Genomic DNA, 229,497 nt, shown 5'->3' with positions numbered 1-229,497 from the left:
TACCTCTCTCTCCATCTTCACTTTTTTTTCTGCACAACCTTTTTTTTTGCACTACGACACTTTAACTCTAGACTGTCAATTTAACTCTGGACTTGCACAGCACAGTGTCACTTTATACCACACCATACTGCACATGGACACTAAAACCAAAGCATTTATGTATATACATATATTTTTCACATATATTTTCATATTTTATATAGTTTTTATATGCTTTATACTTTATTTATCTACCTCCTTTTGGTTTTATTTGTATCTCTAATTCCATTCCTTTTTATGCTTGAATATCGGACAGACGTAAAAAGCATTTCACTGCATGTCGTACTCTGTATATATGTGTATGTGACAAATAAAATTTGATTTGATTTGATTTGATACCTCAATAGCATTCTCTCAGGTCTTGTTGTGATATTATAGAAGTCAATGATAGTAGTGAACACGCTCGACAACACCTAGTGCACAATTTTCGAAAGACAAAGTACTAGTGCCCCGGTAGACTATGCAATAAAGATAATAATGTCGACAATACAACAAATACCAAGCAAAATTTGGCATTGAAAACACAACGTGACCTAGTACAACACTGTGTACTGTCAGAGGCTGGATGTACTGTAGCACTTAATGCATGAACAAAAAACTATTTGAAAAACCAATTCAACCTGGGATTAGTCACTGAGCTAGCACATCCGCAGTAACAGTTCCTACTGTTGTTCTTTGTACAGTTATTAGTACACTATGCATTGTGGGATACGTATCGTTATAAGCCTTTCACTGAGCCTTGCCCAGTACAAGCTGAGATTGCTGTTATAGATTCAGTATTCATTTCGGAAACCTTAAACTGGGACGGTTCCAGGAACATTTTCTGTGCTGACCTCATGGGCAAATTCCTTCCTTTAATTGAGCTCTAATTGAGGCTGATTACATGGCAGTAAGGGGAAGGTCAGGAAGTAAAAACATCAGGCTCATTGTTTCAAGTCCTCTTGATGGGTTAGGTAATATCGCCATCAGTTACTCTCATCTATCACAGGTAAGGTGTCATGGCCAAGGAGTCGAAACCCGGCGGGACTGAAACTGGAGTCCACTTAAAGGTCTTCCAGAATTGAACCTCAGCATTCCCGGTGCTCCTTGACAAAAGGGTTGAGAGTTTCCTCACTTTGATATATTTCAGGACGCTTTACTTATTGGTTTTGGTGCCATTGATTTATGTACTTCCGTTTATTTCTAGAATATTTTTCACTTCAAAGGAGCTTTTCACTGTATAAATGTTCTTTTCATCATGTCTGATGTAAGGAATGAGGGGCTGAATAAAACCCTCTAGGTTAAATGTTTGCGTGTTTATGCGATGCACTAATGCCGAAAGTTTCGTACCGGTTGTCCGTTCAGACACCGCAGACGCATTACTGGCCTCCGACTTAATCGAAAGAAATGAAATTGATTAAAATGTTAGTGATTGCCAAGATTGTTCATGTACTGTAAGTGCCAACATCTTGTAAAACATTTCCTTACTGCCAGTTGGCACAAGCTGGCTATTCGTTCATAACAGGACTGGTGCTCGTTTAGAATCAAATAAAGTTCCTACACTGTTTTCTGCATTGACATAACGCTGAGGGAATTTGAAACATGGCTTGGTTCATTGTTACGTATTCGTTTCTAAAGGTTAATTGGTAAGATTGTGGTATCTCTGGTATCTTGAACACCATGCTGTGACATTAAGGTCTTAATCGCCATTCTCCGTGTCGTGCGTGTGCGCCACCGACTCTAACTGTTACTTCATGTCTTATAATTCAGACATTACTAGCCCAGGTGGAGCGCTGACCTCACCTTTGTAAACTATTAGTTTTTATACGTATTCATTCTTAGGCCTGCTGGTAAAATTCATTCTCCGCTTTTATACAGATTAACAGGGCATTTACTGGAGTATTTTTCTAAATGTTATATGATGGCTTTTTGAAAAAAAAAGCTGAGCTTCGTTCCTACAATCTACAATGCAGTATTTCCTTTAAGCTACGTACTGAAAGAGAAACAGGGAAATCGATTTAAGAATCAAGAGGATTATAATTAGTGAAATGGATTTTAGTGTGAGTTAAATCTGTAAAGGCTTCCAATGGATCAGCAAATGTGTAAAGCAAATCTGTTATTCATGTCATATTGAGGGTCCCTAGACAGCCATTACTAACCCAATATCCTGTTTGAGAGTAAGCCCCCGCTCCAGCATGTTGGTCTTGGCCATTCACCAAAGCGTGAAAGTATGAAAATTGTCCAGTCATGGCCTGCAGCGCTCGAAAACCACCAGTGTTCTGTGGCCTTGCACATGTGTTTCAAAGAGGCCTGTTAAGATAGCAGGCCACAACACTCGCAAATATTTGCCATGCTACATTTTTCGTCGGCCCGAGCAGCCATGCCAGGGTGCAGATAAACAGCCCTGACTTCCTCCAGGCATTTTATCAGGCGTTTCTTTTCTTTTCTTTTTTTTTTAAATCCAAATGTGTTGAGCCCCTGTGGGGGACGGCTAGGCCAAAAATAGCCCTGACATGTTGCAGCGCGGACGTGAACACAAAAGCCATGACGGCAGCTCTCACTCAGCAGGGGCCTGCGACGGGTCCAATATGTCCTCCGCTGAGAGAGACTTCCAGCCACACATTCTGACATCACAGCAAATAGTTCAACAAAAACAACAGCCAGAGTTCCCGTCTTTTTGTTCCTTTCTGAGCAGAAATCAAACGCTTCTATTAGAGTTTAAGTTACATCCTAATACATTTATACAGCAATTATTATATCCAATACACAAACCTAATAGCTAAGAGTTAGACATTACTTCACAAAATATTATACACTCCTTTAGAGTAACATAGGAAGAATTAAAATTGAGAGTTTGCTGTTTTAATAATAGTAATTGAAAAGATAATAACAGCATAAAGATATATGTAGATTTTAGCAGAAACTGTTAAATAAAGCATGTTCTTGATTACACGTGCTCTATGAATTTAGATGATTTGACTTCAGCTTGGGTTAATTATACAGTACATGGCAAAAGTCTGTGTCTGTGTGTATGTGTGTGTTATTTATGCCTTGATTAAAGGTGAAAGTGTAAAACAATGCCATTTAAACAGCGTACTAATGTATAAAACAATCGCTAGAGATTGTGTTCAATTCGTAAAATCATATTCATTTAATAGAATAAAAAGGTTAGTTCTTGGTTGAAGTGAATGTTATGGTCACCAATATCAGCAATCACACTTGAACACTATGCTTCTCTGGTATAACATAACATCTTCTTCATTAGTAGAGAGATCATAAAAGTAGAAAGTTGTATAAATGTGAAATGTGAATAGGATCAAATCCTTCCAAATGACTAAATGACTTCAAATACATACACATCCAAGACTTGTATACTGCAGCTATATAATTACTGTTGCTTTAGCTCCCTCCGTTGGTTGTAGCTGGTAAATGGTCCTGCTCCTATTCCTACTGTTGTTCATATGCAGTTTCTCCATTTTTCTCATTAAGTGGAGATGAGGCAAGTTAAGATTATGTTCTGAATCAGATTTATTCAGCCACTTGCTTTAAAACATCTGCGAGACTCATTCGTACCATCAGACATCGGATTCCACAATGGTACTGTCTCTAGTATCTTCTACTCCACTTTCATAGCATTTGGCAGATGCCCTTATCCAGAAAGACTATCCATCCATCCATCTATCTATCTATCTATCTATCTATCTATCTATCTATCTATCTATCTATCTATCTATCTATCTATCTCCTCTTACTTTCATTGCTACATCAACTCTATTCATTTCCCCTACAGAAGATTAATAAAAGTACATCTCATCATCATTCCTGAAGCACAAATTGCTTAAAGGATAAATACCACACTGCATCGAATAACAAAACGACTTACAACTGTACACGGACACAACAAATCTGGATTTAATTACTGTACAGCAACAGATGAATATGTATGTCGACATCTCATGATGTCAAGATGAAAACAAATATTATTATAATATTAGTGTGTCGTGTATGCCAGTGGGTGCGTTTAATGCGTATTCAAAACATATTAGCCACATAGACGATCATACGCAGTGCAGTGAAATGCTTTTTACGTATTATAAACATAGTCAAATGGAGTAAAAATAGACAGGAACAGAATAGGAAAAAAATGGTATTAAAACAAAAATCTAATGGAATTTCAAAGAAAAATAAAAGAAAATGTAATTAGCTGTACACAACAGTGGGAAAATACATGCAGCATTTGAATACAATACAATGACTGATAATATGGATATTGTTCAAATCTAGTAAACGTGGTTAAATTGGAGAAAATAAACAAAGTGTGGTCAGAAAAGACATAATGGAAGCCGACCTCCTCAGCCCTTCCATTTTGGATAACTGGATCATTCTTCAATGTCTTCAGTAAGTGATCTGGTGCAATTTTTTTTTTGCACTGAGGTGGCACGGTGTTGTCTTCTCACAGCTTCATGACTTCCGGTTCAATCTCCTGGGTTCTGCGTATTTTCCTCATGTCTGTGTGGCTTTCCAAACAGATTCCCCAGTTTCCTCACACCTCCCAAAACCATGCAGGTGGACCGTGTGTGTATGTGTGTGTGTGTGTGTGTGTGTGTGTGTGTATGAACCCAGCATTTTTCAATCAAAATCTCCAGCTACAGTACACCTCAACCTTGACCAGCCAGGAGAAAGCACTTACTGAAGATGAGTGAATGGAAATTCAATTAGTACAAAGGTTTGTCAAAATGAGACATTGTGAAGTCTACAGTGTAAATACCAGTCAGCTATAACATTAAAACCACCCACCTAATATTGCGTAGGTCTCATGTTGTGCCACCAAAACAGTTCTGACCTGTCAAGGCACTACACAAGACCTCTGAAGGTATACTGTGGCATCTGGCTTTAAGATCTGTGGGATGTGCTAGACAAATAAATCAGGACCCCCGAGGCGATATTTAACGATATTTTATCCAATATTATTTACTTCACCTGCCATTGCTCTTGGCTTATCAGTGACCATTCCTTTGGTATTAGATTAGAAATGTCCTAAAATAATCAGGTTCTATTACATTGCAAAATAAAAACCCAAAACTCTACAAGAAGCCACTATAAAAGCCTGCAAATCATCACACCACACAATGAAGATGATTCGAGGACATCCGGCCTCTTGCCTAGAGTGGAGCATTTCCGCTAATTTAAATGCTAATACACTATTGTTTCTTGTCATTTCCATTGAAGGTATGGAGCGTCGCAATACAATAGAACAGAGGACCAGATGTTTGGAGTGAGCGTAGAGTTTAGAGCTACAGCTGCTGAAAAAAAAAACAGAAGCGAGGTAGAACGAGATGTTTGTAAAGCTGTGATCGTGCCCTGAGGAGCTGTCATATAGTAGGAAATGCATATAATGTTTTATGGAGGAGAAAAATAACGAACACAATATCTTTCACCCTGCAGACTGCAATGCAGCAAGATCACCTTAATGACTGCTTTTGTTCTGTCATGTTATCTTCAAAGACTTCTCGGTTTGACTCTTATTCGTGGTGCTATCTGAGCTGGAACAAAAAAAACAACAACAAAGAAACAGAAAGCATTTTGCGTTAGGCAACTGGGAATTTGATTTGTAAGCCAATTAAATGAACATGACGCGTTTTCTTCTGCTGAATGTCTTATAAACGTTGCTCGGTGAAATGAAACGTGTTTTACATCGGCTTGAAGTTCTGCTGACAAGCAGGAAGACAGAAAGTGAGGTAAAATCAGGAAGAAAATTCATGCAAATATAAATTTTCTGTAACTTTGCAAAGTGCTGAGAAAAATGCTGTATGCACTTAGTGCCATCCACTGCCAGAACATAGCTACTACAGATGACATTTGCAGTTTGTGTATTTGTGTGTGAGGTTTTCGCCAGTTTCTTCAAACCTCTCAAAACCTTGCCATTAAGCATATATAACTATAAGGCCTTGTTTGAAGATAGATTGACCCCCCAGTTGTTCTCATATGAGTGTCTATGACTGCTATTGAATGATTTGTCTTGAATTGACACTGCATTTGAATAGTTCCCCAAAGGAACACTGCTTTTTTCTTTTGAAACATGCAGCTATTATTTACAACAACAAATGCATTTCCTTCTGGTTACTGGAGATACAGTTGGGGTTAGGTTTATGTGTAATGTATCATTAATAATTATATCTGTGGGGATGTGGTAGCCTAATGATTAAAGTGTTGGGCTGCTGATTGGAAGGCTGTGAATCTGAATCCCAGGTCCACCAAACTGGCACTGCTGGAGCCACTGAGCAAGGCACTTAACCCTCAGTTGTATAGAAAATGTTGCTCTGGATTTATTAATGAAAAAGTACTTCACAGGGACAATAAGACAAATGCTGATGTGTGAATGAATGCTTTTGAATGGGCTGGCAGGGCAACCAGATAGCACAGGTCTTCACAGGACTAATCAGGATCCTATTCCAGCATGACAATGACCAAGGTAAAGTACATTAATAAAGGTGCAGTATTTGATTTATTTTTTATTTCTTGCTTGTATAGACGCCGAAATGAGTTTCCTCCGCAGGGTGGCTGGGCACTCCCTTAGAGACAGGGTGAGGAGCTCGGTCACCCGGGAGGAGCTCAGAGTAGAGCCGCTGCTCCTCCACATCGAGAGGAGTCAGCTAAGGTGGCTCGGGCATCTGTTCCGGATGCCTCCTGGACGCCTCCCTGGGGAGGTGTTCCGGGCATGTCCAACTGGGAGGAGGCCCCATGGAAGACCTAGGACACGCTGGAGGGACTATGTCTCTCGGCTGGCCTGGGAACGCCTCGGTATTCCCCCGGAAGAGCTGGAGGAAGTGTCTGGGGAGAGGGAAGTCTGGGCGTCCCTGCTTAGACTGCTGCCCCCGCGACCCGGCCCCGGATAAGCGGTAGAAAATGGATGGATGGATGGATGGATGGATGGCTTGTATAGACAACCTGAAGGTTCCTGGAGGATTAGGGTGGATGGTGGTTAGGCTTCCACACTCTCACCACTGCAGCTTAGGTTTGATTGCTAGGCAGTGTAACTGACCCCAGCCTCTGGCGTTGCACAAGACAGTACACACCTAGTGCTAATCCCAAGCCTGAATAAACTGGTCAGTGGAGGGTTGGGTTGTCAAATGAAATCTGCAAATTGTTCACCCACTGTGGCAGCTGCAAGAATAAGCTGCATAAATAAACTGGACGATATGTAGAACACAATAAAAAATGTTCATTTGTGCTTGGATGAGACTGCTGTCAGTCATTGTATACAAATTATGTAATCCATCTAAGATCCTGATGGTGTAGCCTCGTGAACATGGGCAGGAACTTGAACGTGGAACCCTACACCTGGTACATTCTGTAAAAATGCACTTAAAAAACCCTTCACAGTGGCTCTTGGGCTCCTTACATAATCAGTGAGTAATAAAGCCAAAAGACCATGAGATGGCTGAATAATTGCAGACAATAAAAAGGCTGGATTATTATTCAGGAAAAAAAAAAGACTGTAAAACGGTAGAATAAATTGAATCTAATCAAAAGCCACAGTCAAGTCATTCTTCACATTCTTTTAAAAGGTCCGGAGCTTCAGACAATTTCATGTAGAGAGTTATAAAGTTGTTTTTTTTTTTATTGCAGCTGGATGTTTCTGGATGCTTAATCGACAACTGCAGTGCCAAATAAGAAAAGCATATTAACTTATACTTATAACAAAATTACTTCCTTATCTGTATGTCAGGGGCCCAATTTCTTAGAAGGCCTGTTTATTCCGCTTGCGCACTGATGGATTAAACACACTGAATGGACACTTCAGCTGAGGAATGATGGTTTGTATAAAATATATGAGAAAGTTTGCACCCCCTGTGGTTTCTGAATGCAAAAAAACATCTTATTAGAGATACTTTGCCATTTAACTACAAATAAAACTACATTTTTCTGTAGTGCTTATCCTACAAAGGGACCTCAGGGCATGAGGAAACCAACCCATCACAGGGCATAATCATATGCATACACACACATTCACACACATTCACACATTCCTTCAGCATACGGACAATTTAGAGATGCCAATCAGCTTACATCACATATTGTTAGAGTGGGAAGGAAGCCAAAACGAACCCAGAAGGAACCCCCAAAGCTTGGGGAGAACATGTAAACACCACTGACAAAGGAGGGAATCAGAGAAACCCCCAACCCCAGAGGTGCAAAGCAAACATGTTAAACTCTAAGACACCATGCCCCCATGTTTTGCTTTACCATCTTGACTTTGTGTCTGAAGAAGGTGGAGTATTATATCTGGCAGAAATATCTGCAACATTTTGGTATACTATATAACACAATAGAAAAGTCTCAAGAGTTGCACTGAGGAGCAATTATAAAGGCAAAGAGCAAGACTAGAGTTGATCAGAAAACATGCATATCATATTGAGAAAGTGAAAGGCAGACCTTTAAACTAATATTTACATTTTTATTTTTTACCTTTGCACTTATTACTTAATAATTAGTTATTATTTAATTTTACTATTAATGCCACATATGCTGCTTGGCTGATGTTGTTCTGTGAGAATGTATGAAGTAACATCAATTCAATTCAAATTTATTTGTATAGCGCTTTTAACAATGGACAGAGCAGATTTACAGAACATAGGAAATATAATACAAAAAAGTTTAACATTATACAAAGATTAATATTATACAAAAGTTCAAGATTAATATTAGACTTATTTAAATATGTTTGGGTTTTTCCTTAATGAGCAAGTCTGAGGTGACTGAGGTGACTGTGGCGAGAAAAAACTCCCTTCGATGGAAGAGGAAGAAACCTTGAGAGGAACCAGACTCAAAAGTGAACCTCATCCTCATTTGGGTGACACTGAAGTGTGTGATTATAAATTGTTATAAACACCGGAGAGTGATATTATGAATAATGTCCTGTCTACAGTCTGACAATTGTGTATTGATAAGGTTGTCCTCAAACACCAAATGGAGTTAGCATCTCCTCTTAGAATGTCTGAATACTTCGTGAAGCAGAGTCCAACTAGATGCCTCAGGATCCTCCCAGGGTTGGCGTCATCTCATCGAAGGGCCGAAATCTTCATGATACGGAAAAAAACTAGAGCTGGTACATGATTTATATTAGGATTAGGATTTAGTTTTTGAAAGCGGTTTTAACTTTAAGGTAGATCCACTTCATCAGATCTGCTCAGGAATCAAATTTGGGACAGAGCCCGAGTTTTTAAACTCTGATCCGAGTTAAAATGTGACAAGAAGGTCAGTGAGTGAGCCCAGAGACCAACACGGAGAGTAACTAAGTGATGTGTGCATCCACCTGTGAGAAGAATGAGCAGAAAGACTGGAGTGTCCCTGAGCAACAGGCTCATTAATGCAAACACTGGGTTACTATGGAGCCAAAGGGGGCACAATGAGTTTGCATGGACTTCACACTATAGTCACTGATCAGTGCAACAGCAAACATGGACGAGTCACCAGCTGCAGAGAAAAGATTCGAGTTTATAGAGGAATATGTGCTAAAAACACTAAGACTAAAAAAGGACCGCTGGCACAAATGCCTGGCTGTAGAGGAACACAAACAAGTCATCCAGGACTTCTTGGATAAACCAGACCACACGACGCTTGTTGTGTATCAGAATGTCACAGGACAACTTGTACCTACTAATGAATTTACAGCGACTTCGAAGACAAAAGCTGTTTATTTCTTTAAACACAGCCAAACTGCCGTGTCCTCTGACACGATAAAGGCGGACTTGATATACGGAGACATGTCCTTCTCGCCTCTGGAGCAGTTATCAGCCTTCGCAGAAGAGGTGAGGAAAGTTTTGAAGTGCGTACGTAGCGTCGCTGATACGCTATGTACGTAATGTACGTAAAAGGGAACTTGATTGGATGAATCACAAATTGCTTTGTACACTTTAAAGAGGTTAGGTGTGCTTCGTAGGGTATAAAAAGGCATGGTTTCACATGCTGTGCAGTGCACTTTGTATCCTGTCGTGTGGGATTGGGATTTAGCCGTGTCGTATTAACGTTGTTGGAGCGACTTGCCTCAGGGAGAGTTTATTAAAATGTATGTATGGCAATTTATGATCTGGTCATTTACTTTAAAGACACTTTGTTTGTTTCATGTTTGTAATGTGTTATTTAATTAGTGCATTAGTCCGGACTAGCTGATTATCCAGTACGGTTAAGACAAATACAATAAAATGTAATAAATACACTAAATTAAATACAATTTTGCTTAATATTTATTTCTATTATTTATTATTTTTGCTGAATATTTTATAATATTTCTTTCATCTCTTGCAAGTTTCATTTCAGCTGAGATATTTGCAAGGCTCTCAGGTTTTGAAGACAGGCAAGCGTGACACCCCCCCCCCCCCAATAAATAAATAAATAAATAAATAAATAAATAATGGGGGAGTTGTTGTGTTTGGTAAGGATCACTGACCGCATTTTAACCAAATACGAGATTATGACTGGTGTTGTTTATTGTAAGTGTTTGTTGCCTTTTTGGACTCCTTTATCATTTGTAATGTTGCTCCCATATAAAACAGTTCGGCTCAAGCCCAGCCATTTTTAGGGTCATGATTGAGGACAATGTCCCGTCCAGAGACAAGCTGTTTCGTGTTGAGGTTTTGTTCAAACCGACAATCAAAAATACCCTCTCTAATGAATATGTTTTTTTTTTCATTGGTTGTTGCGTTAAATCTTACCGAGATAGTGCTATTTTTTGATTGGCTGATAAGTGTCATTCCTGCCCGGTCCCCATAGAGACAGCGGTGCGGACTGATACATTTTGGGCGCTGCGGCTTATTAAGTATATGATAAATAGTCAAAAAGTTTTTCTGCGTGAGAAATACGATGTGTGGCGGGAGAGCGGGAGAAAAGACAATCGTAATAGTAATTTAATAATATCTAACATAAAATGTAGGTTTTGACCCTTGTTTATGAGGATGAGAATGAGCAGGTGAAATCAAACCGTAATCACGTGGTACGTTGTGTGACGTCAGAATTGTGTTAGTACAAATGCAAAGTATATTTTTGAGGTCTTGTGTAAGGTAAGCAATTTGCACTGGAGCGATAAAGCACTAATGATTACTTAGTGTGTACTTTAGTGTGTACCTACTTTGTGTATTGGTATTAATATTTACTGCTTGAATCAAATAAATTGAATTTCCTATTTCTGTGAATGAGTTTTCTTTAGCAAATGCATATTTTTGTCTGTTTTCACCTTTGTTTATCTATTAAGGTTGTGGTTCCAGTGTTGCTCAACAACGACAACCACTACCAGTGGCCTCAGGTCATGTCTCAGGACCTCATGCGTCATGTCCATGCTCTGAAATCCAGTGTTTTTGTGATGTCTGGACATATCAAAGGCAAAACTCTCCTTCCTCTTCCTGCAGGATCAGGGAGAATTGAACAAGCGGCGTTTGAAAGAGAAATGAGGTGCAAACTTAAGTATTTTTCTAATGCATCATTTCTAAATATTCAAGAATTGCCACAGTTTTGACATAACAGCTCAGTGTAGTATCATTGTGAAGTTTTTAATTAGTGTCCTGAGGGTTGTTCCTGCAGTGCATTGTTAATGGTTCACCTGTGGCCACTGACATTTCTTTATAAACACCTTAGTGCAACATGACAGCAAGAAGCATCAACTATGACAGATCTTGGCTCAGCGAGAAACTCCCTTGAGGGCTGGCTGTGTACAATCATCAAGAAACAATCTTTCTTTTTGTTTTGCTCAGTGACTTCAGTATGGCTTGCTCTGTTTGCACGGAAACTTTAAGAATGTCTGCTCAATTGAAGATGTGGTATCACGTAACGGCTATGGAAAGTAAATCTCCATTGTGCCTGTATTAAAAGTACAATCGTTATCTACCTTGAACGCTTTCTCGCTTGAGATACTTTCATTCTTTACCTGACTGAATACATAAAGTGGATGTCAATGTATCACGGTGCTCGTATGCTGTATTGAAAGATCTTTGGTCTTGAGACGAAACACAAACAGTCCGCTTTTCTTTTCAATGCCTCAGGGGAGATCTGGTGGATAAGAGTATCATCCACTCCATTGAATCCGTAGTGATTGAGTGGAGTCATCAGATTCATGAGGTTCTCAAGAGAGACTCGTCTGAACCCTTGCTGGAGGGTAAAAATCCAACGCCACATGTAGAGCTGAACTTTTGGAAAAATCGGTCAGTACAGTTTGTCGTTAATACTTGAATCCAGTATCTTCTAATCATCACAATCAAATTTTATATTTGGATTCTTTCAATTTGTCAATAGATTTGCTGACCTCGAGGGTATCCACAATCAATTTAAGTCAACCAAAGTGACCAAAATGGCAGAGCTCTTGGATGCAACGGAGAGTAGTTACTATCCTGCATTTATGAACATGCTACAGCTTGTAAATGGAGGTAAAATTTCAATCATCATTTTATGTAATTGCCTAAAATTACAAAAGATTTTTTGCACAATTTGTTTGTTAACAGCACAAATCATATAGATATTTATGCATCGTGTATCTATTTTAAAGCTTTGGACGAAGCAAGGGACATCAATATCTTCCTCAAGCCTTTACAGCGACTTACAGAAGATATAGAGAACACAGATTTCAGCGAGGTGAAAGGACGACTTGCTCCCCTCATGCACACCGTGTGCTTAGTGTGGGCTAACTCCAAGTACTACAATACTCCAGCCAGAGTGATTGTGCTCCTTCAAGAGGTCTGCAACCTGCTCATTCAGCAGGTGTGTAATTAAATCTCCGAGTTGGTCAGTTTCACTAAAAACATTAAGTGTATGCTGTGATTTTTGCAAGAGGGTTCATTCCTGCTGTTAAACATCGTTCCACTAGATGTTAGACTGTTATAATTTGCTGAACTGTACCTTTAATCTCTAATCTCTTGAGGTTCATAGATTTGATATATATGATACCTATTATGAGTTAGCATTTTATTAGGAACACCTAGCTTGCACTATAAGATGTTTTTAAATGGGCATTTCTGGGCTCTTTTCAAACATTTTGGGCTTTATGTTTGAAATTTTGTAACAGTGGACCCTGGTGTAAGAATTTCTTTTGGGTAATGCTTGTGTTGCTCTTCCAGGTATCTGCATATGTACTATATTTATGAATACAATATTTCATAAACACTAAGCTACCTGGTAGGCAGAAGTGCGGTCTAATTATGCTTAACATAATTACTCACTACTATCATAGAATAGCAGAAAACTAGTAATTCACACACACACACACACACACACACACACACACACACACACACACACACACACACACACTTCAACTCATGTAGCTGATAAAGTTTGTTGTTAAGAACCTCAAAAAAAATCATGGAATCATTGTTGTGTCCGAATCCTTCTCTTTCCGGTCTTGTCACATTTGGCCTTCATTTTTATGTATTTATCTTTAAGTAATAAACTGGCAGGTTAATAAATTACAAATAAGGTACTTGTTTGTTTGTTTTTTTGTGTTTTTTTTTTTTTTTTTTTTTTTTAATTTTATCAGGTTATCCAGTACCTACACCTGTCATATAGATGCAATCTTTAGGTACACAGTTACTGACTGGACCTAATACCTAATAAAATGGCCAATAAATGTAAGAAGAGGGTACTGCAAATGGCAAGGCACTCAATGTATTTTAGAGTTTCTGTGCAGATTTTGTAAGATAAATCTTCTTTTCTACTTCCTGGCACCTCGTGTGAAGGCTCGGAGCCATGTCAATCCAGAGGACATTCTGAAAAGCGATGTGGTGGAGAGTCTTTCACGTGTGGAAAGTACTCTGGATGTGCTTACACACTTCAAGGAAATCTTTAATGACAAAAGAAAGAGCTTGAATCAGTACCAGAGAAACGGGATGGAAGTAAAGCCCTGGGATTTCTCACCTGCCATGGTGTTCGCTGGACTGGATCGTTTCATAGAGAGATTAAAGTTGATTGAGGTGAGTGAAGGGTTATTTACGAAGAGCCGTGCAATACGGGACGAAATGTCATTCCTTGTAGTTTTACTGCTTTTACTGCTTTTCTCCTTCCCATTATTAATTCTTTCCCAGAATTTACTGCTGACTGTGATCGATATGATGAAACTGGAGAAGGTGGAATTCGGAGGCGTTCGTGGACGAGCTCTTAGTCAGCATGTTGTTCAGCTACACGAGGACTTCCTAGAGAGATACAAAATGTTCACAGAGAAGTCTTACGACTGCCTCGATGTTTACAATACGGTATGTGGGCCAGATATATTACACTAAAACAGACCCAGATATTTGCTGGGAGCATGACTTATTAAACGAAGGTGTTTTCCAGGAGTTTGAGGCGGAATTAGCCGAGTTTGAATGTAAAGTGAAAGACACAGATCGACGTCTCGGTGCAATTTTATGTCAGGCGTTTGATGATGCTTCAGGTCTCGAGCATGCGTTCAAGGTGAGTGATAAGTACGTGGCAGTTTCTGTAGCTCAGATTACACAATTGTTTATTCTCCATTATATTTTGGTGACTTTTATGAATTTTACGTATCTACTTAATGACACTGTAAGGAATTCAGCATGAATGTACTGTACGATTGGTGAGAATGCAAAGCAGCTTAGGTTCGTAGAAGTAGAAGAGATTTTTAGATGAACCATCACGAGTTAATCAGTATCTGCCGCATGTCATGCATGTCTCTACTTCACAGGTATTAGACATGTTTGGCAGTCTACTCGAACGTCCCCTTATCGCAGCTGATGCTCAGAAGAGGTACCCTGTGCTGGTCAAAATGTTTGACAAGGAGCTCGACCGCTGCAATGAACTCTACAAAAAACACACACAGGCTGAGGAGCAGCAGGGTGAGATGAAAGCAAAGCAGTTTATTTCCAGAGCCAGATTATACTGTATATGATGTTAAATATTGAACTGTTGGTAAAAGCTTCTATGCATCCTGTAATCATAACACATTTGTAACACATTTCTGTATATTATATAGCATTAAAAGTAAGGTCAAGTGAATTTATATTTATCTTTTAACCCTTGTGTTATGTTCATTCTTTAGACACTTTAGTACAATCTGGACATTATTGAGGTTTTAAAAGTGCTACAGAAATAAACGTATGCATAAGTCCTTTACACATATTGTGTTTATCTCAGTGAGTGTCTGCTAAGTCTTCTGAACAATGCAAGGTTGCTTGTGTAATTTTATTTCCTTATACTCAGTTAAATACAGTGTTCATAGTAGATTAACATGATGTTACGTACAGTATGTGTTATTGTTTTGGAAAAACACAGCCAGTTTGTAGGCCACAATGCAGGATGGGAAATGGAGTGTGAAAATTAGGCAGACCTGACACTCAATATGTATTGTAGGTTACTTCCCGGTCAATAGGAACATGCCGGTGGTAGCAGGTGGATTGAAATGGTCCCAGCAATTACAGGAACGCATCCAGATCCTATATAACAACTTCTGGTTCATCAGCTATCCGTGAGTGTGTTTTGAATATTTTGATATTCCTGTCAGTCATCTATGATGTATTCAATACTTCCTACTAATGACATCATTGTTGTGCCTTATTACCTGAATTATACCTCACGTTTTAATGTAACTAGATGTTTGGAATCAGCGTATGGAGAAAAAGTGATGCAGAAATATGAAGAAATGATGCTGTTGCTTAAAAGGTGAGTCAGTAACATCCTTTGGACCGACATGAAAGGTCATTACGATGCAGCTTGCCTTGTCCTGCTTATGTCTCAGGTTTTTCCCCCATTTTTTGCTTGCCTTATCATTACTTACTGGATTTCCCCATCCCCCACCTAGCCGTAATGTTTTGTCTGTTAATATATTGTTTTGTCTACGTTCGAGGTAGCGCATTCTTCACAACTCTTCTTCATTTTTTATCCTTCACGTCCCAGTTTGCTGTGGCGGCTTCATGTTAGTACGTTGGCCTTTACAGTAGAAAATGAACTCGAAGTAAACATGTGTGGTTCTGTAAAGGCCTGTAGCATATGTGCAACAATAAAAATACAGAGGAACCAGAGGCATTCGGTCCCTAGCGTGATTTATTTGCTCATTTGGAAAGCCAGTATTTACAGGTTATTTCACAGCAGTCTCATTTTCTCATGCTCTCTCCATTCTCTCAGTCGTGCTGAAAGAACAATAGTTCTGTCAAGCATTTTTAACAAATATGTCTGGGTAGCACATAGCTGTTGTAGAGCTGTAGCACCAACATGTATGCGCTTTAGTGTATACATTTGTTTTCATGCAGCGTGTGTGAGCATGTATGTGAGGGTATCATCGCATAGATTAAAACCAAATGATGAATTACCCCATGGCACAGACCTGATGGTAATCGCAAGCATTACGCAAGCAATCTAGTTAGAGCTATTATGGGCATCTCTAGTTATTACTTCTTGACACAGCAGCTTATGATTTATGTGTAGCATGGAGCTATTTGATTTCTCGGGACTCTGTGCTGCAACCGCAATAAGACAATTAAGCCACCATGCACTGTGCAGAATTCCAATGAAGCCCAGAGTGCAAGGGCTCTCACAATAAGCTTATAAAAAGATTACTTTAGCAGTTCCTCTTTAGCAGCTGCGGTTTTTCCTCTTTCTTATTCGTGATAAATGGATCTTGTTTTATGCTGCCGTTTTGTATTTTAACCACCTGAATCATTTTCGTAGCACTTAAATGTTTGTCAAGTGCTGAGCTGCTCATAGGGGAAGTGAAGTTCTTCAAGAGGATCTCAGAGGATATAATAAATGCAGCACGTGGGAATTTCACATTATTATTTTTTTGACTCGTTAAAATAAAACAGTAACGCTTTCTATAAAGAACATATGCACAATGACCTATGAATTCACAGACAGCATAAAATATTTAGAATGTTAGAATTACTTCATACATTATAAATTGTTAACAGAATGCATTTTATGTAGTGTTTGTAACACATTATTTAATACCAAAGAGCTAATAACAATGTCCCACGCTAATACCAAAGAACCAGTATGAATTGCCATGATCTTTTTTTTAGATGTATTTGAATGTATGTATTTTCATATATGAGTGCAGGTTACTGACAGCTCAGGTTGGCTGTTTTGGGGACAAGGTCAGAGATGCTAGATTGTGATGGTTTGGACATGTACAGAGGAGGGAGATGGTTATATTGGTAAAAGGATGTTGGAGATGGAGCTGCCAGGTAAGAGGTCAAGAGGAAGGACAAAGAGGAGATATATGGATGTGTTAAATGAGGACATGAAGGTAATTGGTGTGAGAGTAGAGAATTAGGTGGAAACAGACGATTCGCTGTGACGACCCCTAACAGAAAAGCCGAAAGAAGAAGAAGAAGAAGTGTAGGTTACTGACAGACACATGATTATAGTGTATATAAGTTGTATTTGTGAGCTGCAAGTTTTCTAGTAACCTCTCTGGTGTTATAAAGGAAAAAGGAGCAATGCTGGTCTATGTTGTCTCATACAATGTGTTACAAACACTGCTTATAATGCTGCTTGTCATAGCCATATTTGGCTTATGGCGGTGTTATGTGGCAGTTGTAAATGTGTTTATAGTTCATAATAGATTATAGCCAACACAGACAGTAGAAAAGGCACAATATAGTTTTTTACTAATACTGATAATAAAGGCTTAAGTATCAGCCAATCACGATGCACATCAAGTCATTTGTTTTCAATCAATCAATCAATCAATCAATCAATAAAAGAAATAAAATACTACCTGAAAGAATACATTCAGTTAACTTTTATGTGAAAATCATACATTGCAAATATAATGAATTAAATAATAATAATAAAAAATGAATCCTTAAAAGATTCAAGTCTTTATTATTAAATAGATAAACATTTGGCACAATGGCACAATGAACTGGTGTCATTGTGAATAAAATATGAACTAAAACAGAATTAATGAAATGCACCGCATAGCAGTATCCACAATCTCCTCCGTTTTCCATGAGCTTTTCTCTTCATCTATGTATTTGCTTTTAGGTATTCCTCTAAGCTTTATAACAGATGGACTGAATCGGTGGCTGAAAAATCTCAATATAATCTCAACCAGCCCTTGATATCCAGAGACCCAGCCTCTAAACTCATCACTGTCAACTTCAACCCACAGGTAATGACTTGTGATAGTCATGTCTACATGCAGGATTTCAGAGCTGTACATTGAATTCCAGAACTAATATACTGTTAAATAAATATGCTATAAATTTAGTTCACAGTTGTAGGAGCCAGCATTATTCTTTAGTTTTTACTCGAGTAAATGCCATTTAATAAACCTATACAGCGTCTCCAAATACTTAGTATAGTCAAACCTTCAGCTGTTTGCTGGGTACGAATATTTGCCTAATCACTAATCATTACTTAAAGAAAATCCATATTAGGGATAATCCAGGTGTAGTACATCACTGTGCGCTGGCTTGAAATGAACTGAAGTTGAATTGAAGTTTCAGGAACAAGACTGGTATAATCCCCCCTTTCCTTTTAGTTCATGTTCAGTCATCCATGACATAATACGCTGTTCTTACATCGACGTGTCGTACTGTTTTCCATAGTATTTTTTTTTCTCCTCTTTTTTTTCTCTCCTCTATTTTTTCTCCTCTGGTCTTTCAAAGTTGTTGCTTTGCATGCAGAATTTAATAGGCTATTTCTCTTGTAATACCAGAACGTGCCTATTATGACTTTTAACATCGGCCATAATACCAATTAAAGAAGTAAATAAATAAAGGTAGACGTGCAATGCAGTTTTATTACAGTATCTGTATCTGTTTGAGTTCAGAGCTCCAAAAATCTATTTTCGTATGTGGATTTGCACTTAAAGTGGGTGTGGCTTAAGTGGGTGTGGCTTTTTTTTTAAGGCCAATACATTTATTTGACTCTACTTCTTCCTTGATTTAGACTTTAACAAACTAGTAGTCTGATTTAAATTTCCATTATTCAGACCAGGCAGTTACTAGGCTGAATGAAACATGGTAGCATTTTAATGAATGTGCTATTTTTTTTGTTCAGTGAGTTTCATATCTGGCTTTTTCTTTACACCCACAAGCTTTAAATCTGAATGCTTGTTTACGCCCACAAACTTCATATATGTCTGCTTGCTTGCGCCCATATGAAAGTGAAAACGCTCACACTTGCTTGACTTTTCTGTCATATTGCACAAGATCCTGTTCCCTATCCCAACCTCTAGACTCCTCCAGATGCCATGTGAACCGTTCTGGCAAAAAAACAAAAAAAAACAAAAAAAAAACACATGCCTCCTAATTATATCTAATTATGTATTTGTATCTGTTTAGATCTCATTATTCGTTCAGGAACATTCTTCAGTACCGGAGTTTATGGCGTATGATCATGTGACATATACAAACCTTCTTTCTTTTTGCTTTGCATATAATATTGTGTAATGATGGTTTATAAGTTTGACCAATAATGCTACTCTTTAACAAATCCACCCATGTCCTCAAACATGGACATTTTTATTTTATCCTGTAATGAAAGTTAAGATGTTTAGGACTCAATGGTTTATTACAACATTGTTATAGAATCAGTGCAGTGGTGGCTCATATGGTTAAGGAACATTTGGATTGTTGATCCACTGCCAAGCTGCCACTGTTGGGCCCTTTAGCAAGTCCCTTAACTCTCTCTGCTCCAGGGATGCTGTACCATGGCTGGCCCTGTGCTCTGACCCCAACCTCCAAAGTTGGGATATGTGTAGAAAGACTTTCTGTCTGTAATGTATATGTGACAAATAAAGGCTTTTCTTCTTACTTGTCAATCTCTAGTTGGTGTCAGTGCTACGTGAGGTAAAGTATCTGGAGGCCATGCAAGACCAGGATATTCCAGATCTCGCTGCTGATATTTACTCCAAAAAGGAGCTGCTCTGGCAGTATATAGCTAACCTGGAACTCATGACCGGCTGGTACAACAAAGCGATGAGGACGGTGCTGGAGGTGGAATTCCCTCTGATCCAGAACCAGCTAAAAACCATTGACATTAAACTGAAGGATGCTGAAGACACCATTAACTGGACAAGCAAAGGTATAGTATATTAACCAATTTTAGTCTGATTGTCATCTGTAATTTGTCTGTAGCTTTTAAATAAGTGTGAGTGTGATTAATTCTGTGTATTAATCCTTCGCCACTTCGCGGTTCAAGTTTCGCGGTTCAAGTTTCGCGGCCTCAGTGCATCGGTGATTTTTTAAAGATTATTCATCGAAAAATAAAAATAACATCGGTTTCCCAGGATGCCAGACAAAGAGAGAAACTCTCTCAGAGGCTTTGTACATACACACAGGCTCTCAGACAAGGCACGTGATTGGCTCCCGGCGCGAGATCTGAGCTCCCGGCTGCGCATCATCGCATCCTCTCCCAGCTTCTTCCCTTGTTGTACTGTATCTCGCCACTCTCGTATACACTGTCAACTGTGTCTCGCGTATTGTGTTTTTGTTAAGCCCTTACAATTGCCTCCTAAGCGCCGTGCAAAAGATTCCACTAGTGAGCCCAAGAGGAAGAGGAAGATTATGACCATAATTGAAAAGGTCAAACTAAGGTTTTATAATTAAATAGATTTAAGTAAAATATATGTGAGTGAGTGAATGTATAATATTAAGGTTTTATAGTTAAATAGATTTAAGTAAAATATATGTGAATGAGTGAATGTATAATATTAAGGTTTTATAGTTAAATAGATTTAAGTAAAATATATGTGAGTGAGTGAATGTATAATATTAAGGTTTTATAGTTAAATAGATTTAAGTAAAATATATGTGAATGAGTGAATGTATAATATTAAGGTTTTATAATTAAATAGATTTAAGTAATATATATATAAAGTGTAAATATACATATTTTAAACATTCTGGTACCCACACACACATATACAGAAATTCCTAGGGGGGGCACTCCTACTTCGCGGATTTTCACCTATCGCGAGGGGTTCCGGTCCCCATTAACCGCGATAAACGAGGGATCACTGTATGCCCTTTGATTATAGACTGGTATCCCGTGCAGGGTGTGCCCTGCTTTGTGCCCTTGGACGCAAACTTGGATAGGCTCTAGAGCTCATAATCATAAAGATTCTAAGAATGATCTCAGAGACCTCCCAATTTAGCTTAAACATTTTCTAACTAGGAATATTATCAGGACCAATCTAAGAGCAACTCTGAGCAAAGGAAAATACAAAAACTGTGATTGGTTGTTCTTTTGAAGACTGTGATTGGTTGTTCAATAATAAAAATTGGAGCGCTTTTATATTCTATTATAAGCCTTCACGTTGTCTCTATGTTAAGATATTTGAGTTCATATTGGATATTAGATATGCGCTAACTCTATTACCATTTGCATTAACATTAACATTATCTGTATGTTAATGTAAATGAAATAATTGTTAAAGTAAACATCTCACGCAGAAATTTCATAGAGCCAAATTATATCATTTCTGTTGCTATGGCATTCCAGCTCTACTTCAGAGATGTTAGCGTATCTCTATATGTATATATAATATGTATGTATTACACATATGGCATTTCTGTGCTGTCGGAGATATTATCTCTAATATGATTGGTCACAAAAATAATCCCTAATGATCTAATCTGTATCATTTTATTAACTCATTATCATTATTAAATATTGTATACAACACATTTCTTCTTCCTCTTCACCTTTTGGCCATTTTCTCCTCTGCTAAAAAAAACTCTTGAGCCTCTTAAAGTCCTCTTCTCTTCTCCTAAGACTTTTTGACCTTATGAGCTCTTTTAATGGTTAAGATGCTTAAAGAATATGACTTTTATCTTTATTACGATCTTCTCTTTAATTCTAAGGCAAACACCCACATTACTAAGAATTGTCTTAGCATTACATCACTAGCAGAAAGTCTTTGCACTAAGAATATTCGGGAATACGGCCCAGGTTCCCTGCCACCCAGTAGGATAAGCAGTATAAGGAATAGACAGATGAATGGATGGAGATTTTCAAAGCAGCTCAGTCCTTGAAAATTCACAAGATCTATTAACTACTTTAACCTAAAATTCATAAGCAGGATATATTGCCACATAATAGCCCAAAGCGTCATTGACTCTTTCTCATTCTTATGATGCAGCAATTAGTTATTTGCATTAAAAACGACTTCATTTTGTGTACCCTCAGTGTCAATTTACACAACCTACCAAAAATCATTAAAAGCCTAAAAGAGTAATCTGTTATATTAATAACTTCAGTCATGACCATAGCTCATGTGCTACTGCTAGAAATCTGGGCGTACATCCAAGATGTGCGTGAGGCAGTTCACGATCTTGAAATGCGACTTCAGAGGACAAAAGACAACGTGGAAGAGATCCAGAGCATCATGAAAAATTGGACTCATCCCATATTTGAGAGGAAGGACGGAAAGAAAGACACCCTACTCAACCTGGAGGACAAGCATGAGCGCTTGGAAAGAACCTATGGCCAGATCCGTAACTCTGGGTCAAAGATCCATTTCTTACTGAAGGTCAGTGATGAAGTAATTTTTTTAAAGATAAGATAGGATGGTGAGGGTGTAGAATTTATAGATTTTTTTTTTTTTACTTAGGAAAACTTGACACTGTTCCAAGTGGATCCATCATCAGATGAATGGAGGTCTTATGTGGAATACATTGATGAAATGGTTATCGATGGTTTCTTCAACAGCATTGAAAGCTCCCTCCGATTCTTTTTGGATAACACTGGTATGCATTGTTTTTTTAAGAGAATTTATACAATAATATGGTAAGATTGAGGTGCTTCTAGTGCTTGGCTCATAGACTGTAGAGTGTGAAACTCTTCTGTGGACGGTAATACGCTTCATTACATTGCTTTAATGCACTCCAGCAGGCGAGACACTTGGCTTAGCTCCACTTTTTGAAGTCCATCTAAATCTTGAGGTTCCTGATATCGTCTTCCATCCATCCCTCGAGTTCGGGGCTGCCGACGGTTTCTATGAACTAGTGGAGGGTCTCATCAATGATGTCTACAGGATCTCCTCTCTGGTACCACGGTTGGCTGAGAGTAACAGTTTTCCTCATTATCAGGTACTGCCTTTTCTCTAATAATTCACTTCCACTGTCCTGTCGTACATTTTGTGGTAGGAAACTGGGATAGAGAAGGTGTGACCGTACAGTCTAGATGTGGAGCCATAAATACTTTTCAGCAGAAATATTGTTATTATAAGAAATAAAGAATCTATAAGCAGATGGAAAGACCTGGCTGCTGCTCAGCCAAGTTTTCTAGACGTACAGTAAACCATCATGACGTCTGTTACAGCTAATTACATGCTTTTATGTAAATGATTTAGAGGAAAGCAGGAAATCCTCTCGGGTCTACTTAGTGGCATGATGACATGGTTCAACAATGAATGTTTTACAGAAGTGTATGTGTATGTGCTTCAAGTCTAAATAGATGTCATAGCTTTTCATAATGCTAGTCACATGAATCGGCATTATGCTAACATGCAGGGTGAAACGAAACATAAAAACCTTAATCCTTTTTTACCAGAGGCCAAAAAAATATATATATTTTTTTCAGCATTGAATATCTTTGTCATGTCACACTCCACAGTGGTGGTTAATAACTCATATGAAAGCAGACACTTAGGGCTTTAAGGCCCATGAGCTAATCATGGAGGGATGTGGTAGCCTAGTGGTTAAGGTGTTGGACTACTGATTGAAAGGTTGTGAGTTTGAATCTCATGTCCACTAAGCTGCTGTTGCTGGACCCCTGAGCAAGGCCCTTGACCCTCAATTGTTTAGTTGTAAAAAATGAGATAAAAGTGTAATTCCCTCTGGTTAAGAACGTCTGCCAAATGCCATAAATGTCATCGCTTATGGTGACGAATTTTGTCTAGCTGGATCTTTGCAAATTCTAGTTGAATCTGCCCCAGCTATAGATCTAATCCAGGTTCTCAGTAATTCACTAGATTGTCTCTCTAAAACATGGACATTTCTACAGGCTGATATGGAGGAGATGGCAGATCTTGCAGACATGCGTCAGCTTCTGATGGACCGAGTGCAGAGGGTCATGGGAAAATGTTGTGAGCATCGTAATGCGTTCGAACGCTACGGTTACCTCTACATTGATGACCGGAAGGAGTTTATGCGTCAGTTCCTGCTCTATGGCCACGTCCTCACAAATGAGGAGATCGAGGCACACGCCGAGGACGGGGTCCCCGAAAACCCACCCACTCTGGAGCGCTTCCGTGAGCAAGTGAATTCCTATGAGGGTGTGTACGAAGAAGTGCAGAAGCTCGAGCCTGTGTGCGTGTTCGAAGGCTGGATGAAAGTGGATGCACGGGCCTTCAAAAGCGCTCTGCTCAATATTATCAAAAAGTGGAGCCTTATGTTCAAACAGCATCTTATCGACCATGTGACACACAGGTAGCTTACTGTTTCTGAAAGAAACCTTTAAATAATTAAGATATAAACTGATGTAGGAGAAAATGTGCTAAAATGCCTGAAGGGAAAAAAGTGATGTAATGATTGAATAACTTTTATTCCACTGTGGTGGCTTTTTTTCTTTCCCTTTGCAGTTTGTCAGATCTGCAAGGGTTTATTAAGGTAACAGAGACTGGCTTTAACACGGAGGTGGAAGAAGGAGACTATGGCGGTCTGGTGGAGATTATGGGTCACTTAATGGCAGTGAAAGAGAGACAGAGTACTACGGATGAAATGTTTGAGCCTCTGCAGCACACCATTGATCTGCTGAAGACATATGATCAGGAACTTCCTGAAGTGGTGTATAAACAGCTCAAGGTAATTGTGTTCATAATAGAGCCAAACGGTCAATACCACCACAATGGGCAGAAAGCTGTTACGGCTTTGGCGTTTCACTTTAGAGATATCGAGATAGTAAACTGTAAAATCTCCCATAAGCAGACACTTTGAGGAAATACTTAATACAGTAAGATGTAGCTACACACCATAAAACACTACACAACTAGGTGAAGTACACCTGTGTTAAACGTGTTAATATGTCATAGGATCTGCCAGAGAAGTGGACTAACATAAAGAAGAAAGCTGTAGTGATGAAGCAACATGTGGCTCCACTGCAGGCTAATGAGGTGGCTAACCTGCGGCGAAAGTGCGCTACATTTGATGTAGAGCAACACAGGTTCAGGGAGCAGTTCCGCACCAAAGGACCTTTCAGGTATAGCTTGTCAGGCGTAAATATTATCCTCTTATACAGCCATCAATTTCTGTAGTGCTGACCGAGTCGTACGTAGTGCGGCCGTATGACGATCTTTCTGTTGTTGATGAAATCAAACGTGACTACCCTGTTTTTATATACTATTAGGTTTGACAGCTCAAACCCCTACCCCCTGCTAAACCTAGCACACAAACAGATTCAGGAGAAAGAATCAGTCATGACTGAACTCATCGAGTCAGCCAGCCTGTTTGAAGTCAACGTTCCTGACTACAAACAACTCAAGCAATGTCGCAAAGAAGTGTCCATCCTTAAAGAGCTGTGGGACATGATAATGGTCATGAGGTTCAGTCTTGACTACTGGCGCACCACACCATGGAGGGACATCAACGTGGATGACATGGAGATGGAGTGCAAACGTGTTTCCAAAGAGCTACGGGCTCTGGATAAGGAGGCACGAGCATGGGATGCTTTCACTGGCCTGGAGGGCGTCGTGAGGAACACACTGACGTCTCTGCAAGCCGTCGCCGAGCTACAGAACCCAGCCATCCGACCCAGACACTGGGAACAGCTAATGATAGCCACGGGTGTGCAATTCACCATGGACCGCGACACCACACTGGCTGACCTGCTGAACCTAAATTTGCACTGCTTTGAGGATGAGGTGAGGGCCATCGTGGACCGGGCGGTGAAGGAAATGGGCATGGAGAAGGTCCTGAGTGAGCTGGATGCCACTTGGACGGCAATGGAATTTGGCTATGAGTCACACTCTCGCACCAATATCCCTCTTCTCAAGGCAGACGAGGAGCTGGTTGAAACACTGGAAGACAACCAGGTGCAGCTGCAGAACCTCATGACTTCCAAGTACATTGCTTTCTTTTTGGACGAGGTGTCATCCTGGCAGCGGCGGCTCTCGGCGGCCGACTCGGTGATCTCCATCTGGTTTGAAGTGCAGAGGACTTGGTCACACCTGGAGAGCATTTTTATCGGCTCAGAGGACATCCGCTCACAGTTACCTGAGGTCCGGGTTGCGATTTTTATATATATTAATATATTTGTGCATGTTATTGGTCACGATATGAAAACCGATTCATTACGAGCACGATTACTACACATATAATCACACCTCACAAATAAATACCATCAGTCCAAAAAGTCAGTATGAATGTACCACAGAAGGTTATCTGTTATCAATGAGTGCACCAGATGCCTGTAATGAGGACTTGGCCTAGCTTAATGAGGTCATTACTGACTGGAGAATCATCTTGTCCTACCCACTGGCAGTGCATTCATTGATTTGGATCAGAGATAAAAATGTTTATCTTTGGAAAGCCATGCTTTTGGCTGAATATGTCTAGATAATTATCCTGGTATTCTAATAACCAGAAACACAGATGTTTGCCGGTAATGTTGGTTATTATTTTACCGCAGCAGTTTTCATGAATATCTTGCAGGATTCCAAGCGCTTTGAAGGCATTGATACAGATTTCAAAGAGCTGGCTTATGATGCTCATAAAACGCCCAACGTTGTGGAGGCCACCAATAAACCCGGGCTTTACAACAGGCTGGAGGACATTCAGAGCAGGTTCATCGCTTGTTTTTATGTTTTGTTTTTTTGTTTTTGTTTTAGACTGACTCACAATTTCACTGCAGTGCAGCATGGGAGGGACTGTAGCGTGACCATATCATCTATAACCCTCAGGCTGTATTTCAGTTGTCTATGACAGTACAAGATACAAACACACCTTATCGGCATGGTCTTTCTTCCTGCAGGCTGGCACTCTGTGAAAAGGCTCTGGCTGAATATCTGGATACCAAGCGGCTGGCTTTCCCCAGGTTCTACTTCATCTCATCTGCTGATCTGCTGGACATTCTGTCCAATGGCACCAACCCCCAGCAGGTAGCACACACACACACACACACACAGCTTTGTATACAGGTGTTTTTTTAATTTATTTGTTTATTTATTTATGCTCATTGATTTCTGCATGCTTATTTAACCTAGACTTATTCACAGACTTTGCCTGCAGTACCCAACATCACACTCTAGATGGCAGTGTTGATCACTGCTCATTCGTTTGCTTGACTTGAAGCACAGTCTGTAATGTTGTGATAGATGATGATGTAAACATTTCTAAGCAAACAGCATGCTTTTTAGTTGAGCTTTTTGTTCTCTGCCCTCAGGTTCAAAGGCATCTGCCAAAGTTGTTTGACAACATGGCAAAGATTCAGTTTGAAAATGATGCCGATGGCAAACCTGGGAAGTCAGGGCTGGGCATGTACAGCAAGGAGGAAGAGTATGTTGCTTTCAATGAGCCTTGCGACTGCAGTGGCCAGGTATATACACCTAATAAAAACGATAAGCCTATTCTGATCCTTCTGTGCCTTCCCTGATGGTAATGACTGTTCCTTTATATAATATATTATTCTGTTGGATTCCATCAAAATAAAATGTGTTCTAAGAGAAGTATGTCTCATTGTAATACACTCACACTAATATTATAGCAAATAGTATTTTTTTTTTGTCTGTCCATGTTCTGCTCGTATACACGTGGGTTTCATCTGGGTTCTACGGTTTTATCTTATCTCCTAAAAACATGCCAGTAGAAAGATTGGTTTTGATAAATGCATGCAAGTGTGAATGTGTGTGTGAATGTGTGTGTGATGGACTGCCATCCAATCCAAGGGGTGTCCTATCACATGCCAAGTGTTCCCAGGGAGTATGGTCCAGATCGAGAACACCACATTACACGCCTTGAAGCATTTAATCCATAATGATTCTGACTTGTAGTAATAATGCTTAGGTGAAGTCCAGTAAATTCTGCTTTGCAGGTTGAATTATGGCTGAATAGAGTTCTGGATACGATGCGTGCTACTGTACGACACGAAATGGCAGAGGCTGTTGTAGCGTATGAGGACAAACCGAGAGAACAGTGGCTGTTGGACTATCCTGCTCAGGTATACACTAGCATCCTTAAACAGATCCTTAAACGTTCTCAAAGAAGAACAGGGGCATGTTTGTGAATAACAAGGAAATATATAGTGGAATTAACATATTTGGAAAAAACCTGAATAAAAAAAAAATTTGAAATATCTTTTTGCGTTTTTCTAAATTACACATAATAAAAAATTACATTTGGGGAATTCAAACAAAAATAACATATAGGTAGCAGGGTTTCTATCTATTCTCTTGATCGCTTTGATACTGTATGTCTATAGATAGATAGATAGATAGATAGATAGATAGATTGATAGATTGATTGATTGATTGATTGATTGATTGATTGATTGATTGATTGATAAGGATTAGGGTTGTTTCACTATGTGACGTAGCTTTACACCAGATTAACTAAATTGTTACATTTTCTCATAGCCCAACATGCTTTTTGATAGCCCAGGCAAAATGTTTTAATGTCGTTTTTTGGAAAGAATTCTACAGGCAGGGGGGCACGGTGGCTTAGTGGTTAGCACGTTCGCCTCACACCTCCAGGGTTGGGGGTTTGATTCCCGCCTTCACCTTGTGTGTGTGGAGTTTGCATGTTCTCCTCGTGCCTCGAGGGTTTCCTCCGGGTACTCCGGTTTCCTCCCCCGATCCAAAGACATGCATGGTAGGTTGATTGGCATCTCTGGAAGATTGTATGTAGTGTGTGATTGCGTGAGTGAATGAGAGTGTGTGTGCCCTGCGATGGGTTGGCACTCCGTCCAGGGTGTATCCTGCCTTGATGCCCGATGACGCCTGAGATAGGCACAGGCTCCCCGTGACCCGAGGTAGTTCGGATAAGCGGTAGAAGATGAATGAATGAATTCTACAGGCAGAAAAACACATTTCAACCAAGCTGCTGTGTAATATACTATTAAGTGTTTGATTGTGTGTTAGGTTGCGCTCACCTGCACTCAGATCTGGTGGACCACTGAAGTCGGTATGGCCTTCGCCCGGCTCGAGGAGGGCTCTGAGAATGCTATGAAGGAATATTATAAGAAACAAGTGAGCCAGCTGAACACGCTCATCACCATGCTGATTGGGAAGCTCAGCCCTGGAGACAGACAGAAGATCATGACCATCTGCACTATAGATGTCCATGCCAGAGACGTAGTGGCAAAGATCATCGCCCAGAAGGTACCACCATCAACCTTAACGTCATCCGCTTACCATATATATATATGTATATAGTGGGACGTCTGCAGAATCATTGCGTATTCTGTCACGCTCAGCACCCACGGTGAAATTACAGAGAATTTACACATTGCATTAGCAGCGTTCAGAAAGGAAGCTTGGAGTACATATTTATTAAGAAACGTGCATACAATATTATTTGGTGTGTAATTATACTATTATTCCGTACGATTATTTTAGCACATGGCCTTACTTTTTTGCTCCCTTAGGATTTCTCATTTTTTGGATTTACTTGAGTAATGACTGCTAAGTCAAACAGAAATCCTAATGAAAGCAAAGTGAAGAGAGTGGCTTAGCCTCTGGATAATTTCTCTTCACCGCTCAGGTGTTACATTCTCTCGTCTTTAATCCTCCGTAATCACCGTCCTTGCATGGTGCAGAGTATTAGCCGAGCACGGTCTGGCGCTCGCAAATTGGTTCTTACAGGCTAACGTGTATGAAAAGTTAAAAATTTGTTAGCTTTTCATGTGACTATAAAAGACTTTCTACAACTTCTGTACGAGAACGGGGTTTTTAGTCTGCGTCTGTGCTCCTTCTCTCTCAGGTAGAGAACTCGCAGGCGTTCATATGGCTGTCCCAACTGCGCCACCGTTGGGATGAGAGGGACAAGCACTGCTTTGCTAACATCTGTGATGCCCAGTTTCTCTACTCCTATGAGTACCTGGGCAACACGCCACGTCTCGTCATCACGCCGCTCACAGACAGGTGAGTCCAACAGAGGCTCTCGCCAGCTTGATGCGAATCTTTATGGAAATTTCAAGTTGAGAGTCTAAAGTTTAAAGTTATTGATAACTGTGTGAAGTGCTTCCAAATCAGAGCTGCACTTGAGTGGAGATAAAGTGCAAGGCAGCAATCGAACTGGCTCTATAACATCCACTAATTAGAATATTAACCCTTTTTTTTTTTTTTACCAGTACACTGGTGTTTCATTCCTCAGTATAAACAAAGAATTTTTTTAATTTGTCATTGCAAATCTGATATAAAGCGAGTCATTACACTGTTGGCTTTTTGGATGTTTTTCCCTCTGTTGAGATTTACACAAAACTTTACACAAAAATTTAGTGGCTGAAAAGAACACATTTATTTATAGAGCCGAAGTGGGTTTTATAATTACATTCTTGAATTACATTCAAGATAGAAACATCTGTGTGTTAAAAAACTCATCTTTTTTCTTTTTTATTAATATCTTGCCCTTCTTTGGTTAGATAAAACGGAAATACGAACAATACCTGTGTCTACTAGAAATGATTCAGTAAAATGATTCTACCTGCTAGAAATGATTCAGTAAAATGATTCTACCTGCTAGAAATGATTCAGTAAAATGATTCTACCTGCTAGAAATGATTCAGTAAAATGATTCTACCTGCTAGAAATGATTCAGTAAAATGATTCCACCTGCTAGAAATGATTCAGTAAAATGATTCCACCTGCTAGAAATGATTCAGTAAACTGATTCAGAATAGGAAATGACTGTGATTAGGAGTGTGAGGAACCTAAAGAAGTTTTGTGTTTTTTGAGGTGTTTTAAAGGGTTAAATTTCAGTAGATTTAAAAAAAAAAAAAAAAAAAGTTCACAAAAACTTATTACATTGTCACAATGGATAGCGCTGCTGGGATTTCTGTCAGTATGGAATTTTGTATGTCCTGTTAAGGTTCCTTCCGGATTCGATTCTCCAGGTTCCTCCTACACCTAAATCCATGCCAGTAGTCAGTTTGAATATGTTTATTGTGAATTTGTGTGTGCATCCTCGCCATGTCATGAACTCGTAAGTTATCCAGAGTGTATCATATTCCTACTTAACTCTCGGCGTTCCGGGAAGAAGCTCAGGATCCACAATGACGCTGACCAGATAAAGATGAAAGAATAAATAAATAATGAACTGCTGGAAAACCAATCAGTTCAACAGCATAAAGACATTAAACACATTAAATGTCTCACTCTCTCCTTGGATATGCTTCAAACTTTTAACCATTCCCCCATACAATTCCTATGTCTGTCTAATAACAGGATACATTTGCATATTGCTTCACAATAACGTCTTATATTGCATGATGCAATATCATTTTCCTGTTGCAATATTTTCTCACAGCCTCCCACAGCAAAACTCTTGCAATGACAGTTTTTTTTTCCTCTTTTTTTTTTTTTTTTTTTTTTTTTTTTTGACCAGTCTGCTCACTCAAACGAATTCCCCTCCAAAAGAATTTGTAAAAAAAAAATAAATAAAAAAATCATAATAAAATTCAATTCAATTTCATTGGTATAGCACTTTTAACAATAGACAACAATTGCCCCAACTCTGCTTTACACAAATCCTGATATAGATCTAGATCCATAATGAGCAAGTCAGAAGTGACAATGGCGAGGAAAATGTCAGTGAGCATGAGGAAGAAACGAGAGGTACCGCATTCAAAAAAAGGAACCAGACCCTTGTGGGTGACACCAGATAGCGGGATTATGAATCATTACAGTATACAGGTGTAGAAGAGTAAAGGATAAACAGACTATGTGTGTTGAAAGGGTATTCAGCATGAGCATATTGTGAATTAGAATCCCGGGATAACCGCAGAGCGGCATTTTTGATTACGGTTCTTATGTAGAAATCTACAGTCTCCAGGTATGTTTATCGTCTAAAGCAAGGGTGAGACTTGGGCATGAAAGTGTTTTCAGGAAGTGAGATTTCTAAACTTTATGCAAACTAAAGTTAAGGGTGACTTTACAGTTTAGGCAAATGCGTCATCTAGTGTGTGTACAGCAAGCAGATGTGGACAGGAAGACAGGAAGACTTGAAACTTACTTTTCAGGCTTGGTGATTTGAGTCTACCCAACACACATACATACTGTAGACACACTGACACACACACACACACACACACACACACACACACACAGAGCTCATCACAGTTGTAGCACAAGCTTCAGAGCCCAATAAAGAAAGAGAAAGAAAGTGTCCCATTAAAGACTTTCCTGTTAAAAGCAGATAGCAAGTTGCTGAAGCTCTTCAGCAAGCTGTTTATACTAAAAATGCCCCAAATGGATTCTGGATGTCTTTGAAACAACAACAAAGCGGAAAAGCGCGTCTTTGATGGAGAAATCAATGGTGCTGCGTCTTACCAAGCATATGGTGGTGGGGGTTGCGGTGCAGATGGCTCCATTATGCACTGGGCCTCTAAAGGTGTAAGAAAGGTGATTGCTTCCTATAATCATAAACTTGTCATTAGGGAAAATGTGTCTGGGAACTAATGGGCAGCATCTCCAGGCATTTACTTTGAGATGTAACTAAACTGTGTACGCTCTTGTTAATTAGAGTAGACAAAGGTATGCTTGATATTTCCAAGAATTATCTTCATTTCTGATTGTAATTTTGTCCGGATATGCTTGTGTGTGACTATCACAGATGCTACATTACACTGACCCAGTCCCTCCACCTGACCATGAGCGGAGCCCCGGCCGGTCCGGCAGGCACAGGGAAAACCGAGACCACCAAGGATCTGGGAAGAGCACTCGGCATCATGGTGTACGTCTTCAACTGCTCCGAGCAGATGGACTACAAGGTGAAAACCTCTGCCATGTGTCTGTATATCTTTTTTATATTTTTCTTCATCTTCTTTTCGAGTTGTTGATCAGAGGATCAGGGTTCAAGCCACATAAGTGCCAAGCCACCACTGTTGGGCCCTTGAGCAAGGCCCATAACCCTCTCTACTCCAGGGTGCTGTATGATGGCTGACCATGCGCTCTGACCCCAACCTGTATAGTTGGACTGTGCGAAGAAGAATTTCACTCTGTTGTAATAAAGGCTTCTTCTTCTTCTTCTTCTTCTTCTTCTTTCTGGCAGATCGTTTTGCATTTTCATCTGCATTCACCTCCAGCACAACTCTCGGTGTGTTGTTTTAATTACGAGGAAATTAGGGTCGGAGAGTTCTCTCCAGGTTTGCTGAAGCGTGTGTTTTTCTTACGAACGCTGCTTCTACCCAGCACCACATGTCCTTCTTTCTCGTCTCTCTCTCTTTCCTCAGTCCTCTTTTCTTACTTGTCTATCATCTCCTGAGCTGTGTATTAAAGCGAAGCAAAGCTGTCCTCTGCCAACATGGAGGCCAGCAGATTAGTAAAGCTCTGATGCCTAGGCTTATTTACCTCCTAAGCCGTGTCACCTATCTCCTCAATATTCCGTCCTCGTTGCTGCTTGTCGCCGTATTCACTAGTCAGGAGAAAAAGCCATATAATATGACAGTCAATAGAGACGAAGCACTAATCTCTTTATCCACCTTGTACCTGACGAGGCTGCTGCATCATTACTGACCCTGGTTGTGCACTGCAGTATGATACTGGTCAAAGAGCAAGAGCAAGAATGAAATTATATACCGAGAGCTTCATAAGAAAAACAGAAAGGGGTGGGGCTTGAGGAACGCACATACCCACAATCAATCAACACTTATTTGATATTTAATAATACTGTGTCCACTGCACATAAAAAAAAAGCCCTGCTGCTCTGCTTAGGGTTATTGCACGATGCTTTTTGAATATGAATGAAATGCAAGCTTATTAGCAAACACTAGGGCACTGACGCGCATTCGCCGTGGACGGAGTGCAAATTATGCAGGCCTCTCATGACTCAGACCATAAAAAGGGAACGCCGGATCGTAGCTACGATTCTGTCATCGCACGCATCTGTTCACTGTCAGGTGTTCTGAAGTGATTCAGCTGAGACTCGAACCACCATCTAACTCACACCGTCTCCTTTTTTCTATCTTGTCTTTCTCATCCCATAGTCCTGTGGAAACATCTACAAAGGCCTGGCGCAGACAGGTGCCTGGGGCTGCTTTGACGAGTTTAACAGGATCTCCGTGGAGGTGCTGTCTGTGGTCGCGGTGCAGGTGAGATCTCACCTCACGTTAGCATCACGTTAACCCTGGAAAAGAGTTAAACCATTTCAGCATTAATAGGAACATTCATAGGGACAGGTGTGATAATAATAATAATAATAATAATAATAATAATAATAATAATAATAATAATAATAATAATAATATTAGCTGCACAGTCGGGACTGTTAATCGTACAGTATCAGCAATAGTGGAGACTCATTTTTTAGGTGATTCTGCAGTATCTATTTTACAAGTCCGAAAATTATTTGAACGAGTTTTTTTTTCATTCACAAAGTGCAAAATGTAAGATTTAGTCTAGGTCAAAATTCTCATCATTTTTTTTCCTACTGGCCAAAAATTAATTTTTTTAAGCCATTGTTTTGTTCCAATTTCTGCTGAATATATTCAACTGATGTCAGCTGTATATTTGTTTTCTATATGTATTACCTTTGACATGAAGCAAGAGAGCTGTATGAGTGCAGTCAAGAGCATGTGAGATGTTTCAAGACACCTGGGAAATCATTTCAAAGGAATCATTCTTTATCTCCTGTTTTATTGGCAAGAAAAAAGGCTTTTTTTGAGGATGTTTGTATGACAGCTTGTACTAACGTATGTACTCCGATGTTAAAATCCACGGCGCCTAAACGAAATCTGTAAAGGTGGGCAGGTTTTATAATACAATATAATCTAAGTAAATGTCACAGGATATTGTGCAGCGTAAAAATATGTAGAGATGATTAAATTCTTATAGCACAGACGCTTATAATACTACAGGATATAAATCGGTAGCCCTGGTACTACCCGGACGGCAGTATTAGGTGGTTTTCACTCTGCACACGTTTGCTGTGGTGCGATTGTTCCAGGCAACCCAACAGCGTTGGATTTGTTGGATGGACGCAGTTCATCTTCCGTCATCACAAGCTCACATAGAGAACACAAGCAACTCAACTCAACATCTTTTGGTGCTGTTATGTGCAGCAAGGCACTATGTGATTTTTGTCACATATACATTACAGCACAGTGAAGTTCTTTCGTCACATATACCAACTTTGGAGGTTGGGGTCAGAGTGCAGGGACTGGAGCAGTGAGGGTTAAGGGCCTTGCATAAGGGCCCAACAGTGGCAGCTCGGCAGTGCAGAGGCTTGAACACAGGTCCTCTGATCAACGAACCTAGAGCTTTAACCGCTTGAGCCACCATTGCCCTGGTGTCCCTGTGCTTTTCTGTGTCCTCTGCCATTCATAGAAACTTATGATGTCATCATCATCTAAAACGAACATACAGGTTACTCTACTTCCTTACCAAGTGCAGACTGTCCACATGACAGCTCTCACATTACCAGTTTTTCATGCAAAACAAAGCTCTGTTTCAGATTAAACTGCTTGTGTTAACTGCTCGTTTTGGGCAACTGGTTCCTTTCTTGCTTTTCCCTTCACAATTTCATCTACAACATCATCAAAGTCCAGCTGTTTAACAAGCTCGTTCTCAGTAGCGGCATGTCCAGTCTCAATTATTTCAATTTAGTTTAGTTCATTTTTAATCTGAGCTCGGGTTTATATTTATCTATTTTTTTTTTAATAGCTCCAGTATGGCCGTGTGTAATTCAAATTTTTACACTAATAGCATTTACAATTACTCTTGCATGAAAAGGTGTTTTATATATATACATACAGTATTGTGCAAAAGTTTTAGGCAGGTGTGAAAAAATGCTGTAAACAAAGAATGCTTTCAAAAATGGAAGTGTTAAACATTTATTTTCATAAATGAACAAAATGCAGTGAATGAACAAAAGAGAAATCTAAATCAAATCAGTATTTGGTGTGACCGCCCTTTGCCTTCAAAACAGCAGCAGTTCTTCTAGGTACATTTGCACACAGTTTTTGAAGGAACTCGGCTGGTAGGTTGTTCCAAACATCTTGGAGAACTAACCACAGATCTTCTGTGGATGTAGGCTCTCTCACATCCTTCTGTCTCTTCATGTAATCCCAGACACACTCGATGATGTTGAGATCAGGGCTCTGTGGGGGACATGCCATCACTTCATGCTGGTTTGAAGGCAAATATTGATTTGATTTAGATTTTTCTTTTGTTTGCTCACTTTGCATTTTGTAAATTGACAGAAATAAACACTCATTATTTATATTTCTGAAAGCATTCTTTGTTTACAGCATTTTTTCATACCTGCCTAAAACCTTTGCACAGTACTGTGTGTATATATATACTGTGTGTATATATATATATATATATATATATATATATATATATATATATATATATATATATATATATATATATATATAATATATATACAGTATATATACATACATGGCTGAAAATAAAGCCGTTCTAACTATTCCTTCTAATTATTCAGTGTAAATCTGTGTTAGCGAGTGTAGCTGCAGAACTCAGAATCTGCCGAATGCTGGAAGAAAACCCATAAAGAACCAGTGGGTTAAATTTCCTTTAAACCTCTTTTAATTAGCAGCTACAAAAGCCATTTTGCGTTACATTTGCTTTTAGGACCGGGACCGTCAGGCTCGTATGTGGCACATTCTTGAGAAATTACACGACAAGGTAAATCTTAATTACCCGTGCACAAATACCTGCCTGTAGACATCATTTACCCCTGAAGGTCTATCATTTTTATAAATGTGTGAGTGACCCTGGTAGAGTGGCGCATTTTTCCAAGAAATGTGCTTCTCTAAAGCAGAACCTGTTTAACGGCACATTTCAGGGGCTGGTGACTCAGAGATAGCTGAGAATAAAAGCAGCTCTGGACTTTCTTTAAGCGTCACTGCCACTGTCTGAATCCTTAAAATGTCAGACAAATGAATGGGTTTTGGTTTTTTTTGGCACTGTGATGAATAATGAACATCACAGTTCAAGTTTTGGAACATCAGAGTAACTGCGTCATGGGCGTAAACGTTCCCCGTCTTGTTAGTGTGCCTTCAGAACGCATGAGCAGCTGTTTGAAAGAGAAGGAGGATCGTTCGGTAATCCATTTTTATTTAAGCCCAACTGCAGACATGAGAGAATACAGAGTTTTGTACATGAGAACTGTCACATCGGGAAAAAAAAAAGCAAACAGAAGGAGGCCAGCAGACGTATCAGTATTGAGACAAATTAGTCCAGCTCAGCTTTTCACTATGGGAGGCACAGCACTGGTGGTAAATGGCCTCCTTAATATGGAACACTTTATTTTCCACCTAAATGCTACAAGTCGAAAAGATGTGCCAGTTTAACTCCCCAAACTGGCTGTGATTTTTCACGGAAATTCAATTTTGAAGCAAAGCTTACTTTGATTTTTCTGCATTGTTCATTTGAGACGCTCACCTCTAAGATATAACGTCAATGTCATCGATGGAGACTTGTAGATCCCACTCGAGGACACCAGCGCTATGATTAGGCTACATGACACTGGCATTATAACGGTCTACTGCCACTGTTTATCTCCTTCTGAAATACATCATGGAGTGCTGCGAGGGCGTTTAGTCGGAATCATTTGCATTTAGCAAACACCAAACTGCTTCCAGTAATCTGCTGCACAGGTGGAATATATTACAATATGATTTTCTGATGTGGGAAGCAATTGCTGGCATCCCCATTGAATATTTATCTGATGTACAGCAGAATTTGCTCTTTCTTGGCAATCAGACAGGATGAACCGGATGAGAGATATAGAATGAAGAGGTAGTGCATATGGCTGTGTGATGTCTGCCTTGTATGTTAGGCACAACCGCACAACCTTGAGTTACACTCGAAGCATAGCAAAACGCTGTGATTTCTCTCCATGATGAAAAGCATTCCAATCTTTGTGCTGCTTTAAGCACGACTTCTTGACTTGAAGTAGCTCTGCGCATGAATGGAGTAAACGGATACATCTAGGTCACCGATATCATTGCCGTTTAGCATGAGCATTACGACCTCCACAAATACTTCTGTAGAGAATTTTATTTATTTGATTTTAAGTCATTTCATCACGGCAATAAAAGAACCGCTAGAAAGGATGAAAACGATCCTTCCATCCTTAGCATCAGGTGTCTGTTATTATCAGGTGAAATGTATCCAAGATGCCATTCGGGACAAGAAGAAACGCTTTAACTTCATGGGCGAGGAAGTGAACCTGGTGCCTACCGTGGGGATCTTTATCACGATGAATCCAGGCTACGCCGGCAGGACGGAGCTGCCAGAGAATTTGAAAGCTCTCTTTCGGTAAGTGTGAGATATAAACTCAAAAAATTCTTTGTGTTAGTGTTGATAAATTGCTGTGATATAAGAAGAATAAAATACAAGCTGTTGGCATGCTGTTAAAAAAAAGTTGTGTAAATCCAATGCAGATCTTGTAGAGCTTTTCTCTACAAGAGAGTATTATGTATTTTCACGGCTCTCCTGCAGACCCTGCGCTATGGTAGTACCGGACTTCGAGCTCATCTGTGAGATCATGCTGGTAGCAGAAGGCTTTATCGAGGCCAGGCTGTTGGCTCGGAAGTTCATCACTCTCTACCAGCTCTGCAAGGAGCTTCTGTCCAAACAGGTAAAGAACATTCTAGCATTGACACGGTTTAAATACCTTCTCCAGAACTTTTTCTTTGCATAAAGTGTTTCCCAATCCCTGATCGGCTTTTCAGACTGCGTGTAATCCTGAGTTACCGTCATTCCAAACCCTACTTTTTATCTAGTCGGTAGAGGAACAAGTTACAATTACACTTCTTATTTAGAAGTAGGATTATAATTGTTTTTTAGGCCAAACCCTTTTTGCATTGTTGGACACGGACCGGTGCAAAAAAATATGTAGAAAGCTGTGAAAGACCCTGAAGACATGTTTTGTTCTTTTATTCTCACTGATGCTAAATTATGAGACAAGCCCTTATTTAAGCGGTCTAGGATTTATTTATTCAGTCCTGGTTGTTGATAGCGAAAATATTGACAGGGTATAAGAATGTACGGTGTGAAACGTCAGATTATAAAGATTATTTTGGGAGTCAAAAGCTCTCCTGTCTACTGTATCAGTAGTGTGATTAAAGATGATTATGATAGATATGTTTGGCATGTGAAGCCAGACAAACTGCTGCTCAAAGGGAAACGTACCACACACAGAGTAAAGAACTTTCTACCCTCTTACGCATAGACGACCTCGCAGATGGCCGCGATTGGCCGGTGACACTGTGATATGATGGGTATGTGACAGGAGAGAGGGAGAGAGAGAGAAAGAGAGCGCGTATGCTCCCTATTTCACCCAGTCAGCATGGCTCATTTTGCTTCCTTGGCTCTCAGCCACAGATGGCTGCAGCAGTGTCAGGCTTTGACCTAAGAAAGACAGGACAGTTTCCAGAGGGAATCATTTAGAGGTTAAGTGTTGCTACAACTAAACTCAACAGTGGTTCAGTTTCTCATTTTCTTAGGAAAATGACCAGAATTAATTTTTTTTACTGTAATGGATGCATATGAAAATGAGAATAAGACATTTTCAAATTCAAACACCTTTATTTTTATTCAAACATTTTCTTCCCAAAATGTTTTCGGGTCTCTATTGTCAGATTGTTTCAAGTCAGTGGGTTTTATTGTTTTGAGCAGCATTGCCATCTCATGTAGATACCAATGTATTTTTAAGAAAGCACTGTTCCATCTAATTCTATTTCTCTCCATTTTCTATAAAGGCCACATTTTGACAGTCGCAGTTGCAGAACCATTTGACCCGGCAATTATAACCTACTTTGTTTGACTTCGGTATTTTAAAACGTCCAAATATTTTCCAGGCAAAAAGGTCACTACTTCTATATAGCACGATAAATTGTTTTAATGATATTGTATAGGAAATAACAAAAAAAAGTTCTTGTTACTTTGTTAAGTCCAATGGTTTTAGTGCAGTGGTTTTGTCAATGCTTTCTTGTTGCTAGACTAAAACATAGAGCTGATCTGAGAAAACGTTCTACATAAATTGATGTACATAATTGATGTTTAGAATAAAATACACAAAGAACTGTACATGTTCCTGTAAATGGTTTTACGACAACTTTAACTTGGGGAGCATGTAATTCCTTGCACCTTTGGAGTTAGGGTTTTATTCCCACCCCTGGTCTGTGTGTTCCTCCAGGTACCAGTTTCCTCCTCCAGTCCAAACACATGCATGCTAGGTTGAAATGGCTGGAGTGTGTGTGAATGGATGTTTCTGTCTGTTTGATTGTGCCCTGTGATGGACTGCCACATTGCGCAGGGTGTCTACTGGGATAGACTTCAGGCTCCACAAGATCCTGTGGAGGATAGGTGGTTCAGAAAATGGACAGGTGGATGGATGGATGGATGGATGAATGGGCAGATGAATGGATGGATGGATGGATGGATGGATGGATGGATGGATGGATGAATGAATGGATAGATTGTTGGATGAATGGATGGATAGACAGATGGATAGGTGTATGAATGGATGGATGAATGGATGGATAGATAGACGGATAGGTGGATGGATGGATGGATTGTTGGATGAATGGATGGATGGATCAATGGATGGATGGATGAATGGATGGATAGATAGATGGATAGGTGGATGGATGGATGGATGGATGGATGGATTGATTGTTGGATGAATGGATGGATAGACAGATGGATAGGTGGAAGGATAGATGGATAAATGGATGGATAGATAGATGGATAGGTGGATGGATGGATGAATGGATGGATAGATAGACGGATAGATGGATGGATGAATGGATGGATTGATGGATGGATAAAACTTTAACTTCAGTTCTTTTCCTTGTCATTAGCAACCATGCAGTCTGAGCAATGAATATTAAAAATTCATCTGTATTCCTATAATGATTGAATATTACCTATCTCTCAAACCCGGCATTGTCCATACTTCCACGATGACTGAAACTGTTTGCTCTGTTTGCCTTCTTCTTCAAGCAAATAGAAAAACAAAATTACAGATATTTAAATATTTAGTGTGCTACAAGGAAAAATAATAAATAATGTATTGATACAGTGTGGATTTGTATCACGTATCATAAGTTTTGTTTCCTCTGTCTCACTGGTGTATCACAGGACCACTACGACTGGGGACTGCGTGCCATCAAGTCTGTGCTGGTGGTAGCCGGCTCTCTGAAGAGAGGAGATCCAGAGCGACCCGAAGATCAAGTGCTAATGAGGGCTCTGAGAGACTTTAACGTGCCCAAGATAGTGACAGATGACATGCCCGTCTTTATGGGTCTCATTGGAGACCTGTTTCCCGCTCTGGATGTCCCTCGTAAAAGGGACCTGGACTTTGAGAAGTTTGTCAAACAGTCTGTACTGGACCTCAAGCTGCAGGCTGAAGACAACTTTGTGCTTAAGGTGAGTTAGATTTTTTTTTGTTTAGCTGCATTGTAGATAACACAGATTTCTATCAATAATATTGGTGTTAGAAATTGAGCTTGATCTCAGGTAACTGTCTGCGTGGACCTTCACATGTTCTCCCTGTGCATGCGTAGGGTTTTCACCAGGTTCTTTACTTTCCTCCCACATCCCAAAACCATGCTATTAGAGAATGTCTACACTGAATTTCCCCATGGTGAGTGTGTGTGTGTGTGTGTGCAGGGTGCTCTGTTATTGATTAGCATCCAGTCCATGTGTATTCCCACCTTATATCCAGGCTCTGTATCCACCGTGATCCTGACCAAATAAAAAAGCTTTACAGAACTCACAAAAACAAGCTTTAGAATGTTGCCGTATTTTTCATGAATAATTTATTAAGCTTTTTTTTTTTTTCAATTTGCTCATAAAATTAAATTAGGTGTTTAAAACAGGGTGGGTAGCAAGGTTTCAGGATTCTGTCTGTCTTGCTTTTTCTTGCAGCGTTAATGTAAACACACAGACATTAACAGGGCTCTCAAGTTTTGAAGACAGGCATGAGTGACATTTCCAACCGCCCAGCAAACACCCCAGAAAAAAACAAAAACAAAAAAAACAAAAAACTGTGTTTCACCAGGATCACTGACCACATTTTAACCAAATACAAAGTATTTGTTCAATTTCCATTTATTAATGTGTGTGTGTGTGTGTGTGAGAGAGAGAGAGAGAGAGAGAGAGAGAGATTATGACTGGTGTTGTTTATTGTAAGTGTTTGTTGCCTTTTTGGACTCCTTTATCATTTGTAATGTTGCTCCCATATAAAACAGTTCGGCTCAAGCCCAGCCATTTTTAGGGTCATGATTGAGGACAATGTCCCGTCCAGAGACAAGCTGTTTCGTGTTGAGGTTTTGTTCAAACCGACCATCGAAAATACCCTCTCTAATGAATGTTTTTTTTCATTGGTTGTTGCGTTAAATCTTACCCAGATACAATAGTGCTATTTTCTGACTGGCTATTGTGTAGCCTCTTTTTTTGATTGGCTGATAAGTGTCAGGCTCGACGAAGAACCCCAGTGGAGACGCGCTTGTTTCCTGCCCGGTTCCACAGAGACAGCGGTGCGGACTGATACGTTTTGGGCGCATTTTAAATATATGATAAATAGTCAAAAAGTTTTTCTGCGTGACAAATACAATGTGGGAGAGCGTGAGAAAAGTCCGAAATGCGTGACTGTCACTCTCAATGTGTGATACTTGACAGCCCTGCATTAAATACAGTTCTCCTCACATTCACAACTGGTGCTTGACCATTGGCCCACTGCCACAAGCTGTTACTGAATATGAATGAATGAATCAGTGAACCAATAAATCAGTGACTCGATAGCTTTAGATTAGCTCCTAAAAGTAGATCTATCCCAGAACTTCATTATTCTCGAGCTGCTTGAGACACCAGTCTTGTTTAGAGGCACATGACAAGGACAGCCGTCAATACCAATTTCTCTCTGTCTCTGTCTGTCCGTCTCTCTCTCTCTCTCTCTCTCTCTTTCACCTCACTATTATCTCAGTCTCCTCCTCCCAGATATTCTCCACGGTCTCTCTTTCTCTCATTTACCTACTCTCAATCTCTCAGCAAGGTCATATATGGATGATATACTGTGTATGCTAAATTATACCATTTAAGACTGACATGCACTTTATCCAACAGACAGACATTATATTTAACTAATCAAAATAAGCAAATGATTCTTGGTGCTGTTACTCCGGCTTGTTCGTGCAGCATAATAGGCTTCTAAATGAACCCATTACTCCTCAAAGAGCTGTCATCTCATATCAGCCAACAACTGACAGGTGTTACAGAGCATATCTCTGTAGTGAGAGGTAGGAGAAGAGCTCAAAATGTCAAGATGTCATCAGCAGAGAGCTAGGAATCACCCAATCACTCTTTTTTTCTTTTCTCCTTGCCAGCTCTGCTTTTTTTGCACCTTGCCTTCGGTTAAGAGCCGTAAACCCGCCGGTGTGTGTGTGTGCCAAATAGACATTAGCGTCAAAGGACTCTGAAACTGGATATATTGGTCAAATATAAGAAAACAGGAATTACAGTGTAATAGTGCCTCAGGTGCAGGAGCTGAGTTCTAATTTCCAGCATTAGGCCGAGTCTCCGGATATCAGCGGCGCCGGTCTCGCCAGAGCCAGGGGAAATAAGTGCAATCTTGAACAGGTCAAAGAGCCACCCAAACAGGATAACAGCACTCCATCAGTGGAGGCTGAGCTCAGAGTGAGGTGTTTAACCCCTGCCGTGGTGCAAGTGAAGATGCTCAGGTATCTGACTCGAGCTCAGCTCTGCCCTGGACTTTGATATACCTCTTGCTCTCTGATTTGCACAAGAAAGGGAGAGTGAAGACAAGGAGGGGGGCACAGAGTTAAGATTTTTTCCCCCCAACCCTTAGCTTCTGTCCCTGACGAACCAGCCCACAGACATTGCTTCAAAGATGCAATCATTCATTCCTTTGAACCACAGAAACAGCTCTTAGGAGCCCAACGGGATACAACGTCAATGCCATTGATTAAACACGCCATCTCTCAATCACATTCCCTCTGTTTCTCTACGTCTATCTCATTGCTTGCTCTTTCTCTCTGTAGTCTTCATCTCTTTCTTGCTGTCTGTCTCTTTTCCACTCATCTCACACCCTGTCTCCCACTCACTCCTCTCTGAGGACTTCTCTCGTTTAATGCTTTTTGTTCTTATCACACTCCAGAAATGTCCCAATCGTTCAGCATTCAGCCAGATGGTTCTAGCTGAGCAGCCTGATCTTCATCAGAGATGTCATGTGTGAGCGACAAGCCCTGCCAGCACAATCCTACACCAGCTGATCCCGATTGTCAGGGCTCGCCTGCTTCTATTCCACCGCGATGTTGGATTTGGGATTGAATCTGTGCACCTAAAGCTTCTTGTGCTATACTTAAAAGTGAAATATGTCCTCTGCAGGTGGTTCAGTTAGAGGAGCTCTTGGCGGTTCGACACTCCGTGTTCGTGGTCGGCAACGCTGGAACGGGCAAATCACAAGTACTCAAGTCTCTCCATAAGACCTACCAGAACATGAAGCGCAGACCTGTATGGGCTGACCTTAACCCCAAAGCTGTCACGAATGATGAGCTTTTCGGCATCATAAACCCAGCCACAAGAGAGTGGAAAGACGGTGAGGGCTGGCTCTGTGTTTCCTGCCTTTCATTCGAAAAGACTTTCTTTTTTAATGATCCTGCCTGTTCCCCCGATTGCCTGTTGTTTTGTAGCATGACACTGAGAATAGGATTTCATTTCAGGGCTGTTTTCTAATATCATGCGTGAGTTGGCCAACATCAACCACGCCGGGCCCAAGTGGATTGTGCTGGACGGCGATATCGATCCGATGTGGATTGAGTCTTTGAACACAGTAATGGACGATAACAAGGTACAGCTCCGAGCTTTCACGTTTCGGCTCACTGAACGCCGTTTCGACAGCTCGGCTTGCATCCTTTGGCAATGCCTAAACATTTAAATGTATGGAATCAGTCAGCTAGTTAGGTTCACGTGAGCAATAAATGATGTTGCTGTGTATGTTTTAAACTGAATTGTGTGTATGTGTTGATGTGGAACTCTGTAGGTCCTGACGCTGGCCAGTAACGAGCGGATTCCTCTGAACCCTACGATGAGGCTGGTGTTCGAGATTAGCCATCTCCTCACTGCTACCCCTGCTACTGTCTCCAGAGCTGGTCCGAGTGCCTTCGATCACACTTTGCCTCTCAGTTCCAACATAGACAGAATAATAAGTTTGATGGAAATTTTATAGATGTTGTACTGATGTTGCTGTAGAACTAAACGCTTAATAGAGCTTGAATAGGGTCTGGTGAGTAAAAAGAAAGAAAGCATGAAATTTGGGGTTTTCTTGCAGGTATATTGTACATCAATCAAGCAGATTTAGGATGGAATCCACCAGTGACCAGCTGGATTGACAGGAGAGAAATTCAGTCTGAGAAAGCCAATCTGACCATTTTGTTTGACAAGTACCTCCCAGCATGCCTCGATACACTCAGGACGAGGTAACATATCGTACTGTCAGATTCACTTCATCTTTTTTTTCCAGATAAAAAAAGGCAAGGATGAGGGCTAGATTTAGAATTACGTCAGCAGTGTATGTTCTAAAGATTTATGCAAAAATATTTGCAGGGAAAGATCTTTTTATTATGATATTTTATCAGAATTGGCGCTCTATTATTCATGCATCGGTTTGAGTTTAACAGGATGCTTTTAGGGAAGAAGGTTTTCAATCGCAGGTAGACCACTTTTTAGCAGGTAATAGAAAAAAAAATGGAAATGTGGTAATTGCAAAGCAATAAAACGAAAGTAATTAAAACCAAGAAGGTAAAGCTTTAAATCTAGTAGTAATGCACAGTCCTAGTGCTGCTTATCAGAAGAATTTGTGATTTCTTGGTTGAACAAAATGGATTTTAATTTATGGCATTTGGCAGCAGTCTTTATTTTGTTACATATACATTACAGCGAAATTCTTTCTTCACATAAGCCAACTTTGGGTCAGAGCACAAGGTTAGCCATGATACAGTATACATGGAACAGAGAGGGTTAAGGGGCCTTGCTTAAGGGCCCGAGAGTGGCAGATTGGCAGTGCTGGGGCTTGAACCCCGATCCTCCAGTCAACCACCACAAGCCTTAACCACTTGAGCCTCCACTGCTCTGATCATGCCATTATCCAGAGCAGCTTACATTTTATCTCACTTTTTTTACACAACTGAGAAATTGAGGGTGGTGGTACCTTGGCAGGCTTGGGATTTGGGCTTGGGAACACCTTAGCCACTAGGCTACAACATCCCCCATATTTTTTAGTCAGGGATAACTTTTATTCAGGTCTGTTTTCAATTATTACCAGTGAAGTAAATTCTGCATACGAATGAATTAATATGGCATTGTGATGCAAAATCACAGTTATGTGTGCAAATGCTTTGCTTTCTTCATACTCATCAGAGTCAATTTTCTAAAAAAAAAAAAAAAAAAAAAGGAACAAAAAATAAGCCTAGAGTTAAGTGAATAAGCTGACTCAGCTTTTTGGCATCAGGACTATCTCATAACTTGTAATAATGAATTTCAAATGAGGTCCTTGAGAGAAGTCCTGTCTCTGATTGCATCTCTTTTGAGCGCTTGTATAAACTTGTACTCATAAAAATCTTTTCATGACCCCTTCAGGGCTTTGAAGTTTAGTTATAACTCCGTCAGTGGCGGCTGAGCTACAGTATATAAACAAATATATAATCTATACTGTCATATTTATGTGTTTAATACCACCCTGAAAAGGAATTGTATCATTTACTGTAACTCGATTTAAAGTAAAGAGTACAATTAGTCGTAATGTAATCTCCTGTAATTGTAAAAGTTTACTCACTGCCATCATATTCACCATGGTCATGTTGTCACAGCTGCCAGTGTTTTTCCTCCAGATTTAAAACGATCATCCCCATCCCGGAGCAGAGTATGGTCCAGATGCTGTGCCACCTCTTAGAATGTCTGCTGACCCCGGAGCACACTCCTCCAGACTGCCATAAAGAACTCTACGAGCTCTATTTTGTCTTCGCCGCCATCTGGGCTTTCGGTGGAGCTCTTTTTCAAGATCAGGTACATGATCGCTTTCGTACTGTTCACCAATTCGGTGCAAAAAATTGTGCAAGCTATTAAAGACAGTGCCACAGATGGTATTTAATTTCGCTAATTTGTTTATTTTTCCATGCTGGCAGCTAAAGTATGACTGATATTCTAAGTGTGTGTGTGTGTGTGTGTGTGTGTGTGTGTGTTTTAATTATTAAGCATTTATCATTCAGTCGTATAAAATTAAGGGCAGCAATTTGAGATTTGTATGTGTCTCCACAGCTGGTTGATTACAGAGTGGAGTTCAGTAAGTGGTGGGTCTCTGAGTTTAAAACGATCAAGTTCCCGTCTCAAGGCACCGTGTTCGACTACTACATCGACCCGGAGACGAAGAAGTTCGAGCCGTGGTCGAAGATGGTGCCTAAGTTTAAAATGGACCCAGACATACCGCTACAAGTATTTTTTTTTAATTACTTCATTTCATTTACCTGTTTTTTTAAATGTTCCCCTTGAGGCAGTACAGTAGTGAATTTATGGCGTACGTGTCCTTGTGTTAAATGGCCTTTTTCCTCTGTGTAGGCGTGTCTTGTTCACACCACAGAGACCATTCGGGTGAGCTACTTTACAGATCGTCTTCTGGAAAGGAGACGGCCTGTCATGCTTGTAGGAAATGCCGGCACTGGAAAGTCTGTCCTCGTAGGCGACAAACTCGCCTCTTTAGACCCTGAAAAATACACCATAAAAAATGTCCCCTTTAACTACTACACCACATCAGCCATGCTGCAAGGTATGAGTATGTGAACAGAATTGTCCATTCATTTTATTAAAATTGCATTCATTTATGCACTTTTTTTTTTAACCAGAGACCTGGATTTTGGTGTCTGCTATTTTTCAGCATTGAATATCTCTTTCACGTCCACACACTACAGTGACAACTAACATAAAACACATAAAACGAACAGGGAAAAAAGGTGCTAGTTGAAGTGTTTCAGAAAGAGGAAGGTCTTCAGGAAGGTCACTCAGCTGTTCAAACATCATGGGGAAGTTTATTCCACCACCTCGGTGCCAGAACAGAAAAGAGTCTTGCTGTATACCTACCATATCTTATACCTATACATATCTTACCCTGAGAGATGGTAGGACCAGTCGTGCAGTGATAGTGCATGGCATTAGGAATTTGTACTATTTTCTATACCATTGCTTTTAACAATGGACATTATCTCAAAGCAGCTTTACGGAATTTCAAGATTAATATTAGACTTATATTTAAATGTGTTTGTATTTATCCCTAATAAGCAAGCCTATTTAATTTTAGCCTTTTTTAACTAGCCTACTAGGGGCCATATATTCAGAGAAAAGTTAGAAGAAACTCAAAACAGTTTTTTTTTCACACAAATGTTCACATCATCAACGTATATGTTGATATCAAACCCATGTCTGCTCTCTGAGATGCTCCAAGCACTTGTTCATAAGCAGCTACAATGTGAAGGCATTATCTTCAACAGCTAAAATTCTATCTAAGGTTCTCCCAAACAAACATTTCACACTGAAAGCCAACAGAGTCCTGACTCATTTTATATGACTTGCAGCCATGAAATAATAGATTTGTTTATATCGAGTAAAAAAAGTCATTTTGGACCAGTGGTCTACTGGTAAAAAAGGGTTAATCCTTAGCAACGAGGCGATTTCTCTGAGCGTCATCTGCTTCTTTTTTTTTTTTGCGCACTTTTCCTCCTCTGCCTCTTCAATCTGCTGGGTTTGATATTCATCACTGCGTGGTGTGTGCAGCCATGTGTCCCTTCAGCTTCCAGCTTCCTCAGCGCATCTCATCCACTCCAGAGCTCACAAACCATGTTTTACTCTTCAAAAATAACAGACCTTCGTAAAAAAAAAGGCTAAAGGCACATGCGTCTGAAATGAATGATCTGATTTGCTTGTGTGGTAATCCTTTTATATTAATATTTTTCTGCTGCAATCTCGTACTCACAAGATAGCAGGCTGATGGTTCATTAGCTGTGTTTTTCTGGATTGCATAGGCTATAACACATAAAAAAAGATTTTGGACTTAAAAAAAATGCAATGCTGTGTTTAGACGAAAAACAAGGCTGGAATAATTGTTACCTTTCACTACACTAGCCGTCTTGGAGAAACCTTTAGAGAAGAAAGCAGGAAGGAATTACGGCCCTCCAGGAAGCAAGAGACTCGTCTACTTTATCGACGACATGAACATGCCAGAGGTGGACGCCTACGGCACAGTGCAACCTCACACGATAATCCGCCAACACATGGACTACAATCACTGGTACTCCAAACTTTTCCACCCTTGCTTATTTAGCATTATCAAGATTAAGAGGCTTAGGTCTGGATTGCCTGCATAAGCCATGGTTCTGAATTATTAACCAATGTGCTGGAGCTAAATTATAGACGCTCAAATAAACAAATTTGTGATTCAGTGCTGCTAAGAATATCTTTGCCCCTGAGTCTTGCCCGTGTGGGTGCGGATGTCAATTAGCGGGTAATTGCTATGATGTACGCAATCAGGACGATATTCTGGCTGAGATAGTTAGAGTATGTGGTATTTGCTGAGTAAATTGTATTAGATTGAGCAAATGGTGACAAATATGGCAGGTTTTATTAGCAGGAAAGTGTATAGAGAGTGCAAGTTCGGTTTTGCAGTATGTCAGAGGTGTGTTAGATTTAAAATTGTGAGAAATAGCTGAGGTCAGTAAATATTCCAGTGGATCTGGGCAAAGGCAAGCTTTGCATGCTGAGCGAGTGTGTGTGTATGTGTGTGTGTGTGTGTGTGTGTGTGTGTTTCCTCAGGTACGATAGAAGCAAGCTGCAGCTGAAGGAGATCCACAATGTGCAGTACGTGTCCTGCATGAACCCCACAGCGGGAAGCTTCACTATAAATCCACGTCTTCAGGTTGCAAGTTCACAGACACACATACAGTACACACAAACACACACACACACACACACACACACACACACACACACACACACTTAACTGGTTCCGCATGCAGCATTGCTTCTTGTATTCAATTAGTCATGTAATTTGTCCCGATCACTAATAATGTAGGTATTACTTTTGGATCACATCTTTGTCATGTTTCTTAGAAATGATTTGTATAATTTGATATTATTCAATCAAAAAAAAAACAAAAGTGAAGAGATGTTCAGATAATATCTTTAGTGCAATAACATTATTAGGTTACATAAGTACAATAGCTTTGGTATTGTGCCTGAGGGTGAAATCTGCTCTAGTGTTGGGATCTGAGTCTGGTCCCAGGTCCTGTCTATACTGCACTGGCTCATTCCATACTGCCCCAGGATCTGTCTATACTGCCCCGACTCTGTCCATACTGTCCCAGGCTTTGTCCATCCTGCCCCCAACTCTGTCTATACTGGCTCAGGCTCTGTCCATCCTGCCTTCGACTCTGTTCAGACTGTTCCAGGTACTATCTATACTGCCTCAGGCTCTGTCCATACTGTCCCAGGCTTCATCCAGCCTTCCCCCGACTCTGTCCTGACTCTGTCAATACTGTTCTAGGTCCTGTCTATACTGCACTGGCTCATTCCATACTGCCCCAGGATCTGTCTATACTGCCCCGACTCTGTCCATATTGCCCCAGGATTCATCCATCCTTCCCCTGACTCTCTCCTGACTCTGTCAATACTGTTCCAGGTTCTGTCTATACTGCCTCAGGCTCTGTCCATACTGTCCCAGGCTTCATCCAGCCTTCCCCCGACTCTGTCCTGACTCTGTCAATACTGTTCCAGGTCCTGTCTATACTGCACTGGCTCATTCCATACTGCCCCAGGATCTGTCTATACTGCCCCGACTCTGTCCATACTGTCCCAGGGTTCATCCATGCTGCCCCCGACTCTGTCCTGACTCTGTCAATACTGTTCCATGTTCTGTCTATAATGCCCCAGGTTCTGTCTATACTGCCCCGACTTTGTCCATTCTGTCCCAGGCTTTGTCCATCCTGCCCCAGACTCTGTCCATACTGCCTCAGGCTCTGTCCATATTGTCTCATACTCTGTCCAGACTATGTCCATACTACCTCAGGCTCTGTCCATACTGTCTCATACTCTGTCCGGACTATGTCCATACTACCTCAGGCTCTGTCCATACTGTCTCATACTCTGTCCGGACTATGTCCATACTACCTTAGGCTCTGTCCATACTGTCTTACACTCTGTCCGGACTCTGTTCATACTGTCTAGTCTAATTCATTTGACATGAGTTGGTCAAATATGGTATTGTAATGAACTGTAATGAGAACTCAGTTGAATCATTCAAATCTGTAGTTGTATCCGCTGCATCCACTACTTCATCAGGGTCACAACGAGGCTACTAATTTATTTATATTTTGGTGAATAGAACTACTTAAAGTCTACTTAAAGAAAATATTGCAGGTACAGTAAATGCAAACAAAAATATGAACTGCATAGATAGATATAAGACTAGTTGAAACTAATTTCTACTTCTGGCAATGCTAGTGGTAATATTTCATTTAGGCAAATAAAAAACCTTTTGGTTGAGGCCACACTTACACCGGATTTCAATCCGAACACAGATGTTTGTATGTATACATGATACATACAGACACGGATACAGATAGTGGCTTTGGAGAAAACTGTAGATCTTGCCCAAACTTCTTACACACTCATTCTCCAAACCTTCCTACTCTCCACATTGTATACTACAATGATTGCTTTTTGCCCAGCACTGATAAATTAGTCAAGGCGTACAAGCCACGGGGAATAAATAAATCCCACTAAACTGAGAGAAAATAGTTAAAAATTTATGCCAGTGTTTTGAAGAAATCCAAAATATGCATCTGTTTAGAAAATGAACTGATTTTAGGATGCAAACTTTACAGACTGGAACTTAATTTAATATCTGCTTATGTAATCCACTTCCTCAATTTCGTATTTAATTAGTGCACACGCACACACACACACACACACACACACATGTGTATATACACATGTACGTATAATAAAGGGGGAACAGACAGTATACATACATATACATAATTATGTGCACACACAGACACACACACACACACGTATATATGTATATATTCTGTCTGTTGCTTTCTCTTTGGTGCAATGAAATGAAATTGTCTCATAATATTGACTTACCCCCAGACCCCTAACACGCATGTCTGTGCTATTACAGAACAAGTGAGCCAATTCACTGCACATTCAATTAGTCCAGTTCAGAAACTTGTTTTGTATCTGTTTATCGGAAGTTCTTGACCCGTTTTTTCACAGCGCCACTTCTCTGTGTTTGCGCTCTCGTTCCCTGGAGTGGATGCTCTCAGCACCATCTACTGCAGCATTCTGAGCCAGCACCTGAGTGGCGAGGGATTCAGTGCTGTGCTTCAAAAAAGCTGCGCCCAGCTCGTCCAGCTGGCTCTGGCATTTCATCAGCGAGTGAGTGCCACCTTCCTGCCCACCGCCATCAAATTCCACTACATCTTCAACCTGCGTGACCTCTCCAACATATTCCAGGTATATATTTATATATATGTATATATATTCAGACCAGGCTTGTCTCTACAGAGCTTGAATTATTCAGTGTCAGCCAACGCCGCCTCCCGGATGCCCTTGCCAGCCCTAAAGGTTACTCCAGAGTGTGTTTAATATGTATTTAAAGTTCATTGAGCTTGATTATGACCAGGATTAGATTGATGGCATTGCTTTTATGAGCCTTTCATCTTTGAGAAGTAATTTCTCTTTTAAATGGCTATTGATTTAAAGCCAGAATTAATCAGAGAGAAGAGTTAAAGAAAAGGGTAATAGATCACATCTCACAGGTATTACGCTTTTAATGTATTTAAATGAACCAACTCAAATAAAAGATTTGGCTGAGGGTGATCCCTTGGCAAATATCTCCGTCACTGCTTTTTGACTTAAATAAATAATTAATTTCCATAATCCAATGAAAATTGTCTCATTTCAGACAAAAAAAACCCCAAGAAATTGGCACTTTTGTTCTACAATGAAAAGACTTCTTTCTCTCAGCGGTTCCTTGGGTCAACCCTTGGTTCCGTTTTCTTTTGTAGTCAGTGTTCTTGTACTTCCAAAATGCTTGTGTACTTTCAACAAAGAATAAGCGTAGTCTACTGGAAGCTCTGTGCCATTAACGACAGCTTTACGTGTAAAGAAATAAGCGTCCCTTCCTATTAAGTGTGATGTTTTTTCCTTTGACTTTTGCTATTGGGCTGCTTTCAACAAGCCGGAACTGATGTGTAGTATTTAAAAAAAAAAACAGGGATTTATTGGGCCTCATCCTCAGCCTAGAGAAGATGAAAAACAAAAAAAAGGAGTCTGGCCTCTTAAACCCCTGCACATTCAAATACACATACGATTCAAATTTACTCTTAACACACTAATACACACACATATTAACACACTAATAACATGATTATTATCTCCACATTAGCACAAAATAAACACAGTAACACACTACTAACTTATTAACACGTGTTAAGAAATGATCACACTGTTAATATAAATTATGGTCAGCATACAGTAGTAACACACCGTTAACATATTAATACACTAGGACCATATTTACTGTCAACATATTAACTTAACACACTATTAACATATTTACTGTCAACATATTAACACACTATGAACTTATTAACACACTACTAACATATTTATTGTCAAGGCATAAGCACACTCAACACACTGCTGACCTATTTTGTCTCCCCACATTAGCTCACTTTTAACATAACACTATTATCGTATTTTATCACTATTAACTTATTAACACACTAACATTTTTCCTGTCAAAATATGAACACACTATTAACATAACACACTTCAAACATATTTACTGTCACCATTTTAACATGCTATTAACTTATTAACACAATTTTAACAGATGTATTGTCACCACATTAGCACACCTTTAACCTAACACACTATTAACCTTTTTTTTGTCAACATATTACCACATTATTAATTACCATTTGCACATCATTAACATATTAGCACACTATTAACATATTTGCTGTAACAACATTTCTTATCAGCACACCGATAGCTTACCAGTTATTATTCACATATCAGCCCTTATCAGGTCTTTCAAGTTTTGAAGACAGGCAAGAGTGACATTTCCAACCCCCCCTAAACCCCACCCACCACCACCAAAAAAAAAAACTGTTTCACCAGGATCACTGACCACATTTTAATCAAATACAAAGTATTTGTTCAATTTCCATTTATTAATGTTTGTGTGTGCCTTTATCATTTGTAATGTTGCTCCCATATAAAACAGTTCGGCTCAAGCCCAGCCATTTTTAGGGTCATGATTGAGGACAATGTCCCGTCCAGAGACAAGCTGTTTCTTGTTGAGGTTTTGTTCAAACAGACCATCGAAAATACCCTCTCAAATGAATGTTTTTTTTTTTTCATTGGTTGTTGCGTTAAATCTTACCCAGATACAATAGTGCTATTTTCTGATTGGCTATTGTGTAGCCTCTTTTTTTTGATTGGCTGATAAGTGTCAGGCTCGACTAAGAACTCCAGGGGAGACGCGCTTGATTTCTGCCCGGTTCCACAGAGACAGCGGTGCGGATACAGATACATTTTGGGCGCTGCGGCATATTAAATATGATAAATAGTACTTTTTTCTGTGTGAGAAGTACAATGTGTGGCGGGAAAGCGTGAAAAAAGACCCAAATGCGTGACTGTCACTCTCAATGCGTGACACTTGACAGCCTTGCCTTATAATATACATGTATTTACTATTAACAGTAACATGTTCATGCATGAACTTGTTCACTGTTGACATTAACAAATGAACACATTAACATATTTACTGTTATTATTAACGACACTTGTCTGATGTTGAGAATCAGAGCTGAAATTAAGAATGGTACCAAAGTAAGAAAAATACCTCTGGAACAGGATCCGGTTACTTTTAACACTAAAAAATCCTCATCCAAATAGTGCCACAAGGTTGGGTGTGTATCTGGACTTCTCAGACAGAACAAAAGTAATTAATTTATAGCCTGTGAATGTGGATGCTCAGATAATTAGGCACCATTGAGTGTAAAAATCCATCAGCGAGCATTGTGTAGGCTCTGCTGCGAGCTGACAACCTCATGTTTTTTGTAGGGTCTGCCATAACAGGGAGGCAGAGCTCTAGGCAATTTGCTGTGTGTCTGCGTGCGTGCATGTCATCTTAACCGACTTCTCCGAGCACGTTCTTGCCAAGGGAAAGCCGGGGACTGCGGAGCTCATCCAGATTGAACGGGCAATCAGTTTGATTTATTTGTTTATCAAACAAGGGCACTTTACGAAACGTTGTCATGCCCCCTTTTCAAATTTTGATAGGCTTCTTTTCTGCATTTAGGATTTATTTTCTGTATAAAATATTCTGTACAGAGCAAAAATCCAGGTGAATTTGAAACATTTTTGCACAGATGGTGCTACGTGTGCCAGCAGTTGTAGTTTTTATCACCACTCTGTCTCAGTCCAGACTTGTAAACAGTGCAACGTCCTCTATTTACATTGTGTACTCACTTCAGTTTACGCCGGACATAAAGGACAATTGTCACTAACAGCGGCATTAATTTGATTGCTGATTCCATGCAGCAGTATGCAGCTACAGTACGTGATCACAATGTACAGTACAACAAAATCTGCCTACCCGACCATGGTGGATATTCTACACTGTCAGAAATATGATTCATTGCCTTTTAATCAGTCAATTAACAGATGAAAAGATCGGTTAAAACACAATATGGTGGAAAAGTTAGTTTAAAGACTGCTAGATCATTACAATGTGCGCCATTTAGTTACATTCGACAGCTTGTTGTGAATGTAAGCATCATTTAATAACCATCAATTAGGAGGTAATGGAGCTTAGTGCAAGTAGTGAAAACAACTAAAAGCTCTCGTAATGATCGAAGAGTCAGAATCCTGAGGGTCTGAAAATTGAAGGTAAGTCAAAATATGTAGCAGTTTATGTTCCTTGTGAGTAATCAGTGTCATGTTGAAACGCTGAAACAAGGCCAGCACTATGACACAACTATACAACTATACACTAAGGACTTCTTGATGTGGAATTTGAATTTCCAAAAGGCTAAGATTATTTTCAAAGATACATTTTACTCAAATGAAATTTTATTATTGTTGTTAATTGTCATTGGTGGTGGCATTTTTGTTGTTTCTGTTGTTGTTTTTATTGTTGCTGCTGGTGTTGTTGTTGTTTTTGGTATAGTTAATAATTTTATTGATTACAACACAAGATCAAGAACAGTTAAACAAAAATATATAATGGTGGTGTTTTTATGGTGTTTTCGATGGTGGTGCTTTTGGTGGTTGTTTTGGTTGTGGTAGTGTTTTTGGTGTTGTTGCTATTATTGGTGGTTTGTTTGTGGTGGTGTTTATGGTGTTGTTGCTGTTGGTGGTGGTTTTGGTTGTGGCGGTGTTTTTGATGGTGATGCTGTTGCTGGTGTTGTTTTTGGTGTTGTTGCTGTTGGTGGTGGTTTTGGTTGTGGTAATGTTTTGGTGTTTATGTTGTTGCTGTTGGTGTTGGTTGCGGTAGTGTTTTTGGTGTTGTTGCTGTTGGTGGTGATTTTGGTTGTGGTGGTATTTTTCATTATGATGCTGTTGCTGGTGGTGTTTTTGGTGTTGCTATTGGTGGTGGTTTTGGTTCTGTGGTGTTTTTAATGGTGATGCAACAGCGGTGGTTTTGGTTGTGGTAGTGTTTATGGTGTTGTTGCTGTTAGTGGTGGTTTTGATTGTGGTAATGTTTATGGTGTTGTTGCTGTTAGTGGTGGTTTTGATTGTGGTAATGTTTATGGTGTTGTTGCTGTTAGTGGTGGTTTTGATTGTGGTAATGTTTATGGTGTTGTTGCTGTTAGTGGTGGTTTTGATTGTGGTAATGTTTATGGTGTTGTTGCTGTTAGTGGTGGTTTTGATTGTGGTAATGTTTATGGTGTTGTTGCTGTTAGTGGTGGTTTTGATTGTGGTAATGTTTATGGTGTTGTTGCTGTTAGTGGTGGTTTTGATTGTGGTAATGTTTATGGTGTTGTTGCTGTTAGTGGTGGTTTTGATTGTGGTGGTGTTTGGTGTTGTTGCTGTTAGTGGTGGTTTTGATTATGGTGGTGTTTTTGGTTGTGCTGTTGTCTTGATGGTGATGTATTTTGTGTTGTTGTTATTGTTGGCAGTGTTTATTTACTAAGATTCATTGTTATGGGGCAATGCACAGGTCATTCAAAATACATTTTGGTTTCCATTGTCTATATTTTGTGCCTTAAAGAAAAGATAAAGTCAATCTCCTCATGTAATTAAGACAATGTGCACCATGGCATTTAATAATTTGTCTGTTATAATAAATTCCAGAAGCGTATTTAATCTTTTTGGAAGTCAGTTCTTTTATGAACTTGTTTTGACATGCAGTAAATGGTTTATTCCTGTCTCTGTTCAACCTGTCAGACCCTCGTAAGCATGATGGTTTTTGTTCTCTCTGCATTTGGCCTGAATACAGAACGACTGTCCTCCAGGATGGTGCAGCTTTTCATTATGAACTCTTCATTACGCCTTTTGTACTTTTTCTCCACCGCATCTAATGAACAAATGAGAACTGAAAGACCTGTCCTCAGGGTTGTGCACAATGACTTTGCATATTTTCTCCATTTCAGGGCATTCTCTTCTGTAAAAGTCAGTGTATCAAGACACCTCAGGACCTGGTGAAGATTTACCTCCACGAGTCCAACCGAGTTTATCGGGACAAGATGGTAGAAGACAAGGACTTTGACACTTTTGATAAGCTGCAGTCTGAAATAGTGGGAAAGTTTTATGAGGTGAGAGGCTTCGGCTTTCGGTTTGACAAAGCGGCTCGTGGTCATTAGGGCATGAGTGTATGGTTTAGCGAGGCTGCTCTCATCTGGTCAGTCAGTACTGCCTCAGACAGACTAAGTTAATCAGAGTTAAAGGCCGTCAGCCTGCACTGCCATCAGTCCAGCAAATTAGAGGAAAATTCGGAGGATAAAAAAATGATGTAATGGATGTTCTTTCCACTGCCCACTGACTCCCTCAGTTTATCACAGAGTGGTTATTCTAGTAGAAAGAAAGAAAAAAACTGACAAGCCCTTCCTGCTATTCTTCTGTAAGGCAGCATTCTGTCAACTTCATGACACACACACACAGATACACGCTCACACACACAAACACACACATTCTTAACTCTCCCCAGTCAAATCTGCCTAGTCCTGCTGCGCCAGTCTATCATGTCAGCCAAGAAAGGAAGCTGCCCAGTTCCAGTGTAGGCAGGAGCTCTGTGAAATAAGTAATTATGGATTGTGTTAATAGCATGATTTAAAACAAAAGAAAGGAATATTTTAGATGAGTATTTTTCTCAGCGATTTGACAGATTTGGTCTACCCCCTCTCAAGACAGCAGCATGCTAGTGTGTGTATTCAATGTTTAATATTTGATAGTATGCTAAAGTGAGTTCATGTTCCCATCAGGACATGCAGGAGGCTCTGGCAGAGGCCAAGTTGATGAATATGTACTGCCATTTTGCCTCAGGCATTGGTGAGCCAAAATACATGCCTGTGCAGTCCTGGGAAAGCCTGAACAAAACCCTTCTGGAGGCTCTCGACAGCTACAATGAGGTCAACGCCGCACTCAATCTCGTTCTCTTCGAGGATGCCATGTGTCATATGTAAGCCGAAAATGACGATTGAACTCAATCAATATCAGTGGATCATACAGTACTATACCAGCGTATGAGGGAAAGTAATAGGAAAGAGTTAGCCTGTTTATGATGGTGTTAACAGTGCTGAGGAGAAAGAGGAAAGTGATGACAGTGATGATGATGATGATAATGCTGATAACGAACTGACAGCGACAAGTTCCGCAATAACAACTCTAATTCCCTTCCTCTTGCATTTTCACCCTTCTCATCTGCTTCAGCTGTCGCATCAACCGCATCCTGGAGTCTCCCAGGGGAAACGCCTTGCTGGTCGGGGTGGGCGGGAGCGGCAAGCAGAGCCTGACGAGACTGGCAGCCTTCATCAGCTCCCTTGAGGTCTTCCAAATTACTCTGAAGAAAGGATACAGCATTACCGATCTCAAGGTGCAACCTCTTGTAACGCAGACACGTATAACACAACTTCCTGAGCACTTTATTTAGTTTCTAAGTGACACGCTGATGAGATGAGATGAGATGAGATGAGATGTCATACTTTTTTTGTTTACTTTCTTGGAGTGCATATCAATCCTATACACTGTATGAATAAAGCTTGTCCCTGCAAAAGCCAACATTTCTAATTTTTCAATATTTACCCAAGGGCCTTTTCAGCACTCTGTTTAGCATTATGCAGAATTGCAAAATCGCAATCTGACAGGAGTGTGTGTGTGTGTGTGTGTGTGTGTGTTTAGAGCGATTTAGCCACTCTGTACATCAAAGCCGGGGTGAAGAATGTTGGCACGGTGTTTCTTATGACAGATGCCCAGGTTGCAGATGAGAAGTTCCTTGTGTTAGTCAATGATCTTTTGGCATCAGGTAAGCACTGACACGTATTAACTCGCGGCTGGCTTTGAAGTCGGCTTTATTTCTCTGCCAGCTACGAAGGGCAGGTTAAAATACAGTTCTGGTATCATTAGTGGTCTATTCATACAGTACAATATTATTTTAAAGTAACACTATGGCAACACTTTAGTCATTTCATTTCATCTATGCACTCGCTCTTCTCTGAGATAGTAAAAATGAAACAAGAAGGAATATTTACCAGACCTGACAGAATAGTACTTCACAAGCCTAGTGTCACTTAGCTGTCATCACCCTCAGCTTCTCACTTTCTGTATATTTGTTTCTCTTGCACACAGGTGAGATCCCGGACCTGTTCCCTGACGACGAGGTGGAGAACATCATTAACGCTGTGAGGAACGAGGTGCGTGGCCTGGGACTCCTGGACACCAGGGAGAACTGCTGGAAATTCTTCATCGACCGTGTCCGTCGGCAGCTCAAGGTGTGTGAGGATGAGTGATGAGTGGGAAAACCAAATTGTTAGCAGCATTGTACAGTATATAATGTTGTAGAGTTCTTTCAGATAGGCTGAAATATGTTCTTACAATATTGTATGATAAATGATAGTTGCTAATTCACTACTTTTTAACACTTTTTCCCAGAGACCAAAAAATGGAACCTGTGTCCTTGTTCAGCATTGAATATCTTTGTTATGCCACAATTCACAGTCGTGGTTAATGGCTCATATAAAATTAGACCCTCAGTTTGTTAAGAAATTGTAGGGGCAATATATTAATAAAGATAATAAAAAAATAATAATAATGTATTTGTTTAAACCACTAAAATTCTGGGTAAAGTTATTCCAACAGAGTTAACAAACTATTCTGATTGAAAATGCCCCATAAGTTGATTCCCATTCTGCTGGTGGACTGGAGCACCATGTGTGTAAATACTGTAGGAAGGTCTCTGTATGTATGTTTTGATGTATTCAGTCAGTTTGCGTTACGGTCAAGATGACAAATAATTCACTTACATTTACAGCATTTAGCAGACACTCTTATCCAGAGTGACTTACATTTTATTATTTCAGTTTATACACCTGAGCAATTGAGGGTTAAGGGCATTGCTCAGGGGCCCTGCAGTGGCAACTTTGTGGACCTGGGATTCAAACCATTGACCTTCCGATCAGTAGTCGAACACATTAACCACTGAGCTCCCACATCCCAGGATCCTGTCCAATAGTTAAGGAATAGTAATAGGAATAGGAAAAGTAACATAGTAAATTATAATAAAAAACAAATATAAAAAAACAAGGAGTGCTCTGATCATCCATAACATAATCAATGACGGGTCGGTGTGATATTGTGGTTATTTCAAAGGTGAACAACACACAGCATGTCTTATCTAGTCTTAACTAGTCTTGGGGTATCCAATATTTGCAGGTGGCACTGTGCTTCTCCCCAGTGGGTAACAAGCTGAGGGTGCGCAGCAGGAAGTTCCCAGCTGTGGTGAATTGCACTGCCATTGACTGGTTCCACGAGTGGCCTCAGGAGGCGCTGGAGTCAGTCAGCATGAGGTTCCTCCAGGAAGTTGAGCACATTGAGGTAATAGAAACGCTCACAATGTTGGTCAGGGGTCAAACACCTCACACTTCGTTACTCTGGGTTGTTTTTCACAGAAAACAGGTGATATGTTATGATCTGATATGATATGGCATAGGTGATTGCATCACGTACCTTTTTAATGCTGCATGAACCCAGATAGTATCCAAGTGCGAGCAACTCTTAGGTTGAGCTGTTAGCGTAATTTAATGCAGAGTCCTTTTTTTTTTTTTTTTGCAAGACAAGATGCCTGGAGTCATGAGAGAAATAATTAGCCTTCGCCGGGTGGTGTAAAGTCATACTCAGTGTCGTGTTTGGGAGGGAAATGAAATGATGATCAGAAATGAATGCATAGACACCTCTGGCAAGGTGCTGTTCTTTTATACTCAGATGGAAATTAGATTTTTTTTTTCTCCTCACATGTCTAGCCACAAGTGAAGGACTCTGTGAGTAAGTTTATGGCTTATGTCCACATCAGCGTCAACAAAACCTCGAAGGACTATTTGGTCAATGACAGACGATACAACTACACGACACCCAAGTCTTTCCTGGAGCAGATAAAACTGTACAGAAACCTGCTGGCTCTCAAGAGGAAGGACCTCAGCATGAAAATGGAGCGACTAGAAAATGGCCTGCAGAAGCTCAACAGCACTTCGGCTCAAGTAAGTCTTTCTTCCTTTCCATAACACTGTCCGTTATGCGTGAAACATGAAGGGTTCACTTAAAAGTATTGGTAATGTGAAGGCTGTTGTGTGGACTAGGAAGCACACAGAGAACCCGAGACCACTCGTGATTCTCGTGTGCACTTCTTCAGATAGTAGAGTAACCTGTTTGTGTACACAACATGTGTAGCATGAGTGTAGGGACACAGAAGAGTTAGGTTATGTACTTAATATGTTATGTCCATAATAGCACCTTGCCATTTTAAATGATCGATATAACCAGCTTACATACTCAGCAATACAACAACGAATACTGTAGGTTAATCCAGCAAAATAGATTTTAAGTTTTTAAGTCTAGTAATGTCAGGGCTCCAGATGGATCTTCTGCATCGGTCAGCAGTTTCCCAAATGAGAGCATGATCAGAAAACCTGAGCTGACATTGTGCATCACTGTAGTCCACAAGCTTTGGTCCACTGCTTTGTGTTTTTTAGTTATACAGCAGCAGTTCACATCGTGAAAAATTAACATCAGCAGCTTCTTCCCGACAGAAGCCGTTTTATTTTCATATTACCGCCTCCGTAGTTGTCTCTTTAAAAAGACACACTGGAATGAGCTTTAATTGGTTCTATTTGGAGGGCCATTCCGTATCTTTTATTTTTTTTTCCCCTTTCTGCCGTAAGTTCTCCCTGTAGATTTCAAGAAATAGAATAGGTCATTCGGTGTCAATTCTTTGAACCCTACACACTGTGTTAAAAAAAAAAAAGGTCAGGAAGGTCTACAGAATAAATTACTGCCCGGACATCGCCTGTGTCAAGCCAACATGTAATTCTGCATAATCTTGAGGTTAATAATGTTTAATGAATGGCTGCTAGAACTTTAAAACCATGTTATCTCCAGATATTATCCTCCCGACGTCGCCTTGCTTTTTTGGCGCTGGTTCATTTCAAGCTGCTGTGTGTTATGAGCTGCACCGGGGCTTCTCAAGGCAGCTCGTGTCAGGTTAGAAGCAGGTGGGTGTGAATCCCAGAGGTGCAGACCTGCTAAAGCTCGCATTTCATTCGCAAACTAATGGCTTTGGGGTGACATTTTTTTGGACCTGGCTACGCTTTGAATGCAGCAGCAATTGGAGATCTCATTTGCACGCATAAGTCACACTTCTCGAGAGGAAGGTGGGGAAACTGATTTGAAACACTCTATTGTGCAGAGACAGAGAAAGAGAGAGAGAGAGAGAGAGAGAGAGAGAGAGATTGACGCCCACTGGAGTGGCTTGTTTAGATTTGCGTCTGGGGAACAGATGATGAAGAAGAGGGAGTAGGAAAGATGGTCGGGTCAGGAGTGATAGCTGGCTGGCTATCAAAATAAGAAGTGGGTGTTAATGAGAGAGAAAGTTTATTGGTGTTGTAGCGCTCGGCTTTATTGAAGTGGGACCGCTGTAACATGTAATTAGCGAATATTGATGCAAACTAGCTGATACCTACTCGCATTCTGGAGACTTTATATGGATTTTTGCCAGGTTATCCTTTATTAGATCCATTTATTAAATCCATTATTAGATTGTGTAAAATTGGCTCATTGCTTTAAGCACACTTTGAGACTTCAAAATCAGATTTTTTTTTACCTTCTCACTGAAAACATCTAATATTTGGTTTCAATTCTGCTATAAAACTAGATAAGGCTGCTTTATTAACCATAAACACCTTTTTTTTCTCCCGAAACTCTTTATAATAATGTTTGCTGGTTCGTGTTCACACAGATATAGTTACGTTTAATCTTCGGTCTTCCTCTTGTCTTTGAGAGAAGCATGAAAAGCGTTTAACAGAGGTCATACCAGTCCCATAAGCTTTGATGGAATCTTCAGCCTCAATGTGGTTCAGTCTCTGCTCCAAATTCGCATGTAGTTCTCTGAGTACCTTTTCTTCTGCAGAAGTGGGGATCATTATAGCTGTTTCATGCAGCTTGGAGAGCGAACAGGGAGAAACTCGGATGAAGTGGGATTTAAGTGTGCTTTCTGACTGTGCTTTCGTGAGCAATTAGTACTCCATCATCTCTACCTCCTATTCATCTTTTTAATTACCCACACGATAGCAACTTGATTTTGTGTGTTTCGCCATTCCGCTACCAGGAAGGTGGTTTGTCCCAGACGTCTCATTTTCTTCTGACTAATCAGCTCATTTGGAAAAAAAGAAATCTCCTTTTGATTTCTCATGTACCTTGAGAAGTGTTGAGATTGCAACGGAAGTTTTTGTTTCTTTTTTTATACTTTACTCATCTAACAATTTCTGCAGTCTCGTTCGTACATCATGCTGTTTTAGATTGTTACTGATGGCAGTTGTATAGCTAATTACTTCATTGCAATTCTCTCCTCTGATTGACTTTTCCCTCTCTGACAGTGCTCACTAGAAAATGGCCATATCAAGCATTTTATAATTAGGAAAGACTTTGACTATTAAAGTAACCGCATCAATCATATCTACTGCAGCCTTCATTCTCTGTATTGCTTTTTTTTCTGTGTGTGTGCAGTATCAATTAAAAATAACAACACGCTCATTTCTCAGATAAAAATCATAAATACAGTTTTAATTCAACTCCAAAACAATAGCAAATAATCTGTTATTCATAAGCTCTAGAGATGCAATTAGATGATAATGACAAATTCATTAGTTTTTATATTTTAATGATTATGATGCTTGTGACAAATACAGCGTACAGCAGATGCTGTATTCAATACCTTCTGTACACTCTACACATTCTAACAGGTTTTTTAAAAGTGATGATGATGATGATGATGATGAAGATTTATTATTATTATTTTTATGATTATTGTTGTTATTGTTGTTGATATTGTTGTAGCTGCTGTTATTTTTGTTAGCAGTTTCAGTAGTAGTGCTGGTGCTGTTTTTGTTATTAGTAATGGTAGCATTGTTGTTGTTGTTGTTGTTAGGAGTAGTATTGTTGTTGTTATTGCTATAGTTCTTGTTAGTAGTAGAAGTATTTTTTGTTCTGCTGTTCTGTTGTTGCTGCTGTAGTAGTGTTGTTGTTGTTAGGGTTGGACAAAGTATGACGATGTTACTAGTGGTATTGTTGTTATTGTTGTGTTGTTATTGCTTTTGTTGTTGTTGCTGTAGTTGTTCTTAGTAGTATTAGTATTTTTGTTGCTGTTGTTGTTGCTGCTGTTGTAGTAGTAGTAGTAGTAGTAGTAGTAATGTTGTTGTTGCTATTATTACTAGTAGTAATGGTGCTGTTGCTATTGCTGTTGTTGTTGCTATTATTAACAGTAGTAGTATTGTTGTTGTTGTTGTTGCTATTGCTGTTGGTGTTAGTAATAGTAGTAGTAGAAGTATTGTTGTTGTATTGTTGTTGTAGTAGTAGTATTGTTGTAGTAGTAGTAGTAGTATTGTTGTAGTAGTAGTAGTAGTAGTAGTAGTAGTAGTATTGTTGATGTAGTAGTAGTGTTGTCGTAGTAGTAGTATTGTTGTTGTAGTAGTAGGATTTTTGTTGTAGTAGTACTATTGTTGTAGTAGTAGTAGTAGTAGTAGTATTGTTGTAGTAGTAGTATTGTTATTGTTGTAGTAGTAGTATTGTTGTTGTTGTAGTCATACTATTGTTATTGTTGTTGTAGTAGTAGTATTGTTGTTGTTGTTGTTGTTGTAGGATTTTTGTTGTTGGTGTAGTAGTATTGTTATTCTTGTAGTAGTAATAGGATTGTTGTTGTTGCTATTATACGTAGTAGTATTGTTGTTGTTGTTGCTATTATTATTAATAGTAGTCGTATTGTTGTTGTTGTCTTTTTAAATGATCATGAATCAAAATGAAAAGTAAAAAATGCAGATTCTACCTTTCTTGGTCTTAACTATCATGCATCCTAGATCAATAATGCAGAACATCTTAACTTAAAAATCAACTTGTTTACCACAAGTTAAAATAAGCCTAGCAAATATTTGGTGAATGCAATTGTTTTCCACAGGGACTAAAAATTTATAAAATCTGGCATGCTAGCAGTAATAAACTCTGTAACTACTGGCACTTTAGTAACTATGAAACTATAAAATGTCTTCATTAAATGTATTGTTTTATTATTCTGGATTTTAATCGGGTTCAGAAAGAATTTTAATGAGCAGGTAAGACTTGATTTTTACACTTACTATTTTTTTAAACATACAAAAAAGTGCTAGCTGAAATGTCTTTTGTGTTGAAACAAAAAATGGCCCCTCTGATGAGCGCATACATAAACAGTGGTTCAACTTGGAAAATGGATGTTTACCTTCGCTTTAGTTTTAGAGGCAGAAAATCAATGCATGTGTAACGAACATGATTAAAGTGGGAGGTTACATTGTGTACTGCAGAATTTAACACACATTGTTTTAAGTTGCTTTGCACTGTTGCACTAATGCAAGTGAAATATTTTCTATTCAACATTTCATAAATGTTATTATATATGCAAATATTATATGTAGTATATGTGCGTTGTTTCAACGTTTATTCCATCGTCACTTTTCCCCGAACTTGTAACCTGGTTGGTTGAAAACACTCAACACTTTTTTAAATATTTCAACTTTTCAAAGCACTCCACTGTGAGCAAGAAAAATAAAATAGTGAAAAAATGCTAGTGGCAGTGTTTTTGAAAAGTCATCCCATCTATCCCACTTTGTGGCTGCTTCCCATAGGATCGCATGTAAAACATGCACAGGCATTTATAAAAAAAACAAACAGAAAAGGCAAGTTTGAAAGAAACGTCAGTGTTCCCTTTACACAGAAAACAAGTTAAGCAGTGAATTGATCAAATACAAGAAAAATAAAACATTAAGAAAATGACTTGAATGGAATTGAACATAAAGTATGACACGATGAATAAGGAAGGTAGCGAAGGAAAAAAAATCTAAGAATTACAAATGTCTTTTCAGGAAAGAACTGGATGTGCTAGATGTGCAAGTTTTTTCTCCCTCAAGCATTTTCAATCACCCCCATGCCACTGCTGAAGATTATTGAAGATTCATATTAAAGATTAACAGCTGGATAAGAATCATAATAGAGCAGGCTTGGTCAATTAGTATCAGTATCACGTCTTAGTATCAGGGAGAGTCAGAATGCAGGACCACGGATCACCGGTGTGCGATAATCGTTGAAAATAATCTTCAGTGCATTTTTCTTTCTTCTTTATTTTCACCTCACTATAAGAATATATGTTATATACCTTCTCTAAAGCATTCACTTATTTATCATTTCTCACAAATTGTTTTGTTTCCTGCGGTAGGTGGATGACCTGAAGGCCAAGCTGGCTGCTCAGGAGGTGGAATTGAAGCAGAAGAACGAGGATGCAGACAAACTAATTCAGGTGGTGGGGGTAGAGACGGAGAAGGTGAGTCGGGAAAAGGCTGTGGCCGACGAAGAGGAGCAAAAGGTCGCCAGCATAGCAGAAGTTGTGGGCAGAAAGCAGAGGGACTGCGAGACAGATCTTGCCAAGGCTGAGCCTGCTCTCATAGCAGCCCAGGAAGCTCTCAACACGCTCAACAAGGTCAAACACACCACCCAGCATATCTTCTTAAAAACTCTCTGTGGTCTATGGTGCTGCTATATAGGGGCATGATTTTATTGTAGGGCTTGTGCTATTAAGATAAAATACAGGACACAGTATAGTGAAGTCAAAATTTATCAAAGTGTACCTAAGTGTTTTATTCCTCTAATACCACAACAGGTTGGAAATTTGTTTTATTAATTAAAAAATGACATCTCATACAAGTTGGTTAGTTAGTTTTATCATTTAACTTGTCATGTTGCAGGAAAAAAAACTGTCTCAAAGAATTTCAGGCAATTAAATGGCAGTTGCAGAGCTCTGAAACTGGAGACTCCTTTCGTAAATGGTACCTAAACATCTCCTTACAAAAAGATTAACCATATCAATGATCAAAAATATAGTCATCATTGTTCAATAATTTTTTATTATCCATCTATTATTTGGCATCCTCAGTCCGAGTCCGAATGTGATTTATGGCATGTGTGAAGGAACATAATTAAAAGTTGAACACACAAGAACACCACCACAAAGCCGTGGTGCATGTGCTTTTATAGAATAAGAATTAGTTTTAGAAAATTAGAAAATACACCTCCATCTTGCTCTGACCAAAGTGACTAGAACACACGTGTTGTTGTTATTTGTAAATATATGTAAATTATTTGTAACTTGTAAATACGAATTTTGTAGAGGCACTTGAATGCATGTTACTATTATTGTGTTGCTATAAAAATGACAACATGTTGGAACGAGCAAATTGATAGCAATCCTCAATCCTGAGCATCTGATCAATCAGATTCAAGAATTCAGCAGTGCTATGCTATAGAAGAAGAAGCTTTTATTTTTGTCACATATACATTACAGCACAGTGAAATTCTTTCTTTGCATATCCCAACTGTGGAAGTTGGGGTCAAAGTGCAGGGTCAGACATCATACTGCCCCCCCCTGGAGCAGAGAGGGTTAAGGGCCTTGCTCAAGGGCCTAGCACTGGCAGCTTGGGGCTGTGGCTTAAACCATGATCCTCCAATCAACAACCTAGAGCCTTAAGAATTCGTAAAATAATTTAGAATCAATAAACGATTTATCATATGTTTATTACAAATCTACAGTATAAACATTTTAATTACTGTTAATAAGTTTAAATTGCCTCAGCTTGAAGCTACATATGCTCCACAACCTGAATCTACATACTTCGGCTTGTTAGTTCTGTCTTTCCACCACTTGTGAGCTGTCCATTGCTTTTTCATTCTCTCTGCACTCAGGGTTGCTGTTTATTCTGTCAGCCCTTTCCTTTCACGCTCGCTATATGTTGCCGGCTTTGGCCACAAGGTGAGAACATATAAGCTGTACAGGAATGACAAGTGGCATCTAGCTCTGATGTAAACAAGTGGTAATGAAATGAAAGCTCATGGGGGCCCATGACATGTGGTGCTGACATGACTAAATTAATACAGGTTTACTTTAGGATGAGCAGCTCGATTACGTCATCAACAGGTGTCAGCAGGGTTCTTTTGCAGATTGCAGACCACAGAAGTATGTCCTTATGTTAATATATGGAAATGTATGTTCATGTGCTATTAAGTGCATATGGAAATAAGAGCAGCTCTGAACATGACTTTAAGATCACTGAAAACCATATGGAAGTCTTTGAGTAGGTAACTAGATGCCATGTTCCTCATGGTAACTAGCTGGCTTGTGTATATTTCACAGATTGTGCTAACATGAGCTAACCTGACAGGAATAATGAAAGGATATTAATTTATATCTATAGCCTGAAAGCTAGACTGCTAGCTAACAGAAGGCATACTGAGGCAATCTTATAAATCATGTTTAACTGCTAAAAACAGCCAGCTAGCTAAGCTAACCTGACAGCATTCTGGAAGTATTTTCTAAATTATGCTTGTCATTTTTTATTATATTTAATGCTAAGTAAATATCATAAAGAATATATCCATGTGACAAATGCTAATTTTTGTCACATGGATAACCCCAGTGACAGAATATCTTAGAGGGGTGTTAGTGCTTTTGTTAAATAATTATTAAATGGTTATAAGCATTTAACCACCAATTCTTGCTAGCTTGCTAACATAGGCTAACTCTGACAGGATTTCAAAAATATTTGTTCATGTTTGTATATTCACTGCTAATTGTAAAAAAAAAAAAAAAAAAAAAGATAAATGAAACTACTGTTTGAAAGCTCTCTCTCTTTCTCTCTGTCACACTCTCTCTCGTTCATTTGCTAATTGGCGAGACACCAATGCAATGTAATTTTTTCTCACTGTAGCGTTTTGCAGCTTCAGACAGCAATACAGTATTTATTCACTAGCTCACTGTAGTCAGTCATGTGCTACCTGCTAAATTGTTCCCGAAAAACTGTTATGTCAGTTAATCATGGGAGACTGCGTGAAGGGAACTTTTGATTAAATGTAATCTGCTTATCACATGGTGTGAGTTTGGAGATTAAATAAATCATTAGCCGTCTTACAACACTGAAAGTTACACATTGTGCAAAAGGGTGACGGATGAAGCTGATGAAAACACACCATGACATCTTCCAAGTTAGCAAATTAACCGTCTGAGAGATTGTTGAGATGTAAATTGCAAACGTTCTGCTGACATTTGTAAGCTATCAGGGTATACACACCCACTGATCTGCAGATTGTAGATAGACCCTTCTCACCAAAATAGCTGGCGAAAATTGCCAGGAAAGTTACTAACTGTCACTTCACATAGCATCACAGACGCTTCAACCCAAGGCAACAATTACGGCTACTGGACTGTATGAACACTTTGGTTTCGCTCTGATGATGTTTCTAAGCCTCTTTTTCCCTGTTGTTCCTCTTGTTCCTCTTTTTTCCCTGTTGACCTTTGTCTGTTTTTGACACAGGTGTATATATTTTACTGTGGCTATTTATTTATTTATTTATTTATTTATGTATCTATTTCGCTAGCCTGTTTCAATATTTTTGCTCTGCTCCTTTTTTCCTTTAAACTATTTCGTTCCTTTTGAACAAGGAGAGTGAGTGTTTGTTTATGCTACATAGTATGAGCTGATATTTGATAGTTTTCAATCTTGTATTTCTTCTCTAGAACAATCTGACAGAGTTGAGGTCCTTTGGCGCTCCTGTGACTGCTGTTACCAACGTGACTGCTGCCGTCATGGTCCTAATGGCTCCTAGGGGCAAAGTTCCCAAAGATCGCAGCTGGAAAGCAGCTAAAGTCATGATGGCTAAAGTTGACACCTTCCTTGATTCTTTGATAAACTTCGACAAGGAGAACATCAATGAGAACTGCCTGAAAGCCATCCAGCCTTACCTGCAGGACCCAGAGTTCAAACCGGAGCTGGTGGCGGCAAAGTCCTACGCTGCGGCAGGCCTCTGCTCCTGGGTTATTAACATTGTAAAGTTCTATGAGGTTTACTGTGAAGTGGAGCCCAAGAGACAAGCCCTGAGCAAAGCCAATGCAGAGCTAGCATCTGCTCAGGAGAAACTCTCAGTCATTAAAGCAAAAATCAATGTGAGTCACTTGTACTTGGCGTTCTTTTCTCCTCCAACACCATGACAATGTTCAGAAGCATTGTTATGTGCGCTTAATATCTCTTCTCAGAAATGGTACAGGTTGGTTTCATTGAAATCACTCCTCAAAAATGTTTTCAGTCTTGTAGTTCAAAGTGATAAAGCTGTGTTTTCACCTCCTAATTGTTTTTGTCCTCGGGTTACTATCACTGCAGTAATAATTCATTGTTGAGCTAACTCTTTGTTAACTTTTCAAGGCTACAAAGAGTATAAACAAATACCTTGTTTATAGTCTTATATGAATAGCATTTAGACACATTCATTTATGTCTCTCTCTCTCTCTCTCTCTCTCTCTCTCTCTGTCTCTCTCTCTGTCTCTTAACAACTTCTATTCCTCCTCTCCCCCTGACAGCTCCTTAATGAGAACTTGGCAAAACTGACGGCAAAATTTGAGAAAGCCACAGCAGACAAGCTGAAGTGCCAACAAGAGGCCGAGACCACAGCACGCACAATCTCTCTTGCCAACCGCCTGGTGAGAACCCTCCCATCCAAACACACACACACACACACAGATATGCACACACACACACCAGTATATGGTTTCTGGCAGTATTGCTTTGCTCTCCTCTGGAAGCCAGTACATTTCTATGAAGATCATGATGATCTGAAAAAAATCCATTCAGGTAATTTTGGCAGCTTAGGTCTTAATTACACAATAAACAAAGCAGACAGTTAGACAGATCTGTCAGTTAGAGCCCCATGAGCAAAAGCTGTCATCGTTACTCTTTCCTAATATGAGCCAATCATAAGACAAGTTAAAACGCTACTTCCAAAACAATTTGTATGAACTGTTATCCATGGTCTTAACTAGCCGATTCATATTCATGCTAGTGAATCATTCCCTCTTCTCAGGTTGGAGGTTTGGCCTCTGAGAACGTGCGCTGGGCCGAGGCAGTGGCTAACTTCAAGCATCAGGAGAGGACTCTGTGTGGAGATGTTCTTCTCATCACTGCCTTTGTTTCTTATCTGGGCTACTTCACCAGGCGCTATCGCCACGAACTGATGGATAATACCTGGAGGCCTTATATTAGCCAGCTTAAAGTGAGTTTATTTCCATGCCTGTTAAATCCTAGAATGTTTACTCTGCAAACTCTTTGCCAGAACTGCTCTTATACAGTACACCGCCAGACAACATCAGCAGCTTTCCTGTAATCTCGGTAGCTTTATTAGAGCACTCACTCTCACTGTTTGTTCACTCGAGTGAGTTTTCTAACATTGTTTACTCTTAGATCTAAAACCCAAAGCGAGTGTGGTGAATTGCTCATGTCTTCTTGTTCTCCATCAGGTGCCTATCCCGGTCACACCAGGTCTGGACCCTCTCACTATGCTGATGGACGATGCAGATGTTGCCGCCTGGCAGAACGAAGGACTTCCAGCTGATCGAATGTCCACTGAGAATGCTACCATCTTAACCAGCTGTGAGCGCTGGCCACTCATGGTAGACCCTCAACTTCAGGGGATAAAATGGATCAAGAACAAATATGGAGATAACCTTCGGGTTATTAGAATTGGGCAGAGAGGGTAAACGTCAATAGAGGCTATACTAGATTTCAGTATATTTTCAGTAATACATTCGGCTGTCTTTATATATATTATTTTCTTATATATTTGTCTGTCTGTTATTTGTTTGTAGATATTTAGACTTAATTGAGAGAGCCTTATCTGCAGGTGAGGTTGTCCTTATTGAAAATCTGGAGGAGACGGTTGATCCAGTGCTTGGGCCCCTACTGGGTCGAGAAACAATAAAAAAAGGACGGTAGGTTTGGTGAAAAACTAGGTAGAACCACTTCAAGATAAAAACATCTCTTAAACTGACATTTCTGTATTTACAGAATATCAATAACACACCAGGGGTCTCATTTATAAAACTGTGCGTAGGATCCCTATTAAAAGTTTACGTACGCCGAGTTATAAAATTCCGATTTAAAAAACCGTGCGTACGCACTCCTCTAAGCAATGTTCCCTTTATAAATCACAGATCACCCGCATATGTGCGTACGTGAAATCCCGCCCTGTACATGCCCATTTTTAACCATAAATAGCCAATGCAAATCACTGCACAGGCACGAGAGTGGACCTCGTTATAATGAGTTTTCTCTGCGCTCTGCAGGTTTACAAATGGGTTGAGGAGTCAGCGTCTCGTTGGGTAGCCACTGTCGCCTGCAGGTTATAATTATATTAAAAGCGACATTGTTATAATTATATTAAAAACAAAATTGTTACAGTTTCTACTTTTTAATATTGTTAAACTCACCAAGAAGCCAGCCATCACGTACTGCGCCTGCATTTAGTCTGTTCCCTACACTGCTATGTGTCAAGATAAAGGAATCATGTGTTGAACCAGGCCAGCGTGCCACAATGTTTGTGAGGGTCATGTTGGAGTCACATATGATTTGCACATTAATAGAATGCACATGCTTTCTATTAACATAAGCAAATTCATTTTCAGATGTGAACTTATAGCAACACGAGCGCAGTCAATTGCGCCGATTACATTTGGGAAACCAGACATTGCTGCAAATTGCATTTTAATTTCGGCCTGTTCTCGCACAGTGTACGGGAACCTGATGTATCGACTACCCATATTAAGTATACCATACAAAACGACAGATATTATGGCACTCAGGGACGGCTGTGATATACCAGACCTATAGGGTGAGATGATAGATTCCAATAGAATTATTTCATATAAAAAAAGGTCTTAGAGACAAAGTTGAGGATTACTTATAGTTTTTTTATATAAATAATTTACCTGTCTGCCAATTCGCGCTGGAAACAGCCGGTTGCCAACAACCCCAGAGTGGTGAGGACTTGTATTTGGACTGGGATGGCATGGTTCCGGCGTGTTGCCCTCTCTAATACTGGACCCAATTCAACACATAGATCTAAGAGCACAGCTCTAGGGAATCTAAATCGCTTTATTAGCCAGGAAATCATCATGGTCCCTGAAAACTCGTTCTCTCCTTATTCTGCCATTGGCGTAATCCTCCAACAGTGCCAGCAGTGTCATCATGAAGCATTACATACCCGGGTCACCGGAGGATTTATATGTTTCTAGCAATTAGACTGATCGTTAACACCTTGACAAAATCCCAGAATTAATTTGTGGCCGAAAATTTAAGACGAAAATGTTATAGTGAACACATGCTTCTTCATGATGGTTTTGTAATGAACACCGTAATAGTTAGGACCAATGATGAGTAGCGATTGTGCTTCATGACTGTATTTGCAGACTTTTTATGATATATGTACATTAAAGAAAATATTTCGTTTTTACACTGTGTTCTGCAGTTCTCTAATAAAAGGGTATTTCATGCTATTTTGTATCACATGTAGTCGCGCCATCTCCTCCTGCGCTCCCGATGTGGACAATGTGACTGTAAGGCAGCGCTGATTATTCATTCATTCATTCATTCATCTTCTAGCGCTTATCCTAACTACTCTGGTCACAGGGAGCCTGTGCCTATCCTCAGGCGTCATTGGGCATCAAGGCAGGATACACCCTGGACGGAGTAGCGCTGATTATTATTATTATTATTTTATTTTTAATACAATTTGAATTACGTTTGGATTTTACTAGATGTATATAGCCTAGAGACACAAATAACAATGTTGGATTTAATCCTCATGATAATGTGGATATAACGTATGAAATGGAGTGAAAATTAAATGTCATTAATTCTTATAATCGTTCTTCTCACATGTATTTTCTACAATCTAACTTCAGTTCACGACCTCACCATCTGTGTCGCCAATTCCCTTTGTCTCCAGAATGTGCGTACGCACATCTCAAAGTTTGCTTAAAGGTGCGCACATTTTCCCGTCAAGTTTGTTTTTTTATAGACCACAACCTTTGCGCGAAAACTGGCGTACGCACGTTTCCAGCCCCGTTTTGTGCGTACGCACGCTTTATAAATGAGACCCCAGTCCTGTATACACACAAGGGCAAAGTTGTTGCCACCCTTCATTTAAAGAAAGAAAAACCTACAATGGTAACTGAAATAACCTGAAACTGACAGAAAGTATTAATAATAAAAAAATGTATTGAAAACACAATAAGATTGCACAAAAATTATGGTACCCCTAGAAAATATTGAAAAAAATTTGACCATAGGGACATGAATTAAACTAAAGTGTGTAGTAGTTTACAATGAAATCTCAAGACTATCAAGGTATTCTGGGGTGAAATGTGCTGCCCGGTGTCAGAAAGCTTGGTCTCAGTTGCAGGTCATACTGTAGGTCCTCCAACAGGATAATAAACACACAGCTAAAAACAAAGAATGGCTGAGAACAAAACATTCGACTATCCTCAAGCGGCTTCTGTTGAACCACAATTCAAAGCAATGTTTGATTTTCATTACTCAATTTTTAGTAATTTTTTAGTTCTTATTATTTTGTCAGTTTCACAATATTTCAGTAAACATTGTGGGTTTTTCTTTCTTTACTGGAAGGGTACCAACACTTTTTGTCCACGTGTGTATATCCCCCTCCATAATATTAACAATGTGCATCTTACTGTATATTGCTTACAGTTGCTCAGAAAAGAAGTATACATACATTTAACCTTTATAAGCATAGCATAAATGCTTCATATAGCAATCCTGGTAGATGTACTGTATGAGTCACTCAAGAGTTTTATCGTGAATGTATTGTAGCAGCAACCGTCAAACAGTTTTAAGTAAAACTCTACTGCTTTACTCCAGTTACATAAAGATCGGCGACAAGGAATGTGAGTACAACCCTAGTTTCCGGCTCATCCTCCACACCAAGCTGGCTAACCCCCACTACCAGCCTGAGCTGCAGGCTCAGTGTACGTTGGTCAACTTCACAGTAACACGGGATGGCCTAGAAGACCAGCTCCTGGCTGCTGTGGTCAGCATGGAGAGACCTGACCTGGAGGAGCTCAAGGTGAGAGCTGTTGCAACTTAATTCTTTTCTGCTTATCTCGGGCATCTCACTATTATGCTAAAGGGATAATATGATGTTTTTCACCATGTCTTTCCTGAAGATCATCACCACGGATTAATTTAACAGCAGGAAGACGGCTCTTTGATATGAGCTTATCCTCTTACAGTTTTGTGTGGAGGAATTAAGCACATGGCAGCTAATTGGAGGGGAACACTTTGTAACTTAATTGGCTTTCTTGTTTGGGTTTTGTAGTTAGGGTAAATGCAGAGATAATTGGTCAGGTTACAATGGTAGCCATCAGCATTCCAAATACTCTGTGTAATCACAAGATGTTCAGTTTTCCATGACCTTCAGTTTTCCATGATCTTCAGTATTCCACAACTTTCAGTATTCTACAACTTTCAGTTTTTCACTACTTTCAGTATTCCATGACCTTCAGTATTCCACAACTTTCAGTATTCTACAACTTTCAGTATTCGATGACCTTCAGTATTCCACAACTTTTAGTATTCTGCAACTTTCAGTATTCGATGACCTTCAGTATTCCACAACTTTTAGTATTCTGCAACTTTCAGTATTCCATGACATTCAGTATTCCACAACTTTCAGTTTTTCACAACTTTCAGTATTCCATGACCTTCAATATTCCACAACTTTCAGTTTTTCACTACTTTCAGTATTCCATGACCTTCAGTATTACACAACTTTCAGTATTCTGCAACTTTCAGTATTCCATGACCTTCAATATTCCACAACTTTCAGTTTTTCATAACTTTCAGTATTCCATGACCTTCAGTATTCCACAACTTTCAGTATTCCTCAAATTTCAGGATTCAAAACTTTCAACATTCCAAAACTTTAAGTATTTCTCAAATTTCAGGATACCACAACTCAGTATTCCACAACTTTCAGTATTCCGCAACTTTCAGTATTCTGCAACTTTCAGTATTCCACAACTTTCAGTATTCTTCAAATTTCAGGATTCATAACTTTCAAGATTCCAAAACTTTAAGTATTTCTCAAATTTCAGGATACCACAACTCAGTATTCCACGACCTTAAGTATTCCACAACTTTCAGTATTCCACAACACCTTCAGTTCTGCATGTTCAAACATTTCTCATAGTCTACGTTCAAGTAAGGTTTTTGGGTGTGGCTGCGTTTGATATACACTTCTGACTGGCCTTGGCATTTGACTCCTCTAAAAACGTCACGTAAATCAAAGCAAGCGTACGAAATCAATCACCAGCCTCAGACACAAATGCATGCTGCCTTCCAGAATACACCTCCATCAGCCACACTTTCAGAGCTGATGCTCTCCAGGATTCCCCTCTCCTCTCATTATCTCAGGCAGTAAGCTACTTTTTCACAGGATTGAATTTTTCAAAAACATTTTCGCTAACATTCACTGAATCAGTGAGAGATGCTCTTTTATCTCCTTATGCTTTTTCTTGCTTACGTACTTTTTTCCCCAAATTGCGCACTTAATCCAAACCGGGAGATGTTCATTAAGGTAACTAAAAAAAAAAAATAATAATAAAATTGTGATTTGCTGAACCGCATGTCCCTTAAGTGAAATCTGCTGTGAACTTTAATGGAGTTCAGTTAATCAAAAATGAACAGAGATACTACAGAGAAACTATATTATTACCTCGATTAATTTTCAACGTGGTAAAAACCCACATAATTATTTCATGCTGCTGCTTTATAAAGTGAGCAGCGCTAACTGATTGCCAGTCGTACATTACCTTTTTTGTGCTTTTCGTGAAAAGCCTACTGCAGTTTATTACTTACAGTACATCTCACAAACTTTTTTTTTTCTAGATTTGTTCGGCTTCATTGCAAAATTCTCCAGCATTATCTTTATTTAAAGGCGTTCTGTTATGAAAATGTATATATTAATCCCGGAATAGGCCTTAAACTGCGTTCATGCTGAGGATCAATGAAAGGATTAGACGCTGTGTAAATGTTGGCTGAGCGTCTGTAGGCTTCTGGCTTTTTCTTTAACAAAGAAAGAAAAAAGTACCTTTTTTTTAATGAATTTAATCCAACTACCTCATTATTTGCCTGAAATTATGAATCCATTGTCTCTTTATAATCTTAATTAAACATGCTGACTGGTTAAATGTTTATTTTTGCCACGTCTAGGGAAATTACACATACTATACCAGACCTGCTTAAGTAGTTTCTGACTCATTATGGAAGATAAGAGCTTCTTTCACATTTAGAGCTAAAGGTTACTATATGTGTAAGGTCAAGGTCATTGACATTTGAATGTTAGTGATTTCTAATAGGGGGGCACGGTGGCTTAGTTGTTAGCACGTTCGCCTCACACCTCCAGGGTCGTGGTTCGATTCCCGCCTCCACCTTGTGTGTGTGGAGTTTGCATGTTCTCCTCGTGCCTCGGGGGTTTCCTCCGGGTATTCCGGTTTCCTCCCCCGGTCCAAAGACATGCATGGTAGGTTGATTGGCATCTCTGGAAAATTGTCCCTAGGGAGTGATTGCGTGAGTGAATGAGAGTGTGTGTGCCCTGCGATGGGTTGGCACTCCGTCCAGGGTGTATCCTGCCTTGATGCCCGATGACGCCTGAGATAGGCACAGGCTCCCTGTGACCCCGAGGTAGTTCGGATAAGCGGTAGAAGATGAGTGAGTGAATGATTTCTAATAGAAAGCTAAGAAAGCCTGTGATAGATATATAGCATTATTATCTGCACCTCGCACCCTCACAGCTACCAGCACTGCTCGACTGGTCCCACCATCTCTCAGGGTAAGATGTAGGTATACAGCAAGACTCTTTATTGTTCTGGCACCGAGGTGGTGGAATAAACTTCCCCTAGATGTACAAAGGGTAAAGACATACCTCTTTTCTGAAACACTTTTTTCCCTGTTTGTTATGTTTATATTAAACAAAATAGTTTTAGGTTGATGGTATCCTAAATCTGTAACCTAGTGATCCAGTGTTAATGTATTCATTAATAGAGACTTTAAAGCACTTTTGTATGTCGTTCTGGATAAAGGAGTCCTCCAAATAGTGTCAATGTAAATATCTGCATTATTAACCATGTTATAAAAGTCCCTGTAAACTGAGCAAGTCCTGTAGTTGTTTGTTTATTGCCTCTGTTTTTTTGGGCAAAAAGATCAATACTGTATATGGATTTTTTATTTTTAATAATAAGAAGACCTACTTGTGTTATGTGTTTGTGTATGTAAGTTTTTTTCTGTGTGTGTGTGTGTAAGGTGTTTTTGTATGCAAGGATTTTCTCTGTGTGTGTATGTGTGTGTGAGTGTGTGTAAGGTGTTTGTGTATGCAAGATTTTTTCTGTTTGTGTGTCTGTGTGTGTGAGTGAGTGTAAGGTGTTTGTGTATGCAAGTTTTTTCTGTGTTTGTGTGTCTGTATGTGTGTCTGTATGTGTGAGTGAGTGTAAGGTGTTTGTGTATGCAAGATTTTTCTCTGTGTTTGTGTGTCTGTGTGTCTGTATGTGTGAGTGAGTGTAAGGTGTTTGTGTATGCAGGTTTTTTCTTTGTGTGTGTGTGTCTGAGTGTGTGTCTGTGTGTGTGAGTGAGTGTAAGGTGTTTGTGTATCCATGTTTTTTTCTGTGTGTGTGAGTGTGTGTGTCTGTGTGTGTGTGTGAGTGAGTGTAAGGTGTTTGTGTATCCATGTTTTTTCTGTGTGTGAGTGTGTGTGTGTCTGTGTGTGAGTGAGTGTAATGTGTTTGTGTATGCAAGTTTTTTCTTTGTGTGTGTCTGAGTGTGTGTGTCTGTGTGTGTGAGTGAGTGTAAGGTGTTTGTGTATGCATGTTTTTTCTGTGTGTGTGTGTCTGTGTGTGTGAGTGAGTGTAAGGTGTTTGTGTATGCAAGTTTTTTCTGTGTGTGAGTGTGTGTGTTTCTGTGTAACATTCTTTATTGTGTGTGTAAGGTTTTCTATGTGTGGTTGTGTGTTTAACATATTGTGTAGTGTGTAAGGTTTTTTACTGTATGCGTGTATTTGTGTGTGTGTAACATTGTGTGTGGTTGTGTGTGTAAGGTATTCTGTGTGTTTGTGTGTAACATTGTGTGTGGTTGTGTGTGTAAGGTATTCTGTGTGTTTGTGTGTAACATTGTGTGTGGTTGTGTGTGTAAGGTATTCTGTGTGTGTGTTTGTGTGTAACATTGTGTGGTTGTGTGTGTAAGGTTTTCTGTGTGTGTGTTTGTGTGTAACATTGTGTGTGGTTGTGTGTAAGGTATTCTGTGTGTGTGTTTGTGTGTAACATTGTGTGGTTGTGTGTGTAAGGTTTTCTGTGTGTGTGTTTGTGTGTAACATTGTGTGTGGTTGTGTGTGTAAGGTTTTCTGTGTGTGTGTTTGTGTGTAACATTGTGTGTGGTTGTGTGTGTAAGGTTTTCTGTGTGTGTTTGTGTGTAACATTGTGTGTGGTTGTGTGTGTAAGGTTTTCTGTGTGTGTGTTTGTGTGTAACATTGTGTGGTTGTGTGTGTAAGGTATTCTGTGTGTGTGTTTGTGTGTAACATTGTGTGTGGTTGTGTGTGTAAGGTTTTCTGTGTGTTTGTGTGTAACATTGTGTGGTTGTGTGTGTAAGGTATTCTGTGTGTGTGTTTGTGTGTAACATTGTGTGGTTGTGTGTGTAAGGTTTTCTGTGTGTGTGTTTGTGTGTAACATTTTGTGTGTGGTTGTGTGTGTAAGGTTTTCTGTGTGTGTGTTTGTGTGTAACATTGTGTGGTTGTGTGTGTAAGGTTTTCTGTGTGTGTGTTTGTGTGTAACATTGTGTGTGGTTGTGTGTGTAAGGTTTTCTGTGTGTGTGTTTGTGTGTAACATTGTGTGGTTGTGTGTGTAAGGTTTTCTGTGTGTGTGTTTGTGTGTAACATTGTGTGTGGTTGTGTGTGTAAGGTTTTCTGTGTGTGTGTTTGTGTGTAACATTGTGTGGTTGTGTGTGTAAGGTTTTCTGTGTGTGTGTTTGTGTGTAACATTGTGTGTGGTTGTGTGTGTAAGGTTTTCTGTGTGTGTGTTTGTGTGTAACATTGTGTGTGGTTGTGTGTGTAAGGTTTTCTGTGTGTGTGTTTGTGTGTAACATTGTGTGGTTGTGTGTGTAAGGTTTTCTGTGTGTGTGTTTGTGTGTAACATTGTGTGGTTGTGTGTGTAAGGTATTCTGTGTGTGTGTTTGTGTGTAACATTGTGTGTGGTTGTGTGTGTAAGGTATTCTGTGTGTTTGTGTGTAACATTGTGTGTGGTTGTGTGTGTAAGGTTTTCTGTGTGTGTGTTTGTGTGTAACATTGTGTGTGGTTGTGTGTGTAAGGTTTTCTGTGTGTGTGTTTGTGTGTAACATTGTGTGTGGTTGTGTGTAAGGTTTTCTGTGTGTGTGTTTGTGTGTAACATTGTGTGTGGTTGTGTGTGTAAGGTTTTCTGTGTGTGTGTTTGTGTGTAACATTGTGTGTGGTTGTGTGTGTAAGGTTTTCTGTGTGTGTGTTTGTGTGTAACATTGTGTGGTTGTGTGTGTAAGGTTTTCTGTGTGTGTTTGTGTGTAACATTGTGTGGTTGTGTGTGTAAGGTTTTCTGTGTGTGTGTTTGTGTGTAACATTGTGTGGTTGTGTGTGTAAGGTTTTCTGTGTGTGTGTTTGTGTGTAACATTGTGTGGTTGTGTGTGTAAGGTTTTCTGTGTGTGTTTGTGTGTAACATTGTGTGTGGTTGTGTGTGTAAGGTTTTCTGTGTGTGTGTTTGTGTGTAACATTGTGTGTGGTTGTGTGTGTAAGGTTTTCTGTGTGTGTTTGTGTGTAACATTGTGTGTGGTTGTGTGTGTAAGGTTTTCTGTGTGTGTGTTTGTGTGTAACATTGTGTGGTTGTGTGTGTAAGGTTTTCTGTGTGTGTGTTTGTGTGTAACATTGTGTGGTTGTGTGTGTAAGGTTTTCTGTGTGTGTGTTTGTGTGTAACATTGTGTGTGGTTGTGTGTGTAAGGTTTTCTGTGTGTGTGTTTGTGTGTAACATTGTGTGTGGTTGTGTGTGTAAGGTTTTCTGTGTGTGTGTTTGTGTGTAACATTGTGTGTGGTTGTGTGTGTAAGGTTTTCTGTGTGTGTGTTTGTGTGTAACATTGTGTGTGGTTGTGTGTGTAAGGTTTTCTGTGTGTGTGTTTGTGTGTAACATTGTGTGGTTGTGTGTGTAAGGTTTTCTGTGTGTGTTTGTGTGTAACATTGTGTGGTTGTGTGTGTAAGGTTTTCTGTGTGTGTGTTTGTGTGTAACATTGTGTGTGGTTGTGTGTGTAAGGTTTTCTGTGTGTGCGTTTGTGTGTAACATTGTGTGTGGTTGTGTGTGTAAGGTTTTCTGTGTGTGTGTTTGTGTGTAACATTGTGTGTGGTTGTGTGTGTAAGGTTTTCTGTGTGTGTGTTTGTGTGTAACATTGTGTGTGGTTGTGTGTGTAAGGTATTCTGTGTGTTTGTGTGTAACATTGTGTGTGGTTGTGTGTGTAAGGTTTTCTGTGTGTGTGTTTGTGTGTAACATTGTGTGGTTGTGTGTGTAAGGTATTCTGTGTGTGTGTTTGTGTGTAACATTGTGTGGTTGTGTGTGTAAGGTTTTCTGTGTGTGTGTTTGTGTGTAACATTGTGTGTGGTTGTGTGTGTAAGGTATTCTGTGTGTTTGTGTGTAACATTGTGTGGTTGTGTGTGTAAGGTATTCTGTGTGTGTGTTTGTGTGTAACATTGTGTGGTTGTGTGTGTAAGGTTTTCTGTGTGTGTGTTTGTGTGTAACATTGTGTGTGGTTGTGTGTAAGGTATTCTGTGTGTGTGTTTGTGTGTAACATTGTGTGGTTGTGTGTGTAAGGTTTTCTGTGTGTGTGTTTGTGTGTAACATTGTGTGGTTGTGTGTGTAAGGTATTCTGTGTGTGTGTTTGTGTGTAACATTGTGTGTGGTTGTGTGTGTAAGGTATTCTGTGTGTGTGTTTGTGTGTAACATTGAGTGTGGTTGTGTGTGTAAGGTATTCTGTGTGTGTGTTTGTGTGTAACATTGTGTGGTTGTGTGTGTAAGGTATTCTGTATGTGTGTTTGTGTGTAACATTGTGTGGTTGTGTGTGTAAGGTTTTCTGTGTGTGTGTTTGTGTGTAACATTGTGTGTGGTTGTGTGTGTAAGGTTTTCTGTGTGTGTGTTTGTGTGTAACATTGTGTGTGGTTGTGTGTGTAAGGTATTCTGTGTGTTTGTGTGTAACATTGTGTGTGGTTGTGTGTGTAAGGTTTTCTGTGTGTGTGTTTGTGTGTAACATTGTGTGTGGTTGTGTGTGTAAGGTTTTCTGTGTGTGTGTTTGTGTGTAACATTGTGTGTGGTTGTGTGTGTAAGGTTTTCTGTGTGTGTTTGTGTGTAACATTGTGTGGTTGTGTGTGTAAGGTTTTCTGTGTGTGTGTTTGTGTGTAACATTGTGTGTGGTTGTGTGTGTAAGGTTTTCTGTGTGTGCGTTTGTGTGTAACATTGTGTGTGGTTGTGTGTGTAAGGTTTTCTGTGTGTGTGTTTGTGTGTAACATTGTGTGTGGTTGTGTGTGTAAGGTATTCTGTGTGTTTGTGTGTAACATTGTGTGTGGTTGTGTGTGTAAGGTTTTCTGTGTGTGTGTTTGTGTGTAACATTGTGTGGTTGTGTGTGTATGTATATATGTTTGCATGTGTGTACAGATATCACAGCTTTGTGTATAGATCTCTCGTGTCACAGCAGAGCCTACAATGTCTACATGGAGTTTACTGCATGTGATGCCAAAGGGAACAAACACTAATCCACTCAGTCCCCTTTTTTCTATCTGCTACTTGCAGATGCAGTATGTATTGATTACTGTCGTCTTTGAGCCGTTTGACACACACGGCCCATCTAACCTGCTCTTCTTGGCCTCACTTACTTTTCACACAGGTCAGTGGTTTAATCGCTGCCTTATTTTCTAGCTGTTTTTTTTTTTTCTTTTTTTCAGTCGAACCTCACAAAGCAGCAGAACGGCTTCAAGATCACTTTAAAAACCCTGGAAGACAACCTCCTCTCACGCCTGTCTTCAGCTTCTGGAAATTTCCTGGGAGACACAGAGCTGGTTGAGAACTTGGAGATAACCAAACGCACGGCTGCTGAGATCGAAGAGAAGGTTGTTCAGTTCACTCAGTATGACTTTAATTGTAAAGGAGGATGTTGTCAATAACATGCGGGAAAGTTCTTGCATTAAAGGCAACGTCTTCTCTGCAACACATTCCATACAGTATGTACAGAGTGAAATATTTGTGATGTACAGAAGTCAGATTTGGGGGCACGGTGGCTTAGTGGTTAGCACGTTTGCCTCACACCTCCAGGGTCTGGGTTCGATTCCCGCCTCCACCTTGTGTGTGTGGAGTTTGCATGTTCTCCCCGTTCCTCGGGGGTTTCCTCCGGGTACTCCGGTTTCCTCCCCCGGTCCAAAGACATGCGTGGTAGGTTGATTGGCATCTCTGGAAAATTGTCCCTAGTGTGTGATTGCGTGAGTGAATGAGAGTGTGTGTGTGTGCCCTGCGATGGGTTGGCACTCTGTCCAGGGTGTATCCTGCCTTGATGCCCGATGACGCCTGAGATAGGCACAGGCTCCCCGTGACCCGAGGTAGTTCGGATAAGCGGTAGAAAATGAGGTGAGAGAAGTCAGATTTGTCGGGTTGAGACAAAAGCTTCTTTTCTTGCTCACGGTTTTCCAGTGACAATAGTGTGTGTGTGTGTGTGTGAGACATTTGCGAGTAGATCCCAATATTGTGTTCTATATAATATATTGCAGAGGTGGGAGTAAGTCACACATGTGCAAGTCACAAGTAAGTCTCAAGTCATGAATGTCAAGACAAAGTCAAGTCGAGTCATTTTTTAATATTTGTCAAGCAAGTCTCAAGTCTCAAATTTGCGACTTAAGTCTGACTCGAGTCAAGTCAAGTCCCCCATCTCTGAGTCATTTAACTCAAGTCCGAGTCAAGTCTCAATTCATGAATGTCAAGTCAAAGTCAAGTCGAGTCTTTTTTTAATATTTGTCAAGCAAGTCTCAAGTCTCAAATTTGCGACTCAAGACTCGAGTCCCCCATCTCTGATATACTGTGTGTGTATTGTTTGTGAGTAGAACCTCACATTGTTTGTGTTTTATGTAATACGTGTGTGTGTGTGATTTCAGGTGAAGGAGGCAAAGGTGACAGAGACTAAAATCAACGAGGCGAGAGAGCACTACCGTCCGGCGGCCGCCCGTGCCTCTCTCCTCTACTTCATCATGAACGACCTCAATAAAATCCACCCCATGTACCAGTTTGCTCTCAAGGTATCTGTCAACATCGAACCCTGAACTCTCTGTGCACTCTCTTCTCGCACACACGTCACCGTCTCCGTGCTTCCTCTGCCTCCGCTTCCGCTGGAATGCGCCGTCTCGCTCTTTCAGCTGTTGCAACATGGTATTTAATACACTGCTCTGTCAGCATCCACAAACAATCATGAGCTCGCTGTAATGAAACGGGACGTTGGATTCTGACAAGGCGACAGCTTTCAGACGAGGAGTTTCGCGAGCATTAGTGGAAGAGAGATTAAAAACACTTAATTAAGTTGCTCGTTGTCTTTGTTCGGTGACATTCTCGTATTTTGAGACAGTCACCATGCTGTGACAAAATACAATCTTCAGCTATCACAAAATAATTGCTTTGGTCTTTTCGAGAAATTTATGCAAGCGGAAATGAGCACGAGGATGAGCGCGTACAAACTTACATAAAAGCTGCTTTCTAAAATGGTTCATTTAATGCTGAGGTAAAATGGCCCAGTGATTAATTGCTTAGTAATGCAAATATTTGTCTGGTTTATAATCTAGATTTTTGTCTCCTTGCTTTCTTGCTTGCATGTGTGTGTGTGTGTGTGTGTGTGTGTGTGTGTGTACTGTCAGGCCTTCAGCGTGGTTTTCCAGAAAGCCGTAACGAAGGCAGCCCCAGATGAGGTGCTGAAGCAGAGGGTTTTAAATCTAATAGACAGCATCACGTTCTCTGTGTTTCAATACACAACCCGTGGCCTTTTCGAATGCGACAAACTCACGTACATGGCGCAGCTGGCATTTCAGGTAAGGTATTTCCCTCATTAGATCTGTCAATGTCTTCATAAGAATCTTTTGCCCAAACCTTTTTTTCCATTATCGGTCTCACACACAGTCTCTCTTTCATCTCTCTAGATTTTAGTGATGAATAAAGAAATCAACACTAACGAGCTGGATTTTCTGCTGCGGTATCCCGTCCAGCCTGGCGTAACATCCCCTGTCGACTTCCTGTCTCATCATTCGTGGGGAGGAATCAAGGTAAAACATCAACATGTCATTTACTTCTGATTTGTTTCACACGCACTCCACAAATTATGTACATTTGCACCTTAGACGATGACTTGCATCACGTTACATCACACACTCAAGTATGTGAAGGAACCTGAGAGAGAGAGAGAGAGAGAGAGAGAGAGAAGTATTCTTCATGCATGACTCAACCCAGCTGTCCTGGACGTTTTCCTGTTCAGCCGTTTTCAGGATCTCAGCTGCACACGACACAAAGAATAGCATTAGTACTGAACGTCTCTAAGGACGATGCAGAGCAAAAGTTTACTCACTTGTCTGATCTGATAAGCAGTCAGCAGAATCGTAATGGCATGTACATCACTGATGCTTTCAAAGATGTTAATATTTAATTCCAATCCTTATATACAGTATAAAGCTACATCATGTTAGAAGTGAGAGATAAAGGATGAAGACATATAAAAAGGAGACATCATACGAGACGTCTAAAATGACTGGTGAAATGAACTGTCGAGTCCATCAGCTACAATACACAACCGATCTAATGCCCGACAGAGCCATTTAGCTCTTTAGAATATATTAAGTAACACCGTGTGTCTATTTGAGAACATTCTGCTGTCTGTTTAAGATAATAGAATGAACGAAAAGTTAGCACATGCCGTATAACGGACGAACGGATTCGTGCAGCATGAGCCAAGAAAAAAAAACTAACATTATTCTTAATACGATACATGAACATGGTCAATATGACAAATATATTTCCATTTAAATAGGGACCTAGAAATAGGGTAGACTCTTAAATGTTAAGATAAGATATTAAATATTTACTTTTTTTAAATATGTTTTAATATAAATATTTCTTTCTTAAACTATTTAAAACCTTCTTTTTATTCCCAAATTTGAATAAAGAAATAAATAAATAGCTTCAATTCATTCTACTAAATACATATGGCTTATTTAATATGTAAAAAATAGGTTAGATTTAAAAATGTAAATATTTAAAACAAAAATAGATTTACGAATAAAAAGAAGGTTATTTACTAAATAAACAATTTAAAGAAATAATAAAAGAAAGAAATTAAATATTATAGAACATTATATACATACACACACATACTGTATATAAATATAGATACACACAAACATACACACGCATATATATATATATATATATATATATATATATATATATATATATATATATATATATATATATACATACATACATACATACATACATACATACATGCATACATACATACATACATACATACATGCATACATACATACATGCATACACACACACACACAAACACACACACACTTTTCTGTCATTCACCATCCTCCACTCAGTGTGCATAAAGACCCAACTCCTGGCAAACTTCCAGCTGTTTCAGATGTGAAACTCATTGTGCTTAAAGCTATTTTATCTGCTGGTGTCTTTTTAAAGCCATTATCTGATTAGTTCAGATATGAAATATTATCTATCTGCTTTTTTGTGGTAGACTTTGATTTTTCATATGGTAAAGGATAATAAATGGATTTTACAAGTCTGTAGCCTCGTGTTTAAAGCTCAGAGGAACAGGGCGTGAATAACAGAGGACTGATTAGGAGCGAATACATTTTCGAAAATAACAAAGTTTTTTTGATTATTGAAAATATTCAGCATAGGAGCGGCAATTATTTTGGAACAATATTAAGAAGTTTCTCCTGTTGTTCGAGTGATTGAAATGCATTTCTTGTGTGTTGCTCATTTTCTTAACGTTGCTTACCAATAATTCTGAAGCCCAGTGTGAATAAGAAAGAGTTTCACAATACCAAGGCTTTCCTTCTGCAGCATCAGCACTTTGCAACTCTTCATTGTGAAGAAACTTGCTAATGTTTGCTCAGCAATTTAAACAGCATAAAAACAATTTGCTTTGCCATTATATTAAATTAACACCCAAACACCCACCCCCAAACCTCCCTGGGACTTCTTATGTTGCCAGCATTTTTTTTCTTTAGCAGTTCGACATGGCTCATTCAGCAATTATGGCACCTGCGTGCATGTAATATACAATGCACGCCAAGTATTACAAAGCTAATACGGTGTATAATGTGCTTTAATCTGTTATTAAGACCGGTGAAATTTCAATTGAATTGTAGGTGCCCTGTAATGCATGCTCTGTTCATCTATCTATCCATTCATGACCAAAAGAAAACAAAAACAAACAAACAGCTATAATAATTGAAAATATTCAGGCAGAAGGACACACTTGAGAAAGCTCATGATTCCCAGTGATGTATCTCAGCATTGCCGTTTTTTTTTTTGTTTTGATTAAAGGTTTTTATGAATAAAAGCTCACGTCTGAATCTGCATAAGATTATAATGGAAATAATTACATGTCCTTACCTTAATATCAAAGTTAAGCTTTGACTAGCTTCTGACCTGTCAGTGTTGCAGTTTACATTTACAGCATTTGGCAGACAGCTTTATCTAGAGTGTCTACATTACATTTTTATCTCGTTTTATACAATTGAGGGTTAAGGGTTTGGGATTCAAACTTACAACTTTCCGATCAGCAGCTCATCCCCTTAACCACTAAACTAGTCGATCCCCATCGCTGTTGATATGTGTATTGCTTAAAATAAAGCAAGTATAATATGTATTGATACAATTGCATACTGTTATGATGAGATAAATAAGAGAATTGTCAACAACAAGACATTTCACATGATACATCAATCATGTAGTGCAGATTCCTGGTGTGCCGGTGGCAGGATCCTGCACTCTCAATGCTGCTGCCCGGGTTTGATACCTGGACAAAAATAATATAAAAAAAGAAGAATTGCTTTGGGAAGGGCATCTGGCATAAAACCTCTGCCGAATCAAATATGCAGACCTGAACAATGCCGTTAACCCTGAATTGCTCAGTTGTTGGATAAGCACATCTGCCAGAAGCCATAAATAAAAATAACTTTTTAATTGCCTTCAACCTCTTTGTCAATCCTTTGACCCTTTAACCAGGTGGTTTATGTTTTTGTCTCAGGCACTTTGTACAATGGATGAATTCCGTAACCTGGACCGGGACATCGAGGGCTCTGCAAAACGCTGGAAGAAGTTTGTCGAGTCGGAGTGTCCGGAGAAAGAGAAATTCCCTCAGGAGTGGAAGAACAAAAGCTCGCTGCAGAGGCTGTGCATGATGCGAGCTCTACGACCAGACAGAATGACCAATGCCATCAGGTCAGTTCTCACACCGATCGAATACATCTCCAACAAGTTGATCAGTCAGTAAGGTGGCAATTATTAAACAGATTTTATTAGGAATATGTCAGCGTAGATTTCCATTTTGGAGGAATAATGGCTTAGTGGTTAGAACGTTTGTCTCACACCTTCAGGGTTGGAGGTTTGATGCTTGCTTCTGTCCTTTGTGTGTGGACTTTGCATGTTCTCCCTATAATTCGGGGGTTTCCTTCAGGGTCACCTTCAAGGCATCTGAATGGATGTGTGAGTGTGCTCCCTACAATGTGTTGGCACCCTGTCCAGGATGCCAAGGTGTCATCTGTCTTGTGTCCAGAGTCCCTTGGAATAGACTCCAGGTTCTCCTTGAGTGTATGTAGGAAAAGAGATACAGAAAACTGATAGGTGGAAGGATGGATATTCCATTTCACATCCATGACTCCGGTTATCAGAGGCTAAAGAAGTCTAATTAGCTTCATTGAGTCTGTAGAACAATCTGTGGCTATACAATCATGCCCTTTGACGAAGTTCCGTTTGCATGCATACACAGTAAAAGCAAATGTCTTGAAAATCTTTTTCTATTCAGTTTCATAACTTTTCACACATTTATTTTTATCTATACCCTTTTCATCTAAAACGTACTTCAGCTTGAAGAGGTTATAGTACATTATCAATGCATTCTGAATGAACAAACATGCATTCTCTTTCTCTGGGCAGAGATTTTGTGGAGGAAAAGCTGGGCAGCAAGTACGTGATGAGCCGATCAGTAGATTTTGCCGTCTCCTTTGAAGAATCCGGAGCAGCCACACCCATATTCTTCATTCTTTCACCCGGAGTCGATCCGCTAAAGGATGTGGAGAAACATGGTACAGTACAGTTTCTTTGTTTTGTTTTTTTGTTTGTTTGTTTTCTTAAACTTGACAGTTTTCAGGCAAAAACTTTTTAATGGCCTCATGTTCAAATCCATGGTGGCTGATTGACTGCTGTTTTGGGAGGTATTTCAGAAACAGACGGAAAAATACCAGTTTTCGTCGAAAACAACAACAAACAAATAGACGTCTTGTATCAGGAGGCCAGCGCTGTCTGTCCATGCATCATGTAATTTGAAAGGGTACATCTTATACGGCTCCGGGAGGAGTGTGGAGATCGATTAGGCATGGCTGTGTGTGCGAGTGTGACTAATCGACTCATAGCCAGAGTGCACTGCAATCAATTAGTGAATGCTTGCCTAAAGAGAGATCCTCTGACAGTTGTAATTATACTGAGTGTGCATTTATACAGTATGAACATGTGTAAAGACGGTGTAAATGAATTCGTTGCTGCAAAGGTTTAAAAGTAAAGTACATGTAAAAATGTCTTTGCAGGTCGAAAGCTGGGCTACACATTTGACAATAGAAACTTCCACAACGTGTCTCTTGGCCAGGGCCAGGAAGTGGTGGCTGAAAAAGCTTTGGATCTAGCTGCACACGAAGGACACTGGGTGATATTACAGGTAAAGACACACGGGTTGGTCTTTCAGCCTTTTTTTTTTTTTTCACAGATAAATCTTCCACTTCCTGATGCCCTTTTTTTAATAGCAGTTAACCTGCATTTAGCTGATCTGCAGTAACCTCACCATGGGAATTCAGTTCCGAGTTGTAAGTATGCTAATGTCTTGGTCAGCACTGTGTGTCTCACCCAGTCACCCAGGCCTCCTCTCTTGTGATTAATGATTCGTTTGGTGTGCCAGAATAGTGGGGGAGAGGAATGTGTCCTCCAAGCCTGCGTGATGGCCCAACCCCAGGGAGAGAGACGCACTCCACTAATGAGTCTATTAGGTTGCTTCTACTCCATCCAAATGTCAGTGTGAAAACACTCTCACTCGCTCTCTTGCCCAGCTGCGTATTACGGGTATTAGTTTGGAATACGTCCAACCCCTATTGAAAAATGACATATTTGCCAAATGCATATGATTTGACAGACAAAGGATCAGTATGCTAAGAAAATGCTGTTTTGAATACGGGTAATTTCTTGGGTTTGGATAAATACCACAGTAACGGCAACACAAACAGAATGTATCCACACAGATGGATTACATTGCCATATCTCTTCGCAACAGGACTGCATTTTTACTTTCTAAAGAACCACCGGTACAGAATCCTAATGGCAATTATTGGCAGTTGGCAATGGCAGCAGTAGGAAGAATGTGAGCGTTCTTTCTTTCTTTAAATCCCTGAGCTTCTCTACAGCATATCACCTAGTTCGGGGACTGCAGGCGAGGAGACCAGTGGTTGTTTAATTACTTTTGCATAACAATGCAGATCAATGCATTTCGAGGAACTTTTTTCCTCCCTCCTTCCCCCATAAGAAAGATTCTACCAGCCCTCTTCCTCCGTTTAACTGCCCGCTCCAACATCCACAAAAGTTCAGGGAAGCTCAGCGGGTCAATGCAAAGTTCCCCTCCATTGAAGGTTAATTATATTGCAGCACACGGAGCCCAGTCGACCAAAATGCAGAAATCCACTTGCTGTGGAGAGGCAATCAATAGCAGAGATTGGAAGAGAAAATCCACAGTCTTGGGAATCAAGTGACCTAAACTGACTGGACCTGGTTCCCTCCCCTGTCTCTTGTACTGAAATGTACTCTTAAAGGCCTACAATGAGCTGTGTACTGTATAGGCAAGCATCAGAAAGGAACAAGGTTAGATACAGTACCTGAGGGCAGGAGAAAAGCATTACTGGAGAAAAGAGAGCCGTGGCATCCAAAGCATTTAACTTTTTAATGCGTTTTTGAGGGAAAAAAGCAACACGCACAGGACGGTTTAGCTCACGCTGACATCCCGGTGCCATTTCGATGCCGTCAGAGTCTCATCAACGTAGCGAATTCTGCCGTTAGTGGAAGCTGTCATCTTACATAGACGCTCAAGTTCTGTTCTGACAGCACTTTTTTTCTGATTATTTAATTATGTTGTTAACAGGTTATGCCTAATGAATCAGACACTGTAATTGTATAATCACTTCATACAGCTCCAAAGCCGCTGATTGCAAACTCCGACACATCTCCTCTTCCATGAATGCAGACACCACAGATGTAGCGTCTCCCTGCTGGGCGAGTGCTTGATAAGCCAACGTGTTTAGCCAAGGGAAGGCAAAAAAAAGGACATACTCTGCATGCTGGCAAGCCACAAAAACGCGCAATAACAGCAAGTATGCGTTGTTAACAGCAATCAAAACACCTCTTCTCCGACAGCGCAGATAACTTTCTCTCATCTTTAAGTGCTGCGAACATTGAGGGTCGGCACTTTTCTTTCACAAGAAATTCATTTGCTGTCTGTCACTCTGTGCCCTTTAGGAACAATGGTTTAATTTGTGCTGATGACTTGGAAATTGTTTTGTGCTCTACAGCCGTGCAGATCTTTTTTCACCCCATTGTGACTAGTAATGCGGACTATCTTCTGTTTAAATTCAAACGCCCAACTGTTCTGTAGGAGCTTTTATCAAAAAACAACATGACCAAAAACAATATTTTGGTCAGTGCATATCAGAAATGAAAAGAAGTCCTTGTTGGTGGATCTGTATTCAGTTCACACCTCAGAACGTCTAAGCTAAGACCTTGCTCATTTTTATTCCAAAGCAAAAGAAAGAGTACTTCAGGTGGATTCATTAGGATCCATTTATTGAGGCTTGACATGTCTGTAAACAAACGATCTCGAAGTTTTCCAGATCAAACATAACCATGATAATGGGCTTCATATGTACAGTATACTCTAGTTATTTAGCATTAATGTCTATTCAAACTTACATTACGATACCAAGGCCGTAATCCTGGCGAAATTATCATTTATCTTTGGAATCCAGAACATCCACCTGGTGGCTAAGTGGCTGGGTACTCTGGAGAAGAAGCTGGAGCAGCACAGCGACACCAGCCACCAGGACTTCAGAGTGTTCATCAGTGCCGAGCCTTCTTCTTCCCCCGAGGGTCACATCATCCCACAGGGTATTCTCGAGAACTCCATTAAAATCACCAACGAGCCACCTCTGGGGATGCACGCCAACCTGCACAAAGCCTTGGACAACTTCAACCAGGTACGCCAAGACAAGTAACATATGGTACTTGGTATGTGAAACATATGGAGTGGCCATTTTCTATCTGTCATATTACAAGCGAGATGTTTCAGACACATTTAGACAAAAATACAATTACAGATGGTTGTTTTATGCGCATATCTGAGAGAGAATCAAATAACCGACAGCCTCAGAAATAGCTTTGTCCCTCTATCTGGACTACCGTGCTTATCATTGTGGTAATCACAGTCCACTAAATGATTTGGGATATTGTCATAGCTAATTATGATTAAAATTCTGCAGGTCGTATCATTGAAACCCAAACCATGTCATTACCCCAGAGCTTGCTCTGAGCTCATTTTATGCTTACAGACCTGATGGTTATCTATCATATAAATGCTACAGTAACATGCTGCCTATGTAGCTTTTCTCCGTTAAACGGCTTCAGCTTCAGTCATGTACGCAGCTTGAAAGCAAATCTATGCTACAGTAAAAGAAACGTGACCTAAGTGTCTCACCATCTCTAGGAAGCGGCAATAATATCCATAAGATGACAGCTGCTTTTGTATCGTATCTTTTCAACAGCCGGAGCAACCTGAAAGAATTGCTTCCTTAGCATCGAAGTATTGATTAATATCAGCGATGTACACTGCTCAAACCATCTGACGCTACACATAATGAAACTATTCTACTGAAAATATTAACAGCAGGGAGATTTGGGTGCCATTTATATTGTGCTAGAATGTTCTAGTAAAAGGTACATTATTATTGTTACTATAGACAATGTGAACACTAACGGTAAAAATACTCACATTTTTTATTAGGTTCCTTAATAAAAAAATAAAAATAAAATAATAATAAATAAATAATAATGAACAATAAATAACTAATAAAATTTCTCTCTCTCTCTCTCTCTCTCTCTCTCTCTCTCTCTCTCTCTCTCTCTCTCTCTCTCTCTCTGTCCATCAAACTATACTGTATCTACTCCACAATTTGCATCTGTCTTTCATGTGCAAGGATGAGAAAACCAGCAATAAAGATATGCCAGAAAGCAATATTCTATTCCTTAATAACTGTCCTTTTTCATATGATATGATGGTTTATTTGTTTTTTATTCAACATCTACTAATGGAAAGAAGTCAAATCACGGAGAGGGACAGGTATATCGATAGATGTTCCCTTTTCAACCGAACACGTGTGTTTGTGGCTAATAATGGCCAAATGAAGGCTCTCATCTTTAGCACTAAATAATGCTAATAAATAAATAAAGAATTCCATTTCATTGATAAATTAGTATGGATTAAGGTTATGTATGTGTGTACAGTACGTATATGCATACATACTTAATACATTTTTTTTCTAATTTATCAATTCCATTCATGAGAAGCAGTATGTTATTATACTGTTTGAATATTATTATTCTCTTTGGATATTCATATTCAATTAACATTTTTTTAAAATACCCTGTGCCCCAGGACAACGTGCTGCTCATTTTCCTTGAGCCTCTCAGTTGTGCACTAGTGGAGGAATGCAGCGCTTTCAGCAGTATTCACCCCAGTGATGCTGTGTTTGGAATCTTAATGCATCCTGCGTCTGAATCAGAGGCTCCATAACTCCGCCTTTAGTTCAGCTCTCGTGTTCAACATACTAAGTTTCCTATAGCCTTCGCTGCATGAAGTCTAAAGGCAGTTTAAGCGCCGTTGCTGGCTTGTCTGTTTAAGACACTTTCCAGTGAGACCAGATGCCATTTATTTCTTTCAGTGCCCCCACCTCATCCCTGTTGTGCTCATCTTTATTCATGAGCCAGGGGGAAAGCAGCATTGCTTAAGCACACTGATAGGTGATAACAATTAAAAATCTCTGAATTTATTGAACCTGAGCCAGTCATTTGTCTGGACTAATGAGTGAAGCTCTGCTGGGTGCTGCAGTGGAAAATGGAGAGTGGCAGGTGGTCAGTTCAGTATTAATAATCATCATCATCATCATCATCATCATCACCGACAATAATATTAGTTTGGTGTATATAAGGATGCTTGAATATCTTTCATATAATTCAACTTAAATATATGAAGCAGAAGACTTTAAAGTGAATAGTTAATAAAATACATACAGAAAGTAATAAAAAAATTATTCAATCTTTGATATGCATTAAAAATGATAAATGAAAACATAAATAGATAAATACATGGATGGATAAAGAAATAAATGAATAATCTCTTTTATATAAATAAATAAGTCAAATTGTGCTAAAACAAACAATAAAAAAAACAAGGTTGAAAAGAAAACCTTAGATAATAAAAAAAAGTTTTAAAAGATTTTTTTAAAAAAAAGGGGGTTTGGGGTATATTGTAATATACTGTATATTGTTATAATTTGCTAACCGAAGACGTCTACATGTCTTGTGAGACAGTTAAATTTCAGATGTATAGACATTCAGCTTCTTTTATAAATGTTATAAACTTATTTTTACTCATAATTCTGTGCTCTTTGACAGGACACGCTGGAGATGTGCTCACGTGAAAACGAGTTTAAAGGCATCCTGTTTGCCTTGTGCTACTTCCATGCTGTGGTGGCAGAGAGGCGAAAGTTTGGACCTCAAGGTTGGAACAGGAGCTATCCGTTCAACACCGGCGACCTCACCATCTCAGTCAACGTCCTTTATAACTATCTGGAGGCCAACAGCAAGGTGAGGAGCAGCTGTGGCTGTCAGAGCTGCAATAAAGGGATTTGAGGATGGAATAAAGAGTGAAAAAGTGAAAGAAAGAGTGAAAGTAAGAGAGGGTAAAAACAAGGCTTGTTGACATATGCCCTGCCTGCAGTAACGCGAGTCAGGCTCATGCTGAAGCTGGTGAAATTACCCTTCTCTACCCACGCTCCTTCCCACTCCAAATCGAAAAGCTTTGCCCTTTACCACACACATTTCAGAGGTTGCTTATATGTGCTAAAAGCACAATAGAAAGAAGTCTTCCTGCATTTCCATGTACCGCACTCAATATTGTAGTCTTTCCGAGAGCTTTACACAATGATACGTTTGGATTTAAAGACATGAAAAGGAAAGCAATCTTTTAGATTTTACACTTGTAATTAGTAAATGATTTGTGTGTTTGCAAACAGATAATGATATGGTGAGGTGATGTATTAAACCTAGTATCCACTATTGCACTTCCAAGCAGATTGGAGTGAGTCAGATTGGCATACAGCCTGATTGGTCCTCACCTGCTTCATCTTCCACGGTCACACAGCTGACATTATACACCTCTTACTTGGGAAAGCACTTTACCTGTCAGCTGGATACCGGACACTACATATTAGTCTAATCACATTACACTTAGCTACGGCTCACGGAGGAGCTACAGAGACATGGGTCACTGCTAGAGAAGCCCCAGAGGCAGTCATTTTAACACGCAGTAAAATGTAGCTCAGAAACTCAAAGCAATTAAAATGAAATATTTAATATACATTAGAAAATGTAAAAGAAACGAAAGAAAGAAAGAAAGAAAGAAAGAAAGAAAGAAAGAAAGAAAGAAAGGAAGAAAGAAAGATATATGTAGATAGATATGTAGGAAATTATTATATTTCAATACTTTTATCATATAGATTGACAGACAGACAGACAAATAGATAGATAGATAGATAGATAGATAGATAGATAAACACACACACACACATATATATATTACACTGTATAAGCTAAAATATTATATTTCTATTCTTCTGTAGATACATAGATAGGTAAACACACATTCATATATATATATATATATATATATATACATATATATATATATATATATATATGTGTGTGTGTGTGTGTGGTGTGTGTGTGTGTTTGTGTGTGTTTGTGTGTGCGTGCGTGTGTGTGTAAATGTGCGTGCGTGTTAATCTATCTAGCTATCTACAGAAGAATAGAAATATAATATTTTAGCTTATACAGTACATTGTAATATATATATATATATATATATATATATATATATATATATATATATATATATATATATATATATATATATATCCCTTATGGAATATGACAGAAGTATAAAAATTTAACATTTTGCTTAGATGATAGACTAAAATCTGCAACAAATGCCATTTTTTGTAACACTTAACGCGGCTTGTCAAATACACACCCTCCATTAATTCATAGCTAATAAATTTGCATCTGATTCATTAATACTGTAGTTATTTTGTAACATCAGCAGCTTATTTGTGCTTACATAGTGTTTTATATCCATACCTATGTGTATATATAAGTGTTGCCTGGTTCTCTTTAGTAACTGTGTAACATAGACTAATGTTCACTAAGGCACATTTCCAGGAACCATTTTAATTGAAATCTATTGGAATGTCCTCTTTACAAGGTTTTCAGCCTTTATTTTTTTTTAAGGTCTGTTATTTAGAATCTGCAGTTTTTTTGCTACAAAATTACATCGATATTTAAAGAAAAGCAAGTGACAGGACATGAAGCCGCTTAAGTCGATCCAGCCTGTAAGGATTATTAAAATCACCTGCATGTAGTTTATGTCTCTGAAATTTTATTAAAGAAGTTAGGAGATAGAACATGCAGACTCGTGCCTATAGTGTGTTTTTATCCTTTCAAATGGTGTCTAATGATATAAAAGCAAGAGCAACACCCTTGTTATTCAGGAGCTTCTAAAATAGCACTTGATCCAACACCTCCATCATTTTCATAATCATCTGTCAGTTCATTGGGTGAATTTAACATAACCATGAGATACTAAATAGTGGTTATGAAATACATGTGTGCAGGACAATTTTATTATTTATTTATTTTATCACATTATTAATAATACTGTTTTTTATTATTCATTTAGCATGTTCTCTTGTGTAAGAACACAACAGATTACATCATTAATAATCATGGTTTATGTCTCAAATGCCATTTCACAGGGATTTGTGGGTATGTGTGTGTGTGTGTGTTTGTGTTTGTTTGTAATTGTATGTGTGTGTATTTGTGTGTGTGTGTGTGTGTATGTGTGCATGTGTGTGTATGTGTTAGTGTGTGTTTGTGTTTGTTTGTAAGTGTATGTGTGTGTATTTGTGTGCGTGCGTTTGTGTGTGTGTGTATGTGTTTTTATGTGTGCGTCTATGTGTGGGTGTGTGTGTGTGTGTGTGTATATGTGTGCATTTATGTATGCGTGTGTGTGTATGTGTGTGCATTGTGCTTCTATCATGCTGTTAAACAGTGGTGCTGGGTTTAATAACACATTGCACTGTGAGATGGAGGTCAGTGCTGAACATAAAGCATATCATTATAAAAACAACAGACATCTAGGTTAATTATCTATTAAGTCATTTTGTGTTGATACAATGGATTGAGAGCACAATTAGAGTTACAGTCATTGCACTAATCAGTAAAGAGCTGCACAGAATACTGGAGAAGCAGGTAACACCTATAATACACATAAAGAATAGAACACTATATTAAACATGCAAGTGATGAAAAACATGCAAATGAGGAATAAAACGTGACCTCATTATTGGAAACCAATAATATTATAAAATGTTCATGTTATAGCAGCTATGAACAGTCTTTTACTTGTTATTCTGTTTTATTTCAGTGTAACGGCTATATTAATGACCCGATGTAGAATTCAGTAGCAATTAATTTTTTTATCTTCTTCTACTTTCGGCTTTTCTGTTAGGGGTCGTCACAGCGAATCGTCTGTTTCCACCTAATTCTCTACTCTCACACCAATTAACTTCATGTCCTCATTTAACACATCCATATATCTCCTCTTTGTCCTTCCTCTTGACCTCTTACCTGGCAGCTCCATCTCCAACATCCTTTTACCAATATAACCATCTCCCTCCTCTGTACATGTCCAAACCATCTCAATCTAGCATCTCTGACCTTGTCCCCAAAACAGCCAACCTGAGCTGACTCAGGTTGATGAGCATCCTCATCACTCCTGAGGAGAACCTCAACATCCTCATCTCTGCTACCTGCCGCATGTCTTTTACTCACTGCTACAGTCTCTAACCCATTAAGCACAGATGCTCTCACTACTGTTACCACTCACTACTAATTAAGTTCTTTTATACAGGTTATAATCGGTTACATCTGCTTTCAGTTAAAAAGCAGCCCACATTTTCACTTCTGTTAGTGCACTAAAACACAAGCACGTTCAGGGAAAAAATATCATTTGATAAAATGTATTGTTTTTTGTAACACATGGTAGTGGAGTTTGATATTTGAACTCTATCGTATACAGGTTATGATGTGCAATATAGCATTATTTACTGCTTAGAAGATCAGAAATGAGCTCAGAGATGCACTGCGGTCTCCAGAGTGGAAATTTAATAGCAAGCGCTTTTCGTTTTGTTTCAGGTGCCGTACGACGACCTTCGCTACCTCTTTGGAGAGATAATGTACGGTGGCCATATCACCGATGACTGGGACCGCAGGTTGTGCCGTACCTATCTGGAGGAGTTCATCAAGCCTGAGATGATGGAAGGGGAGCTGTACCTTGCCCCAGGCTTCCCATTGCCTGGAAACATGGATTATAACGGCTATCACCAGGTAAATTGACCTCCTGCCACCAGTCTGTCTTGCCGAAACAGAATGAAAGGAGGAAATCCCTGTGTGTACCTGGAGTTATTTTTACAGAAAGAAATGACTGTAGGGAAAATGGCATCCAGGCTGGTTATTGTAACATCATAATTAGATATTAGAACATGAACGGTACTTAATTCACACTTAAGCCATAGCTCTCTACATAACGTCCTAATCTTTGGCCATTATTTTAACAGTTCTACACTGCATTGCTACAAAATATTATTAATAATAGATTAAAAGAGGGGGGCACGGTGGCTTAGTGGTTAGCATGTTCGCCTCACACCTCCAGGGTTGGGGGTTTGATTCCCGCCTCCGCCTTGTGTGTGTGGAGTTTGCATGTTCTCCCCGTGCCTCGGGGGTTTCCTCCGGGTACTCCGGTTTCCTCCCCCGGTCCAAAGACATGCATGGTAGGTTGATTGGCATCTCTGGAAAATTGTCCCTAGTGTGTGATTGCGTGAGTGAATGAGTGTGTGTGTGTGTGTGTGTGTGCCCTGCGATGGGTTGGCACTCCGTCCAGGGTGTATCCTGCCTTGATGCCCGATGACGCTTTGAAGTTTGAGTTTGGATAAGCGGTAGAAGATGAGTGAGTGAGTGATGAGTGAGATTAAAAGATTTAATGACACATTTCCAATAAATGTCAGAGAATTTTTTTTTTATATTAAGTACATTTTATTTTAACATAACTAATTTTTTAATGCATTTAATTTCTTGCATTTTCTTTTTTTTTTTTAAGTTAATCATAAGTTAATAGTTTTATTTTTTATGTTTAACTGTTGAAACAGGAATTTGCTGTTATTATTTTAGGATAATAAAACAACCTTCAACTTTATTTATTAAAAAAACAATTTGTTGGCAGTTTTCGAGACTCATTAAGAAGAATGTCCTAAAACATTGGCCTCGAAATCGAAGTCTTTCTCGTCCAAGAATCTTTTCCTGCTAGACATTTTGGAAAACAACAGTATATATATTTAGATTTTGTCTCCGGTATATTTTATTAAACCAGACCGCTGCCTGATTTATTGATACATTCACAAGTTCAACGTAAATGGTAAAGAAAGCTTTCTATGCATTTCTACTTCCCAGATTTTCCTAAAATGATGAATGTTAGTAACATTTTAATGCGGTTACGTTTAGTGTAATTTTGAGCTTAACTGCATTATGCTGAAGCTGTGCTGAGATGAAGTGCTCAAGCACATGGCATTTTTCCAAAATCACACAAATACCTGAGGCTGTTATAAAACACCATTATAATGTTTGTGTATGTAAAACCCCATATCCCTAAAGCAGCTTTTTAAATCCTTAGCAGGGAAAATGACTTACCTGAGGGTAAGGGGGCATTTTGCTGCATAGGATCAGATAAAATGACTGACAGACTCGGGCGTCGTTTCACTCATTAGAGTTGCACTTATTCCTCTTTTAGTTAATAACAAAAAACTGTACACTGAGATGTCTTTTTTCTCAGCAGCAGCTCTTTTTCCTTTGTGGCTACAGTATACACATCACTCTTAATAGATTTTGCCAATCAAGATCACAGTTTCTTTTTATCCAGCTGATCATTGTTACAGACTCATTTTCCCACAGACTTCTTCTGTATGGTATCGACACTTACTGCTGTGTTTGAATTGCTATTTAATTATCGATACTTCTCTTAGACCACCCACAGTGCTCTGTTCCTGTGGAATATTAGTTATAGTCTAAGTACATCATCTTATTTACGGCAACTTAAGTGCAAATGTTGCTTTAATGTTTACAGAGGCAAAGTTCGGTAGTCGGGTTATGCAGCTGCTTTAAGAATGTGTAAAGGGATTGTGCGTAGATTATACTGTACGTTTGCAGTTGACGTTTTTTCTTAAATAGAAGTATCCAAGCAAGTTTTTTTTTTTTCCCTTTCATTAGTGTCTAAATGACCATGTTGAAAAAACAACGCTCTGGCCATTAAACTTCGTAACGAATCTGGGATAGAAAATACAGACTGAAGATTATTTTTTTGTTAAATGTATAACTAAATTACATGTGAACAAGTGATTGCTATGATTATATATCAATGAGAAGATATCAAAAACTGAAATAAATATCTTTGTATCTAAGAATCTAGGATTTTTGAATAGTACTAGCTGTAATGATCACATTAAGCACTGCAAATTTGGTTTAAGTTAACAGAATGGCTTCCACCCTCAGTGATCCTTTGGGTACACACCTTTGGGTGCTTAAATCTTACACCACCAGGTTTATGTACCACATGGCCAAGCTTGGTATTAAATCCTCAGTTGAAATGCGGAACTCAACTCTGATTGCAGCCATTGGATTTTAAGCCTTGGCATAAATATCTATAGAGTGTGTATTCCTGCTGGATAAAAGTGTTATAAAAGTGGTAAGGGATTTAGAGAAGTGTGCAACTGTCTCATTCTCTCTTTCTCTGCTTCCATCCAAACCTCAGAAATCAGAAATTTCTGTCTGAAGTCTACATTCATATAAACCCTCAGGCTACCGGCAAAGTGCTCATTTGCTTAAGCCATTGTCTGTGGGCTGACTTCATGTATAAAGTGTCTTTCTGTATTGCCTTCCTAATAGTGAAATTGCCTAGATTTGTGATAACAATCTTGCTCGATTATTATAATCCCTGATTTTTTTTTCCCTCAGTACATCGATGAAGCACTACCCGCAGAGTCACCTTATCTGTACGGCCTTCACCCCAACGCTGAGATCGGTTTCTTGACTCAGACGTCAGAGAAGCTGTTCCGTACCGTTCTCGAGATGCAACCCAGAGACGGAGGCTCTGGAGAAGGCAGCGGCACGTCACGAGATGAGAAGGTGAACATACATCAATTCAGGTTTCCAACCAAACACAAAGAAACCAAACGTATCCTCATTTCCACCTCATGGATATGCCTATTGCAATCTGGAGCCATTATTAGCCATTAGTCACAGTATCTCCTCATCACTATATGTCATGGCCTCTATTTATCCCCATTACTGTCATCAGTTAAAAAAAGAGACGTGATCCTATTCACTATATTGTCTCTGACTAGGGTCATCTACCCTTAAAAGGTTCAGCTTCATTACTCTGTCATGTTGATACCCATTTTATTCCAAAGACAGGATCCACACTTCTGTCTGAAGAGGTTAAGTAGAGCTAATTCCCAAGAAACGGGCTCGGTTCCGTTAGCTCTGACATTTACTAGATTAGATATGGGTGCTGTGGAAGTGTGTCTGGATGCATTATGACAGCTGACCTTTTTAAGTTAAGAGATTGGGATTTGTAAGCAATCACCATTTTGCATTAAACAGGTCACGCAAGTGACAGAGACAAATAGGTCTTTTTTTGACAAGATATTGATTATGTTATCCACTTCCTCTGTGGAGTTCATATTAGTCTGATGTTCAAGGGAGATTTTAGAACAGACGAACTATTCCAGCGGATACAGTAGATCAGAATTGTGCTTCACTTCCTCACTGAAATGTTTCCATGTTAAAGGTGAAAACCATCCTGGATGAGATCCTTGAGAAGCTTCCGGAAGAGTTTAACATGACGGAGCTGATGGGGAAGGTGGAGGAGAGGAGCCCGTACGTTGTAGTGGCCCTGCAAGAGTGTGAGCGTATGAACATCCTGACACAGGAGATCAAACGCTCGCTCAAGGAGCTAAATCTCGGCCTGAAGGTATCGTACGGCGCTGATGTACACACCTCGTGTACACACGCTGCCATGAACTACAATGTATGAATATTGATTTTCCTAGTATGTGTGCTATTAGGACACGCTTGTCTCTTTGGTCTCTCGGCCAATCTGATACGGTGACATTTCAAATGTGCTCTGAGTGCTCCATTACAGGTCATTCAGGATAAATGAAATTTAAGCACTGGGGTGCCACAAATCGATTGCTCTGCTCATTCAAAAGCTATTTTAAGTGCATTATATCACTGAATGTCGTTACACTCTTGATTAAAGAGAAGTGTGGGCCATTTGAATCTTGCCAAAGAGTAATCTGATTTAGTAGAGATTCCTAAGATTCTCATCAGGAATAAAACAGTGCTACAATGTTTATGATTATGCTTGTCTCTATCTCCAAGAAAAACTCACATAGCATCTAGTACACTAGCCAGATTACAGGAATGTATTTGTACTGGATCGCTATGGACATATTATGTCAGTTATTCATAAACCTATTTCTCTGTCAGGGTGAACTCACGATGACCAGCGACATGGAGAACCTCCAGAATGCCATCTACCTGGAGCAGGTTCCAGACTCTTGGAGTAAACGTGCATATGCGTCTACATGCGGCCTGACGCTCTGGTTCACTGATCTGCTGTGTCGAATTCGTGAGCTGGAGAGCTGGACTTCGGACTTCAACCTACCCTCTGCAGTTTGGCTTGCTGGCTTCTTCAACCCTCAGTCCTTCCTTACGGCTATCATGCAGTCCACGGCGCGGCGCAACGAGTGGCCGCTTGACAAGATGAGCCTGCAGTGTGATGTGACCAAGAAGAGCCGTGAAGAGTTCAGCTCTCCGCCTCGTGAGGGTGCCTACGTTCATGGCCTCTTCATGGAGGGAGCACGATGGGATACTCAGGTAAGAGGCAGTGAGGTTTGTTAGGTTAGCTCACATTGATCTAAAATGGTGACAAATTTGATGGCCATTGGTTCAAACTCAAACCAGATTTATGTTGGATTTTGGCCCTAAGCTTCAAAGATGTTAGGATGTCTTAACGTCCCTGTCCTTCCAGTTCATCTATATGCTAATTCCTATCTGTGACTATTATTCACCATTAATTACAACACATTTTTATGTCGCTACACTAAACAGTGGACAATTATATGTGACTATACATTACCTGAGTACATTCTTAGGAATACCTATTCTGTTAAATTGTGCAATTATCTGCTCAACTAAGCATATGGCAGCAGCACAACACACACAGCCAGACACAAACAAGAGCTTTAGTTAATATTCACATCAAACTTCAGAATGGGGAAAAGTTGGATCTCGGTGGCTTTTACTGTGGCATGGTTGTTTGTGCCAGATGGGTTGGTTTAAGCGACTGATCTCCTGGGATTTTTACACACAACAGAGACCAGAGTCAGATGTCACAAAAAACATCCATCGAGTGGCAGTTGTTTGAATAGAAATGTATCGTTGATAGAGGAGCTGGAAGGCCTGACTGGAAGTTCATGGTAACTCAAACATCCACACTTTCCAACCACGGTAAGCAGAAAAGCACCTCAGACTGAACATTAAAGCAAATGGGCTGTAAAAGTCCACACCGTGTTCCACTTCTGTCAGCCTAGAACAAGGAACTGAGCAGACAGTAAGCACAGAACTACTGCTCACTGGATGTTTTTGTACCATTTTGTGTAAACTGTAGAGACTGTTGTGTGTGAAAATCCCAGCAGATCAGCAGTTTCTGAAATCCAATCTGTCCTGCACAAACAACCAAGTCACTCAGATTACATTCTTTTTCCCTTATTCTTTTTGATCTGTATAAAGCTCTTGACCTGTATCTGCCTGCTTTTATGCATTGTGCCATTTCTACATAATTAGCTAATTGGAAAATTGCACGAATGAAAAATAGAACTTATAAACTGTTCCTAATAAAGTGGCTGGTGTTTGTAGACAGACTTAAAATGACCTACATTGCAGACAGTCATGTTGTAAGCCAGAGATCAGCACATGCAAGTAGGAGGCAGAGGGATGAGGTGGTAGTGTGGGTTTGTAGACTGATTTAATTGAGTTTTCTCTGAGAATTCAAAATGAAACATTTCGCTGAAAATAATTTTTTTAGGTGTGAGTCAGTGTTAAATTCAGCGAACTAAGGTCATCGGTATGCCATGGGTGCATCAATAAACTATATTTAAATATAAAAGTGGAGAATTTACTTAAAAATATCACATTCAGTGCCTTCCTGCTAAGATTAGACTACGAGTCTGAGATGTTCATTTCTGATCAAAAAAAAAGGGCAAGAGCTGGAAGAAACATCCAGCAATATGTTCACACACACACACACACACACACCCCTTGAGAGCCATGCATACATTTAACGTTCCTTAAGTTTCTCAATCCACTAATTTGAAACGGAGTATCGCTCCAACAGAGTCTGTTAATGACACCAGCTGGATATTAAATGCTATTGTAAAACTAATCAACCAGTTGATTTGGATGCAGTAGCTAAATTAGCTTCCAAAATGAATCAAATAACAACGAATGTGATATTTGCAGGTTAATAAGAAATTTGTGTGGTCACAGCTTTAGGGTCTGTGCAGTAGATGACTGGAGAACAACTTACACCGGGGCCTTTACAGGACCGTGTAAATGTATGCTGCTTTTTCAGGTCTCTAAAGGCAGGTTTTAATTACAGCATGTGAAAACCGTGCATGGATTCATTTTAATTGGTACCCCAGCTCGGCTGTTTTTTCCCTATACCTTAAATCGACTTAGACAGAGAGCCAGGTTTGCCTCTGTGCCCCGAGGGAAAACCCACTCTGCAGCTCTCCAGCTGTAAAAGCATAAATAAGCCCAGATGCCTCTGATACAGCATGACTGAAACAATTCAAAGTTTCGGCATAATTTACATGGCAGATTTGTTTTTTTCTAGATGTTTAAAACGACATATCGTTTTTTAAATCGTTCACCTGCACTATTTTAGATGTCCAATATTCTGAAAGTGCAGAACTCACCTCCGTGGAGATTGTTAGTGGAAATGTGCTTGAGGGAACTTGGACTGTTTTGGGTTTTTTTTGCACTAGACAGCCAGGTCCTCAGTGAAGAGTCTCAAGTAGGAGATGTTGAACGCTACGATGGAGACGGACAGGCAGTGGGTGAGAAAGAGAGAGATGGTAATTTAAAGAGAGAAAGTTACCTACAGTAGGAAGTGGGTGGAGCTTCATGCGTGGTCTTTCTTCGGTTATTTCATAACACCATATTCTTGATTTGATCTGTGGTTTTAATAGCTGTGAGTGGGCCATCAGGTAAAAAGGCAGCTTTCAGTGCAGAGGTGATTTTAGCACAAAGCAACCGACCACGCATGTCTCAGAAATGTGGAGAAATGTGATTTATGTGACTACCTTCGAGGAAAAAATAATGCTTTAGCCTTAAAAGTTGTGTTGATTTGAATTCAAAAAGAAAGATATTGTTATGGTTTGTGATGCGAATAGAGCTCTAATTAAACAGTGGAGATGATGAACTGTGCACCACTATTAACACAGAACAGGGCCAGCATTGACCCCATATTCCTGATCATTGCACCAAAAAAAATAAACCGTTCCCTTTTCACGACGTCCTGACAGCGCAACGCGAGCCACAAAATCATTTCAGTTTCAAACACATTAACTTTTCTTGTTCAAAGGGACCCTGGGATTAATGCTGAAAATCTTCCTGAAATAAGGAAAAAAAAAAAAAGCTCTTTACCAAGATTAATTGGTCGCACTTTTAAAGGACTTGTCAGGAATTCATTTCACTTAAATGGATTTACAAAGTCAGATGACTCAGCAATTTTCTTTGGAACTATTTCCGCCGCATGACATTGACTAATATCACACGATAAAGGTTTTCACAGCAGAAACTGTTCTGTGTGTTGTGTCTCACAGGCTGGTGTGATCGTTGACGCTCGGCTGAAAGAACTCACCCCGGCCATGCCGGTCATCTTCATCAGGGCCGTCCCCGTAGACAAGCAAGAGACGAGGAACGTCTACCAATGTCCCGTCTACAAGACCAAACAGAGAGGACCTACATATGTGTGGACTTTTAACCTGAAAACCAAAGAGAATTCGTCCAAATGGACCTTGGCAGGCGTGGCACTGCTTTTGCAGATATAAAGCATGTAGCTAATATAGCTAATCTTTGCAATAACAATAATCGCTTGAATTAATGCACTTTTACCAGAAATCTGGTGTCTTTTGTAGAAACTTAATGTGTTTAGGAGGTTGATTTAACAGGACAGGTTACAGAAGTCCTTTGCTGTAGCTCGATGCCAAATAGTTCAAACAACTAGTAACTGTGATTTCATGACTATCTTCTGCTTATTACATATAAATATCAGCCATTTTATACCATGGCAGCATCAAGTGCTCAATTCTGATCGCCTCGAAAAGCTCCAGCTACGTGATTTATGTCAATATGTTCTAATACAGTATATTATCGTTTCTATGGAAACAACTCATTCAGTTGTTGAGACTATTATGGCAAACATGCCACAAACATTTTTGAACATGTAGATTTTTTCTTAAAGATGTTTTTTCTTAGAGATGTTTATTTATCATTTTAGGAAGGAGTCTTCAGTGACAGCGCTTTCTAAACTAAAAAAAAAATACAGTCTCTGAAAAGAAAAAAGTTCTGCAAAAGCGGGAAAATCATGACAGGATTTTCCTACTAACAGTGAAGTTGCATTGTTTTGTCATACACAAAAGAGAGACAAAAGAGGCTGGTGAAGGAGTAACGTAAGCGATATGTAATGTGAGTGAATGACAACAGGATATACAACAGTAAACGTATGTACTGTAGAAAATAATAATAATAATGAAATGTAATTGTTTAAGTGTTAGTATTGATCAATTGCTGTGTTTTTATAAGAGAAAAACCTTTCAGGAAATGATGTCATAGGAAGATAATCAACTTCAGAGTGGTAAGATTGGGACTCGTTGCATCATCCCATCCTTTTCCTTTTCCTTTATACAACGTTCCCTGCTGTGTTTTTCAGAATCATCCTATAGCGCCTTCACACACCTCATATCCCTTTGTTCTGTGAACCCCCTTTTTTTATATTGAAGTCATTTGTCTGTTCTCTCTCCAGGAGTCTTTATCCTCTGAGTCTTACTGCTTGGACTCTCAATATCAGATATCCCACTGAGCTAAAACCATAACAGTCACTCTAACCTTTCTCCGTTAAAACCCTCAGACGAAGCTGCAGCTTCAGATCCGACCATGTCCTGAGACCGGGGTGGAGGGGGGACTAGAGTAAAAACTGGCTCCCCTGAAGATATTGCAATCCTTGCACAGTATTTTTCTGTGAATCGTCTCGCACAGCGATGGGCCTCGAGGGAACTTTATATCTGTTATTGAGAAAACCTAACTGCACATTCAGACGCTAAGGTATGATACAGAGCCATGCGGAAAGGGAATACAGGAAATGCAATAAATATAGCTGGAATCCAATTATAATGATCTAGCAAGAGTAGTTTTAGATAACATAAAGAATTTCTTCTTCTGTATCTTCAAAATCCCATGACGAGAAGTTTAGTTCACTACAAAAAAATATATATACCAAAGATTGCCTTTTAGACACTGAGGTTAGGTTTAACGTTAGGAGCAGAATTAATTAGCTGCATTAATAATTATGCCAAATAAAGTTCCTCAGACGAGAACCTTCTCATCTTTGGGAGACAAAGATGTGTGTGGGTGTGTTTATGTGCTTGCTGCGTACAGTAGATACAGTAAATCTGCTAATATCTGCTCAGGAAGACTTTCCTTCAACGTTATACTGTATCTCTCATAGATAAACCATTATTTAAAAAACCTAACAATCCTGTAATGTAACCCTGGTTGCTTATTAAATTGTACTACATTGATTTTTTTTCCACACTAAGCGGTTATATTTAATAAATTATTGAATCAAAAAAAGTTTTAATAAGCATCTAGCAATATTCAAAAGTGCATTGAAGCTCATGCTTCACCACCAAAACTCCTCCACAACTGATGTTGCACTGGCATGTTGGCATCTGTCCATGATTAAATGTATGGTGCATTGATTAAAGTAATTAATCAGATAATGAATGCAGATTATACAGCATTAAGAATGGTCATACCAAGGGCAGAGAGAGAGAGAGAGAGAGAGAGAGAGACTGTTATTGTTGCACATTGTTTTGTAATTCTACAGATGCAGGAATTTTCATGTCGGAAAGAAAGAATGAATTTCTTCATCTTTTCCCCTCTGAATATTCTGCTTGTTTGTGATAGAGGAATTTCTAGTCTATAAAAAAAGTCACACATGCATATATATGGTATTATTCTCTAGTTATTTTATTCACTTGCTGTTGCTAAGGGCGACCCCACATTCACTACCTAACATTTACACACCATGAGGACAGCTGAGGATGTTCTTCTTTGTTCTAACTCTAGGACGGTGGTTGCTTAGAGCACAATTCCAGTTAGATTTAATATAACCTTTAAGATAAAACTAGAATGAATTTAGAACAGACTCTTCGTACTTTTTGACTATATGATGATTTATAATCAGGATGAGTTCCCTTCTGAGTCTGGTTCCTCGCACGCTTTGTTTCTCATGTCGTCTCAGGGAGCTTTTCTTTGCTGTCGGTGCCTCTGGCTTGCTCGTTAGTGTGAAATCTTATCTATTTAAATTTATATCCAGAACTTGTACATTTATATTAATCTGCTTTGTGAAAGTGTCCATTGTACTCTATACAGTGCAAGTAAAACTGAATTGAATGTTGTAGTACACATGTTAGCAGATAAATGGGCATTAACCCAAATCTTCTATTGGACTCTGGCCATTTCTGTAGTGAATATATTCTCCTAAAAACAACTGAATATTAAACTGAATATTGAATAACTGAAATCTTCAGAATTTTATTTGCCAAGTGTGCTCACACACACACGCACACATACACACACACACACACACACAGACACACACACATAAAACACACACACACACACACACACACAGAAGAATCTGTTGTGGTTATAGGAGCTCTTCTGGACAATGTGTATACAAATATATACATAGACTAAATGGTGAAAAGATAAAAATATAAATTATATACAAGCCTCAGTAAGTACTGAGGCTTGTATATAATTTATATTTTTATCTTTTCGATGGGTATGTATGTATATATACATACCCATCGAAAAATCTAATATGTATTTACATGGATTCTAGTAAAAGATATTGCTTCGACCACACCGAGGCAGCCATCTGTGGCGCCATCTTGGATTGACTTTTTTCATCTTGGATCGATTTCTAACGGACTCTTCGGTGCATTCAGTAGTGAATATATTGTCCTATAAACAACACATGGTTTACTGGTGGCTTAAGCAGTTAAGATTCTGGGTTCTCGATTGGGGTTCAAGCCCCAGAACTGCCGAGCTGCCACTGTTGGGCCCTTGCTCAAGGCCCTTAACCCTTGGGCCCTGCGCTCTGACCCCAACCTCCAAAGTTGGGATATGTGAAGAAAGAATTTCACTGTGCTGTAATGTAGATGTGACAAAATAAAGGCTTGTAATCTATTCTATATTAACGCAGCATGTTTTGAACATCTGACATTAATGCAGCATTTTTAGGAAACATTTTATTTCAGAATGACACTTGGATGCAATGATGACATGAGGTGATTTTTTTATGCTAAACAAATATCCTAATTAACGCTATAAAATATTATAAAACATCAGTGAGATGTCTTGCCAAAAAGTAAGACATCACCAGCTTTATTTTATCACAACATCTGTGAACTAACAGTAATCATTTTGTTTTTCATCGCCTGTCATTTGCACAGTAAAAGATTAAATTATCACCTGCTACACTATAAATATTGTTTGACGTTATACATTTGTTTATCCATACATTTTGATTGGAAATGTGTTCAGCAGATTATTCTACAGCCAACCTTGACCTAAAGCTTTGCTGTTAATTAGGAGCCGTGTCATGTTTTACAACATGATGCAGTAAAAAGATGATCTAGAGAAGTATCAGGGTGCTGATATAGTCAGAGAGAGATGAAATAGAGAGAATCTGTCATTGCTGTGGCTTTGAGGTGAATACAGTAGAGCAGGAATGAAAGCCCATCTGCCATAACACTCCCTGCTCTAATTTTTTCCTGTAACCTGAAGAAATGCTTTACGCCTCCGCCAGGACCAAGCTGACATTTCAGAGCAAACAGATGAATGTTGAATTTAATATTTTATGGTCAAACTAGTACAATCATTCATGCACTTTCAGTAACCACTTCATACTGATCTAAAGGACACAGGGTGCAAGGTGGAAAAAATTCACCCTGATTTGGACACCCGTATTAGGGGCTATTTAGAGTCACCATTCCGCTCTAAATGGCCAAGTGATTTTGGGCACCTGACCATCAAACCCTGTGGTTCTTTAAGAGACTTTAGCTATGAAGTTAGACGCAGAAAATTGTATGGAATGTTGTATGTTGCATTGCATTTCAGTTTCCAGTCAGTGGAGTTTCCAGTCAAGAGGCTCAAATATGTTCCAGCATGACATGATGTCCCTGTGCACAATGTGAGCTCTATAAAGATGACTTGAGTGTCCTGCACAGGCCCTGAACCCACTAAACACATTTACGATGAAGTCAAGATTTCCTCATTCAACATAAGCAGCTGATCATTAATCTCCATAGCCACGCTCCAAAATCTAGTGGAAGGCCTTCCCAGAAGAGTGGAGTTTATTATAACAGAAAAGGAGGAAAAATCTGGAATTTTTTTTCAAAATGTGAATGTGGGTGTGACCGTCAGTTGTCCCAAATTTTAGCCATATATTGTGCTTCCAGTATTTTTTGGGAGATGGTAAGGAATTGGGGAATGCAGTAGAAACCCATTATATATAAAATTTAACATATTATTTATTTTTAATTGAACTAATATATATATATATATATATATATATATATATATATATATATATATATATATATATATATATATATATATACTTTTTTTTTTTTTTTTTTTTTTTTTGCATATACATATAAATACATTCTGTTATGGAACCCTGAGAGATCTATCAGTTCTCTTACAGCAAACATAATAATCACATTTCATCTAAAAAAGAAATGCTCTAAATTCTGCATTTTCTTTAAGATTCCGTCTAACACAAAGCTTTAAACAGAAATTCAGCTCCTCTCCACTAGCTACTCCTAAGTTTACACTCTTTCATCACTTATTATAGTGGTATTTATTTTATGCATCGAGACTGCCATTCAAGTTTTTAAAAGGCCACATACAGACTGACAATTAATTTTTCATATTGCATGGGGCATGTTTGCGCTGCAGGGAACATACACTGGTAGAGAAGTGTCAGTCTACGTAGAGAAAGGTACAAAGGCTTGTGGCTCAGAATGAGAAAGAAGGTGGCTTTAATCATTTTCTAAGGGAAATGGTAGTTGCTAGGTTACAGGTCAGTGTTGAGAAATGGCTAATGCAAAAAACCAGTGAGAGCACACTATAGGTAATTATGGCTGTGCTTCAGTATATCAGGACTCGAACTAGAGCGCTTATATAACGTATAGATTTCTTGCTTCCAATGCTAACATGTCCTGAAGTGTTATTACGTGACATCAGGGACACTATAATTGGATGTGTGCGCTTGAAGGAACACTTCAACAGTACAGCAGTGCAAAACGGGCAAGAATTTTTCACACCTAATTATATTAAGTCAAACAGCTAAAAATTGAAATGACCCATTACTGTTAAAATTACAGTTTTCAATTTCTGCACAAATTCTATTCTCTATTATGTGCTGCCTCAGAAGGCCAACAGTTACATTTATAATCCCATGTTGAATTGCTTTCTGGAATTACTGTGTGATATTTCTATCCATTTTTTCCCCCACCATTGATATGTCACGCTAACAATCGAAACAGTTCACTGCACCTTTTAGTTGAACGTTATTGATTGTATTGAATTTTATAGCAAACTAAACTATGTTAAACATGGAGGAATTTAGCTAAAGTATAAATATATACTTTCACACTAATTTCATTAATTAGCCCTTTTTACCATGGAAATCTTATGCCATTTTCAATCTGTCTAAACAAAGGAATTATTTTATCCCCTGATGTAATAGGTTCATATAAAATAAGTCAGGACACTGTTGGCTTTCGAGATTTGAGATGCATTTCCCTCTGTTGGGAAAACATACACAGAATTCTAGTGGTTGAACATAACGGCTTCAAATTTTAGAGGCTTATAAACAAGCACTTGGGGCTTCTCAGTGAATAGAAACAGTTTGATATCACAGTTAACTTTGAAGATTTTTTATGAACATATATTTCCCTAGGTAGTATATAGATAAAAACATATATTGTACTTGTAAAAAAACTACAAATTTATAAAGCCCTGATTGTCTACTTTTATATGTCTTTAATCATCACTGTGGAGTTAGACATGACCAGGATATTCAATATTGAACACAGACACAACAAAACAGGCACACTTTTTTTTTTGGCTTCTGGGAAAACGACTTAAACATTAGATATAGAGGTTTTAGAGACTAAAGTATTTTTACCGTTCGTCATTTTTCCTTTAGATTAAATCTTTAAACATTTGCATTGTTATGAACAATGATAATGAGCACTTTTTGGCATGTCCCTCAGGTTCTTTCCCACCCTGTTACAACTGGTCTCATGATACATCTCTGTTTTGTACAATGACATTATATCCTGAAAAAGACATCATTATTTTTAGTGGAACAAGAAGTCAAGAGGCTGAGTGAGTAACCCTACTTGTTAATGTCTTGTTACTGTCTACTTGTCTAGCTCATGTACTTGAATGTCCACTCTCTTATAGTACACTGTTTTCTCACAAGATTTTACAGCGATGAATTTTCAATTTGTTATTTATATCCTGCATTATTCATAACTTATTAAGTTAATTCTATAGGATTTGCGACAATTTGCATCCAGTACCCTTTATTCCACATTGTTCAGTGAATAGAAGTTTGTTTTATTAATAAATATACAGTCGTATGCAAAAGTTTAGGAACCCCTGACAATTTCTATGATTTTCATTTTCATAAATATTTGGGTGTTTGGATCAGCAATTTCATTTTGATCAAACAACTGAAGGACACAGTAATATTTCAGTAGTGAAATGAGGTTTATTGGATTAACAGAAAATGCGCAATATGCATCAAAACGAAATTAGACAGGTGCATAGATTTGGGCACCCCAACAGAAAAATCACATCAATATTTAGCAGAGCCTCCTTTAGCAGAAATAACAGCCACTAGATGCTTCCTATAGCCTGTAATGAGTGTCTGGATTCTGTCTGAATGCATTTCGGACCAGTCCTTCTTACAAAACATCTCCAGTTCAGTTAAGTTTGATGGTTGCCGAGCACGGACAGAAATCACCCCACAGGTGTTCAATGATATTCAGGTCTGGGGATTGGGATGGCCATTCCAGAACATTGTACTTGTTCCTCTGTATAAATGCCTGAGTAGATTTTGAGTGGTGTTTTGGGTCATGGTCTTGTTGAAATATCCAGCCCCGGTGTAACTTCAACTTTGTGACTAATTCCTCAAAATTATTCTCAAGAATCTCCTGATACTGAGTGGAATCAATGTGACTCTCAACTTTAACCAGATTCCCAGCACCGGCACTGGCCACACAGTACAACAGCATGATGGAACCTCCACCGATTTTTACTGTGGGTAGCAAGTGTTTTTCTTGGAATGCTGTGTTCTTTTGCCGCCATGCATAACGCCCCTTGTTATGACCAAATAACTCAATCTTTGTTTCATCACTCCACAGCACCTTATTCCAAAATGAAGCTGGCTTGTGCAAATGTGCATTTGCATACCTCAAGCGACTCCTTTTGAGGGGTGTGTGCAGAAAAGGCTTCTTTCGCATTACTCTCCCATACAGCTTTACCATGTGCAAAGTGTGCTGAATTGTTGAACGATGCAGTGACACCATCTGCAGCAAGTTGATGTTGTAGGTCTTTGGAGGTGGTCTGTGGGCTGTTTTTGACCATTCTCACCATCCTTTGCCTCTCCAATATTTTACGTGGCCTGTCACTTCTGGCCTTAACAAGAATTGTGCCTGTGGACTTCCATTTCCTCAATATGTTCCTCACAGTGGACAATGACAGCTTATATCTCTGCAATAACTTTTTGTAGCCTTCCCCTAAACCATAATGTTGAACAATCTTTGTTTTCAGGTCATTTGAGAGTTGTTTTGAGGCCTCCATGTTGCCACTCTTCAGAAGAGAATCAAATTGAACAACTTGCAATTGGCCACCTTAAATACCTTTTCTCAGGATTGGATGCACCTGACTATAAAGTTCAAGGCTTAATAAAGTCACCAAACCAATTGTGTGTTCCAATTAATACAGTGCTAAGTAGTTACAGGTATTCAAATCAACAAAATGGAAAGGGTGCCCAAATTTATGCACCTGTCTAATTTCGTTTTGATGCATATTGTGCATTTTCTGTTAATCCAATAAACCTCATTTCACTACTGAAATATTACTGTGTCCTTCAGTTATTTGATAGATCAAAATGAAATTGCTGATACAAACACCCGAATAATTATAAATGAAAATCATGAAAATTGCCAGGGGTTCCTAAACCTTTGCATACGACTGTATATTTAAATATTTACAAAAGTTCACATAATTTATGTTTACTCATTTCGGTTGTTTGTGATTGGATATGTCCATAGTCAGGACGCTTTCTGCCTAAATATTTTTCTTTGTAAGTAAATATTGTAGACTTTTCGCTTGCACAAAAATAAGTTATGGCCTCTAACAAATTAATAAAACAAGATTTAGATTTTCACGAGATACGTTTTTTCTTTGCTAAACGTTTTGCTAAATAAAAGTACATTTGAAAGTCACATTTTTATAAACATTCACAATTCTGTAATGGCATGTCTAAGTTCTGTATTCTAAATTAAAAATTCAAATGCAAAGATGATGAACAAGACTGAACAAGACACTGCTTTCAAAGGCAGAGCTGGTGAAAGCTTTTTATTATTTTATAGAGGTTCTGTCTTGGCCTGGAGCCATTTTGCACAGTGTTTCAGGAGAGCATCTTTTGTCAGCCTGCTTTACAATCTCAGTTTCATTTAAGTGTTATATTTTCATCTGCATGCTGATGGGATAGTTTCAGGGGCCTGTAATGTAATGTTTGCCATTACACCTGTATGTGTGGAGAGCAGTACTGCAAATATCTGAGACTTTGTGGGGTGTGAGAACTGCATTTGCTTTCTTGGTTGCCAATGAATTTAAAGAAGGCTTTGCGCTATTTGGTATGCAAGGGGCAGGTATTAATTCTAATGTGAAAAAAAGTGTGGTTCAGCAGATGGTATATTCTGGATATTGATGGTAGATGGGGATGGTTTGGAGAACTCAGTGACTTGCAACATAGCACTAACCCATTTTTTCACCCAAAGCTGCCCAAATGATCTTTTATTTTACATATAACTATATTGATATAAATGTATTTCAATGTCTAGGGCCATCATGGAATTTCACTTTAGTGTTAGTAAAGTCATCATTTTGTGACTCAAACCCAGACCCCACATGGGTAATGTACAACAGATCCCTACAACATCACATTGTGTCATTTCCAGTCATAACCAGGTGACCATAGTGTATGTAATCATCTGTTCTATTTACTTATATACCAGATCACCACAGCAGTTTCATAAAGAAATTATGGTTCATACCACTGTGTAATCTATTTAGGAGGAGAATCATTCACTACAGGTTGCAACAAAGCAGGATTCAGTCTATAAAATACGGTCAAGACAAATTTTGAGCTCCATGCTGCAACAAACATTTATGACAATTCTATTACTGCAGCCCATGATCTAGCCAAAGTACGTGTCACATGACATTTAATGTTAGAAAATGCATCATGTGTTCAAGTAATCACTTCACCTAAATATTTTACCTGTCTTCAACAAGCTAATGACAGCTTCCACGTAGCGTTTTAGTCCAATCCTAAACAATCTGGACATATTATATCCGTCATTTAACTCCATCAGGACCTGGTATAAAAAACAGCAAGTCATCTTTCCATCAAATACCACAAACTTTTTTGGCCAACCTGGGTTCATGTTCAGAAAGTAATGACTTTGTGACTACTATTAACACCTGGCATGCACATGGATAAGCTCATTTACTTTAGAAGGAAACTGCACAGGTGGTCGAGAATATAAGAAAGCAGAACTACAAGGAACAGCAGTTGAACGTCAAAGTGAAAGAACCAGATCACAGGCTTGTGAATTAAGCAGATATAAATGATCCGGTGTAGGATATTAAAGCACTACTAATTACCAGCCAGTTTCCTAAATCAATATTAAATGAATGTTTCTAAGGACCAATCTTGGCAATCGTCACCAAGATGACTGTAACATTTTTCCCGCTGTTTATATGGTATTTACTGTATATCAAAATGAATTGTGTTTTCATCAGTTGAGGTAGTGATACAAAGCAGTGAAGCTGAGCTAAAAATAATTACTGCACTATTTATACTACAAATGTGATTATTGCATTGAATAGCATAAAGTAAAAGAAAACTTGATACCACCTTTAATACTTTTTAGCCCTCATCTACAAGTTCTGTTACTTAAATATTAATAGTGAAAAAGTATTTGATAGCCACAATCATTTGACGTTATATTCCTTTATAGCACTGGTATACATTTGACAACAATGACACGAGGGCCTTCTTCAGTCTGTTGCGACAAAGTTAGAACACACAATTGAATAGCAAATGTATAGCTGTAGTACAATTATCCTTCAATGGCACTAAGATGGCGAGAGTAAACATTGGTCCATCATGACAAAGCCATGGAGTTTCGTGATTTGCCAAAGCTAGCATAAAAAAAAATTTAAGTGCCTTGACACAGAACCTTGCTCAGTGTGTGACCTGACTAATTCTTCTGTGGCTGAATGAGCAAATTCCCACAGCTATGTAAATGTAATGGAAAGACCTCCCAGAAGAGTGTAGGTTATTATAACAGGAAAGCATGGACTAAATCTGGAACAGGATGTTCAAAATGCACATATGCATGTAATGGTCAGGTATCCACAACTTTTTGGTCATAAAGTGTAATTAGAATTATAATTGTTTGTATGACATTTAATAATCAGCTACAATTTCCTGATTATGACAGCTCGAGTCAGTAATGAACTGATTTGCATTGATTAGCATGGCATAAAGATGGCCAATTTGGGAGTTGCGATGGTATAAACACTTTTTCTTTAAATATTAATCACACTTCACTGTCTGGTAGTTAATAAGTGACATGTCTGGTTGTATCACTTAGAATGTGAGGTGGAGGAGGATTTAATGGTGGTTAGCACCCCATTATTTTGCAACGAGCGTTAATATGAATACAAATTCACCAGATATTTACTACATCCACCAAAATACTGTCTGTTAAATGCGTAGTCAGTTGTAATATTGACAAAGTTCTGCATATGTATGAACTCAAAGACACTTTTACATTCTCAGAGGATTCTTATCAAAATACCAGTGGATTTGCATAAGCAGTGAAGCTTATGAGCGTTTATAAACGTTCATTTAGCAATCAATTCGGGTTAGCTCATGTGCTGTATGTGAATGTCTGTATGTGTATGCAAATGTCTGAATATAAATTATAATAATTCCTTCCTCCTACTTTAAGAATTCTATGTGAACTTTAATGCTACATTCAGATCACAACATTGTAGTAAAACAATTCAGATGTTTTTTTTTTCAGGATTGTGTGGAATCAAGTCGCTGCTCTTTTTTTTTTTATCAGCTAGGCCACAGTATTATCAGGTCCTAGTTTATATATAGCTGATTTGTTAAAATTCAACATATATAAGAATGCTAAGTTTGGGATTGTGTCAGTTTTCTCCAATAGGTATACACGTATAATAACAGTCGTTATTGTATACTAGATGTTGCTAACATTAGAAGATGACAGAAACCACAGTGGGAAAATTGGTGATTTACCTGAGGAGTTGATTCAAACAACATTGTAATAAAAATACTGATACCTAGTGCAATAAAACACTTGCCCAAGGAACTAAGGGGAAGTTTTTGGTGAAAGTGGTGCATTCTTATTACAAGTGTTACTTGAGAATAAAAAGATAAGTGTTACTAGAGAATAAAAATCATGAGCTGTCAAGACAGACAGAATTGTTCTGAGCAAAAAGGTTTGTAATGTGAACACAGCAAAAGACACACCCATATTTCCATTTCCATCACTTTCCATCACAAGATATATCTTCTGTCTTCTAGTATCTGGAAATAGATTCAATTCACACAACAGATTTACTCCAGGTTAGTATTATGATTAGAAAAATAAGGATGGTTTATTTGAAGCAACTACAACAAGCATATTATATTCTTCTTGTGAGTCACTCACTGGAGCACAGTCTACAGCCAGATATCGAGAGTGGTCATGTAGTTTAACCCGATTCTCATTCTACAAACACAATTGCAATGACACATACAATATTTGTATTCAGTTAAAATGTTCCAATACTGGGCTAGTGGGTCATATCTGTAATTTTTAATTTTCTAAAATAAAACTATACAAATGCCAACCAGAACAGACTTCTCCGATTACTGCGGTTACTAAAATAGCTTATTTACAATCATGTATGCAAAAGAACTTGTCATTGTCAATCAAAAAAAGAGCAACACAAATTAGTCAAACAAAAAAGCTAAACAAAACAAAACAAAACAAAAAAATAGGAAAACAAAATGATTTTTTAATCAGTTGTGCTTTGTAACCCACAAAACCACTTCGTCGATGAAATGGAACAGTTTCATAGAGGCACCAATAGAAGTGCTAACATCAGTTTAATTTAAGAACTCCTAAAGCTATGACTAGGACTTTAAGTACAAACAGTATGTGTATTTATATATTTATAAAGTTATATAATTCCATTACACATTCGCACCAAACTAGTATTTTCATTTACACCTTCTGTCGTTCTGCTAAAAGTCTCTGCACATTTGTTTTTCCTGCAAAGCCCTTAATTACTGCAGAACTGGATGGATCGTTTCTGACAAGCTGCACAATCTTCTAGTCCACCCTTTATCAGTGATCTACAAACACACAAAAAATGATGGATATGCACACAGAAGGGTCTCTTGTCTGAGTACTGAATATATGTGGGATATAGTATAGTGTATACGTGAACTGGTTATGACCATATTGTGTGTGAGTTCCTGGAGGATGGCTGAGGTCCGATTAAAATTGAGTTAAACAGTCACTTCGGTCTTACTGCCTGTACGGTAGTGGTGGTGATGCTGCTGCTGAGCTGCCTGCGGGACATAGTGCAGCTGTTCCACGGTCTGAGTGCGGCGTGAGGCAAATGCCTGTCTCTTGGAGGTGGTTTGGGTCTTGGTCAGCGTGTTGTGCACTGCAGCAGGGCCGCTGTTGTTTGAGGCACTGGGATGTGAGTGCATTTTGGTCATCTTGTAGCGGTCCAAGAGAGGCGTAGTGGGCATAAACACGTCCGTGTGCGATATGGCTCTGGACATGGACTTGTCACCGTGAAAGCTGCCTCGTTTGGATGGCATGGTCTTATCGGGAGAGAGCAGTGGGTCCTGCGAGCGTAGCCTGTCCTGGGAGTAGAGGCGCTCTTGCGAGTGCATACGTTCATGAGAATGCAGACGCTCGTGCGAGTGGACACGCTCCTGTGAGTAGCGCCGGTCCTGCGAATGCAGACGGTCCTGGGAAATGAGACGCTCTTGTGAGCGTAGGCGCTCAGCCGACAGCAGCTGCTCATCAGATAGGATGCGCTCGCCGTATGGGGAAGTGGGGTAAGGAGACACGGCATAGTCCTGAGCATGGAGTCCTGAGCCACGCTCTGGAGACAGCACTCGGTCTTGAGACATGGCTCTCTGTACACGGCGAGGACGCTGGCGTGAAGACTGCTGCTGCTGCTGCTGTTGAGCCTGCTGGCTACTCTGAGAATCCTGGTTGATTTTGATCATGTGTAGTGGGAGAGTGCTGCGTGCTGCCAGATCAGGAAGGTGCCTTTTCCGGCTGTAGTAGTCATCCATATCCTTGTCAGCTGTGGAAGAACAGAGTAAGACTCAATCAAAATTATCGTAAGTGTAAACACAAGCAAAAAAACATGCATAGCAGTCATGCAGTTTGTATCTAGGCTTGTGCTGGAAAGTGTCTAGGTTCAGAAGTCTCAGTGATTCTTGCTACTGATTTTTTCTTCCTTAATCTGACCACATTTTCTGACAACACCATGAGTCCATCTCACCAAAAACAAGCTTAAGAATTATTATTCCAGATAAGAATGAATGATGGCAGACAGAAGTACTGTAAACACCTGACTGAGAAATATGCTCTCAAATGCCCGCTAGCTCCCTGTTTCTTAGCAAACACTGTATTTACTGTTTTTTAAATGTAACGGCAGGAAGTTTATGTACCTTTCTGACTAGCTTATGTTTGCAAGCTGCCTAAGTAGTGCTCAGATCATGCCCATTTAAATTAATGATCTGAATAAAAAGCCATATTAAAAGGGAATAAACGCTAACATCTAAGTACCTGATTGATTAAGCAGGACAGCTTACTTATAAAAATAATATAAATAAATTAAACACCCTACTTACCTTGGGTCTTCATAACACCTTCATAATGCATAGAGAAATGTTAGCAGGTTTATGTAGTATTTTCTGTTTAAGGCTTATGGTTCTAACCTTAATTTGTTAAAGTTAGTTAAAGACCCAATGTAGGTGGTGTTCAATAAAAAAAAACAGGTAACAAAAACGAGACACAAAACACAAAACACACAAGGACAAAATGAGAAAATGATATTTTTAAATTTGTTTTAAATTCTGTTTCTTCCTAAATCCCAGATTTTAATGCATACACGTTCTCTGAATGCTGTATATGTTTTAAATTATAGTTATGGTCATGCTTTGATTCTTAATATAGAGAAAAAAAGCAAACCAAAACATCTCTTAATGCTTGTCTAAACTGGAGCTCAGACTCATGAGAACACTAAGTGACTACTGTATCTGTAACTGATTGATTAGGAAAGCAGTGTAATTTAATTACACCAAGATGTACAAAAATTCAGTCTCCTCCAAGATGAAAAATGTAGCTGATGACCTTGAGGTCTGTTACACATAGACAGATATCTCCTCATACACTTGAGCTGAGAAACTACATAACTTTGGGGAAGAATAAAGCTGCATTCAAGGAAATTAAAACCTCAAATCAAGGAAACGCCAGTTCTGTACTAGACCCAAGTCAGAGATTTCCTGATTCATTCGGAATGCAGTTCCCTGAGGTGCTAGAAGATTTCGGGACAATAACTAACAAACTTGCTGCACGGGCAATCGATCAAGCTTATTGCAAATTAAAAGTAGGTTTCTCTGAGTGTTAAATGGAGTACACTCGTCTGTGTTGAGCAAACGCTATCGATTATCAGTTTGTCACCTAGACGACACAACTGTACCCAATTCTCTATATACAGAAGAACATTTTCACCGCAGAAACATATTACACTACACGTACTCACAGGTCTACTAATGAGATGATGGAGATGCTACACATTTGAGAGACAGGAATGTGAATATGAGAATGTATTTCCACAACAGGCGAAAATGTGTGTGTAATTTCTGTGAATTACAATTTTACCTGATTGGCCTTTGGCAAATCTTCAGATATTTTTCCGGATTTCATCATTATTTATTATGTATAACTCATTCTCCCATGTTGTTTTTAGCCTTCAAGGCATAACAGAGCAAGCTGACATATTCCTCTCTAGCTACAAAGTTGTCAGTGATTATAAGACAATGGAGGTTTTTTGAAATTTAACAGTATAAAAATAACTTCTAAAGCAACATCACCTAATACATTTGGTCATATAGTAACTAATTTACTCCCAGAGGAGACAAGAGTTACTAATGTATTACTGAAAGCAGTATACAGAAGGTTCAGTATTTGTGACTGTATTTAATGTGTGTAGTTATTAAAGTTGGAAAACAAAAGATTTCACATAGTTCACTTGGATTCAAATCCAAAGGGGCCTGGGCTAATCCATATTAAATTACACAAGCCATTTATTTGCTCTTTACTTAGGGAACATTATGAAAGGAGATCTTATTACACAACATAAATTCTGCAATCAGTCAGATCAATAGAATGGAAGCAGCGAGGTCATTGGGAAGTCCTCTGCAGAGACTGAGGCAAACTGCAATATGTTCATCACTTGATTTGGTATTGAATGCCATGCTTTAAAGAGAGCTTCTGAAAGGGCGGATGTGTGGTGATTAATAAAGCTTGGGTGGTCTAATAAGCACAATGGTCCGACCATGGATGTATTCTTCCAGGTGGTAAATCCTGCTCCTGGAGAATTATCCTCCTGCAAAGTTTAGCTCCTGACAAGCTCGATAAGCTGGATCAGTCTCGCTAAACGCAATTGATCTCGAAGGAGCAGGTTTGTGCACTCTTGATATAGAATACAAATCCAAAAGACCATTAAGTGCTTTCAGGGCAGAGTGTAAAATGCAAGGGTTGGGGTCAATTCCAGCAATTCGGAGCAATCAATTCAAATCACACAGTGAAATTAAGTATTAATTAATTCACTAGAATCTGCAAATTTAAACTGCAAGATGAATTTGAGGTCGTCTGGTCGCTGAACTGCCTATAGGCTGAAGCGAAATGGAATTGAAAGGAAATTGATCCCAGCCTTGATAAAACAACAAGCTCAACAGAGTGTAGAATGAGAAAGCAGCTCTGACTCAGTTTTTTTAGCGAGGAGTACTTGTTGAGGTCTGCCTTCATGGCGGTTTCGTAGGATGGAGGCAGGTGCGAGAGGCTCTGGAAGGAGCGGGAGAAGGACAGATCGTACGGCTCCGTCTGCGACGTGAGGATGCTGTTCATACGCGTGCTCTCTGGAGGACGACAAGACAGCAGACCAAAAGATGCGTCAAAACAAAGTAACAACTATAAACAATTCTATCTCTTTTCTGCTCAGGGGAGTTTGACGCAGCAGAAGAAGGACTGCAGGGAAATCAGTGGATGAACTGGAGCCTATGACTTAGTGGCTAATGAGCCATGGTGAGACAGTGATTTAGTCAAGCCCTTGTAAATAGTGTCCCATCTCCAGCCTGCTAGTCAGCAGAGGACCCTTGTTTCCTTAGTGATATGATAGGATGGAAAAGCCACGAAGGAGGCAGGAGGTTGTCCTTCTGCAGCTCCTTCATCTCCCTGGGCTTTGTGCCCGTCACGCTAGCCTGGGCATGGTTTGGACGTGCAGGGATCGTGCTCTGGTTAAAAGTAGGGCAGAGACTTGTGCCACAGAGACAGCTCTGAGACAAAAATGATGCATCAGGAGGCTGGAGGGTGCTGTGAGTGAGATAGATCGTGTTTACACAACGCCATGTGCTCTATATTACACTATTCAACACATGCTGTGGGCTTTGCTTCTAGTCCTAGGTATAGCATGGCAAGACGGATTCATCTTTATTTAAGACAGAAAGCGGAAAAGGCTTTGTAAGTGCAAAATTAATTAACAAACCACAAAACAGTATTAACTTAAAACCAAAAAAGGGGGAGGTCCTTGAGTATCAAAGGCTCATTGGTGATTGGCTTCAGAACTATACATGCTATATACCTATATTTTTTGTTTATTTTGAACTATATTTTTTGTATATCTATTTTTTGTTTATTTATTTATTTATCTATTTATATATTTACATATGACAGTCACACGCTAATAAGTATGCGATATTTTATCCTTTCCGTTGTAAGTTTAGTTCTTAAACTTTAGTTCCTTTCCATGGCGATGTTTATAGTTTTTTTTTCTGATTTGATGTTCTGTTTTTGATTTGTTGGCAAGCTTTGCACTTACCAGCCATCTGTTAAAAAACCTTTTACTAAGCTGAAAACAATAATAAATATTAAGTAATCAGTGAAAACTGCTGCGGTGTAAGAGGAATAAAATACTTACGGATTCATGTTTATTTAAAAAAAAAAAAATCAATATTTATGTTTTCATGTTAACATGTCCATCACGATTATTTAAAATTGGTGGAGGAAAAGGAGAAGGGTGGTGGAGTTTTTTTGAATCAGCTGATACGATCTGGGATGCTTACAAATGCTTACAAAGACATGCCCAATATAAAAAAGTCTGTTCCTCTTTTCGGTATTAAACATAGTTATTAATACTGTAGTTTTGTTTCTTAACTAAATCATAACATCCCAAAGGATACGGCAATAATAATAAAAGTGTCTGAAAGGCTGCACTGCAGTGTTATTGAGAGGAAAGTTCCACTGCCATAAACAGAATTAACCCCTCTGAGAAAGAGCAATAACAGGATTTGTCTTATAACAACCAATCTGCTGAAAAAAAAAAATCTTTGGAGCTTGTTAGGGAGAGCTATCCATCTTCTCACCCCACCCGCTTCCTCCCCGGTCGAATTAAAGCGGCTCACCAAAAGGCGGTGATTTAATCCTTTCACTAACAAGATGAGCAGTTGCTGCTTGCTACTTTGAGCATTTCTAGCCTCCGCATTTTGAGGACACCAGTCGAGAGCTCTTTATCCGAGGCGTTCGTAGCACACATTCTGAGCTTTCCCTTCATCTTTTGATCAGTGTGTGTTCATTAAGCAAAAAACATCGGTGGTTTATGAATGTGTCAGCTTGTTTTTTTTTGTTTTTTTTTAATAGTTTTCGTCCTTGCTCGGCTTGTTCGTCTGGCCGGATTGATTCTTCAAGCACACGTCATGTGTAGTGTGAGCACTGCGGCAGGCGTAAGTGAATTGGCTCGTGCTGACATGGCCATGTTGACTGCTTTCTACTTTGTTTGGTGGAAGTAAAAGGCACTGAGTGAGAATGAGCAAAGGAGCGGATCTTATCATTGTGTCAAACTTCACATATAGCTTGCCCTTACTACCTTTACATTTACATGTATGGCATGTACTAGCACTCTAACAGCGCTCTGAACCTGATTTATATTTTGCGTGTTATAAGGCACTCAGCTGTATCTGTTTAGCAAATGACGTATGGCTTCTCGGTTATGGAGCACATCTTTGCATTGTTCTTAACAGCACTAAATTTGTGGTGTGGAAGCCTAGTGATTAAGGTGTTGGATTACTTTCAATCGGAATGTTCAAATCCCAGGTCCACCAAGCTGCCACCGCTGGGCCCCTGAGCACGGCTCTTAACCCTCAATTGCTCAGCTGTGTAAAATGAGATAAAATGTAAGGATAAGGGTATCTGCCAAATGCTGTAAATGTAAATGTAAAATTATGATAAATAAGAACCTATTTATTATCCACAGTTTCTGTGTGTTTAATTATGATGATCAAATTATTTTCCAATGATTCCAATTATTTTCTCATACACCACAGCAATTTTGTTAATCAAAGAACGATTTGAATTTTTATCACTTTATAGTCATATTTAATGCTATGTTACCTCATAGTGGCTCATCAGCCTCTCTCTTCCCCCTTACAGTTTTTTCCCCATTATCCAATTTGTCCTTGCCACTTCCCAAGCTAACACATGCCAGGCTAACACATGCTTCTTTCGAAAACTTTTAAAGCCAGCCACCACTTCTTTTCCATTTTTCTCCATATACATATGCTTACGAATGCCCATGAATGGCTTCTGTTGCTCTGATTTCTACTGTAAACAGTTCTGCCATTTCTCCCACCCAGAGAACATGGGTCGTTTTATTCTCTGGGCTCCCAGCCTTGGATAAGTGTGGCATTGTTGATTCAAATTTGCAATCTCTCAAGAATAAGGCGAACACTTTTCTGTTGCACCTCTTGAGAGTTTTGCCTGAAGTTAATAACATGAAAAACAAAGCTTGTTGCTGAGAATCTGCAAAGCGAGATTACAGCCGTCTGAACAGAAGACTTTCGCATGGCAGAAAACTTGGTGGCTGTTCCAAAGTGCTGACGCTCCATGATGACTGCTAATTAATGCTAAATAGACATTTCAAAGCATCACTGTATCAACGATTATAGATTTTATGTTATATATATATATATATATATATATATATATATATATATATATATATATATAGTTAGACTCTTAGATTATATGGAGTGTCCATGTGAATTAGCTGTTGGTTGATCATGCCAAAACTGGCAGAAAGACTGAGCTAAGCATTTAAAATTTTGAGCACCAGTCATTCTAATCAGAATGGACTGAGCCTGCTAGAGAATAATAACTCAGGGGTTTTTCACTCATCCATTTTAGTCTGAAATAGAGCATAATTCCCATGAAAAATTGGTAATGTAAAAGCTTTCTTGTGGACCGGGAAGTGTGCTGGGCCTGAGTTCCAGTTGAACTAGAACTGTGCCACATTTCCTGTGAATGTGAACACAACTTGTACTCGTACTTGGGTCTGCACATGTGCGTTTTAGCTGATGATGACAGTGTTAGTTTTTACAAAACACGTGTACCATGAGTGTCAGGAAAACGCGGCAGAGGTGATTTGGCTTACTGCGCATAATAATGAAAAATAATTAGAAAAATAAAAAAGTGAGTTGATAGAGGTGTGTTCTGGTAGTGAGTTTGTAATAAGCTAATATGCATGCAAATGCACAGGGGATCAATAGAATCAAGTGAGTCTGAAAGCAGACCAAGGCTTATAGGAGGAGCTTGGAAAAATCACACTCAGACCTCAGCAAACCTGCCAAGTATGAAAACCACCTCAAATCCATGTGAACCACATCCTCTTGCTGGTGGCAGTGTAGAAGATGCACAGTCTTCTATGCACAGATTCACTGAACCATCAGGCTTGGAGGCAGGTAATGGTTAAATATCAAACATCTCAGAAAAATATGGCAGACATATAAAAGACACACACACACACATATATACAGTATATATGTATATAGTATGGGTGTTATTATGGTACATAGATAAACTTTATTAATTCCAAGAATGTGATGAGAAGTGAGAAGTGATCCTTACCATTTTTAGGAGTTCTAGTAGGACTACTGAGAGCCACATGGTTGTAGTTGTGTTGATGCGTGCCTGCAGAAGAAGCAATGACATGCTGGTAAACAAAAAAAAAAGAAAGAAAAACAAATCATGATAAAAAAAAAACGAGCTCTTATCTAAAACATGGATGCCCAGATAAGAGAAATGGTCCATTAGGGAAAGACAAAAATCCCAATCGTAATGAGTAAAATGGTTTAGCACACATACATTACATGGAATAAAGAGAACCAACACAGCCATGGTGATGAAAATGTGAGTGTACTTTTAATTATGTAGAGCAATAAGAGAGATTCACAGTGATGTTCAACATGACAGAGGAGAGATGTCAAGGAGAGATGTCATGCAGAAACTGCAAATTGCTCCATGCACATCAACACTCGACTGTAGAACCACAAGCTATTGGTGAGAATAATACATTAGATCCATCATGCATACAGTATTTATTATTCATGTATGTGTGTCCTAACTAAGGCAAGCCCATCTGCTCACTTTTATGTTTCTACCTTTGGGGAACCTTTATTTCCTGGCCATCATCTTTTGTGTCTATGTGTTTGTCTCAGTGCTATTTGTGTATTCTGCAGAGGGTGTAGGGTGGGAAGTGTTCAGGTCATGGTCTTGCAGTGTGTATGTGTATGTGTGTGTTTTTGTATTTGGGTGTGTCTTTGTCTGTGTGTGTATTTGTTTGTGTGTGTGTGTGTGTTCTCCACAAAGCAGGGGTTGAGAAGTGTCAAGTTCATGGTCCTGCACTGTGTATGTGTTTGTGAGTCTCAGTGTGTTGTGTATACTGCAGAAAGCAGTAGGTTGGGAAGAGTTCAGGTCCTGCAGTGTGTGACTTTAATGGAGGTTAGGGAGGGGCCATGGTACAGTAGTACAGTGGTTGAGTTCACAGTGATGTGAGCTGTGACGAATGGGAGTTATCCTGTGTTGCTGACAAAGGACCAGTGAAATGACTGTGATAAATCGTTGCGCTGTGGTATGGACCCCACACACCAATATCGGGGGTGTGTAATGTTCTGCCTGTTTAAAATGAATTGCTGCAACATTCAGAAGTCAAAACAAGTCGAAGAGCTGTTTGACTTTTGTGAGAAATGTGGATATACACAGTATAAAGTAACATGCCGTGTTCATGATTAACTTGCTACAGTCTTCAGTAGTTTAGCTATTTTTAAAATAAAGTAGGTTTTCCAGTAGCACTCAACATTTTCAGACTAGATCATAGCGTTTTGCCTTACAAAACCTCTTCTTTTCCCTTCTCACATAATCAGGTGAATATACTACAGAAATGCATCCTATAAAAATGATGCTGTGATGTGTTGTGATAAATACAAGCCTATATACATCCGTGGTCATATATCTGAAATATGTGGAAGATTCATACAGTTTGATACACATTCATTTGTTATCTAAGGAAATCAGAGAGGAATTGTGGATTACTATATACATATTAATGTTAATTGGCTAGCTATTACTTCCTAGCTAGTGTTTCCGATTAATGGTAACTGGCTAGCTATTACTTCCTGGCACATAAATTAGCTGCATAAATGAAAACTTCACAGTTGCTTTTCATCAGTTTGCCAAAATAGCTTTAGTGAAATAAATAAATCAGACTTAATGTAGCTAGTTGTGTTTTTTAAACATAGCCAGCTCCTTTATGTAAAGAGTAGTTTAGCAGTGGCTTGACAAAGTAGCTTCTGCAATGCTGGTATGCTAAGCTTTAAAAATATTTCTATACCTTTTAAAGAGTATGAGAAGCCGAATTCCTGAACAAATACACTGGAAATACCTCAGCTGTGAGACTGCTTTTATAACATCTGCTAAATTAAAAGTGCTAAAGTTTAAATAAAAAAGTTAAAGACAATTTAAGAGGCCAGTGGCATCAAATTAAGTCACATATCAGACTAAGTGTGTGTAGCACAGGCAGACATAAACTAGGTTCGTGGTGAGGCCTAATTAATACCAAGCATGGTCCAGTTGAGTGATCTCGCTTTAATCTGGGGACCAATTAGCCGCTTTTCAGAGGGCTAAAGTAGAGAGCTAAAACCGAGATACAGCCCAAGGTCCGTTGCAGTGACCTGTCACTCTGTTACACTCTCAACTCAGGAAAAAAGCAATCCGGGCAACAGAGGACAGTCAGCGAAAAGGGTGGAACGTTATTAATAACTTAAACCACTCCAGAAGTGCCTGCCTATTACAGTTCTTTTCTTCTCCTCCTTGGCAAGCTAGAGAATGTGAAAATTAATTGGAGGCACAGGGGCACACTGTTGTCTTTTGTTATGGAGATGCTTCCCATTTTGCCTTTAAGGCTATTCAGGTAAGTAGGAGGGTGGTAAACTTTCAGTTTGTTTCATTCAGGCTCCTTGGAGAAAAGAGAATAAAACTTTAGGCGTCACTAAGGGGTAAAAGATACAACCGTGCTGAATTCGGGAAAGTTTTGACCTACAAGCTCAGAGATCCAGAGAGATGTTTGAATGCAGGATGGTTGAGTTTCAGAAGCCATGCTGAACTTGCAGCATTAACACTCCCTTGTTTCACCATGAGGTCTACTTTGTTGTGAATCATGTACAGCCTACGTTGTTGATGGGTTTGGCCTTTCAAAACAAAAACAGTATAGGGAGCAGCAATCACTGATCCCAGCGCCTACGGGCGAATGAATCTTCACATCGCACGCATTTCTGCTTCACACCTAATACATCCTGACAACAACACTCCTGCCAGTCCGCATAATAATATCCAGATGGTACACCAGTGATTCAGTATTCTGACATTTCTGTTGCATATTCACAGGAGAAAAACTGCATCGGCACCACAAAGAGTGACAAATATTGTATATGTAGGCTGTATTACTGCAAAAATAGTGAGGTACGGGACTCTTTTGCAAAGCAATTTATTTTCATATTATGAAAGTTACTTGTTTTATCACTTAGCATTTTTGTCCAATGATTTGTTTACAGCAAATGCTGCAAATTAATCAAATGTAAATAAATAAAAAACACACACATATATATAACACATCAACAAAGAATAGAAGCCTTTTTTATGTCACACATACATTTCAGCACAGTGAAATTCTTTAAAATTTCTTCGCATATCCCAACTTTAGAGGTTGGGGTCAGAGAACATGTCATCCATGATACTGTGCAACTGGAGCAGAGAGGGTTAAGGGCCTTGCTCAAGGGCCCAACAGTGACAACTAGGCAGTGTTAAGGCTTGAACCCCGATTGTCTGATCAACAACCTACAGCCCTAACTGCTTAGCCACCACTGCCCAAAAAATTTTGAATGAAACCCTACTAGTTAAAGCAAAAACCTTGAATGAACCTTTTGATTCTTTTCTTTTCTGATTAAGCCTAACAGAGTTGACCTGGGTCAAAGAAAAAAAAAATATCAAATTTAAGAGGAAGTAAATAAACAAGGTCACGAAAGAAAATTTTGCATGAACAGCTGTGTAGCCTCCAGTGTTGAAAGCACCCCCTCTCCACTCCCCAGATCACCCCCAGGCCAGGCCAGTGTTGTTTAGAAGCAACTGCAAGACACAAATTGCCTCCTTAATAACCACAACATGCCAGCCTCCTGAAATCAGGACAAAAAAGTTTCTTTCCTACATTGTGTCTGATTAAAGATGACATTTTTTGCTGAAAAGTTCTAAGGTTCTAAGCATGGTTTAAAAATACCATGAATAAAATAGCTGGTTGACCTTTAATGAAACATACATTTTAAAAAAGTGGCTGGTGCTCAGGATATTGAGGTTTGGTAGAATTGACAACTAGTGAGCCATGAGCAGGAGTGATAAGAACGACAAATCCTCATACATCCTTTTATAAACTTAACCTTTTTCTTTTTTTTCTCCTCTTCCACCATCCAAAAAAAAATCCTGATCCATTTAATTATCAGCGTAGTGTCATACCCAGGGTAAGGCCAGGTGAGGTACAGGCTTTGACCCCAGTGGGCATGTTGACAGGGCAAATGAGGTGGGCTTGCCCTTCTCCTGCTGCTCTGATGAACAGAGGTGCCAAGAAACCGATGGGAGTTGGCATTTGGCGACTGACAAAGAGAATTAATATTTACTTGCAAAATGTTAAATGCCATAATGGTCTGTCATGCAGATTTGGAGTTAAACTGCAAGGATTCATCAGAAATCAGAATTAAAGTAGGGTGGGTAGTGAGTGCCACAAAAAAACACAAGGTTGGAGTTCGAATGTCAAAGATGACAAAATGCTATCTGGCTGGAAATCCAAAGGAGTATAATTAGCCCTGCTGTCTGGGTAGGAAGGAGGCATTACTTTCACCATTGTCAATCAGGATGGACATCTCAGTGCTCGTGTTTATGGAAAAGGGAATGAGGGATGACTAAAAAATATATAAAACCCTACAGAATTAGTGAAAAAAGATACAGTTGCCTTCCAGCTTGTAACATGATAGGGAAGAGCTGGCAAATGGGTAGAAACTGGCAGATTTTGAAAATCACTAATTGTTGCAAATTGCCAGAGCTTTACTTTTTTTTTTTTTTTAAAGTTTTTCAAGGAGTTCATGCTTTTATCTGATTGTTCAGCTTCCCAGTGACAGAGCATGAGAAGTAGCTTGGTGATTGGCTTCAAGTGTTTTGTAATAGGGAAGCTAGGAGCTAGCTAGTGGGTGGAATTGTTTATGAAGTAGGAGAAAATGAACAATAATAAGCAACTGAAGCATTTCTTTGCCTTTTGCAATTGTATTCCCTAATACTCTGGGTATCATGGTAAACCTGAGGCAAGAGGCAGAAGTTGTGAAAAAGCTTGATGTGTAAATAATAGCCTGGTCGTTCTTGTGAAGTGCTTGGTCCCACACTGACAAATGCACACTGACAGCCTTTTCAAGTGACTATATAACCCATCTCCAGAGGTCACAGTGGCAACACTTCACTGCCTCATTTAGCAATATCACAGACATGCAGTATTATGAAGAACACTGACCCCATACTAACGCATGGCTGGACATCCGGAGTGGGAAGACAAACGACTCGTGGCACACTGTGTTTACTTGTTTTTATTTCATTTAACTCAGCATCAATGTTACATAATCCCTGTAATGGCATTATGAAAAGTCTACTATTTCTGACACAAAACAAAAAACTATACATCAACAGAAAGATATTTTTTCTGGTTGTAAAATATCATTGCACATACCAGGTTTTCCGTGGATCCCAGAGTCAAGGTCTTCTCTTGTTGAAGAGTAGCGCTGAATTGTTAACAAAGATAAGCACAGATTTATCTGATGTCTTCTTTTATTAACAAGAAGTAACATCATCAGTAAAACTGTCTTTATCCTTGCACAGGTGTTCCACACTTTTTGTTTGGAGGTGGCCAAAGCTTGTGTAGGAGACTCCAGGAGACAGAAAGAGTTCAGAGTGACAGAAACACTATGGGGGAGTGAGTCAAGCAAAAAGGAAAGCTGGGCATTTAATGAAAGAAATAAATAGAATGAAAACAGGACACATCTAATCGAGCGTTGACACATATCTACAAGGCGAGGGGTGAAAGTACACAGACGTACACAGCCACCACAAACACAGACAGAGGCTAGTGTCGGTGGTCAAAGGGTCAAAACACACACTCAACCACACAGAATTGCCTTCCTACCATGGTGACTCTGAGAGCGCATCGGCCACTGCCTTTCTCCTAGAAAACACAACCAAGCAGAGCGAGGCGGTGAGTGGGTGACCATCCAGCATACAGTACTAAGCACAAACACACACTGTAGAGAGAGCATTACATAACATCCGGCGTCTCTAAAAGAGGGCACTCCATTTGTTAGGCTTTCTGAGTGAACCTAGCTCAAATTCACAGGTAAATAAATCACTGTCAGCAAACAATAGCTTAATTATATGGACAGGTTCAAATAAAGCTTGATGTTAAATAAAAGCATTACTAGGCTGGATTCTGAGCAGGAAACTGAGGCTACAGGGGACACAGGCTCATCAGAACTGTGCAGCTTCAGATTGGAAAAAGACCAAGTGATGTTTTTCCAGTCTTCAACTGACCCTGTGTCCACTGTAGCCTCGGATTCCAGATCTTGGCATAGAAAACATGAATGAAATCTGATGTGTTTTTCTGCTGTTGTAGCCCATCCAACTCAAGGTTCGACAGGTTGTACAACATGTGGAGATGCTTTTCTGCAGTGGTTATTTCAGATACATTTCTTCTTTAGATACAGTACTCTTCTTCTCTCACCATCAAGGCATTTCCACCAGGAGAACTATCGCTCACTGACTGTCTTTGTTTTTCACATAATTTTGTGTAACACAGTTGTGTGTGAAAAATCCCAGCAGATAAAAAAAAATTTCTGAAATGCCATCAGCAAGCCATTGAGATCATATATTTCTCTATTCTGATATTTGACCTGGATTTGCATGATTGTATGCACAGCACTGCTGACACATGATTGACTGACTGCATAAATGCATGAAAGTGTTCAAAGTGAGTGAGTATATGCCTTTGCTAACCATAAATATCTCACACTCCTCTGCATCAGCCAGCCTGTAAAAAAATGTCTTGGAAAACAACGGCAAGAGAAGGAGCAGTTGTGTACAAGTAAGTCATTTTGTAATTTTCCTTGACGTAAGATTTCATTTTAGAAACGGTCATCATAGAAACAAAATATTTGTAATATTTACCCTAATACTTAATACTTTTCATCTTTCTCAGACAGATTCTTTAGTTTAGTGAATGTTATCATTAGCAGTAATCTGGCAGTGTAGCTAAATTAAGTGCCTTGGAAAATAACAGGCATAAATTTCCTGTTTTTAAAATGTTTACCTACAGTATAAGGCAACATCTAAGAAACACTTAATATTCATTTATTCATTCATTCTTTTTCTACTGCTTATCCGAACTACCTCGGGTCACGGGGAGCCAGTGCCTATCTCAGGCGTCATCGGGCATCAAGGCAGGATACACCCTGGACGGAGTGCCAACCCATCGCAGGGCACACACACACACACACACTCTCATTCACTCACGCAATCACACACTACGGACAATTTTCCAGAGATGCCAATCAACCTACCATGCATGTCTTTGGACTGGGGGAGGAAACCGGAGTACCCGGAGGAAACCCCCAAGGCACGGGGAGAACATGCAAACTCCACACACACAAGGTGGAGGCGGGAATCGAACCCCCAACCCTGGAGGTGTGAGGCGAACGTGCTAACGACTAAGCCACTGTACCCCCCAGAAATGCCTAATATACACAACATAATTCAGAATATCTGTGAAGTTCAAAAACGTCTAACTGAAAATCTGAAGTGCCTCGTCGATCTGAGCAATCTAAGCTTTCCAGTACAGGAATACTTCACTGTTTCAATACTTTAAGACAGAAAACAAATTTATTTCACAAAACTCATTTATAATGCAAGTCTAAGAGCAGTTTCTGGAGCATGCAATAAACATTTATGCAAAGTACATTTTTGTAAAGCACTTTCATGAATGTTTAAATAAAAGCTAGTCTAAATTAGCTTCTAAATCTGTCAGATTTGTTCTTTTAAGGACGTATGCGGGATTATGCATTACAAACATAGACATATAGGGAAAGAGGAGGCTCAGTTTTGGCAAGATTGCTCCTCAATACCACGAAACTTTAGATTAAATCTAAATAACCAAAATACGTTTAATTTATTGGTCCAATCTTGGATATAACTATGTAAGAACAGCTTTGGTGAGGCATTCTAAAGAGCAACTTCAATGAAAAAAAATCAGTTTTATTCTGAGTAAAAGAAAAATGATTCAAAATGACTGTCTGCAAAAATATCCCATCAAATACAGATACAGCAGACATCTAAAAAACATTTAACCTATCTATGTACCGCCCCATCCAAAAGTATTGGAACAGCAAGACCAACTCTTTTGTTTTTGCTATATACCAAAATATTTGGGTTTGAGATATAATGTGAATATGAGATCATAATTTCATCTTTCAGTTTGTGATATTTACACATACATGAGCTTAACACCAATTTTCTGTGAGCAAAAGTATAGAAATTGCAACTGGAATAACTGTGTCCAGCCTGTGACTCAGTGACATTCTAAAAATGATTGGTTACTGTTTCTCTGGCCTTTACCACAGCTTCTTTCACTTTTTTGTTAGTTTTATGTGGTTTCTCTCTTCAATGCTGCTCAGCTGGGTTAAAGTCTAAAACTTCCCACTTTTTCCACTGATGAAGTCCTTTGTTTTTTTGGCAGTGGGTTTCGGCTCATTGTCTTGCTGCATGATGAAGTTCCTCCTAAACAGATTGGATGCATTTCTCTGTAAATTGGCAGACAGAATGTTTCTGTAGACTTCTGAATTCATTGTGCTGTGACCGTCATGACTCACACCATCAATAAAGATTAGTGAGCCTGTTCCAGAAGCTGTCTTGCAAGCCCAAGTCATGACACTACCTCCCCATGCTTGACTGATGAGCTTGTATGTTTTGGATCATAAGCAGACACTTTCTTCCTCCACACTTTGGCCCTTCCGTCACTTTGGAAAAACAGCTTGGTTTCAGAACTTTTGTGGCTCATTTCTGTGTTTCTTCATGAATTTTTGCCTGGTCTTTTGATTTTTGCTGCTGACAAGTTTGTATCTTGTGCTATGACCTCTATATTTCTGCTCATGAAGTCTTCTCTGTACAATGCAATTTGATACCTTCACTACTGCTCTGTGAAGGTTGTTGGCGATGACTGTTGTTTTTGGACGTTTTCTTCACAGGTCATTTGGCTATACCCAATACCTGTGCATCCTCAGCTTCCATATAGCATACTTTTCCTACATAGACAACTATCTGGTCTTCATGTTGGTTTATTTTTAACATATTTATTAGGAGAAAACATTCACTATATTAATTGTATAAACACTCAATCTAACATGACACACCTGGGCAAAAAGAAACACTTATCAATCACAATTGTTCCACAATTTAAAAAAAAGGGGTTGTGTGTTCTAAGTAATTTAACACACATAGATGTTACTAGCTAAAATTCTGAGATATATATATCATTTTCATCTTTTGACCTCAAGCCCAAATACCATCAGCATATAGAAAAAACAAAATAATTGCCCTTGCTCTGCCAATACTGTCAAACTGGGCTGTAAAATAAGATATAATACAATATTCCCAGATGATCATTTGTCAGCCAGGACATTTAACAACCTGTAGCATATGGTAAAAATGTCATCATGCTGCCAAATGATTAATAAGATCCCATTAATCTCTCTCCAAAGGGTTTTATTGTGTTCTTAAGTAATGGGTGAATGTGGGTGTAATGGAGGACAAGATAATAGTTAACTTCAGTTTTCACAAGGAGACTCTTGAAATCTGAAGAGACACTGAAATCAGGTTTCACAAGTAGTACCCCGAACTTGCATTCATCTGGTTTCACCAGGAAAACCCTAAGTAATCCACAAGCATGGCTCAATTTTTACATGTCACTTTATTCTAGTACTGTAGCTCTGATTTTATCTAAAGAGTAGGAGGCTGTTGAGTGGGAAAGTGCCAAATGACTACATCTCTCTAAAGATGGTTCATGGTCTTCAAATGTCAGTCCATGCCTGGCTGAAATCTGTACTCTCTCCTAATTAAAGTGCCAGACAGTGGAGAGAGAGAGAGAGACAGACAGAGAGAGAGAGAGAGAGAGAGAGAGAGAGAGAGGAATGATGTGAAGTATCTGCATGAATGTTCTTTGCAGAGTCGTGAAAGACATAAGGAGAGAAGATGAAAGGTTGTGAAGATGCAACACTAACATGATATTACTACAGGCTAGGTGTCTAAAAGCTGATCACTTTGATCCCTTACTATTAATTAACCATCAGCAGTGCGTAGCCATCACTGACTGGGAAACAAGGGCATTGATTTCTGCACAGGATCCAGATAATCAGCCAGTTACCACGGCATCCTAAAACCACAGCCTAGCGGAATGACAACTCCAGCGTTACAACCAAAGGTGAGGAGAGCTTCTGCACTTCGTTCAAACACATCAGCTGATGTCAACTCCACATCAGACTTCTTTCTACATCAAAAATGGATGCTGCTCATAGCAGGGGATCCTGTCTAGATGGCTCAATGGCTGATTTGGGTGCCATGATGTCATCAGGCTCCAGGCATCCCCAGAGAGCACTCCAGACCTGATCCCCATCAATCCCAGCAAAGATTTTCATTTAGATTGCAGTCCAGAGTGAATAGTCTTATAAGGGCTCAGCTTCTGTGCTAGTCATACCATGCTGAGGTGATGCATTTTCCTGAAACCACTAAGATGGAGTTAACGCTAAAAGGTATTATTGCCTGGGATAATCTGAAGGTTTAATGCAAAGAAAACGGTGAGAAACCATTAGAATCACATGGGTCATCTATTAAAGCAGCTGTATCCCGTTCAGGTCCTGGAGCATTTATAGCTCTGAACAAACTCTCTAATCGGCATGCTCTTTTATGAAATGTTTCGGGTCTGTCAGAGAAGTCTAAGCACTAATAGCATGGCCCTCCAAGGACACAAAAGAGGAGTTTTTTTAATGTTTTTTATCTCCATATTTCCCCTTAAAATCCCGACTGCAGCCTTGACCATTTTTCAAAACTAGGTCTATCTGGCAACCCTGCTAGTTACTCTGAAGGAGTATGATTAAAGTCACACATGTATTGACTGTATTGTTACACTCCTAGTGTGTTGTTCCTTTTCTCCAAGGTCAGGTTGAGTAAAGATGCGCCGAATCCTTGTAAACTTTCATTGTGTCTGATTGTGCTTTGCTTGTATTTTGAGGCCAGCAGTAAATGCGGAACCAGCTGAAAGCAGCATTTCCTTTCTGAGCTGGACGGAACTTCAATGATAACTCTTATCTAACATCTGAAACATCTCTACATCTCAATTTAAGCTACAAAGCTCCTTCAATCCATTTCTCTGATGGTTGGTTTAAGCATTCGGAGTCTACATGACTGCTGCTTACTGTCTTGAAAATTAAAAAAAGGCCTGTCTGTTTTTTCTAAGCTTTCTTTGTCTTTGCCATCATGGATTTAAGCATCTAAAATCAACATTTGCTGAGATAAGCACATGGGTTCAGTAATAACTCACATTAATTAAACATCCTGAGCAGTAGCAGGATCGATGGAGGCCCTTTTGTTCTGAAGCACTGAGACTCACTGTCATTAGCATATTAACAAATCAAATCAAGTAGCAATGCCAGACTGAGGCAGGTAGTACCTAGAGAGAGATAGAGAGAGAGAGAGAGAGAGAGAGAGAGAGAGAGAGAGAGAGAGAGAGAGAGAGTACTAGAGTATGTACGTCTGGCATGACATCCCACTGAGAGCGATAGGCTGCTAAGTGCCAGTTCCATCATCATGTCAGCATAATAAGTAACATGTGAGACAGAGGAGGATGCGTTTAAATGTCACCCTCCTCACACTCAGGTAACTAAGTAATATGCAGTAAAGTGAGAGTTGTGTGAACAACACCTCATTCCTGGCTGCAGAGGAATCCAAAGCTCTGATAGAGTTTGGAAACTGAAATGCACCAGTGACTCACTGTGATTAGACAGAAGCACAGCTTGAGTCCTCTTCAATCTGTTTACTTGCTCTTTCACTCTAGCAACTTAAATGAATGTGTGTCTGTTTCAAAAATCAGTTTGGATCCATTAGACAGATCTATCTAGTCGATAAAAGAATCTATCACTTAGTGATAAATATGCAAATGAATAAAAGACCCAAACAGCAGCAGCAATGTTGGCATGTCGAACCTGTGAGTTTACTGTTTTAAAGCCAGACTCCACAAAGGAAAATGAGTTTGCTTTGAAATGTAAATTTTACATTTTTCACGATACTTAAAATACTCCTAAACCCACCAAAAAATAAACTTTTGCATTTGAGCATTTGGAAATTATTTCTGTTTTCTCCAAACACATTTAGCTCATTTACAATAAATTAGATAATGCAATGATTCATACTAAAAGATTTACAAATGACTAGGATATTGTTGGTCATTGATGCTTTGTTTATTAATGCTTTGGGATGTGGTAGCCTAGTTGTTAAGGTGTTGGGCTACCAATTGGTAGGTTGTGAGTTCGAGTCCTACGTCCACCAAGCTGCCACTGCTGGGCCCCTGAGCAAGGCCCTTAATCCTCAATTGGTCAGTTGTATAAAAATGAGATAAAAAAATTTTTAAGTCACTCTGGATAAGGGCATCTGCTAAATGCTGTAAATGTTTATTATCCATTTTCTTAAACATAAGACTTAAATACAGAGTTTGACTTTGGCAGCTTTTCTAATATCTTGAGCAGTCTTGATTTATAAGGTCGATTGAATTCATTCAGTTGTACTTGTAAAGTGCATTTAACAAGAGTTGTCTGGTCACAGGCCAGACTGATAGAAATCCTGCTGTAGATGTAGATCCCTAATGAGAACTTGGAGATAACAGCGCGACCTTGTGTGGAAGAAACCTTGAGAGAAACCACACTCCAAAGGGATCCCATCATTTTCTGGTTGTCACCTGATAGTGGATTATAAATCCTAACTCTTGCATGATTGTTCAAATGGATATTAATTTGTAGATGACAAACACTGTGGGAATCGTTATAATTATCTATACGTGAATTGTTGCCAAATTATAATTTGAAGATCAAAAAACTAGGTGTGATCCCCATATAAAACTAAAATCCATTCTCAATGTCATTTTATAAAATATTTAATGATCTACTGCCTTGTTTTTGTATTCTAACAATAAAGAAAGAAAAAAAGGTGTTATATGTATTATACCTGATCTTAAATCATTACACTTCACCTCATGAAATTAATCTTTTCGAATAGATTTACAAACAGATGCAAAATACAGAGACTGCAGAAATGTAAAGCACACACGTGAGAGCTCAGCCCGGGTGCAAAAGGTACAAATAGAACTTCTTAATATGCGACGGCAGATTTTGTTTCCATGGTGCACGTAAGGCTTTAGGATTAAAGTGGGGAAGTCATTTTAATTTTGAGACTCATACCTCATCGCCAGTCGACAAGCTCATTACTGAGAGCCGCTGCAGTTAGGTGGCTCGAGAAAACGATGGAGGCTATGATAAAAGACAATCTTACACATGCTTGTGGAATCATTGATTTGTGCCATTGTTCCTCTCATCTCCCAGCTCCATGAGCTACAAGGAAGATTTACGGTCCCAAAGCCTTTATGATTAAGTCTCATACAAAACAAGAGGTGAATATAAAACATGAAAAATGCTGTCAATATCATCATAAAGCATTGTAAACTGAGCACTTAGAGCTTGAGTGTTGCCAGATTTTTCACTTTTCTGTCACACCGAAAGCTGAAACAAAGAGACGAGAGACACTTAGGTATGTTATGTAAGACAATTTCCACTCAGGATTCAGATTTCTCTGCTGCTATTTCCAGTGGCCCTGTTATAACCTTTAATTAGATCCAGAAGGAAATGCAGCTCTCTGAAATGTTCTTCATCGTTATATGATGCCATAAAGGAGAAGCGACTCAAAATAGTGTCACTAAGCTGAAGTGCATTCTAACATGGTTTCTTTATGATCATACACAAAACCATCAGCTGCTCAACAAACAGGGATAAGCTTGGATAAGTAAACTAGTATATAAGTGCTCACATAGTCTAGTATACAGGTGCTCAGGTAGGCTAGTATGCACATGATCAAGTAAGCTAGTATGCAAGTGCTCATGTAGGACAGTATGCAAGTATGATGTGCTGAAACTATTGATTGTTCGGATTTTTTTAAATATTCTGTTAAATCTTGTCCCAACAATTTAAATATTCATTGAGGATGGAACTCTCAAACTGATTATTTAATAATGCAAAAAATAGTCAAAGAGGAATGATAGAAAAATGGTAGAGCAAAATAGAATAAAGTCACTAAGCAGAGGTGCCTTCTAACACGGCTTCTCTTTGCTCGTACACAAAACCGTCTCCTGCTCAACACAACAGAGATAAGCTTGAGAAACGAGCCCATTTATATGGAAGATGTTGCTTCCACAAAAAGTAGGAAAGCAATCAAATCTTGACATCCTTATTGAGAGGTGCAATTTTTCAATCTCCCCTGGCCTTTACTTAAACAAAAGGGCTGGTTAAATATTTATTTTTACTTCATGCACTGCAGCTCTGTTACAACCAACCTCCTAAATTCTGCAGAAATTGGGGAAAAAATCAAGCCTAAAATGACCAAACACTTGTCTGCATGGTGACTTGACAGAAAACTGCTGTAATAGTAAATTAAAAGAAAAATAATCACAGAGAATCTAAATCTTTCGACTCCTCTCTGTGTGAAATGTTTGACTAAGGACAGATAGATGGAAAAAAAAAATTACAAAATGTCATGAGACATTTGCATCTGCAGATGTTGCACAGAATAAAAGCCCTAATTACAAACTTATGAGAAACTGAAGGGAAAAAAGTCAAAATAATCATTTAGATGATGACAGCAAAAGAAAGCAAAGAGGCACAGAGCAAGTGGAATAACTCAGCTATGGATAAATTAAAAACTGCATGAGCTCATGAATGGAATTACTGCTTCATCAAACAAGCAAATGAATTAAATTCCCCCACAAATGCCAGCCCATTAGGAGACATGTGCAAGTCAACTAGCAGGAAAATGCTTAGAATGAGTATATAATGCACATGCTCAAGTACACAAGTGCTCGTGTAGGCTAGTATGGAAGTGCTCAAGTAAGCTAGAATACAAGTGTTCAATAGACTAGTATACATTTACCAAGTAAATGTAGGTAGGCTAGTATGCAAGTGAGGTTAGTATATAAGTGCTCAAGTAAGCTAGTACACAAGTGATCAAATAAACTTGTATACATTTGACAACGGTTTGAGTAAGCTAATATGCAAGTCATCTAATACGCGCTCAAGTAGGCTAGTATGCAAGCATGATGTGCTAAAGCTATAGATTGTTTTGATTTTTCAAATATTCTGTTGATTCTTGTCAAGACAATTTAAATATTCATTAAGGAGGAAAAACCTCAAACTGATGATTTAATAATGAAAAATACAGAAAAACCAAATTATATAAAGCAATGATTGTCAAAGCCAATTTGAACATTCACAAGTTTGTTTTTATTCTTAATTAAGATCAGTGTTGTATAAAGTACTAGAAAGCAATACTTGAGTAAAAGTACAAGTATCGTACTAGAAAAAGACTTTGGTAGAAGTGAAAGTTACCTTTCAGAATATTACTCAAGTAAAAGTCTTAAAGTATCTGATATATACTGTACTTAAGTATCAAAAGTAATTTTCTGATATTTAATGTACTTAAGTATTTGAAGTAAAAGTAAAAAGTACAATTTCAGTGATTTTCGGTAGACATAAGAGGCATTGCATCTGGTAGGAAGAATCTTTCATTCCAATGTACAGAAACATTTCTTGCAAATGGAGTGGCCAGTGGGGTGGCCAAGGAAACTTTAGAGGGTCCACAGACTTATGACACAAATTACCCTAACAAGGAGCATGGATGAATCCCATAAATGCTCATTAGAGGTAGGATATATCTCTCATAATCTATTTTATGATTTATAATATATTATGTTATAATTTTATCTTGTGTATGTCACACATAAATCAACACCTAATTACATTTTTATGTAAAGCCTAAACTGATAAAACCATCTATAACAAGCTAAACTTAAATTCTGAACTGGACATGTGACTGACTAACTGACTGACTTGGTGGTTCTTGTGAAGTCTGACTACTAGCATCAGGCAGGAAGCTGCTCTGGGGTACTGTGGTGATGTAGGGGCTGGGGGCTGGGCTGGGGTCTGTTTGCACCTGTCTGTATGTGTTTGCTTCTTTAAAAAGAAGTCTGATATCTCTGCCTTTTTTTTCATTTTTTTATTGACCCTATGTAAAAATATGACACATGGATATAATACATATATACATCAAATACAGATTTTTTTAATTAAAACTCAACTTTAACTACAAATCCCACTATAATAATTGCACTTTAAAATCAACTGTCAGCATAAATTACTACTTTAATCACCTTTATGATAGCTAGCAGGCTGTCTGCAATTGCAGTAATCTTTTGAGTAACGTTACCAGATACATAGCTTAATAACAACATTAAACACTGACAGCTGTAAAACTAGTTACCTCATATTAACTAAACAGTTAAAGACTTACACACAGACACTGCACTGTATACCTGTATAACTAGCACAAATGTCAACGTACTGTAATGTATATTATGGCTAAACTGGGGAATGAACCGATCTCTCTTGTCTGGCTAATCTGTTAATAGCATCTAACGTCAATTTATATAGCGCCGTAACTTTCGAAATATTTTTCTGGAAAACTAAATTCTGATGTTTAATCTCAAAACTTACCGAAATTTGATGTATTAGTATTAGTCTGTTACAATATTCTCCTCTACCTCTCAACTCTTTCTTGTCATTGATTGATGGATTTGAAATGTTGAGTGGCGCGGCAACCAAACGTCAAACGAAGACTTCTTTTGATAGGTGAAATGAGATGTCAATCATCACCAAACTTCCAATGCTATCAAATAAAAATTTGAGGTGGCACCTGGGGTGGCCAATCAGATGTCAGGGGTGTTCAGTGCCACCCCGGACACTCCTCTGGCTCCGCCACTGCTCCTTTGACAACATTACGCTGAAATAGAGAGTGCGGAGCGTAATGCAATCTAGGAGCAGTGATTCGCCAAACCTCCCTTATTGCAGTCGCACACATTTCTTCTGATTTTATTTTGCAGTAACGAATAACGAAGATGCTTAGTGGAAATATAGCAGAGTAAAAGTATACATTTTATCTAGGAAACGTAGTGGAGTAAAAGTGAAAGTTGGCATAAATTTAAATAGCGAAGTAAAGTACAGATACGTGAAATTTCTACTTAAGTACAGTAACGAAGTATTTGTACTCCGTTACATTACAACACTGATAGAGATACAAAGGTGGGAATAACATCCACCGTTAACATGCAAGCTTGCATTATGACATGTTTGCAATGTGTCTTGTAGACTAGTAAGCAAGTGCATATGTAAAATGCTATGCATGTATGCTACTAAGCGAGTGTATGAATAGGCTAGTATTATGTAACACACTGTATGCCAGTGCATAAGAAGGTTAGTATAAGTATGCATTGATGCTAGTTTGTATGGATTAAACAATTGGCACATATGTAAGTGTATAAGTAGCATGTGAGTAGGTTAGTATGAGAATAGGTATATATACCTTGGATACAAATGCAAAAATTAGCTAGTAAATAAGCAGGCAGGTAGGTTAGTATGCAAATGCACAAGTTTGCTAGTATGCAAGTAGTAGGGCATAAAAGGGTTCATATGCAAGTAAGATAGTATATGCAAAGACATATATAGTGTAGCGTGCAAGCTAGGAAGTGACTAGGCTAGTACAGTGGTGCTTTAAAATTTGTGAACCATTTTACAAATAATAGATTCCTGGAATATACACAATAATAACCTTAAACATTTTCATGTTTTCAGACAATCTTCAAAGTAGACAAAATGAGACCAAGATAATATTATATAGGTCATTTATTTGCCAAGGAAAACGATCCAAATCACATATCTGTTAGCGGCAAAGGTATGTTGATCTCTAGGATTAGCAGTGCATATAAAGGTAACTTTAGAGTCAGGTTTTTTACAGGTATGAGTGAGCATTCTGCTGAATTTAAGTAACATTCATCTATCAAAGTCTAATCTCAGAACCCGTTTGTAGAAGTGTATCACGGCACAAATGTATAATATATACAGATAATTCAGAAGGCTTTCGCAAACTTTCAAGCACCACTGTAGGCTAGTATGCAAGTAGGTTAGTAGGCTGGTGCGTGGGTATGATCGTATGCATATGCGCAAGTTTGCATTAAGGCAATTAGGCTTGAAGGCTAAGATAATCCGGTAATATTGTAGGCATGCATCCTTAGCATGCAGGTAGGTTAGAAGACATGTTAGTAGGCAAGAAGGTAAATATGCAAGCAGGTTAGTGTACTAGTGTCAAGTGTACTATACATAGATAGCACATAGGCAAAAGTCTAGTACACAACTGCACAAGAGGGTTTGTGTAGTGCACCTGTTTACATGAATGAAATCCGAGTCTGTACTATGTGATGTGTGCCTGTTGAGCCTTTATTAAAAGCTTTTCTGTTTTCACAAGAAAACGTGAACAAAGTCTCATCCAGCACAATCATTGTAGGATTCAAATTGATTTTCAAGAAGTAAGATTGGATTTACTGTCACAATAATATCCAGAGTATTGTTCATTTAATCAAACATATGAGTCACCCTTCCTTTTTATTATCAAATGGCATTCACTGAAACTTTTAATGTAACATGAGAAAACTGAAGAATCTTGTCAGCTGTGCGGTTTTTAAACCTCAGTATTGATTCCTTTATGATTGAAATTTGATGCTATTATCTTTTCATCCCTGGTAATAAAGAGCAGCCATGTCAATCAATACCTGCATCGCAAACATCCCAAAAGCACCAAGGCAACCAAGAGCACACACAAATGACTGACCACCATTACAACCAGGTCAGTGCTGGCATAGCAAATCGGCAATTAGTGCTGTTGGATGGATGGAAGATTCTATCTTTGCTAGCAACATCCCAACATTCAGAGTTAAGAAAAATAATTCCAGTTCTCGAATGCTAAAGCAGAAGCCTGCAACAGAAAGGTGACATCTTATACAGTAGCAAACTTGCTACCAGCTAATCATCTTAATCCTTTCAGAACTCATTTTTACTTCTGCTCATTACAGGCCTATTACACATGTTAATCAGAATACATTACAATTCACTGTGTCCTCAATGTGTCCTCACTTATGATGACAGAGAGGCTGGCAAAATAAATATTTCTGTTTTGTTAACTAGATAATAATAAGAAAATCAAAAAAACAACAACACACAATTAGAATAAAGTATAGGAGAGGTTTAGCAAGCTCTTTAGCAAGAAAGAAGAAAATTTGAGAAAAAGGAAGATTAAAAGATTGAAAAGTGATTAACTACCACTGTGGTGTGAGACAGAGAAGTTCAATGCTGAACATGGACACACCCAAACAGACATAAATTCCATTTTTTGGCCTCTGGGAAAAAGAGTTCAGAGCAGTTGTTGAACATGCAAGTCATTCAGGTGACCTAAACTTTCACTGAGACTTTGTTAATTATGCGTCTTTGCTTAAGCTCCTGATTATGTTCGTAATACGTAACCATAAATTAATACCTAACCAGAAAAAAAGTAGTGCCTGAAAAGACAAACCTGAAATTTGGGGCATAGAAGCCTTTATTATCACCACATATACATTACAGTGGAATACTTTTCTTCACATATCCCAACTGAGGAGGTTGGGATCAGAGCACAGAGGCAGCTATTATACAGTACAGCACCCCTGGAGCAGGGAGGGTTTAAGGGCCTTGCTCAATTGCCCAAAAGAGGTGGCTTTGCAGTACTGGGGCTTGAACTAGGGCTAATATGATCAACAACCCAGAGCTTTAACCACTGTACTGAGTTAAACAACAGATTTAAAATTTGACATTTAAGTAGATATCATATTTTCTAAATCCTAAAACATTTATTGCCCCTCCTATTCATAAAAAATAAATTAATTAAAGTGTACAAAGCCATTAAAGAACTTTTAGAAATATCCTACAATGTCCCCGGTCCAAAGACATGCATGGTAGGTTGATTGGCATATCTGGAAAAATTGTCCGTAGTGTGTGAGTGAATGAGAGTGTGTGTGTGTGCCCTGCGATGGGTTGGCACGCCGTCCAGGGTGTATCCTGCCTTTATGCCCAATGACGCCTGAGGCACAGGCTCCCCGTGCCCCGAGAATAGTTTGGATAAGCGGTAGAAAATGAGTGTTGTTCCTGTGAATTTCACCTATACATGATTTCCATCCTCAGTGTGATGTAAATTCTCGTATCCTGTCATCTTGCTTATATCCTACAAGTGCTTTAGATAGATGTTAGGCTAAAAATCCTGGAGTACACCTTTAACATGTGTTTCGAATATATTTCAAATTAGGAATTTATTTATCGTTATAAAGAACAGTACATAAATGTCTAAAGTTAAATATTCACAATGTTTATTGATTTCCAACTCTGTTTAAAGGGAAAGCTTCTCTGTTCTGGAGTGGAGTGAAGTTGATGCTTTGTTTGCAATGAAATTGGCAAGTTAATAAAAATGCTGAGCTGTGTTTAAGATGCTGATTTAAATGCATGCCAGTTATTCACTCGTGTAGTCGTTCAAGCATGAAGTGCATGAGCAATGAAGAACTGTTTAATATTTAATAGAAGAACAAAACCTGTCGTTATTTCTCTTTCAAAAGCTCCAGACAAACACACGTGTGGCATTATGTTAAAATATCTCATGTAGAGAAATGCATTTATGCCTGAAAGTAATGACTGATGAGCCTGAAACTGAAAATAATCTGATGATCAATCCCTATAATCCTTCCCAATAATTCTGCTGCCAGGTCTATACGAGCAACTGAGTATCTCCATGTCAGATACTTTATCTCCTGGAAAAAATATTCAGTGGACAATCCTTCAGCCTTCAGAAGATATATAGATATATATTTAATACAGTTTGCTCGAGGCTAAAAAAATATTTTATAGAGATTCAGAGACACCTTGACTCATTACAACTTAATGACTGGTAACAGTCCTTTCGAATGGAATTTAATTCCAGTTTCTTTTTTTTTTTTTAATTTTATTTCTGTTCATCTGATAGAGACAAGCATTTACATTGAATGACTGCGAGTCACTAAGAGCAAAGTGAGATTTATGGAGATCATTTTATCAAAAGAGGGCTTTGTTCATTCATACAGTGCTTCTCATTTCTTTAATTGCTCCTCCTTGTTTCATTTCCTTTCTTCCCTTCCTCGCTTTCTTACAGTAGCTCCTCCTTTCCAGGAAGCAAGGAAAAGATGATTACAAAGGAGACAAGGACAGGAGAAATGAACAAACAAACATTTCCCAAATGAGACATCCTTGTTCACTGAAGCTTCACTTGTTATTTGTAGCCATTGTTTATTTAGCCTAATTAAGATGATTCATTTTGTATTCATGGTTCTTATTCCTGAATCATGCTTTGGAATTTTTTTTTCCGTTCGTTTATTCAGTTGTAAGCTTACATAGCCATAAAAGCATTTATAGGCTTACGAGTCGAACACTAAAATCATAAAGACTGCCAGGGAGAAAGAAGCAGCGTATCCTTGATCTAGAATCTTCTATTTTTCTTTGTTCCTTAATTTTAAAAAAACTGGTTTGTCCTTAAAGATAGTGGACTTAGAGATGGCGATCGATGTCCAGGTCACGCCCTGAAAGATGTATGATTGAGCAAATAAGGCATCCGTTGGAGTTTTTGGGATGTGCCCGTCACTCTTAATCACTCTGAAGTGAGTGAAGAAGTCAAGAACAACAATATGCACACCTACAAATCCATGAATTATATCTGCGTCATAGTCATTCTTTTGGCAAACCGCGCATCATCTGTGACACATTCTTGCACTCAATTTGAAAAATGTCCCATGTAATCAATCAAAATAAAAGGGAAGCTATGATGGCTGGGGCTTTGTGGAGATGATGCATTTCTTATGTGTTTGCCTTTCAGGCTGTTTTCAAAGGGCCTGGTCATTGCTCACCCAGCTTTAGACTGTCTGTGAGCAACACTGATAAGAAACGGGAATACAGTCAAGCATGCCATATTCAAAATCAAACAGCAGAATCCAAATTAGAAATCTCTATAAATATTAAAACCTCCAAGCACACAGTAACATTTCTGCTGTAGAAGGAACACCTACAAAATTCAACTGAAGCTTAAACCCATGACTCTACACATCTACACAGACACTCACAACAAGAACCTAGCAACAACAACCAGCTATACACAGCCATTAAACAAAGAGAGCCAGCAAAAGTGTCAGCAAGGGAGGAAATATCAACATGTTATGTGCTGATATTTCTGATATTTCACATATATATTACGTTTCTAAATTTTTTCTTGTCACTCTCACTCACTCACTCATTTTCTACCGCTTATCCGAACTACCTCGGGTCACGGGGAGCCTGTGCCTATCTCAGGTGTCATCGGGCATCAAGGCAGGATACACCCTGGACGGAGTGCCAACCCATCGCAGGGCACACACACACTCATTCACTCACGCAATCACACACTACAGACAATTTTCCAGAGATGCCAATCAACCTACCATGCATGTCTTTGGACCGGGGAAGGAAACCCCCGAGGCACGAGGAGAACATGCAAACTCCACACACACAAGGCAGAGGTGGGAATCAAAACCCCAACCTTGCCCCCTTTTTTCTTGTCAAATACTGTTAATACTAATTAGAGGATATTTATTGTTCCATATAATAACAGCTTACAGGGCAGAACTTTAACTATAATCAATTTCTCTTTTAAGCAAGATTAATCAAGAAGTACAAAATAAATTATTGCGTTTTTAGAGGAAAAAGTCAACAAAGAGTTGGTTGGTTTTGGCTACAGTGGTTTAGTGGTTAGCACATTTGCTGTGCAAATCCGGCGCTGGGGGCTTAGTTCCTGCCTCCGGTTTGTGTACAAAGGGTTTGCATACTTTCCCCTTGCTTCAGGGGCTGTTAATTAAACAGTAAATCAGTAAATATGTAGGACAGAGATATTAGTTATATTTCTGTATATATTTAGTTATATATAGTTACATTTCTGCATTTTACAGCAAATCTCTGCTTTTTACCAGAAATGGAGCTGATTCAAGAAACGCTACACATCTGATGTGATAGTAACCTTTAAATCATACATTTAAATCATAATCACAGCTAATTAAATCACAGCTTTCACATACCTACAGCAACAAGAAAATTTCAAACTCTATACAGATTTTGACAAAAAAAACAAAAGTGAAAACTTGTCAGTCACTGATCGATTATTCTAGTAGAGAAAAGGAATAAAAGGAAGTCTGGACTTCACAGAAGCTTTGTGCTTTTTAAATGAGATATGAGGTTAGTGGTGCTATGAAGTCATGTGCACAAGTGTAGTCTCGTGCCAAGTGCAGATTTAAATGGTCACACGCTTCCTTCAAATCTTGTGAGGATGCTAACAAGGCTTCCATTCCTCATTTTCAACTACAAACTTAGTTACAATAGATTTACTAAATTATTCATATTATGCTTTAAGCTGAATAACGTGGTTGTTAAATCATCTTAAGCGTACTTGCATATGACTCTCTATAACATGGTGTTATGTAGACAAATTAAAAAAGCACACTGCATAGTCGACAACAGCAGAGAAAGATATATTAAAGCTGAATTTCTTTCTTCCTCACAGCATAGTTTGGTGTCACTCTTATGTAAAAGTAAAACTGGGTGAAAGTTTTAGTTTGTTGGGGAAGGATGACATTAGAATAGATTAGAAGCCTTTATTTTTCTTCACGTCTTCATTACAGCGCAGTGAAGTTTGGATGTTGGGGTCAGAACTCAGAGCCAGCCATGATACAGTGTCCCCTAGAGCAGGGAGGGTTAAGGGCCTTGTGATGTGTTGAGGTTTGAACCTCAATCCACAGCCCAGAGCCTTAATCCACCACCGCAACACATTAATAACAGCACAGCCTCAAATAAAATGAACTAATCACTAACATTTGACACTTGGGAATGGGAGACATGTTGGCTGCCTCAGAAATCACATACTATGACAGTACCTATTGCATTTGTTTCAGTACCCGCTGCTCAGCTACGTATGTACCGATCAGTACATGTGATATGTCAGTAATATGTTTACGAACCAGACGTACTTCATCCGCCATGTTGGCATCATCGTGTGACCTTCCAATTCAAAATAACAGAGAAAATTTTTTTCTTTCCAAAAACAACAACTTCAACAAGTTAACTTACTCAGGTATTTAAAAAAAATACAAACAAGTGTGATTTAACCACAAGGAACAACTTTTAAAGCCTACAGACACGCTGCCTTCTGCTATTTTGGATTTTGACAGCTCTTCCACGCCACACTTTTTGCCTTATAGGATAGCGCAGTGTGCACCGGCTACAAACTGCAGAATCTTGGTGGAAGCAGTAGCATATCCTGGTATTTCCTGCCTACTGTTTTATGAAGACTGAGAATCAAACACTACTCCTTGGCTGCTTTTTGCCTGCTGTATATTAATATAGTAGGGATATTCAAATGCACTGTTTTTATTCTTTTTCTCAGTGTTTATGTAGAAAACAAGGTCACCGTAGTACACATGTATATCTCTTAAACGCTTTCAGTCTTTGTAATACATCTTACAATAACTGTGTACAAATCAGAAGTTAATGGATTATTGAGCACGATCTAGAAAGGCAAACAAGTGACTTTACCTATAAAATAGCTTTATCTTTTTTTTTTAATTATTAGTCACTCATAAGAGGTAATTAGTATTTTATTTATAGATTCATTTTTATTTATGGTTTTGTTAGCAACATTATCCTGTTAGCACCAGTCCAAAACTAAAGAAGCAAATTAGTGCCACTGATCAAGTTTCTTTCCCCATGCAATCACCCTGATCAACAACTCACCATAATTATATTCACTGCATTATCAGAACTGTCAGTCATCACATCATCTGTATATTACACACTACTGCTGCTGTATATTGTACAAAAAGCATAGTATTGCATAGTATTGCACAATATTGTTATTTGTACTCCCACACTTTATGTACATAACTGATCGTTCATATTCTATATTCATATTTTATTCATTCTGTATTCATATTTTATACTCATTCTGTCTATATTGTATCTCATCGTCTGCATTGTTTTTCTTGTATAGTTTGTAAAGTATAGTGTTATTTATGTCTGTACTTTTGAGAGTCACAAACTGCTGGAACCAAATTCCTTGTGTGTCAACACACTTGGCCAATAAACCTGATTCTGATTCTGATGTTTTGGATGAATATCTACCTTTGGGATAAATGGGAAATTATACCGTTTTTTTTTTTTTTAACAGACTGACCAGGAAGCACTTTTTACATTTGGAGGGTCAAATGTTTAATTGAAACTGCATTTGCAAACTTTTTTGATATATGCAATATAGCTTAAAGCAGTTCTCTTCTATCACAATCATCTCCAAGGTCTCTCTAACCTCATATCTGATGCATGACTGCCTTCCTGACTTCCCAAAGTTTAATTAATTGTTTTCACGCTTGCCCAGACTGCTGAATCTCTTACAGGAATCCAGCAGCAATGCAGATAGGATTTCTCTCACACAGCTGACAAAGCAGTCGCCATGCATGGGCAAGATCTTACGCGCCGAGCTGCTCGTCAGAAGGTTAATGCCGTTCTCATTACATCCACACTTGTCGCATTCTGTCTTAAGCAGGTAACACTGAAGTGGGTGTTGACTGCTTTCAGAAGCGTGAGCGATTCGAGCATGACATGAGAAACACAATACAGACGAACATTATGCAGATTTACCTCTTTATGCTCCATGTCCTGATGATAAATAGAATGAAGTTTAGATTACGCCGCACAGCTCTGTGCCATTACACACCCCTTAACTCATGGATGCAAATTATACAGCGGCTTCGGTACACCTCCTATCATAGGATAAATGGAAATGAGTTGACGATACTGGTGCATTGGAATAACAGCCTGCTGCAAGCACGGACGATTCAGCCTTGCTCTCTGACAGCAGTGGGGGTTTGTTGCTGGTTACAAAGTTGTTTAAACAAGCTAGACGGGGTATTAATAGAGCAGGGAACGCCGACAATGCTCTCGCAGGAAATAAATCAATATGGTGCCTTTGAGATGCGGCACATTGGAGAGGCACTCAAACAGTCCTGCTCACATGGTACCAGGTTGTAACAATGCAGACATGCAGAGTGCCTGGAAAGCTCAAAATGCAAAGTCATTCCTTTACTGTGAGTATGTCAGCGAGAGATAATAAAAAATAGTCTCTTTCTGCTGACAAGAACAGACTATCTATTACGAGTGCTACAAGAGAAAATATTCACAATACAAGCTCACGGTTGTGAATCAGTGGTCTGAATACATCCATGCTGGTCAATGTGCAAAGGCTGGAACTGAGCTTAAGCAGCAGCTGTGGAACAGAGAGTGAAAGTGTCACCGTGGCAGAGACAATCTTTCGTCTCTGTGCCTCAGCTGAACTCGGCCTCTGGGGTCATTGCTTTTAAGAGAAAAGCTGAGTGTGTCCTACCATCAGCAGTACAAGTTTCTGAAACAGCCTCCATTTTGTAGATAAAAAAGTTCAGTTCAAAAGATCAGAACACAAGTAGTAGAAAAGCTTACTATATTCATCTCTTCCTGGAGGCCATATTTCACACAAAGGGCTTGCACTTAGAGATAGAAAGTCCGAACAATGCATAGAAACACATTCATCTCCGACACAAAATGCTTTCATTTTTTTTGCTTTTTGCATATAAAACAAATCTCTGATTTAAAAAAAAAATCTACAGAGATCCATGTTCCGCATTACACTTGATACAATACCAAATTGCTACCTTTGAGATGTGCGTTTATGCCTCAACACAAAGCTTTTTCACTATACATGGTGGCCAGTGGGGTTTCTCTCTCATAGTCTCTCTCTTGCTTCTCTTTCTTCCATTGCCAATACACAGAGAGCTTCCCAACACAGTGTGTCATCTCTGATATGCCTTCTGACAGCTTTTATGTTAACATCTTCCCACCTCTTACTGTCAGCATTAAAAGTCTGGGTTTCTTAAGAAAAGTGCCTCGTCACGCCACACACAGAACTAAGAGAAGACAATTGTAACTAAATCTTAGGTCTTATTGCTGGTTATCTTTTCAGCATTCATAGATATTCCAGAAATCCGCTAAACATGCTGAATTTTCTGAAACGTACTTCAGCGATTATCCATTTTTATCTAAAAGATAAAAGCTACATTTGAGTGATTTGGACATCTGCAACTTCAGCTTATCCGAAAAAATAACATTATAGCAATATAAAGTGAGATTAAATCAGCATCAACGTCGTATCTTCCTCTTCTTGTTCATTTGATCAGTCTGATGGCTGTTTTTTTATTTCTCCAAATCAATTTAATCAATTGCTCCGACATTAAAAATGTTTATTAATTTCTTTTATTTTATTAACACACAAACAAATCTTTTCCATTATCGTGCCTCAATGTAACAGGCTCTCAGTAGGAGTCAGATCAGCAAACGCGCTCTATCCACAGCCCCCTCCTCAATATCCATGCTAATTGGATCTCGCAGCATTTATTTCCACTGAAAAAGGCTGTCAATTATGTAACAAGCGTATCAAATCAATGTGACACAGGAAGAAGAACACCTGTAGCCTCCAAGGGCATTTGGCAAGTTAGTCAATGCTGCAAGAGCTGCTTGTGGCCCATTAGTCTGGAAATGCATCTAATGGGATATGTTGTATGATGTCTGTAGCGCATATCAAATTTCTAATTTGTCACAGTTAAAAAGCTTTATTTATATATTTCAAGATGTTTTTTTTCCCAAGGGCATATATGTCCTTCCTAGATTTTTTAAAGATTTGGTGCAATTCCAAAATGGCAGCCAATGTGAACTGTAATGAGGCAATTACTCACAGTCTGCCTCAGTCAGGTATAACAGAAACTAAGTGCCCCAGCTATGCTGTTTCCCCTCACCGACTTTCCTGCTTGTCACACAACCTTTATGCAATAACAGAACAAACTAAACAAGCTGTACACTATGTCATATAATCTTTACACGGATTTGAGAAGTTTATCCGAGGGACGTCGGAAATAGATTTTTTACATTTCTCCTCAGTGATAAAACTCACATATTGGTTCAGCAATAAAATTACCACAGAAGAAGCTAGATTCTCAATTTTTCTTTTTTTTTGTTTTCTATCAACCCTGGTGTTTTCGGCCATATGATCACCTTCCATTCACAACATGGCATCCTACAGGAGTAGAAAAGAGAATCTTGGAGTAAATAAAAAATTCAAGCAACAATCACAAAGTATATGAGAAGCATCCATGTGCTACAAGACTAAATACTATGTAATCTTAGTTAAAAAAGTATCTTTTTTCCAAAGTAAGCCAGCATATGCATAGAAAATCACAAACATATGCATCAAGATAGGGCCAAAATGAAAACTAGTTAAATAAATAAATAAATAATCTAGACAGAAAAAGACACAGATTACCAACAATACGATAGGAAATTACATTTGATCCAGGATAGATACATTTACAGCCAGGATAGATACATTTGGTAGACACCCTTATCAAGGGCAACTGACATTTTATCTAATTTTAATACAACTGAGCGTTACGGGCCTTGCTCAGGAGCCCAGTGGTGGCAGATTGGTGGGCCTCAGAATAGAGCTTGCAACCTACTAATCAGTAGCCTAACACCTTAACCACTAGGCAACCACATGTCAGATAAGGATGATACAGTGAGACTTATCATTCCAGCATTTACTAATTTAATTTTCAGCGATGGAGAATGTTAAACTGATTAGTGCCTTGTGTGCATGCATCGTGAAACCAGATGTAACACAGTCCTGCTGAAGCAAAGACAGCAAACATTAAAGACATGGAAGAGTAAAGCCACTATGTCAGGTTCTCTTAAATCAACACTACATGTGTTTGTCACGAGTATCAACTTTTAATTTGTACAGAATGGATTTGCACTTTTGCTATCCACATTTGCGGTATTTGCGGTTAAATCGCTGGAGGTGGATTGTTTTTTTTTACTTTGGTGTTCAAAAACATTGCACCTATACCGGCTGTAAGAAAAAACACAGAAATGAAAGAAAGGCTGAGCTTTCTACTTAGACTACAGATTCACACTGACGATTATGACTGTTGTGTTTACACTTGGTGAAACCCCCTATGATTTACAACTCATTGGGGAGAGTAATGGAGCTGTCACATCCTTCACAGTCATCAGCAGTGAATGAGAAGATGCATATGAAATGTAATAGCAAGTCTAATAGAGACAAAAAAAAACAGGTGGATTACTATCTTTATCATTTTCCCCCCAAAATGCTATTGTGGTAGATACTGGAAGTAAATGGATTTAATCCATTCCAAGTAAAAGTTACTCAAGGAAAAGTAAGCACAGATTTTCTGTTTACTATGCTTGTAATTAGTACACAATATTGGGCCACACAGAGGCTGCTGAGTAACCGAGTGTATGTATTTTATGTTTAGATCCATACAGTGAGTCCATGTTATATGGTCCTATTCAATCCTATTGGTTTCAGAATAGTAATGGTGACTCAATGCTCGTGACCAGCCGTCACTTAGCTGCTACATTCTAATTTGATACCAGCACAATGTCTCTTGTACAAAAAAACTTCAGCTGACTCTGAGAAGGTTTTGACTGAAATGACAACTCTAGTTTCCCTTCCAGGCAGAACAGAAAATTTCACACACAACAAAGCAATTGTTCCATTTGTGCACAAATACAATACTGCCTGAGAGTGAAATAAGGGAGAGGAGAAGGAGACGAAGGGATAACAGTCATCTGCCTTCTGTCTTCTTTCCTGCAGCTTCCATATGAATAATAGATCATAAATGAAAACTAGAGATTGCCTCACATGTTGTGAACATAACATAAGGTCAAGGAAATACCCTTGGGAATTGGGATGATTCACATGTGCCTGCTTTAGTTTCTCTGGTCCATGCTTATTATTCCACGGTTAATCTCTATCACTCAGTTTCAGTTCTGTAAAGGTCACCTTGTACATCAGACCACACTGGGTTCATTAAATCACGGCTTTGTTACACATAATACCATCAGGAAGACGAATTCTCTACAACACAGTTTAATAAAAATGGATCTTTTATAGTAATACCAGCCTTAGCTGCCATTAAAAAGCACAGGAACGATAGAAATGTAGTTCATAACAAAAAGCAAATTAAATTCAAAAGCAAAGAGTCCAGAGCCAAATCTGGGTAATGACTTTGTCTCTAGCTGAAAGTTTATTCAGTATTCACCCAAGAAACCTGCTAATCACACATCTCACAGGCCTGAGGCTTCTCAGACTTCACACTGATCCTAGGTGTTGTGCTACAGACCTCAGGGGGCAACATTCGGAGTGAAGTCACACACTAATTTCATAGGAAATACGCAAAATATTCAATAAACACCAAACAAATAAGACACATTGTGTCAGAATTTTAGTAATTAAACACAGCACATATAATTATGAAATGTATATAAAATAAAATCCAGTTAAGGTGGAGAAATCATGAGAAAATTATTACTTTCCCTCGTATGTGAGGTTTCAGAGCACCGCTGCTCATTATTACTATAAAGTCAATTATCTACATGCATACTGAATAATAATCCCATGAAAAAACACACTGAAGTAAATCTTACCTATTGTACTTCTATAGAAGATTATATAACCGGTTTATGTGTGAATTGGTTTTACTGTTAATAATTACATGAAATTTATGTACACCAGTTAAGTCAATCATTCATATTAATAGTTGCTCAAAGAAAAGTGGGATATTAATAAGAATATTGTGTGTTGATGAGGGGTCCAGTGGGTGTTCTTACTCTATTACTAACATATATGATGCACAGATTCATAATGACCATAAATAACAAGTGTACCTGGGGGAAATTAGCATGAAAAGCACTTTATGTTTTAACTGTTGCATAACATATCCTCATCTGCTCTAATGGACTCTGATATAACGTTAACTCCCCAGTTAGGAGAAAAAAATGACCTGATTGTTGCCGCAAATTTACCGATGCAGACACGTTAAGGTTCTGTATTTTTTTTTGTACCTAAAAACACTTCCCTTTGTTGAGAAAAATAAATTATATATATATTTTTTCAAGTGTCTAGATGTGAACTTTGGATGCTGGGTTCAAAACCATGAAAAGAAATTACTCATACATTAATAGTACACAAACTCAATTTCAATGTTAAACAGAGCATAAAATCACTGTTGCTGTTCTTCCACAGGCATGTCCAAGCTTGTGGACTGCAAACCACTTTATATCCAGAAGTATATAAGAAACCTAAGACCATAAAGAGAGCGAGAAAAATCCAGTCAAGCAAATCAAAGTAAGAATATGAACCAGGAGTGAAACAGTCTGTGAGCCCATTTCCTGTGAGACTTGTTATTGGTTTCAAACATTTTGCACTCATCATAGTGTAAGTGGGCAGTGAGGTCAGCTTTATCTTCTGTCTCAACCATAAAATGAGCAGGAAATCCTTCCACATGTGATAAAAGGAGCTGGAAAGAATGGAAGTCAATTTTCAGCCATTTGAGACTCTGGTGTTGCTTCTATGTCCACTCGCATTGGTCTATATAGAGCTTGTTATTGGGATTTTCCACCTTTCCACACTGATTCTACAATACATTACCACTAGCTTTTGGGGATTTCAAGGCTCAGCAAGCAGTTCAGTAAATGCCACCTCTAAAGTGGTCTTATGGTCAGAGGAAAAGCAGAAAAAAAAATAGAATTGATCGAGTCCAAAGTCGCAATACCGAGAAATGTATTGTAACTTGGAAGAACCTTATTTCTTTAATCTGTATATATATATACATATATACATATATATATATATATATATGTATATATGAGGTATGTGTATATTCTTAAAGCCTAAATGCATTTATAAATACTCTAAACCATCTAGCGTTAGCTTTCATGGAGGCTGTGCCCTGTAAGTGCTGGCAACAATAGCAGTCAAGCAACTTCATACAGATATTGAAAGTGACTTCACTAGCATTTCCCTCCAAGGTTTGGAGACAGGGCTCTCAGCACACGGGGGGTATTGAGTTAGACAGCTGGACCAGAGGAAGCAGAGAACGACTGAGCTGACATTTAGAGACTTTGCTGTTTATGGGCACAGCGGGCAGCATTTCCTGTTTGCTGTCAGCATAATGAATTTTCTGGTAAGGATTCTGTCGGCCCAGCCAAGTCACCTGCCCACAGATGATAATCACCAGCTCCAGCCTCATCGCCAAGCAAGACACACACACACATACACAGTATATCTGTCTGCAGGAATATGTGAATGATTAAGATGAAAAAACACTCGTAGTTTCATAAAATCACACAGAAAGTATAAGGAATAAAGGAAATATTAAACTGCTGTAAATCAGCACACACTTCACTTGTACACTTTGAAGAGTAAATTATAAAATCCCACTCAAACAAACCAACATCCTAGCCAATAGCAAACAGCCATCTATTTTCAAGTGCACACAGGTAATCCACTCATCTATTCCTCTTGAATAAAAATAAGCTTATTGAATGGTAACAGATCCCACTGGGATGCCAATATGTCACACACCATTATGGCTGTGAAATTGAACGGCACCACGTATTTCCGTTAAAATAAACTCCACTCGGGCATCAACCCAATTTCTACTTTCTATCCTCCTTTAGGAACAAGGCAGTATGTGGTAATGACTTCCCAATAATAAATAAAGCACTTAAATTCGTTAAGTATTTCAAGCTTCCACTTACGGTGAGCGTTACTCCTGTCCTTCAAGGCAATGCATGCACTAATAATCTCATGCACATATCTCTTATATATACACAAGTCATCAGTAGACATTATTGATATCTAAGCATCGAACCAAAGGCTTTATCAGGCTGTTTTTCAGAGAATATTACAGTTTTAAAAAGCAAATGCTCCAAACTTTTAATCACATTTAAGACATATAAACAACCTTTCTCAGTTCGCAGCACTTCTCACACAACTCAGATTATCTAAGACAGCTAAGGTTCCTTTTCATTACCAGAGCAGATATTTCAGAAGATTGTGTTTTCTCCAACTGTGGAGGAATCTGACAGAGATAGAGGTGCATGTGGACATTTATGGATGGCTAAAATGTGGCGCTTCGCTACTTTTCACGAAAGTGGAATTAGGAAGCACTGGAGCAAGATTTCTCTAAAAGCGTCCTGAACAGATGGCTGCTCCTCATTAAATTCTACCAGTGTGTGTACAGCTTAAGGGAATTCTGTTCAGGATGGTGAGTGATTCTCCAGGCCTAGCATCCCCTGGACTACTTCTTCAGTCCAGCACAAGACAAAGGAGATCCCATAAGAATGTGCTTCTGCAGTCATATCCCTCGCCTTGCCGCATGAGCTGATGGAAACGTTTGATTGCGTGAGCTGACGGATGGGTTTGGAGTCTATTGAAAGCGAGCCTGAATAAGCAACCGAACATTGATAAGAGTATCTTGAAAAGAACAAACCGCTTTCTTCAGGGAGCTATTCTATATTCACAAAGCAAAAGAAAAGGTCAAAGTCTGACAAACCAATCACATCCTTTTCCTCTTGCCCCTGAATGACACATCAGAGCAGTGAGTCTGAAGAGCATTACTTTTCTACATGCATTTTTTTTTAATGAATAATAATTAGTACCTCACTGTGTTTGTGGTAAAATTCAAACAGGATGCTTCTTTGCAAGCACACCAGGTCGTTCTTTTGAGATTCAAACACATCAGTAATCTTCAGAAGCCTCATTTGATGTTTTCTTCTTTTCACACTCCTAGCAGGATGTTTCGATCCAAAGGTGAGAACGCTTTGAGATTGAAAGCATTCAGAGTTTGGATAAAATCTCAAAAAGAGCACAGCACTATAGGTCAAATGGAAGGAGAAGTACATTTCTTGGAGGTCTTGCGTTGTGCTCTGTGAGCAGCCACATGTGAAGCACGAAGTTATTATGGTGTTCGTTTTTCCCCTGTTCTGAAATTCCCAGCTTTGTTCCTGGGTGCAACAAAAAAGTCTCTTGCTATAATTAGGCACCAAAACAAACTGCTAATTATTTAATACTAGGCTTCACCAAAAAACTCCCTTGTGCACGTAGTACAAGCTTTAATTTACATGCTTGACTGCCCTTTCGCTTAAGAAAAAGATAAATAGAAATAATCTCTTAGTTGCCTGTTTCCCTTGATTCTTGCATCAGAAGGATTTTCAGTGTGTAAAACCCGAAACACACGCGCGCACACACACATACACACACATACACACACACACAAAAAGTCTGTAATCAATATGTTTAGTTTGCTTTGATCTCGACTGGTTTCCACTTAAAGAATGGAAGTAGCAATGTGTCAGACAGCCCAGAGGCAGGATGACAAGATGTCGTCTAATGTCGATGAGAAGAAAAGACAGGGAGATAGGAGAACGCCAAGAAGGAAAACAAGTCCGATTTAACAAGGTGCCACTGCACCAAAAGTCCACTTAGTCCACTGCTAGTCCACAGTAGCACACAAACCCACTTAACTATTTGATACTCTGTGTAGAAACTAATTCTGCTGTATAAAACATTCTTGTGATTTTGCTCCAAAAAATGGTCACTGCAAAGCAAGCAATCTGAGACACAGCATAACAGAAGAAATAAAAGAATCCTTACCCTGATGTTCAAGGGCTTAAGCTCTGTCTAAATGATTATGCATTATGCACTGAGACAAAGCTGACCTTTACAAGATAGACCAAAAAAGAACATTTGACAATGGAGTAAAAACAATACAATTTGAAAGCTGCACAGCTAGTAGCACTACTTTAATAAAGAGAAAGGAGTGATTTTTTTTTTCTTTCTTAAAAACCTACATACGTACTGGAAACACACAGATACCTTCACTACTCATATTTCATCAAGCGTCTCTAAAAATAACTAGCACTTCTGTCATGGCGGCACACGGCTGAATAGGTCTCTGCAAAAAGGCCACTTAAATATACAAAAAGCAAAAACAAACCACCTGGGTAGAGTGGCGGGAGAATGAGTCACACCAAATAAAAAGAAATGGATTTCAGCTCATTGCTTTGTAGTAGCAAAAAATGCAGGCAGATAAATGGTACCTAATGGATTCTGGCTGTGATGCAGCTCACGCATTCCTTTCTCCTCCGGCTCACATGGATGCATGATCTATGATGCTTTATTTCTAGGGTGGCTCTTGATTTATGTAGGCAATGGACACTACTCAGAGAATCCCAGTCTCTCTATAATGCTGAAAGGTAAAGGAAGCTTTAACTGGTGGCACCTGAAAGTCCATCTCTCCAGCAACAGATATACATTATCGGCGTGTTTGCCGTTCTTTGCAATTAAAGCCATTCTAGTTTTATTAATGACGTGCTATCTGTTTGCTTACATGTCAGTTATTCCCTGTCTGATAGACAAGCTTAAAAAGAGTACACTATTATAGTGTACTATAATACTACAGACGTTCTACACACAATAAAATAAAAGCAGGTTTGTTGTCTGAAAAAAGTAAGCCTTATGTCAGAACACATGACGAAACACTAGAGTTATCCCTCAATGAGAAAGCTTCGACATGTATATACCAAAATCACAGAAAATCATCATCAGTATTAAAGTCCTAGCTTCAGGCAGAAATCCACAATATAACTGTTAAATCAAAACTGGAGATAGATAATGAAATGAAATTAGCATGTGTTATCTTACCTAAGTTTTAACCAGAAGGTAATACAATTATGCAAATCATTTGTTGGTTTAAAAAAAGAAGCAAGTTAAGTGTTTGTCATAAACATTTGCATAGTGTTGAAGAAAAAGCACTTGATCCGCAGGCATCATTCAGTTATGCTGATTATAAGAGTTAGGCTTGATCACGCTAACAGCACTTCTCTGTTAATGAACTTGAGTGCACTACACTCCAGTAAGCTTTCAAAAGCCCAAATATCCATCATAATATATTGCAGGGAGTCTAATATAGTTAGAGAATGCCCATTCTGTACAAGAAAGCACAGCATTACCTTTTCCATGGCCTCTCCCCAGAGTCACAAAGCCAGACGAGATGAAGTTGTGAAGGTCATGTCCTCCGCCACGGCCGCTCTCCTTCGAATAGTGTCCACCTGAAATGAGTGAGTTGACTGTGAGGCCCAAGCAGCATCTACGCTTTTAGGTGATTCTACTTTCAGGCTAAACAGAAGCTGAATGCCATAAACAGCAAAATTCCCTCGGCACCCAGAGTTACAACTTTCCATAATTCAGACATGAAGTCACCTTGCTTGTGCAGGTTGGGTGACTATCAGAATCCTGCATGCATCCTGAGGTGGTAGTTCTGCACTTGACATTATAATTACCAGTGCAGTACGAAGTATAATACAGTATCTGATATTCTGATGATAACCTTGGATGCCACGTCGAAGCTTAAACCCATCAGATATCAGATATAATCCGAAGGCAATTACATGACACAGTGGCTGGCGAAATAAGAATGGGAAACATCCATGAAAGTATTCAATTACATCACGGAATTGGGGACACAATAGATATTAGACTGTTATTAATTCTATGGTCTGCTCAGAATTGTAAAAATCATATTAATGCTTTTAAGAAGCTGGAAAGGATGCGTGAAATGGAGCAAGGCAGAACTGGCACATGAAAAATGGACCGGTCTGGTAATAGGTTGTTTACAGAAGCTCTATTCAGTAGCTTCACTGTTTTCAGTTTTCAGTGAAGTTTTGATCACGAGTAATGCTTGGACAAACCCAGCAAACAAATCCAGCACAACTGCCTTGTCCCGGTACGGGCGAGCTCTGACACATCATATGAATCAAATAACTGAGTGTGTGACAGGGTGGTTCAAATTGAACAAAGCCACCAAATCAACCAGACACTGGGCCTTTAGAGCATCACAGAGGTAGCTGACAGGAGCAACCAAGTGATCCAGCTAAGCCTTCATTATAAAGCTCCACTATGCAACTGGATAAATATAACTAACTGTTCTATTAATCTCCCTGGGGTCTTGTGAAATCAAGTTCAGCTTTCAGTCATGTCACGAAAACTTTTAAATGACAACACCTTCTAGCTACTGTCAGTGGAAGTGTGCGTTTGATGCAACACTTTGCCTCAGGTGTGTCCTGGAGCAGAAACGGACTGATACAGAAGGTGTTAATATCCTCATCTCTGGATGTGTGTAAGAGTTTTCAGACCCTCAGGGGAAAATCTCACTTATTACTACTGTAAGAGATCATGGCCTGAGCAATTTTAATTTTAATTGCGGGAGAACAAGTATAAAGGCCGTGATATAAGAGAGAGAGAGAGAGAGAGAGAGAGAGAGAGAGAGAGAGAGAGAGAGAGATGATACAATTCTGAAAGTACCTAGTAGCAATCCACATGTTGAATAAATTAAATCATTGTTAAACAAGTAATGGGAATTTCCTTCCTCTCTTATAGTATAAGAGAAAAGCAGACATGTACACGGAGAGACGGATCTCGTTGATATACTGACCTACGGCAATACGAAAAAATTGTTTTTAGTCATTTTAAGAGGTCATATTAATGCTCCATTCTGCTTTGTCAATTAATTTTTTAATCTAGTAATTAATGTATATTAATTGATCTAATTATCCCTGTAGCAAGGACAAATTTTCAATCACAGATCTAAAAGATGATGAAGGACATACAAATAAAGCACTGATAATAATGCAAATCATCATAGAAAGAAACAATTTAGTATGCATTCTTAGAAATCAGGAGGACTGAGACTACTATGTACTGTAGTTCTTGGGTCAGGACATATCATTATGCATACTGTACTCACTCTGTCAGTGCACAGGACTCCAATTTATATAGAACCCACCCACAATTCCCTGGAGTCTTCCAGTAAATCTACTGTCGGACAGAGTCTCTAGTGCGAGCCCCCTCTGTGAGTATCGGTCATAACTGACCTCTGGTGCCAGGCCGATAATACAAGGTCAATAGAGACAACCAAGCTCAGCATAACACACAAAACATTCAGTCATTCACACCACCGAAGAGAGATCAGAGGATACAAAACAGCTGTGACCGAGCTTCATGGAGAGTGTAGGATGGTGTACTGTGAGACTGTAAGGATTTCAGTCCCCACCCAAGACGTCTATATTATATTCCACCTTCTATATTATATGACTAAATATGGAATCAGGACCACAGCAACATTCAATTACAATGGAGAAGCCTCATAAAAGCTAGAACGTAAATTACACACACTCACGTTATGGACTTGGTTATACACTAAGCCAGACATTAATAAATGAATAAATAAATAAATAAATATTATGATTACCATGATCAATAAGGTACAATATCGATTTACCTAAAATTTGATAAACAGCTAAAATAACAGAATAGATAAATATCCCTTCCTAAATAATCACATTCTGTGAAGTAAATAGAGTTGTTGATGACAACATACAGTTCGAAGCCATATCAAAATGATAGCTGGCTCATAACTGCACAACTGTTTATGCATTTGCCTGAATTTGGCATGGGAAAATTAGCTGATGAGTGAGGGTTAGCATGCCAGATTAATCTGCAGTGTATAAGTAAAGCACAAGCACATGTTAGCTTATTTTCAGCTGCTTTGGCTTCAGCGTGAATTATCCATAGTTTGAGTGACATTATCCACTGTTATCCACTGTTTGAGTGATGTCTGGCACCTCGACAACAGTGAAACCCATAAAATCCAGCGATGAGCCCTATGATATATGCTTAACACAGCAGTCTAACACAACCTGGCTGAGCATGAGACAGACAAGCCTAGACTGAAATTGCATCAATTTGAATAAATACAATGCAGCTTTGAATATAGCTCGGAATCCTGGTTTAGCTTTTTAATACATTTCATTTTATTTATTAAATATCTTTTCAGGAAATTACAAAGTCATCACACTACAACATTTCTCTATATTATGCTTATCCCAATTTATTTCAAAGCAGAAAGTGAAATGAAAGCGAAATGCAAAAGAGCGCTGTCCAGAATCTCACCATGATTGGATTTGGATGTGTGAACAGGGGTGTAGTGGTTTTTGGAGCCTGTCCGCTGTGGAGTGTCGTCTTTGGATGAGCTGTTCATTGCCGCAAAGTTTTCACAGTCATACTGGGATATGGGAATGGGTCCTTGCTGCCTCAATATATCTGCTAGAGCTCTGCAGGAAACGATCACATAGATACAGTGTAAATATGAATGATTTACAATTCCTCTGCTCATGCTGTTTGACACAGTGCAACAATCCAGCGAATAAAACATATAACATACAAGTATAATGGAATGTGATGTGGTTAAACAAACTTACCGTATGTGGTTGCATAGCTTTCATTACATTATCATTAAAAATAGCATTTCAGCATATCAGCATCTATAGGTAATGTTTGCATTTTAGAATCGTTCCAGATTATGGATGTCGTGTTATTTATGTTTATTTTTAATACCCAGAGGCCCAATCTCTTTGCCATTTGCTCCCCCCTACGTCTCATTAGCATAATGGAAATGTCAGCACCACACTTTCCAATTACATTATTATTCTGCGTGTTTATTTGTTTGCTCTGAAGATTTGAAATATTTACACAAAAAGCCACATTTTACATGCACCACGACTATTAAATCCTCCTTCAACACTGTTATCATTTTATCTCTAAAAAGATTGAAACTGTTGTTGTACTTTCCTGCATGAACATGTGATCATTTAAATTAGTCAGTGTTTAATTGTAATACAAATCTTTATCTGGGGGTGTTTTCTTAACATATATTGAAACGGAATAAGGTGCGATGTAATGCGTACGGTATGGTGCACAGTAACATTTGAATTAAAAAAGGTGTTAATATGTTGTTAGGAGTCAGAGACTTATAAGCACAGAGTGAATAGGCAACACTAGCGAATCTTTAAACCTATAAAACTCAGCAATATTGATCCATGCTGAGCAGCAAAATGATAAGTTGAGAAATATTCAATAATAAAAATGACATATCCATTTATATACCACACTGGATTTATTGAGCTCACCGGTGGACACATTTTCATCACTTGTGCCTTGCCTCTAACCCTGCTGCTGTGTCACAGAGCCATGGATACACGACAGAGGGAAGAGGTGATGCTGAGGGAAAATAGCCAATCAGCTTTTTGCCCTCATTTGCTTATTACCAAGACATGAAATAGTCCTTGTCATGAAGAATAATGTGATAGTGAAATGAGAACTAGAGATCATCTTGTCCTTCATAAATGAGTTGTGAGGCTTTATGATGTCCCCCCAGTCAGGGGGACATCATTATAAAATCAGCTTTTATTGAACACTTCAAATGGAAAGTAAAATTGAAGTATAGTTAATGAGCTGGAAAGCTTCTCTCTTGACCGTATGCAGGGGGGTGTTTGGCTAGAAATAATGACCACAGAGCATCACAACTACGAATATTCAGCTCTGCTTGGAAATCTGGTCACGACCAACTCATAACACATCTAATATTGTGTGCAGGCAGTGATGCGAAAAAAGAGGAGGACTGCACAGGTTACTATTTCCTCACAAACATCCTATCTACGAAACCAGAAGTTTTCAGGGGGAATATTTGCTTTAGTCAGTGCTTAGTGATGATAAAACCCTATTCACTGGCTTTGGAGACATAGAAATCAGCGAGGGCTACAAATTAGGCTGTAGATATCTATATGTTTATGTGGAGTTTCATACAGAATTACATACTTCAGTAACACTTTGAATAGTTTTCAGCAAGTATCTAGATTGACAATTATTTCAGCTCTGGTTGCTATTAAAGATCACAAATATTATGAAAGCGTCTCTGTTTACTTTTATTTTGATGCTTCTATTTGCCTTGACACTTGTGGTGACTTGTGTGGGAGATTGTGTGACTACAGTGACTACAGTTTTGGAGAAAAAAATATATTTTGTCGAAAATAAATGCTGATGCTATCTCAAATGATTTAACACAAGTAATTTTTAATAAAAAAAATTAAAAAATAAAATAAAATAAAAAAAAGTGTTGCTGTACCACATATTGTGTGAAAACAGCACGTCACTCAGTGTAAATGATGTAGCTCTTATTTTGTACATACTATTCCTTAGAGCAGTATGCTGTTGTGTGCTTGGTCCCTACTCTCACCTGTGTATATTCATTTCCTGAGGCGGCCTCGTGGCCTTGTCGTAGGCGACCTTAGCCGACACTCCGAGCGCGATGACGAAGGCTATGACGCCACACGTGATGTAAACTGCAGTGTTGGTCTGGTCGGCGCTCGGGTCGTACGGCTCGCTGGTCGGTGCAGGTGACGGTGCAGCGGTTTTAACCCAGTCTGGCTTGTTGTAGTTCCTGCACGTGCGCTGTTCCAGTCGGTTTCCACGGAACTGGCAGCAGAAGCGAAGGTAACAGGAGCCGCAGCAGTAGCGATGGTCCGTGTTGTTGCACTCGAATTCGCGGTCGAATTGGCCGCTCACGTCGTAGTACCCCAGGCACGTGTCGTGATTCTGCCCCGCAGCAGGAACGGGCGCCGGCGCGGGCGCTTGGGAGATCGCGGTGCCGTTCAGCTCCTTGTGTTTGGCGGTCCGTCGCTGTGCCACTTTCGTGCGCTTTGCTGTTGACGTGCAGAGCACACTCAATGGGTCCAGATAAATCAAAAGGAGCAGGATGGCCCAAGGAGCAGGATGGCCCATGGCTTGTTCTAACCTCCTTTTTTCTTTTAACTTTTATTTCACCTTTTTTCCCTGCCGATGATTTGTTTTCTTGTGTCCTACACGGTCCTAAAGTTCCAGTGTTCTCCGTTTCTCTGCATCTCTGCTAAGAGACTCCTAAGAACATTACAGGCTACGTGGACAGCGCCATCAGTAGAACTAGAATCGCATGCTTTTGATGCACAGACAGGAAGGAGATTGGCCAGTCAGGGAGATGAACACATCGCTCGTCCTGCGTTTCCACTGTGCGCCCTGAGTGAAGGCTCTGAGCCAGCGAGCTTTACCTCCTGCTTTTCATCTTGCTCTGACAAGAAGCACACACGCACTTGACTGTTATTTGCCCGTCAATGAAACTAGACATGGTATTAAATGTTAATAAGGGGAAGGATCAAGCAGGAGAAACACTTTTGAAGGTGCGCTTTAACGCATTCCATTCCGTTCCTTTGCGCACAAGCTTGCACTAGTGCCATAGCTACATTGTGAACACTATAATATTAATGCATTCCAGAACAAGACATTTCACGACAACTAATCGTCATAAAAGATGTAACATAAAACACGTACTTTGTTCTCGGAATCAGTTCGGAATTCGTTACTATTTGTAATACAGTGAACAGACTGTTCTGGAGCGCACGTGCGTGCATGGGTTACGTTGTTAATCAATAAAACACTGGCTCGGTTCCAAACCGCATTTTAACTGTAGATGAAATTTCTAGTCCACTTGTAGAAGGTTCTTGTCCATTTTAAGCACTATGTAGTACAGCACGATGCGGTCTGGGACGTAGTCAGTGTTTCCCTTTTTTCCCCTTTTTTTATTTTTCAGTGTTTACATTTTTATGACTTTATTTTTAATGAACTTAAATACTGGTGTCCGAACGTGAATGGAGAGCGGAACTTACCTGCGCGTGGCGCGTGGCGCGGTGCTTGCTGGGTGCGCGGCCGCTGGCGGAGCGCTGAGTGAGCTGGGTGTCAGCAGCCTCGCGCCCTTCTGCCTTGCATCATTAAGAGCGCTGCTGACGTCACGGCTCCGAGCGCTGTTGCTGCCGCTGCTCTCGCGCAAACATGTCAGGCTCAGTGCAGACCGTGTCGCCCATCCTTTACAGTTTCTGCGCGCTAACTTACTTTTCATTTGCGCCATGAAAATATTCACAGACGCGTAATGACATTAGTTAATCCATTGTTTAAACAAATGCAGCGTTAGTCTATTTCTCCTCACCCCCTCTCCTTCTGCCTCTCTGTCTCTCTCCCTGTCACTCCCTCTCTCTCTCTTTCTCTCTCTCTCCCTCTCTCTCTCTCTCTCTCTCTCTCTCTCTCTCTCTCTCTCTCTCTCTCTCTCTCTCTCTCTCTCTCTCCCCTTTCCCCCCCTCGCTCTCTCGCTCTTTCTGTCACTCCCAACCTCACTCTCTGTCTCCCTGTCTCTCTCTCTCTGCCTCTCTCTCATCATTCCGTCTTTCTTTCTTTCTTTCTTTCTTTCTTTCTTTCTTTCTTTCTTTCTTTCTTTCTTTCTGTCTGACTCTCTTCCCCTCTCTTATCTTTCCATCTCTCATTCTTCATGTCTGCCACTTTTTCACCTTCCCTGTCTTTATCGCTCTCATTCCCCCATCTCTGCTATCCTGTCCACTCTCTTCTTCTTCTTCTTCTTCTTCTTCTTCTTCTTCTTCTTCTTCTCCTGTGCCCCACCTTTCTTACTTATCTTCCTGTCTGTCATTCCCCCCTCAATCTTTCTCTTTCCTCAATCTTTCCCACTCTCTCTTTGTCCTTTTTATCTTCTACACTCTCTCTCATTTATCGTTTGCTTTCTCTTCTTTTTATCTTTTCTTCTGTAATTTCTCTCCATGTCTCTTTTACTTTCTCATCTTGATTTGCTGCTATTTTCTTTCTATATATCCCTGCTCTTTGTTTCTTCTCTTTTATCTCCACCCATTTCATTGATTTTCCATGCCTGCAGACGTTTGGCAGGTAAAGATGCTCAGCTGTCAGAGGCAGTCACTCTTACTGCGCTGATGGAGAAGGCTTTGGCTGACAGGATGTCTGAGTTTGAAGCTGTGTGCTGGTGAAGTTAGCACATGCTCCAGCCATGCCTGCTCCATCTGCAGCCTCTGCTCAGAGCCTATATAGTTCATTGCAGTACAAAAAGCTCCATAGGCTACACATCGCTCTTTCTAACACACATATTGCACACTTCATAAAACATAAAGCGCTCATTTTATTGTTTAACTGCTACCTTTAATCTTGCGAGATGATGAGGCATGCTGTTGCATTAGCCTACAGAGAACCAGGCCCAGATGTTGTGAAAATGAAAAATTAATTAAAAGGGGAAGATCTACTGTACCTTGACATGAGAGATTTCCTTTTGGCAAAGGCTGATGAGTGTTAATTTTCAGCCTCACTTCTATGTGCCAAACACAGATTTATTTAATGACAGTCTTCCTTTCCAAAAAGTCTCAGGATGTTGTCAGATAAACAGTACAAGTATCTACAGTATTGAAAGTCACCTCGAAAGTACATTTATATTTTAAACAATCATGCACAATCAAGTACAAAAGACATACCCTTGTGTGAAATATGTCAGGAACAAGAGTTTGTTTCCTGAAAGGTACTGTACACTGTGGTGCTGTTTCCCCACCAGAGTGTGTTATGAAAGTGTTGCTGCTAAATAACACTTCGACTGGTTTAGTCTGCTTATTAAGCCTATGTTTTAATTTAATAGTAATCTCTAACATAGGAGTGTTTTAATGCTAAGCTGAGTTAAGTATTCTCTTTACATGAAGCAATACAGCAGCTGGCAATTAATGTTAAGGTTCAAGAGTATAAAGTGTATGCATAAAAAAAGATGAAATGCAAAAATCAGGTGCTATTACATAATGAGCCAAGAGTAAATAATTTGAAATATTGATGCGTGTAGGCTTTGAGCATCTCTGAATGAACAGCCTACACAATCCTCTGATTATAAAGCCTGGAGCAGTTGCTAAGCTACCATTTTTTATGCCATCCATACTTACTGTAATGAAAAATTTAAATACTCTTTGTGTGAAGTTTTCTTTCGGACTTTAAAATGATATATCGGGCTCGGAGAAAGCGCATACATTCGAGGACTAGTGCGGTCACAATTCGAAATATGGTATGCGTACAGAAAAAAATAAGCAGATTGTACAAGGTGCTTATATTTTATGAAATGCTTTAAGTTCCACCACCCACATTTTCTCATCACATTCGTCTCATTTTCATTCACTAGCAGGAACACAGTAAGGAGCCCCATTTTGTATTCGAAGCGGCCGTGCTTTTGTGAGAGAAAAGGGAGGGGTGCAGTTTTGCAGTGTCCTTAAAGCAAGTCAAGAGTTCTGACTCGCTCTGGAGAACAGAGGCGGTGTCCAGAGGAAGATTAAAGTCTGCAGTATTCTGGTAAAGAGTCTGCATCCCACTTACAATTTGAGCCTTTATATCAATATACCGCTGTTCTAGACTGAATGCCTTTACCAGGTCTAAATTTACTTTAAAATGAAGACTTCTGCAAAACAGGCAACACCTTAAGAGTAATTCAAATGTTGCTAGTTCTTTCTAGCAACCATGATATTGTTTACAGACGTCAAGAAATACTGATTCTCTCTCTGTACTTTTATTTCCTTGGATCACAGCATGCGTGCTTACCTGCTTAGAGTCGTCAGAGAATATCGGACAACAACATAAAGCAAACAGCATGAGAAAGTGTCTCAAATAAACGTTCACAAGAACACACTGCAGTCTTCAAAACTCATCCAAGTGTGTGGCCACATCATAAAGGTTAATCCTCACCATCTAATCAGACCCCTAATGCCTTTGCTCCTTTCTTTAATCCCGAATATGAATTCCATTAGCAGTTCGTTTGTATTTGCAGTAATTACAGTGTTAAGGAGCTGATTGTGTGTTTATTGATGAACTCAACCAAACCTTAAGTAACAGTGATGGCATTATCACTCCATTATTCTGTAGAGGTGTTGTACTACATTATTATTATTATTAATATTATGATTGTCTCAGCCTTGGGTTAGAAAGTAATTCTGATCAGGAGAATACATGCCTTAGTAATCCAGTTTAAACTGGCTTGTTCTTATACTCAGTATATGCAATTACACAATAAACACTAGCAGTGTACTACAGTCAATGTCATGTTGGATGTAATCACACTCACTATGTATAAAAATACTATGCCTATTTGAATCTACTGTAGTGGTTGTATTCACACCATAAACAGGTTCACAGTGATCTTTATGAAACTGAAGCTTTTGCCATTTACAGCACAATCAAAAGCAACAAAGCTGTGAGATTTTCTGCATGTCTCTCAACCTTTACTTTTTTATTTTTTTTGATCAGCTCTTGGCAGCAACACTGCTTTTAAACACACTGTCCCCTTGTGTATCAGCATGTGTGTGGGGTCTCTGTGAAGAAAGAGCTGGGTCATGAATTCTGAATATAACTCATCTGCTGGAAGGAATAAAGGCACAATGCACAAGCTTTTAAGTGAACATGCAGGTTTACTGTGTTGCATACAAGGAAACAAACACCATCTATATGTGTTTACTGTGTAAATCCACACACGAATAAACTCATGAGTAGGCTGACCGAGGGAGTACTGGTTAATCACAGATCCCTTTGGTTGTCCATTAGTGAACCATTTTGATCTCACTTAATCTAGATAATAATAGAGTTTTTCCTATGGCTACTTTACTACTCTACACAGTTGTGTAGGTCTGTTTTGCCACCAGAACAGCTCTGAATGTTCGCGGCATGGATTACACAAGGCCTCTGATGGTGTGCGGTGGGGCCTCCATGAATCAGACATGTTTGTCCAGCACATCCTCAGATTATTGATCAGATCGAGGTCTTGGGAATTTGTCAACACCTTGAACTCCTTTTCATGTTAAACAGTCGTTTAAGACATCACAATCTGGAGCTTGTCAAAGTCGCTCAGATCCTTAATCTTGCCCATTATTCCTGTTTGCATCACATCAATTTTAGGAACTGACTGTTCCCTTTATGATTAAAATAAAATCACACTCCTTGATAGATGCCATTTTAACAAGGTAACGTTATTTACTTCACCTGTCAGTAGATTTAATCTTATAACTGATTGGTGTATATCTTTGGTGTATAAAGAAAAAACATTACTTTTTAAATCACACTCTGATTGTTGTCTTTATTTTTCATTTAGAAATGTGCTCATTATTTTGCCTGTAAGGGTTCGACTGGAATTATTATTAAGTTCAAACTGGAAAGTTTGTGTTTTTACAACAAATGCCTTGAATTAATGATGCAGTCATATATTTTAAAGCCTTTGATAACTCTGACTAGGTTTCAGCAGCTTGTACTCTATTACAGAGCTAATATTCCCTTGTCCTTGACATTTTCATATTTTGTGTAGTGGAAAGTTTGTATAATACGTGTAGCTTTGTAGTCTAATCCTTCTGAATGAATGAACACATCAGTCTAGAGTGGCGGGAATTTATAATAAATATTGCTATTTAAAGTACAAATTTGAAAAGCTATTGTTAAAGAAATTGTTTTAAACTCATCATTTCTGAACCTAGCAGGCGTTTCCTAGTTTGTTTAGTGCTAATATATTAGTGGAAAAAGATAGAGTGTATGAATATCTGCTGGTGTTAATCAGAATTCATATTCCGCCAGTGTATGAGAGAGCCAGCATCCATTACATACTTTCTTCCATCTCAGCAGGGAAAAAGTGCAGGAATTAACCATGATTTTGACATGCACAGCCTGTTGTGTTTCCTTTGGCACTTCACAGGTTTGTGAGCACAAGATGTATTGTGAGATGAAAGCTCATCTGTGCGTACCGAATGCACAAATGGAATGATCCACGCCACATGCTGCTGTGCATACACAGCCAATCATGATACATAATCTATACACATTTATAACAGGCTAAGACTGAAACACGCATGCTAATGGAACAACGTGGACACATCAGTGTAAAATCTCCTTAAGATCTGTCGCAGGTGTTGTCAAGGCAACTTAGCCGCAGCTGTGTGCATTTAGCTTGGTGAACTTGTGGAATAAATTAGCATTCCCATTAAGTGGTGAACTCAGAATTTCCTAAACACTCTCAAAGACTCAAAATAGTTTCATTGTATCTTTCACTGTAATGTTTACTAAGTATATTAAGGAAGGAAGGAAGGAAGGAAGGAAGGAAGGAAGGAAGGATGGAATATAGCCTGATGGGAAACGATGTTATATGGGTTATAGGAGAAATGAGTGACCATTAAGCCACAATTTCCTTAACAATTTGAGTCAGTTCAAATTTGGAGCTTTTAACAATGGACATTGTCTTAAAGCAGCTTTAATAAGAAATATAGTACAAAAAAGTTTAATATTATACAAAAGTTCAAGATTAATATTAGAGTTAAATTTGTATTTATCCCCACTGAACAATCCTGAGGTGACTGTGACAGGGAAAATACTCCCTTAGATGGAAGAGGAAGAAACCTTGAGAAGAACCAGACTCAAGGAAACCATGTTCTCATTTGGGTGACAATGAAGGGTGTGATTATAAACTGTTATAAACACTGGAGAATGTTATTATGAATAATATCCTTTCTACAGTCATATACAGTCTGACAATTGGGTATTGATTAGGAGGCCACATCTAACCGGTACCTCCTCTTTGAATGTCTTAAAAACGTTTATTCTTCTTATGCCAATTATATCAATTTCCTAGTGATTGACTAATATTTAAAGTACAGTACTTGTCTGTTTAAAGTTACACTATAGGGTCAAAAGTATGTGGATCCTTGAACACCACAACAATATAAAGGTCTTTATAGGATGCCTTTGTACATTAATGTAGATTTATAATTTCCTTTCACTGTAGCTAAGAGTCCCAAACCAGTTCCAGCATCACAATACCCCTGTGCACAAAAGTGAGCTCCATGAAGACACGGTTATCAAGGTTGGCTTGCTCAGAACTCTGACCTCATCCCCATTGAACACCTTCTGGATGAATCTGAACTCGCCCCAGGCCTTTTTTCCTCAACATCAATTCTTGATGTTCTCACTAATGCTCTTGTGGCTGAATGAGAACAAATCCTCACAGCTACACTCTAGTGGAAAGAGTGGAGGTTATTATAACAGTAAAGGGGGAATAAAACCGGAATGGGATATTTAGCAAGCACTTATATGGATGCTTTTCAGGTACCCACATACTTTGGGTCATATTGTGTAGATTTAACATTGTGGAATGTATTTACTTAACCGATCACTTTATTAAGACTTAATTAACAATTACATTAAAGCATTATCATTATTACCATTATCTCAGCTCCGTTTTTCTTTCATGATGCTTGTCATATTGCTGAGAAACTTTGTCATGTCAAAAACTTTAGGATTAAAGCTTTGTCTCATATTGACATTGGTGACTCCTTCCAAAAATGCTAAGTAAATCTTCACACAAATTTCACTAATTTGAAAATTACGCATTTTTTTTAGTTTCTGCATTAAAGTCTGTATGAATTAGTTTTTGCTATGGTAGCAATATCACTCTATTAACAAATTATAAACAGGGACTAGAGTTAAGTTGTGTTTATAGAAAATTAAAACACTTCCTGGCAAATCAGATTCAAGCGATCAAGTATATTAATGCAATCTATTAGTAATGTACACAAGACTACATTTTTTAAAAGACAGTAAGGGTAATTCCAAGTTTCGTGTAAGTCATTTATTTCATTTAGTCACCAGTGTTACATTTCAGTGTTTACATCTTTCAGTTGATGATGCTTGGTGATTATTCATACATCCAGACAGGCGACAGGTGAAATTACATAAGGTAGACTAAAGATGTGACTGGTGATTGCAGCTCCAGAATTCCACAGTTATACACACAAACATATTCTTTGTTTTCCTCTTTCTACTTTTTGGCTGTAATAAATGAATGCAGTGATAATGCATTAATTATATTCTGAGTTATCATGTGGGACAAAATCGTTTAATTTTTTTCCCTCGATCCCCTACGTCTGATGTCAAAGCAAGCCTTGCATTGATTAATTTGCAGCAGAACTGCACCGCTTGGCCTCTTGAAGAGAAGCCCACTTTGCCATCACATACATCTGACACCTCTGCAGCCTCCTGTCATCTGTGTGATTGCTGCATGCGGAAGTAAAAGAGTTATTGGAAACTGCTAGCAGCTTATGTGATCCACGCCTGAGCTTCCCAGAGGAATACTATTACAGCTGCTTCTGTTTTGCTTACTCCTGACGTTGTTTGTGGGATGAATGCATTAAGTGGGTCACAGCTGCCACAAGAACTACATTCTGGCTTCTCTGCAGGACGTTCCTGAGGGTAGGGGAAATTGAAAAACCCTGTTTCATACATATACCTCTGTTTTATCCTACTGGCCTTGTTTCTTGTCAAAAGCAGAAATGCATGAGCTGGAATGTTAAATCATTCATTTGCCAAATGAGACATGCTTTGGTTCTTTCTCATCTCCCGGTGCCATGTTTCATTCCATGTCTCTTTGCCATATCTGTCAAATATCTCCAAACTCAGAATTCTATGTAATAATAAAAATAATAATTATTATAATTATAATAATAAAAATATTGTTACATTTTCACAAAAGCAGCATCTTTTCAGAAATATATAAATTTCTAATATATATTTTAAAATGTATAAATTTATCCCTAACGATAAGACGGGGCAATTAAGAACTCACTGAGATGAAAATATGAGAGGTGTTTTATAATCTGGTGTTTGATTATAAATGATTTCCCTTCTAAAGTGTTTACTAAGTAATAACAAATAAGGGGCAATTATGTAACTTATAGGATTACGAGCAACCTAAAAATATCACCTATGTAATGTGACCTAACAAAATGAGCTTGTAAATTTTGTAATAGATTTAGCATTTAGATTTTTAGATAATCATCTTGCTTGTCAATTAACTTTTAACAGCATGGCTGCTTGTGTTCTATCAGCTCTACAGCTCCGTTGTTGCAGATTTAACAGTCAGTGAGCACAAAGATTGACCTCTTTTCATTTACTTCTCACAGCTTGAGCCACAAAAACACAATACTCACGAGATGGGTAACCAGTATTTGACCTTCTGTGCATGTTGACAAAAAACGTGGCCACCACTTCCACCCTGGACAACAGCCATTAAAATGACGTAAGAGAGCCATCATTTATGCAAAGATTATTACAGACCACCTGACTCTTACCGTAAAGCTGTCACAACCCTGGCAGATATGATATAGATGCTGCAATGCATCTGAGCACAACCACTATTAAATACTACTGTGGGATGGCTGGAGGTCTGAAGATAAATGATCTCATCTCTGCTTTTAACATGACTGCAGAAACAGTGCTTCATCTGCCATGCAAACTCAGTAAAGAAGCTTGAGAAGTTCTGAAATGCCGTCAGCATCGGGGCTGTAAGGAACAGTCTGAAACAGGCTCTCTGAGGAAGAAGTGAGAGCAGAACTGCACATCGCAGCACATGCAGATTAAGAACCGCAGAGACTTGTCATGTTCTTTCCTTTGTTCTGTCAATAGAACGAATGCCCACAGAACACACTAAAGAGTCAAAGAAAGAGGTGCACATCAAAGACCCAACACACACCCTTGATGTTTGTGTGTCTTAATCTTTTTTCGTTGTGGTTAGTGCTGTTTCAGCTCTCAGTGAGTTCAGTAAGCACTTTGTTGCATAGGTCTTGTAACAGGTTGAATATAACTTAAGCAGTGTCTTGTGTACAGTATATAATGTTTATACAATATATTTTTGAATATCAGTTATCTAATCAACCAATTTGGCAGCAGCACAATGCATAAAATCATGCAGATACACATCAAGAGCTTCAAGTTCATTTTCCCCTTAAACATGGCATGGTTGTTGGTGTTGCCACCTGATCGCTAGTTTGAGAATTTCAGAAACCGATGAGCTTCTGGGATTTTCACACACAGCAGAATTTCTCTGGAGATTACACAGATTTAAGTGAGAGGCAGTTCTGTGGGTGGAAACACCTTGTTGATAAGACAGGTCAGAGAAATATGTTCAGATTTGGTTCAAGCTGCCAAGAAGGCTAGAATAACTCATATAATCTTTTGCGGTGAGCAGAAAAGTATCTCGGCATGCACAAAACATTAAACATTGAGGTGGATGAGCTACAAGAGTAGAAGGCCACACTGGGTTTCAGTCCTGTAGCCAAGAACAGGAATGAGAGGCTATCATGGACACAGGCTCATCGATACCAGAGAGTTGAAGATGAGAAAAAAAATCACCTGGTCTTTTTCCAATTGTCAACTGTCCAGTTCTGTTGAGTCTGTGCCCATGATAGCCTCGGATTCTTGTACATGGCTGAGAGGAGTGGAACCTGATGTAGTTTTCTTCTGTTGTAGCTCATCCAACTCAAGATCAAGTCTATGCAAGATGCTTTTATTGTCATTTTAACCATATATGATGCAGTACATACTGAAATGAAACAATGTTCCTCCAGGACCATAGCGTTACATAAAAACACAGATCTAAGGACTAAAAAAGTAAGTTGTCCTAGACACAAAGTGCATAGTGTGCAAGCAGTGCAAGACAGGCGACAGCAGACAGACCATAAGATATGATAATCAGTATACTGATCAGTATGTAATAGTGCTGTATGGATAGTGCAAGGAAAAGGGATTTGTAAACATATCTGTGCATATCATAACAACAGTTGGTCGCAGCATTAAAGTAGCATTAAAGTGACAGTGCAAAAAAAGCATGTAAACAGTGTGTATATTAGTGGTGTTGTAAACATAGACTCTGTACGTTTATTGAATGTGTGTGTCAGTTCTGGGTGTTGAGGAGTCTGATGGCTTGAGGAAAGAAGCTCTTACACATTCAGGTTGTGAGGGCACGAATGCTTCAGTAAGATTTGATGTGCTATTTATACTGAGATGTGTTTCTGCTCACCACAATTGCAAAAAGTGATTTGAGTTATCATAGACTTTTGTCTGGTCATTCTCCTCTGATCTGATCTCTCTCATCACCAAGGTGTTTCAGCCTGCACACCCTTCACACACTTTTTTCTTTTTTTTTTCTTTTTGCACCATTCTGTGTGTAACATCCAGATCAGCAGTTCAGCTTGTTGTTATATCAGCTGTGGTTCTTCTGGAGACTCTAACTGTTGCAAATGCTTCTGCTTTACATTCCTTACTGACATACAGACATTTTTATTTAAATTGTTTGGGAATTTTTTTATTTTTTTTTTTTACTGGTCCTGGAATGCATTCAGGAAATAAATATCTAAGACATAATGTTTAAAAAAAAAAGAGAGAAAAAAAGATAAGGTGCACAGTATAGTGTATAGGACTTTTAAACAGTACTGTATTATGTACTGTATATACTATGAGATTGTAAATGGTGAATATCTAACCAAGGCATAACCACTTAAAATTTGAGAGAAATTGCATTATTTTACTGGAACAAACTAATCCTAATGTGATAGGGGAAAAGACAAAATCCTTATCACTCTAATTAGGTACTTGTAACACACCGCATCTTAATAATTCGAGAACTGCCTAAGAGTCTTTTATCTATTGGCTTCCTTTAATAATGAAGCTCTCATTTAGAGTCCCTTCTGAAAGCAACCAGTTAATAAGTTCCATAAAGATTTAGAGTTCTTTATTTAATTGCTATTCCATATCAGTTTTGTTTTATCTGGTCTATGGCAATAATAGTGTTTAAGCATTAATAACATTTAAGAAACTCCACATGAACTCACTGACCATTGCATGAAGGTCGGTGCCAGACTGGCTGGACTGAGTATTTCAGAAACTGTTGATCTCCTATTGTTTTCGCACATAACAGTTTGTAGAATTTACACAGACTGGTGTGAAAAACTAAGCAAAAAAAAATAAATCCATTGTCAGATATTTGGGCAGAAATGCTGTGTTGATAAGAGATGTCAGAGGAGAATGATCAGACTGGTTCAGACTGACAGGAAGCCTACAGCAACTCAATTAATCACCGTTTACAATTGTGGCGAACAGAAAAGCATCCTAGGATCAAAGCTTAAAGCTGATGAGCTACAGCAACAAAGGATTTGTTTCACTCTCGTCAGCATAGAACAGGAATCTGAAGCTACGATGAGCACAGCCTAACCAAAACTAAACACATTTTTCTAATCATCAACCACCTAGTTTACCAAGTCACATCCCTTCCACATGCTGGTATTTGATCTGAACATGAAACTCATGTCCCGTATGAATCCTCTGCCACATTACTAGCTGATACTGGATGTTACATAATGCATGTACTGTATGCTTAGATGTATAGGTATTCCTAATAAAGTAGACAGTCAAAACTAATGCAAGAGTACAAACTACACACTCCATTGCAAACAGGCTGATCGCTAAAGGTAATCATGGGAAATTAAAAGAGGAAGAAGAAGAAGAAGAAGAAGACTAAATTATAGCCACCAGCACTCATTATAGAATGACTGTTTGAACATCATTATTTCACTTTAATATTTTTCACTCTTTTTTTTTTTTACTTCAAAGTACTTCAAAGTTGTTCTTTGGTGCACACCTAGCCGAACTTCATTCTGTCTTCTTTTAAAGTTTGTCCTCTGATGTGAACAATTAAAAAGGAACACTCTACGATTGTCCAATTATTGGAGATTTCTAGTGGACTAGCAGATCACTAAATGATCCTTAGACAAATCCACTGTCACTTCCAATCACAGCTGTAATGGTTAAAGGAACAGCACCTTTAACAAGCCTCTCCAAACTCTTAACTCACATTAGCTGATTGCTACACCTTTGTTAATCGAAAGCTCAGTCTGACAGCTTGTCTTTCTGTACTATCTATCCAGCTTTTTTTATTCTACAACTTTAAAAAAAAAAAAGTTAACAGATTTGTAGTTATCTGTTAGGAACTACAGTAAACAATGAGGTCAAATACTTCAGGTGTACAAAGCACCGCTATGCAGCTGTTCACCGGGGCAGGTTGTTTTCTATAAGCAGGATAAATGTAATGGATATTTTTAGTTATTAGGAAACATTGAACCATATGATATTGAGGGAGGGGGACGAGCTATAGTATCATTTCACAGGTGCAGTACAAATCCAATAGCCCCAACTCTATTAATCAAAACAGATGGCACAAAAATACATGCAAGAAGAATTTGGCATCCTTTGCTCGCATCTAGGTTTCTTGTCATGGTGTTTCACAGATAATAATATGTGAAAATAGGCGTATCAGTCAAAAGGCAATTTATTAGCCAACAAAGTCTGCCAAATCCCACCATCTGCTTCTGTTGGAGCTAATCCTGAAATTGAAAGCCATTCTTTACTGTCTTGGCAGAAGAAAAGGTTGGTGATTTCTCTTTATTGACAGGTTTCTCATAAGGAAAAATAATTATTGGTAATTAAAGTAATGTATATATTTCATGAATTTAAAGGATCCCTGGACCTTTGATGGTGTTAAACTAAATGTTTAGAAACACTTTTACATGCTTCTTAAAATAAGATTTCATTTTTAATAAAGGTGTCGTTATATAAGAAATGAAAGAGACCAAAGTGACATTTTAATAAAACAACCTAGCATCCTAACTTCATCTTTGTTAGTTAAAAATTACCTGAACAAATGTAATATTTAAAAAAAAAAAAAAAAAAAAAAAAAAATTCCAGCCAGTAATGTTTTATGCTGGAATAAATATATTTACTAAATATATTTTATACATCATTTTCCAAATTGTTTTTATTATTAATATTTAAAACTATTAATAGTTTTACTCTAAATAACGACATTTTCACCTAGCACACAGGAAAACAATTGTAGGAAAGGACAGCAGGATAACACCCATCATCCAGAAAAATCCTTCTTTTGCTTGTGTATGTTTTAGTATTTATTTCCATTTCATCTCATTCATTTTCTACCGCTTATCCGAACTACCTCGGGTCACGGGGAGCCTGTACCTATCTCAGGCGTCATCGGGCATCAAGGCAGGATACACCCTGGACGGAGTGCCAACCCATCGCAGGGCACACACACACACACTCATTCACTCACGCAATCACACACTACGGACAATTTTCCAGAGATGCCAATCAACCTACCATGCATGTCTTTGGACCGGGGGAGGAAACCGGAGTACCCGGAGGAAACCCCCGAGGCACGGGGAGAACATGCAAACTCCACACACACAAGGCGGAGGCGGGAATCGAACCCCCAACCCTGGAGGTGTGAGGCGAACGTGCTAACCACTAAGCCTCCATTTCATATACTTCTATAAAAAAAACTAATAATAAAAATAGATAAATAAATAAATAGAATTATTATAATTTAGTTATGATTTAATAAATATATCTAATACATCTTTTTTTATTATTAAAAAAATTTAATAAATAGTTTTGTTTCATATACCTCTATGTTTTTTAAAATAGACAGCACTGACACAAATGTCCTCTCTCTGTCACAGTATTGGTGATTTTCCATGCACACACATACACACACATACACACACAGACACACACACACACACATACACACACACACACACACACACACATATACACACACACAGAGAGATAATAATGCCTAGTTCTCTCTCCACGGCATATTGTAGCTGAGGCATTGCTAAAGCATGCTAACACTTTAAAAAGGTTTCAGATTTTCTTTTATTCATGAACCATGAGGGTTAATGCTGTTGAATTTTACATTTATTTTAAAATGCCAGGCTAGCAATAAAAGTGAAAATACTGCTTGATGATTCCACAGTTGCATACTTTATATTTTGTTATACTTACTAGTAGAACTAAGAAATACTAATAATATTGTATGATTAATAACCATATGGAACCATATGCAATCAGGCTTTTTTGTGTTACTCCTAGGAATTTTATTTAGATAATCACGTTAGCATACATATGTTTTGGAAGATTGGTGTAAACAGCAGTATTGCCGGGTTAAATGAACATATACAGTGTTCAACATAAGACTTATGTTGATAATAAGTCAACACTGAGGATGTTGCTGTGTAGGCTGTTTTTGTCTCTTTCCTCCCACCAAGCCACAGCTAAGACCATTAATATTCACAACCATCATCAATATTGCGAATAACTTGACAACCCTAAGTCCTAAAATATATAGCTGCTGTTCTTCAGCTACGAGTCTGATGCAGCATCTGAGAAAGATAAGATGTAAAATATTCAAATGTGAGTGTGGCAGGAAGTTTCGGAGTGTTGCGTTTGTACTACAGCTTATCAGCAGTAATTATAAAACTATAAAGCTTACTTGAAGCTTACTCCAGCAAATTAGCAAGACAATAGCAATGAAAGTTTTGCAAATCAAGACATTCAGTCATTCGCTTTGAAAGCAGTGCTTTGTAAGCTGATGTAATTCCAACCCTGAGCAAGGAATACGCCGAAATGATATAAAGAATAATCATATAATGAAAGATGTAGCTCCCGCTGTTATGAGAACAATTGGATGATCAATGAAAATAAACTTTTCAACAGAAATGGACACCTCTCACCTGGGTTTTAGCTGTTGCACCAGTGTGTTTGGGGCTGGTAAGAGATTTTATATTGCTGCAGGTTATTTTTTGTAATGTTCTCCTCCCAGCAATGACAATTTGGTGTTTATAAAAAAATTCTGTCTTTCTCTACTTGATACACTGTTAGCACTACTACACAGTCTTGTGACCATGAAATGGCACCAAATAGCTGTCAGTTTGTAATTATATCACTACAAATAGCTACCTATATGGGTGGTGTACTTGATACAAAGCATGCTATGAGGTGGTTGTTCCTAAAAGACTACTCAATCTGTATATAGGCCGTAGATAAATAGATAGATAGATAGATGCTACTGCTACTGCTATTAAATCAGCCTCCCTTCAATAAACACTTATGCCAGATGAAATTCACAGAAAGCAATATCTTCTTTATTGTTCTGCTAAACGAATGAACCCACCTAACAAGTCTATGGAAGGAATATTCAGATTCCATAACTAATTCATTCCCTTTGCACAGTCACTGCAGTATTATGTCATTTGATGTTGCTCTTTTTGAAAATGCAATAGTGTGACATCCCTAAATCCATGACCTGTCCTGTTATCATAGAAAGAAGCAAAGCATGAATTTTTCATACACTTCCAGCCATAGTTTGGAGCTTCGCTGCTCTGAGCCAAACTGTAATTCAAAATAGAAGTTCCCTTTGACCCTCTTGAATATATGACTACATTAAGAATAAAATGTAAGTAATAATTTTATAAGTAATATAATTCTTAGTGCATCAGGAAGTAATGAAGCATATATCTTAATAAGCAAGGTAGTCTAATATAAACAGACACTGATTAAGGTCATATCTATTACTATATGGTTATGGATAAAGTAAATTGTTTTAACTCTTTCTGTTCATTAAAAGAGTAACTTTCAGTATTAATAAATATCATTTATATAAATGAAATAAAGGAAATAAAATAAGTAGAAATAATGTTGAGGTGAATAAATATTGATTATTTAGTTATACAGTGGCACCTGTAAATGGCTGGGGTATATAAGGCATTTAGCTGATGTGTTGGAAGCAGGTAAATGGACAAACGTAAGGATCTGGATAACTTTGATGAGGATGTTGACTTCAGAATTTCTCACATCTTAATCCAATTAGGCATCTGTGGGATGTGCTTCACGATCCATGATGGCCCTACCTCACAACTTACAGGACTTAAAGGCTTTGCTTTTAATGTCTTGATGCTAAATGTCACAGCACACCTTCAGAGGTCTTGTGTAGTCCATGCTTCGAAATACACAGAGCTCTTTTGTTGGTACAAGGGAGAGCTAAACAATATTAGATTAGATTCAACTTTATTGTCATTGTGTAAAGTACACATACAAAGCCAGTGAAATGCAGTTAGCATCTAATCAGAAGGGCATAGTGGTAAATTTACAGTAGATAACAAAAATGATATACAGCTATGGGGGTTGATATATACAGGTGAGTGGATGACTTATATACAGGGGTGCAGTAGGTATAATAAATTGGGATATAATATAGGCAGGTGGTTTTAAATTTATGGCTGATCTATAGCGTGTACTCTACACACATATTGTAGTTGTTAGGTTGTAACAACTGCTCTTACTAACATATGCTATAGACTGTAAAATTTGGGAAGCTTGCTCATTTCCCTAGATTAAAGAGATTCAGCCCACTAGTTAATTACCAGGATTAGTAAGTTACTACTAATCTATTGTAAGCTATTGTCCAGAGGTATCCATACACATCTTAATTAAATCAATGAGACAATAACAAGCAAATGTCGATAAAAATTTCTTATCTTGGCATCAACAAATCATTTATCATGCTCCTTTTGTTGAACATCTGTTTTCACTTTTCACTTTTGGGAATTTCAGTAGCATGTTATGTAGGATGTGTTTTGTGATTTATTAGTCATTTGTGTAAATCAGAACTAAAAATGAAACCCTAGGTACTTGGATATAATGTGTAATATCTTCATATTTTTATTAAGTTACTCACTGGCTGCCAGACTTCCCACTTGAAGAACAGCACCTAATACCCAGTGAGAATATAACAGCAATATTTCTTGCTCTCAACTGTCATATGCTTCAGTTTCCTGTTAACAATATCCTTTGAGAGGTCACAAGTGATGCAACAGAAAAGCATTCATCTTTGGAAGATGCCACAGATATCCTTGGCCAAATTGGCTATGCTCTGTCTCCTGTCAATCACAAAGCTATTAGCCAATTGTGGGTGTCTGTGAGCTCCTGTATGCAGAAAAGGATAGCAAGAGCTTTCCTTCGAGAGTTTTATGCTGCCCTATGACACAGCATGAGCAGCAGTTGGAAAAGATGCGGATGGCTGGCTTCACATGTCTTCGAGGAAGTATGTCCTATACTGTACTTTAACCTCCGTGGTTGGTAGCTGTTGTGTGATAGCCATGAACTGGCTGGTGGGTGGGTGACAAACTTGTGGTGAAAAAAAAGAGGAAAAATGCATCATTTGCATCATGAGTCACCATAAATAGAAATCATAGTCAAAATCAATCCAAAAACAAGAGGAAAACAGGAAAAAACTATTCAGAAATGCACTCTGGAAATAAAGTTTCAGATGCAGTCAGAAAATCAGCGAATGTGAGTGAAATAATGTCTGGATTAGACAAAGTGGTGTTTTGGAGGTACTTATATTAGCAACAGATTCTGATAGGACAATGTATTTGGAGCTTTCTTACAAATACACATTGTTAGCAAACTCAACTTCAGAATTAGGTCTGAAACTCCAAAATTGTGTATTCATACCTCAAAAAGAGAAATAATGGCCATGAGACAGGTGGAGTCTGGATGAACAAATGAATTCCACTATAAAACTTCCATCATTTGGCAAACTGGTCCCCACACACTCCAGTTGTTTGACTGGCTTTGCTGACAATTGCAGAAAATACAGCACCACATTTGTTCTTTTCCCTTGGGTTTAGACGTCAGTTATCATGAACCACTTCAGAACACCGCTGTGCATAAAGACGAGCAGAAGAGCAGCTCTTTACAAGGCAAGTAGTGTAGGAGGGCTAGCCAGCTGTCATGCTTTTAAATGGGGTTAGAATAATACTGATGTTCAGGGGAATATAGCACAAATCTCAAGTTATTAAAACAAGTTTCTAAGTTTCGAGTTGTAAATGGCAGCCAAGTTACAGTAAGTGGAAGGTCTGCACGCTTGTGCTCCTGGAGAGAAAGTTTCCACTCATAGCTGAGATGTAAGACTCAACGAGGCAGATGGGGCTCTCAAAATTGAGTTTGATTCTAGTGAGCGCAGGGGAACCCTGGAGATTCAGGGAAAATTTAATGCACGCACCATTTGGTCCTTTAATTTCAAACTCCTGACTGAATGTACAGTGCTATATGGCTGAGTGCATTCTTTCCTCATTACAAAGGCTGCTAGGTGCACTCTAGAGATTCTCTCCCATAAGGTTTACTAGATATGACTTACTAAAAAACCATACAAGCTCTTCATAAACAATATCCCCTTTTATAAAGGTCCATGTAACAGTGATGCCATATGAAGGGAACCTTTCCCCAAAAGAAATAATAATTACTTGATTAATGATTTTAGGATGCTTTTCAAACCTTGAGTAGAGATAGAGGGAGAGAAAGAGGACTAGTCAGATTCTGACAAACATTTTTACCACATTTTGTATAAGACCATCCAATTAAAAAAAATATATATATATATCAGAATATTTTCGTTCCCCAGTTGTGTCCTGTGATATTGATTTTTAAATTAATAAATAGCACTGAACATCTACTCTTGGTTTTAGACATCAATTTCACCTGTAAAGACTGCATTTACATATTGTATTAACAGGATAAGCCTACATGAAGATCAGCAAACTGTTAATTTGAGAAAAGCAAGGCATTTTGAAGCTGAGAAGAAAAGGCAAGCAATCAGAAGCAGGGGGCAACACAACAATTTGGACTGTAGAAGGAACCTACTCATGTACTGAGGGACAGACATCAAACAGGTCGACCAAAGAACACAACAAACACACACAAAGAACAGAAGCAGTGAGTTTTTTGGGGTGAAGAAAACCCCAAAAAACAGTCAGTGACACCACCAACAACCACCACAAATCAAGGTTGAAGGTGTCACAATCTACTGTTTAAAGAAGTGTGGAGGAAGAAAGAATCCACTCATCTGTGAAACATGGTGAAGGTAGTGTTCTGGCTTTGGCTTGCATGGCTGCTTCTGGAACAGGCTCGGCTCACTAATCCTTACTGATGTTCACCATAGCAGCAGAGTGAATACAGTAGTTAACAGGAAGATGTTGTCAATTTACAGAGAAAACAGAAGATGTTGTCAATTTACAGTTGTTTGTCAATTTACAGAGAAATGCATCCAAATTAATAAGTAGATACTTTATCAAGCAATAGATATTAATAGTTGTCTGTTCATATACTGTATGTTTGATTGCCTAACAATTGGCTGGTCTGAAACAAAAGGTTTAATGTTATTTAAGACCTGTAGAATACCAAGTACCAAAAATAAAAGCAATGAAATCTGAAACGCTCGTCTCATTTCATTCTTTTGATCTTAAAATTCAGTTGTCTCTGAAGTATAGCACAAATAAATAAATTGGCCTTGTTGTTCCAATATTTTTGGTGGAGGCTGTATTTTAAAGCATTTATCTTTTAAATCCACAGAAATAATATACAATTCTTTCCTGGGCAGCATCTAATTGTCTCTTCTTGTAACCATTTAATAAGACTTTGTTATTTATGATTGCATCCTGTGTTTAGAGACCTAGCCTGTGCTATAGTGAAATGAATAATGCTAGCAGAAATTGCTCCAGCATGATGGCCTGCACATGAATTCTGTGATATTTATGACCAATTTAGAGGCTATAACTCAAATAATAAAATATAAATGTCATATAGTAAAGGCTGGTGCAACGTGGGCTTTTCTATTTATTTATTTATTTATTTTTTTTTTTTCATTTTTCATTTCATTTTTCATGGAGGAATGCTCCACAACTAAAAGTGCCAGAAGCCCAGTCCTGCTTAATCATATCTCAGGAAAGAGTGAAGGGGTCTAGCTTGCATTCTATATTTTGGAAATCTTCACTCAGAGGACATATTACTGGTAAAAGCTTCAAAGTGTAGCAGAAAGAAGAAGAAAAATGGAAGGTATTTTTTGCAAAACATCACCATTAACAAGCCTTAAGCTATTTGAGGCTTTTCAGAGCTTTTTTACAGGTGAGCCCAGGGGCTGGTTTTCAGTGAAGGAATTATACTTGTAAAATAGCTAAAATGCACCGTCAGGAAGAGAGCTATCTGAGTTTGATCAGATTGTTATGTAAAAGCTTTTCAAAAGGACTGTTCATCCTTTCTCACTGATGCTTCAGAAACATCTTTTTTTGTTTTGTTTTGAGAAACGTGACAGAACATTTGCGAGACATACATTTATTGACTACCTTAATTAGAACACTAGTACACCTGCTTATTTGTACAATTATCTGTTCAACCAATCATGTGGCAAGAGCACAATGCAAATAATCAGGACATTAATCTAACATCAGATTGGGAAACAAAGATCTCAGTGATTTTGAGATATTTTTTGAGCATATTTATTGAGGTTTTTCTGGCACCAACATAGTTTTCAAAGAGTTTCAGAGGCTGCTTCTCTGTTCTCTGGAGTTTACACAGAGTGGTGGGAAACAAAAAAGGTGCATCAAATGAGCGGCATCTCTGCAGGCAGAAACATTATTTTGATGAGAGAGGTCAGAGGATAATGACCAGACAGGTTTGAGCTAATATTACTCAGATTACTGGTTTGCGTTAAGGACAGTTATGATTACTCAACAGGTAAGGACAGATATGATCATCTCTTGATAACTGTGGAAAAGTATCTTACAACGTGTAGCATGCCAAACCTTCAGGTGGATGTGTTACAAAAGCAGAAGCCCAAGTCAGCCAAGATTAGCGATATGAGGCTACATTGGGCACAGGCTCAACGAAAATATTGACTCTTTGGACTCGTTTGTATTCATTTTTAATGCATTTCATAGCTGTCACATGATTGGCTGATTAGACATTTGCATGCAGCTGTTCAGGTGACTGGTGAGAGTATTTCTATTCCAATGTTTTACCATCCTCCGAGTACACGAAGACTGCTCTGGAATTGTCTTGCAACGTGAGCTGCACTGGTCAATGATATAATTGGAGTGTCAAATAAGTCTTATTGCTGCACTCTTCCAAAATGGGGACAATCTCATAAGGCACCAAGGTTAAGTAGTACATTTAGCAAGTCACCAAATATGCTCATGACAGCCAGATTGGTCTAGTTAACCATGTCAATAATCAATAAGCAGCCAGGCCAATTTCCATAGCAATGAAACGGATTGATTTAAGATTCTCAGGAGTAATTTCTAATTGTCGTAATCACTGAATAAAATATCGGTTCTCTAAACACAGTCACCAGCCAAACACTTTGCTCCTCTTGAATGTAGTAAAAGGCACTCATTAATGCCACTTTGACATAATAATCATTCTGCATAAATGTCAAGCTACGGGTCAATTTAAATGCATGATCTGCATAAGCAGTATTTCTGCCCTTCATCTTACAGTAGTAGCTGCTGCATTATAATTAGAGTGTCTTAAAAGCTTGAATAAATTAAATTCTAATTAGAATATAACTTAATGTGTTGTACTTTGAATTATTGCAGTCTCCAATCTGAATTAAAGTGAACTGTGCATACATTTTGGCAGAGTATCAAGCTTTGTAAGATTAAGTAAAAAATATTACATCAGAGTTCTTAAGTAATATGACATAATGCACACAGATTTCCGTTGTACTTTTTCCCCATCTCTAGTATATTTTGTGAAATATCAAAATGTTCAGCCTGTTTGGAATGGTTTTTGGGTCCAAGCTTTTTATTTATTTCAAACAAATTTGAAGAAATGTAGTCACCAGTAATAGATGAATGAAGTCGATTGATTGATTGATTGATTGATTGATTGATTGATTGATTGAAGGTGCTCCAGTTCCAGCCAAGCAATCACAGTTATATCTTGTAAGGGAAATAGGTGTAGCAGAAGGAAAAGGAAAACAACCAATTACACTGTGAATCACAGAACTGGGTATTGCATTCACTGCCAGGTACAGTAATTGGGAAAGATGTCAATTTTAATTTGGTAACAGGTTTAATTTAGTTTCCAAGTCCTGATGATGCATTATCTATGAGATTTAGTTCTACTTCATGTATGGAGGTCTGGGAAAACCCTTCACATACTTAGATAGTGATATTTTCTTCCACTTAAATGCTATTAAAGGTAAATTATTTTAATGTCTGGTTATGTGGAAAAGAGACAACGGTAGAAAACAAGTCTAAAAGTAACTGTTATTGATTCATTAATATTTAACATGTAATAACTAATAAAAATGTTATGTTATAAAAATGACCATGAAAACTGTTTCTCTTTATAGAGGAACAGTTTATATATATATTTCATTATTTTTTAAGCATTTCCACTGAAAATTACATGTTCGAAATAAGACCATTATAGAGCCATCTGTAGCCAGGAGCCAACTGAGGTTATGCTCTCAGGGAAGGAGGCATAGCATAATCTCTGATTCCTGTCAATCACAGAGACACTATCAATGCGGTCATGTATCCGAAAGAGGGTAGTTAGCACTATTCTTCAAGGATTTTACGGTTCCTTGAGATGCAGGAGGAGCAGCAGCTTGAAATGATCTGGTTTGCTGGCTTCAAGTGTCTCTGAGAAAGTTTGAATATTATTAGAAATCATTATATTTCGCTAGAAATTTGTACATTTGTAACCTTATCGACTCAATGAAAAATAACACAACTAAAGTGACACTTTAAATAATCAATACTTCTCATAAAGACTCAGAAGTTTACAACAAGAAATGAGTGATACATCTGATTATCCAGCATCATCCACATCACTCTCTGTCTCATCACCTGGGCTAAAAATCACTTGTGATAGTTAAATATAAGCCTTGTAGTCTCTTGACTTGTCTAACTCACTGGTTAGTTAAATGAGTTTTGTACTGCTGAATAAATTTGCAATATCCATTCACACCCATCTGATCTCCCTTTTGGTCACAGCTAGCAAGCCTGGGGTAACTATGGACAATCAGCTGTCCTTTTCCTCGCATTTTGCTAATGTGACATGCTCATGCCGGTTTCTTCTGTACAACATCAGAAGCATTTCCCCATTTTTGTTCACACAGGCTTCTCAGGTACTTGATCAGTCTCTTGTCATTTCAAGACTGGACTATTGCAACTCACTGCCTGCAGGTCTACCTACGAACACAATTCATCCTCTGCAAATGATCCAAAATGCAGCTACACGACTTGTTTTTCAATCAGTTCTCACATATCACTCCACAGCTGCACTCCCTCCACTGGCTTCCAGTAGCTGCACGCATCAGATTCAAAACACTGATGCTTGTCTACAAAGCCTAAAATGGACCAGCTCCCTCTTACCTCAAAGCTTTTATCACTCCTCGCACTGCACCTCGCACCCTCACAGTTACCAGCACTGCTCGACTGGTCCTACCATCTCTCAGGGTAAGAGGTAGGTATACAGCAAGACTCTTTTCTGTTCTAGCACTGAGGTGGTGGAATAAACTTCCCCTAGATGTACAAACAGCTGAGTCACTGGGTATCTTCATACAGCGAGTAAAGACATACCTCTTTTCTGAAACACTTTAACTAACACTGTTCCCCTGTTTGTTGTATGTGTTTGTTTTTTGGGTTTTTTTTAAAAAAAAAAACCTAAATAGAGATTTAGGCTGATGGTCTGAAGTCTGTAACCTAGTGAACTAGTGTTAATGTATTCACTGATAGAGACTTCAAAGTTACTGTCAAATGCTGTTTTCAACTTTATCCATTTTCAACTCTATGTGCGTAAGCTTGTGCCTTTCTTTCCAAGACAATGCGATGCACGCCATGGAAAATGTGACAGCTGGTATGCGATTCACAAACTGAATTGAATAGGCTTACGTCTGTTTTGCTGTGGCACAGAGCTTTCTGAAATTCACTGTGCGAGAAAATCACACTTAGCTAGCAAGATTTTACACATCTTTAGACTGACTCATAAGCTGTCTTCATGATCCCAAAAACAAAAGCCAAGGCGATGTTAAAAAGTGAATAAAAACATTCATTTTGGTGAATCATATTTTCTCAGCTTTATTAAAGTTGAGGAGTCAAAGCGTGCTAGCGGCAGAAAATTTTAATTTTAGCCAAAACTCAATTTACCTTTTCTTAAATGAACTTAAATGGGTTTCCCAGATCCTAACACTCTTCACCCCTGCCCTCTTTGACCTCCTGCTGCTATTACTGGAGTTTTTACAGTTCACATTAAGTGCTATTTCAAGTGTAACAGCAAGTTGATAGTGGAGAAAACTAACATTTAGTGCTTTGCAACAACAGAAAACGCCTGACAAGTAGCAAGAAAGAGCTTTCACGACACATTTATGCATAATTTAATATGAAAAAATATCTAAAGCTCTGAACTACAGTCATTCAGCATGGCCTTGGTGTCTAAACACTGATTTTAAACCTGCCTTAAAACATTATACCTACAATAAAGAATACTCACAGGAGTGTCTTCGACCGCTTGGAATTCCATCACACAGTTTCTACTGAGGCAGACAGGAAGTGTTGCCAGGAACAGGCAATAAAACACCGGAAAGAAAAAGAGGAACAAATGAAAATAGATTACATGGTTCAACCATTTATCAAGGGCAAGCAGATAGATATCTATTCAAAGATAGTGGCTTGATTCTTAAATCCCAGGTCTATCTGCAGCCTACTGGCTGTGATATGTGGTGTAGCCGCCTTTAAGTCAATGCTGAATTTAATATAAAAAAAGAAAGAGAAGGATTACATAAAAAGCATGTTTAAAAGTGCTTCCAAGGCGTTTCAAATTTCTCCTTGGGCTCAGGTTTTAGTTTAATAAACTTCAGGAAAGTTGTACTGGCTTTGGATTAAATACATTTGCTAATCTATGAACAGACTCTGAGGCCACTATCTCTCCCTACACCTGTGTTAGACAATTTAGAATTATTATTATTATTTTTTTTTTTGCATAGCATCACTATTCTTTAACGGAATAGACTTTTATGTGAAAAAGTGTTCCCCTGCTCCTTATTAGACGTAACTTAACTGTGATTTATCACATCTGAGTTCAATTTCTCTGGCCACACCCAGGCCTGTTTATTGCCACACCTGTTCACAATCAAGAAATCACATGATATTCACTGGAAATTCTGGAACAAATGAGAAAGAAAGTAACTGAGATCTATCAGTCTGTCTGGAAAAGGTTATAAAGCTATTTTTAAAGTTTTGGGACTCCAGCAAATAACAGTGAGAGCCATTATCCACAAATGGTGAAAACAGTGAAACAGTGGAACAAAAATGGAACAGTGGTGATCCTTTCCAGGAGTGGCCGGCCGACCAAAATTATCCCAAGAGCGCAGCGACGACTCATCCAATGTCACAAAAGACCCCACAACAACATCCAAAGAACTACAGGCCTCATTTGCCTCAGTTAAAGTCAGTGTTCATGACTCCACCATAAGAAAGAGACTGGGCAAAAATGGGAAAATACTTTGTGGACTGACAAGACAAAAATTTAACTTTTTGGAAGGTGCGTGTCCGATTACATCTGGCGTAAAAGTAACACTGCATTTGTTCGTGACCTCAAGCTGAAGCAAACTTGGGTTCTGCAACAGGACAATGATCAAAAACACACCAGCAAAATGAAGGCTTTGGAGTGGCCTAGTCAAAGTCCTGACCTGAAACCTATTGAGATGCTGTGACAACAATTCTGCAAAGATGAGTGGACCAAAATTCCTCCACAGCGCTGTAACAGACTCATTGCAAGTTATCGCAAACGCTTGATTGCAGTCCTTGCTGCTAAGGGTGGCCCAACCAGTTATTTCGTTTAGGGGCAAACACTTTTTCATACAGGGCCACGTGGGTTTGGATTTTGTTTTCCCTTAATAGTAAAAATCTTCATTAAAAACTGCATGTTGTGTTTACTTGTGTTACTAATATTTCAATTTGTTTGATGATCTGAAATATTAAAGTGTGACAAACGTGCAAAAAAATAAAAAGTCAGGAAGGGGCAAACACTTTTACACACCACTGTATGTATGCATATATATATATATATAATTACTTTATCGTTCTTGTGTCTGCCAAGTAAACACTGAGTGACTGTTAACATGACTGTTCTTCTCACTGACTACATTTGCTTTTCATTTTCACGCTCAGGAATGAAGCAAACATTGTTCATAAGAGGCTTTTAACACTGAATGATTATTAATTTAATCACGCATTCAGAGTATTGTTGCATTCCTCTGTCACAGCTCTGAATCACAGTCTTTTTTAACAAAAGCCATTTTGACACAGTATGCCCTACTTCAGCAAAGCTTTTTCTAAAAACAAAGATCTGTATATCAGATCTGGAAAAAAAACGCCCCCAGATGAAGGCTGTTCTTCCGTTAACAAACCATCATGTACTCAAGAATAACACATTAAATCTTCATAAGAGATGTGAGAGACGTCAGCAAGAAATTACACCCACCTGCATACATATATACAGATGCTCACATGGACGCACGCGGCAGGGGGGAAAAAAGCCTCATCAAAGACTGTATATTTAAAAAGCTCATGAAGACTGCTTTCACTCGCAACTCTCTCTCCTTCCAGAGAAACTAATGGGGATTAGCGAGGGCAGAGGCTCTGTAATGAATATGGCAGGGGCAGCAAACAAATACTCCTTAACCTTAACCCCTGATATTCTAAATCACATCTTATTCAAATTATGCACATTCATCCCAGCACTTAATGTGTGTCACATTTACATTACATGTCCTACATTCTGAAAAACATGCTCTGTTGGATGCTCTGTTTATATCGTGTTGACACAGAAATGGGAGATTTCATCAAAGCACTTTTTGATTGCTACTGTATATGTTCAAAAATCAGTTCAAAAGTTGTCAAGAAGCAGTTTTATGGTAATCTGGATCACTAATGAGCATGTGCATGGTGACAGCAAATATAAAAAATGTATATGAACATACATTCAACCCTGGATAGTAGAATTACAGTAGAAAATGGAGCTCTAGAATATAACTGAGATGAACAGTGAGGCTTTATTTCTTTTAATTAAAATGAAAAGGAAACTTAATAAAGCAACAATAATAAAATTCTTTTAAAGAATTACCATTCTTTATACAGTATGTCAGCTCCTTTCCAAAAATGGCAGCATCTCATTTCTATCGTTACCAACTATTAGGCCTAATTATCGTATTCTCGTCTTATCAGTCACACGTGCTCATGCATCACGGATACGAGGAGTAAAGGCGGATGTTGTCCTTTCTTATAGAAGTAAACAAAAGTGATGGGGCAGAACAACATGCTACAAAAACAAGGAAGGTGTCATTTATGTTTCTGAAGCTTGTTGACTCATTGCTTACAAAATGCAACCCTGTCCCTTATGTGTACACTTCTGAATTTCTAAAGAGTATGCAACTGCCACAGACTAGCAGAACAAATTGCAATACTGGAAGGAGATGGTAAATTTCATTACTGCATCATCTTGTAATTTAGATAATTTGGCTAGCTGTCATCAGTGATATTGTTTTGTAAATATTCATTTTACATCAATTAAAAGGATTACTTTTGTAAGACTCAGTATTCTAAGCAAAATATTTGTTGCAAGACTGAACTTATAGATAAAGCTTATACTCAATTTCATAGCAAAAAAATTCCAATCTAACTTGATTTCAAAAATGTTGCCCAAAACATTTGCCTAGTATCCACTTCCTCTGCCTTTTGCACAATCCTTTCAATATATTTTACAACAGAAACTGTTCTGCCTATTATGTGTTAGTGGCTTTGTTTGCCTATGTTTTAGGAAATTGATTAAACTTAAACCCTATTATTTGCTGTAAAACATGATCTTTGCAACCACCGAATATTTAAAGTAGCCCACAATCTGCTAGCCATAAATATATATCTCTGTGATTCACCCTGTTTTTAAACTTGCAAACCAATTTGGAATAAACCTTTTGACCCTGATAATAACTGTAATGTTGGGCATATATGACCCTGTACATTACATGAAGCAATTGGAGGACAGTTGTGACACTGTTGTGTCCAAGGAGGCTTCTACACTGGCAGTATAGTCCAAAACAGATCACAATTTACACGAAAAATTGGCGATGTAAAAACCAGGAAACAAGACTACCTGTAGGTGGTAGTGTTCATTTGCACTAGTGGAGGTTAGTTGCACTGAAACGCTTCCATGATTTCTGTGAATGTCAACTCGTATCAAACGTTTCCAAAAACACATGTTACATGAGGAGCATAGGGACATGCTGCATCACCTCTGGATCACAGGATCACCTCTGCCTTGGTGTGGCTCTGGTACCTCATGCTTTACCAATTTACCATTTTTACCACTGGTCAAAATTTATCAGGTATAACAAAGATTCTAAGAAGTCTATTAGAAAACTGTCATAAACTGTTCAACATATATAGAATGATAAATGCATACTTACACCATGGAAGTTAAGGCATGCCAAATGAAAACTAATTGCAATCAGTGTTTGACATTCAAGCAAGCATGGTTAATTAGAAATGATTAAATATCAGGAGTTTATAAAGAAGGTGAAACTTGTCTATCGCTACTGCAGGGAGTCGAGAGTATGAACAGGATGGATGACACGTATCAGAAATCAGGAGCACCATCTCACAGTCTTGCATCAGCATGACACAGAGTACGAGTAGCACCTCAGGATCCCTCAAAACTAGTCTTTTGGATAGAAGTCATTATAGTCATTATATTTGGAAAAATGATTGTTAATTCTGTTTGGAGCACTCTGGCCCTCTGGGTTTGGCAAATGTACATGACAACCAGAGTGCAAGTTGAGACTCGGTTGAATATTATTTCATTCACATTACGATACTGAGAAATGTTAGCAGCAATATTGGAGTATTACAGTGGAATTGTATTAGTAGAAAAGTTAGTGTTGATAATATTGAAAACATGGTCACATTTTCAGGTTATAGTAAGACCTAAATGGAGTTTGTATACTGGAACAGCCAGATTGCAGCCTGATGTTATAATAGTCCAACCTAGAAATTGCATTTTCCCTGTATTATGTGAGAATGGTACATTATTTATTTTAGGAATACTTCATTAAAATATGTTCATATTAAATTCTAGTAGTGTTGCTTGTATGTGCCTGAAAAGACTCAACTGAAGCAATAGAAATGCCAAGGTTTTACACTCCTCCTAGACTACTTTGTATATATTTAGCAGGAAAGCACTGCTTGATTTCTAAGCTTTTGTGTACTTTATACAATCTATAATTTTCTTTACTCTTCCTTTACACTGTAGAGTAAAGAAAGACAATTTTGAGCTTGCATTTAACGATAGTTAATTGATCAGTTAACTTCTTCTTAGCATTTTTTCTAGAACAGAGCCCTGTGGGTCATTTTAGTGTGAATGGAATATGATATGTTTGCGTTAATAAGCTTGTAGTGATCTGTCAGCCAGCACAAATTCTTATAAATTAATTCATCAATAACAAACGTAATAATTTCTGGTTCTTTTTGCAAAATCCATAGAAACTTTACTGAGCACGCAGATCAATAGGATTCTGTATCTACTCTAATATAATTAATAAAATCAATAACATTACTATACATTTCTTGTGGGAGCATTTAAAGAAGAAATTTGGTATTTGATCATTTCACAAAAGGGTCCTATTCACACTCCTGAGAGTGTCTGTTACATATAACTAATAAGAAGTAACTAATAAGAAGGATAACTAATGAAAACCTTGACTTGATCATCTCAAATTATTTAATTCACATAAACTAAGAGTACCAGCCTGAAATGATTATAATCTGAAAAAAAAAAGAAAGAAAGAAAGAAAGAAAGCCAACACAAGTCAAGGAATTAAGAAAGATAAAACTAGTTGTACATTTCTAACAAAAGAAATGCTGGTGTATAAGCACCAGGAAGACAGGCTGGTCTTTCTGTAAACAGCCGTAAGCTGTAATCAAAAGCCTTAGGGGAAAATGAAGGTAATGCTTATCATGGAAATGATGTTTAAAGACCGGTATGATTTCTTTAGAGAATGACTTATAAGTTGGTTCGGTTTGCCACGGCACCTTCTTTTAATGCTGTGCTGAGACACATAAAACAATTTTAAATTATGAGTCTTGTGACATGCTCAATGTCCTTGAACAATTGGATACACTGTAAATCTTTTTTTCTCCTTCCTCTTCAGGTCACACCATTTTTTGTCATCTCCCTTAATTAAAGATTTTGTAATTTGTGTCTAGCTTCTGATCTTGTTTAGGTGCTGTTACACTGTTGAATAATTGTTATTAGCATAGAAGTCAGTCAAAATTAACTTCCGCTTCTGTCATTCTGCCTTTTCTATCGTCGGATATTTCATGTTCTAAGCCGTCTGCAAACTTGACCTTTCAGTTTTGTGGGTGTTACTACATGCAAATGATCAATGGGAACACACTTTATAAGTTATCATTATATAGACATGAACTACAAAAGAAATCCACCCTTTTTTAAAATGAGGTCAATTTGGCTTATGCAAACATTTACACACAACCTGTCTGAACAACACAAGTCTGAAAACACCCAGTGCTTGGATATATGCTTTGTTACTTTCTATTGATTTGTAGCAATAATTGGGATGCCGTCGAATTTTCTTTTAGATGGCAAGTCATTCCTTCCATGCTGTGTTAAATATTTGAATATATGAATTTATTTTGAATAAATGTGAAATCATTTGGAAATTCTGTTTGAGCCATTTGAGTTCTGTTCTGTAGAAGTTCTGTTTGAGGATTGCTCTTCCCTTTCCATAGAACATGTGATGGCAGGCATGTCTCAGTTGCAGGTAAAAAACTACTAACCTTTTTAGGAAGGCAGCAGGTTCCAGTAAAAATCAGAAGGTCCATTGAGCCTATATACACTGGTCAGTGAGAATAACTGACATTTCTTTGTGAATTGTGAATAAAGATTTATCAAAAATATGGATGTTTTCCTATTAAATGTTTTGTAAAATACACAGATATCACTCAGGAAAGTTGACTTGTTGTGCTGTTCCCTGATCGTGGTCGCCACAGAAGATCATCTGGTCCACATATTTGATTTGGCACAGCTGCCCTAATTTTAATCTGCATCTGCATTTAAGATGCAGACATAACAATCATGATTAAATTATAAAGACTAATAGAGCAATTTGTTTTGTATTTCCATGTGCCTCAAGGAACATGCAAAACAGCTGAATTACGATGTACACATTAAACAGTAAACCAGTGAATCAACAGCTGATATCTTTTCTTTTGATTATCTGTGAGTATCAGCATACAATCACTTTTCTATACAACTACAGTCATGGCATCATGCATCCATCCATCCATCCATTTTCTGTAACAATTATTCTACGAAAGGTCATGGAGTCTATCCCTGGGAAATCAGGGCACAAGGCAGACGACACCCTGGACGCCATCCAAAACCATCTCAGCGCACAATTGCATGCACACTCTCTCAGCCTACAGTGCATGTCTTTGCACTGGGAAGAAAAACACTGTATCCGGAGGAATCCCCAGATACTCAGGAGTGCATGCAATCCACACACACAAGGCAGAGGCAGCAATCAACCCAAAACTGTGGCAAAATCTAAGCCACCATGCCTATGGCATCATCATAGTTTATTATTATAAATAAATAACCCAAAACTTTTTGAACGTGTGATTATGTCATTTTAGTGGAAACAAAATTAGAGATCAGCTCATAAAACAAGTCCAGAATGTCTCTCTGGCTTGTGTTTTACATCTCTAAAACACCTTTTACCTCTAACACACCTCGCACACAGCTGGTGTGAATTGCAGCACTTGTTAAAATGGCTGTGTATGATCGTGTATGCTTGGTGTAAATTATCCTACAGTAGGTGATATATTCACACAGCCTTGTCTGTCATCCTGCTTTGGCTTTATGATTTCTCTGACGGTCTTTATTTACATGATGATATGCTTTATCTTTGATGATGATTAGAACTTTTAAAGGCTAAGAAACTTTGAACATGAAAGATCTAGATGTTCACCTAGATATTTTATAAACTGGTTTGTGGAATATTTTTGGAATAGTGTGTCGCTCGAACAAAGCCAAATTCAGATTTCCAAATATTGCAGTTAAATATTTGGCTGTCACATAAAAAGTAATATGTTATGTGATAAATCATTTTCCAGATTAAAAAAAAAAACTTTATCAAGGTTTTCTGTGACTTTGTTTCCCAAACAAATGCAGAGAAACGGAATGGACAGAGGTGTTTTTCAGTGTCTGGACTTTTGTCTGGGATTTAAGAGGTGCAGTTAAGCTGGACATTTTGCTGAAACCTAGAAACCCTGGTTAATGATGTTAGCTGTTGAACTTTTAAACTACTGAATCAAACACAGGCACAATATGAACCATTCAAAACACTTATGGGCTCACTGTAAAAAAAAAATCACTAGATTGTAGCCGATCGCATAAGTCAAGCCTAATAGTCTCTCAACCTAAATTTGTTTGCAGTTATGTCGCTATTAATGTTGTACTGGCTCCCCAAAATCTATTGTTCACGACTCATTGCTGATATAGATGGACTGCCATTACTGAGCAAAAAAGACACCTTCAGATACTCAATTTACTTTGAACAACACAACTTTCAGCCTAAAATGTAAATTAGAGCAAGCATTAGATTTGGTTGGTTGTACTGGGAGATTTAATGTGGCCCAGATCCCAAATGCTGTGAAACCTTGAAAGACACTGCTCACAATTTAGTCAATTTTGATGTACAATACACTTACTATACACTTACTGTTGCCCAAACTGCCCTTTATGTGAGCCTATACCGTAATCATGTAACCATATTTAAATTAGTACTAACTAACTAACTAGAAGTTTCTGAATAGTTACTAGTAACTAACTAGGAGATCTTGGTATGGTATCAGTTTGAATTTTTTTTTACAATAATGATATTTCAAAGAAAAATATAAATTACTCTTAACAGATTCAGGACACAATTATAGATTTTATGATATATATAATATTTTGATTTATATTTTAGATGTTAATATTCAATGTTCAATGTTTTTATTGTAAATTCCACCGTATGGGCAGACATACAGATGAATCAAAATACCATTTTTCTTCTCTCTTATCAAGTGTTTACATTGTCAATGCAATATAAAAGGTTTGTATTATAGTATCAGCAGTGCAATATTGAAACAGATTTGTATGGAGGTAACAGCAGTGTACTTGTTATGAGTAAGCATATATAAAATGAGTGAACATATCTCGTAAATCTGAGTAAATATGCATCTGAGTAAATGTCAACAGTGAATTTGTAAGGTGCAAATATACATCCAAATATGTGTAAACATTCTGAGTTCTGAGTACAAAGCATTTGTAAGGTGCAAGACAGATAGCAGCAGTTAGGTGTTAATATTTAAACCCTTGGTGTCTGGTAGGTACCAGTACCAGTATATGTATATTGTATTAAATAATACATTTATTTTTTTGTTTGTTTGTTTTGTTTGTTTGTTGATTTAAGCATCCTGTGTTTTTGGACCAAATTATGGTTAGCTTTGTTTTTTTCAACCCAGCAAAATTATGTGAAAATTAAAAAATGCTTTCTGCATGTCAGATAGGTCAGCATGCCTTCTTCAGTGGATATATTTCTCTAAGTGGGAAAAATTTCACCTGGACATGGAGCATTATAAAAGCTCTTTGTTTGTTTGTGCATCTCTCCTCCGCAGTAAGTGAGACGTGAGGACAGGACATATTGAGAGGCTGAATAGAGCTGTTTGGCTGCCCAGGCCCTGTGCTGCTGGACACGACACTGCTGCCATAGTAACTGACAGAGGTAGGGATGTGAGCACTGGCGCATTTCCACTGCTGGCATGTCAGGGGCGCACTACAGCAGGGGGCTGATCACTTTCTGATCCAACAGCTCCTGGAGATGCAAGATTAATGGAGGGAACAACACTGCAGGAAAAAAAAAGTTTACGGGGACGTGATTGCAAGCCAAGCTTACAATGATGACAGAGGCTGCAATTTCAACCACAGGCTAGTTCCTGGTGCACTTGGAGTTTACAATGTAATCTACAATATTGTATAAAAAAATTAATAAAAACAAACACCTACCTACCATGCAAAGGTTTTATTATGCTATTATTACACATCGGAAACATATAGATGGTATGTGCAAATCTATAACTTTACATCTATGTCATTTGGTATACACTCTTATCCTTACATTTTTATGTTGTTTTATACAACTGAGGGTTAAGGGCCTTGCTCAGGGGCCCAGCAGTGGCAGCTTGGCGTACCTGGTGGTATTTTAGTGGTTAAGGTATTGGATTACCGATCGGAAGGTCATTAGTACGAATCCCAGGTCCACCATGCTGCCACTGCTGGGCCCTCAAGCAAGGCCCTTAACCCTCAGTTGTATAAAAGTCGCTCTGGATAAGGGTGTCTGCCAAAAGACAAAACTCACAACCAAAACTCACAACCTTCCTATCAGTAGCCCGACACCTTAACCACTAAGCTACCACAACCATAGCACTATATAATATCATATACTACATTTAACACTTAATCTATAAATTATATGTTTCATTTTTATTTCATACATCAAAGAAATTGTATATATAACTTTCAAACATGCTGTATTTTTTTTTATTAATAACAATGAAATTTGTGTGTGTGTGTGTGTTTCTTTTAATTTTTAACAAAATCTAACAAAAAATGTAATGGCTGTACTGTAATGACTTCATAATGTAAGGTTTCTTTGGTAAAGTTTAGTTTATCTCAGAGACCTAACTCATGTTTAAGGAGGAGGAAATTCAGAGAAGCTGGAGCAAACTGAGTGACGACACAGGAAGAAAATGCAAAACTCCACACAGTAACCTGAGCTCAGGATCAAACTGGGAACTCTGGTCTAGCAACTTTACTACTTTCTAAACATTAACGGTATTGATTTAGATTGTTTGTTAAGGTTACCTAACGACTATATTCTACACTGAAAATAATTCTGTTAAATGGACAAAATCTACAAATTATTTACCAAATAAAATGTCAAAATAATCCTACAGAGATAAGCAGTGTGCTGATCAATTTACTGTGATAACTTGATGAACCCTGATCTAAGATCGATTTATTCTTTATCTAAGAATTTATCCCTTTATGATCAGTGCTGTAACACGGTTGTAAGCGTCTGATTACAAAGAAAAAAACACAGGATTCTGTGCAAAGTTTGACTCTTGGCAAGCAGGCATATAGTGAGAGAAAAGAAATACTACAAAGTCAGGTTCTACTTATGGTTGATGGAAAGGAAATTATGGAAATGATTTAAATATGCACGGAAGCTAAAAATGATTCACAAAGCTAAGTCAAAATAAAACGCCCAAAGCTCACACAGCTCACCGCTGTTCCACATTATGGTGATGACAGTAATGACAATAATTACGCCCATTCTCTAAGCTGTAATAAAGGGTAGATGGGAGAATAATTGTAACACCATGTAAATGGGTAAAAGAGTGTGAATCTTCCACATCATTGATGCATTTTTAGAGACAAAATTTAGTGCATAGGGATAATAAATTCTCACCTAATAGTCCAATTTGACTTGATCCATTTCTAGGAATAGTGAGCCTGAAGCTCTGTACTTTTGATTTACATAGAAAAGGTACACAGGAGAGAGGTAAACAGTCACACATGTAATTATAAAGTTTTTTCATTATGCATATTTCCAGTCCTTACTCAGGGCATGGAAACCAAACAACAAGCAAAGCATTGTGGGTATTTGTATTAGTTTTAGCTGTCGGTTATGCAGACTCATGGGGAGCAGTTCCTTAACCTTGTGTATAGAAATCCAGCCCACTCAAAATACACAATGCATTTGCATTCACCTTATCATAAATTTATTTGCTGATTTGTATTAATGGCACATTATGAAATATTTACAGATTTTTTTACTCAGGGGTCAAACTGAAGGTCATTTCCAAATCCCTACTATTATCTATTCTGGAATAAATTATTTTAGTTCGAGATGCACTGTGCTGCACTGCTCTTGACCTTGCTGATTAAAAAAAACTTAAAAAGAAATGACAAATGATTTAGATGTTCAGTGGAGAACTTCTCTACAAACCAAAATTTCAAATTCTTAAAATTTCCCTTCTTACTCTCACTCACTATCTCACACACACACATACTTTTAAATTATTTTGCAATTATAAAGCCACTATAACGTCCCTGAGGACTAATGGTTAGGCTTCAGTGTTCTCATTACCATGGACCAGTTTCCATTCTTGGCCAGGGACCTGACCCGTAGTCAATGGGATTACACAACACAGGACACTCCCAGTGCTGATCCCAAGCCTAGATAAATTGGGGAGGGATGCATCAGGAAGGGAATCCAGCATAAAACCTGTTCCAAATCAAAATATGCAGATCAATCATCCGCTGTGGCGACCGCTACCGAGCGCATCTGAAGGGGGAAGTCCCTATATAAATTTTTTAAAACAAGAGTTTTCTGGGTATTCAACTTTGTAAATAAATTTAGCATTGATGTACAGCTGTCTTAATCAATTAAAGCTGACTCTTTATACATGTTAGACAAGTTTCAGCACAACCTAAAATAAACTGCTCACTGCCCACTGTAAGACTATGAATTTACATCTTACTGTGTCTATCTTGAATTTGGCAAGATAGACATTATTACAAAAATGCAAAACACTCGTCCTCCCTAGTCTCCAAAGGGTTTTTGTCTCTTAACTTAATTTCACTAAATGAAGATTTGTTGATTAGGAATGGAAGAAGATCGCTGTAGAAATATGGCCTTAGCTAATGGTCAGACTGGGTCTTTGCCAGTCATAATAAGGAACTGATAAAGACACTTCCAGCTTTTAGATCCCTTCTGCACCTGAGATCCACTTGGCCAATAAACAGCTCAGACTCTCTAAATCTCAAAGCTTGGAAATGGAGATTATTTATCGGAAATATGTCTCTGCACTTTCCCAGTAGATAGTGATGTGTAATTGCATGGAAATGTAATAACTTTACTGTGGAAAATAAAAGTTGTGAGCATAGAGGGGGCAAAATTACCCACTTCAGTCTCTATTTAATGGTTCTGAAAGTATTTCTGATGAAAATTGTGCCATTTATCCATCAGATATGAGGAGTGTTTCTATCCCAGTGGGAACCCAGTGACGGTGAACTGTTTTAAAAAGAGATTTTAGACTCATTTTTAGTTCATGGTATCAGTTAGGCTAAGGATGATGTTAAATTGGAGGGCCTTTTATCTATTCACTCGCTCATCATCAGTAAACAATTTATCCTGGTTAGAGTTTCAGTGTGTGGATGTGGGAGATGTGGGAGCCTAGTGAATAAGGTGTCGGATGGCTGAGCAGAAGGATGCGAGTTTGAATTCCATGTCCACAAACTGACACCACTGGGCCCCTGAGCAAGGTCCTTAACCCTCAATTGTTCAGTTGTATAAAGCCACAAGGTAAGGCTATCATGGCCAAATGCTGTAAATGTAGTGCACACACAATCACATGTGTTTTCACAACAATCCATCACTATGCATTTTGGGCTGGTGAAAGGAAACCAGAGAAAAAGAGAACATGAAAAGAGAACATGTGAAACTCCACACAGGCAGTAAACTGAGCTGATGATTGAACCAGGGAGCTAGGAGAAGGAAATGCTACCCACAGGAAAATGTTTCCATAGTAAAATTATTATATTGTAAGACCATACTGCTTATAGACATGTATTGAGTATTTGCATATTTAATTGGTATATGTCGTTACACTTTGCTCCAAAAAACTTGTTAAATCCATACACTAATAAATTAATAAATTGCTTTATATCCATAGTATGTGAATTATATATGAATTATATGTGAATTATACAGTGTATATATATATAATATTCCTCTGTAACTGTATCTCTCTAACAGGTTATATTACAAGATATACATATGCTTTTTTACTGAGCAAACAATGTGACACTTTTCAAGTCAAATATGAGTTCAAATGTCACATCCATAATGCTGAAATTGCCCTGATGTGTTCCTCCTCTTGGACCACTGGTCCCTTTGATTTTGAGAGAAGTGAAAAGCTTGGAAGAAAGGCAATGCATCAAAATGCATGTGCGGTGAGTGCAGATAGCAGAGCAAGGCCTGAGGAATAATAGACTTGATTGAATTAGCCATCCATTTCACACCATGCTCATAAATCTGGGATGCCTTGATCTCTCTGGAATCCAAAAAGGGGCTGGGCTTTAAGAGAGAAAGAGAGCCTCACAGCCATTGCAATCACAGGACCTGTGCCCAGAGACAGTCTAGTGTCACTGAGTTAATGCACAGCTGCTTGGTTGACGCTTATACCATATGGATTTAATCTAGCTGCATAATCCCAGGGACTTTTCTTGCCTTGATTGGAGGACGTCTGGGTCAGTAAGGTACTCAGCGAGAAATGGTTTAGTATTATAATATCTTAGAGAGATTCAGAATAACGAATTATATGTTTGAAAAAAGATATAATAGAGTTTCCTCTGAGAAAAAAGGGTACTTAAAAATATGACATTTACAGTACTTATGTTAAGAAGAAGAAAAAGAAGAAGAAGAAGAAGAAGAAGAAGAAGAAGAAGAAGAAGAAACTTGCCAAAAGGATGTAGGAGGTCATTACCAGGTTGTAAATTACTTGCAGAATTGAGATCAAGTGAGGAGAATTCCAAGGCAACACCCTGTCACCACTACATTTTGCATTTCATTGACCAATATACTGAACAATGACAACCTAGGACATGCTCTGCCAAAAGAGAACAGGGTTAGCTCAGCTCCTCCATCCATCCATCTTCTACCGCTTATCCGGGGCCGGGTCGCGGGGGCAGCAGTCTGAGCAGGGACACCCAGACTTCCCTCTCCCCAGACACTTCCTCCAGCTCCTCCGGGGGAATACCGAGGCGTTCCCAGGCCAGCCGAGAGACATAGTCCCTCCAGCATGTCCTAGGTCTTCCCCGGGGCCTCCTCCCGGTTGGACATGCCTGGAACACCTCCCCAGGGAGGCGTAGCTCAGCTCCTTGATATACATAAAAGACTTATAACTTCTACTAGTTGTTTTTAGAATGGAATTCAAAATAGACAAATGTGACAAAGCAACCATAAATTGAGACAGGTTTGTTTCTGGATGACTTCAAAAGTATTATGTTGATGATGCCAAATTATTGATCAGGATGATCTTAATCATGATGAAGTATCTAAATTACCAGACCAGAGTGATGATATTCAGCACAGTACAATAATAGAAAAGACCTAGAGTGCACTGATTAATAAAACAATAAAAAAAATCTAGTGAGCAACAGCTTAGTAGTACCAGTGCTTTAACACATACTATTAAAAAGGAACATCTTTAATATGGGTGTTGATCTCAAATGCAGGTTGTGCCAGCAACCCAAAGAGATCATCAGTCAGATTGCTGCTGGTTGCCCAGTGCTAGCCATGGATAAATATAGCCATCAAACAATTGGATAGGTAACTATCCAGAAAAGGACCTTGAGGTGGAGAACATCGGCATTGTGTATGAAATGACCAATTGTAATATCTGAATGTCTCAGTGAAAGAGGTTGAAAAAAATACTAAATAAAAAGACCTTGAGCTTGAGATCTTGCATGCACAAAACACCAAGGTTCATGATATTGCGGTCACAGTCGGAGCATGAGGCATTGTACAGAAGACTTTAATCTTTCTTACAGCCCATATTCTTTGAAAATTCCTTACTATTGGACAATAAAAATGTACTGTTACTGGTAAACGCTCAATATAAACTACCAGGAAAAAGGAAGCACCATATGCCTAAGAAGAAGAAGAAGAAGAAGAAGAAGAAGAAGAAGAAGAAGAAGAAGAAGAAGAAGAAGAAGAAGAATTCACCTTTCAGTCTCTTAGAATAGAGACAGGTTTAGGAAAATCCAATTTCCATCTTATCAGTGTTGAGGAATCTATATCTAATCAATTACCCAGAAGTTAGACCATACTTCTACATTGCTGAATGAACATAATTTATAGCACAGTAAAGAAACATGTCAGAAGAACAACAAAAACTAAAATTTAAATTAATGTCAAAGTACTTGATCCTTGTAGGACAGATTGTTTAGAGTCTACAGAAAGAGTATTGTGTCATCAGAACACAAATAGCATTCTGCCTCATTGCTCTGTCAGGGGAACATCATGCACATTCATGTAGTGTGGGAATGAGAGGTGAGTGAATCATAAAGTGATTTGTGTGTGTGTGTGAGTGTGTGTGTGTGTGTGTGTGTGTGTGTGTGTGTGTGTGTGTGTGTGCATACAACATGACTCTCATTTCTTTAACAATGCATTCTGTAGCTTTCGGCTTTGATGAAGCCTTCAGGCCTTAGGTTGTTGCATTGATTTATCAGTATTCCTGTCTCACCGTGGCCTTTCCTGAAGGCCAAGATAGGCTTGCTTCAAAAGCCAAGGTACAAATTTGTGGAATTTCAGAACGGTGACCAGCATACAAAACCTTTCATAAGCCTGCCTACTTTTATAACCCTGCAAATGGCCTTATTCTCAATAATATAATAAACACAGCTTTATTGATTGTTCCTGGAGATGGATATGAGAATATTTATTCTTCATAGATATTAGTTAACTGAATTGTTATTATTAAGTTTTCCCAGAAAAAAAAAGCTTTAGTTATATACCGAGGCACACATGGATGTCAAACATGTATTCAGATCTGTTAAAGATTTGCTACATGCATCAATTATGTACTGTATGTGTGTGAGTGGAGTGTTGGCTTTCAAGGAGTGTCCCTGTTTGAGCTCACACACAGCTTTATTTTCTTATTGATGCACTTTGTGTAATCCACAGCTGATGGGCCTTGCAAAAGCATGACGCATGTAAATGTCTAAACGTATAAAACCTACAGGAATATTAGTGCACAAGATTGATTCTAGCTTGCATAGCTTTGGGAAATTTCGAGTCAGAAGATGCATAAAAACACTAATCCTGTAGCACGCCTGCCTAAAAGCACAGTGCATTTTAATTAGAGTGGAGCCAGCAAGAAGAGCGTCTGCAAACCTCACAAGGGCTTTGATGCCATGGCTTGTCATATCTGTTTAAGAGTTTATTCACATATCTGTTTAATTGTGTTTATCTTCACTAAAAACAGCTGATGATTGTAATAGTTATTTATCTTGCCAAAATCTGAGCATTTGTAACAATAACTCTTAACATAACCTCAGACACGCACGTCCTTCTCACTTCCTATTTTTTACTATATAATCATATAAACACTATACTATATAAGTATTACTAGTGTTACTATATAAAGTGTTACTATATAAACATGGTCTTGCTATTCTGTGTTTGAATAAGCTATACGTTCTGAGAGTTGTATTGAGTATTGACTTTGCATTATAGATTAAACCTTAAAACAAAGTCAATACTCCACTATTTCTTGTTTAATTAATTGATATGTTTTGAGCACTGTTGTTTTTTTATCTTTTGTACTTCAAACACTGATACATTTTTCTCTGTTCTCGTGTGGTACAAGGATACTCCCTATCATCAGGAGATTATGCCAATCCCAACATTGTCACACCTATCCATAACTAAGAGTCAAGAGATCAGAATTGGCTGTGCTTTCTGCCTACAAGGAAGAGCAAACGTTTTCTCATTTACGGGAATATATGAGGTCATGTATGTGGAAGACGGCAGATAACACTTTCCTCTGAGAGCGATGTAGTTGTCTGCAGCTCACAGAAAGCATGTGATCGTCTTCACCCTCCCATAATGATTTTTGCTGTATGATAACCTGGTAAGACATTCCATACCAAACTCGGCGGGAAATGAGTCTCTGTACCACAGATTATTGATTCTTGTACTGACATTTGTTGGCGTTGAGATCACTAACCCCTTCTCTTTGATTTTACAGCAAAGACCTGATCAACAAGGATGAGAAGAAGGAGACAATTTATCGTGCTGTTCTCAGGAAACAATTATACATGCAGTGCACCATTCTCTTTAAAGGCTTTGTCTTTCCGTTCTGACAGGTTAGAAAGGAAAAAAGCACATAATCCATCCAACTGAGATATGTGACAGAGATGGTGGTGAGTAAGCAGACCTATTCTCTTTCATACTCTCTCACTGATACACGTACAGAACATCCTTGCACATAAATTCAGGCATCCATTTATTGGATGGCAGGAGCACTCTGGAAATGCCTTGCCATTTATTTATTTTTTTGTGTGAATGAGAAGGAGATTGAGAATAGGCCCAGGAATGCTAGAGAAGAGGAGGGGAAAGGATACAAATCATTCTTAGGCTGCCAGAACCTTGAGTCCAGAGCATACACTAGGCAGAGGACAAAAAATGTGATCGATAGCATTTTTGCAGAGCTGTCAGTAGATTTATTTTGCAATTAGACATCTCCAGGTGGCGTGCGAGCTGTACGGCTGTCTCAAAAGGTGAGCTCTGTTTACCGTGGCCATAGGTAAGCCCCTGACAGCTGGGGTTCTCCAAGTGACGGGTGACATCTCATCATGCCAGACCTGCGGCCTCGGGTGTGACGGGAGGAATGCACCACACGTCCTTGACACTACTGGTATCTTTCACAGGGTCACGGTGTCTGATCACAGACAATAGGAGTAGACAGATGCTTCAAAGTGCAATGACTCCCAATGAATCACAAACTATTTAAACTTATGCGTGGACAATTGGAAAGAGATAGCAGCATGCATGAAAGCACATTTAATTCTTTAATTACTGTCACTGTGACAAAAGATGTTCTAGAGCCCACACAAATGAAAGTGCCAACTGCTTATGTTAAGAAAACTTGGTCAGATTGTTCGCTGGTAAGCTTGTTCGTCTATTAAGTTGAAATATAATTTCCATTTAATTTAAAAATGTTCCATTCATTTTGAAAAATCTCTTCTTTTAAAGATTGCAAGGTGTGCAGGTCGTAGGGTCCGCTACTTATCTGCATACGAGAGCTTGCCCCGAAGAGAATCGGTTAGTTTAAAATGAATTAAATGGAACCCATTTCAATTGAGCTCCTCTCAAGCAGAGAGAGAGAGAAAGAGAGAGAGAGAGAGAGAGAGAGAGAGAGAGAGAGAGAGAGAGAGAGAGAGAGAGAGAGAGAGAGAGAAATGTTTGCTTCTCACATGTCATGTATTGAAATATTCTACTGCATAATTGCACAAATGGTAACCTGTGCCCTGACATTGCCAGGACCTAAATTGGCCTAAAATATGCACTGGCCAACAAAAGACGTAAGCACAGCTCTGTTCTTAGACAGAATGGCCTTCCCCCAAAACAAGGACACCAAAATCTGTTGTTTTTCTCCTCAGAATTGTGTAGTCTGTTTGGGCTGCCACAGCGTGAACTGTTCCAGAGATCAGAGATTCATGCTCGGTCACTCCGGCTTGACCGAAAAAACAAGAAAACAACAGAAAAAAAATATTTTTGAACAGGATATGAAAAGAAATGTGCAAGTTGGGCACATATTTACCCTCCCTAACACTTATATTCTGTGTCCAAATCCATGACAAATAACTTAACACAGACTTTAATTAAGTAACATAACTTTATATTAGTTATTTTATAATCAAAAGCAGGCAGGCTTGTCTATTTCTATAACAAACTTATTCAACACCTAAATAAAATTCACACAGTGAACTAAAACCAGCAGAATATGTTATTTTAATGGAATTTCATAGTAAATTATAAATATCTTATGATCCAAATGGTTTTTTATGAGTCACTCTTGGAATATAGAATTTATAAAAGGATTGCATGAAAATATGTATGTTACTTTAAAGATATATTCTGTTTTTTTTACAGGCTTCCTACTGGGTATTTTATGTGCTAGTAATTAATGTGAAATATTTATTACATGTTACTATCAAAAGCAGAACATGCAATATGGGAGTTGAAGAAGCTAATTAAGAGAATGTCATGGAAGTGAAACTTTTATGCAAATGACATGTGCTTCATGTCCAGATACCTGTGCCTTGTACACCATGGCAAGCTAAGTGGATATAACATAAATCTTTATGAGGTCCATTTTAAATATGTATATACTGTATACCCTACTTTCCTGTGAGTGTCTCCTAGGAAAGTCATATGAGAGCTCCATGAGCTCAGAATTGTCATCTATTCATAATCAAGGATTTTCAACAAAAAAAAGTAGTATTTTCATAATATCAGGTTTATTATACTGACATTTAAAAGGAGACCTTTTGACCGAGTTAGCTTCACATACCCTGGACCATAACCAGAGAAAAAATATAAGGTCATTTCAAAGTCCAAGAAGTCTGTTCTAATTTTAAGTTGGGTTTTAACACTGATTCACTTGTTATTATGATTTTTACAATTATTTAAATTTTTACATTTTCACAATTATGATTTTTTGTAATTGACTCTTTGTAATTTTCTAATGTGAATGTTTACTGGCTAATGTAGTAGAGAGAATGTCTTGATCTGTTGTGACAAAACACGTTGAAAATAATAATACATTATTTAGCAGACACCCTTATCCAGAGTAACATATTTTTATCTCATTTTATTCAACTCAGAGTTAAGGGCCTTGTTCAGGGGCCATGTAGAGGCAGGTTGAAAGCCATAGGGATTTGAACTACCAACCTTCTGTGCTGTAAGCCAGCACCTTAGCCACCAAACTACCAGATCCCCACAGAATATCCCAAACACCCTTTATTTTAAATTCAGTATTTGGTTTAAATGAAACATCTTATTGAATTTTTGTGAGCCCACTAAAAATGTTCACTAAAATGTCACAGACAAGCATCAACTCTTCTATCATGTATATATTTATAGATGACAAGACCTAAATTACCCAACATTACTGATATTGCACATTGCAGGCTCAACTTACAGGGTCTACAGTAACCCTGACAATTCAAGTTATATTTAAAATGATCTGCCAAATAAACATCTAAATCAGATGTTAATTTATTTTCACTCACTGTTCTCTTACTGAGAAAGACATGATGTACACAAACAGGCTTAAAATTCAAATGTCAACCTCAGGGACCTGAATGTTTGCTATGGCACTGCAGGCTGCTCGTTGTCCTTCTGTTTTGGGATATGATGGCAGTTACAATATTATATCACTATAATATTTCCATTCATTAATGTCATTGGCCAAGGACAATGTCCACTGACTTTACAGCTTTGTTTTTTTAATGCATAAATAAATATACACTGGGCTAAAGTTACCCTATGTGTGTGAGTACAGTTTAAAAAATAACCCTTGGCACAGAAAGCAGTATCCAAAGACTTAATCATCTCAGCACTAGATGAATCTTCTTCACATGTGTATCTGCTAAGAGAGATAAAACAGCATTATGAGGATCTGCGCAGAGAGATAAGACAAATCTTTCAGCTCCTTCTCCAGCTCCAGGGTGTATGTTCACCAACACCTGATCAAAAACCTACATATCTGCTTTTGTGTGTAGACAGCCCAGGACAGGGTTGCCCTTTGTTTTGCTTTTGCCATGTTTTATTGAGTGCCAGCACATAACACATTTAATTTACACTCATGCTTGTCAGTCAACATATTCTCCAGGGCTAGCCTGGTAAAATTATAGCCATACTGCCTTCAAACAAAGACCACTGTATCATCTTTCAGCTAGTTTGATGGAGATACTTGGCATGCACTGACAGTGTGTCATCTTTTAGCCTGATGGAAAGACATGACACATACACTGACACTGTCCCATCTTTCAGTTTGAAGGAAAGACACAGCAAATATGAGGTCTACGTCAGATAAGATAAATGCGGTACATATACATGCACCTATACATTGCTAGCTTTAACCCAACACCCACACAGACACACACTGTTACCCACAAACATACAGCAAGCACACAAATCCCATTAGCTGACTTGACCTTGAACAGGATAATGAAAATACAAATTAGCTTCCTCCCCTTTACCCTTCATTCCTCCACCCCTTGATTTATTTGATGCTGGTAAAGCTTACTCTGGCTGCTCAGAGAAGGGAAGAGACTGGTGCTTTTACTGAATTCAGCTATCCTTTTTCTGTTCTCTGATAAAATAACAATGTAGTCCGACTCTTCATGGCCACCAAAGCATATGTGACCTTGGGGACATTTCCTACTAAAGTATGCTTGACTCTGAGAAGTAGTCCAGTTTGACCGTTACTGAAAATCTGCTTCCCTGCCTGCAGCGTCAACAATCTCATCAAGAAATTACAGCATGCTCTTGACATGTGCCCCAAACTGAGCCACACTTAGAGCAGTGCAATCTGCCCAGTGACAGCTGGACTTTAAATAGTATTAGAGTAAAATATTATTGTATTGTATTGCACTAATATGGTATAATGTCAGACAAATTTTTACGGTGTAATATCAGACATAAATCTCCTTTTTTGCTTCACTACACACTGAAAGGTGACTGAAACAGAAACAAGAAGTACTGTCTTTGCAGACTACAGAACAGTCTGCTTGAAATGCTGAAGGATGCTCATGCCTGTCTGGACTACAAACCCACTGGGACATCATGGCTTGGGCAAAAGACAGCCTTGTTGGAAAGATCTTCAATTCCAGGCATTAGGACATGACATTTGGAAACTGCTGAGCATTAAACCACCTGCAGTGAACTGGAATATGTCGCTAGGCCTCATTAGAGATCAGTTTCTATTTATTTGTAAGTTTCATACACACATGCTCTAATTCAGGCCATTAATAGCAATATGACAATATCAATTTGGACTCAGAACGTATTTAATAATATTGCAAAATTAAAGCACATATTTTACGCATAGCAAAAGGTAAATTCTACCTTCACAAAGGGTAAATTTGACATTTATAGTTTAGGATATTTATAGGTTTCTTTTAAGATTTTTAAGTGATTTCACAGTATTAGCACATTTTAGATAGATAGATAGATAGATAGATAGATAGATAGATAGATAGATAGATAGATAGATAGATAGATAGATCTCCATGCTCTCTGTATTATATACAATCAGCTTGATACTGATACAGAGTATCAGACAATGTCAGTAATTTTCTACGACAGAAGCAGTTCTTTCAGCTAACAATTTTTTGGTTACGGCTCCTTGGTTTTGTGGGGTTTTTTATGCAAAACTAATAAACATTCCTATTCCAAACGTTTAAGCACGTAACCTTTTTAATTGAAAGCATTACACAATGGTTTGTATTTTTGAACTAGGAACATTGTGTGAGGAATATTCTAAGAAAGCAAATCATTATTACAGCAGATAGTTTTAGAACATAGTAGGACTGTTATAAATATAACATACTTAATTGAATCCACTGACAATGTTCTCTGTTTTCTGGAGTGCATCTTCATTTTCACATGACTTTCTAATTGCACTAGTTGGATACATGACTGCACCTAATATCTGTAAGCTTTTTTTTATGTGCCATATGTGTCATTGCTTGATCATGAAATAGAATAAAATACCCTAATATTACTCAGTGAAGGTAATTGTGATGAGATATTGGCCATATGCAACACATGCATATGAGCTTATTGTTCTACCCTACAGCATGCATATACTGCCTGGTGATTGACTGTGTGATGCATAACACAAATTAAAACAGCTTGTGCATGAAAAACAAATATGTGCATTTTATGTGTGACAGGTTTGAAATATGAGGGACACAATATATTGGCACTCTGCCAGAGTTAAGTTTGTGAAAAGCATCTTTCTGTATAAGAAAGCCTGTAAACTTATACATATTACTCTTGTTTAACTATAATGAGTACAGACATCTATAAGGACTTGAATTGACTTATTTGGCCATTGATTACCTATACCTATACCTTACTCAATGTGGCAGTAAAAAATGACTACACAAACCACGGCAGCATTTTTAATATGATTCCCTAGGGATCCTTACTGTGGTCTGCACACATAGCAGCATTCATTATCTAATGATCAACCATTAGCTTTTCAATCACGTCCGATTGATTCGCTTTCAAATTACACAATGACAATAAGCTCATTGTAAAGTGTTCATCACTGTCCCTGCAATGCAGTACCTGCAAGTTGACTTCAAACAGTTAAAAAGTCTTGTATTTCATGCTGCATACTGTCTGAAGCAATTTATAATGCTGACTATAGATTCATTAAAATGATCAGCAAAGCGAATAACGCTGTTTCCAGTGAATAATTTTGTGGGTCTGTACATCTTAGAAGCTCAAAAAATCCCATCACAGATTAAATATACATTCTTTGGTGCAGAACTTCATGTAATGTAAACAGTTATGTCTGACATCAGCCTGTTAAATTGCTGCCTATAAATGCCCATATTACAAGCTGCCCTTGATTAGCCAAAAGTAGTCCATTTAGCTTGAGAGAAAAAGAACATCACTTGGATGTTTTCCAAAAAGTCATTTTGTTATTCCTCTAACTTAAAGCCATTCATTTGAAGCATTTTGTTATGCACATGTCCAGTGGTGTTTGATTCATTACATTTCAAAGAACTTATTCATTGTATGACTTACTTTCATTTTTTTTATAGTGTGCAAATTCCAGCTTGGTACACAAACTTTGCTAATAAACTATTATTTTGTATCACATCTTCAACAGCTGTGCAATTCCCTTATTAAAAAAATTAGAGAGAATATGGCACAATTGCAATTCTGCCTAGAGCTAGGAAGGATGTCCAGGTGTGCAATTAAACATATCAAGAGAAAGTAAAAATGCTAGCTAGACTGAAATGATATTTCTTGCCATGCCAGAAGAGAACACATCAAGGGACATGAGACTGGGGGGCAGGTTCAGTGACCAAAAGAACAACAACCCTACTGTAAGTATGCAGCCAAAACTACACTGGATTGTATAAAATCCGAGAAAATAAATCAGTGGCATAACTGGAAAATTGCTCACCACAATCCAACAGACAGGCAGACAGACAGACCTACAGCGATTTTACCAAGAAGAATGAGTAAAAATATCAAGACCTACATCTGCAACGCTGATAGATACAGATTTGATGTCCCAGATGATTTGCAGCTGTAATTGCAGGTGGCAAGTATTAACCAAGTGGGGTGAATACTTATGCAACTAACAAACGCCTGCTTTCAGGTTGTTTTATGATCCTACTTAAAAGTCCTGATTCGCCCATTTTTATACACGTAGTTGTAAGTTTGGAAGTGTACCTTGATTTTAAATTACAATATTAAAAAAAAACGCTTTTTAGCAGTCCTTTGGGGTGCATGATGAAACGTGTGTGTGTGTGTGTGTGTGTGTTTGAGAGAGAGAGAGAGAGAGAGAGAGAGAGAGAGAGAGAGAGAGAGAAAGCATGACTAGGGACAAGACGATCAGATAGCAGAATAAATAGAGCCAATCTTCTTAATGAAGCAAAGACACAGCAGGCTCGATAAAATGAATGTGGGAATGCATACTGAATTACTGTCACTGCACATTTCTCCTACCTAATAGCTGATTTTGCCCATAAAATCTAATGCAAACCAATTTTATTTGGTTATTAGCAAGACAGAAGCGTATGATGCCAGCAATATCAGATAGAAGTAGGCAGAGAATAACAGTTATTGGTCAAAATATCGCAACTTTTGTCCCTTTCTGAAAAATGGTAATGAGCCGAAAGAATCGGATTTGAATGGTGAACCGCGCTAAATGACTCACTGAAAAGAGCCGGAATTCCCTCAGTATCCGACCTTATATTCTCTACTGGGTAAAAAAACGTGACCAAAACTATGTGCCATGAACTTTGCGCGATTTAACATGGAACACCAATCAAAACAGTATAGCTTATTTGATAGTCAAACCACTCTGTGTTAGGTATGATTGACTGAGTTGTACGAGACTTTTATTATAAGGGCGGATTATGGAATATGAGAAATATAGCTGCCTATAATTACAGCTGTTCAAATACTGTTATTGTACAAACCTATTCACATAATAGTGCCCTGTTTATATTATATGCTCATTACTAGAATACGTCAATCATTTAAACGAAATATTTCAGTGAATCAAATGCAGAAAATCTTCAGTGTTTTGTCGAAATGTTTAATAAACGTGCCGAAAAATGTTCAATTCTAAAAAAAGGACATGTGTCTTTTTAGTAGTTTACTACTGCCACCTGCTGCTCATAAGAGATACCTCCGTCTAATGCATAATTGATGCTACACTTTTTAATAGATTAAAAAATATATAATATATTATGAATTCACGTGCTATGTAAAAAGAACACGATAACTAAAACGATAAATATATTGCATCTTTTGATGATGTTGTTGATAATTGTAGTTACTATTATTATCATTATTATTATTATTATTATTATTATTATTATTATTATTATTATGTACTTATTTATTTATTTAATATATATATGTTTCAAAAAGGTTGTAATTATGCGAGTATAAATTTAGGATAATTCAAATATACTGGAAATAAAACTTTGTTTGCTCAAAGTAACCACGGCAAATCATCTGGCGTCAGATATGGAAGATGCGCTGATAGAACTTTCAGCCGATCAAACCCGGTTGGGGGGGTGGGGGGTGGGGGGGGTTTACAATGATTTTGTAACCATTCAGATGAGCATTAATGAGGTCATTCGCTGATGTCTTGCGAGGAATCCTGGGGAAAAGTTGCCATTCCAATTCATCCCAGATGAGTTGTGGGGTTGAGGACAAGGCTCTACAGGACAGAACACTCAAGTTCTTCCACACTAACCAAATATGGAGCAGATTTTGACATCTTATTTCCAGTGAAGAGAAACTGTGATACTACATCACACAAAGACATGATATCTAATTTTGCGCTTCCAACTTTGTAGTAACAGTCTGGGGCAAGGGCGTCGATTTGGGTAGGGACGATAGGGACATGTCCCTACCAATATCCAGGGAACACTCAATTGTCCCTAGCAATAATTCGACCAAGCCTATATATATTTATACATAACCACTGATGTCCGTCTGTGTCTTGTGCTTTTTTACTCATTCATTTAACATTTATCCAGGAATCAGGCTGCAGCTATATTCCGTTGTATGAAGCAATATGCAACGTGATTATGCAGCTACCGGTTTGTGAGTAAGAAAGTATTCTTATAGCAACAGTTTTATGCACAAAATACGGGGAATGTTGTGTCACACATCGATTCAGGGGCAGTGTTTTTCAAAGTACATTACAATCCCATATTAACCGGGTAAGTTGCAAATTTAAACATTAGTGTGTATGAATTCGTGTATATCTATAACAGTCACTTAAATAAATGGATCTAACACAGGTGTGAGGGCAAATGGACTGCGAGAGAGGTTTGAAAAGGGTAAAACTGCTTGGACTCTTTCTGGCATTAGAAGTGATTGAGGAATTGGAGTGTCTGAACAAGTCTCTGCAAAAAACGAACTGAAACTGTTGCAATAATGAGAAGTGCAATAGAGTGAATCAAGTCCACTTTACAAGCCAAAAGAAATGAGGAACGTTTTCAGGAGGTTTTTAATAAAGAAGCTGCAGTGGTTGACTCCCTTGGAATTACGTCCATTCAGATTCCTCACCAAAGACATCCACCAAGGTGATACACTGGTGGGGCAAGCCAGCACACTGTCATGTCTCACAGCCATGTTTTGCTCTAGAAACACTTTTAGATCTAGTACTGAATTGGCTAATATTCTAAGAGGAATGTCAGTTGAATTGAGAGGCCTTTTTGATCAAGTTGAAACCCTTGTCAGGCTGCATTTAGTGGTCTCAGTGTCATCAGATGAGGCTGAAAGAAGTTTTAGTGCTCTCCGAAGACTAAAAAACATGGCTCAGAGCAACAATGACACAAGACTGAACAGTATTGCTGTTTGCCATGTCCACCAGGACAAACTGGACAAAATCGATGTGAAACAAATATGCCAGCAGTTTATTTCTGGTAATGACAGACGTAGACATGTGTTTGGCTTGTTCAAATAGCAAGTTACAGTACAGTACACACTAAGCTCTCAGTTTTTTATGATGTGGCTAGTTACCAATTATATAGTAAATATAAATATATATTGTTGTTTAATTCACAAAATTAAGTAATTAATACCTTGTGTTCTGTGATGTAATGTGATGTTGTTTTTCTGGAGCAGATCTGGAGGAAATCTGCTTGTTCAGTCTTTTTTAGAATTCTTACTGGCTAGAATTCTTACTGGCATCATAAAAAAAGTTAAAAATAAAATAGACCTATTGTATATCTGTTGTTTTTGACCTGTGTAACCTTAATAAATAAAGTTATGGCACAAAAAAACTATTTAAATTATTGTTCAAGTCGAGTAAAAAGCGATAAGCTTTTGTACTTTTGTGACAATGCGGCACTGCAGACCAATTTTATTTATGTCCCCACCAAATCATGTCAAAATCAAACTTACGCCCTTGGTCTGGGGAAAAAACATATGTGATTGATGATCAAGTGTCCACAAACGTTTGGTCATATAGTGTATTTTTGTATGTTTGACATTAGATTTAACTGTAAATGGATAAAAAAAAAATGAATTGCTGACCAATTATTAATAACTGCAACAAAACATGACAGGAAATACATCAGCTGTGTGATTTGTGTTATATGGCCCATTTGAAAGCTATTACACAAATATGCGTCCATCATTAGAATAGTTATAATCATATAAATGCATTGTTAATTTGTTAAGAACAACACAGGTATAAAGCATTAACGCCTAAACTCCTGTAGGCCAAATGTAGCTCTGGACAAAGGCGTGGCTTTTACGTGCATGACGTCATTTCAAGGCGTGGCTAACAAACAGGTGTCTGCTCAGCAGGAGGGAGAGAAAGAAACACAAGCTGCTGAAAGAGGCACAAACTCCCCGATTTTTTTTTTTTTACATGCGACGGTATCATGCGCAATGGGGCCGCGATGTATCGGGAGCTGTTTGCCCTTATTCGTTCTTGGAGTGGTTTTTGACGTGGTCGGCTTGGCTGTACTGCTCGTCGGTGCTCTCGCCGATTTGCGCCTGGACGGCCGCTTTTACGGCGACTTTCTCATCTATACGGGCTCCATCGTGGTGTTTTTGAGCCTCGTATGGTGGGTGCTCTGGTACACAGGGAACGCAACGATCACCTCGGACGATCTGGAGAAAAACACGTTGGACAGTTTGGCGCTGCTTGCGCGCAGATTCTCCAAGAGGCTTTCGCACGCTGGAGTCAAATCCACGGAGGGAGGAGAGAAGAACAAGTGCGTCGATGCTCTAGAGTTGATGAATGGGTCCGTGCCTGTGTATATTCACATCCCAACTAGGCAGATCTCGGGAATGGAGAGCTACGACAACGCAGCTTTCGAAAGTGTTGACAAGACAGCACCATGTGAGAAAACAGTGGACTTGGAGATTGTGAGAAACGGACGAATAGAGAGACTTCTCTGATCCCCAATACTGCTGGAGTTTTACAGTCATGTTCTGTAGGTTTCTCTTCTCCAGTATCAGTTGATTGGATCCGGTCTGGTTTTTTTTATACCTTTCAGCACTACATACCATCTGTTCCACAAGGGTGGCTTCTGATTATTCAGCACTTTCATATTATTGCATCTCTGGACTTGAACTTGAAGTTTTGAACAATTTTCTGTGCATATCATGTTTAAGTCATTCAAATCATTGTCACAATGGAAATGATGTTGTTTTTCTTGTTAAGTTAAGTGTTAAGTCACATTTTCTACTGCTGAATATGGCTGACATGCTAGGGAAGTGACATGGCAGCTAAAGTTTGTGAATTGGCTTGTCATGACGTCTTTAAGACAAAGTTTACAACACTTTCTTCACCATGTTTTGGTTGCATTTAGGGAGCAAAAAGGGATACCTAACTGTGCCATTCCTTGTAGCTGGGGTGGAAACTTTAAGCATACAAATTATGTACATTTAGTATATGTATTATTATGAATATTTCACTTAGAAAGGTATTTTTTAATGCTTTTACTCAGCTGGTCGAATTGTGTAACTTAAATGTTAAATATATGTGTAAGGTACACACACAAGATGTATCCTTGAGTGTTCCACAATGATGATAGACAAAGGTACAGTTTAGTAATAGTAGTTTCAAGTGAATTAACTGTAATGGAAATTTCTGGATAATGAGGAGAATGGCATTAGGAGTGGCTTGTTATGGTTTGATTTTCTACCAGCCTACATTTCTTTCAGATCAAGTAATAAGTTAACATTTAATGAGGAATTAATGAGAGCTCAGTATCGGCAAAACGTCATGAAAACAAACTTTGATGTTCCATTAACTGTATTTTGCAGGTGGAGAGTTAGAGTCATGTTCTATAGATATCTCTCCTCCAGATCAGTATCAGATGTTTGGATCCAGGTAGTTGACCTTCTATACCAGCAGCGCATATGTCCTGTTCCAAAAGAGTGGCTTTTGTTTATTCAGCCCTTGTATTGTTATGTGCACATACTTCAGAATGATTTCTGAATCTTATGAATGCATCTCTGGACTTGAACTTGAGTGTGCTGAAATTTTAAACTTAAGCCATTTCTTGGCATTTGTTATTAATTCAATGTAGGTTATGTTGTACTTTGTACTCAAAACATTTGCATTTGTTCTAAGTATATAAAAAAAACAAAAAAAAAACAATTGAGCACCTTGTGACAGTTTAATTTTCTACCAGTGTCCATTTCTTTCAGATTATTAATAAGTTAACTTTTAATAAGAGATAATAAGAGGTAAAATTGTTGCTTATTAGAGCTCAGTATGACTGATGTTCTGGTGTGTTTTGCAGGTCTTTTGGAAATTCAACACTGGTTTTCACAAATATCAACTGCTTTTATTCAGGGAATGATGTTTTAATATTGCACACTGATGCACATATTTGTTTTCTATGTACTTTAAACAGAATGTTATTATAGCTGATTGTATGTAAATATTTGTCTATGTGAATATATCTTTAGGAATTAAATATATTTTTTATAAGAAATTGATGTGGTGTGTTTTGATCTGAGAAGGCACACAGTTTCCAAAATGACTATATTTACTCACTCACTCACTCACTCACTCATTTTCTACCGCTTATCTGAACCTGTGCCTATCTCAGGCGTCATTGGGCATCAAGGCAGGATACACCCTGGATGGAGTGCCAACCCATCGCAGGGCACACACACTCTCATATGACTATATTTAAGTAAAATCAAATATATTACTGACTAAGCTACATCAGTAATACGTTATTTTAAGAAATAACGGAAAGAATTTTAAAGCTGATTATATTTATTAGTTTCAAATTCATTCATTCATTCATCTTCTACCGCTTATCCGAACTACCTCGGGTCACGGGGAGCCTGTGCCTATCTCAGGCGTCATCGGGCATCAAGGCAGGATACACCCTGGATGGAGTGCCAACCCATCGCAGGGCACACACACTCTCATATGACTATATTTAAGTAAAATCAAATATATTACTGACTGAGCTACATCAGTAATACGTTATTTTAAGAAATAACGGAAAGATTATTAGTTTCAAATTGAATTATTATTTTATTTATTTATTTATTTATTTATTGTGCTCATTCAAATAACATTAACAGTTAACATTTCAGTAGCAAAAATTCATTCACAAGGCTTGATTGGCAGATTTGAAAAATGTTTTATTTATTAAACAAAGATGCAAAATGCATAATCGGAATGGTGAAGCTTTCTGAAGTTGATGCTTGTTCTTTATAAAAGTTTTCTGCAGTGAAAAAGCCTTCATTACTTTCCCATTTCCCAGAAAAAAGATCAGAGGTTGGTAAGGTTATGACCATTAATGTCTAATGGCTTTTGTTGTGGCTAGTCAAAATGTTTTGTAGCTTATTATCATTCTAAACGGAACTTCATGTTCATGAAACTTGGGTTTTTTGCTGGTTTCCTGTATGATTTTTCCTGTTGATCTGTATGACCCTACTAGTTAGGGCAGATGCTTATATAGTTACAGATAAACCTCAAATTTGAGATGACTCAATATAACACATTTTTAATATTTCATGACTGCTGCCTAATGACTGAATTTGATGTTTGTTTTTTAGTGTATTTAGATTTTTTTTGTCCACATTCACTTTTAATATATTTTAATATTTATTTGTAAGGAAACTAGTGGGATTTAAATTTTACGATTTTACTGAATGCCAAATTATGGGAATGATGGTTAAATGCTGAAGTTCTATTGACACTTGGTTGCTATTTCAAGGCACATGTACCTTCTAGAATAATGGCAAAATAAATAAGATTCGGTAGATATGTCAAATAATTTGCCAGTGACTTTTCGATTACTTCTTAATTATTTTCAGTAAAAATGTATTAACGTATTAATTATTTTCAGTAATTATTTTCTGAATTGAGACTTCTGTAAAGTCTCTCATGTATAAGTGTTACTACATGAAACCTTACCTACATCCTGGTCAACTTGGCATCTGACGTAATAAAACAGGTTTTCCATGAGGCACACCCTGTTGGAAACATCCATTTCATCCACGTCCTCCAGATAATCCTGTTACATACACAAAGCAGGCGAATAAATGCCTGCACTGGAGAAAAGCCATAGAAACTGTGGGAAAGTATGTGCTTTGTTATCAAATTGTCATTCTCAAGCCAGTGGCATTTCTTATTCTAAATATTTGATTTTGTATAGTGTGACAACACTTTCATATAAAAATTAGTGCCAATATTTTACAACCACTAAATTTGAATTTCTTTGGCCCAATTTATGAGCGGTCATAGATGTTGCTTGCTGACTCAGTGTAAGCTTTGTTCTGCGGGTTTTTCTGTATACTATAAATAAGCCCAATGCAGATTCACTAAGTTTTATTATCCATTGCTTTTACAAGCACTAAAGGCTCACATTACAATTTCTGCATCACATCTTTGTCATGTGCCTGCTTTTTTTTGTATTTTTTTTGTTTGTTTTTCACCCAAAAGACTTGGGGGGGCTTACAGTCCAGATTTCCTTTACACATCAAACCTGTTAGACAAGTGTCTAGATATCCAGTTCCAACACCTCTGAGCAGGGCAACAGGACACCACCAACTGCACAGTGCCAGAACAGGACATTTAAGAAGAATAGTGAGATCAAATTGTGTCTGACTGAACGTACAGCAAACATGCCCTACATTTATCCCGATAACCCAAACAATGTTTCATAGTGTCATATTTCTTTTATGGTTGGGAAATCAAGCATTTAAAGAGATAACACCCTTATGTTATGTACAGAATTTCGTAATAAATATTGCTTCATGTCATATCCTGTATTGCTTAACGAATATTACATTAATACTGAAGTTATAGGTTGGCTTTAGACTTTTTCTTGGATCTCTACCAAATCTGGTAAATCAGGTGCCACCTCAAGACAAAGCTCATAATGAATAATTCATAGCAGCAGGGTGATGAGAGTGTAACAGGAAAACTAGCCACTGATGCCTTCAGGTTTTCTCTGCAAAATGCAAGATACTTAATGTTCTCTGCTTCCTAGTGTGATGGGAATCATACTGTATGTACTTTTCTACTATGAACACAATTGTATCAGTTGAGAAAACAAATCCTTATCAGTGAGTCAGTGAAATCAGTGAGCTAATGTGTAATTGTATATGGAAATCATAAAGTAATTATTACTGATTATATCTAGTATTTGAGGGAGTGGACAAAGAGGCATAGCAGCATGGGGAGTGGCAATGTTGCCTTACAGTGCTAGGGCTCAGGATTTTGAAACTTAGAGAGCCAGGCCTTAAAATGACTGCTTCACTGATCACTGACTAGGGTGCTGATATCCATGATTTCCACTCACCTTTCAAAAACATGGCAGTATATGGTTTGCTATGCTAAATTGTCCTTAATATGTGAATGAGCATGGAATATGGTGTACTGCGAAGGACTGGCATCTTATCTGTAGATAATTCATGTGCAGTGTTATAGAGATGGACTAGGATCAATTACAATCTTGATCATGATAAAAACAGTTCCTGCTTGGTTTCCTTACTCTCCACATATTGTTTATTCATGCAAAGCAACTTACAGGTTAAACAGCTTCATAAAAAACAGCTGTGGCATTTGGATCTAAACTCACATTCTTCCAGTCAAGAGTACAGTCTCCTGACCACTGCGCTAATTTCTCTGCCTGTCTTGATGCTAGTTTCCTTCCAGAATAATTGGAAATGCAAATTGCTGAAAAAACTCTGAAGCACGTGGTTGTTGGCAATCATTACCATGCTTAAAACAAAGCCAATTAGCTTGTCTTTACAAAGGCATTTATTTAAAGTGTGTCAGTTTTTGTGCTTTGTATAATGCATCCAGTCATGAGAAGCAGAAAGTCAGGAAATGTCCCAGTGTTGTCAGACAGAGATGCAGTGGAGAGCATTATGCTACCTTCAATTTAATCCAGCATGACCGAATTGGCAGTGGTCAGTGATGGTCTGGAGAGGAATATCCTTGGAGAGTGGCACATACATGTGCTTTTAGATGCTGGGTTAAAATCCTTAGAGCCTCTGTCAGACCGCTGGTGCAGTGGGCCCTGGGTTCCCTTTTGGCGTATTACAATGCCCCGGCTCATGTGGCCAGAGTGTGTAGGCTGTTTCTGGATGATGAAGGCACTGATGCTATTGACTGACCCTCACATTCCCCAGACCTGAATCCAACTGAGAACCTCTGGGATATTATGTATGTAGCCTCCAAAGCGACCAAGTAGCACCACAGACAGTTTAAGAACTTACTGACGCTTTGATCCAGATCTGGAAGGAGATCCTCCAGGACACCATCATCCATCTCATCAGGAGCATGCACAGACATTGTCAGGAGTGCATACAGGCATGTAGGGACTATACACACTAC

General features: G+C 38.6%; 3 protein-coding genes across 9 annotated transcripts; 2 read left to right on the top strand and 1 right to left on the bottom strand.

Annotated features, from left to right (window-relative positions):
- Nucleotides 1–9,479: 9,479 nt before the first annotated feature.
- On the top strand, nt 9,480–107,827 carry dnah9 (dynein, axonemal, heavy chain 9). 2 transcript variants are annotated; one of them, XM_060861350.1, is made up of 69 exons: nt 9,480–9,830; nt 11,270–11,466; nt 12,054–12,212; nt 12,304–12,434; nt 12,554–12,765; nt 13,740–13,973; nt 14,085–14,252; nt 14,335–14,451; nt 14,702–14,852; nt 15,367–15,481; nt 15,607–15,675; nt 18,001–18,127; nt 19,791–20,046; nt 22,254–22,495; nt 22,577–22,712; nt 22,858–23,054; nt 23,971–24,395; nt 24,548–24,770; nt 24,998–25,164; nt 25,312–26,182; nt 26,616–26,746; nt 26,935–27,061; nt 27,346–27,498; nt 27,994–28,119; nt 29,039–29,278; nt 29,880–30,040; nt 32,730–32,886; nt 34,102–34,206; nt 38,250–38,407; nt 38,591–38,729; nt 41,237–41,524; nt 44,504–44,714; nt 44,839–44,966; nt 45,159–45,267; nt 45,447–45,594; nt 47,005–47,179; nt 47,432–47,605; nt 47,729–47,936; nt 49,286–49,451; nt 49,973–50,075; nt 52,439–52,678; nt 57,835–57,996; nt 58,663–58,859; nt 59,111–59,273; nt 59,579–59,702; nt 60,026–60,168; nt 61,109–61,270; nt 61,696–61,929; nt 67,182–67,442; nt 70,530–70,955; nt 71,367–71,486; nt 71,867–72,055; nt 72,300–72,535; nt 72,648–72,770; nt 75,718–75,922; nt 83,846–84,010; nt 85,043–85,183; nt 85,793–85,963; nt 86,072–86,194; nt 89,209–89,402; nt 90,117–90,265; nt 90,764–90,891; nt 93,236–93,463; nt 95,937–96,128; nt 99,795–99,986; nt 102,663–102,833; nt 103,498–103,680; nt 104,199–104,588; nt 107,600–107,827. In XM_060861350.1, the coding sequence occupies exons 1-69, from the start codon at nt 9,480–9,482 to the stop codon at nt 107,825–107,827; spliced, it is 13,395 nt and encodes a 4,464-aa protein (XP_060717333.1). The 2 variants fall into 2 exon arrangements, with proteins under 2 accessions (XP_060717333.1, XP_060717323.1); XM_060861340.1 differs by having other exon boundaries at nt 22,855–23,054.
- A 12,222-nt stretch (nt 107,828–120,049) lies between these two features.
- LOC132839999 (protein shisa-6) lies at nt 120,050–171,363 on the bottom strand. 6 transcript variants are annotated; one of them, XM_060861271.1, is made up of 8 exons: nt 170,977–171,113; nt 169,515–170,381; nt 167,393–167,553; nt 164,395–164,493; nt 134,316–134,354; nt 128,675–128,737; nt 124,483–124,635; nt 120,050–121,790 (listed from the first exon to the last, which is right to left on the bottom strand). In XM_060861271.1, the coding sequence occupies exons 2-8, from the start codon at nt 170,057–170,059 to the stop codon at nt 120,973–120,975; spliced, it is 1,878 nt and encodes a 625-aa protein (XP_060717254.1). In that variant the 5' UTR covers nt 170,060–170,381; nt 170,977–171,113; the 3' UTR covers nt 120,050–120,972. The 6 variants fall into 6 exon arrangements, with proteins under 6 accessions (XP_060717254.1, XP_060717298.1, XP_060717280.1 ...); XM_060861315.1 differs by lacking the exon at nt 169,515–170,381 and having other exon boundaries at nt 170,977–171,363; XM_060861297.1 differs by lacking the exon at nt 124,483–124,635.
- A 52,110-nt stretch (nt 171,364–223,473) lies between these two features.
- On the top strand, nt 223,474–225,282 carry LOC132859816 (transmembrane protein 238-like). Its single transcript, XM_060890772.1, has one exon. It carries the CDS (start codon nt 223,560–223,562, stop codon nt 224,073–224,075), a length of 516 nt encoding a protein of 171 aa, XP_060746755.1. The 5' UTR covers nt 223,474–223,559; the 3' UTR covers nt 224,076–225,282.
- The last annotated feature ends 4,215 nt before the right edge of the window (nt 225,283–229,497 follow it).

This window comes from Tachysurus vachellii, chromosome 2 (assembly GCF_030014155.1).
Source record: "Tachysurus vachellii isolate PV-2020 chromosome 2, HZAU_Pvac_v1, whole genome shotgun sequence".
NCBI classification, from domain to species: Eukaryota; Metazoa; Chordata; class Actinopteri; order Siluriformes; family Bagridae; genus Tachysurus; species Tachysurus vachellii.
Note: the sequence above shows the minus strand (reverse complement) of the source record. Positions and strands in the feature narration are given on the sequence as shown.

Excerpts from the sequence above, each read along its gene's own strand:
- dnah9 (XM_060861340.1), top strand. The coding sequence starts at position 9,480 with ATGGACGAGTCACCAGCTGCAGAGAAAAGATTCGAGTTTATAGAGGAA. Across the intron at positions 27,062-27,345 it reads ATGGCACCAACCCCCAGCAG|GTTCAAAGGCATCTGCCAAA; the intron begins GTAGCACACACA and ends CTCTGCCCTCAG. Across the intron at positions 41,525-44,503 it reads AAGACAACTTTGTGCTTAAG|GTGGTTCAGTTAGAGGAGCT; the intron begins GTGAGTTAGATT and ends TGTCCTCTGCAG.
- LOC132839999 (XM_060861271.1), bottom strand. The coding sequence starts at position 170,059 with ATGGGCCATCCTGCTCCTTGGGCCATCCTGCTCCTTTTGATTTATCTG. Across the intron at positions 164,494-167,392 it reads CACATCCAAATCCAATCATG|GTGGACACTATTCGAAGGAG; the intron begins GTGAGATTCTGG and ends CACTCATTTCAG. Across the intron at positions 124,636-128,674 it reads TACTAGAACTCCTAAAAATG|AGAGCACGCGTATGAACAGC; the intron begins GTAAGGATCACT and ends GTCGTCCTCCAG.
- LOC132859816 (XM_060890772.1), top strand. The coding sequence starts at position 223,560 with ATGGGGCCGCGATGTATCGGGAGCTGTTTGCCCTTATTCGTTCTTGGA.